This window comes from Acomys russatus, chromosome 14 (genome assembly GCF_903995435.1).
Source record: "Acomys russatus chromosome 14, mAcoRus1.1, whole genome shotgun sequence".
Lineage (NCBI taxonomy): Eukaryota > Metazoa > Chordata > Mammalia > Rodentia > Muridae > Acomys > Acomys russatus.
The window spans coordinates 37,610,985-37,892,407 of NC_067150.1; the positions used below are offsets into that span (position 1 = coordinate 37,610,985).

At 45.7% G+C, this 281,423-nt stretch overlaps 4 protein-coding genes and 1 pseudogene across 4 annotated transcripts; 3 read left to right on the forward strand and 2 right to left on the reverse strand.

Annotated features, from left to right (window-relative positions):
* Positions 1 to 23,997: 23,997 nt before the first annotated feature.
* On the forward strand, positions 23,998 to 238,625 carry Sik3 (SIK family kinase 3). The gene is made up of 25 exons (XM_051156351.1): positions 23,998 to 24,209; positions 138,690 to 138,806; positions 142,348 to 142,411; positions 164,180 to 164,341; positions 191,780 to 191,904; positions 192,347 to 192,470; positions 210,123 to 210,241; positions 210,764 to 210,874; positions 211,130 to 211,273; positions 211,743 to 211,820; positions 211,933 to 212,042; positions 214,169 to 214,322; positions 214,587 to 214,742; positions 217,942 to 218,012; positions 220,177 to 220,320; positions 223,823 to 223,973; positions 224,574 to 224,699; positions 224,948 to 225,033; positions 225,432 to 225,541; positions 226,539 to 226,878; positions 227,407 to 228,305; positions 235,455 to 235,618; positions 236,493 to 236,625; positions 237,349 to 237,519; positions 238,314 to 238,625. Exons 1-24 carry the CDS (start codon positions 24,111 to 24,113, stop codon positions 237,504 to 237,506), a joined length of 3,945 nt encoding a protein of 1,314 aa, XP_051012308.1. The 5' UTR covers positions 23,998 to 24,110; the 3' UTR covers positions 237,507 to 237,519; positions 238,314 to 238,625.
* On the reverse strand, positions 120,053 to 120,412 carry LOC127198695 (28S ribosomal protein S21, mitochondrial-like; annotated as a pseudogene).
* A 6,423-nt stretch (positions 238,626 to 245,048) lies between the features above and the next one.
* Positions 245,049 to 246,618, forward strand: Apoa1 (apolipoprotein A1). The gene is made up of 3 exons (XM_051156352.1): positions 245,049 to 245,124; positions 245,272 to 245,425; positions 245,960 to 246,618. Exons 1-3 carry the CDS (start codon positions 245,082 to 245,084, stop codon positions 246,555 to 246,557), a joined length of 795 nt encoding a protein of 264 aa, XP_051012309.1. The 5' UTR covers positions 245,049 to 245,081; the 3' UTR covers positions 246,558 to 246,618.
* A 3,183-nt stretch (positions 246,619 to 249,801) lies between these two features.
* On the reverse strand, positions 249,802 to 251,630 carry Apoc3 (apolipoprotein C3). Its single transcript, XM_051156354.1, has 4 exons — positions 251,534 to 251,630; positions 250,898 to 250,965; positions 250,668 to 250,791; positions 249,802 to 249,930 (listed from the first exon to the last, which is right to left on the reverse strand). Exons 2-4 carry the CDS (start codon positions 250,950 to 250,952, stop codon positions 249,813 to 249,815), a joined length of 297 nt encoding a protein of 98 aa, XP_051012311.1. The 5' UTR covers positions 250,953 to 250,965; positions 251,534 to 251,630; the 3' UTR covers positions 249,802 to 249,812.
* Positions 251,631 to 252,243: 613 nt separating this feature from the next.
* Apoa4 (apolipoprotein A4) lies at positions 252,244 to 259,435 on the forward strand. Its single transcript, XM_051156353.1, has 4 exons — positions 252,244 to 252,275; positions 257,057 to 257,154; positions 257,418 to 257,544; positions 258,243 to 259,435. The coding sequence occupies exons 2-4, from the start codon at positions 257,106 to 257,108 to the stop codon at positions 259,270 to 259,272; spliced, it is 1,206 nt and encodes a 401-aa protein (XP_051012310.1). The 5' UTR covers positions 252,244 to 252,275; positions 257,057 to 257,105; the 3' UTR covers positions 259,273 to 259,435.
* The last annotated feature ends 21,988 nt before the right edge of the window (positions 259,436 to 281,423 follow it).

Sequence of the window (281,423 nt, forward strand, 5' to 3'; positions counted from 1 at the left end):
GCTGGCCTCAAACTCACAGAGATTCACCTGCCTCTGCCTTCCAAGTGCTGAGATTACAGGCATGCACCACCACGCCCAGTTCCATCATCAGGTTTGGTGGCAAGCACCACTGCCAGATAAGCTGTCTCACTTGCCTGTTTCTGACTTTTCTTAGATGGCATAGGGACTTTGGACACCCTATTTACCAGAGACTAAGTTAAATATCCTGCTTCCATTAAACCCCTAGGTCAAGGCAAAATACAAGGAAAGCGCATGTATTTATTTCTGTCGTTCTGCATCTATCTGGTGGTAGCCTCGGTACCTCGGTACCTCGTCCAGCGGGGGGGTGGGGAGCGGGGGTAAGGGGTGCTATTTGCTTTCAGACCAGAACATGGACAGCATGTTTCTCGCTCGGGGACAGCTTAAAGTGTTCAGGGTGAGACACATGAGCTAGGCGAGGCTCCTGGTCTCATGGGGGAGGTGGAAGTTAGTTTTCCAATGGGTATTCCAGTTAGCTCTTTTAAAATGAGATTGCTGGTATTAGATGGCCATGGAAACTGGAAAGTTCCAAAAGCCCATGATAATGCCAACAGTGCTAATCTTCGGCAGAGGGTGTGTGCAGGCTCTCAAAACTAGCCAGAAAGCAAGTCCAGTGAGATGCAAGCCTGATGGGTACTTTGCTGGTGGTCAGCACTGATCTGCAGGCGATGGAACGGGCTTCAGTGGCTGCCAAGGCAGCTCTGACCTGCAGTCAAGCCCCAGGCATCCAGCTACAATTATTCCCCAGAATAAATGAGTTTCAGAAGGTCGTAATGGTAGAATGGAGTGAGAGAGCAAGCCAACCTTTATTCCTGAATCAGAGATTTATAAACCTTGGCCAGTGGGAAGGGTATAAGGGTGAATGTATCTGATTCACTGGGGCTAGAGGTCCCAGAGATACCTAATCTACAAGTAACAAAATAGCCCTATCATAAGAGGGACAAGCAGTACTTAATTATCCTATGGGGGGGAGGTTTCTCCAGGTACAGTTAAAGGCCATTGGTTGAAAGCCAAGACACCAAAACATCTAATTAGCATAGTGGGTATAGCCAGGAATCCCCAGGTGCTTGCAGAACAGGCTTCTTTGTCAGGAAAGGGTCAGGCCTGTAATCTTTGCTGAGAACTATGTGATGCTCCTTAGGGGATCTAGGGTTCCCCAGATCCAAAGAAGAGGCCACCTCACTAAGAAAGAGAGTTCGTCATTCTTGTACTGAGTTCAGAGGCTATCCAGAAATGCCAGACTTCAACCTTCCAACAGCCCCCCCGCCCATATTTCCATTTCTTTATTTAATTAAAGTAGAAGTAGGAAGTATTTTGGATGTAGGGATTGCCAGAACTACTTGCCAGGAAAACTCATACCCTGCTTACAGCTTGGCACTGTAGGACCAAAGCCCCTTAAGGAATTAACACTTGAATGGTTTACTAGTTTAAAACCTATGATGTGCTGGAATGTAATAAACACCTTTAATCCCAGCACTCAGAAGTCAGAGACAGGCCGATCTCCATGAGTTCGAGGCCAACCTGGTATACAGAGTGAGTTCTAGGACAGCCAGGGCTACTAAGAGAAACTATGTCCTGAAATACAAAAACAAAACGAAGCGTCTTCCAGCTGTAGATTGGCATGGTAACTGCTTTAGTTGGGTTCTGCAGAGAAAAGAACCAAGCTGGGTGTGGTGGTGCATATCTATAATCCCAGCACTTGGGAGACTGAGGGAGGAGGATAGGGAGTTACATCTTAAATTTGAGGCTAGGCTGGGTTACATGAAGCCCTGTTTTGAGTGTGTGTGTGTGTGTGTGTGTGTGTGTGTGTGTGTGTGTGTGTGTCTGGAGAGATTGATTAATGAGTAAGAGCAAGGATGAGGACCTGAGCTTGGATCTCAGCCCCCTCTGAAAAAGCTGGGTGGGGCTACACAGTGCCTGTAATTCCAGCATTGTGTGGGGCAGATGCAGGAGGATTGTTGGGGCTTGCTGGCCACCAACCTAGGTCTAGACTCAATAAGAGAATCTGTTTTGCCAGGTGGTGGTGGCGCATGCCTTTAATCCCAGCACTCAGGAGGCAGAGTTCAAGGCCAGCCTGGTCTACAAAGCCAGGGCTACACAGAGAAACCCTGGAGAGAGAGAGAGAGAGAGAGAGAGAGAGAGAGAGAGAATATCAAAGGTCTAGGGTAGAGAATGACTGAGAAGGACACCTAATGTTCTCTCTGGCCTCCAAGCAGGTGTGCATTCACACACACACACCCAACCCTACATGGAAATATTCACATATCCACATATAAATTTAAAGGGTGGGGGTAGGGGATAGAAACTGCAGAACCAGTGAGAACACACAGATTTATGAATGATTGTTTCATGAGATTATGGAAGTCATGCACCACCTGTTATCTGCAAGCTAGAGGCCTGGGAAAGCTGGAGGTGTAGTTCCAGGTCACGCAGGCTGGAGAAGCAGGAATGCTGGTATATGAAGGCAGGCAGTAAGGACAGCTTAGCTCAAGTATACAGGGCAAATACAGCTTTCCTCTGCTGTACTGCTCTCTTAACTGACTGCAGGAACTCCTCACACAATGACAAGGGCAGATCTTTCCCAGTCAGCTGACTTAAATGCAAATCCATTTGGAAACACCTGGACCAGCAAGATTGCTCAGTGAGTGAAGGTCCCAACCGCTAACCCTGACAACCTCAGTTTGATCCTCAGGAATCATGTGGCAACTCTCATTTGGAAACACCCTTCTGGCACACATTTAGCCAATTGAACTCAGGACCTTTGGAAGAGCAGTCAGTACTCTTAACCTCCGAACCATCTCTCCAGCCCTAGGCACATATTTAGAAACAATATTTTAAAAAAGATTTTATTTATTTATTTATTCATTAAGTATACAGTGTTTTGCTTGCATGTAACACCTGCATGCTAGAAGAGGACACCAGATCTCATTATAGATGGGTGTGAGCCACCATGTGGTTGCTGGGAATTGAACTCAGGACCTTTGGGAAGAGCAGGCAGTGCTCTTGACCTCTGAGCCATCTCTCCAGCCCTAGAAGCAATATTTTATTGGCTGTTGGGGAATTCCTTAGTGTGGTCAAGTCGACATAAGCTACCAGAGAGCAGCAAGGTGGCTCATCAGATACAAATGCTTTCTGTGCAAGGCTAAAGACCTGAGCTCAGTATGCTGTGCCCCAGGTAAAAGCTAGATGCAGAGCCATGTATCTGTACTCCCAGCACTCCTAGAGTGAAATGAGAGGTGGACACTGGGGAGTAGCTGCCTGCAATACACTTCACAGTGGCAGAAACAGACTCTTCCTTGAAACAGAGGAGGCTGGTCCATGGAGGCGCACACCCTTAATATCTGCACTTGGGAGGCAGAGGCAGGTGGATCTCTGTGAGTTCAAGGCCAGCCTGGTTTACAAAAAGAGTCCAGGACAGCCAGGGCTACAGAGAGAAACCTTGTCTTGAAAAACAAACAAACAAACAAACAAACAAACGGAAACAAAGAGAAAGGGATGACCAGGCTTCTCAAATGTCCTTTGACTTGTGGATATCTCCTAATTAACTAATCAATTTTGAAAGAGGCCAAGATGAGGTTAATTTAAAGTTTTAGTTACTGCCTTCCCAGAGATGCCATTCTACTAAGTTTTAGTCACTTGGAATGACACTGTACTCTAGTCCCTCTGTACTAGTCCCTCTGGTTCTAGCAGTTCCCCGGGCTCTGGAACATGCCTCCTGCCTCCCTCCCAAACTAGCCATGGTGCATAGTCAGAAGCTGTTGCTGCTTTGAGACACTGTTAGCACTGCGCTCTCGCTCTCTCTCTCTCTCTCTCTCTCTCTCTCTCTCTCTCTCTCTCTCTCTCTCTCTCTCATGCTGTTTGGCGGAGTCGGTCCTGCTAGGGACTGTCACCACTTTGCTGGGAACAATGCACAATGCTGTCCTGTGGTCCTCACTGGCTACTCTGCAGGCTGGCACTACCACAATGATGTTCCTTCTCTGGGGGGCCTTGGGACACTCCCGCTGCTCCATCAAGAGCCTTCTGGACATCAGAGTCTCTATCAGAATAGGAAACAAAACAAAACAAAACAAAACAAACAAAGAAAAAACAAAACAAGCAAACAGAAAAGCCCCCCCTTTGTTCCTCTGGTCAGTGAGCTCCAGGGATCCTCCTGTTTGCCTCCACAGGGCTGGGATGACAAGTGCTTCCAGCAGGCTCTGCTTTCACACGGGTCCTAGAGATTTGAACTCAGGTTCTTGAGTACTTTACAGACTGAGCCATCATCCCAGGCCAACCCTGAACTTCTAACATTCCTGCCTCCACCTGCCAAGTGCTGGGACTGCAGACATGTGCCACCTGGTAGGTTTTGTGGGGTTTTTTGTTGTTGTTTTTAATTTGTTTTTGTTTTTTGAGACAGGGTGACTCTGTGTAGCCCTGGCTGTCCTGAATTGGCTTTGTAGACCAGGCTGGCCTCAAACTCACAGAGATCCGCCTGCCTCTGCCTCCTAAGTGCTGAGATTACAGGCGTGCGCCACTGCACTCAGCTTATGTGCTGCTAGTTTAAGACTCTCCTTTCCCACTTTGTTGTTGTTATTGTTTTTGAAGACAGGGTTTCTCTGTGTAGGGCCACGCAATAGAACTCATTCTGTAGACCAGGTTGGCCTCGAACTCAGAGATTCACTTGCCTTGAGGTTAAAGGCATGCACCACCAGTGTCCTGTTTTCCCACTCTTTTGTGTTCACTATGTATGGCCACGTTGCCTTGTCTTTTGTGGAAACTCACTTTCTTCCCATTATTGTTCTCTGTCTCCTCAGGAGGAGGGAGGTGAACCACACTAGCTCACTCTTGTTCCTTCCCTAGTCCACACTTCCAATAGGTTGGACAGGTGGCTCCCAACAGCTGGGTGTGTAGCCTCATCTCTGCAGCTGTGAGACCTTAGCCTTAGGAACAAAGAAGTTCCACTCTTCTTTTCCAAGTTAACCAGACACTCGGGCAACTCACCGCCCTAGAAAATAATTCCGCCTGAGACAGCCCCCGAACCAGAAGGAAGGTGGCAGCCCTTGAGGCCTATCAACCAGGGAAAGATGAGAAAGGGAGGACATGGCTGTGGCCAGGGAAGTAGCTGAGCTGCCCATAACCAGGAGGGATGCTTCCCAGACTCCAAAGGTTGAGAGCGCTGGCTTCCCAGACATAATGGAACTAGTCTATGGCCCATTAAGCCACTGCAGACGGAGAACTGACCTGTACCTTTGAGGGTTCTTGTTTGGGAAAATTGCTGAATAAAATGGAAAAAGAGGACAGGGATATGGAAACCTATTAGTTTATAAGCTGCATGCACACACACACACACACACACACACACACACACTTAATTGGAATTGACCTATATAAGAGATTATGCTCCTTTAAGAAGCCAGAGATTGCCAAGCATGAAGCCCCGTGCCATTTATAGAATACCACACCTCACGTTGTTGGTCAGAGGTATCTTAGAGACTCCCAAAACAATGGAGGGTATTGCCATTGTTCTTGGTGTCACTCAGAGCTTGGTGGGACACTATTGCTGAAGACATCAGACACACTGGTCACAGGACATGGAGAAACGAAGTTGGTACTAGCCAATAATCGTCCTTCCTGTTGGCTTGCTTTCATAATGCTGGAAGGTGATTTGTAGGCTACTGAGATGGGGGTGGGGCGAAATAAAGGTTACCTAGCTGGGTACTGTTAAAAGGAGCTTTTTCTTTCCAGGCTAGATGCAACTTTAAGTGTAATACTTGTTTTTATCAGTCTGCTCTCCATCCCCCAGATAAGATATCTGGAGTCATGGAGAGGACCCAGGCCCCCTGCTCAGATGTAGCCATAGGCATCTCAATCTCCATGTAGGTCACCAGTAAGGGGATCAGGGGTTGTCTCCAACATGAACTCTGTCGCCTGTACTTTGATCATTTCCCCCGGGCAAGGTGGCCTTGCAGGCCACAGAGGAAGAAGATGCAGGCCATCCTAAAGAGATGCGATAGTATGGGATCTGTTGGTAAAGGAAAGGGCTCTCCCTTTCTGAGGACTATAGGATGGGGATGGGCAGGGGAGGGGCCTATGATCTGGATGTAAAGTGAATAAATTAATTTTTTAAAAAAAGATAATGGGAGCCGGGTGTGGTGGCGCACGCCTTTAATCCCAGCACTCGGGAGGCAGAGGCAGGCGGATCGCTGTGAGTTCGAGGCCAGCCTGGTCTACAAAGTGAGTCCAGGATGGCCAAGGCTACACAGAGAGACCCTGTCTCGAAAAACCAAAAAAAAAAAAAAAAAAAAAAAAAAGATAATGGGCCCAGCACTCAGGGAGGCAGAGGCAGGTGGATCCCTGTGAGTTCAAGACCAGCCTGGTCTACAAAGCAAGTCCAGGACAGCCAGGAGTACAAAAGAAATCTTGTCTCGAAAAACCAAAAAAGAAAAGGAAAATAAAACACAAACACAAACAACAAACAAACAAACAAAACCCCCCCCCCAAAAAAAAACACCAAAAAATCAAGAACATCATGAAATCCAGATGCAAATGGATGGAAACTACTATTACTCTGCTAAATAAACATTAATATCAAATTTCCTCTAGCTTTGTATGTCTCTACTTATAGATGAGTACCACTCTCAGGTTTTTTCCAGAGAAGTTTCTTTATTCTTGGCTAGTGGTTAACACAGAAACTCACAAGTGCTCTAAGTGCAAGAATAAGTGTCTCAGATGGGATGTTGGAGAGGACGTTGGGAAAACAGTGTCTCTAGACATGACAGGACTGTGGCACCCATAAACTCATGGCTGCTGCGGTTGCCTGCATGAATTAAGGTGGTCAGGGTTCCAGCGAGGACAGGGAGGTGCTTGTGAGGCCCCACCCCTAATGCAGGAGCTATTGGGAGCTGATGTTTCTGGAGAGGGGGAAGAATCAGTTTTCTTTAAAGGGGTAGCCCCTAGCAGGTCAACCACCCTTCAGTGAATGGCTCACACTTAGGAGTAAATAGACAATCCAGGTTAGACTCAGTGGGTTTTAAAAGGAGGAGGAGGAAGAGGAAGAAGAGATGACATGAAGTTGGGCATGGTAGAGAGGTGGGGGTAGACTCGGGAAGAATTAAGGGGCAGTGTGTGTGTGTGTGTGTGTGTGTGTGAGAGAGAGAGAGAGAGAGAGAGAGAGAGAGAGAGAGAGAGGAGTAAAGAGGGGAGGGAGGGAGAGACAGACAGACAAGGGTCCAGTATGTGGAGTTCACAGGACAACATGTGGGAGTCAGTTCTCTACCACCACAATGTGGATGCTGGGACTTGACCTCAGGTGGTTTCACATAGTGACAAGACAAATACCTTTACCAGCTGAGCTCTCATGCTGTTTCTCCACGTTTAACCTCAGGTGTTTTTTCCAGAGTGTCTCAATCTTTCCGTATCTTTGTCCATACTTTTATTTATTATCTGCCTTTTTGGGGGGTTATCTTAATACTTTTTGTCATCACAGCACTTTATTTATTTATTTATTTATTTATTTATTTATTTATAGATAGGGTTTCTCTTGTAGTCTAAGCTGTCTTGGACTCTCGTTGTAGACCAGGCTGGCCTCGAACTCATAGAGATCTGCCTGCCTTTGCCTCCCCAGTGCTGGGATTAAAGGTCTGCGCCACCACTCCCAGTTTACAATACTTTCAATATGTTGCTTTTTGTTAGTTTGTTTATAATCAGGACTTCCTGCAGCCCATAGTGGCTTCAAAGTGGTAATGAGTTCAATGCCAGCCTGGTCTACAAAGTGACTCAAGGACAGCCAAGGCTACACAGAGAAACTCTGTCTAGAAAAAAAAAAAAAGGTCTGAAGAGGGGACTGGGATGCCTGGAACTGGAGTTACAGATAGCTGTGAGCTGCTTGATATAGGTGCTGGGAACTGAATTCAGGCCCTGAATCCCCCACCCCTTAAAACTGAGAGGATATTTCTTTCTTTTTCAAAATTTATCTATTAAAAAATTGTGCCAGATGGTGGTGGCACAGCATTTAATTCCAGCACTTGGGAGGCAAAAGCAGGTAGATCTCTGTGAGTTCAAGGCTAGCCTGGTCAATGGAGTTAGTTTCCAGGACAGCCAGGGCTACCCTGTTTTGGGGGAAAAAGACATTGTTATTTTACTATGTTATGTGTTTGGGTATTTTGCTTGCATGCATGATTGTGCATCACATATGTGCCTGGTGCTGACAGAGGCCAAAAAAGCATCAGACTCTGGAGCTGCAGTTTCACATGATTGTAAGCCTCCTTGTTGATGCTGGGAATTGAACCTGAGTCCTCTGGAGTATCAGCTAGGGCTCTTAACCACTAAGTCATCTTCCCAGCTCAAGACAGGCTGTTTCTCCCATCCAAGTACTAACCAGGCCTGACCCTGCTTAGTTAGCTTCCAAGATCAGATGAGATCTGGTGTATTCACGGTGGTATAGCTGTAGACCAAGATAGGCTATTTCTTTTTTATTTTTTTAATTTTTTTTTTATTTTTTGAGACAGGGTTTCTCTATGTAGCCTTGGCTGTCCTGGACTCGCTTTGTAGACTAGGCTGGCCTCGAACTCACAGCGATCCACCTGCCTCTGCCTCCCGAGTGCTGGGATTAAAGGCGTGCGCCACCACGCCCGGCTAAGATAGGCTATTTCTAATGTTGACCCAGGCTGGCCTCAAACTTGATACCTTCCTACCTGAGCATGGAGTGCTGAGATTACAGGCTTATGGCACCATGTTTGGCTCTCTTTACTTTTTTTTTTCTCGAGATAGGGTTTCTCTGTGTAGCCTTGACTGTCCTGGACTCTCTTTATAGACCATGCTGGGCTCAAACTCACATAGATCCACCTACCTCTGTCTCCCTGAGTGCTGGGATCACAGGCATGTGCCACCACACCTGGCTGATAGTATAATTTTTTGTACAAAAAAAATACACAGAATATTCAACATAAATTACCCCAGATATTATGTATCAATTTTATACAAATAAAAATAGGTCATTCATACTAATGTTCTAGTTTATCAAACTGAAACTAAGTTGCAATCTGAGCTTCTGAGAAGTCAGAAGGATAAGAGCCACATTTCCCAAACAGGCTAGGGGTAAGCTTGATAACAAATGTCTATTTACCTTAATCTTCCCCCTCCCTGGAGACTGTTTACGCTCAGCTGTCCTGGACTCCCTGTGTAGACCACTCAGGCCTCCAACTCACAGAGATGCACCTGACTTTGCCTGTTGAGTGCTGGGATTAAAAGGTGCACACCACCACCTCCCATCGATTCCCTTTAATTCTTTTGAATAAAGTCACCTCATGTCAGCTTTATTTCTACTGTTCAGTCTCCTTACCAATGCCTTACAAGGTAAATAACAAATGACTAAGTTGCTTGTTTTATTTTTGCTTTCTTCAGCCTTTTCTGTCTATACAATTAACCTCCTCTACTTGGCTTATTAGAACATTTGTTCCATTTTATGAGGCGTTGTACTCTTTGAAAATAAAAAATAGCCAGGCGTGATGGTGCATGCCTGTAATCCCAGCACTCGGGAGGCAGAGGCAGGTGATCATTGTGAGTTCCAGGCCAGCCTGGTCTACAAAGTAAGTCCAGACAGCCAAGGCTATACAGAGAGACCCTGTCTTGAAAAACAAACAAACAGAGCCGGGCGTGGTGGCGCACGCCTTTAATCCCAGCACTCAGGAGGCAGAGGCAGGTGGATCACTGTGAGTTCGAGGCCAGCCTGATCTACAAAGTGGGTCCAGGACAGCCAAGGCTAACACAGAGAAACCCTGTCTCAAAAAACGAAAAAAAAAAAAAAAAAAAAAAAAGAAAGAAAAGAAAAAAAAACAAACAAACAACCCCCCAAAAACCAAACAAACAAAAACAGAACAAAACAAAAATTTAAAGTCATTAAGGACCAGTGAGAAGGCTCAATGGGTAAAGGAGCAAGTCTGGCCACTTGAGTTCAATCCCTGTAGCTCATCAAAATGTGGACTGAGAGAACACAAAGCTGTCCTCTGACCTGCAGACACACAAACACATTTAAAAAAAGTCTTTATGAGCTGGGTGTGGTGGCACACACCTTTAATCCCAGCATTTAGGAGGCATAAGCAGGCTGATTTACTTGAGTTCGAGACCAGCCTTGTCTGCAAAGTGAGTCCAGGACAGCCAGGACTACAAGAGAATCCCTGTTTTGAAAAAACAGGAAATAAAAACAAACTATTTACTGGTGCTGAGGAGTTGGTAAAGTGCTTGCCATGCAAATATGAGGTCTTGAGTTTGAATCACCTGACCCATGTAAATGGGGGAACATAGTCTGGGCAGTGGTGGCTCATGCCTTTAATCCAAGGACACTCAAGGTCACACAAAGAAACCCTGTCTCGAAAAACAAAAAACAAAACAAAACAAAAAAGAGGGGTGGGGCTGGAGAGATGGCTCAGTGGTTAAGAGCACTGTCTATTCTTCCAGAGGTCCTGAGTTCAATTCCCAGCAACCACATGGTGGCTCACAACCATCTATAGAGATCTGGTGCCCTCTTCTGGCATGCAGGTGTACATGCAGGTAGAACACTGTATATATATATATATATATTCCAGAAATCTTTAAAAAAGAAAAGGAAAAAAAGGTGGCTATGGTGACAGTCCTCAATCCAAGTGCTTGGGATGCTGAGATAAGGAATCCACAGGCCAGCTGACTATTTGAACTGTGGAGCTGTAGGCCAAGTGAGAGACCTGTCTCCATGTGTTAATTTTAGGCCCAGAGAAGTTGAGGACATCCAAAGCCAACCTCTGGCATACATATATAAAAAAATAAAGCATTTATTTCATAATTTTGACTTCTGGTAATTTATTTAATCTTCCCAACAGTCCTATGGGAAGACTGCTGTTGATGTGTCTATTTTATAGTTGAGGACAGGCCCAGAGAGGTTAGCTAATTTTCTGAAGCTCACAAAGCTACTGAATTGTGGAGCCAGGATTTGAGCCCAGTTATCTGGTTTCAAAGTGACAAAAGGCTTGAAATACTGTGTAAATGTAGTTTTTATTTTCTCAGATGAGAGGCATACCCAAGCTTTATGAATACATGGCTTGGACAGAGCCCAGAGCATTTCAACCTAACTATCCCTAGGCCTAGGCCTGGAAGCTTCTAGCCTCCATGCAATCTAATTTTCTGCAAGCCCATACCATGAAGGCTTCAGCTTTCAGCCTCCTTCTGCTAACCTAGGCCTAGATTGTGTTCAGCCTCAGAGACTTACTGCTGAATAAGCTCACCCTTTCTAGTTCTTTTTGAACTCTGTGGCTCAAACTCTTCTCCAAGCTGATTGATTCAAACCAGCTTCTCTCTACTTCTCACTGAATTGCTCTGCTTGGAAAAACTGCCTCTGAATGTCACAAACTGAACTGCACAAACTCAACTACACTGTCTCCAAGAATTCCCCATATTCCTGTGCTACACTCTCCTCCAGTGTACTGATTCTCTCTGCACTGCTATTGTGTAGTCTCTGTCTCTCTCTGGTTGGGTGTATCCTATATCTGACATCCTTTCCAGTCTTCCTCTGATCCCTCCTTTTGTCTGTTCTCAACTAGACCTTATTGTTTAGGATTAAAGTTGTGTACTAAAGGCATGTCTCAGTACCAGAGGGATCACACAGAGCTAGGGCTTCAGATGTAATCCTTTGCTAAAGCCGCCATGTTGCTGGATTAAAATTCCTCCACAATATTAAGAAGGGAAAAATAGTGAATAATTTTCACCTGGATTGAGTTGACCTATACCTTGAAGGAGAGGCAAAATCTCAAGCAACGTTAGGCGTGAGACCTGGAAACATGCTTTGCCAAGGAGCCTGCAGCTGTCCTGGGTGGGGAAGGACAAGGACGGAGTGAGCAGGCAGATGAAAACTGAGAGCTAAAAAAGTAGGTGGAGCTGGCTGCAGAGCAATGGGAGGAGTGAGCTGCCCTGACACTTGCCAGTCTGTCAAACAAGGTAATATTGGTGTTTGGAAGTCAGTAGAAGAAATCTCAGTTACGGTTGGTTTAAAATCTGAGGGCTCGGCTGGGCGTGGTGGCCCACACCTTTAATCCCAGCACTCGGGAGGCAGAGGCAGGCACTCACTGTGAGTTTGAGGCCAGCCTGGTCTACAAAGCGAGTCCAGGACAGCCAAGGCAACACAGAGAAACCCTGTCTTGAAAAACCAAACCAAACCAAACCAAACAACAAAATCTGAGGGCTGGGGCCCTTATTTTGTTTGAGACAGTGTTGCAGGATATTTTATCACACTGTGATCCTTGAGATTGTGTTATTTCCTGGGAAAACCTGTTTTTGGTTGTGGTGTGGCTCAGCCTTGGTACACACCTTTAATCCAAGAGCTTTCGGCTTGAATATTGTATATAGGATTAAATACATTCAACCATAGGTCAAGAGGTGAAGCAAGCAACCAGTTGACAGGAAATGAATATAGGATTAACAACAACAACAACAAAAATAGAATGAGGAACAGGTCAGGAGGATGGATAGAGAGACAAACAGGAAGTAGAAGGGAGGGACATTCAGTTTGAAGGAGGTTTTTTGAAGCTTGTGAGAGATTTCTTTCCGATGAATAGAAAAGTCAGCTGGCTGCTTTTTTTGTTTGTTTGTTTTGGTTTGGTTTGGTTTGTTTTTTTCGAGACAGGGTTTCTCTGTGTAGCCTTGGCCTTCCTGGACTCACTTTGTAGACCAGGCTGGCCTCGAACTCACAGCGATCCGCCTGCCTCTGCCTCCCGAGTGCTGGGATTAAAGACGTGCGCCACCACGCCCGGCTTGGATGCTTTTTTTTTTTTTTTTCTTTTTCTTTTTTTCTTTTGCCTGAGCTAGCAGGCTTTCATCCCAGCATCTGGCTCCCAAATCTTTATTGGTAAAACCGAATGATTGAGATTCTGTTAAAAACAAGACAGGGTCTGGACTGGGTAGCTCTGACTGATCAGGAACTCAACCGGTTGATAAGGCTGGCCTGAATTCACAGAGATCCATTTGCCTCGGGCCTCTAAGTGCTGGGTTTAAAGGTGTGTGCTACCACGCCCCACACAATTTTTTTCTTTTTCTGATGCATTCTTCTTCTTCTTTTTTTTTTTTTTTTTTTTTTTTTTTTTTTTGGTTTTTTGAGACAGGGTTTCTCTGTGTAGCCTTGGCCATCCTGGACTCACTTTGTAGACCAGGCTGGCCTCGAACTCACAGCGATCCACCTGCCTCTGCCTCCCGAGCGCTGGGATTAAAGGCGTGCGCCACCACACCCGGCTTTCTGATGCATTCTTGCACCCTCTACTTTAGCATATGTAGAGGTCAGAGGACAACTTTCAGAGTAGGATTTCTCCTTCCACAATATAGGTCCTGGATGTGGGGGTGGGTCACATGGGGGTGGGGCACCACCCTCCTCAGTTCCTCAGACTTGACAGTTGAAGCCTTTACCCCTTGAACAATCTCCCCAGCTTGCACCTTATTTAACAAATTTTATTTCAACTGGGCTGAAGATGTAGCTCTGTAGCCAAATAGGTACAAAGCCCTGGGTTCCAGCCCTAATAGGGCACAACAACAAAATTCTCAACAATAGAAACTTCCTAAGGAATACAAAAAGAAGCCAGGTGGGATGGTTGTAATCCCGACACTAGGGAGGCTGAGGAAGGAGTAATGCTGGCGCCAGACAGCCTACTCTACAGAGTAGAAGTAAGGAATTAAAAGAAATGGGTGGAAAGATAGTTCGACAGTCAAGAGCGCACACTGGTCTTGCAGAGAACTCAAGTCTGGTTCCTCGCGCTCATATTTAGATGGTTCACAGCTACTTGTAACCCTGGCTTTCTGGCCTCCACAGGCCTCAGACTCATAAAGATTCAGCTACTTCCACACTCCTCAGTGCTAGGATTATGTATACAGTGCTCTGCCTGCATTCCAGAAGAGGGCATTAGATCACATCTAGATGGTTGTGAGCCACCATGTCGTTGCTGGGAATTGAACTCAGGATCTCTGGAAGAGCAGCCAGTACTCTTTTTTTTTTTTTTTTTTTTTCTGAGACAGGTTTCTCTGTGTATCCTTGGCCATCCTGGACTCACTTTGTAGACCAGACTGGCCTCGAACTCACAGCGATCCGCCTGCCTCCCGAGTGCTGGGATTAAAGGCATGCGCCACCACGCCTGGCCAGCCAGTACTCTTAACCACTGAGCCATCTCTCCAGCCCTGCTGAGTGCTAGGATGAAGGGGTGCACCCCATGCTCTCTAAAGTCAGGTTCTTATGCTTGTGTGGCAGACATCTTACCCATTATCCATCTCCCTACTCCCCACTGTTTTTCCTTTGGCCATAAAGAAATTCTTGCAGCTGGGCGGTGGTGCCGCATACCTTTAATCCCAGCAGTCGGGAGGCAGAGGCTGGTGGATCGCTGTGAGTTCGAGGCCAGCCTGGTCAACAAAGTGAGTCCAGGATAGCCAAGGCTACACAGAGAAACCCTGTCTCGAAAAGGATAGCCAAGGCTACACAGAGAAACCCTGTCTCGAAAAACCATAAATAAAAAAAAAAAAAAAAAAAAAAAGGAAAGAAGAAAAGAAAAGAAAAAAAATTCTTGCTTCCTGGAGGCAGCTTCCTGGCTCCTGATGTGGGCTTGTGGTTTCCAATTGCTTGAAGTTTAAATAGAAAGACCAAGAAGGCCCTAGTGAAACAGAAAAGGGCAAAATGGTCTTTAGCCTTCCACCAGCAGGTGTCTCTGCAGACAAGGGAAAGGGTTCATTAGGTTTCAAGTTAGAGCCATACATAGGTCAGCACTACAGAAGCCAGTCCCAACAGTGGCAAATGTGCTGGGCCATCAGCTGGACACACTAATAGACAACCTGAGTGACAGCCACTCAGTGCAAGAAGCAGAGCATCAATCTTGGTTGAGAAAACAGGCAAAGGTTTGAACAGGAACACTCAGGACCCAGAGGCAATTTCCAGGGCAGATACTACACAAGGGAGACACATTGGCTAGGAGAGAGGTGGAGAGAGCTAGATGCAGAGCAGGGACACAAGGAAGACTTCCAAGTGCACTCTCTGACAGCCTCTGCCTTCCTAGAACCTTCTTAGGTGTGCTTTTATTTCATTTTATTTCTTATTGCTTCTTTTTCTTTTTCTTTTCTTTTTTTTTTTTTTTTTTTTGAGGCAGGGTTTCTCTGTGTAGCCTTGGCTGTCCTTGACTCGCTTTGTAGACCAGGTTGTCCTCACAGAGATCCACCTGCCTCTGCCTCCCAGAGTACTGGGATTACAGGTGTGGGCCACCATGCCTGACTGGTGTGCTTTTATTTTATTTTATTTATTCCAGACAGGGTTTCTCTGTGTAGCCTTGGCTGTCCTGGAACTCTTTCTGTAGACCAGGCTGGCATCAAACTCAACAGAGATCTGTCTGCCTCTGCCTCCCAAGTGTTATGTTAAAGGTGTGTGCCATCTCTGTCCAGCTGGTACACTTTTATATTTAAGAGAAAGGATCTAAATACTTAAGACTTTAGCTGGGCATGGTGGCACACTCCTGGGATCCCAGCACTTGGAAGTTAGAGGCAAGAGGATTAGAAGGTTAAGGTCATCTTGGCTACATAGTAAGTTCAAGGGGACCTTGGGCTATGTGAGACCTTGCCTCAAAACCAACCAACCAACCAACCCTTCAGAAAAAATGGGGACATGGTCCATTCAGCAAAGTAATTGATATGCAGGGATACCAATAAGGGCTGAGTTGGCCCTGAGGAACACACTTGGTAGTATGTGCTGTAATCCAGATTCTGGAGGAGCAGAGACAAGGAGAGTGCCCACGGCTTCTCAGCCAGCCCACCTGGCTGAATCAGCAAACTCCGGGGTTGGCAAGATACCCTGTCCTACACAATAAGGCACAGATGAGTACAATACCTGACAATGCTCTCTGGCCTCCACCCATAAGTGCAAGTACACACACACACACACACACACACACACACACACACACACACACACGACCCCCACCCCCACCAATGACAACAAAACAAACATGTCCAAATCTTGTCAGGATTGGTGTTACAAGCTTGTAATCCTCAACTTCAGGAAGAGAGTGAATTTGAGGCTAGGCTTGGGTATAGAACAAGACTATCTTTAAAAACCAAAAGAAAGCCCTGGTATAGTGTATGCCCTTAACCCCAACACTCTGGAGACAGGAGAAGTGTGTTTGTGAGTTCATGGCCATTCTAGTCTACAAAGCCAGTACCAGGCCTACCAGGGCTTTATAGCGAGACCCTGTCTCCATACACACATACACACACACTCTCACTCACACACACTCACTCACACATACACACATCCCAAAACAAAATAAAAAATATTGATTTTTTAAAAATATCTATTTATTATGTTTATAGATCTCATTATAGAGTTACAGATGGTTGTGAGCCAACATGTAGTTGCTGTGATTTGCACTCCTGAGCTTTGGAAGAGCAGCCAGTACTGTTAACCTCTGAGCCATCTCTCTAGCCCAAAATATTACTATTTTTAAAGCAGTACACTTTTCATTTGGCCAAAAGAGGAGGCTTACAAGGGAAAAAAAGGTTTTGTTTTTGAGACTGGGCCTTACTATGCAGCCCTAGCTGTCCTAGAACTGTGTAGACTAGACTAGCCTTGAACCCACAGAGATCCACCTGCTTCTACCTCAGAGTGCTGGGATTAAAGGCATGAGCCACCATGCCTGGTTTAAAAAAGGCTTCATAGAAGCCAGGCGTTGGTGGCGCACGCCTTTAATCCCAGCACTCGGGAGGCAGAGGCAGGCGGATGGCTGTGAGTTCGAGGCCAGCCTGGTCTACAAAATGAGTGCAAGATAGCCAAGGATACACAGAGAAAACCTGTCTCGAAAAACAAAAAAACAAAAAAACAACAACAACAAAAAAAAGAAATAAAATGAGGGTGGGTGGTGGTGCACACCTTTAATCCCAGCACTCAGGTGGCAGAGACAGGCAGATCTCTGTGAGCTCGAGGCCAGCTTGATCTACAGAGTCCAGGAAAGCCAAGGCTACACAGAGTAACCTTGTCTCGAAAAACCAACCAACCAACCAACCAAACAAACAAAAAACAAAAAAAGAAATGAAATGAGGGTTGGCTCACCTTGTCCTCTGGGTCTCCACATGTGTCCTCTCGAATATGTGTGCTCCCCAGAACCACAGACACAATAAGACACACACTATAAAAATAAGCCAAGTGCACCAGTTGTGCCTACCTTTATTCACAGTGCTCCAGAGGCAGAAGCAAGCAGATCTCTGAGTCCAAGGACAGCCTGGTCTACAAAGTGAGTTCCAAGACACAAGGCTGTTAACACAGAGAAACCCTGTCTCAAAAACAAACAAACAAACAAACAAACAAACAGCAGCAGCAGTAGAAGAAAATTCTTTTTTAGAATGCTGGAAGGTATTTAGGGTTGATTTATTTATCTTTTAAAAAGATTTATCTTATGTGAATGAGTGTTCTATCTCCTTGTATGCCTGCAGGCCAGAAGAGGGTATCAGATTGCATTAGAGATAGTTGTGAGCCACCATGTGGCTTCTGGGAATTGAACTCAGACCTGAAAAAGGAACCAGTTCCAGCATTCGGGAGGCAGAGGCAGGTGTATTGTTGTGAATTCCAGGACAGCCTGGTCTACAAAGCCAGCCCAGGATAGCCAAGGCTATACAGAAAGACCTGTCTTAAAAAAAAAAAAAAAAAAGGGGGGGGGGAGAAGAAGAAGAAAAGGGAAAAAAAAAAAAAAAAAGGAACCAGTGTTCCTAACCACTGAGCAATCTCTCTAGCCCCCTGGGGATGATTTAAAGGCTATTTAGTAACTATACAAAATTCTTGGCAGGGCATGGTGGTGCATGCCTTTAATCTCAGTACTCGGGAGGCAGATCACTGTGAGTTCCAGCCAGCCTGGTCTACAAAGTGAGTCCAGGACAGCCAAGGCTACACAGAGAAACCCTGTCTCAAAAAACCAAACCAAACAAAACCAAATTCTTTGGCCAAATCATAGTACAGGTAGGTACAAAAGAAAGAGAGTTTTGTTTGGGGGCATCATGCTTGGAGCAACTTGAGGTCCGTTCTTGATGGAACGTTTCCATCTCCTCCCAGACCCCTCCCTGTGATGCTTTACAGCTGGAGACCAGGCTGTTCTCTTTGGCTGTTCAGATCTGGTTCTAGGCAGCCAGAGGAAACGTACAAACCTGACTAGGTTGACCTGGCCTTGAAGATGCTGAGGTAAAAGCCGCACAGCTGAGGTGGTGAAGCAAAGGATAGCCCAACACAGAGAAGCCTCCTCACATTCAGAGGCATCTCCCAGTCAGCAGGGCATTTGGAGTTTTCAGACAATGTGGTCCACAGTGGCCCAGTTCCTGTGTGCTGGCATAATGAGTGTCAGTAGTAAGTTCCTTGTTTCAAATTTAGCAGAATAAAAACACTCAGCAATGTTGTGTTTGGTATATAGGCTTTTGGAATAAAGTGGACATGTCAACTACCTGTCCCTGGACCAGGCTAGCCTTGAACTCAGACCTCTGTCTCTTAAGTGCTGGGATGAAAGGCATGTTCTTTCTTTCCTTTTCTTGATGCTATGAATTAAACTTAGGGTCTCATACATGCAAGACAAGCACTCTACTACAGAGTCCTATTTTTCAACCACATTTAATTGTGTGTGTGACCCCACGCAGGCCACGGACCACATGGAAGGTAGATAACAACTTGCAGGAGTTGTCTCTCTCCTCCCATCTTATGGATCCTAGGGATCGCGTGGAGGTCATCCGGCTTCCCAGCAAGCGCCTTTACCAACCTCCATCCATAGCCCCCCTTGTGTGATTTTTTTATTATCATTATTTGTTTTTTGTTTTTGTTTTTTGAATTATTATTATGTATACAGTGTACACCTGCACGCCAGAAAAGGGCATCAGATCTCATTCTAGATGGTTGTGAGCCACCATGTGGTTGCTGGGAATTGAACTCAGGACCTATGGAAGAGCAGACAGTGCTCTTAACCTCTGAGCCACCTCTGCAGCCCGTTTTTGTTTTTTGAGACAGGGTTTCTCTGTGTAGCCCTGGCTGTCATGGACTCACTGTGTAGGCCAGGCTGGCCTGGAACTCAGAGATCTGCCTGCCTCTGCCTCTTAAGTGCTGGGATTAAAGGCACGTGCCACCATGTCTGGACCTTATTTATGTCATTATTATGTGTATGTGTATGTGTATGTGTATGTACTTGTGCACTTGTATGCATGCTTAGGAGTGTACACATGCCAGAGTATACATACCATGGGATAATGCAGAGTTCAGAGAACAACTTTTTAGAATTAGCTCTCTCCTTTCTTTCTTTCTTTTTTTTTTTTTTTTTTCCGAGACAGGATTTCTTTTGTAGTCCTGGCTGTCCTGGACTTGCTTTGTTTTGTTTGTTTGGTTTGGTTTTTTGAGACAGGGTTTCTCTGTGTAGCCTTGGCTGTCCTGGACTCCTTCTGTAGACCAGGCTGGCCTCGAACTCACAGAGATCCACCTGCCTCTGCCTCCTGTGTGCTGGGATTAAAGGTGTGCGCCACCACCGCCTGACTTCAGTTCTCTCCTTTCAGTATGCTTCTTGCTTCTGTCACAGTCCTTCCTCCATGTTAACTGGCCCTGAGCTTCCAGGTTACTCTCTGTCTCCTCTATTATTTCACTATATGAGTGCTAGGATGACAGCTTTGTGCCACTGCATCTAGCTTGCTTTCACAGGTCACTGGTCTGGAACTCAGGTCAGGAGGTTAGCATGGCATGAACTTCTTACCCAGTGAGCCGATGAGCTGTCTCCCAGGTCTCTCTCTGTTCTATGGTCTCCAACAAGAATGTCTTGGTTTGGGCTTTTCAGGTTTTGGCAATCAGACAGAATGACATCACACCGTGGAAAGATTAAGTCTTTGAATGCTCCTTTGGTTTTTCAGAAGATACATAGTTGCATATAGTGGCTGGTTGTGGCCATCTCTTTACCCTACTATTACATGGCATGTCCCTGAGATTTCAGCAACCCCAATCAGTCCTCTGCAAAGGGCAGCGACACACCTACTGGGACAATTCATTAGAGCAGCGATGTTCTTTTCTAGTGCACAGCAAGACTCCTAGGTAGCCGGTGTGGTGGCACACGCCTTTAGTCCCAGCACTCGGGAGGCAGAGGCAGGCGGATCGCTGTGAGTTCGAGGCCAGCCTGGTCTACAAAGTGAGTCCAGGATGGCCAAGGATACACAGAGAAACGCTGTCTTGAAAAACCAAAAAAAAAAAAAAAAAAAAAAGACTTCTAGGTGTTATGTAAGTGAAGCCATCTGCTGAAGGCCTGCTGTTGTCATTCAGAGACTTCAGCCCCTGTCTTGCTTCTAGGAACCCCCAACCTCCTCTTCCCCACTGCTGTTTCAATCAGTGTTCAATAACTCTAAAAATATATAGGACACTCAACTTTTATTTTAAAGATTTATTTATTATGTATACAGTATGCATCAGATCATATTATAGATGGCTGTGAGCCACCATGTGGTTGCTGGGAATTGAACTCAGGACCTCTGGAAGAGCAGTCAGTGCTCTTAATCACTGAGCCATCTCTCTAGGCCCCTATTTTGTTTTTGAGACAGGTGTGGTTACCCATTCCTCTTTGTACCTTTGGCCTCCTGGCTGCTGCACCGGATTCTTCTTTCCCCCCTCCCCCTTCCCTCAGGTGGCCCAGCTCAGTGTGGTCATGCCCACTCTGGACTCTCCCAGATATGTCTGCCTCAGACTAAGCTCTCCGATGTATTTATAATAAACTTTCTCCCCCACCAAACCTAGGAACAGTCATATCCTTTCCTTTTTATTATTATTATTTTTTTTTTCTGAGACAGGGTTTCTCTGTGTAGCTCTGGCTGTCTTGGACTCACTTTGCAGACCAGGCTGGCAACTAACTCACAGAGATCTGCCTGCCTCTGCCTCCCTGAGTGCTGAGATTAAAGGTGTGCGCCACCACAGCTGCCTTGTTGTAAATCTTAAGTAATTTCCTAAGAGTAGAGTGTGCATTTGAGTGCTTGGAGTTGTTAGTATTATTCTCTTTTTTTTTTTTTTTAAAGATTTTATTTATTATGTATACAATGTCATGTCTGCATGTACAATTAGAAAAGGGTACCAGATTTCATTATAGATGGTTGTGAGCCACCATGTTGTTGCTGGGAATTGAACTCGGGTCCTCTGGAAGAGCAGTCAGTGCTCTTAACCTCTGAGCTGTCTCTCCAGCCCCTAGTATTATTCTCTTATGGTGCTGGAGATTGAACTCAGGTCTCCAAGCATACCAAGCCTGTGTTCTGCTATGGCAAGCACCCCCAGTCTCCCAATTGTTAGTATTAATGATGATTTTTCCCCAATGGTAACTCAGTCTTTGGTACTTAATATTCTTCATTTAAATTGTTTTTCTTTTTCTTAGGTCACCTTTGATGACTTTGCCCACTGCTTCAGATTTTGTTTTGTTCTCACTCAGCAAGTCTATCCCAATCTCAGTTGAGCCCATCACCTTCTGGCTCCATTCCTTAAAGGCAAGAAGCATACATGACAAAGCATCTGGCTCTCCTATAGCAACCGTGAGGGAACCAACAGGGTAGGTCTCTTCTCTTTGGAATTAAAACCACACTCCATTTTTCTGGGTCCTCCTCAATGCTTTCCTGAGGTGGGGGATGGGAAGAGTGTGAGTAGGCTGGGATGCAGCTCAGGTGGTACAGTGAGTACACGGTAGAGCATACAGGAAGCCCACACAAACAGACAGGTCAGGTCGGTGCACAGGCGTAATTCCAGTACTTGGGAGGTGGAAGCTGGGGTGGGGGGTGGGGTGGTTTACACAGGGAGTCAGAAATTTGCCGGAGCTAAAGGAGTCCTTGCTTAAACTGGGCCTGGTGGCTCATGCCTTTAATCTCAGCACTGGGGAGGCAGAGGCAGGTGGATCTCTGTGAGTTTGAGGCCACCTCGTCTATTATCCAGTTCCAGAAATAACTAGGATTACACAGAGAGTCTCTGGAGAGAAAGGGGAGGGTGAGGGACAGGCTTTCCTCAACACAAATTTTCCTCGGGGAGGCAGAGGCAGGCTGTATGAGGCCAGCCTGGTCTACTGAGCTAATCCAGGACAGCCAAGGCTACACAGAGAAACCCTGTCTTGAAAAACCAAAATAAGTAAGTAAATAAATAAATGTGTGCAGGAGTGGAAGACACTCTGTGGCCCTATGAGAGAAACAATGATTTTCTTTGTTTCAATAGCAGGGCTTCGCGCCACCATGGAGATGGTAGAACTCATCTCGAGGGCCAGCTCCTAAATTATTGGCCTTGCTAGAGACAGGTAAGGGCCACGGTGTTGTGGCCATGAAGTTGTGGCCACAAAGCTGGCCACACCAAACCATTCATCTGGGATTGAGTGATCTCGGTTGATGAACATAGGCTTAAGCAGCCTGAGAAGCGACGTCCATTTCATCCCTGTCCTTATTTGCTTGTAAAGGAGCCAATTAGCGTTAACCGTGTTGGCAATTTGAAACAGCCACCAGGGAACTGATCCAAGGTAATTGTGGGATGCCCCTGTGTCCTATCCTAGTCCCAGCCGTTACTCATGTCAGATGGGGGGAAATCAGAGCACGAGGAAGTGTCCCTTGGTCAGAGAGCAAGCGTCTGTTTCTCTTCTCACTAACTCAGTGACCTGGATGTCAGCTTTTAATATTGCACAGGCAGAGACCTGCCAATACTTCTGTGCCATGGAGGGAGATGCAGGTGTGGGTAGCTCAGCGCTGGGTACTTGGGAAACTCTTTAACAGAGGAATGTTCACAACCTTCCCTCATCCTTTCCTAACAAGCCAAAGGCTGTATCTCCTTTACAGCCCACTTTCCTGTCCCCACCAGAGGCAGCTAAATCAATCTATTTAATAAGGAAGGAGGAGGGGGAGGCCTGGTAACAACCCAGGATGTGGAATGTCAGATAACAGGAGGGAAGAGAGACGGATATGAGTTTTATTGCTGGGGTCATTAATCTAATCACCTTTAATGTCCTTGGAGAGTCATTAGTAGGAATGGAATTTATATTATTTACTCATTTTGCTTAACGGATTGCTCATCTTTAAATACCACTGGGGTTCTGAAGCAACGTGCATCACTGCTTCACTAGTGTTAACCCAGCAACAGAAAAGGGGTGCAGAAATTCCGACAAACACTGGCTGTAGAACTGTTCTGAGCCAGGGATGGCAGGAAGGAAAATGACGTACCTTTTCTGGCCCTCACCCACCCAATGATTGGAATGCGTGTTTGGGCTGGGTTCAATGTCCTTGAATATGCAAATGAATTTCCCCACGCTTTTGTGTTCGATGACTCTTAGATTGATTCTACAAGATGAGCTGAGTTTTTGTAAGAGTTTTGCGGAACAATTCCCCTGCCTTGCTACTAACTTGGTTACAGTTGCTTAAATACTGTAGCTATTCCTGCCTCTGTGGCCTCCAGGGCTAAGTGGGACAGGCTGGTATTTTTGGTGATGAGGAAATCCTTTTAAGGGAGGTTTGGTGGTGACTGAACTGGGACACAGGTCGGAGTAGGGAGCCCATCAGTAAGCCAGGGGCCATCGGAGGGGTCTGGTTCTGGGGTGTCCCATTGCGTATCCCTTACCTCGCTAGGCGCTACGCAAGCTTAGAAGTTGCTGCAGACTCTCGACGTTTTCACTGTCTGTTCCCCAGAGGGGGGCACTCGGGAGCCGGCGCCTCAGGAACAGGGACCCACGCGGGAAGGTCGAGCTCGCCCGGTGAGGTCACGGTTGCCATGGCTCCGGGCAGTGACGCGCGTCCGCACGTGACGCGCGGTTGCCATAGCGCCGGGCGCCCGGCGGCGCGGAGCCCCGCCTCCTGGAGTGACGTCTGTCGGCAACCCCCCTCTTTCGGCCCCCCCGCGCCCCCTCCCCCCCGGCCGGCTCCCCGCGGCCCCGGAGGTTTCACTGCACAACAAGATGGCGGCGGCGGCGGCGGCGAGCGGAGCTGGCGGGGTTGCCGTGGCCGGAGCAGGGGTAGCCGGGCCGGCTGGCCGCCTGCTTTCTCCGCCGGCCGCGGGGCCCCCGGCTGCCCCCACTGCTGTGCCCCCGGCCGCCGGCCAGCCGCGTCCCACAGCTCCGGCCTCCCGCGGGCCAATGCCCGCTCGCATCGGCTACTACGAGATCGACCGCACCATCGGCAAGGGCAACTTCGCTGTGGTCAAGCGGGCCACGCACCTCGTCACCAAGGCCAAGGTAGTGCCGCTGGGGACCGCGCGGCTGCGGGCTGAGCTGCCCGGGGGGCGTTGCAGGGCAGCTGGGCCAGGGAGTCCGCGATTCCCGGGGACTCGGGTCAGGGTCAGCAGTAGGGACCGGTGGCGGCGGCGGGAGAAGGCAGGGACCTCACAGCGGAGGGACGCAGGGGGCAGCGGCGGGGAGGGCACCGGGAACTGAGCAGCTGAGCACCAAAGGGGTTCTTAGGGCTGTGCGAGGGGTCCCGGGGGTCGGGGGACGACTGGAAAAGAGGCGCTGGAACTCTCAGGGGGCTGGCGGAGTGCAAGCCAGGAAGAGTCCGGAACCAGCAATTAGGAAACCGTCAGAGAATGAGGACAGGAGCATATGAAATGTGGACCACAGGATGGGGAGACGCTCAAACTGGCTTCCTCAGGCTTCCCAAGGGCTGTGGGACGGGCTGGGGCACGGACTGAGGGTTTGCAGTAGATGCAAGGCATCGGGAAGTAAGGAGGACCTGGCACCTATGACAGAGCTAGGAATCCAGGTTTGATTATTTAAGACGGATAGATGGTGTCAGTTGGAAGCCCGAAGAGTATACTTGATTATTGGAGGAGGGACTGAAGAAAACGAGGAAGTAAGGGGAGGGGGCGGGCAGAGAGGGATTGGAAGGGACCTCTGACCAGATGTCCCAAGGGTTATGAGTTTCTGGAGGTACTAGCTAACCAAGGGTTAAACAATTTAGATGGTTTGCTGGTTATTTTTAGTTATCAGAGGGTCTGGAATTGTGGGCTTTGTAGAGCTCAGGGTGGGCTTTTCAGTGCAGAAGGGAGCCGTGCGTCTGACACCAGAGAATTACACTCGTCTGGGCCCTTTGGTTCCCAAGGGATTTGAGGAGCTGTAGTTGTGAAATTGGCCAAGGTCAATTAGGAAACCGTATATGTATACACATAAAAAAAAAATTTTTTTTTTAAAGGAAATAGAGGTAGCATTTTTACATAGCCTTCTTCATTAAGAGTATCGAGGAATCCTTTAGTTTGGATGGAACCCGCAAAAGCCCATTTGAATTCCTAATTATTCTTTGCTCAATACCTCACTTGAATGGATACTTTTAACATACTCATTCATTATATTTAAAACAGTAGCTTGAGTTTTTCTTCGGCTCGGCTAATGAAAACCTTTACCACTCGTGCAGCTTCCTACCCGAGCCACATGATTCCCTCACCTCCTCACCCTAGCCGCCGGTTATCTTCGCCTACCTTGTTTTGGCTTTTATGGCAGTAACTCCCTGCCAGAAGCCGAGTGACTTATCTGGGCCTGGTCTCCTTATTTGCAACCTCAAAGTTCCTTCGCTTGCTTCTTTCTGTCAAAGACTACAAGGGGCCCTTCTTCCTAGGGTGGCTGGGTGGGTGGCTGTGGAGGGGTGATTGGTCAGTTTCACTTCCTCCGGTGGGACCCCTTCAAGCTTTTTTGTCAGTTTTTTTTTCAACCAGAGGGCCTCAAGTCTTCAGAACCCCGTGACAGACTCAAGTGCGCCTCTCCTGTTGCAATCCCTCAGACCCGCAGCTGTAGTTTGAGCCTGCATCTCCTTACCCTCTACAGCGTGTGGAGTCCTGTTTACTGTTGGTCAAGTCAAACTTGTGTTTACAAACAACATGCCTCGGTTCTTTGTTGGGTCGCCCCTCCACCCCCGCCCCCATTATTTTGTTCTGATCTCTGGGAAATGGACAACCAACAAACGTAATTGGTTGTCTGGCTCTGTGCTCTATGGTTTAAGAATTTTGAATCTTCCAGCTCTTAGATATACCAAAATATTGATTAAAAAAAAAAATCTATGACAAGCTGGGTTGAGTGTCTTATAAAGAAAATTGCAAACAGTTGATTCTTGGCTTTATATATAAAAGGGGCATTTCTGTCTTCAGTAGTCAGCAAAGCCAGTGCCTAATTATGGTTGGTCTGGCTGCCTTCTAGTGTGTATGTTTCAGTTTTTCTCAGAGACCTTGGTATCCTTTAGGACTGCAGCCTTTACAGTATTGGCTTGTTTATAGACGGGTGTCACTGTTTATGTTGGTTTTTATCTTTGATCGTTTGTGGTGTACAGTTATGCAATTCCTATGTATGGAAATATTGAGACTCGAGTGAGGCTGAAGTGGCTGAGACAATGTGTTGCATGTGTGGAAGAGACCACACCAGTGTTTGTTTGTGCTTCAGTAGCAGTGTGCAATTTCCTAGCCCCAGTTCCAAGCGCTCTATCTTTTCGCTCCTTAAATGACTGACAACATGAGTGAAGCTCACTACACAGGGAGCTGTCACGTGCTCAGGGTGAACTGTGGGCATATTTTGGCCTGTTCTCGGCTTATCAGAATTCATTTTGGAAGGGGTCGTTCAACCCTGACAGCTGAGATGTGCCCAGCGGCTGCTGACATACAGTGTGATGGCCTATTAAGGCCCTGGTTTGGTTATATAATGGCAGGGAAGGTGCCTAGGTACTAGAAGTTGCTGGAGCTGCTGCGTCTGTTATTCAGGAAGGTAGGCTTTCCGCTCCTGACCCGCAGCGTTGGCAGGCAGGTCAAATGGAGGCAAACAATTGTTTTTCTTACCCACCTCTTTGTACAATAGGTTGTTTATTTACTCTTTTAAAGGTGTATGACTTTTTCTTCATGTTTTCTTTCTTCTTTTATATCACTGGGCTTTTCTTCCGTGTATAAAATTCAGAAACAGGTAATTCCGACGATGCCTGTGTTGGCAGAAGGAGGTTAGGCAAAAGGTATTTTTTGTACATTGGAAAACTATTTATGACCACGTCTTCCTATGTGACCCTTTCCAAGGACTAAGAAGCTAAAGCAAACTTCATTTATTGACTAAGCTACTGCACTCTGTCCAACAATAAGTGAAGCTGGCCCCCGTCCAACGTCTGCTAACTCAAACTTCCCAGAGTAGGACCCAGGGGCGAATAAAATAACGAAGAGAAAAGGAACTCTCTTCCTTTCGGTTCTTGGGACCTTTGCTGCATGGTTCCCAGGCGTGGAGACTCAACGTTGGCTGCACTGCAGTGCTGCCAGCGTCACTGCAGAAGGCTCCGGGAGCCACAGGCTTGGGTCAGCAGCTCACCCTGTCTTTGTCCTACCTGCTTTGATTTCCTTTTCACATTTCTTTTGAGACATAGCCCAAGGTTCTCTTTTCTTTCGGTAGAACACTATAAAGTATTAAGAATTTTTAAATAGTTTCCCCCCCCCTCTCCGATTACTTATAGTCTGTTTCCTGTGCCTAATTGTACCTTGGAGCTAGTTGGATGAACAGAACAAAGAATAGATACATTCTGCGTGTATTTAGAAAACTGCACATGACTAGGAAAGCTCTTGGCCAAATATTTGTAAGCTGTTATTTCAGCATGTATCCTTCAGTTGCCTGTCACTGGTTTGTGGTAAGAGCCTCAGCCTTGCCTAGAACTGCCTGGTTTGAGTCCTCTCCTGCCTGGTTAATACTGGCTAAACCTCTCTGTGCTTGCATTTCTTCAACCACAGCGGGATGGCAGCAGCACTCACCTCGCAGGTTTGAGTGCTGCGTGTCATGCTTCCCAGGCAGTTTGGGCACATTTGGTAAGAAGTGTCGTCATCATTCTCTGCAGTGGATGAGTAAGATTGGCTAGTCCCCCTCTCTTGCATCTGACACCCTGGGAAGAGCTGTTGGCCGCCAGTGCCATTGGTTTTGGATAGGCAGACACAGGCTGCCCACTACTCCTAAACAGTTTGCTGCTATTTTGGGTGCTACTTTGAAGTTCCTTGGTGTACTAATCTGTAGTCCAAGCCAGTCGGAAACTCTTGGTGACCTCAGACTTCCTGGTGTTGGGATTATAGGCATGAGCTACAAAATCCTTTCAGAACAGTTTTTCATTAAACTTGAGTTTATTTTGTTTATTTTTATTTTTATTTTTTAAACAAGAGACCTGGTAAAAACATTAGCTTTTATTTTGGGGTTGAACTCAGTTACACAAGTATTTGTACCATTGATACAGATCCTCAACCCTTTTGTGCCCCCCTCCCCCGCTTCCCTGCAGTTTAGCTCAGGCTGCCCTGGAACTCTCTGTGTATCCTACTAGGCCTTGAATTCTAGCTCAGTTTCTCATATGTTGGATTATAGGTGTATACTCCACCTGGCTTTTTCCTTTCTTCCTTTTAAAATTATTTTCAAATTACTAATTAATGTATACGAGTGTTTTGTTGGCATGGCTGCCTCTGTACCACCTGCAACTGATGCCCCTAGAAGCTAGCAGAAGACATTGGATCCTCTGGAACTGCTGTGAGCCATGAGCCTTATGGGTACTGGGGGCATCCCTGGTCCCCTGGAAGAGCGACCAGTGATCTTAACCACTGAGCAAACCTTTCCAACCCCATATTATTTTTATATTTTTGAGGCAGGGTCTTATGCAGTCTAGTTTTGCCGCCAACTCACCACCCCGTATTTTCTCTAACATGCTGCCCCTCGCCTGGCTCAAATGTTCATTGTTTATTGTAATTTTGTCATACTAATAAGGGAACAATTTTTTTTGCATGCAATCTTCAGAGATTCACTTAAATTCTATGAAAAATGTTCCTGTACATTTACAGCCTGGTAAAGTGGCACATGACTATTCCTAGCACTCGAGAGGCAGAGGCAGTTCAAGTTGAAGGCTAGTTTGAGTTTCTTAAGTGAGACCTGGTCACAGAGAAGCAACAAAATCAGAACCACCCCACCCCAAACTCTTTATCTACCACTCCAAAACAAAATAATTTGTCCTTTGCTTTTATTTACACCGTGTGATACCCAGAAGGGTTAGTTTCCATCTTTGTCGCATGCCTCCACCCCCAGGGCTGGGCATCCAACCCAGGACCTCATGTATACTAGGCAAATGTTCTACCCTTGAGGATGTGTCCTCAGCTCAGGATTTTAGACTTGACATGTGTCACATAGAAAACATTTCACCCTAAGTCCTCATTCCAAAGATTGTCAGTGACACATTTGCAAAGGGCGTGTTTCCCTGCAGACTCAGTTCATGAGGACTCAAAGCTACAGAATCAAAGCCTGACTTCTGCCTTTAAAGAAGAGTTGAATGCAGCAGATGACCTCATGCTTAGAAGGTAGGAGCAGAGTCATTAGTAAGCGGAAGGAGAGAATGAATTGAAAGTGACTTTGGCATTCATGCGTTAGGGATGGCAATCCCACTCCTAGACAATCTAGAGGTGACACTTGAAGGGTGACAGAGCTCATTGTGGTCTCCTTGTGATGGGTCCCTCCTTTGTGTGAACTTCTGGGAGGCTCTAAGGCCAATTAGGACTAGCCTTTGCATAGTCAGAGCACCAATCTTCCACTGTGAGCATCGAAGATGTTTATTTTAACATTCTGACTATAGTGCCAACTCCCTAGAAAGTCATAGATCTGGCTCAAGCTGGAGCTGCCCAGACCAGTTGTCTCTGGGCCAGAAGTGCTGTTTCATGTTCCAAGCATCAGTCTGGCTGGTGTTTTTTGTTGCATGGCATGGAAGAACAAAAATCAATGCTCTGGAAATACAAAGAAACGTTCTTGATTTATAAGAGGCAGTGAAATTGTAAAAGGTGCTTTCTGCTGTGAGTGGAGTCCTACCCATACCTACTCATTCATTCATGCAGGTTGTTTGATGGGCTCTAGTTTTGGAATACACTATTGAAAAGGGGACAGACACACACAAAACAAATAAACAAATATCCACCTGCGTCCTGGAACTTATTTTCACTTACTTACTTACTTATTTATTTATTTATTTATTTATTTATTTTGAAACAAGATCTTGCTAGGTAGACTAGGTGGGCCTTGAATTCCTAAGAGATCAGGTCCCACTCCCCTTAAAGGCATTTTCTATCACTCCCAGCTAGAATTTACTTTTATTTACTACTTTTTTATTTAATTTTTTTGTTTTTGTTTTTGTTTTTCGAGACAGGGTTTCTCTGTGTAGCCTTGACTGTCCTGGCGTCGAACTCACAGTGATCCATCTGCCTCTGCCTCCTATGCTGGTATTAAAGGTGTGAGCCACCACACCTGGCTCTAGAATTTACTTTTAAATAGTTAGAGATAGATAAGAATTCTGTGCCTGGTGTGGTGGCACATGCCTTTAATCCCAGCACTTGGGAGGCAGAGGCAGGTGGATCGCTGTGAGTTCGAGGCCAGCCTGGTCTACAAAGGGAGTCCAGGACAGCCAAGGCTACACAGAGAAACTCTGTCGCAAAAAACCAAAAAAAGAAAAAAAGGATTTCATGCTGCTATGGTAGCCCAAGCATTTAATCCTGGCACTGGGGATGGAGAGACAGGCAGATCTCTCTGAATTGGAGGTGAGCCTGGTCTACACAGGAGTTCTAGGACCTCCGGGGCTACACAGAGAAACCCTGTCTCTACAAAAACCAAAACCAAACCAACCAAACAAAACCTGAGGAGAACATGAACAGTCTGGGGAATGTGGGGAAGGCTGTAAGTTCAGATGGGCCATAGAAAGCAGGGTGGTACTTCAGCTGAGATGTGAAGGGCGAGGAAAGGCCAACGTTGAAAGACGGAGAAGACGACAGTCTAAGCAGAAGGAATGGCAAGTGTGGAGGCCCTGGAGCAGAGTTTAGAGCCAGGGCCACGCGGCTGCTGCTTCAGGAGACTGAGAGGAGGGATGGTGGGAAATGAGTTCAGATTGGGGGAAGGGCTGGAGTATGCAGGCCTTCTAGCATACACCCTGCAGGGCTACAACCAGGAGGCTGACTTCGGAGAGCGGCACAGCAGAGCATGGATAGCCTCTGCTTGGTGTGTTTTCCAAACCCATGCTGATTATTTTATGGCTAAGGGGAAATAGAAAGCCTTGTCATATCTGTCTACCTACATATGTATCTCGTGAGGCAGGGGAGGCAGTCAAATTTAACAGCATAGATTCTTTCACTCTATTAGAGAAAGCACACTAAACATGATCAGACGACAAATCCTTGTTGAGTTTATTGGGCACAAAAAGGACAGAGCTATCTTACAACTAGATAAATGCGTACCCTGTTGATAGAGGTGAAGGTAAGAGAATTCTGTATTTGGAGATTTTAATTTGGTTCTAATTTCTGGTCTGAGCTATACCTGTTTGTGTGGCTATCCCTTACCTATCAGGTGATTCCCTGGCCCCTCTTAATAAAGAGTAAGTCCCTTACTGGTGTACTGGATGAGTTGGAGTGTCCCGTGGATGATTTGTAATAGCATCCAGAGTTGATGTGGTCTCCTGGGCTTTTGTCCTTGCATGGTTAATCATTGCTAAATAAACAGCCAAGGCAACGCCATTGCGAAGCCTCAGCAGTCTGGGATGCATGAGCTCCAAAGCCCTGGGTTTAACCTGTTTGGAGCTAAATGCCGTCAGCTAATGCAGAACTGTTGGATGCAGCATCAGGAGGCTATCTTAGTAGCGTTTATAGTCTAGAGTGTGTACCCCTCGGTAGACCAAGGACTTCACCACTCAGAAGTAAGCCTTTCACCTAGGTAGGAATCAGCTGGGTGTGGTGCATGCCTGTAATCCCAGTGCTTTGCAGCTGGAGGCAGGGAGATTAGGAGTTCAGGGTCATGCTGTTAGTGGACTTCCGACAAATCGAGACTACATGAGACCGCGTACATCTAAAAGCAAAGTAGGACTGTGAGCCCTTCACATTTCCCGTAGACTCAATAGGAAGGAGAAGGGACCCCACTGCCTCTTTGTGTGGGCAGGGCTTACTCGGATGGGGAGTTTTGGCTACGTACTTTAATTTAAATTTAGGTTTGATTAAGAAGTTCTGCCTAGCTTCAGCTCTAACACCTGCTTACCAGCCGTGTGTCCTTTCTTACAGCTCCCTGCAAATGAGAACGCTTAGGTCTCCATGTTTCCTTTTGCCTTTTTATCTCACCCCTTTCCACCTCTCTCCCTTCCTTTTTGTCTAGAAAGATAGGGTCTCACTGCGTAGCCCTGTGTCATTAAGAAACTGCTCAAAAGCCAGGCATGGTGGCGCACGCCTTTAATCCCAGCATTCGGGAGGCAGAGGCAGGAGGATCTCTGTGAGTTCAGGACAGCCAAGGCTACACAGAGAGACCCTGTTTGGAAAAAAACAAAAACAAAAACAAAAAATAAAAGAAAAACCAACCAACCAACCAACCAACCAAACAAACAAACTAAAAAAAGAAACTGCTCAGTCAGATACATAACCTGGATCCAGGTGGGGCTAACAGAATCATTTATCCAGAGTTCCTCTTAATTTGGCTCTAATTTCTGGTCTGAGGGACATCTGTACATGCTCCCTATCACTGTCCTCACCTGTTAGGTGATGATAGCCCTGCATACACAGTCACTATGTAGGCCAGGTTGGCCTGGACTTCTAGTGATCCTCTTGTTTCTGCCTCCTGAGTGCTGGGGTTATAGGTGTGGCTACCATATCTGGCTTATTGGTACTGGGGACTGAACCTAAACACTCTACACTGGCCTATATCCCCTGCCTGTTTTGTTTGTCTTGAGACAGGCAGGGTCTAGCTATGTAGCCCAGGCTGGCCTTCAATTATGGACAGTCCTTAGGTACTCTAGTGCTAGAACACTGCTTGCAGTTTTTTGAAAGTCTAAAGAGGGTCCTTGATCATTGATACATTGGTTCATCAATTCATTCATTATATTCATCCATTCACCCACACATCCATCTAGTAGAAAGAAATTTTTTTGAGACAAGCTCTCTCTCTTTAGCTCTGTTTATAGTCTTTGGACTTAGTGTAGACTGGGCTGGCCTCACTGACTAGCCTAATAGAGGATGGAAAATAGAAACAGGGGACTGCTGGGGTGGCTCAGGGCACTGCCTTGCACGTGTAAGGAAAGAGTTTAGATCCTTCTTAGCTCCTGGAGTGTGGCAGTGGGGTGCTGGTAGCAGAGACCCACAGGGCTCTTCCAGCCAGCTCGGCCTAATTGCTGCACTCCAGGTTCTGCGAGAAACTCCCATTTCAAAAAGTAAGCTGGAGAGGTGGGAAAGGTGGTCCGATGCTTCCTGCCTCTAGAGGACCTGGGTTTGGTTTCCAGCACCCACATCAGGTGTTTCCAGGGGATCTGATACCTTCTTCTGGCTACCACAGGCACCACTATGATTGTACTGTATGTTCACACAAACACACATGTATAAATACAAAGAGTAAAGGTAAACTATTAAAAAACTTAAAAATGAAGTTGGAGAGTGCTCTAAGACACCCAGTGCTGACTTCTGATCTCCCACTTGCATACGTGGGTCCACACAACTTGTACTTTCGAAGGGTCAGTTTAAGGGCTAGCTGCTGTTATTTCCTGGCAGTGCTTCAACATACTGGACATTTCTAAAAATCATTGTTTTTTAAAATTGAAAAAGGCAAATAAAGGCAATGTCTTCTATTGTTTGATGGGATGGTACAGTTTAGTAATTTAATATGAATATGTATCTGGTGCTCAGTATAGTTTTAGTAGTCACAGAGTGATGAAATATATGGAAGGACTGCAGCTATGGCTCCATGGTTAAGAGCTTATACTGATCTTACAGAGGACCAGAGCTCAGTTCTCAGCACCCATGTCAGACCCCTTATAACCATATCCAACTCTAGCTCCAGGGGCATCTGACATCTGGCTTCTGTGGGTACCTGCACCCATGTACACATGTGTTCCCCACCCCATACACATAAATAAAAATAATAGAAGTTGAATTTTCAAAAATATTTGGAAAATAAGAGTTTGGATTTGTTTGTTTGTTTTTTGAGTTATTAATTACACACACACACATGCATGTGCATGTACATTAGGTGACATGTATGTCATGATGTGCTAATGTAAGTCAGAGGACACCTCCTGAGAGGTCTCATCTCTCCCTCCCTCTACCTTGTGATCTTGGGGAGGGGATGGGATACCAGTTGGCAGACTTAGTGGCAAGTTCCCTTATTTGTTCAGCCATGTCTCCGGCGCTGATGTCTTCGTAATAACTCTTAGACTGCTTTTGAAGATAGCATCTTGCTGTGTTGCCCAGACTGTTCTGAACTTGTAGGCTTACTTGACCTCTCCATCCAGCCTCCGAAAGGCTGGTCCTATGGGAATATGTCACCCTTGCAGGCAGAAGCCCTTGCGTTAGATGATGTTATTTGTAGTGCTGGGTTAGGGTTCAGACCCAGTGCTGGGCGGATGCTTGGCCAACTCTGCCACTGAGCAACATCCCCAACCCTGTGAACCCCTTTGTTTTAAAAGGAAAAGCTCTTTCAGATCCAAGCCCCATGGGGGTTACTTCCTTTAGTTTACACCCCAAATATGGTCAGTATGGCCAGCCCACACCTCCAGCTTTCTCCTTCTGCTTTGAGGTGTTTCTCCCTCAAGCTGTGGTTTCTTCCTGAAAGAACTTTAGACTTATTGTGCTTTGCTTTGTAACTACATGTGATCCAATTAAAAACAACAACAACAACAACAACAACAACAACAACAACAGTAACAACAACAAAGCCAGCTCAATTTTCCATCACTGGCCAGTGATCTTCGTGAGTTGCTTTAATTGGTCTTAACCGTTAATGGATTAGTTCAACTAGGATTTTTTTTTTGTGCTATCTGTATGGAAAAAGTAGCAGCTATTGGTCCAAAAGTTGTATTTTATTAGTCTCAGGGTAGGCAAGGGGTTAAGTTAAAGGAGCATTTGTATACATGTAGCTTGAACATAACAGAGAAAGGAAGAGAAGCCGAGTTAGGCATGATAATTTCCTTTACCTCCACCACACTGTCTATTTTTACTGCCTCTCTTCTACCACCTTTCCCATTTTTTTCTGCTCATAAAAATAACATTTGCTCCTGGAACAACTTTGGGAAAAATCAGAAAAGTATGAAGAAGCAGATGGGAAAATGTCATCCATAACCCTGCCACCCAGAGGCAGTACTTACTGATACTGTAAAATACTCTTGCCAGCCTATGACTGAAAACTAGTAGGAGCTCATTCATACTGTTGTGTCTCTACCTCTCTGACCCTCTGTACTCTGAGTGGGAACCATTCATAAGCAGATAGGTTTTTTGTTTGTTTGTTTGTGTTTTGAGACAGGGTTTCTCTGTCTGTGCATGCAGTTTTGGCTGTCCTGGAGCTCACTCTGTAGACCAGGCTGGCCTTGAATTCAGAGATCTATCTACCTGTGTCTGCCTCCCAAGTGCTGAGATTAAAGGATTGCGCCCCCCTCCCCCCCATAAGCAAATGACTTTAATGGGCATATAGTTTTGGGGATGTGACTATTGTTTTTATTTTTGGTTTTTGAGCCTGTTTCACAATTTAAGGGCTTTTGTTTTGGTTTGGTTTTTTGTTTTCTGTTTTTCGAGACAGGGTCTCTCTATGTAGCCTTTTGCTATCCTGGACTCACTTTGTAGACAAGGCTGGCCATGAACTCACACCCGCCTGCCTCTGCCTCCCAAGTGCTGGGATTAAAGGCGTACACCACCATGCCCGGCAATTTAAGGGCTTCTATTTCATAAATCTTCTATGGCAGTTGCTTTAGCATCTGAGTTTTTGGATCTCTTGCTTTAGATAGATTGCTAAAAGTGAAATTACTGGGCCAGAGGGCACACACGTTTGTGAGACACCAGATATCCAGATATATTGCCACATTGCTTTCCAGAAAGATTGTAGCAGGGTTAGCCTCGCCAGCAGTGGGTGAGAAGGCCCTCTACCAGCCGGCAGCTCTGACTGGCTGTCTGACCTGGCCCCTTCTGCCTGTGTGGGCATGGGGGTCTCCTGCACCTGCAGACCCCATCCTCACATGTAGCACCGGTCAGAAGAGGGGCTGCTCAGCCAAGTGTTAGCTTCTGAGGCCTGTCCCTTAGCCAGGCTTGTGGAGCTAACGTTTCCCTGATTGCTGCTGAATCACTCTTCTGTCTGGACCTCTCACAGAGGCAGGATGTTTGCTGACCACCCGAACCTTTGTGTTCTTCTTTCTTATTTATTTGCTTTTGAGACAAGTTCTTATTATGTAACCTAAGTTAATCTCAAGCCCAAACTCTCCTGCCTGAATCTACAGTCATTGGCCATGGTCTCCAGCTTTAGTTGTTATCATCATCATCATCATCATCATCACTTGTTTTGGATTAGCTATGACTGGAATGCACACATTATCACTGATGTGCATCCCCATCCCAGTATGTGTGTAGTGCTGGATATCAAATCCAAAGTCTCCAAGTGCTAGGCAAGTGCTCTACCACTGAGCTACATTTTCAAAAGGTACTTAAAAATGTCTAATCTAAGCCGGGCGGTGGTATCAAATGCCTTTAATCCTAGCACTTGGGAGACAGAGGTAGGCATATCTCTGAGTTCGAGGCCAATCTGGTTTCCCGGTCTCCTTTTTCCCTTGCAGTCGGCTTAAGAAACACATTGACTAAATTTGGCTGTAGGGCCAAGGGATTTTCTTGCCCTGGTTGGCATTCTTTCATCCTTCCATTAAGCACACCTATAATTCATTATGATTTCCAGTTTCTTTTTGTCTTTGAAGCAGAACAGGAACTTAAGGAATTGTTAAAGTTGTCTGAGTTCTTAATTTTGATGGTTTCTTGCTATTTCTCCAATCTCTTGCCTGTGTCTCTTCCATATTTAATTTTAAAAACTTCACTAAGTGTTTTTCAAGTTGAGTACTTAGTTTTTACCAAAGCATTTTCCCCTCCCTAATTTTTACCATTTTACATTATATTTAATTAAACCACAGCACTGTAATTTGAAGAGCAGTTAGTATGAATGGGTATGGAGGCAAAAAAAACTAGGGTCTGGTTGCGTGTCTCAGTGGTAGAGTGTGTGTGGGTCGTATGTGAGCCCAATGCGTGCCGCCTCAGTATTAGAAGATAATTACTGGTGAGTGTCCAGGGCCACAGTGTCAGCAAGGTTCCCAAGTACGCACGGCTGTAGCTTGATGCCGTGGACAGTGCATGTTGTACACAGAAAAAGGGAAGCATTGTTTAGTCTGTCAAATTCCTTGAGGTGGCTTATGAGAGCATCTGAGTTAAGTAATTTTGTTGTTGTTTGTTTTGGTTTTTTGAGGCAAGGTTTCTCTGTGTAACAGCCCTGGCTATCCTAGACTCTGTAAACCAGGCTGACCTGGAACTCACTGAGATATGCCTGTCTCTGACTCTAGAGTGCTGGTGTTAAAGAGGCCTCCCTTCCCACACCCCATGCTAACTTTTGTTTTTTAAAATAGTGAGCACCTTTAAGATGATGTTGTGTCTTCCATGAGATAATTATTGAACTTAAAAAATCAGCTTAGCAGCCGGGCATGGTGGTTTGCCTGTAATCCCCAGCACTTAGGAGGCAGAGGCAGGTGGATCTCTGTGAATTTGAAGCCAGCCTGGTCTACAAAGAGAGTCCAGGACAGCCAAGGCTACACAGAGAAACTCTGTCTTGAAAAACAAAACAAAAATCAGCCTAGCTTGCAAAATAATGGGTTTTATTATAGCATTTTCATACATACATGTGCTTTTACTTAAATTAATTTAAAATTATAAATAAGCTAAAGCTGCTAGGAGTTTGAGGACAAAATATTTTACAGTCTTTTACTATCCTATATACTTTTGGGTGATATTTTTGTCCATTCATGTTAGATTTTGCATGAATTGAACTGAATTTGATAATGGGCCATAATATGAAAAAACTCGGAAGGAAACAGCCCCAAGTCTCTGGATTTTCGAAAAGGTTTACATCTGCTCCCTGCCTGTGTAGTGTTCCACGGAACAAGTTGACATTTCCATGTAGTAACTTGTGTTCCGTCTCTGGCAGGCAGTCTTCTTCAGATGCCATGAGAAACAGAATTGTTTTTATTATGGAAGACAGGAGCAGAGCTGTGTGTGTTTTAGATTGCTCGAGCACCTGCAGGATCCCTTACTTCTGTCTCTGCTTCCTGCCTCCTGTTATCCTTTCCTTCTGTCAAAATGTTCTGACGGTGCATAAGCAGTGTTCTGACAATACATGAGGTTTTTAGTAGTTCTTTTTTTTTTTCCTCCATAACCCGGCAAAATACTGTTTTTAGTGATTGTATGTTCTTGGCTTACTTTCCAGTTCTGACTCAACAGCCGTACTGTTATTCCAGCCGGATGGGGTAGTTGTATCTAGCCATGATCTTTGTGTCCCCATTAGCTCAGAATTAGGGTTTTCACATATTGTACCTAAATAGCTTCTGTGAATGTAGTCGTTTGAGAGGCAATTAAATGTTGAGATGGTATTTTCGGATCTCTTTAAAGACTATTACAATGCTGAGGAAGAAAATAACTTGTTTGAAGCTTGTTACTCATGAGCCTCTGCCATGTAGAAGAGGAGCCAGTGCTTTGAGCCCACTAGCTCTTTGTGTTTGTTGTCTCCCTCTGAGTCAGCAGCTGCAGCTCTAATTGCACCACCAAGGAAAGGAGGGCACTGCCCTGAGTCAGTCTCCACTGTGTGTCAGTGGCTGTCAGCGTTTGAGACTACAGATTCATTTTGGAGACACACTACAGTCTTTTTTCTAAAAAAAAAAAAACAAAAAACTTTTGGTGTGTGGTGGTGCCATGGGCTTTGACCTGTTTATATGGGGGTCAGAGGCCAGTTTTCAGGAGTTGGTTCTCTCCCTTGACAGTGAGGGTCTCAGAGTCATCTTGCAAGCCTCAAGTTAAAAAACAAAACCAAACCCCCCCCAAACAAACCAAGAAACAAACAAACAAAACCAAACCGTGTTTCAGTTATGTTATCTAAAGTTCTTTTCTTACCTAGTGTCACACTTTGTTTTTCCCCGCTCTTTGTGGGGACCTCTTTGGCCCATCTGAGTTGCTTAAGACTGTTGCAGCAGTTAGCAATGGTTTAGGATGTGTTTCAGCTGTACTTGTCACGGCATGGCTGCCTGACCTTGGGAAAATAGCATACTTTGGCAGAGCATCCACTCTTTTTCCTTCTTCAGGCATAGTTCACATACAGTATAACTCACCCAGTTTAAATTTTAAAACATATTCATAGTTGTACAGCTGTTATCACTGTGCGTTTAGGACACTTTTTATTCCCCTTAAAAGAAGAACCACACACATGGAGGTCACTGCTTGTTTTTCCAACTTCTCCTCTAGCCTTAAGGGACTACCAGTCAACTCTATAGATGTTCCTCTTTGGGGCATTTCATATCAATGGAATCATATGATACTTACCTTTTTTTTTTTTTTTTTTTTCCTGTCCTTTTTCATGTAGCACAGCCTTTTCTGGAATTTCATTCCTTTTCATGGCCGAATAATAGTCCTCTGTAGTAGAAATGCCACATGTTGTTTGTCCTCGTATGGATGGCATGTTGTGATGTGTTTACTTTTTACCTGTTATGAGCTATGCTACTATGAATATTCATGTACACATTTTTGTATAGTAGTTGTGTGCTTTTATTTCCCTTGTATAGATAGCTTATAGTAGAATTGCTTGTTCATATGGTGACTTCATGAAGAACTGCTAAATGATTTCCAGAGTGGCTGCCCCACTTTACATCCCCACCAACAGTTTATGAGGGTTCCAGTTTGTCTCCATGGAAATATAGTCTCCAGCTTTGGGTTTAGTCATCTGCTGGATCTAAGGTGGCATCTCACTGTGCTTTGGATTCACATGAGTCATAACTAAGCGTGTCAAGCATCTGCTCACATGCAAATGAAGGTTTTGTATGTCTCCTTTGGAGAAATGTCAGTTTACATCCTTTCCTGATTTTGAAATTGGGTTGTCTTCCTTGTTGAATTATAGGCGTTGTTGTTATTATTATTTTATTTATTTAATTAATTATTTTTAAGAGTTATTAAACTCTTTTACTTTATTGTTGTTTTGAGAATCAGTCTTGGCATGTAGCACAGGCTGGCTACAAACCTATAATGCTCCTGGCCTAGCCTCTTCATTGTTGAGGTTGCAGAGGTGTAACATGTACTATGCCTGGTTTACAGTTCCATTGTAGGTTCGAGGCAAACATTCTGTATCAAATATATAACTTAGAAATATTTCCTTCCATTCTGTGGGTTGTCTGAGACTTTCTAGTAGGTTTTTTTTTTTTTTTTTTTCAAAACAGGGTTTCTCTGTGTAGCCTTGGCTGTCCTGGACTTGCTTTGTAGACCAGGCTGGCCTCGAACTCACAGTGATCCATCTGCCTCTGCCTTCCAAGTGCTGGGAGTAAAGACCTGTGCCACCACGGCCAGCTTTTCTAATAGTTTTTATCTGCAGCACAGACATTTGACTTGTGACTCTGTTCTTTTATTTGTACAGCGAGTTGAACTCTGATTTTATTTTGTTTTGTTTTGTTTTTTGAGACAGGATTTCTCTGTGTAGCCTTGGCTTTCTTGGACTCACTTTGTAGACCAGGCTAGCCTCGAACTCAGATCAGTTTGCCTCTGCCTCTCTGAATGCTAGGATTATAGGCATGTGCCTCTGTGCCCAGCTGGAAAGTTGAACTCAGAAATCATGTGTAAAGTGATTTTTTTTTTTTCTGTATGCTCATTGGATTGATTTTCTATTTTCTTTTTTCTTTTCTTTTCTTTTTCTTCTTTCTTTCTTGCTTTTAGAGACAGAGTTCCTGAATGTAGCTCTGACTGTCCTTGAACTTGCTGTGTAGACCAGGCTGGCCTCCAACTCAGAGAGATGTGCCTCGCTTGGCTCTGCGTCCTGAATGCTGGGATTAAAGGTGTGTGCCACCAAGTCCCACTGATTTTTTTTTTGTTTTCATTCAAATCTTTCTCCAAGACATTTTAAAAAAACCCTTAAAGACATCAAAACTTTATCTTTCTGCCTGAAATATATCTTATAAAAGAGTAAAATTTTATAAACTATGTAACAAAATGATGATTTCTTTTCCAGAGAAAACAGTATTTATAACGAGATTGCCCCCTTTTAAGCCTGGATCTTTTACATTTATTATTAATTATTAAGATTGTTGTGAATGTGGTGTGTGTGTCTTTGTGTATGATGTACATGTTTGGGTGCATGTGGTCAAGAGTACAACAACTGTGTGGAGTTGGTAGGTTCTAGGCTTTGAACTCAGGCTGCCAGGTTTGTGCCTTTACCCACTTGGCTGTCTTTTTTTTGTTGTTGTTGTATGTTTGTTTTTCGAGACAGGGTTTCTCTGTGTAGCCTTGGCTGTCCTGGACTCGCTTTGTAGACCAGGCTGGCCTCGAACTGACAGCGATTCGCCTGCCCCCACATGTGCCCCCCCATGCTTGTCTTCAAGGGATACTCTTATGTTTCCCTAGTAGAATGGCCTCAGTCTTTTTTCCAGTTGAGGCTGACCTTGAACTACTGATTCTCCACATACCATCTTCCAAGAGGTGGATATAGGCCTGTGCCACCACATCTGGCTTTACTTATTTTTATTTTGAGACAAGGTCTTGCTCTGTAGCCTGGGCTGCTTGAGAACTCATTGTGTGGTTCAGTCTGACCCTGAAGTTGGGGTAATCATCTTGCCTTGTTCTCCTGTGCTGTCATTACGCTGTCAGTTACTACACCCTATCTTCTTCTTCTTTTTTTTTTTTTTTTTTTTGGTTTTTTCAAGACAGGGTCTCTCTGTGTAGCCTTGGCCATCCTGGACTCACTTTGTAGACCAGGCTGGCCTTGAACTCACAGTGATACGCCTGCCTCTGCCTCTCGAGTGCTGGGATCAAAGGTGTGCGCCACCACGCCCGGCCCTATCTTCTTGATTTAAAAAAAGCAACACGCGGGGCGATGGTGGCTCATGCCTTTAATCCCAGCACTAGGGAGGCAGAGGCAGGTGGATTGCCGTGAGTTGGAGGACAGCCTGGTCTACAAAGTGAGTCCAGGAAAGCCAGGACCCTAGAGGGAAGCCCTGTCTCAAAAAAATTAAAATAAATAAATAAAATAGATTTTAAAAATAAAAAAAAAAGAAACATTAAGAGCCAGGGCTGTTGCTCAGAAGTAGAGCTCTCCTAGCATGCATGTCACCATGCATTCAGTCTCTAAGACTGCCAAAGTTAAAAAAAAAAAAACTTGTTATGAGTCCCCAACCCCTCTGATTATGTTCTCTTTATTTGTTTTGATAATATTAAATTCAAAAGTATATTTGGTGGCTATTCTTTCTTTTTTATTTACTATAATTGATATTATATCCTGTTATCCTCTCGCTTGTATCTTCCCATTCCCACCCTGCCTGGTGGGTTATTCTTAAGCATTCTTAAATATAGTATTGCCACAGATGAGAAGTACTGTGCTCTCCCATAGGAACACTTGTTGTCTTTGCTTAGGAGACTGTACTTAATGTGCTCATTAAACATTTAGTCTTGCTGGGCATGGTGGCACATGCCTTTAATCCTAGCACTCAGGAGACAGAGGCAGGTGGATCTCTGTGAGTTCGAGGCCAGCCTGGTCTATAAAGAGAGTCCAGACCAACCAAAGCTACACAGAGAAACCCTGTCTTAAGAAAACAAAAAACAAACAAGAAAAAAAACCCCAACAACAACAAAACAAACAAACAAACAAACATTTGATCTTTTTTTGAGTGAACCTATACAATTGAAATGATTAGGGGATATTACTTAAGAGAAGTTTTCTTTAAAATATATACTTAAAACAATATTTTGTTTTATGTGTATGAGTGTTTTACCTGCCTGTGCTTTATGTGGGTACCTAGTGCCCATAGAAACTAAAAGAGGGTGTCATATCCCTTGGAATTGGAGGTAGTTGTAGCATGTAGGTGCTGCAGATGGAACTCAGGCCCTCTAGAAGAGTAGCCAAGTGCTCTTACTGTTGTGTCATCACTCCAGCCTCTTGTACTTAATTTTTTTCGCAACTTCATGCATCTGTACCTATATGTACAGGTGTCTGCGTGTGTGTGTTGCTTTATTCCTAGCTGTTCTTCGCCCTTGCTCCTCTCACTACACCTTTTCTTCTTTACAAGTTCATCTCTTTTCATGTCTATTTGTTAGTATGTCCCTGGCCCTTTGCAGTTAATTAGGATTGCTTATGCTAGCTTGGATGAGCAAGGACCATTTACCGTGGCTGCCCCACCGAGGACTGTGACCTCTGGTCGCTGTCAATGGAGAGGGGCGGGCCTCCCCTACCCTTGGGTGTGGGTGGGCTCAGACTCATACAGGTAGCTGCTGCTGCTGTGAGCTCCTAGAAACAGCCATGTGACTGTCCAGAGGATAGTGGTTCACACGCCCCTTCTCATGCTTGTTTCTCAGAGTCTTCTAACTCTTCTACCACGTTCCAGGAGCCTTGGAAGGGATGGTATAGATGGCCCATTTGTGGCCGAGCACTCTAAGATCACTTATTCTCACCACTTTGACCACTGTGAGCCTCTGCCATAATAGCTGCTCACTCCAAGGAGAAGATTCTCTGACCAAGGCTGAGCACTGCACTGATCTGTGAGTGTAAACATAACTATTGAGAAGGCAGTGGGACAGCATGTGCATTTAGCAAAGTAATAGTAGTAGGTCCTTGACCCCAGTGCCTGTGAACCTCCCAGGCATGGGCTTTTGTTCAGGTTTACAGTACTAGGAGTGTGTGTGTGCGTACGTGTGTGTGTGTGTGTGTGTGTGTGTGTGTGTGTGCACGCACGCGCATGTGTTCTTAATAGTCATGCCGCTATTGTACCGTAGGCATATCTTGTCTGGCAGTTTTGAATTGTATACAGTTTGTAGGGTCACAGTTGGTTAAGACAGCTGATGAGGTTCTCTTCCAGAAACCTGCACAGTGTCTTCCAGCCCTAGGAAAGCTAACTGCCGGGAAGAGTGCCTCCAGTTTACCTCTACCTTGGTTTCTGAAGAAGGTTCTATAATGTACTTAGTTCTAGGTTGATCTTTACTTTTCTTTTGTTTGTTGTGGAGACCAGGCCTGCTTTGAGCTCATGGATGACTCTGAATTTCTAATCTTGCTGCCTCTACCTCCAAAGCACTGGGATTGCAGTGTGTGCCACACCCAGTTCCTGTGGTGCTGTAGATAGAACCCATTGTGCCCTCTACTAACTGTGTGACATCTCTAGCTTCTGGTACCTAACTGTCTTTTAAAACCCACTTCAGCCGGGCACAGTGCTGCATGACAGTAATCCCAGCACTCGGAGAGGTAGAGGCATATGGATCTCTGTGAGTTCAAGACCAGTCTGGTCTACAACTCGAGTTCAGGACAACGAAGGCTACACAGAGAAACCCTGTCTCAAAAACAAAACAAAAGAAAACACTTAAAGGCTAGTGGGACTGGAAAGCTGAGATCACGTAATACTCTTTCAGAATTCAGTTTCTAGCTGGACGACGTGGTGCACACCTTTAACCCAAGCACTCCAAAAGCAGAGGCTGGCAGATTTCTGAGTTCAAGGCCAGCCTGGCTTATAGATCAAGTTCCAGGACAGCCAGGGCTACATAGTGAAACCCTGTCTTGAAAAAGGGGGGAAAAAAGCATTCAGTTTCTAGCACTCACATAGAATACTCCAAACTACTAGTAACTTGAGCTCCAGGGATCTTCTCTTTTGGCAAATGGCTCCTGTGCTCATGTAACACACATACCTCCACACAAACATAATAATAAATCATGTTTAAATAGAAATAAACTCAGATTTAAAAAATCCTGTTCTCATTACCTTGGGAATTTCTAGGGAAAAAAAACCTTTTTTTTCTCATTAAAAAATGCAATTAGAAAATGCCTTATTTTGCTGGGCATGGTGGCACACGCCTGTAATCCCAGCACTTGGGAGGCAGAGGCAGGTGAATCGATGTGAGTTTGAGGCCAGCCTGGTCTACAAAGTGAGTCCAGGACAGCCAAAGCTACACAGAGAGACCCTGTCTCAAAAAACCCAAAACCAAAAAGACAACAACAAAAGCAAAAACAAAACAAAACAAAAAGAAAAAAAAAAAAACAAAAAACCCCAAAACCAAAACCAAAAAAGCTTTATTTTATGTGCATTGGTGCTTTGTTTGTATGTATTCTGTGTGAGGGTGTCAATCCCTAGGAACTAGAGTTACACACAGTTGTAAACTGCCATGAAGGTGCTGGGAATGGAACCTGGATCCTCTGGAAGAGCAGTCAGTGCTCTTAACCACAGAGCCATCTCTCCAGCATCCTTAGTTTTTTAATGGGGGCAGGGAGTGTGCAGGGAAAGCATCAAGATAATTGTATTGGCACCTAGTTATCTATAGAGACGGTAGATAAAATTAATCACCTTTAACCTGTTACATATCAGTCGGGTGAGCTGGTGAGTGCTGTGATCCCAGCAGCAGGATTGCGCAAAGTCAAAGCCCACCTGGTCTGGGTTTTGAGTCCTAGATCAGCAGAGGCTGCACAGTGAGACCCCATCTTACCTCTTCTCCTCTCCTTAAAACAGTTACAAAGTTCAGTTTAGTGACCTTGACTTCCACCTTGTGTTTGACTTGTCACCTTCCTGTGAGAAGCAGTGCTGGCTGATTCATTGGGTAGATTCTGGTGGCGTGCAGGAAACCTTGCTGACAAATCACGCTTTGTTTGGGGTAGCCTCTTTTTCTCTGTAAAAATTAGAAACTCCTAAATTGTGAACTAGAGCAGTCTCTTGGACTCTTCATTAACAATAGTGTTTTTCTCTTACAGAAGCCAACTTCTGCAGGAGTAGTTAGACATAAAGCTGCTTAATAAAGTCTGGAGAACCGAGCTAATTGAAAGCGGCACACTTTTTGTAATAACCGTCTTGTTTTCTTCCTATCTTTTTAGTTTTTTGAGACAGGGTTTCTCTGTGTAGTCCTAGCTGTTTTGGACTCACTTTGTAGACCAGGCTGGTGGCTGACCGCACAGAGATCTGCTTGCCTCAGCCTTTCCTTTCAAGTGCTGGGATTACCAGGCCCGGCGCGCCCCCTCCTTGTTTATTAATGCTTCCATGCTGTTCCATTATTCTAAAACAAAAATTAAAACTCTTCAAATTTACCAGTATATTTTTGCATTACTCATTTTCTTTCAAACAACAAGGGAGGTTTTGATGAGCCTTCAGACTTTTCCTTGGATTTTGGAATTATTAAGGGAGAAAAAATAACTCAAGTAGGTTTGTTTGGGACCCTCAGTCTCCACCCTGCAGTTAAGTGCCACTGAAAATAAGCCTGGAATAAAGAGTTTTTATGTGGCAAATGTTCCTTTTTGAGAGTTTTCTATGGATAGAGAGCAGGCTTTTTTTTTTTTTTTTCCCTTTTTGCACTTTTCAGTTTTTCTCATTACTAGTCTTTTTTTTTTTAGGTTTTTCAAGACAGAGTTTTTTTGTGTAACAGTCCTGGCTGTCCTGTCTCATTTTTGTAGACCAGGCTGGCCTGGAACTCACAGCGATCCGCCTGCCTCTGCCTCCCAAGTGCTGGGATTAAAGGCGTGCGCGACCACACCTGGCTTTCCTTGCTAGTCTTACCCAAGAGATTTTTAGGTAGTCCACCATCCCAAGCACACTAGTGAGCACTGTGTTAGGAGATGTTACTCTTTCCTGTTGATTTTTAACCCTTGAGATTTACTGTGCTTGGAAAACACCTGTCTGTACTGAGCTATACTGCCTGGCTGGCTTTTGTTCTTGGCCCCAGAAAAAGCAGATACCTGTTGGAGCAATAGAAAAAGAGAAAGAGGAGCCAGTGCTTTTCTGTATATGTGTCCATGGAAGAGGCTTTCCAACTAGAAAGCTTTCAGAGGCTTAAACCTTCATGCCCTAAAGTGAGCCAGCATTTCATTATGTATTCCGTTGAGGTTTTGGCGCTCAGTGGCAGAGAGGGAGAGGACTAGGGGTGAATGTGAAAGGCATATTCAGAGGGTGACTCCCAGCATCAACAAAGTGCTGCTTCCTAGGCCTGCACCAGAAATAACCTGCGTACCAGAGGGGAGCCAGAGCAGGGGTGCAGTAGCGTCAGGGTCCTGCTGTGTCCCTCCAGTGTGATTAGAGCCATGTTTCAGGTGACGTCATTAAAATGTAGGTTTGGAGAATGTTGCCTTTTTGAAATAAGTGTATGTATGTATGTCTGTGCACCACTTGCAGTCTTGGTACATATTGGAGGGCAGAAGAGGGTGTCTGAGCCCCTTGGATCTGGAATTACAATGCTGGTGAGCCATCGTGTGGGAGCTGGAAACTGAACCGTGAGCCTCTGTGAGAGCAGCTGGTGCTCTTAATTACTAAGCAAGCTTCCTAACCCTGCCTTGGGAAATTTTATTTACCCTCATGCGAAAGTTATTCAGCAAAGTTTGGAGGAGTGTCCTGCCAGATTGGAGGACATCCCCTCCTCTAAACAGGGGAATGCTCTGCATTATAAACATTTAATCCTTGAAGTTCAAGTTAATAGCTTCCTTGGATCGTGTAGTCTTTTTTTTTTGTTTGTTTGGTTTTTTTGTTTTTCGAGACAGGGTTTCTCTGTGTAGCCTTGGCCATCCTGGACTCACTTTGTAGACCAGGCTGGCCTCGAACTCACAGCGATCCGCCTGCCTCTGCCTCCCGAGTGCTGGGATTAAAGGTGTGCGCTGGATCTTGTAGTCTTTGTGAGCGATTAAGATCTGGTTTAGAGGGCTGGAGAGGTGGCTCAGAGGTTAAGGGCACTGAAGGCTCCTTCTGAGGTGCTGAGTTCAATTTCCAGCAACCACACGGTGGCTCACGACTATATATAATGTGATCTGATATCCTCTTCTGACTGCAGCTGTGTGTATGTTCAGGCCGAGCACTGTATGCATAATAAATAAATAAATCTTAAAAAAAAAAAAAAAAAGATCTGGTTTAGAAAAGTTAGCATTGGATGTAACTCCCCCCTGCATACCCGAAAGGTAGGAAGTGTTAGAGTTCAGAGGCTGCTTCTAAGTAAGCTTTAAGAGTTATAAATAACATTGAGTGTGGAAATGCATTGCACAGACACGTAATTAGCAAGCCAGGAAGTTCCGACTAGAAGGAATAAATTAACTGCAGTCACTTGATGGAGTGAGATCATGGAAGGGAGCATAGTTTTCTTGGGGCGGCTCTAAATGTGATGTTGAAGCTGGCCCAGGGAAGGAGTTGCCAGATGCTGTCCTCTTCACAGCTGGCTCAGCCTGTTTCTCACGCGTATAGTATACGAAGAGATGATTTTCCTGCACTGTTTGTGGAACTAGGGGTTCAAAGAATTTTTTTTTTTTGGTTTTTCGAGACAGGGTTTCTCTATGTAGCCTTGACTGTCCTAGACTTGCTTTGTAGACCAGGCTGGCCTCGAACTCACAGCGATCCACCTGTCTCTGCCTCCCGAGTGCTGGGATTAAAGTCATGCACCACCACGCCCGGCTTGGGTTCAAAGATTTAAAGTCTACATAAGAAGGTACCCTGCCCATGTATTTTGAAGCCTCCAGAGGCAGTGGATATCTGCCATCAGTGTCTTGTGTGTTGATTTTTTTCCTTTTTCTAAAAAACAAACAAACAAACAAAAAAACCCAAACAAACAAATCAAAAAACAAACAAACAGCAGCAACAAAAAAACCAAGCCAGCCAATGTTGGCTCATGCCTTTAATCCTGACAGTTGGGAAGCTGAGGCAGGTAGGTCTTTGTGAGTTCGGGCCCAGCCTGGTCTATAAAGTGAATCCAGGACAGCCAAGACCACATGGAGAAACCTTGTCTCAAAAAAAAAAAAAAAAAAAAAAAAAAATCCAAAGCAAACCAAAAACCAAACCCCCAAAACTGGTTTTTGTTTTTTTTTTGTTTTTTGTTTTTTTTTTGAGACAGGGTTTCTCTGTGTAGCCCTGGGCTGTCCTGAAAATTGCTCTGTAAACCAGGCTAGCCTTGAGCTCACAGAGATCCACCTGCCTCTGCCACCTGAGTGCTTCTAGCAAGCACCACCATCCAGCTTTCCTCTTTCTTTTTACATGAAAGGACATGGTTTACCTTTAGCCATTGAATTACTTTCAGTCTATTATTCATAAAATGCCAGAGGAATTTTTTTTTTAAGCCTTGGCTGTCCTGGACTCCCTTTGTAGACCAGGCTGGCCTGAACTCACAGCGATCCACCTGCCTCTGCCTCCCACGTGCTGGGATTAAAGGCATGCGTCACCACCACCACCAGGTTCACATTTTCTTTTTTTTAATTGTGTTTTATGCCATGCTGGGGACCAAATTCAGGGTTTGTGCGTGTTAGGTGAGTGCTCTGCAGCTAAGCCCCAGACCCAGAGGATGTTTCTCTATTATAGTTTTGTGCACTGATTACATTGTACACTCTTACATTGTAATAACAGAAACTTATTATAATTAAATCCAATCCATATAACAAGGTCCTATAAGTTTCTTATTTAAGCTTGTAATTGGGCATCACAACCAGGTTCCAGCAGGTATGCCAAGCAAGTGCTCTACCCCCCAAGTTCCTGCCTGAGCCTAGTGTAGCACTCTGTACAGAAGGATGCTACCTACTCAGAGACAGGTAGGGGGAACCAAAGTCAGAAAACTCCTATTGGAGTTGTTCTCTGCTTTACCTGGAGTACAGATCCTGATTGTAAAGGAGGGGTAGGAGGAGTCAGGAACCTGGGTGAGGCAGTCCTGAGAGAGGAAGGGATGCATCTGTCATCCTGCTTGCTAAGCCTGAGAAGACTAGGCATCATTCTGTGACAGGGACACAAAGGTATGTGGGCCTGGAAGACCTTCAAGGCTCTGCTGCCGCCTGGGAGGACAGAGTATGGTAAGCCAAAACATGGAGGCTCTTTAGAAATCTGGGACTTCCAGCACTCCCTAGAAGACTTTAAGCCAAACAGCATTCAAGATTTGTCCAAGGAATGCATTGGCCTGGGGCCATAAAGAGGAATTCAGCTAACAGTGAAAACAGGATTTTCTGAGCAGCCCCAAGGTTAGGCAGGAGGTGATAACAGGCTAACAGGCTTGGTTGTTAGCTTGGGCCTCACTACAGAGCCTGCTTCCTCTGGAGCCCCCCCCAGGGATGCCTGCAGGGAAGGCAGCTCAGCTCCTAGCTGGGCGTCTAGAGAGCAAGAGGAAGCTGGTTCTTGCTCTCACTCTGCAGGGCTCTCTTTGGAGACCTGGTCATCAGCCTCTGGCTTTACTACCATCTGCCAAGTTCCCCTCCACCCTCTACTTGGGTGGTTCCTCCTAGGCCCACAACAGCACTGTAGATGCAGAATATCTAGTTTCCATGGAAGGCAGCAGGTGTGTGTGTGTTTTGGGGAGGTGGGGTTTCTTGTTTTAAGTCGTAGAGCTGTGAGGCAGGAGTGGTCTGTAGGACTGTAAGCTCTTGTTGGCTTTCTTACTGATAACCAAGTGTGGGTGCTAGAGCTGAGCACTGGAACCCCAGTTTCAGCTGTACTGACCAGATGCTCACACTGTTCTCTGTAAAGGCATCGTCATGTAGCGGGACAGCTTGCCTGCTGGGATGATTTGAGCAGAAAGACTAGAAGAAACACCAAAGGAAGTGACTAATGGAGGCGCTGAGTATGTATATAACACAGGGGTAAAGCTGGTGAGAGGTGGCCGGGCGTGGTGGCGCACGCCTTTAATCCCAGCACTCGGGAGGCAGAGGCAGGTGGATCACTGTGAGTTCGAAGCCAGCCTGGTCTACAAAGTGAGTCCAGGATGGCCAAGGCTACACAGAGAAACCCTGTCTCGAAAAACCAAAAAGAAAGCTGGTGAGAGGTAAAGAATCCGAGTTCAGGCCCCAGGAACCCACATGGTAGAAGGAGAACCAATTCCTAAAATTTGCCCTCTGGCCTCCACATGTGTACATTCACAACTTTATTCATGTAACACCCCCACCCCTGTTCACATAAGCAGAAAAGACATTTTTACTTTGTTTTTGTTTTTGTTTTTGTTTTTTGAGACAGGGTTTCTTTGTGTATCCCTTGCTGGCTGTCCTGGACCTCACTCTGTAGACCAGGCTGGCCTAGAACTCAGAAAGACTTGCCTGCCTCTGCCTTTCAAGTGCTGGGATTAAAAGAGTGCACCACTGTCTGGCTTTTTTTTTTTTTAACTATTTTTAAAGGTGTGGACTTAATATAAGTTTAATTCTGTACCCCAAATCCTTCTGCGTAGAGGTTACACAGCTCTCCTGAGGTAGTGGTGGTAGCATGGGCCCCTGAGCATTTATTTGATTTAAGAAGTGTTATACGCAGGAATGTATAATCGTAACCATGACTTTCCCTTCCCTTCTAAAGTCTGAAAAAGGAAGGATCTCTTTAACTTAACATTTTAGTTTGAAATGTCAGGTGCCTGATGACTTTTCTACCTCCGGTTGCAGCATTGTCCTGCAATCCTGAGTACTTTTAGGTAACACCTTTGATGTCCTTCCAAGGACCATTGTGGGGAGTGTTAGTATGGGAGGGTGATATTGTGATGAAATAATCACTTGGAAACTGTGATTCAGCTTAGTCATGGGCTTTTCTGCTAGCTTCCATTCTCCTGTCTCTTGCCTTAATTGTTGCAATCGAGTCTAAGCCATTTAATTACACAATCACCAAAGAGACTGCCGGACTTTAGTGATAACCCAGGGCCACTGGCAGGTAGCAAAGGCATTCATCTGTGTTAGTGTTGATTTTCTTCTGCAGAAATGTTAATATACTTTCCGGGTTATGCCCAGCAACATAACAAAGAAGAATAACTATGTTAGGAAAATGCTGCTTACACTTTTAATTTAATGGTCTTTAAAACATGGCAATGTAAGAAGGGTGTGATGGTACCTGCCTTTAATCCCAGCACTCGGGAGGCAGAGGCAGGTGTATCTCTGTGAGTTAGAGACCAGCCTGGTCTACAAAAATCGAATCCAGGCCAGCCAGGGCTGCACACAGAAATCCTCCTGTCTTGAACCCCCTCCCACCAAAAAAGGAGGTAGGAGCTGGTTTTTGAGTATTGGCTGGTCTTCAGAGGGCTTGAGTTCTTTCTCATATGGAGGCTCAGAACTACCTGTAACTGCAGTTCCATGGGATCTGACACCCTCTTCTGGTCTCTGTGAGCACCAGGCACACATAGGCTGCACAGACATGCATGCAGTCAAAACACCTGTACACATAAAATTAAAAACAAACAAACAAAAACTTACTCCCAGCACTCAGGAGGCAGAGGCAGATACAGATAGTTCTCTGAGTTCGAGGCTAACCTGGTCTACAGAATGAGTTCCAGGACAGCTAAGGTTATACAGAGAAACCCAGTCTCAGGGGGGAAAAGTTGCAATGTTAAATTAGTGACAATGGCATCTGGGCATAGTGGTGCACGCCTTTAATCCCAGCACTCGGGAGGCAGAGGCAGATGATCATGAATTTGAGGCCAGCCTGGTCTACAAAGCGAGTCCAGGACAGCCAGGGCTACACAGAAAAACCCTGTCTGGAAACCAAAACAAAAACCCGGAAAATAACTAGTGACAACGGAACCAAATAGGATTTCTGTACATCTTTATTTTAGTCGTAAATGCTTTTTGTTGTTTTTGAGACAAGGTTTCACTGTGTGGACCAGGTTGATCTGAGCTCGAGGTCCTACTACTCAGGCCTCTCATGCTGGGTCACAAGTGTATGCCAGTGCTTCCAGCTCTCTGCCACACATTTCTGAGTGTCACTGTCTTCCTGCCCCAGACATTAGGATCAGGAGAGGCAGAGTGTCTGATTTCCAGAGCTTAGAGTCCATCCTAGCATTAGTTCCTTCTGTGTCAACTATGTCTGCAACTTCCAGGTCTGTTCTCCCCTTTCTGTCTTTCCTCTTTTACACTTTTTAAAAACACAGTTATTTTCCACTAATAATTAAATATGTTTTTAAATTATTTTTATTCATGTGTATATGTGTTTGTATGGGTATCTGTATGTATTTGCAGGTGTCCTTGGCGGCTGGCAGAGGGCATCTGATCCCCTGGAGTTGGAGTCCTCTGGAGGAACAGACAGTGCTCTTGGTTGTGGAACTGTCCTTCTAGCCCCTGCTAGGCATTTTTGCATAACCTTCTTTCACTTGCCGCTTGCTGTCTCTTGCATTTTAGAGACTGTACTGTCTTAAGCCCGATGAGATGAGCACAGATCAGTGCTTATTTGTAAAATGTCTCACTGTGGACCGACTGCTTCAGTGTGTTGTTGTACCAGCTATAAATTACCAGTATAAATTACTCAAGGGCAGAGGTTGTTACTTGTCATTTCTAGTGCTGAGCCCAAGGAAGTGGATAATTAGAAGGTTTCCGTTCACTCTGTCCTCCTGAAATCCTGTGGTTGCTAGCTCCTGGGGCTTAGATGCAGAGATGAGATTCTATCTGTCCCAAAAGGATTCTTCTACGGGCTGGAGACGTTAGTGCTAACCTTGTGCTTAGTTGTACAAGGCCCTAGGTTCAGTTCCCCAGCACCCAAAATAATAAAAGAAAAACTTTCCTTTTTGTTCTCCCATGTCTGTTTATGCTGAAATGAAGGGAAATGACTCTATCTATCTTTTTATTTCTACATTTGTTATTCTCTAGTGATGAGTTGTATTTGAGGTAGTGATTGCCTGGTTTCCTAACTCAGTCTCCTTGTGACTTTGGAAAAAATAGAACTAGAGTGGCACCACGCACCTGTATTTCCACCACCTGGGGGGCAGAGGTAGTGGGATCTCTGAGTGCAAGGTCAGCCTGAGCTAAACAGTGAGACCTTGTCTCAGAAAAGGAAAGGAAGAGGAGGAAGGAAAGAAAGGAAAGAAGGAGGGTAAGGAAGAGGAAGAAGAAACTACTTTTGATCTCTTAGCAGTTTGCTCTGATTTCTTTTGGCTTGTGTGCCCATTACCATACATTAGTTCATGAATGTTAAAAAAAGAAAATAACTCACTTGGGATGGGAGGCTGATAAATGTAATAGCATGAAAGGAGATATTGAGCCCCAAGGAAGCTTGTAGTGGCCATGGTGATTTCCATGCCAGCCCCTCTGCAGCAGGTGAGCGTGCAGCCTGTGCGGGAAAGGAGCAGCCGTGTGCCTGGAGCGCGTGCTTTTTGGAATGTGCAGATAGCAATGCTGGGAATTTGAATGGGTGTTTTCTTTAATTGGACTGAAGATGACCTTTGTCCCACACCTAGAAATCTCCTTAAGACAGAGTAAAATGGGAAGAAAGAAGGGAAGGGAGGGACGGAGGTGGGGGGGGGGGAGAAGCACTTCCAGGCAGTGATCCTAAATTGTGATTTAACAAACCAATTCGTAAAAATCCTTTGATAGCTCGATGACATTTTGGGAAATTCAACATTGACTAGAAACCTGTTTTCCTTCTAGGTAGGATAATACTGTTCCAAGGAGCAGCTGAAGCACCTACCATTTGGAAGTGTATGCTTCTGGAGTGTGTGGGCGACAGGGTGTCGGGGGTCTGCCAGAGAGATGAAGGATTGGTCATGCACTTACTCAGAATGAGCCAGGTCGGCTGTTGGCCATGGGAGGCTCATGTGATTTGATTCTGTTTACTACCCATATATATGTTTGAAAAGTTCCATAAAAGAACAGAAAGTCTATGAAGATAAAATATCTAAAGACCTTATTTGTTACACCTCCTCCATCTTCCTGTCCCTAGATGGACTTGGCCCTTTTTCCTCTTAGAATTGTGGAACCTGTACTAAGATGGAACAATGAGCAGCACAGGAGACTTTAGCCAACAGGAGAAGTGAGAGATAAAACTCTAGTTTATCCGTTTCATCCTTTTTCTGTAAGAGGAGGAGTAGAAAGGAGGAATGCTCCCCCACTCCCGATTTTCCAGGACTGTACACTACCTCTTCTCACTTTTTTCTTTAAGTAATTCTGTTCAGGTGTCGGTGCGGCAGTTGTCACTTGTTACGGCCCCTTGCTCATGCAGACGACATTACCATGGAGGTGGTTGTCTGGGCCCGCTTTAGCAGCTGTCTCACATCCTGCCCGTTTGGACTAACTTGCCTCAAGAGGGACTTTGAGCCTGCGAGCATCCTGTTCTCACAGACAAACAAGATGAAGACTAGGGTAGACATTCAGCCAGGCCATGTAGGCCACAGTTGTTAAACTGTGGGTCATAACCCAGAAGTCACATAACTGAGTGTGGTTTCCGAACACCTAGTTACTAATTAGTCAGAATCTAAGCCTGAGCAATCAGCCATTTCTGTTAGCACTCAACCTGTTTCACCCCAGGACTTGACTGTAGCCCTCATTCACAAAACTGCACCGACGACAGACACCTCAGAAGACAACTCCGCTCAGATTTGGGCCTCTCATACACAAAATTTTCTGCTCTCAGAGATGCAGTAGTTTAATTATAGAAAGCAAAGGCAACTTTCTCCTCAGCATGTATCAAATGATTCTGTCTTTGCATTGTATTATGTTAGTGTTTGCTTTTAAAAATAGCCTTTTGTTTTCTTTCAAGACAAAGTTTCTCTGTCCTGAACTCACCGGGCAGAGCAGAGTGGCCGCAGAGTCACAGAGATGCATGTGCCTCTGCCTCCTGAGTGACGGGGTTGAAGGCGTGCACAACAGCCCCCACCGAAAAGTAGCTTTTTGAGTTGCTAGCTTGAATTTTATTTAAAAGATAAAAACAAAATACTGGACATAGTGATGCAGGGTATAGTGACACACACCTTTAATCCCAGCACTTAAGAGACAGGCAGATGCCTGAGTTCAAGGCCAACCTGGCCTACAGAGTGATTTCCAGGACAGCTAGGGTTACACAAAGAAACTCTTGTCTCAAAAAACAAAATATAAAACTAAAGCTCCCCAAATTTCACTTGGTTGCTGGAGATGGCTTAGAGGTTAAGAGCACCATGTTTTAGGCACCTGATCTTGATCACCAAGTTTGGCAACACGCTGAGCCAGCTGTCCTGCTGACCTAAGAGAGAACATTTGGTTTAGAAATACGTGTTTTTATTGGGCTTGTAGGTGGTTAAGAGATCGTTTTTTAAAAAATAAAACACGAGAACTGGACTTTTGACAGTAATGTGGGCACAGATAGGTTTGGAGGGCCGTTGAGACAGCACTTGTTACCAAGCCTGGTGACCTTAGGCCCCTGGCGGCAGACCCACATGGCGTTAGGAAAGAATAGACACCCCCAAGTTCCGACCATCACCCTGTGTAACTAAATGTAATTTTAAAAGAGGGTGGAAATTTTAGATTGGTGAACAGTGCAAGTGCAGGCTGTTTCCTGCAGATAGGATGTCGGCAGCTCATGAGGGATTGGGGTGCCGCCACTTTCTGACTTGATCTTGCAGCTGTAGGGAGCTATTTTTGACCCTTAGGTTGTGCATATTGTCAGATTTGATGTCACTGTATGTTCTTTGTAGTGTGCCTTGGCATAGGTGATGAAACTGGCTGTGTAGTCCTTTTTTTTTTTTTTTTTTTTTTTTTTTCGAGACAGGGTTTCTCTGTGTAGCCTTGGCCATCCTGGACACACTTTGTAGACCAAGCTGGCCTCGAACTCACAGCTATCCACCTGCCTCTGCCTCCCGAGTGCTGGGATTAAAGGCGTGTGCCACCACGCCCTGCTGGCTGTGTAGTCTTAAGCTCTTTTAAGCAGATACTTCTGTAGTGTCTCGAAGGGTTTCTTTGGGACCAGAGTTAGTATTTCTGTTTTCAAACAGGGCATGCTTTTTTTTTTTTTTTTAAACCTTTCCCCAGGGAATATTTATTTCCCTTTTCCCTAAGTTTTTGTGGCTTTCCCTGGAATTCTTCCTGCTTGGCCTCTCAGGTGTGGTGATTACAAGTCTATCTCTCCTTGTCTGGCTATTTTAATACTCTCAATCTGAGTGGTATAATTTGCATTCCGTAAAATTGAACCAGTTTTAGTATATAAATTGATATTTTAGATTGGTGGTGATGGTGGCACAAACCTTTAATCCCAGCACTCAGGAGACTGAGGCAGGCAGATCTCTGAGCTCTAGACCAGCCTGGTCTACATAGTGAGTTCCAGGACAGCCAGGGCTACACAAAGAAATCTTGTCTTGGAAAAACCAAAACTAACCCAAGAAACATAAATAAATAAATAAATAAATAAATAAATAAATAAATAAATAAATAAAATTGATGTTTTATAGACATATAAGCTCATTTAATGATCATTTCTCAAGATGCAGAACAATTATTATCAAAAAAATTCTTAGTGTTGCTTGCATTTGTTCCCTCCGTGCTCCCTGCCAGAAAAAACGTCACTGCTATCATCATAGATTAGTTTGCCTTCCTGTCTTATGATTCATTCATTGTTCTCATTTGTATGGACGTTTTGCATTTTACTGCTGTGTAATCTTAGGGTGTGTAGGTGCAACTGGCTCTATCTCCTCACCTATTGATGAGCATTTGGATTCTTTCTAGTCTTTACCTGTCACAAATAAAGTGCCGTGAACACGAATAGTTTTATCCTGAGATGTAGTGCCTCTTCTCTCAGCTTATTCTCATCTCCTAGGTAATTAATTCTGAGTGGAATGGGTAGGTCATATGGTTGGTAAGTGCATGTTTATAGTTGTTTTTTGCTTAGTTTGTTTGCTTTTTGTTTTTCGAGACAGGGTTTCTCTGTGTAGCCTTGGTTGTCCTAAACTCTCTTTGTAGACCAGGCTGGCCTCGAACTCACAATGATCCACCTTCCTCTGCCTCCGAGTGCTGGGATTAAAGGCGTGTGCCACCACTGCCAGGCACCTTGATGCTTTTCATGGACCTTTTAGGATGGTCTGCATCAGGATCGATTTGAGGGCTTGAGGACACTGGCCGCTTTGCCAGAGGACCCAGGTTTGGGTCTCAGCACTCAAATGATGACTCACAACTGGCTATAACTCCAGTTCTAGGGGACTGGATACCCTCTTCTGTCCTCTCTGGGCACCAGGCATGTATGTGATGCACACACGTGCAGGCAAATACTCAAACACATGAAAATAAATAAATCTTAGAAAAAATAAATGAAGCTGGCAATTCCCTGCCCAGCCACTGGCTGTTAAGACCCATGGAGTGGATGGTGAAGGTGAGCGCTGTGCTTTCTGTGAGATGCACAAAGCCATAGAAGGTGCTGCTGATGCTGCGGTGAAGGGTAGAAGAACCGTACGATCAGAGTCAAAGAGTTTTTTTCAACGGAGTAGGCTGTGTTGGCCCATAGCTGACTGTGCCTTATGTAGAATAAGGAACATCTGTGTGACAGATAAAACGGAAGAGAGTGCAGATCTGTTTGGAGAGCTGCACGGGTGCCAAGTCTTGACTTAGTTACTGTAAAATAATAATAGTTAATAATAACAATAATATGAAAAGAAAAGAAAGGGGTATTCCGGGACCAACATACACTTCTGCACCTCATCATCTGTGCCTCAAGGAGCTCAGCAGACTCTGTAAACTCCTCAGACTCTACAGAAGACCGTGTCTGCCAGTTTTTTCCGGAAGTATTTAGACAACAGAGGTAAGAAGCCCAGGACACAGATGCTAGCATATGGCTCCGAGGAAGAAACCTACTAAGAAAGATAAGGAAAAAGCTGTGAATATGCTACACTTCTGGTCAAAGAAACTTCCAGGAACTGATTGCCAGATGAAATCTGTCCACCCTGAGAGTATCTAAGCACAGTCAAAAACAGTTCTTTAAAATAACAAAGCTCGGCTGTGGTGGCACATGCCTTTTAATCCCAGAGGCAGGTGATCTCTGAGTTCGAGACCAGCCTGGTCCACAAACTGAGTCCAGGACAGCCAAGGCTACACAGAGAAACCTTGCTGGGGGCGGGGGTGGGTCGGTATGGGAGGGAGAGGGGCAGAAAGAAAAAAGAAAAACAAAAAAAGAATTTAACAAATAAATGATCAGACTTTAAGAAACGGTTCGCTCATGGAATAAACCTGGTTACCGTTGGTTTATAAAGACAGAAAAGAAAAGTAAAGCCAGGCATGGCAGTGTACAGTTGTAATTCCAGCATTTTGGAGGCCAGAGGAGAGGATCAGTGTGCTCTCAAGGCTAGCCTGAACTGCACAGTGAGGCCCTGTCTCACACTGACACCACATCAGCGCTGAACTGTAATTTCAGCCTGTGCCGGTGTTTATGAGGAGCAAAGAAGTGGGATTGTTGATTAACTACCGAATTGCTGCTAACAGTGACGTGCCTGGAGAGCAGCAGGGAGGATGCAGCTGATCTCTGTTCAAAGATGGCTTTGAGTCAGCAGTCTCAGAGTAAAGAAAAAGGATTGAGAATGGAAGGAAGGCACTAGAGAAGTTAAGACTGTAAGGTGGGTATGGCTCTTACAGAAGATCCGAGTTCAGCTCCCAGCACCCACGGCTCTGGCTCACAGCTGCCTTTATCCTGCTGCAGGGGTTCTGATGCCCTCTTCTAGGCTGGGGGCGGGGCTCACTTGTATTTATTCACATATATACTTTAAAGAATACTAAAATGAATCTTGAGAAAAAGGAACGGAAGCAAGCAAGAATTAAAAAAGAAAATTCAGAAACAGAAAAATATTAAGTCTGGGGCCGTGTGCATGCGAGGTGCGTGCCGTGCCAGGAGGCTGTGCTGCCGCCCTGCAGTGATGCTGCAGCAGCAGCTCCCTGACCCTCACTGGCAATTACATTTGGGGCTAGCTTGGGTCTCAGCATAGCAGTGATCTAAACATCAAAAACACTGAAAAGAATTTTGACTTCATTTTGTCTTTTTCCTGATCTCTCTGAATTCTTTTAAAGGTCTCTGTACCAAAAAAGCAAAAGCAAAAACAAAAGCATCATCACCTACGTGTGTGTGAGGTTTCTAAGTCAGAGCCCACCTTGTAGGTGTTGACTGTATGGATCCCAGGAATCAAACTTCAGTCCTCAGTCCTGGTGGCAAGGTCCTTTATCCAGTGAGCCACCTTACTGGTCCCTAGGAGCTCATTGTGTAGAGCAAGCTGGCCTTGAACTCACAGAGCTCTTCCTGTCTCTGCTTCTGCAATGCTGGCATTAAAGGTGGGTGACAGCCCACCCAGCCCCACATCTGGCTGAGTATAGTAGTGGAGTGCTGCCTAGGCCCTGGATTCATTTTCAGCTCCACAGGCAACAAAACAAAACAAGACAAACCCTTCATTAGTTTGTAATTAAGTAGATGAAAATGTGGGAGTGATATGGCAGACACATACAGTAAATACATGCATGTATTTTTCTTTTGTGTTTTTTTGAGACAAGGTCTCTCTGCAGAGCCCTGGCTGTCCTGGAACTCACTTTTAGATGCTTGCCTCTGCCTCCAGTGCTGGGATTGAAGCCGTGTGCTGCCATACCCAGCTTCATGTATTAAAAAAAATCCCTGAAAGCCTGCATGAGTTGGCAGACTTTTTTTTTTTTTTTTAAAAACATACCCTCTTGGGAAGCCAGGCAAGGGAGGTTGCTTGCCTTTTGAAAAAGTGAAAGTACATGCTGGGTCACCTGGCAACAAGTGCTTGGGGGAGAATGGCACTCTGTGACTCTGAGGTAGTAAAAATGTCTGCTGTGTGTGTGGTGTGAGGTAAGAAATCTTTTATTTCTGGGGAATTCCAAGCTCATTCATTTTGGCCTCACTGTGGTTGGGGATCTTTTGAGGCCTGGGTACCAATGTTACTTTGAACTTCTCGAGCTCACTCTCGGAGAGGAGTTTTTATTTGCCACTTTACTTAAGTCACAATGTGCTGACAAACTGAGGACTGTGTTGGGCAGGTCTACCTGGAACACACTGGATGGTAAGGATCAATCCCCTCCACACAGTCCTGCGATTCTCTTTTTGTTTGTTTTGAGACAGGGTTTCTCTGTGTAGCCTTGGCTGTCCTGGACTCTTGCAGACCAGGCTGGCCAGGAACTCACAGTGATTCGCTTGTCTCTGCCTCCCGAGTGCTGGGATTAAAGGTGTGCACCACCATGCCTGGCTCAGTCCTGGGATTCTTAGAGCAGCTGAGAATTTCAAGTGCACACTACAGGAAACTTGTCCTTGTACTTTCTACATCATCTAGAAGAGACTTTAATAGCCCAACTCCATGGAAGGAGCAGAAAGCCAAAGAAGAGCCGCATTAGTTAGTGTTTTTGCTGTTAATCTTACATGTTTTTAGGACATAAAGTTGGTTTAGGGAGTTAAGTTGGTAGGTGAATTGTGTATACAAGACTTTCCCACTGCTTATATGAACCATTTTTTTTTTTCCTGGCAGTTGGTGTGTGCGAGTGTGTGTGTGTATGCGACACACACACACACACACACACACACACACACACACACACGTGGGGGAGAGACAGACAGACACACATAGACACATAGACAGAAAGACACATACAGAGACTCTTTCTTTAAGCAGCAGTCCCTACTTGTGTAGGCCAGCATAGGGTTACCCATGCTTAGTGATTTGGGTTTAGTCAGAAGTGACAAATGGCTCAAAAAAAATTTTTTTTTTCAGGTCATTGACTGAGATATGATTCAGAATTGAAACTGAAATGATTTTAAGTTGCTATATTTTCTTTAGTAACTTTTAAACAGTTGCTGTCTGTTCTTGTCAGACGTATTTTGGACATATGGACTTCATTTTGTGCCAATATTTTGTGTTATGTTGTTAACTATCTTGGCAGAGTGAGTTAGTTTACTCTGAAGTTGGGACTGGCCATTGGAATCTGAGTCTGGTGGCCCATTTGGAAAGGACAAAGTTGACATGTTTTTATTTTAAGAATCTTAGGAAATATTTGATAACATGAGAATGTATTTTCTAAATGTCATAATATTTAGGGTCAAGTAGTTGCTCAAGGAAGTCAGGAAGCAGGCATTTCCTACCGAGGCTGCCGTTCTGCTGGCGTGTCAGTCTTTTGGTTTCACTGGACGTGTAGTATATGTTACACATCTGTGTATGCATATTCTCTAGCCCTAACCTTAAAATTAAAGGAAAGGAAGGCAGTATGGAAAGTATTGTTCATACACAGCATTAGCAAGGGAGAGATGTGTAGGCCCTGACTGGAGCCCAGCTCCATTCTGCAGATGCACAAGCAGTTTGGCTTGTGATGTCCATACTTCCTTGGTATACACAAAATATAAACCATTTATATCTATGTATGTATGTATGTATGTATTCATCTATCTATTTTCAGTTTTTTGAGACAGTTTCTTCGTGTAGCCCTGCCTCTGTTCAAATTAAAGGTGTGTACCACTACCCAGCATTTGGGCTTTTACTTTACTCTAGTACAGTTTTTGAAATTGTCTCTGGGCATGTGTATCTGAAATTTTCTTTGTCTTCCATCCCTGTTTTTCTACTAGCTTTAAAAAAAAAAAGTATTTAAGCCGGGCATGGTGGCATACACCTTTAATCCCAGCACTCGGGAGGCAGAGGTACGTGGATTGCTGTGAGTTCGAGGCCAGCCTGGTCTACAAAGTGAGTCCAGGACAGCCAAGGTTACACAGAGAGACCCTGTCTCGAAAAACAAAAAAAAAAAGTATTTAATTTTGTATGTATGAACGATTTGCCTGCATGTGTGGTTGTGCACCGATGTGTGCCCCTGGAGCCCATGGAGGTCAGAGGGTCCCTGGAGCTGAGTTAGGATGGTTCTGAGAGGCCACATGGGCACTGGGAGTCAAACCCTGGTTCTCTGCAAAAGCCGCAAGTGCTTTAATCCCCCAGCATCGCTCCAGCTTCCTCTCTGCTTGCTAACTCTTCCCTCCCTTCCTTTGTCCCTCTCAGGACACATCTGGCTGTGCTGTTCAAGTTGGCCACAAACTTGTGATCCTCCTGCTTCAGCCATGCAATACAGATATTATAGGCACGGAACCTGCCCTGTCTCTCTGTCTGTCTGTCTTATTTGTCCATCCGTCCGTCTGTCCGTCCATCCATCCATCTGAAGAGGCAAGAGTTTTGCTGTACTGTCTGGGGCAGTGCTGAGCTCTTATACTCAGTAGTCTGTGGTTCCTCTTCCTGTCCCATCCTTTAGATAGCTGATCTACAGGCACATACCACCTTACACTGCCTAACATTTACGTTTGGAATTCATGTGAAATATTATCCCATTGAAGGAGATGAGAGTCAGATTTACAAAGCATTGATCAGCAGTTGTCCTAATGACTCATCATTTATCCATCATTTTTTGGAAGTGGTCTTACTACATATTCTTGTGCTATTCCTTCGCTTTGTTTTTTTGTTTTTTCGAGACAGGATTTCTCTGTCCTAGACTAGCTTCGTAGACCAGGCTGGCCTCTAACTCACATGGATCCGCCTGCCTCTGCCTCCTGAGTGTTTTTTGTTGTTGTTGTTTTTTGTTTTGGTTTTTTAAGACAGAGTTTCTTTGACTAAGTCCTTACTGTCCTGGAACTCTCATTGTAGAGCAGGATGGCCTCAAACTCCCAGAGATCCTCTTGCCTCTGCTGGGACTAAAGGCATGCACCACCGAACCTGTTCATATTTCCTACTTTAATTACTATGACTTTACAGTATATAGCAAATTCCTGACCATGACAGGTGACAAAGTGAGTATCCCGAGTAGGCTTTGGTTGTGAACAGGCAATAGTAACTTGGACCCCTCTGGTAGTTACGCCGTTGTGTTGCAGAGCAGCTATGCTGATAACACCATTCAGGGTAGCACTTCCAGGGTTTATGGCAACCGCCCAGGAATGTTACTGAAAGTCCAGGTGCGTAGGTGCGTTCCAGTGCTGATTTGTAGGTTCGCAGAGTAACAGGGAGGAGCATCTCCTGAACACTTGCCCCAGTCATTTTGTTGTCCTCACAGTTCCGTGATGCTTGTCCCCAGTTGGCAGTGAGGAAACAGAGTTGCAGAACTTCATGCTATGCCTCAGAAAACACACCCAGTTCGCAGAGAGGCCACACCAAGCACAAGCGCGTTTGCATTCCCAGCCTCTCAAATACTGCTGCGTGCATAGCAGCCAGCTTGCTCTTCTGTAATGCACGTGGCAATGACTTCAGTGCTGCCCTGGTGGCTGAGTCTCCATACTCACTATTACAGAACCACACAGAGCATTTTGACTGCTCTGAAAAATCCCTTATGTTTTACTTCTTCCTCCTTCTCATCCCTGACAACTGCTGATATTAACTGTTACCTCGACTCTGACTTTCCCAGAATGTCATATTGGTGTCATCTAGAATGTAGCCTTTCCAAGAGGCTTTTTTTACATTGAAGTTTCCTGTGCTTTCTCTTGCCTTTATAGGCCGTTCCTTCCTGGCGTCTTTGTTCCAGTTTATAGATGTTCCCCACATTATTTTCATTTGTTTGCCTAAGGCCTACATGCTTGGTTTGAGGCTTTATCAGTTGTTAACAAAGCACTGTAAAAAATTGTGTGTAAATTTTTGTCCGGACATAGCTTTTCCGCTTCTTTGAGTGGACACTGAGGACACATTGCTGGGCCCTATGGTCGATGGATGGGTGTTGTGTGATGCTGGTTCTTACAAGACAGCTGAGCCATCCTTCATCACCACCAGCAGGCCTTCCACCTCCTCATCTTTGCCTGCATAGCTTGTGCTTTAGATTCTGGCCGTTCTCACGTGTGGAGTGATACTTTAATCTGCATTTAATGACATGTGATGTTGACTTTTTGTTGTTTTGTTTTGATTTTCAGTTGTTGCTGTTTTTAAAATTAGTTTTCCCAGACAGGGTTTCTTTGTAGTACTGGCTGTCCTGGACTTGCTTTATAGACCAGGCTGGCCTTGAACTCACAGAGATCCACCTGCCTCTTCTTCCTGAGTGCTAGGATTAAAGGTGTGCGCCACTACACCCTGCAATGTTGGCGTCTTTTATATACTTATTTGCCATATTTATTTAGTATTTGTTGATGTATCCTTTGCCCATTTTTATTTGTTTCTGAGACTCAGGCTATCCCTGTAGGCATGCACTGCCATGCCTAGGCCTTTCACCCAAGCTGTCTCTAGTCTTATTCCCTTGTTCTCAGCTCTTTCTCCGGACTCCCATCTGTGTTTCTTCCCTCCCCCCCTCTCCTTTGTGTGTGTGTGTGTGTGTGTGTGTGTGTGGGTGTGGGTGTGGGTGTGTGTGTGATGCGTGTTGCCTCTTGAGGACCATGGTAGCCGTGAGAACTATGGGAGTCAGTTCTCTCCCTTACTGTGTAAGGTTCTAGAAGTTGAACTCAGGTTGCCAAACTTGACAGCAGACACCTTTGCCAGCTAAGCTGTGTTTAGGATCTCATTTGTAAGCTGAGGAGTTTGTTATTATTGTTGAGTTTTATGATGCCTTTGTACAGTTTTGTGAATACTAGTCCTTTATCAAATAGGTAATATAGAGAGGTCTTCTCCTGGCCTGCCTGAGGTCTGTCTGTCCTTTAGTTTTTATCACTATATGTGGTGTTGGCTTTTTTGTTGTGGCAAATGATCCTCAGGTGTGATAGTTAGGGTTAATTGTAAGCTAGACAGAATGTAGAATCAATCACCTGGGAAATGGGCCTCTGGGTGTGCCCTTGGGAGATTATCTTGGTTGTGTTAATAGACATGAAAGGCCCATCTTGACTGTGGGTAGGCAAGGCATCCTGGACTGTGTTAGATGGAGAAAGTAAGCTGAACATTAGAAGCATCTACTGGATGCAGGGTGGCCACCAGCTTCAAGCTCCTCCTGCCTTCACGTTCCTACTAGGACTTGACTATATCCCGACCATGAGCCAGAATCTACCCTTCTCACCTTTAGTTGCTCTTGTCAGGTGTTTCATCATGGGAACAGGAAAAGAAACCAAGACACCAGGTAAGGACATTTCTCAGCTGGACATAATTACAAAACAAAAACAAAAACAAAAAAACCAAAAAACAAAAAACTATACATTGTACTTTCAATGCTGTTTTCTGTCTTTTTAGTTCTGCCATATGCTAAGACAGTCTCTGACTTTACTGGAACCACCAGCTGCTTGAATTTTGCATGATTCCCAGTTGGTGACATTCTTGCTGGCGTTGCTCTGTCACATATGGACACCATGGCTGGTCACTCTCAGTGAGTCATGAGTATCCTCAGTGCTCCTGCGTCTTTGTTCTCCTCTGTCACACGCCATGCAGATCTCCAGCTGCGGATGGACAATGCTGCCCTTTTCTGTGTCCCCGCTCTAGGCCCAAAGAAATGATTTAATCATATTAATTTGCTCTGTTCCTAATTCATGAGCTCTTGCCGCATCTGTGCTGCTTATTCTCTTTAGGAGTCTTCTCATTCGTGTGTAGTTGACTCATTTCATTTTTCTGTCTCCAGAAGGACTGTTTTGTTTTTGTTTTTTGTTTTTAATTTTTTTGTTCTAAATCTTTACCCGCTTTCTTCAGGCTTGTGTCATCATATCCCTTGGTCACAGGCGGCTTCACATTTTAGTAGAATGACCTACAAGAGAAAGAAAGAAAAAAACAACTACCCTACTCTATTACTTCTTGTGTGATACCTCTCACGGTTCAGACCGAAGGATGTGCTTAGCGGTCCATTGGGTCTTCCAGCCTAATCACCTTCCTCTTGATGCCTCAGTTTCCCTGGCCTTTCCTGAATACTTCACATGCTGTGCTCATTTTTAGCATAGGGCTTTGCATACATTCTCTCTGTTGGGCACACCTTTCTCTTCACATGTTTGACTTGTATTTGATTTTGTGTTTGGAATGTAGGTGTCAGTTGGTGTTCCTGACCTTCCATTTGCGTCAAGATAGAGTCCATTCCTTTGAAAGAATAGTGAGGCAAACAAGAGTAATAACAGACATTTGGGTGTTTACGGCATGCCAGGGTCTTCTAAGTACTTACACATAAAAACTTAGCGAGTGAATGAGCTAGCATCTGTGAATAAACAATTCGACTTACAATGCTCTTATTTCATAGAAGAGGTCATTGGGACAAAGAATGTGAAGTCTCTTATGTAGTCACACAGCCATTTGGTAGCAGAGTTGGGATTTGAAACTAGACATTCAAACCCCAGAGTTCATGCCGTGTGTAATGGTGAGTGTCACTGTCATTTGTTTCTGTTGTTACCGTCCACCTTCCTGGGTAGATTTTAAGCCCTCAGGCTCTGAGGTCATGCCTTTGTATTTGGGCTGCCAGGTTGTGGGGGTTCTTGTTACTGAGCAAATCACATCCTCCCATTTTGTTTCTTTAGGGCGTTCAGTGTGGTTTTTCCAGTTGCCTTTCTTCTGCTTCCAAAGTCCCCTGGGTTGTAATCCCTTATGTATTTTAAAATATAACCCCTCTGCCTATTTACCTTGTTTGTTTTTTATATTATAGAAGAATATGTATGTACTTTGGACATAAGATCAATTAGTATATGCACCGCATTTTCTTTCTCTCATTTTTCACTTTGCTGGAGGTATCAACTTTTAGCAGCCAAGTGGCAAAAACTTCAGTGGGCACTTAAAGTACATGGGGGTGGGGTGGGGTGGGGTGGGGTGGGGTGCGTAACATAAATACCATTCTGATTTCTGTGTGTGTGTGTGTGTGTGTGTGTGTGTGTGTGTGTGTGTGTGTGTGTGTTATGTGTGTGTGTGTGTGTTACCAGGGACCTAACACAAGATCTTGAGCATGCTAGGCAAATGCTTTTTACCACTGAGTTGCTCCCCAGCTAATTTTTTATTTTTAATAAAAAATAATAAAGCAAGCCAGGCGTGGTGGCGCATGTCTTTAATTCCAGCACTTGGGAGGCAGAGGCAGCAAGGTGGATCTCTGTGAGTTCGAGGCCAGCCTGGCCTACAAAGCAAGTCTATGAAGCCAGGACTGTACACAGAGAAACCTTGTCTTGAAAAACCAACCTACCAACCAACCAACCAACCAACCAACTAAACAAACAAACAAAAAAATTAAAGCCTGATATTTTACATTATTTTGCTAGCTGACACATTGGAGGGAATTGAAGTAAGGTGACATAGGATCCTTTGTTGTTTGTTTTTGTGTTTGGCAAGGTAGCCCTGACTGGCCGGGAACTAGGTATGTTGACCCAGGCTGGCCTTGAAAGCCAGATATCTGCCTGTCTTACTCTCCTGAGTGTTGGGATTAAAGGCATGGGTCACTATGTCTGGCTTCATTATATTTTTTGTTACATTGATTAATTGATTGATTGTACTTTGGATAGTCTTGTGCTTGTGGGGTCAGAGCACAACTTCCAGGAGTTGGTTCCCTCCTTCCACCATCGGGGCCAAGGGATTGAACTTGGATTATCAGGGTACTTATTCCATTTTAAAGGCCCCACCTCTTGCCAGTGGTGGGACCTGAATTTTAAGGTGACATATTCAAACTGTTGCATATGGTAGAAATAAAGTGATCGCTGAAGTGTGACTTCATATCATCTCTGTGCAAAGACAGGCTTTCTTGGTTCACCATGTTCACAGAATAATGTGAATAAGTTTTCCAGGGCCTTGGTAGAGCAGGCACCTCAGAGTGAGGCCCAGGCACCTCAGAGTGAGCCCCAGGCATGAGTGCTGGAAGTAGACTCTGGGAAGCCTAATTCAAGTGTGAGGTGTCTTTGTGAAAGTTCCCCTGTGGGGAGGTGGCTTCCTCCATGGTGGAGGTCTGTGATAATAGTGCAGTGGTTGATGGGTAAGATGTTTGAGATTACTGCAAGGCCAACAAGAGCATAACCTGCCATAGTCGGCGCTCCAGGCCTTTGGGGAGGCAGAGTGGCCCTGTCATAGCCTAAGCACTCAAGCTTGACATTTCCATCTGCCCTGTGTTTCTGTGGGCATCGGAGTCCAGTTCTTAAGGTTAGTAACTGTGTCAGTGGTATACAGGACTTACCCTCCCAGCCAGGTCACCCCTATCTTCGGGAACTCTGCTGGGCCTGCTTGCAAAAAAGAAAAGAAAAGAAGAAGAAGGAAAAAAAAAAAAAAAAAAAAAAAAAAGGACAATAGGACCAGGATGTGACCCACAAAAGCTAAAGAAAAGGTCACATACCCCTGTCTTGTACCTCTCTGAGTTACTACAAAACTTGTGTTCTTTTCACTTCCCTTTCCTTATACACCTGAGGTGGCAGTCAGTCCGTCCCTAAGCAGCAGCTTCAGCCTCCCTGGGAAGGCCTTATGCTAAGCCTACCTCTCTGAAAGTCTCCTTCTGTTTGTCACCTCTTGAGGCACCTTAGCTTTAGTTTTTCAGTTCCCCCAGCACCGTCTTCCTTGCTGTCTCTCGCAGCCCCTGCCGACTTCTTTGCTCATCATTCGCCTTCACTGCTCAGGCTCGGCCTGCATTTTAAGTGGTTATAGATATTCGCTTTTTATCCCCATTTTCCTCATCCTCTGAGACCTGGTCCATCTGCATGTGACTGTTGTTATATTTGGTGCTGTTAGCGGCAGCAGTGGATTAACCCTCCCTTTTGGGAAGACGCACTGGAAGTTACAGTGCTCTTGTTTGCTCTTTTTCATGGTTACTGCATCCATGATTCCCAGCTTCTTTACTTTGAATTTTCTCTTGGAGAAACAGATTGAAATTGGCAGCATCCATGATTCCATATCCTATTGGGTAGGTGTCGTCAGGGGTGACCTTCAGAATCTCACCCCACCCCTTTGTTCCTCCTATTCACCAGGCATTTTGTGACCACCATGGTGACATTGGAGGCTGAAAGTTCAGCTGGACTCAGACCTGACTCCTTCTCCAATTCCATCTTCTCTCTCACTTTATTCTCTGTCCAAACCAGAAAGGCCAGCTTTTTAATTGGGTCGCATTAATTTCTATTTGAGAGATGTGGGTTGACTTACCTCATCTCTCTGGTGTTTCTCTTTGGTCCTCTCTAAGAATGAGAATAGTGGTACTCACTTCGTGACTCGGCGGGTTAGGTGAGCACTGAACACAGTCTCTTTTGTAGTAAGCTCTCAGTAAGCTCTACTAGTAAGAACAGTAGTGACACTGTGGTTGTGTTATTATAACTTTGCATCTCTGGGACTCTCAGCTGTCCTGAAGACCACACAGTATTCAACTGCCTGGTAGAGCTAGCTGGTTTGGACAGTGCCAGACACCTTCAGCTCAGCTTATGCCACGTGTTTCATGACCATGACTGCAGTACTTATGTTCTTTAAGCCTCACTGTTCCCATATTTGAAGTGATGATAATAGAATTTATCATGCACACATTTAATCCCAGTACTGGAGAGGCAGAGGCAAGTGGACCTCTGTCAGTTTGAGGCCAGTCTGGTCTACAAAGTGAGCCCAGGACAACTATAGCTATTATACAGAGAAACCCTGTCTTGAAAAACAAAACAAAACAAAACAACAAAAAAGAACTTATCAATGTGAAACAACACAATTTTTGTAAACACATATGGCGTTACCCTAGGATGCAGAGACAGCGTAATGTTTTAAATGCCAACTCACGTCATCGTTACCATTGCCATTATTCCTTTAAATCTGCTCTGTATATTGGCTTTAGTTTTTTCATACAGTATATTTTGACCATATACTTCTCTCCTTCAACTCTCTCTCAGATCCTCCCCAGTTCCCTATCCACCCAACTTCATGTTTTTTCCTTTGCTATCAAAATAAATCAACCAAAAGTCAAACAGAAGCAAAAAAACACACAAAAATCCTGGGGTCCAATTTGTGTTGGCCAGCTGCTCCCAACCCTTCTCTTCTGGAGAATGCTTGATAATGTCAGTGCCACTTCATTAGAGAAAATGAGTCCCCTCTCCTAGCACAGGGCAGTTGCAGACAGCTTCTTAGTTAGTGCCAGGACTTTGTGTCAACTTCCCCGTCTCAGTGCTGGGATCTTGCATGTCTTGAACGTGTGCAGGTCTTATGGACTACTTGTACACCACCTTGTTTTGTCTGGAAGACACCATCCACCATCCTACAGCCTTCTCTGCCTTTTTCACATAGATCCTTGAGTCTCAAGAGGAGAAGGTGTGATAAAGACATCACACTTAGGACTGAATGCTTCAAAGTCTCTCACTCATTGCATACAGTCCAGTTGCACATCTCTGCTAATGACCGTTGACCACAAGAAGAAGCTTTTCTGATGAGGGCTGAGTGACACACTGCTCTATGGGTATAGTAATATCTTATTGGGAATCATTTTATTGCTATCTTTATTTAGCAGATTAACAGTAGTAGGTTTCCTCCTTGGGCCTGTGGCTTATTTAGTCTCAGGTTCCTGGCTACTTTAGCAGTGTGGGGCGGGTTCCATCTCATGGAGTAGGCCTTAACCCAATCAAAAAGTGGTTATTACTTCTATAACATTTGTGCCACCCTTGTGCCAGTATAACTTGTGGACAGGTCACTGCTTTAGCTTGCAGGATTTGTAGCTAGGTGATGTTGATTATTACTTTTCTTTTGTAGTGTACAAAGAACCTTCTAGCAGGACAGTGGGGGCACATTCCTTTAATCCCAGCACTCGGGAAGCAGAGGCAGGTGGATCTCTGTGAGTTCAAGGTTAGTCTGGTCTACAAAGTGAGTCCGGGACAGTCAGAGCTGCACAGACAAACTCTGTCTCAAAAACAAAACTAAGCAAAACAAAAACAAAAACAAAAAACAAAACAAAACAACAACAAAAACAACAACAAAAAGAACCTTCCAGCATCATGAGTGCTTGTCAGTGGGATGAAGCTCCTACTTGGGCACTGTCTTCATTTCTCCTTGTTAGATGGCACGAGAAGGTGGTATTTTCAGCAATATGACCATACCATTCAAGTGGAGGGTAGCCTTAGCATGTGATGTTTGGGCGCAGATGTCTATGGGACCCTTTTGAGGAACAACTCAATATGATATAACCCATTACTGGCACTGGAGGGTTTACTTGGTGGCATATGTTGTCTAGTTGGGGGCATTGTCTCCCCCATTATATGGCTTCATTTAAATTTCTTCCATTTATTTTAGTAAGGTTTTAGAGGGGTAGGTTTCCATATTGCTTTCAAAGGCCCCTAGTATTAGTTGTCCCATCCCCATTCCTTCCTTTAACCTGCTCTCCCTTCCCCTTTCCCATTTAATTTCCTGTTCTAGTTTATAACACTGTACAGGATTTCCTCTTCCTTGGAAAGATACACCCACTTCCCCTGGTTCCTTACTAGTTACCTAACATCTGGATATTCTGAAAGAAACACACATATCTAAAGCTTAAAAGCTAGCATCCACATAAAAGAGGAAACATGTGGTATTTGTCTTTCTGGGTCTCAGTTACTTCATTCAGGATGATTGTTTCTAGCTCCATCCACTTACCTGCAAATTTCATATTTTTCTTTTTTTTTTTTTTTTTTTTTTTCTAGATAGGATTTCTCTGTGTAGCCTTGCTTGTCCTGGATTCAACTCTGTAGACCAGGCTGGCCTCAGGGTAGAACAGGCTGACCTTAAACTCACCAAGATCTGCCTGCCTTGCCTCTCCGAGTCCTGGGATTACAGGCATGCACCACCTTGCCTGGCTACTTTTATGTTTCTTAGCCAAATCATATTCCATTAGATAAATGTACCTCATTTTCATTATCTGTTCATTAACCGATGGACATCTAGGCTGGTTCCAGTTTCTGAGCATTATGACCAGAGCAACAATGAGCACAGAGGAGCAGAGATCTCAACAGTAAGATGGAGAGTCCTTTGGGTATATCTAGAAGGGTTGGATGGCTAGACTTTGTGGTAGATCTGATTTTAAAGTTTTATTTTATGTCTGTAGGTGTTTTGCCTGTATGAATGCCTGTGCATTGTGTATGTAGTACCTGTGGAGGCATGAGGAGGGCATCAGATTTCTGGAACAGAAGTCACAGATGCTTCGAGCCACCATGTGGGTGCTAGGAATCAAATCTGGGTCTTCTGGGAGAGCATCCAGTGCTCTTAAGCACTGAGGCACCTTCCCAGACTTATGTGTGCTTTTTAAAATGCTGACATTGAGCCACCCCTAGTGATAATTACCCACCCTTCCACCCCAAGGGCCTTTCCTGTTTGGTTAATTCCTGATCATCCTTCAGTGGTGGGTCTTAAAACATGTTACCTACTCCTTGTCTCTTTATCCTAGCTGCCCTCCAAGACAACAGTATTGTTAAACCAAGTTTAGAGTCTGGAGTCAGACTGACTTGGTTAATATACAAACTGTAAGAGAACTGCTTAGCTTCTTTGCCCCAGTATTCATCTGTACAGTGCTGATCAGCTGGGCGTGGTGGGGCCAATTAGAACACCAACATTTGGAGCGCAAGGTCATCCTCAGCTGCATGGTAAGTTCAAAGCTAACCTCCAAGACATCTGAGAAAACAAAAGCAAAATTGGGTGATAATACACATCTGGTAAGGATTGAAATATGTGATTAAAAGGGCTGACCACTCTGAACATAAAGACAGACATTAGTAGACTCAGAGCTCTTCTTAGAAATCTTTGTGACAGCGCTTGCCACCTTGAATTCCATTGGCTCTTTGTGAATGCAACATCACTAAAGGTGGAACTATTTGAATATCTTTGTGTCATCTATTTCTAGTACACACAGGGACTGCCACTCATAATAAAGTGCCAGACTTTTCTGGATTGTAGCTCTTCAAACCTTACATCTTTGGGAAATGAAAGCTCCCAAAGGGTAACATTTTGAGGCCAGACCTAGTGGGCTTTTGAATGAGAACTAAGTTATTGGAATGACGCTTCCTACCTACCTCAAGGTGTATGCAGTGATCTGGAGGTAGCCGCTTCCAGATGTGTTTTGTTTGTTTGTTTGTTTGTTTTTTAACCAAAGGGACACATTCCATAGTTGAAATGCTATTTTCAGAGTTCTTGTTTTGGTTGGAGACAGGGGCTCACTGTGTAGTCCTGGCTGGCCTGGACCTTACTCTGTAGACCAGGCAGGCTGGCCTCAAACTCAAAGATGCACCTGCCTCTGCCTCCTGAGTGCGGGGGTTAAAGGAATATGCCACCATGCTGGCTTTGTTGTGTTTTATTGAGTGTGAGTAAAGTAGTTTTGTTTTTTAAACTTTATTTAAAGAAATAAAATTTGTGTGTGTGCATATATCCACACAGGACAGCTTTTGGAATTGGTTCTTCTTATCCAGTGATGCCTGGGCCTTGAACTCAGGTTGTCTTGCTTTGTCTTGCTCCATCTCCACTTACGGACTGAGCTGTCCTGCTCGCCCTTCAACATTACTCCTCTCAACCCACTAGAGAACGATTGCAGTCTCAAACCTTTTTCTTTTTTTAGAATTCAGAAAAGACATATTTTTTAAGTGTGTGTGTGTGTGTGTGTGTGTGTGTGTGAGAGAGAGAGAGAGAGAGAGAGAGACAGACAGACAGACAGACAGACAGAGACAGAGACAGAGAGAGATAGACAGACAGACAGGGAGACAGAGAGACAAAGAGACAAAGAGACAGAGGGAGAGAGGGAGGAAGGGGATTGGTATGTAGCTGAGGCTGGCCCTGAGTGCCTCCACATCCAGTAAGAGGGTATGTCTTTATCATAAGCATCATGCAGAGCTCAGAATGAGCTCTTTGTAAAGGATTGCGGAGTATTAAGTCATGAAGCCCCTGTGGTCTAGTTTTGCTGCCAACACTTTACACTAGGCCCTGTTTGGCCTATTGCAGTAATAACTGGTCTTTTTGCCTTGAGACCTTTTGCTCTGTCTGGCCTCCTGTTCCCATATTAATCTACCTAAAACCCTGCTTTGGTTTTCTCATGCATTATAAAATAAAGCCCTCTTGGAGCACCCTGCTGTGCTGGGTGAGTTCTGAGTTCCTTAGCTCGACATTCTGGAGTCTGTCCCGAGAGCCCCCACACCACACAAACAGAACACACACACACATACACACACACACACACAATATATATATATATATATATATACATATACACGCGCGCGCACGCACACACACACACACACACACACACACACACACACACACACACACACAGGCCATATATACATATGGCTCTGGAGCTACTTTCACCTTTCCTGTCTCTGCTCTGATGCTCAGCATGGTGCTGAACATGGGTTTTGTCGCTCAGCCCGCTGAAGGGAATGCTAATCTGGTGTAGAAACGGGTGTGTTGGAATGGTGTGACATACCTGCTCTTTGGGTATTTTTTAGCTCAGTCAAGCCGTCAAGTAAAACTGGCTTTCACAGGCCTCTTGTAGTCTGGTTCCCATTGTCCTTCCGATTGTATCTTTGAGTGAGCAGTGTGAATTAGCTGGGCTAGTTGCTTTTTTATTTTTTGTTCTTTGAGACAAGTTTTCTCTGTGTAGCCTTGGCTGTCCTGGACTCGCTTTGTAGACCAGGCTGGCCTCAAACTCACATTGATCTGCCTGCTTCTGCCTCCTGAGTGCTGGGAGTAAAGGTGTGTGCTACCACCGCCCTTTTTTTTATTTTTTAAAAGATGTGTTTCACTGTGTGTAGCTCTTGGCTGGCTTGGAACTCACTGTGTAGATCAGGTTGGCCTCTAACTCATAGAGATCTGCCTGCCTCTGCCTCCCAAGTGCTGGGATTAAAGGTGTGTGCCACTACCGACCAGCCTCAAAGCTCCACCTTTGCTGTGTGTGCTTGTAATCTTAGCACTAAGGAGGCTGAGACAGAAGGATCAAGAGTTCAAGATCAGCTTGGGCTTCTATACTCTTATCTAAAAAAAACTATAAACCAACCAAATAAAAAGTCTCCCCAAATCAGATAACAATTCAAAGAATATTTTTGTGGTGAAAAGAAATCTATTCTTCTCCCTCCCTTCCCCTCCACTCTCCCATGGGTGTTGACTGTGTAGACAACACTCCTGGGCCTCGTTCCTGTTAATCATGTTAGAGTTGATAAGTCTGGGTAATATGGTGTCTGATCATTAATGGTAAGGGCTATGGCTAAATGCCCCAGAAGGCTGACATTAACTGTCTTCAACAGAATTTCAAAAGAGGTTTTTGAAAGAGTGGAATGAGCGTGTGATGTCATCTAGTAATGAAGGGCATGCAGCTCTCACACAGGGATGTTGGATAAGTGCATCTCAGTATCTTTACCATATCAATTGATGCTCACATGCTTCCTGGTGGATGTGTTTTTATAACATAAGTCAATCCAGAGCCAGGCATGGTGGTCCATGCCTCTGCTTCCAGGTCTCAAGCTGTGGCAAGATGGTCCCTGCAATTCAGGGCAAGCCTGGACTGAAGAGGGAGGCCCCTCCTCAAAACATCAAAAGCAAAAGATGGGAAGGAAGGAAGAAAATATTTTGAAATGCACTTAAGACCTGGGATGTAGCTCAGTGGTAGAGTGTTTGCCCCGCACGTGTGAGGTCTTTCTTAGATTGATTCCCAGCACCCCTAAATATAAGAAAAAGGAGAACCTGTACAGGAGGCTCAAGGAAAAAGCCAGGTGATTCTGTTTTGTTTTAAAGGATTTACTTATTTTTATGTGCATTGATGTTTTGCCTGCAGTTATGTCTGTGTGAAAGTGCCAGGCCCTCTGGAATTGGAATTACAGAAAGTTGTCAGTGGCCATGTGGGCACTGGGAATTGAACCAAGGTCCTCTGGAAGATAAATCTTAACCTCTGGAGCCATCTCTCCAGCCCTTGTATTTGTTTTTGTTTCAGTGCTAGAGATGCAGCCCAGGGCCTTATTTCTTATTAGGTGCTATACACTGACCTATATTCCAAGCCCCTTGAGTTTGGGTTTTTGTTGTTGTTGCCTTTCCCCCCGCCCTTAAGTGTGATGGTCAGGTCTTGTAAAGAGGATATAGAAGATACAATATATGTTTCTGTATATTGCTAGTGGGAAGATGAATGGCTGTCAGCCACAGTTGCTGTTGGTCCAACAGTTCTACTCTTAAGGATAAGCCAAGAAATAAGGAAAAGTTAAATGTTGTACTGAGTGTGTATGTAAGAGCGCTATATGTGTGCATGCGTTCATGGGTCTGCATATAGGCGTGCACGTATCATGGTGTGCATGTGGAGGTCAGAGGATAGTGCATGGTCCCCATCTTCTGCCTTGCTTGATGCAGAGTCTGTTTAGTGTTGATGTTGTTCTGGCTTACCAGGCAAGGCTAGATGGCCTGGGAACTGTCAGGAGCCCTGTTCTGCCTCCTGTCTCCCTGCAGGAGCCTGCTAGGGTTATCAGTGCTTGTGCTACCTGCCTAGCCTGTACATGGCTTCTGGGGCTTTGAACTCAGATCTTCATGCAAGCATTCTTCCTCAGAGAGTTATCTACTCACCTCCTACATAATGTTCATAACTAATATTCACAATAACCAAGGGTGGAAAAACTCATGTCCAGCAATTTATGAATAAGGAAAATGTGACATCTCTGAACTATTGGTTAGCCATAAAAGGAAGTGGACTATTATTGATGATGGCTATACTACCTGAAAACATATTAGTAGTGAAATTGAGATACAGAAAGCCACATGTTGTATGATTCCATTTGAATGACATGTTCCAAACAGGCAAACCCACAGAGATACAAAACAGTGGTGATGGCCAGGGCCTTGGACAGCCTGGGAATGGGAGTGATTGTCAGTGGGACTAGGATTGCTTTCTGAGGTGAGGGAAATGCTCTGAAATTAGATGGGGTGATGGCTGCACAGCTCTGAATCGTCTCATAAGGGGAAAGGATGGGATCGACTTTTAGTTAGTACATTAGTATAGAGTAGTTGAACTTTCTAAAGAACAGTTTTATAACAGCCAAAACTTGGGAGAATCATGAAGTGTTTTACAGGAAGCAGGTTCTGACACTGCAAGTGAGTAGGCCAAAGGTCCTGGCATTGTCGCCTGGGTGTGTTCCTCATAGATCTTTGGATATTGGAGATATCGGAGAAATATGTTGATTTAATGATGAATTACAGAGAGTTTAGCAGGCTTTCTATCTGCAGAGTTAAATCTTTTATTGACTTTTTAATTTCTGCCTTAAAAAATTTTTCCCCTTTTTCCCCAAAGGGTTTCTCTGTGTAGCCTTGGCTGTCCTCGACTCACTTTGTAGACTAGGCTGGCCTTGAACTCACAGGGATTTGCTTGCCTCTGTCTCCCCAAGTGCTGGGATTACAGGTGTGCTCCATTGTGTCTGGCTATTTTCTTTTTTCATTTAATAATTTATTTTAATTTTGCTTGATGTGCATTGGTGTGAGGGTTTCAGATCCCTTGGCACTGGAATTACAGATGGTTGTAAGCTGCCATGTGGATTCTGGGAATTGAACTCTGGTCCTTAGAAAGAGCAGACAGTGCTCTTAACCACTGAGTCATCTCTCCAGCCTTGCCTGGCCATTTAAAAAAAAAAAAGATTATATTTTATGTCTGTGAGTGTTTTGCCTCCATGTATGTTGTGCACATGTGTGCTTGGTGTCCCTGAAGTGAGAAGATGGTGTCAGTTCCTCTGGAACTGGAGATATAGATGATTGTGAACCACATGGGTGCTGGCAACTGGACCCCGGTCCTTTCTAAGAGTAGGGAGTGTTCTTAAAGACTGGGCCATCTCTGCAGTCCCATCTTTGCCCTGTAGCTCAGTCTGGCCTGATTATACTCTGTAGCTGAGACTGACCTTCCACTCAGGCACTTGGGACCCTACCTTCCTGAGTGCTGGGCTCACAAGAGTGCACCACCATGCTCAAATGTTTTGAAGATAGTTCATTGTGGTTTTAATTATCAAAATTTGTAACACATTTGCATTGATCTTTTAAATTGTATAGAATTAATAGCAAGGAGAGTACCTCAGTCTAAAAGAAATATTTTAAATTTTAAAAAAAGGTTTGGTTTTATTACAGGAAAGTTAAAATGAAATACTTTGCTTGTTTTTGTGATGCTGGGATACAAGTTCCAGGCCCATGCAAGCACTCCACCCTGAGCTGTATCACCAGCCCCTACTTTGAAAGAAATAGGATAGAAATCTGATTTCTGGAAAAAAGATAGTGATACAAAGACCAAAGACATTCAGGTTTTGTCAGCTTGACTTATGCCCATGCATATCTGTAAAGAGAGAACCTCATTGGATGGATTGCTTCCGTTAGATTGGCTGTGGCCGTGGGCCCTGTCTTGGTTGCTGGTTGATGTGGGAGGGCCTAGCCCACAATGGGTAGTGCCACCCTGGGGAGGTGGTCCTGGGCTGTGTAGGGAGGACAGCTGATACTTGGTTGAATCCTTGCCTAGTATGCTCATGAGGCTCTGGTTTGATTCCCAAGAAAGACAGTTAAGCCACAGAGAGCAGTCAGTAAGTAGATTCCTCGGTGGCCTTTGCTTCAGTTTCTGCCTTGAGCTCCTGCCCTGATTTTCTTCAGTGATAGACTTTTACCTGGAAGTGTAAGATGAAATAAACCTTTCCTCCCCGAATTGCTTTTGGCCTTTGTCTTTTCGTAGCAACCAAAAGTTAACTAAGATAAGCTATACAGTGTTGTAAATTGAGGCAAGTGTATTCCAGAGGGTAATGGATATCAAATTGCCCAAGTGTTCAGATATCATTGAATTCTTGATATGATAGCAATTGATTTAAATTAGTGATAGCCTTTTAACAAAGATTTATTTATTTCTTATTTTAAAAGGAAAAGATCTCCTGTATAATGGAGAATGGTCTATAATTCCTTCTCCATCCTGCTTTCCCTCCTCTCCTTCCTCCTTCTCTTTTTTTGTACAGTTCTTACCTTCCTGTCTTTGCTTCTTAAATGCTGGGATTACAGACTAGTATAACTACACTTTTTTTTTTTAAATTTCTGAAGTATATTGCTAAGTAGCTCAAGTTAGCCCTTGACTTAATGATCCTCTTCCCTCACCTTCCCCAGTGCTGGGATTACCACAGTGCTGGGCTTGATGTTAATTTTAGATTGGACATAATTTGATTTAGAAATGAAAGTATGTATATCTTTTCTACTGATTTAAGCTCTTGGAGAAGTACTGTAGATATTAACCCAAAAATATTCATGGCACCACTATATGTGATGTAGGGTGGAGAATGTCTGCCCTCAGGTAGCTCCTGTGGTGAGTGGTAAAGTGAGACACACATCATGTGGCTCAAATAAAGCCTTTATTGTCTTTCAGTATTTGCTGCTTGATTCACATGGGCATTCTGCCGCAGTGTTGTGTCATGCTGGGTAAATGACTCTTGACTGTGACTTAGTGCCTGTTACCACAAAGCCCATTGTGAAGAACAGAGAGGGCCTGGGCCTTCTAAAAGACAGCTGGAGGGAGGAAAGTGCCCCTGCACTTGTGATGGTGAATAGTGGGGCTCCCTTATTGTCTGGGGCTGGGATGGGGAACAGGAAACTGCTCAGGACACCTCATCGCTTGTAGGTCCTATTTTGTGGTGTGACCTTTCCAAATCACTTACCATTTTCCAAACTAGTGTCTTCATATTAGAAAGGCATTTTTAGGCTGGAGACAGGGTCTCAACCACAGTCCTGGCTGCCCTGGAACTCATTATGTAGAGTAGGCTGGCCTCAAATTCAGCGATCTGCCTACATTTGCCTCCTGAGTGCTGGTATTAAAGGTTGGCACCACCATGCCGTGCAGGTGTGCTTTTTCCTTTAAACAGTTTATATATTTTAAACATCTGAGATTTGGAACCCAGTTTGATCGATTTGGTGTGTTAGGGACCAGACACCGGAGTCATGGGCAGTTTGCTTAAGGCAGCGTGTAGAGACTAGTTCAATACTATAATTTCCCAGGTAACCCGAGGAGTGGTCATGATAGTCAGCTACATGGCTGGTCAAAGTGTTATGGTCTCCCACTCTCCTTTGTAGGTGGGAGGTGTAGAGGAAAATGTCAGGTTTGGCAAATTAAACACATTCTACAACAGAATTAATGGCTAGGAATCCTGATTTTAGCCTCACACCAGGGCTTCCAGTGAAAGGCATCTTTGAGGTTCTCGTAGGAGATTAAAATGGCTTATGGGTTTGAGAGTGCCTGGCTGTGGTCTTTGAAGGGCGGAGGTGGGAACGCACAGCGGTTGCCATGCACATGTGTCTTGGGCTGGGCCTTGCAGAAGCTGGAAGGAAACTCCCAGCACAGCTCCATCAGCGTGGCTTTCCCGGGGCTCAGCAGGGCTCTGGCTGGGAAAGTGATACTCCTGTCGGACAAGAATAACCACAACCCACGTGGACTTGGGAGGACAGAAAGGGGGTTGCCACATGTCACTCTCTTTTCTCCAGTGCCCCTTGGCTGCTGAACAGACACTTTCCCTGCCGGAAGCAGATATAAGTTGGCAGTCCTTTCCAAACTGTCTTTAGACAAAGGCTGTGCTTCTGATCTGCCTTTGGTGCTTCAGAAGAACAAAGTGGCCAGAGTCCACATGCGGTCACCTCACAGGGCCAGCTGTCACCTTTGGAACCACAACTCCTCTGCTAGGTTCTTCTCAAACTGTCTCAGTTGTTTGTGGCTGATGTGCAGATCACATTCCTTATTTATTATCAGGTCGATTTTTACTTGCCTTTTTTGTTTTTGTTTTTGAGACAGGGTTTCCTCTGTGTAGCCTTGACTGCCCTAGTCTCACTCTATAGACCAGGCTGGCCTCGAACTCACAGTGCTCTTCCAGACTCTATTTCCCAAGTGCTGGGATTAAAGGCGTGCACCACCATGCCCGGCTTATTTGCCTTTTTTTTTTTTTTTTAATTGAACAGAGTCTCACTACCCTGGTTGGCCTGGAACTTGCTAGGTAGACCAAGTTGTCCTTAAACTCAGATTTACCTGCCTCTTCCTCTCACGTGCTGGCACTAAATGTGTGCACCACCACACCTGGCTAACTTGCCTTCTTTGTAAAACATTATTTTATTCAGTGTAATAAACAATAGGTTTCATTGTAACATTTAAAAATGTCTCATTGAATTATTCTTCTTTATCTTTATATATTAATATAAACATACTTATTTGTTTTGTATATATGTATACATGCATATATGTGTGAGGGTAATCATGTGCCATAGTGCATGTGTTGAGAGCATAGGACAGTTTATAGGATTCAGTTCTTTCCTGCCATCAGATGGGTTCCGGGCCTCAAACCTAGGTCACCAGACTTTGTGGCAAGCACCTTTCCCCACTGAGCCTTCTCGCTGGCCCCAAAACTTACATAGACAGTAACATTTTTTTGAGTATGTGTGTTGGGAATTGGCTCTAGGGCTTGAGGGCCCAGCCTACCAAGATCCTAAGGGTTTTTTGTTGTTGTCGTTGTTGATTTGTTTTAAAGATTTATTTCTTTTCATGTGTATGGGAGTTTTGCCTGCATGTATGTCTGCACTTCACATGTGTGCTTGGTGCCCAGGGAGGTCAGAGAGTGTCAGACCCTCTGGAACTAGAACACAGATAGTCATGTGGATGCTGGGAATCAAACATTGGTCCTTTGGAAGACCAACTGATGCTCTTAGCCACTGAGCCATCTCTCCATTTTTTTTCTTGATTTTTGTTTTATATATGTGGGCATTTTACTTTTATGTGTGTATGTGCACCACATATGTGCTTGCTATCCACTGGGGCCAGAAAAGGGCATCAAATCCCTTGGAATGGGCAATTGAACCAAGGACTTTGCAAGGGCAGCAGGAGCTCTTAACTGCTGAGCCATCCCCACTCACCACCCCAGTTTTGAAACAGGGTCTCACCCTGGCTGACTTGGAACTCTCTGTAGACCAGGCTGGCCTCCAATTCATTGAGAACACCTGCCTCTGCCTCCCTAGTACTGGGACTAAAGGTATGTGCCATCAGACCTGGCACATTTATTTATTTATTTATTTATTTCTCTCTCTCTCTCTCTCTCTCTCTCTCTCTCTCTCTCTCTCTCTCTCTCTCCCCCTCCCCCCCCCCCCACCCATAGGCTTGGGACTCACTGTGTAGCTCAGACTAGCCTCCAAGTTATTGAATTCCTCTTCTGCCTCCACAGCGCTGAGTTTACAGGTGTGAACTATCAAGACACAGCTTTTTTCCAGCTGATTCAAATGTGTTGTGAATAGGTTTATTTTTAAGTGACCAGCTGCATTTCTTTCTTTCTTTTTTTCCTCACCCCCCACCACCATCCCCCCGGGCAGGATTTCACTATGTAGCCCTGGCTGTCATGGAATTCATTCCAGGCTGGCCTTGAACTCAAGGGATTCACCTGCCTGTCTTCAGAGCGCTGAGATCAAAGGCGCACACCACCACTGCCCGGCTGGACTTCACATCTCTTGATCCCAAGGTGGGAAGCACTGTTTCCTGGCTGACTTTGTCGTGTTTTTTATCATTCCCACTCAAGTCAGCAGTTTACTTGTTGTTTAGTAGGGTGTCTTGGCTTGTCTAAATGAGGCATAATTAAGATATCGTCACTGGGACTCAAAACTCGTCTATGCAAGGCTTGGCAAGATGGGGATGCTGTCCTTTGCTATGGATGGAACCAGAATGACACAGGCTGCTGCTCTTTACTGTGATGGACTTTTATAAATCCTACGGCTTTAGAGGCATCACCTTCCTGCTCCGCAGAGTTACAAAGTAGAGATGAAAGCTAGGTGCTGCGGCATAGGCCTGCAATCCCAGGCCTTAGTGGAGCCGAGAGATTTACCTGTTCAAAGGCATCCTCAGAGGCATAGAGGCCATCCGAGCTACAGTAGGGACCTTGTCTCAAAACAAAACAAGGAAACAAACTAGCAAAGAAAGCATCCCAGAACTAGATTTGTTTCTTAGGCATTTGTTGTGATTGTTGCCATTTGTCATTGACAGCAACTTTGCTAAGAGTGGCTTCTTGTCCATTCCTGTAATTGGCATTTCCAAAGTTGACTCTCCTCGTATCATACTTACGGTTTTTTTTTTTTTTTTTTTTTTTTTTTTTTGGTTTTTTGAGACAGGGTTTCTCTGTGTAGCCTTGGCTGTTCTGGACCTGCTTTGTAGACCGGGCTGGCCTCGAACTCACAGCAATCCGCCTGCCTCTGCCTCCCGAGTGCTGGGATTAAAGGCGTGCGCCACCACGCCCGGCTTCATACTTACGTTTTTTTCTCGAGCAGAAGTCTTGTAATACGAAAGTAACCTTCAGGTCAGTTAAATGGTAATTAAGGACCTGTATGCCAGGCGGGACACTACACTCTGAGCATATAGGAAGGGGAAGAAAACATTGTTTATATTAGCTTTTGTTTCACATGATATTGAGTTGGTTGATGGAAAGCAAACATAATAGGAATATAAAGTATAATAAAGAATATAAAGTATATAAAGAATATAAAGTTCAAGAGAGTATAAATTGGGTTTGGAGGCCAGGATGAGATAGGGTCTCTCTGTGTAGTCTTGGCTATCCTGGAACCCATTTTGTAGACTAGCCGGTCTCTTGCTTATGCCTCCCAAATGCTGGGATTAAAGATGTGCCGCAGTATGCCTTGCACTGGACTTCAGTATTTCTGAATATTCCTTTTAAACCTCACTAAGTGGAGAGACAGTTGAGGATTATCTAACCATTAAGTCTATATGTCAGTGGTGCTTGGTTTAACTGAGAAACTATTGATTATGATGTTGAAATGGAGAAAGAAAGTTGCTATTTAGAAATGGGCAGTTTTCTCGTATTTTTCCTCTTAGGATTGGTGCTTCCTGGCCCTTCCTCTCTGGAGTGGCTTCGTAACTGGGTGGTGAGGTGGTGGGAAGGCCCTTTGCTGAATCAGAAGCCATTTCTCCATAGGTTGAAGAAACTGATCAAGTAAATAGTTTATAATTTGAATATGGAGATTGTTTTAGGAAGTCTTCTGGGCCTGGCTTAGTTTTGAAAAGGGGAAAAGATTTACTGTTGTGAGGGACATATAAACACCGTTCTTTGACAGTAGCTTTTGATTTTATTGGCTCAACAAATATAATTATTGCACAATACATAATCTTCCACTGTGGTAGCTAATGAGATACAAAGCTGCGTAATTACAGCAACACTTATTTTCCTTATAGAGTTTGGCGACTACTAAGTAAACAATTTAAAGAATTTATCTTAATTAGCTTAGTTATATGATGTCATTGAGTCTTCTATTTTTCTTTCTTGCTGCTGCTGCACTTCACTTCTTAGCTGAACAGAGAGATATTAATTACTTGAAGCCAGGGCTTCATCTTCAGCGTTTTAGACACCTGGCATTCCCTGGTTAGGGTTGTCATTCACACGAGCTGAGTTTGAGTCTGAAGTGCGTATTGAAAGCGTTTAGTGCACCCTGAGATTGGACACATGTAGCTGGGCTGTGGGTGAGACATCACCACTCTGGTCTTTTAACTGCTCCCTTTCTAACCTGCTGGATGGGCTGGTTGGCGCGTTTCATTATGTCGGCCGGTAGAGTCACAAGAGCACAGATGAGAACATCCAGGGCCTGCCTGTAAGTGAGTCTCAGTCTCGGGAGGCTGGAGTGCCTGTTGAGACCGTTCCGGCTTAGCGGAAACAGTTTGGGTGGGTAGGCAGAGCGGACAGGGTTTGCACATGCGGGACTTGCACATGTGTGCCTCTGTCATCCCTCGTGACAGTTATTAACAGCTCAGAAAGGGCAGGTCACAGGCTCAAGATGATAGCAAAAATCTCTGGGAAAACTACAGAAGAACTTAAGAGTAATCAGGGCAAAAGTAAGCCCTTGATGAGAGGATGCCCCCAGCAAGGAGGGATAGAGAATGGAAGACAGCAAATCAGAAGGAGAATGATTAAAAAAAAAAAAAAAAAAAAAAGATGAGGGTAAGCAAAGGCAAGTACTTTGTGAATTCCTTGGGCTACTTTTGACAAGAGAACTGGAGCTTAATTATATTGTCAGAGCAGAGCCTGAGAAGCCAAAGTGTGGCCCAGGGGCCACTCTGTGGTACAGGCTGGTCTTGAACTCTGGCAGCTGCAGACCTTGGCATCCCAAGTGCTGGGATTGCTGACATGTGCTTCTATACCTGGCTCCCTGTTATCTTTCCTTCCTACTGTTGGGGGATTTTCTATTTTCTCGTTTACTGTGTAGTCCACTTAGGGGACTGTCAGTACTATCCTAGATTTTAAAATATATATATTGAAACCTAGTATTCAGCATGAAGATTTAGCTAGTAGCATATTTTATTTAGGGGTTTGGTAGGTGCTTTTGCCAAAAGGGGAGGGTGACTGTGTGAGACGATGGCAGTGTCTACTGTATATCAAAGCACCGTGTTGATATGCTTTAAGGTACACCTTACAGAAACCATAAAAAGGAGAAAAATAGCACAGGAGAGTTGGGTGTGATAGCACACACCTGTAATCCCAACACTTGGGAGGTTTAGGCAGGAATCCAAGGTCAGCCTGCTAGGCATAATAAAAGTCTTTAAGTCATTCATTCATTCATTCATTCTTTCTTTTCTTTTCTCTCTCTTTTTTTAAAAGTTTTTTTGAGGCAGGGTTTCTCTGTGTAACAACCCTGGCTGTCCTTGTAGACCAGGCTGGCCTCAAATTCACAGAGATCCACCTGCCTCTGCCTCCCAAGTGCTGGGGGCTAAAGGTGTGTGCCACCACGCCCAGCTTTAAATCATACTTTTAAAAAAGTATGATTATGGCATTTAGATTCAAACTCCTTATTTGACTATTTAGATTTCTTACATTATGGCCCTAATCTTGCATTATTTTTTAAAATTTATTTTTATTTTATTTATTTATTTTTTAAATTTATTTTTAGTTGTGTATGCATTTTACCTACTTGTCTGTATGTAGCATATGTGTGGGTGCTCACAGAGGCCAAATGAGGGCATTGGATCCTTTCGAACTGGAGTTGCAGGTGGTTTGGGGGCTGTGTTGTGTGTGTGCTGGCAGCCACACCTGAGTTCTCCCAAGAGCAGCCTGCGCTTTATCCCTTTACCCAAGGTCCCCACTGCTCCGCCATGATAATCCCTCCCTCCAGCTGATGGTCTGTACTTGGTTCCCACCCTCACATCTTTCCTAGGAAAGTTGTCTTGATCTCTTTACCTAAAGGTCAATGTTTCTTTCCTGACTACTTTTTGTCACATTATCCAGGGACACTACAATGCTACTTACAGATGGGCTTATGACTCAGAAGAAGGACGGTTTCCTACTGTGTTGACTCCGAGCTTAACTAGGCTCACACATTGTGATTTTACTAGCTTGCATTTCTGTTTACCGAGTGCCAGGCACAGCTCTATACCCCGGGCTTCTGTAAAGCATAGCGGCTCCTCACCTCTTTAGTGTTCCGTGAGGTAATTGTGAAGAGCATGTGGTAGAGTGCCTACTGTGCATTAAGACCTCGACAGTGCCACTCATTACAGTAGAGTGTACTCAATGCAGGGTCACTCTTTCGAAAATACATTTGAAATTTGTCATTCAGGGTTTGTTAGCATATATAGTTAGCATATATTTCATTTTTTGAGAAAGGGTTTCTCAGTGTAGCAAAGCCCTGGCTGCCTAGGAACATGCGGGTAGACCAGGTTGGACCGGACCACAGAGCTCCGCCCGCCTTTGTCTCCCCAGTGCTGGGATTAAGCGTGTGTTCTACCATGCCCCTGCTTTTCAGATTATAATTTTAACTTGGATTATTGTTTTCAAGATATCTCCTTTAAAATATCAATCTTTAATTTTTTCCTCAAAATATTTTAAATGGTGCTAATGCATAAGCTGTCTGTCTTTGAACAGAGGTGAGGAGAGCATGGAAACCACTGATTTCAGTGGCTGCAGCCCCAGCTGGGAAATGCTCAGTGTCCCCTATAACAAGCATAACTGGCTGGCTCGACAGGAAACAGAACCTGATGCTTTGGGCTCCAGTCTAGTGCTCATCTGTTCCTTGTGAAACAGAACAAACAGTGAGTGACCATCTTCCACAAAGTAGATCTTTAAAATATTGTGAAATAGAGCTGGAGAGATGGCTCAGTGGTTAAGAGCAACAGCTACTTTTGCACAGGACTCAAGTTCAGCTCCCAGCACCATCATCAGGCAGCTAATAACCATCCTTAACTCCAGCTCCAGGAACCTGAGGCCCTCTTTTGGCCTCTGTGTGCACCTGCTTGCACGCGCATGCATGCGCGCATGCAGACACACACACACACACACAAACAAACACACAAATCATAAAAATTAATATTTTAATATTGCTAAATAGCCAGGCATGAAGGCGCACACCTTTAATCCCAGCACTCAGGAGGCAGAGACAGGCAGATCTCTGTGAGTTCAAGGCCAGTCTGGTCTACACAGCATGTTCCAGGACTGCCAGGACGGTTTTGTTACATAGAGAAACACTGTCTCAAAAAAAAAAAAAAAGAAAAGAAAGAAATGATTAAATAAGTAGATAAATGCAGAAATGCTATAAAGCGAGAACAGAAAGCATTTCTGTTTATAGTGCTACATGCACCATCCTCCGATAGCCAGTTGCTCTCCTGCAGAGCTAGTCCTGCATACCTTCACAGTGATGGACGTTAGTGTTGATGTTTGTAATGAAGATAGATGGCGAGCATCCCCCCCCCCCCCCCCAAGACAGGGTTTCTCTGTAGCCTTGGCTGTCCTGGACTTGCTTTGTAAACCAGGCTGGCCTGGAACTCACAGAGATCTGCCTACCTCTGCCTCCCGAGTGCTGGGATTACAGGTGTCCGGCACCACGCCCAGCTAATGGTGGGCATCTTTTAATGGACCAGAGATTAATAATAATTATTATCATTAATTGTTGTTGTTATTATGTGTACCATGGACATGTGCCCACACTTATACTTGCCCAACTTTTTCAAGGACTCCAGAGCTCCTCCCTTCAAGCAAGTGGAATTGTTGTGGGTTCTGTGTGGCTCTGAGAGACAGTCCAGCAGCTCTGAGCTTGACTCATCATCTCTAGAGAAGAAGTGCAGGATTTGCAGTGGTTGGAGGACTCAGGCAGATCAGAGCTGGCATGTTGATTTGGGTATAAATCATTACAGTCAATATGAAGTGAAAGTTTGAATGGTTCTTTGGTTGGTTGAATGGATTCAAGTGAGGCTGAGAAAACATGCAGACTACTTGGGGGCAGGGAGTAGTTTGTCTGTAGACCCAGAAGGTCAGGAGTCTATAGGGAGAGTCCCTAGACGGGCCATCTGCTTTAAAAAGAACCGTCTAATATGTAAATTAATATATCTGGTGTGAGTGGTTCTGGCTAAGGTTTCTGTTTGCTTTGGACTCAGGGATCAGCCAAAATAATTCTTTGCCTTAGAACACATAACAAGAAAGAGACATCAGAAAACTCGGAGCTTCTAAGGTGGTATGGTTTTGTGGTTTCTTGATGTTTGAAAAGCCAGGTGAAAACAGAGGAAAGGTGATCTGATCTACCTTGGCTTGTCTTTTGGCAAGGAGACTAGCCTTTGAATCAAATCAAGGCTCCGTGCTTGTGTGTGTGTGTGTGTGTGTGTGTGTGTGTGTGTGTGTGTGTGTGTGTGTATTTGTGTGTCAGTGTGTCTGTCTGCCTGTGTGCCTGTGTGCTTCTCCTGCTAGATTGTCATCTTCTTTTGCCCTGGAAAGTGTCTCTTCATCTAGGGCAATTACCTCACTTACACAGGTGCTGTTTTGTTTAACTAAAACTTCCACTAGACACGGTGTTTACAGCTGGCCCTTGCTGAGACTCCGAGGTTTGCTTTGCCCAGTTTACATCTCTCTGCTCCCTTGCTTCCTATCTGGGAATGGCAGGAACCCAGCATTGCTCTGTGTTTTTCTTCTTATTCAGTGTATTGCTTAATGCTGATGAAAGGAGCCTTTTGCCCATAGCTGTGTCAGGAGAGCACAGCAGGGGAGGACAGGACTTGATGTGGGGCACGGCACTCTACTCGTCCTCCCACCTGTTTGTGGAAGCTGCTGCCCGCCTTCAGTGAGCTTCTAGGCTTGTCCTGGTCTTTGGTGGTGGCTCTCTGCTTAGAACTCGAGCATCCTGATTTTCCCCATGAGTCACGTGGCCCTTAATCCTGTTTTGCTTTGCTTTCTCTGTGGTTGACTTTGACTATTAACTTAAGCTGAGTGAGGGTAAGGCCTCCTGTTCCTGTGTTATGTAGGATCACTTAGTAGAGTTTCTTTTCCTTTTTTTTCCTCTTCCAGACAGGGTTTCTCTGTAGCCTTGATTGTCCTGGGCCTCTTTTTGTAGATCAGGCTGCCCTCGACCTCATAGAGATCCTCCCGAGTGTTGGGATTAAAGGCATGTGCACCATACTCTACCACCAGATTGTTAACTGGAAACACAGGGCTGGAGAGACGGCTGAGTGGTTAAGAACACTTGAAGTTCTTGTAGAGGACGAATGCTCACTGCCTGTCATCCATGTTAGGCAGTTTACAGCTAACTAACTGCCTGTAACTGCAGCTCCAGGGGATCCAGTGCTGTCTTCTGCCATGTGTCTGTACATGTTCTGTTTTGTAGGTCACCTAGTGAACTTTTTGCATTGCTTTGACTTGGTGACAAATAAGTTCTAGAGAAACTAGACGTGTACAAAGGGCAACTTGTGTGATGGAATAATTATAATAAATATGCTCATTTTTGTGTGAGACGAGTCTACACTTCTGCTTGATCAAATTATTTTGAGTTCTTTTTTTGTTTGTTTTTGTTTTTCGAAACAAGGTTTCTCTGTGTAGCCTTGGCTGTTCTAGACTCACTTTGTAGACCAGGCTAGCCTCAAATTTACAGAGATCCGCCTGCCTCTGCCTCCGTAGTGCTGGGATTAAAGGCGTGTGCTACCAATGCCCGGTTATTTTGAGTTCTTGAAGAGGATATATTTAGATCTCTTTTTCTCTAACAAATTGTAGAGAAGGAAAAAAAAAATCCCATGAGTTATTTCTTAAACTCTCTGCCATGAAGATTGCCATGTAGTAGCTTATTTTTTTGAAAGATTTATTTATTTATTATCCATACAGTGCTCTGCCTGTATGTACATCTGCAGGCCAGAAGAGGGCATCAGATCACATTATAGATGGTTGTGAGCCACCATGTGGTTGAACTCAGGATCCAGAAGAGTAGTCAGTGTTCTAAATCTCTGAGTTATCTCTCCAGCTCAGTAGCTTGATTTTGACACCTTTGTAAGCGGCAGTGAGGGCTGATCTGGGTGCAGGCCTGGGAGCCCAGCTACTCAGGAGGGTGGGAAGTTCAAGGCCTTAGTGAGACTCTGTAGCAAAATTAAAGGAAGAAGGGGTGGGAGGAGACCCCGGGGAAACAGCTCATGGTAGATCAACTTGCCTAGAGTTCATGAGGCCCAGCTTCAGCCTTCAGCACAGGGTGGGAATGCTGACTGCTGTTCTCACACAGGGCTGCCGTGGTCCCATGTTTCCACAGTTCCTTTTTACCATATTTTTTGGACCATACGACGCAGTTTCCCCCCTTAAAAGTGGGGGGAAATAGGGTGTGCCTTATGGTCCAACTGATGTTTTTACTGTTTTTCTTGTTTTACTGCTCTAAAAACTGGCATGTGTCTTATGGTCAAGTGCATCTTACAGTCTGAAAAATATGGTAAGTATTTTATCCCTTTAGATTCTTTTGAGAATATTTCCATGCTCCAGTATCTTAATTTTGAGGAAAATAATATTGTTCATGCTATTATGAGAAACTTTATGTTAATGGGTTATTTTGCTTTTCCTTTCATTTTCTTTCATCTATCTAGTCATGTATGTATGTATGTATGTATGTATGTATGTATGATCTATCTATCTATCTATCTATCTATCTATCTATCAGTTTCATCCCAGGCTAGCCTTGAATTTACGGTGTTGTAGAGAGTGGCCTTGAGAGTCTGATCTTGCCTTCATCTCCCCAGGGCTGGCATTACAAGCACGAGCTGTTGGACTGACTGGCTTTGTGCAAGCCTTCTATCAACTTACCTTTTCTTTTTCTCTTGTTCCAAAAGAATGGATCTTGGGTTCTAGCACAGTACATATGCTGTACACGTGAGGAATGAAGAATGATTTAGGTGGGCATGGTAATGGCGATCATAGCCATTGGGAAGCTGATGCAGCCAGCATTTGGGGGGCCAGCCTAGGCTCTGTAGCCAGAACCTGTCTGGTTTCATTTGTTTTTCTCAAAACAGGTTAGCTGTCCTGGACTTGCTTTGTAGGGCAGGCTGGCTTCAAACTCACTGCATCCCGCCTGCCTCTGCCTCCTCAGTGCTGAGATTAAAGGCATGTGAGAACATGTCTTAAACAAACAAACAAACAAACAAACAAACAAACAAACATTCTCAGATGAACTTTTAAAATTGTGCCACTTTATCCCATGAAATAGTGTTGTCATGTACAGTAGCATTAGCATGTTGCCACATTCTCCTGCCACACTCAACAGTGCTGGGCATGGTTAGAAACTACTTTGAGGCTGAAAATCTAGTACTGTGTCAAGGATCTTCTGTGTAAGACTTGGAGATCAGCCTTGTCTCCCGAGATCCAGGACAGCCAGAGCTACATGTTTTAATGTATTACTATTTTTGTGAGACATTCCATAATATTTCTAATAAACAGATTTTAATTGTATCTTTTTATTGTTTGAAAAAAATTGAGTTCAACTCCCAAACGGAAAATAATAAAATGTTACTCAAAATAGAAGATGAATATAAAAAAAAGTCACATAGAATAAAAAAAGGAAAGCAGCAAATAATATGTACTGCCTGATTCCATTGTGCTGTAGAGCTGGCAAAACTAATCCATGCCTCATATTTCTGGAGGAAAGAGTAGAATTGAATATAAGAAGGTAGGTGGGATATCTACACCTTGTTTGAAGAACTGGTCACATGGGTCCACACACTTATATGCATGTCTTCCTACAGATTCTATGGCAGAAAATATCCTAATATGAAGTTTTTTTTTTTTTTTAAAGATTTATTTTTTATTATGTATACAGTGCTCTGCCTGCACATATACCTGCAGGCCAGAAGAGGGCGTCAGATCACATTATAGATGGTTGTGAGCCACCATGTGGTTGCTGGGAATTAAACTCAGGACCTCTGGAGGAGCAGTCAGTGCTCTTAACTGCTGAGCCATCTCTCCAGCCCCCCCTAGTATGAAGTTTTATTAGTTTAATTTTACATGAAAGAAGAGGGGAATTTAAAAAACTTGTCACACGTGGTGGCACACGCCTTTAATCCCAGCACTTGGGAGGCAGAGGCAGATGGGTCACTGTGAGAGCCCAGCCTGATGTACAAAGCAAGTCCAGGACTGCCAAGGCTACACAGAGAAACCCTGTCTGGGGGGAAAAAACTTGTCCCCCTTCCCAGAGCCAGTACATGTCGAATTTAAGAATCTGTGGACCACAGGGCTGATCAGCTTACAGATAGGACATTGATTGTATTTGGTGTGTTCATTTAATGCATTAGGTATTATGTAGGGCACCACAGGAAATACCATGTATTATTTGGAAATGTAAAAGGATCTTTTTTCTTTGAGTGGATTTAACACTTTATTGAATTCTGTTTTGTAATATTCTGTCTACTATGCTTGTGGTAAATAGGCTTTTCTCTCCTTATACTGATGATGCATGTTATGAGATGAGCACTACTTAAACAATGGTTAAGTTTTTAAAAATTAATTACTTTTATGAATATGCATGTTTTGCCTGCATGCACATACGTACACTACAGGCATGTTAGTGTCTGAGAAGATCAGCAGGCTCTGAATCTCCCAGAGCTGCAGTCACGAATGGTTGTGAGTCACTGCGTGGGTGCTGAAAGCCATGGCCATGTCCTCTGCAAGAGCAGCAAGTGCTCTTAACCTCTGAACTATTTCACCAGCCACAAAAACGGCTCTTACATAAAGTAAGAATCATTACAAAAGGATCCCCTCCCTCCATCTACTTCTCCCTCTCTCCCTCCCTCCCTCCCTCTCTCCCTTCTTTATTTTTTGAGACTGGGTCTCTCTATATAGCCCTGGCTGTCATGCAACTCTCGGTGTAGACCAGGCTGCCCTTAGAATTCAGAGAGAACTGCCTGCTCCTGTTCCTTGAATGCTGAACTTAAAGGTGTGTGCCACTTCACCCTGCTGTAAATAAAGTAAGATTTGAATAAAGAGCCAAGAGAACTTTGGTGCATGAACCTCACGACTGCTGGGAGATCTGAAGGCAGCCTCTTCCTCTTCCTCTTCCTCCTCCCTGTCTCATTTTCTCCCCCTTTATTTCCGGGGTGTGTGTGGCTGCGTTCCAGATAGAAAGGAGATGACGCTAGAGTAGAAATAATGCTTTTGGAGAGTAGGTACGGGATTCAAGATCCGTAAGATTAGTCAGGGTTAGGCTTATTGTTTATTCAATAAATCAATATGTGACAGTAGGTTCCAGGCTTAAGAGAATTCAAAATATTTATGATTTAGTTAAGCGAGTGCTTACTAAATTCTAGGCCAAGGATGGGAAATTTTAACCTACATTACACTGGATACGATGGAAGCTTATCACTTTCAGTTATATATAACATGTGGCTTTTCATGTGAGGAAGTATTATTTCTAAATGTCTTGAAAATGAGGTCTTTAATAATGTCTTAAACTGTGGCCTCGCCTGACCAGAATAAGGACGGATTGTAAGAACTTCTACCAGGAAGGCCAGTGTTGTGAGCATGCATTCACTTTCTTTCGTAGCTTGTGTGTGTGTGTGTGTGTGTGTGTGTGTGTGTGTGTGTGTGTGTCTCACATGTCTTTCCATTGGAGCTTCCAGCCTGTATTTGCAGCATCATGTGAGAGACAATGTTTTAAATGTTCCTATGAGACTATTGGTGGAATCTTGGTTAATGGGAAGATTCTAAAAGGAATGTAGTTGTGGTACCTACTGCCATGGTCCATGCCTGCCATCTTGGTTAGTACACAGTGAGATGGAATCTGCTTCACATCTCAAAGTTAACAAAAGAAAACAGACAATTCCAGAAATGGAAGACATGCATAAAAGGCAGACAGATCATTCCTGTTATTATTACTATGGTTGCATCTTGGACTTCAGGTGTTTGAATTTGATTGCTTTTGTTTTTTCAAGACAAGGTTTCTCTGTGTGGCCTTGACTGTCCTGGAGCTCTCTTTGTAGACCAGGCTGGCCTCGAACTCCAGAGATCCACCTGCCTTTGGCTCCTAAATGCTGGGATTAAAGGCCTGCACCACCTTGGCTTCAGATGTTTGAATTTGAAAGGAACATGTGCTCATTTTCAGCTACTTTTCTACTATGCAAAGTAGGAAACCAAACATAGACTTTGTTTATTTAAATGAAATATTTGAGAATTAGAAAACAGTGTTAATAAGGTATAAGTACTTATCATCCCTAAATGAAGTCTGTTTAACTCATGTTGAATGGGTTGAATGTTTTTGGTGTTTCTTTTTTCTTTTTTAAACAGAGAAACAAACAGTATAATGAATGATGCCGTAAAATTGTGACTTTGGTAGGCTGTCCTCATGTGCTGTGTAGCCTATGCTGGCCTAAAACTCATCATCTACTCTACTCAGCCTCCAAATGAATGAGTTCATAGCCATTTGTTACTGTGTCCAGCTCTCTGTCTCTGACGTGTGTGTGTGTGTACACTAAGGATCAAACTCACAGCCTCATACATGCTAGGGAAGTGTGTTTCACTGAGCTATACCTACTGTCCCAGTAATTTTTTTGACTTTGTATATATATGTCCCAGCTGCAGTAAGACTATATGAGCAGTTTGTGGAATTGTCTCTGCCATTATTGTATTTGGTGACCAGTCTGACCTGGGTTTGATTCCTAGCACCCACATGGTGACTCAGAACCATCTCCACCAGTTCCAGGGGATCTGATGCTCTTTTCTGATCTCCATGGGGAACTGTCATGCATGCCATACACATACACATATACATGTAAGCAAAACATGTGAAAATGGATGTGTAGATGACAGCATAAAATGAGTTACTAGGGAGTACGGTACATGTACTCCTGGTTGGGTTAATAAAATGTATTAGAGAGGGAAAGGAAAACATTAAGTTGCTTTTTCTTTTTAATGGTTATGGGCTTGCAGGCATGCAGTGCCATGCCTAGCTTCTTATGTGGGTTCTGGGGGTCTGAACTCTGGTCCTCTTGCTTACACAGGAAGCACTTTACTGTCTGAGCTACTTTATTAGCTGTGGGTTTCAACTTTCTGTGAACTTTACTTCCTGATTTATAAAAAGTATCTACAGAAAACATTACAGCTGTCGGGCGGTGGTGATGCACACCTTTAATCTCAGTACTCCGGAGGCAGAGGCAGGCGGATCACTGTGAGTTCGAGGCCAGCCTCGAGTCCAGGACAGTCAAGACTACACAGAGAAACCCTGTTTTGAAAATAAAAACAAAAAACCAACAACAACAATAAATGTTACAGCTGACATCACATTCAATGACAAAGGTCTAAATGATTTTTTCCTAAGATCAAGATTGAAACAAGGATATCTGTGTTTTGTTTTATTTATTTTTCCAGATAGGGTTTCTTTGTGTAGTCCTGGCTGTCCTGAAACTGGCTCTATAGATCTGCCTCTGCCTTCAAGTGCTGGGATTAAAGGCCTGTGCCACCACACCTGGCACTATGCCTTTTCTTGTAACTTTTGTTTGGTATCAGACTAGAACTTCTTACCAGCTCAGTAAGTTGAGTGGAAAAGATAGATAACAAAGGAAGACACAGAGCTGTCCCCGTTTATGGGTCATTGTGTGTAGAGAGGAAGTGAAAGGAATCAACAGATACAGTCCGAGAAATGTACGCTAGCAAGTGACAGGCTAGAGGATGAAGTGAGGAACTAGCAGTGAGCGTGGATAGACATACAGTACCGGTCACTGCTGCTCAGCCGGAAGGAGAAATACAGAGCATTTCTACCAAGACATGGACAGCACCTATACACTGGAAGAAATGCGAGGTGAAATACTCAGCTGTGCAAGCACTGCTTTACATCCCTGCTGTGCCAGCTTCTCTGGGGCCAGTGTGGGAGGATCAGCTGAGCCCAGGAGTGTGAGACTAGCCTGGCCAATGTAACAAGACCTTATCTCCAAAATAAACAAGATTGGTATTGTGACTCATGCCTGTAATCTTAGCACTTGGTAGGCTGAGGCAGGGACGTAGCTGTGAGGTTGAGATCAGCCTGGCCTACATAGTAGGCCCTGTCTCAAAAACCTAATAAATAGGAAAAGTGATATGTTAAATATAATAGTCTCTATAAAGAGCGTAGTGAGGTTTTTTTTAAAGACACAAAATGTTTGTAAATTACAAAAGAACTGGTAAACTGAGGGGAAGTTTTGATAGATATATGTGCCTCATTGGAAGCTATCTATGACTGCAATATTGAGACTGTATGGTATAAAAGAAAGATAGACCCAGAGACCAGTTGTATAGACTAGAGAACACAGAATAACAGAAAAGAGACCTCACGAATTTGAGGTAGAACTTGCCAGAACAATACCTTTTATTATATGGGATACAATACTTACCTGAGAAAAACAGTGCTGTGCTGTCTGTTATCCACTGCCCAGATAACCATTTTTCTTCTTTTGAGACAGGGTTTCTCTGTGTAGCTCTCTGGCTGCTGTCTCCTCTTTGAGATAGATACAGTCCTCCTGTATTGCCCAGGTTGGCCTCAATCTTATCTTCCTTTCTCAGCCGCCCAAGTCTCTGGAATTTTAGGCAGGTGTCACTGTGTTAGGCTTGAAATGATTTCTGTGCCCCTAGATGATTTTGACAAAGGTGTAAACACAATCTGATGAAGGGAAGATTGTGTTGTGACAAGCCATGATGGAGCAGGTGGACACCATAGGCAGAAACATGTGGCTTTGGTTTGGTTTTCCAGGACAGGGTTTATCTGTGTAGCCTTGGCTGTCCTGGAACTCTCTTTGTAGACCAGGCTGGCCTTGAACTCACAGAGATCATCTACCTCTGCTATCCTAGAGCTGAGATTAAAGGTGTGCGCCGCCACCGCTGCTGCTGCCATCACCACCACCACCACTGCTTGGCCTAAAACTTCACATCTCAAAATAGGTCAGGTTTAAATGTTTCACTGAAAAGTGAAACATTTCTGGGGAAAGAAAGTAGGAGAAAACTGGAAGTGGTGGCCTGTAAGCTTAGCGCTCAGGAAGGCAAAGGCAGTGGATCTTTGTGAGTTTGAAGCTAGCTGGCCTGCAAAATGAGTCCAGGACAGCCCAGGAAACCCAGAGAAAGAAAGAAAAAAAAGGAAGGAAGGAGAAATTGTTTTTGAAAACTGGAGCTCGTCAAAGAATTCTCAAATTTGACAGCAAAAATCATTTTCCACAAAAGGAAAAAGTGTTAAACCTGTTTTCAAAAAACAAAAACCCTTTTCTCACCTGAAAACTATGCTAATGAGCTATAATCCCAGCACTTGGGAGGCCAAGGTAGGAGGGCCAGGAGGTCAAGGCCAGCCTGAAGTAGCAAAGCCAAGCCAACAGGACTACAAAATGACAAAACTGACCACTAAGTTGGAAAAAGTACTTGAGGAGTCAACCAATTGTAGATCCAGATAATTTTAAGATAACTTAATATTGAGAATGTATGTAGGGTGCATGTAAATATGCCATGTTGGATAAGGGTTATGGTGTGTTTGGATTTTGGTAGAGGATGTGTGGAGGAATTTTAATTCAGAACATGGCTGCTTTAGCAAGAGATCACATCCAAAGATTCTCTAGGTTTGTGTGATCTGGCTGGTATACAAACACCCCTTTAATCCAGGATACAGAGCAGATCTGAGTTCAAGTCCAGCCTGGTGTAGAGCAATTTTCAGGTAAAGAAAAGCATAGATCGGAGGGTGGTGGTCCACACCTTTAATCCTAAACAATGAAGGTGAAGTTAGTTTGTAGAAGGAAGCACCCATGTTTGAAAGTGATGTCTAATTGAGTGGCAGAAAAAGTGGCAAATCAGAGAAAGATTTGATAGAATAGGAAACACTCAACTCTCATGAACCTACTTAAGGGAGCAACACAAAGAATGGGAGAGAGGAGGCAGTTTTACCAGGAGAGGGCTTTAAAGAACATATTTATTGTGTATACAGTGTTTTGCCTGCAGCTGCCTGCACACCAAAAGAGGGCACCAGATCTCATTTTGGGTGGTTGTGAGCCACCATGCTTAACCTCTGAGCCATCTCTCCAGCCCCTACCAGGAGAGTTTTACAGAGAGAAGTTGAATGAGAGAGCAAGCTAGACACAGGTGATGACAGAATGAGCCAGAGAATGAGAAGCCAGAAGATTAGAAAAGATTGATGGAGTTAGTTTGTGGCCAATCAGAGCAATGTAGAGGCCGAGAGAAAAACCAGATTGGCAGAGGAGTTTGAGCCAGGCCAAGCAAGGCTACACAGAGAAACCCTGTCTTGGGGGGAAATAGAACAAGAAAGGGTGAGCTTATTAAGCAGAAAGTCTCAGAGGCTGAAAACATTCTAGGCCTATGTTAGATGGTACAGAGGCTAGAAAACTTCTAGGACTAGGCCTAGGTTAGCAGACAGAGGGAACAATTCTCTCAGACAGCAATTGAAACAGGTGAATAAAAGTTCCTTTTACATGGGTAGCATATTCTCAGACGGGTGCCCTGCAGTTAGAGAAGGGGCTGCTGCCTTTAGAATAAAGAATTTTAATCTGCAAGTAAGAAAGCCCTATACACTAGTTAGAAATTGGCAAAAAGTAAAAGGACATTTTGCCTGAGAGGATGTACAGGCGCACGGACAAAAAAAGTGGTGTATGCATTTAGTTAACTTTAATAAATGCTAACAAAGCTGAAAGCGTGATGAGATCGCAATACCTGTCACTTATTGTATTTTACATTTGCCTGCCTGCCACTGTGTGTAGTGTGTAAGTGAGTGTTCGCATGTGTGGAGATGAGCTGGTCTGTGCAAGCTTGTGTGGAGGCCAGAGGTCCAGCGTCTTCTCTCCTGCTCTCCACCTTATGTTTTGAGGTGAGGCCGTTCTCTGAGCCTAGCTGTTTTGGCTAGCCTAGCTGGCCAGCAAGCCCCCAGCATCCTCCTGTCTCCAGGCTCCCCAGTGCTGCTCCTGTAGATAAATGCTGCTGTATTGAGTTTACGTGGCTGCTGGGGATACAAACTCAAGTGTTGTACATAAACCCATAAGCCATCTTCCTAGCCCCTACATTTTCTTTCATTTTGTTTTTGCTTTTTCAAGACATGGTTTCTCTGTTTAATAAAGCTCTGGCTATCATGGACTCACTTTGTAGACCAGACTTCGAACTCACAGCGATTGAACTGCCTTTGGCTCCCAAGTGCTGGAATTAAAGGTGTGCGCCACCACAACGGGCTTTACATTCTTATTTTATACACTTAGCTGGATATGTTGGGTTTTGTTTCACCATCTTAAGTATCTTATATGTCCCTTAAAACAACCTAGAATGGGCTGGAGAGATGGCTCAGTGGTTAAGAGCATTGTCTCCTTTTCCAGAAAGTCCTGAGTTCAATTCCCAGCAACCACATGGTGGCTCACAACCATCTATAATGAGATCTGGTGCCCTCTTCTGGCATGCAGGTGTATACACAGACAAAGCACTCATCTATATAAAATAAATCTTTAAAATTTTTTTTATTTTTATTTTATGTGCATTGGTGCTTTGTCTGGATGTATATCTGTGGGTGTCAGATTTTGGAGTTACAGACAGTTGTGAGCTGCCATGTGGGTGCTGGGAATTGAATCTGGGTCCTCCGGAAGAACAGTCAGTGCTCCCAACTACTGAGCCATCTCTCTCCATCCTGAAAAAATATAAAAACACACACCTACCCAGGGATATAAATTTTAAACAGCTCAACCTTTCTATGGTTTTACCATAATTTATTTAAATTTTTACTGTGCATTTAAGGCTTTTCTTTTTTGTAACTATTATAAATAAATAATGTTCTGATGAATAATTTTGCATATAAGGCCACTGTCAGGGCTTCTGAGTGTTTAGAATGGATTCTGAGATGTGAAGTCACTGTTCATGGGCCCAGTATCCTGGAGGCTTTGTGTTAACTATGTCATCAGTGTACTGTACAGAGGAACTTGCAGATTACATACCTTGTGGGGGGATAAATTCTCCCCCTCTTCTCTTCTTCTTCTTCTTCTTCTTCTTCTTCTTCTTCTTCTTCTTCTTCTTCTTCTTCTTTCTTCTCTCTCTCTCTCTCTCTCTCTCTCTCTCTCTCTCTCTCTCTCTCTCTCTCTCTCTCTCTCTCACCTCTCCTCCTTTGTATCTTCTAGTCTGCTCCATGCCATTGTCCCTCTTTGCTCTATGACTGTCTGGATTCCCTGTGGGTTTGTCCTCAGCTTGCTATGTGTGTTTATATTCTTTTGTTGACCAGAACCCGCCCCTCATCTCCAGCTACAGCTTAGAGTAATCTCTTATTTCTTCGGACCTTTAGAGCCCAGTTTCATGTTGCCTATTAGGTTCCTTTGCCTTAAGCCACGTGTCACAAACTAAACAGAGGGAAGTTTACCAACTTGTCAGCTTCCCCTGACGACTGCATGACCTTTCCGTGTTTTCAGCAGAAAGTCTGGGAAGTAGCCTACATTTCCTTCTGAATTTTGCTCAGCACGTCTCGTCAGTTACCATGTGTTAAGATTCTATTTCCAAAATAGCACCCTAATTTGTTACCTCCCCCCTTTCACTGTTTGTAATTTAGGCCCTCACATTTCATGTCCTGCTGTGCTGGAGTCTAACTGGTGTGCCTATTTCTGGTCTCATATCCCTCTTTTATCTCGCCCACTAAAGCCAGTTTGTATTTTTGAATCCTGGATTTTAGCACTTTACTCATAGTCACTGTCCGATATCGCCTATAAAACAAAGCATGCTATCCTTAGCCCAGCATTATGTGCCTGGGCTCCAGGGCTTGGCTCCTGCTGTCGCAGCCTCATCTCTGCTGTGCCTGGGGTGGCTGCAGGCTGTGCCAAGGCACTTTTCCTCTGTATGTTAAGGGTCTCTTTTCTGGCCCCAGGCTACATGGCTCATCCCGGGTCTCCATGATATGTGCCCGCCCTCTTCTTTTCCACTTGCCAGACTCTATCACACTCAACTCTATATCACACTATAACTGCTTTAGAAAAGGGCCCACAGCAAGACCTTTCACCCTGCCCCCACTTCCCACTCCTTGTGCGGGTGTACTTACCTCCCCTCCATCGCGCCCCTGCCCACTGTGCTAGATTATAACACGCCTTCTCAGACCACCTAAAGCAGGACCTGTGTATGCCATTTATTGCTGGGGTTGGAAATGGTATTAATACACATGCCTTGAGTAGAGAAAGGAAGAAGGGTTTCGGGGGTAAGGTGAAGACGGGTTTGACTTTGAGGCAGAGTTCAGGAGTGGAAGCCATGGGAATGGAGTTCGAGTCCTCCCAGCAGCTCCTCTTCTGACTAGTTTTAGACAAGCCATTACTCTTTTGTGGGGTAGCAAAGGCAGCCCCACTAAAATAGCAGGTGCTTTTGGGGTGGCAAATACCTGCACATTTCAGTCTCTGTTTTACACGTCCTGAGATGGTCCTGGATGCTCAGGCTGTTCCTGTGGAATGCCTCTGTCACTGACATAGGAGAATGGCTTGAAGCCTTGAGTACACATGCCCATCAGTTACAGGGGCAGTTTACTTGGTTTTGTGATAACTTGGTTGCTTTGCTGACTGGTTGCTTTAGGGTTGGTGCCTTGTCTCATCAAATGTTCAATGTTCAGACAGTGAAGATAGGTCAGGGTGAGTCACTCTGAGACAAGGAGCCCAGAGTTCTTATTTATGGCCTCTGATGTGAAATTTCCAGGGTGATGAAGCGTGCAGATGTGAACAGAGTTCCATGTTATTTCCGGATGTGGCTTGACTTCTTTAACTGTTCCTGTCCACAAACCTGTGTACAACTAGCCCGCCTTGTTTTCCATATTGTCTCCGTAGAGATGTATAGTTAGCAGCAGTGACTAATATGTTTTCAAGAAATGCTACTATAACCTTTAAGCATGACGCCTAAGATTGAGCTTAAAGCTGTAGCCTTGCACCGCATCTGGATGACTTTGTGTTCCCACCAAGTGAATCACATCATGAATATGCATGAACTTATAAAAACAAGCTTTCATAAGAACCTCTGATGTTCTGAAACAGAATTACACTGGTAGTATTTTCCAAAAGCTTTCCATTAGTGCTGGCAAGGCTTTGAATGTCTTTCCCCTCATCACTTGTACTGAATTTTAATGATCTTTTCCCCATTCTTTTTCCCCCAATGGAGGTACTTACTTTTACTGTTTTGCCACACCCTTCAGGATGAGTGAGACTGCCAAGATGCATGTTAGGTTGACAGAAAGGGCAGCAGCTTGGGCCACACTGGCACACCAGACTTCTTACCTAAAATTTTTTAAAAGCTTAATTACTGCAATTTATTTATTTTGTGTGCATGTATGAGTATGGGCGAGCTGTGTTAGAATGTATGTGGGTGTGTGCGAATACACGTGTGCATGGTAGTGTACAGTATGTGTGAGCGTCAGAGGATAGCGTGAGCTGATTTCTCTCCTTCCCTCATGTGGTCCTGGGGATGGAAGTTAGGTCATCAGACTCAGTAGCAAGCCCTTTTAGCTACTGAATATTTTTAGTTTTTAAGAATTGCTCCCGGGCACTAGAGATGGCTCAGCAATTAAGAACACTTATTACTCTTGCAGAAGACCAGGCCTGGGTTCCTAGCACCCACCTTGGAGGCTCACAACCACCTGTAACTCTAGTTTCAGGGGCTCTGGTTTCTCCTTCTGGCCTCCTCTGGCACCAGGCACAAATGAACTAAATCATGCTTGGGTAGCTGCACACAGTTGCATACATCTGTGTGTCATCACTCAGAAGACTGAGGGCTATGCCCAGATAAGTGCTCCATCACTCAGCTCTGTCCCAGGATGTCTTTTCAGGGACATTGTACACAAAGGTTGTGGTGGCATCTAATGCAAACCTTTGTTTAGTGTTGTGAGTGGAGTAGATTCCAAGACTACTGTTGTACATCCTTTGAAAATTAATACCCAGTTGATTTCTAAGGTAAATTTTAGGTTGGGCATATATAAAACATCACTACTATGTTAATTATGTTTTCTAGCTTGTGATAAAAAGTGAGAATCTGGAAGTAAGAAAGCAGACTGTGGAAGAATGTCTCACTTCTCTTGCCTGCACTTGTCTCCCCCTACCCCAACCTCTCTCTCTTTTTCTCTCTCTCTTTCTTTCTCTTGTTGGGTAGTGCATGCTCACAGGCAGTATGGCTGGCTGCTCTGCTCCCCAGGCTCTCTCCCTTTCCCCTCAGGAGGCTGGGAAAGCCTGAGGGTCACTTAACTTTTGAAGAATGCGTTTGCACACAGAGGTTGGAAGTGTAGACTGACTGCAAGAGCAAACCTTGCTCCTTTCTTTCACCTCAGAGATCAAGGTAGTAAGTGTCTTGGACTCGGGGCACTTTTTTTAGGTAGGGAAATAGATCGCAGGAAATGTATACTGTTAGGAACTTTGAGCCAGTCCAGTTACTGCTTTGATCAAGATAACTCACTAAGTTTCTTCATGCCTCCCTCCAGTCAACTCCCAGGCTCCTTGACCTATATAATACAATGATCAGATCTAATGATACAAATAATATAAAATCAAGCTTATTTAAAGTGTTTTTTCTTGATATATAGATCTGTTAGCATGAGCTGAGAGTTCTCTGAAGCAGGTTCTTTAACTAACCAGTAACATTTTGATGCTGTCGATGAATCCATTAGTGAGCAGCTCTGCTCCTCTCAGAGCTCTGTGGTAGGGTGCTTACCCAGGGGTGCACTGCTAGCTGGGTTATTGCCCAGCACTGTCAACAGACCAGGGCAGGCCTTTTGTGTCTTAGGACAGAAATTGAGAGGCAGACTGTAACTAATCCATCAGTAGATGTTATTTGTAATTTTTTTTTTATTTTACATGTATTGGTGTTTTGCCTACATGTGCTATCTGTGCACTACATGTGTGCCTGGTGCCTGGAGTGGCCTGAAGAAGGAAGGTGTCAGATCCCTTGAAGTGGAGTTGCAGGTGTTTGTGAGCCCCATGTGGGTGTTGAGAATTGAACCCCTGAGCCATCGCTCTACCCTCCAGTAGAGTTTTGTTTTGTTTTCTTTTGAGTAGTCTTAACACTAAGCAGTAGGTGAAGAGCTTATATAGGGGCTAGTCAGGTGCTCATTTTTGGAACCCTCAGGCTGTTTGTCTCCCTATTTGCAAAGCATCTCTTCTTACCTCAGCAGGCTGTGATGGGCTTTGGTTACTGTTTGCAGTAGTTTATGTAAAGAGTGCTGTTCTGTTCCTGTGCTGTGACCACGGTGACTGAACAAATCTGTACTAAGTGGTGACCTTTGGCCAATGCCACTCTTTCTCTGTGGACTTGTAATTCCATTTTTCATTTGTACAAATAGTTCTGAAGGCTTAATGCTTCTTTTCCTCCTGGCATCTTAAGAGTTTTCTCTTTTGGTATAAAACTACTGAGATGACTCTGGATAACCCAGCTTCTTCTAAAGGTGTGTGCTCTGTGGGAACCGTGGTGTTGGCTCCTGTTCACCTTTCTGAACAACCGAGTACACACTTTGATCTAGCTCCCTAGTTGAACCCCTGCTTGGGAATTTTTTTTTTTCCCCCTGTGTGTGTGTTGTTTTAGCTACTCATCGATATGGTTGAGATGGGGCCTTTCCTGGGGGAAAGGACAGCTTTTGTACTCCATTCCCTGTCAGGTGGAAAAGACGCACCCCAACCCCCACCACTTACTAGTATCAGTAACTTGCTTTGTTATTATTTTTTCAGGCAGATTTAGGAGCGGAGGCTGATGGTTTCAGAGCCACAGTGTTGTTTGGCTATGGGGCTGGGCCTTGGATGCAGGGTCTTGTACACACTGGGCAAGCACTCTCCCACTGAGCTCTATTTCCAGCCCAATCCCTGGACCTTGTTTGTTTGTGCTTTTATAGACAGAGTCTCAGGTGGCCTGGGCTGGACTTGAATTTTACATGGAGCTGAGGATAATCCTAACTCTCCTCCTGTTCAACTCCTGAGTGACATGATTTCAGATGTGAGCCATACACCCAGCTCTAAGTATTAAGAATGACGTCTTGATACATATGGCGACTCCTGTATTCTCTGAAGTGCCTAGAGGATTACTAGCAGTTTGACGCTAGCCTGGGCTTATCTGTCTTAAACTTTTAAAGAACTCTCCTTCTATGAAGTTAAAGAGTACTTTTTAAATATTACCCATGTGTATTTAGAAAAACAACAACAATAACCCCACTCTCACCCCTGACAGAGTTTCTCTGTGTAGCCATGTCTGTCCTAGAACTTGCTTTGTAGACCAGGCTGGCCTTGAACTCAGAGATCCACCTTCCAAGTGCTGGGATTAAAGGTGTGCGCCACCACTGATCTCTTTTTTAAATAAAAATTTTATAGGGAAAAGGTAACAAGCATTCCAAGTGAAGCTTAAAATTTCATTGGAAGTATAGCAGCAGGGTAGTGGGTGTCACTGCACTGGGGAGGTATGTCTTGAGAGTGTGAGGTCACAGTAAAGTGATGGAAATGAATACAGAGGAATGCAAATGTGACATGAAATTCCCACAGACTTCAGCTAGCTCCTGAGTTGTACCAGGGAAGCGGAGTCTACCGCCAATGTGATGTAATGGGTGCCGTGCATTTGCACTTGTGTGGTTGCTTTAGAAGCTCTTGTCCAGTTAGTTGAGTCTGTTGGAGAGGTGAACCCCAGTTATACAACATAGCATCTCCTTCTTTTATTGTGAGACAGGCCTCATTGTGTAGCTCGGGATGCTCTGTACTTAAGACCCTCCTCCTTCAGCATCCTGCCTCCCCTAACGCTGGCATCACAAACATGGACCACCACCCCTGGCCTTTCCGTTATTCTTTGAAAAGATTTTCAAAAGGGATAGAAAAATACAGTATCAGTTTTTACAGACTGTCTAGTCTTCGTTTGATGTGTCTCAGTATTACTTTGTGACCCTTTGTGGGTTTTAGTATTCACAGTTACTTAATGTACTGTAAGTCTGGACTGCCAAACTTGACCTCAGATAGTTCTGAGTCTACAAAGTGAGTCCAGGATAGCCAAGGCTACACAAAGAAACCCTCTCTCGAAAAACAAGAAAAGAAAAGAAAGAAGGAAAGAAAGTTCACTTGGAAAATGTCATTGCCAGTATGTCACTTTCATATAGAAAGTTTTGCAGCTGCAGCATTTGCTGCTGACTTTCCCAATGTTGAACCTTACTGATTAATTTTTAACACAATGAAAATTAATGAGAATTTATTTGACAGGAGAGGGACCAAAATCTTTCTTTTGCAATTTGATAAGAATGAATTGACTTTTGAGTTTAAATATTGGCAGAAGAGGCGGCTTTGGTTTTGAATGAGTTCTGTTAGTTGAACAAGCTCTGTTGAATTAGGAGATGTTTGTTTTGAATTTATTCAGAAATTATTTATTTCTAGAATCACCACTTACCCCCTGACCTTGAGTGGGTCATTTCTCTGGGCCTTCATATTTCTTTTGTAAAATTGCAACTTGTGTTGTGATGTCTGGTATCTGCCCTATTTCTGGGATTCTGAAATGTGTTTGTTTCCTTCAAGCATCACACACTGCAGACTTCTATCCTCTGTGCCATGTGGCCGTAGCATTTCTCTTGGCTTCTTCCCTGGCAACATTTGCTGGTTCTCAGTGCAGGGGGCTGTTCTTCCTGTTCCACTTGCATCACTCGTTAGGTGTCTTCTAAAGACGATTATGATTAGTTCCTGGTATCAGAAGGTATCAACGTAGGGCTCAGTGCTGGCTTAGCATGCACAGGCCCTGGCTGCGATCCCACATGGCAGGGGAGTAGTAATTTAGAGAGAAGTGACAGTGCTTTCAAAGATGGAGCTCCGCGCTCAGATACCTAGCATCCACCTAAAGCCTGGCGTGGCTGTTCCTCTAATCCCAGTGTGGGAGGAGGAACCTCTGCAACCTTGAGCCTAGACAGCTCATTCCTCCTTTAGGTCAGTATGTCATGTACTTTGTCACAGCGGAAGGCAAGTGAGTAACACAGGAGTTTGTTCCTTAGTACGTTTTGAATAAAAAGCATACTCTCACATCCCACGGTGTTTTCCCTCTCTTGTTTACCCATACCTAAAGTAGCATTGCATAATGCTTGCTTAGTAATGCTGTGTGTTTTGTACCACTCACGCATGAAGTGTTCGTACATGCATTTTGTAATTTAAACCTCATTGTGAGCTATCTCGATAGTTTCTCTCTCCTTGAGAGCTGACGGGACAGATTTGGAGAGATTAGGTAATTTTGATCAGGCTAAGTAGCTGAGCCCCTTCCCTCAAACACAGAATTACAGAATCTTCAAAGGAGCTTCACAGTCACTTTGTTTCTCCCTGGACTGGGGATACCCACCCCTCCTCCTCCTTCCCCTTCTCTCCTCTACTTGGGACTCTTGTTATATTGCCGCGGCTGGTGTGACGTCCTCTTACCCTTGTCCTGCAGGAGGGTACTAAGGCCCCGCTGCCATTCTTGGCCATCCTTGTTTTGTTGTTTTGTTTTCCGAGACAGGGTTTCTCTGTGTAGCCGGCTGCCCTGGACTCACTCTGTAGACCAGGCTGGCCTTGAACTCACAGCAATCAGCCTGCCTCTGCCTCCTGAGTGCTGGGGTTAAAGCTGTGTGCCATCACTGCCGGGTATATTTGTTTTCTTGAGAATCTCTAACTAGCCAGGCATGGGGCATGGAACTGTGGTCCTAAGACTTAAGAGGCTGGGGTGGCTACTTGGAAACCAAACAAAACCCCACAAACCCCTCCTTAATGTATTGGGAGTTTTGTTTTTTTTTGATTGAATTATATATTCTTATTTTTGGCACAGGGTCCCCTGTATTCCAGGCTAGGCTCCTGAGCTGAGGCCGGCTTTGAACTCACTGTTCGTGCTTTAGTACACTTACATACTCAGGCCCCTCCACCCCCTTCCTTCCATTCTCTGCTCCCTTGTTTCACAACAACACATTTTGACTTTTCAGAGTCCTAACATAGTGTGGAGCTTGGGGTCAGAAAGCCCTGAGTTGGAATTGTAGCAGGGTGTTTAAATTGCCCACAGCCTCAGTTTGTGAGGCATGATGGGTGGCTATTACCCATCTATCGGGTCTTGGTGGAAATAAAACTCTGGGGCAAGTGTACTCAGCACACACATACATGTTAGTATGTTTCCCCTGGCAATCATGGAGGTTGAAGGACCTGCCTCTTAAAGAGTCTTGCTTGTTTTGGAATAAATCCAAATTCCATGGTTGTCATCAGGAGTTTTCTTCACAGTCAGAGTTTGAACATATTTATCTCTCTCCCCATTTTAACTAACTAAACCATCCGGCTATAATGAAACAAAATTTAGTTATTTCATATTGTGAGCCCTGCTCTGTGCACACTGTGCTCCCATGCGTTGTCCTGCTGCATTCCTTACCGTCCTTCCTAGTGGAGAAAACGTTCGTCTTGAGGAGGCTCTGAGGAGTTTCCCCCTGTGACTGTGTAACTTCTAGCCCAAGGCTGCCCAAGGCGCCCGATCAGCTTATCTGGATTCTCCTTTGGACTTTATGGAATCTCTCCCCTGAGGCCTATAAGCAATGACTACTGAAGCTGCTTCTTTCCCCACACCAGTACATTTCAGTTAGTTAGGTATGGCAAAGGTCCTGTATGTTAGCAATTGTTAACACTCCTTATTCTCTAGTCAAGGACAATGCATGCAGTGAACCTAGACCTCCTGTTCTGATCTAGCCAATGGATAGCACATTCTCCATGGTTGTGTGTCAGAGCAGGGACTGCTTCTGATATGAATTCTGATACCCCCTATTTGACCACTTCCCCCTGGTTTGTGGGGGGGGGGGGAGCCTGGTGGCGCTCAGAGGAAGGGGAAGCAGGCTATCTGAATGAGACCTGATAGGTTGTGATCATATGGTGAGGGAGGAGGTCTCCTGTCACAGGTCTAAGGGAGGGGAATAGGGTGAAAGAGGGAGGAGGGAATGAGAAGATATAAGTGAGGGGTTAACAATTGAGATGTAATCTGAATAAGTTATTTGAAAAATAAAAATAAATGAAAAAAAAAAAAGAGTTCTTATTCTAACTTGTTTGCCCTCTACTTAAAAAAAAAAAAAAAAAAAAAAAGGCTGGAGAGATGGCTCAGAGGTTAAAAGCACTGTCTGCTCTTCCAAAGGTCCTGAGTTCAATTCTCAGCACCCACATGGTGGCTCACAATCATCTATAATGGGATCTGGTGCCCTCTGTTGGTGTGCAGGGGTGCATGAGGCAGAGCACTGTACACACAATAAATAAATAAATACATACATACATACATACATACATATTAAAACCAAAAAACCATTTCAGTCATGATAGAGTATACTTTTTTTTTTAACTTTTTATTTTTTTCCACTTTATTATTTTATTCATATTACATCTCGATTGTTAGCCCTTCCCCTGTTTCCTCCCATTCTTCCCTCCCTCCCACTTCCCCCCTTCTCCCCTCCCCTATGTCTGTGATTGAGGGAGACTTCCTCCCCCTATATATGCTCTTAGAATATCGAGTTTCTTGGTAACTTGCTATCCTTCCTCTGAGTGCTGCCAGGCCTCCCCATCCAGGGGACGTGGTCAGAAAAGGGGCACCAGAGTTCGTGTGAGAGTCAGATCTCACTCTCCACTCAACGGTGGAGAATATCATGATCGTCGGCTAGGTCTTGGTAGGGGTTCAAAGCTTAATGCCTATATTCTCCTTGGCTGGTGCCTTAGTTTGAGGAGGACCCCAGGACCCAGATCTGCCTGTCATAAAATTCTTCTTGTAGGTTTCCAGGACCCTGTGAGTCCTACTATTTCCCCTTTCTTCCATGCTACTCTTGCCTAAAGTCTCAATAGGATGTCCTCTCCTCTGACCCACTTTCTTGGTAAGTAAAGTTTTTCATGGTACATATCCCTTGGACTAGTGTTTTGATATAAGTGAGTATATACCATTTGTCTCTTTTTGCTTCTGGGTGAACTCACTCATTATAATAATTTCTAGATCAATCCATTTGTCCACAAATTTCGGGAATTCCTTGTTTTTAATAGCTGAGTAGTATTCCGTCGTGTAAATGTACCACAGTTTCTTAGTCCATTCTTCTGCTGAGGGACACTTAGGCTGTTTCCATGTTCTGGCTATTATGTATAAAGCAGCTATGAACATGGTTGAGCATATGTCCCTGTTGTGTGATAGGGCATTTTCTGGGTATATTCCAAGGAGTGGGATGCCTGGGTCTTGAGGAAGCCCTATTCCCATTTTTCTGAGAAAGCGCCAGATAGCTTTCCAAAGTGGTTGTACTAGTTTGCATTCCCACCAGCAATGAAAGAGTGTTCCTCTCTCTCCACATCCTCGCCAACACGTGGTGTCATTTGAGTTTTTGATCTTAGCCATTCTGATAGGTGTCAGTGTCGTTTTGATTTGCATTTCTCTGATGACTAATGTGGATGAGCATTTCTTTAAGTGTTTCTCGGCCATTTGATATTCCTCTGCTGAGAATTCTCTGTTAAGTTCCAAGCCTCATTTTGCAATTGGGTTGTTTGGTTTTGTGGTGTTTAATTTCTTGAGTTCTTTATATATTTTGGATATTAAACCTTTGTCAGATGAAGGGTTGGTGAAAATCTTTTCCCAGTCTGTAGGCTGTCGCTTAGTTCTACTGACAGTGTCTCCTGCCTTACAGAAACTTCTCAGCCTCTTGAGGTCCCATTTATTAATTGTTGACATTAAGGCCTGGGCTGTTGGTGTACTGTTCAGGAAGTTGTTTCCTGTGCCTATGTGTCCCAGGCTCTTCCCCACTTTTTCCTCTAACTGAATTAATGTCTCTCATTTTAAGTTGAGGTCTTTAATCCACTTGGACTTGAGTTTTGTGCATGGTGACAAATAAGGGTCTAATTGCATTTTTCTACATGTAGACATCCACTTAGACCAGCACCATTTGTTGAAGATGCTATCATTTTTCCACTGAATAGATTTGGCTTCTTTGTCAAAAATCAAGTGAGCAAATGTGTGTGGATATGGAGTATACTTTTAATTGATCATAGAACTCAGGAGGCAGATCTCTGAATTTCAGGCCAGTCTGGTCTACATAGTGAGTTCCATAACAATCAGGGCTACAAAGAGAAACCCTGTCTCAAACAAACCAAACTAAAAAATTGTTAGTACTTAACTCTGACTGCAAGCACTGAGCTCGGGTCCCTGGCTTTAGCAGGGTCCAAGGAACACAGTTACTCATTAGCATCTGCTTCATACCTACTCAGAATTCTTTCTTGCTGTCATTGTCACTTCAGTGGCTCTTCTTAGCTCTCCATAAGAGTGACCTCTTTACCTACAACTATCATGACACCTGTTTTAGTGACCAGCCTCCACCTTCTTTGCATGGAGTGTGTAACATGCCAGATAGATAACCCACTTCTTCCCAGCTATCCTGCACTCATCCTGACTGGTTGCTTATGTAAGTAGCATCTTTCATGGTACTTGGTATTATAAAAAGCAACATCTAATAGTAATAGAATTAAGGTCACTGGTTTGAACCAAACACTGTAAAGTAGATGTCGTTCCATTTAGAGACAAATAAATTAACATATAATTTAAACCCAAATGTGAGTTAGTGAATGGCATGGTTAGATTCCAACTCCAGTAGGTCAGACTCGAAGCTGAAAGTCTGAAACAGAGCTGCTCAACTCTTCACGATTCTGCTGAACACTTGTTCAGGATTGGCTGTCCCAGGGCTCCTTACTGTCCTGTGTAACCTACAGTTCATTTCTGAACCATTTGATGCCTAGATTTTTATTCATAAATTATAATAATAAGGGCAGTAATTCTTCCATTAATATCAGAGAATTAGGGCCAGAGTTGGAAAAGACATTGCTATTTTGAAGATGAGTTCCCTCTATGATAGAGAATCAGATAGAGAACTGACAGGAAAATGCAAGGCTAGACCTGGGCCTGTAGTGTATCCGCTGGGCAAGCATGAAGACCTGAGCTCCAACCTCCAGCATCCTTGTAAAAAAGTTCAGTGTGGCCCTGGCCTATAATCCCATTGGGGGAGGGAGCAGAGACAGGAGAATCCTTAAGGCTTGCTGGTAAGCTAGACTAGACAGTCGGCGAGCTGCAGCGTCAATGATGGGCCCACAGAGGAACCCAGAGGAAGATACTCTGGCTCCCATGTACACATGGCACGTGTGGTACACCCAACACATGTACACTACATACAAAGGGAAATTGAAAAATAGAAATTATGAGGCATCATGGAGAAAGCCTTCTAAGCCGTGATCAAACTATTTTAAGCATGAAAAATTCCCTAGAAAGTCTGGTTTCTGGGAGATGCTGTCAAATGGTACGGAAGGAAGAGCTCACCAGTATCAGTTGAAGCCTTCTAGGTGGTTGTAGCTGTTCTTTGAAATGAACCCTTCCATGGCCTCTGCATCAGCTCCTGCCTCCAGGTTCCTGTCCTGCTTGAGTTCCTGCCTCAGTGCTTTATATAGTGAACTGTTAAACTGTGGGTGAAATAAACCCTCTCCTCCCCAGGTTGCCTTTGGTCATGGTGCTTTATCATAGCAATAGTCACCCTAAGACACCAATCTTACTGCACCTCCATGAGTTCAGTTTCCCTATTTGTAGAAGGATGCTTACAATAATTGCTACTTAATGGGTTGGTATAAAAGTTAAAGGAGATAATACATCTAAAGATTTGACAGTACTGGGTGTATAATATGCCTCTGGTAAAATGGAGGTGCAGTAAGATTAGCTGCTAATAGGGTTTATTTCCTGAGCTGGTTCCTTTGTTCACTTTGTTGTTGCACTCTGCATGTACAGTAACTCTAGAGCAGAGATGACGGATGGCTTGGTTTGTAGTGTGTTCACCTAGCATGCCCAGAACTGTGGGTTGGATCCCTGTAAGCTCATAACTAGTCATGGCAGCACATCCATGTAGCTAGCACTGAGGAGGTGACAGCAAGAGGATTCTGAGTGCATGGTCATCCTCGGCAACACAGTGAGTTGGAGACCAGCCTGGGTTACATGAGACCCTGTCTCAGAAAGAAAACAAACGGAAAACAAAAATTAATCTCAGAGATTTAGTAAGGAAAATATATTGAATTGGCAGATAAGGGCTTGAGCCCAGATGGCCCAGGTGTCAACAATGGAACAAGCACAGTTGGCTCAGGTGTCTCCAGCAGGCCTTCCTGGGCCTGTCACATTGAGCCTTGCTTAGACAACTGCTTTGAATTGCTTTATAAGCCTCTGCAATGCTATGGTGGCACTCTGGGAGGCAGAGGCAGGCAGAGCTCTTAAGTTCAAGGCCAGCCTGGTCTACAGAGCGAGTTGGACCCCATCATGGCTACATAGGAAAACAAAACAAATCTCTTAGCTCCTTACCCTTGTTTTCTTTTGTGTTGCTTGTGAGGAATTGATCTAAAATGTGCTGAAGGTGGCATCCTTGAAGAGAAGCGGTGGGAGCTAGAGTAGCGCGAGTGTGAAGTTACTGACAGGAGGGAGAAGTATTCCCACAGCTCTGATAGCTCGAATAAGAAGACAAGAAAAGCAGAGCTGGACCCTAAGGTGCCTGTGTTAGGCCCCTTCTGTTATCGTTGGCTTATGTCAGATAGTACCCGAACCCAGGCTGCTGCTGCTGCTGCTGCTGCTGCTGCTGCTGGATGAGAGCAGCTCAGCAGGAGGAAGAGGGCTGGCCAGAGAACTCCATTTCTTCCCACTTCTCAGCAGTGTTATACTTAACAGAAAAGATGAAACAAAACCCAGGAAGCTTGCATATGTCAGTGTAGCTGTGAGATGAGTTACCAGCTCACAAGGAGCCGTTCCTAGAGGGGATTTCTTTCTAGCTCAGGGTTTCTGGATGCTCCAACCCAGCATGGGATTTCCTGAAAAACATTTTTTTAAAATTCTTTAGCATCTATTTTTAAAGGGTTTCTGTTACACTGTTGCAAGAATATATTGCAAAATATGTTTTCCTCAGTAACCAGACAGTTACTCTTCTCAAAGTCTGTTCCTCAAGGTAGATTGACTTCCTAAAGCTTAGGGTTAGCTTGCCTCAAGACTCCATACACTCAGGATTGCATTTTGTCAGTTCTGTTTCCAGTGAATGACAGGATGATATTTGGATAAGTTTTTATCGCATACCTTATGGTGGCATTCTGTTGCTGTACTGTATCCAAGCAGTGTAATTCTTTGGCTGGCTGTTCTCTACAGTTTCTGACCACATGGAGGTGATAGCACAGATAATCAGGGCATGCATCTTTCAACATTTCCTTAAAAAAAAAAAAAGGTGTGTGTGTGTGTGTGTGTGTGTGTGTGTGTGTGTGTGTGTGTGTGTGTATGTGTGTGTTCTGTGTTACACACACCTGAATGCTATGATGTACATGTAGAAGTGAGAATACGGCTTGCAGGAGTCAGTTCCCGCTGTGTGGGCCCTGGGGATTGAACTCAGGTTTTTAGGCTTGCCTTCAGGGCCCTTACCTCCTGAGCCATCGCAGTGGTCCAGCATTTTGTGTTAAAGTATACTTCTCATCAATGCTCTGCATCCAAAACGAGGAACATTGTGCCCTCCTTACTTACATATGGTGTATAAGTGGGTATTATCCCTGCTCTAATATCACATGAATGTTACCTGTTTGTATGTGGCATTCGATATTGGTCCTGCCTGAAGTAAATAGAATAACAACCACAACAAAAGAGAAATAACTGTGTGCCATGTGCCCAGCATTACATTGATTATATTACATATTTAATCCTAGGGAAAACCCACAGAGCCATTTTTAGCTGATACTTTTACAATCCTCCATTTCACACTTGAGAGACTTGTGTATAGGTCATAGTATATAAAATCTGTAAGTGGTGGATCGTGAGATCCAAACCGCTGTTTGCCCTGAGTCAAGGCTTGCTTTTATGTTCCTGCTCAGAGTCTCCTTGAACAGAAATGAGGGAGTGTTGAGCGCATGCAGAGCGGCTGATGCGGTGTGAAATCTGCCAGCTTCTTGATAAAGTCAGTGGGAATTTCTCGTCATGAGAGACCCCATGTACAGAGAGCTGTAGCACAGGAAGGAGCTGTCAGCGTGGTGGGCAGACGCCTCCTTCGCCCAGCTCATTTTCTTGTCCTTGGTAGTGATGATTGGGCAGCAACTACAAAGGGAGCATTTATTTGACAGCTACGGGTGTTTACGGTAGACGGACACTGCTGCTTTTCATGCCAGGAGGCTGGTCACACTCCACCAGACCTGGCTACCTGCGAGCTGTGCACGTTGTTGGATCTCAGAGGAGGAAAAACACAGCTGCTGCCTCATTTCACAGCAGAGTTCACTTGGGGATACAGGATTCTGCTGAATTGTCACATGGAAGATGTTGTCAGGTGACAGCTCTCCTCCTCCATGCTTTCCGTGGAAGAACTGCTGGTGACATGTTGGAAGTTCTGCATGACACTCTTAGCTTAAAGTGCATTTCCCATGAAGCCAGTATTGGGAAATGAGCTTTCTTCTTTTTCTAGAATATTGCTACTTACCCCCCCCCCCCCCAAACAAAACCAAAACCAAAACCCCCAAAACCAGTCATGGATAAACTACAGTTCTCAGAGACAGCTACTGTCAGGGTAGACTGTACAGAGGGCAACACAGATGTGTAAATATGTAGCTTCTGCTTCTTGGCAAAGTGATTAAAATGGACTGTAGTACTTTATTTCATTTTTTTCAAGTGAAGATCAATCTGCTTTAGAGTGTAGATATTTTCTGAGAGTTATGCTAATATTTGAAGACAGACTTTTAAAAAGGCAAGAGGGAACTTAGGGTAGATACAAAGACGGTTTAATAAAAGTTTGACAAGTTTGAGGAACTATAAGCAAGGCCAAAGTGGAGCGATGATGTGAGCAGACATCAAAAGAGGGAGGCCACATGGTGACAAGGATGGAGCACTGCATCCTAGAATAGGGGTTGGGATTTGTTCCTGTAGACAGTAGGGTGCTCACGGAGGCCAGATGTTCAAGTCCAGTGTCTTCCTCGCTTGCTTTTCCATTTGGTTTTGCAGATCAGACTGGCTGGTCTTCGAGCCCTGTCTGCCTCTCCAGCACCAGGCATGCCACTCCACCTTGTTTTTAACTGCCCCACCCTGGGTGCTGGGGATCTGAATTTAGTCTCTCATGTTTTGCAAGTACTTTACGTATATAGCCATGTCTCAAGCCTCAGTTTCCTCTTTAGAAAGGAGATAGAGTCAAGTTTGTCCTTATTCATCTTTTAGACTTGCTCCTAATAAATGTGACAGTGGTGGGGTAGAATCGTTAGGAGACTCACACATTGTTGGAGACCATTGGAGTCACTCAATGGCCCTGGGCTGCAGCTACAGGTCAGAGACAAGTGCTGTGCTCTCCTTGCATTGTGTCATCCTGGGTCACTCGCCTCCTCCAGGACTGCAGTTATGGGAATTCACTCAGGCATTCAGAAAGAATATACTTGATCCATTAAGTTGGAAACTTTTAAGTTTATGTTATTTGTGAGGCTCAGAGTTTATACCTTGGTTTCACAGGCTCACAAAGTTACAATTGCTAGCTTCAGGGAGCTTACAGACTTGACAAGCATAGACAGTTCCCGTTGTAAATGCATTCATGACAGCTCTTAGGTTTAATTCACACAGCAAGAGAACCTTTTTTAGGAAAGAAAAGTTAGGGAGAAGCAACTACACAGAGCTGTGCGGGATGTAGAGGTGAGACTGGGGAGTTGAGACAAGCGGGAAGCCCTCCTTTTTCTTGTGTGGCTAAATTGTGGAGGAAAGGACAGGTGAGAGAATGAGACTATGGGTTAAGCAGAGTTATCCTATAAGCTTTGCTAAGGAGTTTGAGAACAAAGCTATTAACCTAGGGGCAGGTACATTAGGCCATCCATGAACTCTGTCCCCTAGGCTGTGGTTAGGAGGACTGGGAAAGAGAAGAGACATAGAGTTAGTAATAAGGAGGCTCCCCAGAGGCAAGAGAAGGCTTGGTGGGAGTAGAAGGAAGAGGGGAGTGGTCAGGGTGTGCTGTCAGATACTACTGGAGAGCCAGCATGATGGAAGTGGACAAGTGGCTGCTGGACTCTGTGTTGTGGGATAGTGAGTGTCATAGAGGCGTTAGTCCGGTGTGATGGCGCACACCTTTGATGCCAGCACTCGGGAGGCAGAGGCAGGCAGATCTCTGTAAGTTCAGAGGCCAGCCTGGTCCACAAAGGGAGTCCAGGATAGCCAAGGCTACACAGAGAAATCCTGTCTTGAAAAAACGAAAACCAAAACCTGTGTGTATACATGTGTACATGTGTGTATGTACATGTGAATGTGTGCCAGAGCACATGTGTAGAGATCAGAGGACAACTTTTGGGATTCAGTTCTTTCTTTCTAACATGGACTGGGGAGTTTGAACACAGGTTATCAGGCTTGTTTGCTATCTCATGGCCCTGTTCTTTATCATTCTGTGGGGCAAGAATTACCACTGTTGAAACTGTGAAGACATATGTGGTGTAATTCATATAGAGAAAAGAGCTAGAAAGACAGGGAAGGGTGGGGCTTGAGAAACCGAAGGGACATGAAAGGTTAGTGTTCAAAACTGACATTCTTACAGATGACAACTTAGGAATAGGATTGGGACAGCATCTGGAAATGAAAGCATAGCCTTGGCAATAAGGTGGGTTATGCACTAGAAGCTGCTTAGGGAGATCATTGAAGTCAGGATGGGAGTTTCCAGATCACGTGGCCAGTTCCAAATTACTTCTTATCCATTGACTGATAACCTGGAAGTTGTTGGTTAGGACATTGATCTACAGAGCAGTGAGGCTGAATGCCATGAACATCAGAGAGGAGAGAAGTTTTTCTGTCTCTCCGTCTCCAGGTAGAACTCTGGAAGAGACAGCAGTCATCCTGTAGGTAGTTTCAGCCCTCGTTTAGTTGAGATCTGCTGAGTCTGTGAGCACTGTTCTGTGAGTAGCTCTCCCTCAAGGCTCTGGAGTTGGTGACTGTGGCTCTCTTTATGGCCCTGCTTCCCTGCTTCTAGAAATGGTTGCTAAGCAGCCTGTTGTAGTTTCCTCATGTTGCCTTAAGCTGGTGTCCGACCAGTGATCTCACTGAGCTGGTTATCTGCCCCCAGCTGTGCTGGCTAGCATTAGTGAGCAGTCAATAGTCTTTGAGAACGGCATTCATTAGAAACCAGGCAGTCACTTTGGAGCTGGCTTTAACAGTATCTGAATGAGTTGGACCAGTCAGGAAGAACAAGTCTTAAGCATGAAAGCTACTCTGTCTTCCAGGTTGGTTGGGAAAAAACAAGAGATGAATCAGGTGTAACTTAATGGGCTCTGATATTACTTTTATAAGGTATGTCACTTTAATATGATGCTTCATCATTAATGTTTTAGTAATCTCACAGCATTAAGAAGAGTTGACAGTCTCCCTGTTTTATTGTTTCTTGGCTACATGACAGAACTGTGCATTAAAATGCACTTAAGAATTTTAAAAGGGAAGTCTAAGAGAGTAGTTAAAAAACAAACAAATCCCAAGTGGGTTCAGCTGACTTATAAACTAACAATATGATGCTAATTGCAGAGAGATTTTATGAGAAAGTGTTGTTACGCCTTTATATTCTTTATTATCTAACCCCAATATTACGTTTTGGACAAGATAGGAGAATATGGTATATCACGACTGACTTTCTCCTTTTTATGTAAAACTAAAATTTTAGTGATTATGCCATTGAGCCAAATGTGGCCTGAAAAAAATTTCTAACAGCAGAGGGGAAAAAATGCACATCTAACACATCTAATTAGATACGGTACCATGCCCACTATGCACGTCTGATATTAGATAATGTACCTTATTTGCATATCATTGACAATCAATAAGTGCTAGTTATAGTCACATTTTACTGTTTTATTTGCCAAAGGGGCAAGTTTTACTTTTAAAAAGATAGCACTGATGTGACCAGGTGGGTCTTTGTTTTCATTTCTTCGTTTGCTTGCCTTGGAGGTAGGGTCTTGGCTATATAGCTCTGTCTTGACTGACCTCACTAAGTAGCCAAACAAAGCTGGTCTTGAACCCATGTCAGTCCTCTTGAGTGCTGGTAGTATAATTGTGAGCTACCACATCTGCCTTTGTGGTTTTTTTCCCTTTTGCAGAGTACAAGTAAATTCTGGTTCTCCTGGTGCTAAGCAAGCACACTGCCCTGTGGGCATGTCAGTATAGGTGTAATTTTAATGAAAATTAATTTAGATAGTGATGTTTTAAAATGTGTCAACGACATGAAGAATATAACCTTTATTCTTAGTTTTATTTTTAAGAAATTGTCTAATAGAAATAGGTCAAAACAAGAATGTAGCTATAAGAATATTTATTGCAACATTTTTTGATTAATATTTTTCCTTGTAATAAAAGAAAAGTGTCCACTGTAGACTAACGAGTTAGCTTCTGTATGGGCAAGCCTTCTTATTCATCTGTAATTGAGTTTACTGTAGAAAAAGGTAACAGAAATTGGGGTTGGAAAAAGAAAAGAGCGGGACATAGGATGAACGTGGGCCATCTACCCCAGGCCTGAGCAGCCAAGCCATGGATCTGCACGGTTCTTACGCATCAAGAAGTTAATCTTTCAAGCTGTTTCCATGTTGTAGATTGTCCAGCATGTTTCATGGCTCTCCTGTTGGCAGCAGCGACAAGGGTTCTCATAGTAGCATCATCACTTTTTGACTTCAGTAAACCTACTGGTGGTGAGGATTCTGTTCAGGGTCCTGTGTGCACCTTCCACCGTCCCCTCCCAGACCATCACAGTCCTGGCAATGAACTTCAGATGTTTAGCCATGGCCTTGTACTCAAATCGTCTTTCTTCAAGACCTATAGACTGGGACCTCAGCCTATTGTAATACTTTTTAGAAAAGGCACAGGGGGGAAATCCAGGCTTACATAGTTAATGCTAAACTATGGAGTACTTTCATAATGTTGCAGGGAAGTGTATAAAGACTTTGGAAGCTAAACCCTATGTGTCCTTAGTGGTAAAAACAACACTCTAATGGCATGTATATACAGCAGAGCTTCAGTGTTGTGTGGTCAGATACATGCAATGGAAAAGAACACATGTTGGCGTGGTCTCATTGGAAGAGGTCAGGATGATGGGGGAAAAAAACCTTTGAGCCAGGCTACAGGCAGACTGCTGACTTAAAGTCTCTGCTCTGTGGTCACACATTATGAATGGTAAAGTTAATGCTTTTAAAAAGATAAAGATTTAAATTTTTTCCTATAATATGTACACAATACTTTATAGTTTTAAAAATATAGGGCTTGAGACTGGAGAATTGCCTTGGTAGTCGATTACTCATGGCTCTTGCAGAGGACCCATGTTCAATTTTCAGCACCCTCATGGCAGCCCACAGTTGTTTGTAACTCCATTGCCAAGGGAGCTGAAACCCTCTTTTGACCTCAAGGGCACCAGACACACATGCCACACATGTATACACATAAAATAATAAAATAAATATTCAAAATTCTTTAAGAAACAATACAGGGCTGGAGAAGTGGCTCGGTCGGTAAGAGCATTTAGACTGTTCCCAAGGACTTGGGTTCAATTCCCAGCACCTTCAGGGTGGTTCAGTCATGTGTTACCCCAGTCTCAGGGGATCCAGCACTCTCCTCTGGCCTCCACAAGCACCACGCACCCACACGACTTAGACAGACATTCAAGAAAAACATGCACATAAATAAATCTTTAAAAAAAAAACCAAACCACTTTAGAGCCAGTTCTTGTCTGTCACCCACATACTCGGCAGCCAGCTGGGACTGGAAGAGCACAGATCTGAAGCCACTTGGGGCTATAATCCCAGCATTTGGGAGGCAGAGGCTGGTGGATCTCTGTGAGTTCGAGGCCATCCTGGCCTACAAAGTGAGTCCAGGACAGCCAAGACTACACAGAGAAACCTTGTCTTGAAAAACAAAAACGAAAACAAAACAAATAAAATTAGAAGCGCAAAAAGGCAGTAATTTATCCATTTCTGGAAAAGGGAAAAAAAGTTAAGGACTTTTTTTTTTTTTCATTTTAGTGTACCAATATCTTTCTTCTTTTCTTGTTGATGTTTTTAGCTTTCCTTTTGCTTTTACTTTAGTCACTTTAGATTTTATCTAGTTTAATATATGAGCCAACAAGCTAATTTTTAAAATAGAACTTTATTTCACGTGCATGAATGTTTTGCCTGCATGTGTGTCTGTGCACCAGTTGCATGCTTGGTGCTGTGGAGGTGAGAAGAGGGCGCCAGGTCTCCTGGAATTGGAAGTAGGATGGTTTTTAGCCACCGTGTGGGTTCTGGGAACTGAATCTGGGTCCCAGACAAGAATAGCTAGAGCTCTAAACTGCTGATCTATCTCTCCAGGCCCTTACATCTATTATAAATAAAAATAATGCCATTTAGTAAATAAATGGCTCATTTTCAGGAGCATATGTCCTCTCTTCTTTCTGAAGTGTGTGCATCATCATAACCAACTTAAGATGTGTGCTTTTCAGTAGTATACATACATGCACAAATGTGTGGATGCAGTCAGAGCCCGTGGTGTTTGTTAAGTGAATAATTACCACACATGAATCAGTTTCATGTCCAGTGTCTTCTGTTTGTGTGCCTCTGGTTTGCCCAGCCAGCAGACTGCTTGCCCATTACAGCCCAGATGAGCTTAGCACACTTTCTGCCAGTGGTGAAGCACAGGGCTCGACAAAGGCTGTCTGAAAAGCAAAGCTGCTGTGAGAGGCAGCTTGGTAGCAGTCTTCCTCAGCATCTAGTTCCCTCAGTTGTTCCCTTCAGACCGTTGTGAAGTTGCGTGGTGAGTCTGGTAATGGCCAAAGAAGCTGTCATTTTTTTTTGCATACTTTCCTTAACTGCGTCAGGAGCAGACCTGGCGCCTTGTTTAGTGTTTCCTAGACAAGGGTGGAGGAACGCCATGTTTTCCACCCTGTCTAACTTGTTCCTTTTTACGTCATTAGTTTTGGGCAAATTTGCACAAGTTATTAAAATTTTTAGATCATAACATTAAAGCTATATTTAAGAGATTCTTTTCTTTTCTTTTCTTTTCTTTAGGTTTATTTTATATAATCAAACTATACTAGAGAATCAGATTATCTCTGTGCTTACTAAACAGAATGATGTTTGTCATTTGTTATCTTAATTTCTTTTGTTTTTGTTTTTCGAGAGAGGGTAGCCTTGAACTCACAGCGATTTGCCTGCCTCTGCCTCCCTGAGTGCTGGGATTAAAGGCGTGTATCTCCATGCCCTGTCATTTTATTTATTTATTTATTTTTGTTTATGGCTGACATGGTGCCTTGGGGCATGCTCTGTGGTCCAAACTAGTTTCAAGCTTGGCATTCTTCCTGCCCTTGTATTACAGGCATGAGCCACCCACACCTGGCTTGTTCTTTAGTTTTATTTTTGCAAACAAGCAAGTATATAGCAAGTATATAGCATTATCAAAGTGTGTAGCATTTTGACAGGTGATCTATAATTTATTTACTAAAGATAACATTCCCTTCCCTGAAGGTTTTTATATTTATACCATTAAACATTATTTGTTTCTGTTTAAATTCTCAGGAGATAAAGGCTGCCTACAAAAAGTAATACACAAAAACCCTCATATGCACATTCTGTTTTTATGCTGCCAAAGATGGATCCTGAGTTTGTGATTCACCCATGGCCACTCTGATGTCTGTGTATGTCCTGCAGTTTAGAAAGGTCATTTGTTGCCAATCAGTGTGCCCTGGGTTCCTTTGTGATTTGTGACAATTGGTTTTCTTGCGTGTTTTCCAGCTTGAGGAATTGCAGCACGCTCCTCAAAAGTGTTTCAGAGGTTTTCCAACTAATGGTTTTTCCTCTTATTCTTCACTGTTTGGTTTCTTAGGCAACGTGGCTCCCCCAGCGTCTGCTGACGTCTGTCCAGCCCTCTTCTGCTCTGTTCTTTCTTGAGCATTTTTTTTCTCCTTCTACTTGTGCTTTAGAATCAACCAAAGAAGTAGACGTGTTTTCTTAAATGTCTGCTTCTGCCTGCCACGTGGAAGGGCAGGGCAGAAGAGAACCTATAGTCAGAGGCAGAGAGCCTGTCTTTTTAGGTCAGTTATAATAGAATTCGAACCATAAAGAGTTCGTGTTCTCTCCCTCTCCCTTTGCCTTCTCCCTCTCCCGCTCTCCTTTCTTCTCTCTCTCTCTCTCTCTCTCTCTCTCTCTCTCTCTCTCTCTCAGCCCCTCTGTTCCTCTTCCCTCCTCCTCTCTTCTCTATTTCCAACCCCTTCTCCTCTGTTCCCCCCACCACTGCCACAGGCTTTCATGTGACTTGTGCTGGCCTTGCGCTCAGATGGACAGCTGAACTCTGACCCTCCTGCTCCTACCTCTCAGGTGCTGAGGCTACAGGCTGAGGCCACAGCTGCCTTCTCGGTCGGCTTTCGTTCTTTTCCAAGGTGGAAAGGTGTAGACAGTGCAAGCTATTGTGGAGCAAAGTCGATCTGAAATTACCTGTTACCTATCTGTATAGCTAGCTTTCTTTTTATTTATCATCTATCTATCTCTCATCTATCATCATCTGTATCTATCGTCTGTCTGTCTGTCTGTCGGCTCCATAAGTTAAAGCACCTGCAACAGGCCTGAGTGCTAGTGTTATAGGTGTGTAACAGCAAGTTCAGCCTTTCCTCATTTCTGTCATATGCCCACTTCTGATCATTTTTGGTTATTCTGAATTTTTTCTTGTAAAAATTTTTTCATCATCATATTACTATCCAAATTAATGGTTGTATACTGCGATGTTATTGGTGTATTTGTGTGTGCCGGAGCTCATCATTTATTTGAACTCAGTGTTATTTGTGCCCTTATTGCTCTAGTTTCATGATTAATGTCATCCTTGAAGCAAAAGGATCGACTTTGAGCAAGTTATTCCCAAGAAACTTTCTGGTTTGAATAGTTCATGCCTGGGGTGAGGCAATATTTTTTTTAATGCATCCTATAAGGTTAGTGTGAACTGTTGGGATTTAAGGTGTGCACTCCCTGCCACTGAATGAATTCCGAGCATTTTAATAATCATACTCAAAAGTACAGATTCATACTCTGGTTGAATGGTTTACAAGGATCTCCTCACTGCACTTTAGTTTGTTGCTATGCTAGTTTTACTGCATACTTTCTCTCCTAAAAATAGATGCTTTTTATCCAAATCATAGTTTTTATAAATATTTGCATGTCAAGCACCATTTGTCCCTACAACATGGATTTTGTTTGGTGAGTTTCGTTAGAGACACTAAGAGGGCTGGCTTCTAGTCAGCGTTGACTCTCCGCCATACCTCTGCCCCAGCAAGCACCCAGTGCACTGCTGTCTTCTTCCCTCTGCAGCGTGGCACCACTGAAGGATCAGCTTTCTGTTTACTTTCACTGGGTGGACCTGGCAGATGTTCTGCCTGTTATCTGTGCTGAGCTCAATCCTTACCCTAACTCTGTGCCTCCTCAGTGAGCTGATTTTAAAAGACAGGAGGACTACAATCCTCTTAGATGCTGGTCAGGAGTTCCTGTAAATGGATTTAAATGGATAATTCAGGTGGTTGGGAAGATGGACCTACAGCAGGTAAAGAGCCTGCTGCACAGACATGAGGCTCTTAAGGTGGCTGTCTCCTCCCACCATGTGGGTTCTGGGAATGAGCCCCAGTTGTCAGGCGTGGCAACAGCCACCTTTTCCTATTTAAGTCTTCTCCTCCTCCTCCGTTTTTTTGAGACAGGGTCTCTCTGTATATCCTTGGCTGTCCTGAACTCCCTTTGTAGACCAAGCTGGCCTCGAACTCACAGTGGCCTGCCTGCCTCTGCCTCCTGAATGCTAGGATTAAAAGTGTGCACCACCACGCCCAGCTTCTTTAAGCCTTCTTGCTGGCCCATCTTAGCCACGTTTAGTTGTATGCTTCAGAATGTAATGGAGTTCACTTTGCAATCAATGTCCAGAAGTTTTTCGTCGTCAAAACAGGAGCTCTCCTCCCATCAAACGGTTGCCCTCCCTTCCCCAGCCACTGTACTTTGTCTCTGTGAATTTTTTTGGTGAGGGGTGTTGGGGGTGTTTCGAGACAGGGTTTCTCTGTGTAGCCTTGACTGTCCTGGACTCACTTTGTAGACTAGGCTGGCCTTGGAAATCACAGCGATCTGCCTGCCTCTGCCTCCTGAGTGCTGGGATTAAAGGCATGTGCCACCATGCCTAGCTTGTCTCTGTGAATTTTAACTAGCAGTTAAAACAACAACAACAACAGTTACCTATGAACCTATCATCTCTCAATCATTTATTTTTGATAATTTTTTTCTTTATTTCAGGTAAGTGAATTTTTGAGTTTGAAGAGGAGAGAAATACAATAAATCCAGTAGGTGCTCTGTGATGCAAGTGGCTGGCATCCTCTGTAATGAACTTTGGAAATTGCTCTTCCCTTTGAGAAGGAGGATGACAGTTCTAGTGACGATAGGTTGTGACTAATTCTTAGAGGGCACTTAATACATGCCTCAGGATGGAGGAAACACCTACTTGTCAGATTAAAGAGACTAGTATGCGCACGCGCGCGCACGCACACACACACACACACATGAAGTGGGCAGAGTTCTTTGTGTAGATTTTCAGCTTTAGGTGCAAAGCTGGGTCTTGCAACTTAGAGGCCCGAGGCATGTAGCAGCTGAGGCAGGGAGATTGCCCTGAGTTCCAAGCCAGTCAGTACGAGTTAGAAAGACCCTATCTCAAATAGATAAAAAAGAAAACAGAAGTGACAAACCTTGGAATTTCTAGGAAACAGGGCAGGGATAGAGCCAGGTGTGTATATAATTATAATGGTGCTGACAGTGTTCATAAGACAGAAACGGCAGCCAGTGGGATGCAGAGCAGGCACTTCACGTGCTCAGCTCCAAGCAGCCTTACCTAGTGCAGCTGCTAGCCGGTGAGAAAATAGACTTCGGAGCTGCCCCCCAGTGTCATTCTCTTCACTCATGCCTGGGCCCGTGGTGCGCTCTGCCTGGTGCACACCACCGAGATTCCCACCTGACCATCAAGCAGCCTTATGTCCCGATAGACATCAGGCATCTTGTTCGTTTACAATTTAACCCCACTAATGAGGTCAACTAATTTCTAAGTTGCGGTTGAAGTGAAGGCCTGCTTACCTGTGAGGGAGCTGCATTACTGTTTGTGGGTTAGGTTCACATTACCTGAGCTGTGCAGTTAGCTGTGGCTGCCTTTTCTGGGCTTAACTCTTTCAAGCTGGTAGTGTCTTACTAAGTTAAGTGTCCTATAGACTTTTTGGTTTTTTCTCTCTCTCTCAATTTTTCTTCTCTGTCTTCTCTTTCCTTTTTTCCCCTTTTATTATTATTATTTTAAAATTTTGTTCATTTGAAACAGGGTCTCACTATGTAGCTCCGGGTGGCCTGAAGTTTTTTATGCACTACAGGATGACCCCTGCGTCATTATATAGCTGGGAATGAACTAGAACATAGGATTCTCTTGTTTCTACCCCACCCCATTTGTGCACCACCACCTCTAGTTTGTACTTGTTTTTTTTTTTTTTTATCTCATTATAATGTCTATCATTTTGTTTTTAGCATGACAAAAATAAACATGGGACTGGAGAGATGTCTTAGTGGTTAAGAGCTCTGGCTGCTCTTACAGAGAACCTGGGTTCAGTTCCCAGCAGCCATGTGATAGCTCACAACCAGCTGTAGCCCTAGTTCCAGGGTTTCTGATGCTCATCTCATCAGGCACCAGACCTGTATGTGGTATACAGATATGTATACAGTCACAGCACCCATACACATAAAAAAAAAGTAAAGACAAATATGGTATAACATGAAATACAGTACAGATGAGTTCTCAGTAGCACAGTAAATATAAACTGTCATGTGATGGCAACATGTTGCAAATTCTTTGCACATGTACACACTCTTCCAAAAGATACTTTTGAAGTTTTGCTACAGAGAAAGATAGAGAGCAAATGAAAAGACGTTTCTGGAGGCCCCTCTCTGAGAGAGTAGTCCCTGGTTCCCAGGAGCCTGCGCACATAGAGGTCCAGGACTAGGAAAGTATGGCAAGGTAGAGCCTTCCTAAGCTTTGTAGCCAAAGATAATAACGTTTCAAATCCCGAGAAGAAAGTGCAGATTGCATCATGGCCCTGGCATTTTGTTGGTGTACAGTGAAGGATGATCTCAGAAGATGTGAAAGCCTGCCTTGTGATGCATGTGACATGTGCCCCTTGTCTGATTTTTTTCATTTGATAGCTCAAGATACATTTTTGAAACTGTACTATCCTAAGCTCTTGAAATCAGATCAGCACACACATCCATTTTTCCCAGTACCACCTTCATGCCTTGCTGAACTTTCTGATCTGGGCCCCAGAGTCTTACATAGCAAATTCTAACATCTGCCAACTTCTGTTGGGGAGCAGTCAGGACTCGGCTGAAGAATCTGGAAGTGCATGCTGCCTGTAGGATAGATTGTGGTTGGGAATTTGTCCCTTCATGGACCAGTGTGATGTTTAGCAGGCCTAGCTAGGAACGACACTTGGCATGAGATGAGGTACACTGCGTGGCCTGGTCCATCGCTTCCTGCTAGTGCCAGCTTATAGCCCTGACCTCCATTTCTCCTGTGGGATTTGAGATTGGCTGTTGTTCTTTTAGGAAATAGTGATTTGTAGCCATAACTTTCAGTATACTGAAGCGATCTATGCACATAAAATCCTCCAGTAAATTTGAATTTTTTCATATCTATCTATCTATCTCTCTATCTATCAATCATCCTTGCTAGGTCGGGAACATGCTGACACCAAGTTTTTTTTTTTTTTAAATACATTTATTTTATTACACATGTATAAAACAAACTACATACAGCAGGGAGAATCATGTGACAATCATGAGTTCTATAAATGTTACATTCATAGTGGTTTGGCTATTTGTATTTGTCCAGCTTGAAGTAAACGTCTTTCATATCTTGTTGGGTCTAAATTTCTGAATGAAATTCAGTATCTATCCTATCTCAGCTCTAATAACTTAACTTCTTTATCTTGATCTAAAAAGATCTTATCCCTTAACCAACTAAACTTGATTGTAAAACTATACTATCTGGCCTTCAATGCCCCTCAGAGATTTGAGAAGGAATAAAACTTTAATTCCTGAGTGAGCCAGCAGTGCAGGTTAGCAGCTTCCAAAATGTACAAATTGACTTAAGACGGTTTACTGCCTGCACAGTCACCCAACACTCTCTATAACGTTGGAGCCTCATCTTTGGCTTTCTGGCTTAATATCTCTGCAAGACTTATTCGCAGGACAGGGACTATTGAGGACTTGTTTACCCTGTCTTGGCAGAGTGTGGCCGCTGACTCTACCTGCATCTAAGCGGCCCATCTGACACCAAGTTTAAGTACAGTGGCGGAGCCTGAGAAATTAGGCGCCTGTGTCTTCCTCATCTTGAAACAAACAGGACTTTCTTAGTTTATTGACTGAATTTTGGGTCAGGAGCGCCTGTACTGCCTGTGTGCTCTTGCCCAAGACTGGTTAGTCACAGACAGCCCTTCCTTTGCAGGGGGATGGGAAAGGTTAATTACACACAGACCTGACCTACTTTGGAAGAACCAGAGGACAAAACAAATAACTAACTTGCTTCATTTTTTGGTTAGAAGGCAGAGGTTTCACCTGTCCCTCTCCACACACCAGCCATTCGTTGCGTGTGCTGCTGTAGACTGATAGTTTGGTGCTGAGGAAGCCACTGCACGGTTACTGATCGGGAGATACTGGCTGTTTTCCAGTGGCACCAAGGCTTTTTTTAAAAATGAGGGTGAAAGAACCTTTAAACATTGTTTTCATTGTTAATTATCCTTTTTTATGTGTTCAATTGCACAAATAAGTCCATCTGCTTTCTTCTAAGAAGCAGTTGGGATAGAAACATACAGCATTCATTATACATATTAATGAACCAATTAGAACAGTATTCACCCATGTAGTTACTGCTGTGGCTGTCTAGAGATAGTGATTCTGTTTCTACCTCAGATTATTTTGCTAATGTATTATTTTATTATCAACAAGTTTTTGGGTTTTGTTGGTTGTTTTGTTTTGTTTCAAGATCAGTTCTCACTGTGAAGCCCTGGCTGTTCTGGAACTTACTATGTACACCTGGTTGGCCTTGAAGTCAAAGAGAACAGCGTACCCCTGCCTCTTGGGTCCTGGATGGGATTAAAGGGGTGAGCCACTTTCCTTGGCTTTCCTCTGTATTTTGAATAGGGGTCTCTGTGTGATGCTGTCTGGCCTTGGGCTTACTCACTGCTCTAGTCTTAGCCTCCTGAGCACTAGTATTGCAGAATGTACCATCACACTGGGTTCCTATAATATTAACTAGTTGGTTCATTGATTTTAGAAGAGCTTGGAATTGAATCCGTTGCCTTGTGGATACTGGTCACATGCTCTGATCTCTGAGCTCCTGGCCCTTTAAAAGACCCATTTTTAACATATTCCTAGACATCAGAAATAGTCGGTTTCTTTGGCAATGTGTGAGTGCTTTACCTTTGTGTATATATGTGTACCTTATGCATGAAGGTGTTTGATCCCCTGGATCTGGAATTACAAATGACTCTCAGCAGACAGTGGATACTGGGATCAGAGCCCCGGAACTCTGCAAAAACAAGTGCCCCTAACCATTGAACCATCTCCAGCCCCCCCTCCAGCCCCCCTGCTTGTTTTCATGGTGTTAAAGTGAAGTCTTTGGTGCCGCTTTAGCACCTGCCTGAAATCCTAGGCTTAGACTTTAGTGTCACTCAGCACCGTTGGAGATCAGGTTTGGGAGGCACGTGGTCTGCTAAGGGGACGGTGGAAGTGAACTGCTGTTCTGTTCATGTAGCGGTTTGCACTATAATGCGGTTCTGCCTTAATTCATGTGACAGTGCCACCACTTAGCAGTTTTCTCTGTGGGAGTGCTTTTTTAATCTTTGCGTCTCTTCTTATCTTTAAAATTAATATCGGAAATCTGAGAATTAATTGTTTCCTGTACTTTCCAGGGATTGACTTAGGTTACATAAATGGCACCATTTACCACATGAAATGCTAATATTTGTTATGGGAAAGAAATCCACTTCACTTGAAAAACTTGATTGCTAAATTAAAGGAGCTCTTTGAAAGGGGGCGGGGATGCAAAATGTTACCACACAGCATTATGATTTTGATGGAGTTCTGCCAACTGTGGTGTATGCCCCCATGACAAAGAAACTACCTAGAATGTAGTAGGTTTCTTGTTCCCAGTGGCTTCAAGGAGGCTAGCTTTTCAGCTTCAGGCTGCATAAGGCAATTGGAGAGTTTATGGTTTGACAAAGGTGTTCCTCTTTACCATCAGTGTGTGCTTACTAACTAGTAAGACCTTTAGAAATGAGGAGAGTAATTGGGAAATTAAAAAAAAAAAAAAAGGAATTTGAAATTCCTTGTTACTGTGTTGCCTTGGTCCTCTGAGACACTTATCCTTGCATGCAGGCTGTGCTGGTGGGCCTTGGGTGTATTACTATGTTGGGAGAATTTTAACATGTGAACCATTGTCTGATTCTTCAAGAACAGCACTGCCATTGTGTGGTTAGCAGGATAACTGCCCAGTGTGACAAATCACCATAGGGTAAGCCTAGGAAAGTTACGTCATGACAGTTAGGTTTAGCTGCTTTCAGCTGGACTGTAAGAAGCCTGAGCTCTGGGCGCTGTATGATGCCTGCTGAACAGTGCCCAGACCGCTTGATGAGCCCAGTCTTGGGAAGAGTGTGAGCCTGCAGCGAGTGTCTCACTTTCACCCGAGTTGGCATTCCAGGAGGGTTAGCACGCACTCCATTAAGAACATCCTTCTTAGCTGGGATCGGTGCTGCAGGCTTTTAATCGCAGCACTCAGGAGGCAGAGGCAGGTGGATCTTTGTGAGTTTGAGGCCAGCCTGGTCTACAAATAGAGTCCACGACAGCCAGGGTTATACAGAGAAACCCTTTCTCTAAAAAGGACAGAACAAAACACATAAGACCATCCATCTTGAGCTTCATTCCCTTTCTGAGCACACTGCCAAGTGTTCTACCCAGCTGATCTTTTGTTTTGGGGGCTAAAATGTAATCTCTTAGAGGCCATTTTCCCAGTGTAACAGTTACATTCTTTTATTGGGTTGAGAGCATCTTCTTGTTTTTCTTTCATTTCATGAGTCTCTTTAACAATGGCCCTTTGTCCCTAATCCCCTCTGTTCCACACTGAGCTTGGGTTGCCACTTGAAACTGTTAGAACTTCCTTGTCACCTCATTTTGCTTTTACCCTCCTTCTGCTTCCCCATCCCTCACCTCTCCTCTTTTCAAAGATCTTTTAGACTCGGGGCCAAACTCAGTGAGAGTTCTTGCCTCGCAGGCAGGAAGCCCTAGCTCCATCCAACCACCTCTATTTGCTGTCAACTCTTCTTTAGTTCCCCCAGCCCTCTCTGCAGCAGGGCTCCAGGATGCCCTGGTTCTTCGGCTAGACAAGCTCCACCGTGGAACCACGTCAGCCAGGCCATGCGTACCAGCAGCTCCCTAGCCCTTGAATTGAGCCTTTGGTGGCAGCCTAAACATCTCCCCTTAAAACTCCCACTGTTTGTTAATCTGAAATAAACCAGAACATGGAAAATGCAATTCTGATACTTTTTACCTGGCCTTCGTTTTTATGGCCAACCCTATCAATTTTTTTAAAGTATCTTTTTGTCCAGTCCATTTAAGTGTTAAGTCTGCATGCATACATTATGTTGCCAGCACTTTGTAAACACTGGTGTAATGCAGTAGTACTAATGTCCGCGGGCCTGAGTGAGTCCCCTATAATCATGGAGACACTTGTACAGCTTCTGCCTTCTGAACTGGTGAATGGTAACCAGATGGAAATCATTAGAACTGAGAAATCATTTCCTTTTTATCTTTGAAGTTTTTTCTTCAGTGCTTTGCATTTTGAGCAGTCACCAATTTTTTCTTTTGTTTCAGATACCATTTATTAATTTATGCATAAACTACCATGTTCCAACTTCTAAATGTTTTCAAAAATATGTTTTAGTGTATATTTTCAGTAAATTCTCCATTCTTTATCCTGCAGAAATCTTCAATACATGAACTATTTTGTATTCACTATTCTGGAGAGTCCAGAGAAGTATAGAAAAATGAAAGCTCAGATGTATACCCCTAAAATGCAGATGCTTTAGACAATAGCCAACACCTTTCTCTGTGGTTCTTTGACAGCTGCCTGGCTTGTCTATGCGGTCCACGTGGAGTCCTCTCTTGGCTCTTACTCTTGCATCCCCAGCCAGCAGGCTTGACACTGTACATGTCCCAAGAAGCAGTTGTGACTGGTGTGTGAAATGAGTCACATCTGGTCAGATACCCAGCTTCACTCTGCCATTATGACTTAGCCTGTCTATATGTATAAGACATATGGCCTTCAGTTAAGAACTCAGCTAAGGTACAGAGGTTAGGCTTGTCCCAGGAACATGGCCAGCCTATATCCTGACTGGCCATGAGACACAGAGCTAACCATGGCTGCCTAGTGCCTGACAGGTTTAGCTTAAGATTTCAGCTTGTGGGGCTGGAGAGATGGCTCAGCGGTTAAGAGCACTGACTGCTCTTCCAGAGGTCATGAGTTCAATTCCCAGCAACCATATGGTGGCTCACAACCATCTATAATGTGATCTGATGCCCTCCTCTGGCCTGCAGAAAGATTTCAGCTTGTGAAGTTTGTGCTTTCTTGGAATTGGTTTTCCCAATGGCTGTTCTATTTTGTAGTTTGGTTTAAGAGAAAAGCTTTGTTTCTTCTTCATCATGGCTGATTTGACTGTTCCCAAATTGGACCTATAAAAGAATTAGGGGGGATGGTGACTAGCTTTCAAGTTTTCCCAAAGATGGATCTGTTCGGGGAGCACAGAGGAGGGATGAACTCACTGCTCAGGACGGTGACGTACTACCTACTGTCAGTTCTCGGTGGATCCGGGGACATCAAGGCTTCCAAGACCCTGACCCTGGCTCCCTAGGATAAAAAAAGTCTTTATAAAAATGTTCTTGATTGTATTTTTCAATCTTATCATTCACACTTGGAAAATGGGACTTGCCAGAGAATACTGTCCTGTGACTAGTAGTTTGTTCCTATACTTAGGACCCATGTCCTTTAAACATTGGTTTTAATCTGTGATTTTAATTTGATTTCTCAGTGAGTAGAGCCAGTGTTTTATGGATACAATGAAGCTTCCTTGGAGGTTGTCATGAATTTATTCCCTCGTAGCAATAATACTGCCCCTGTCTCTGCGGGCCTAGAACTCATTATGGATGCCAGGCTGGTTTCAAACTTGCAACGATCCTGCTGCCTCCGCCGGCCATGTTCTGGGGTTATAGGTGTGCATCGCTATGCCTGGCTTTCTCTCAATAATTTAAGTCGTGTGACCCAAAAGCTTGATAACTGCTATTTTAGGCTGCAGCTTCCTTCTCTCTAGGAAGCTGTTGAGAAAGCTGCCAAGGACCTGCACAGTGCAGCCCAGCCAGCCAGATGCTCAGCAAATATTTTCTCAATAGAGTTAAAGTGAGTGGGCAGAATATGACTTGAAATCTTCCCAAAGCAGTGTTTGAGCAGGAATGCCTTGGACCTTGGGTCAACTCTGTGACATGGGTAGCGGAGTCTTTTGGAAATCATTTTAGTGGAATGTTTCCAGTTGATTAATTAGCATTTATGTCCTCTAGACCAGTGCTATTCAATAGAATAGGTTTATATATCATATTTAAACTCCCCTCCCTTTATTTTGAGAAAGAATCTCACCAATTACCCATGGAATTGTGATCCTCCTGTCAGCCTTTTGAGTAGTTGGAATTGCAGGTCTGTGGCACCAGGCTTGGGAGCAGTCAGATTTTTAAAGAGTTACAAGAAAGAAGTAAAGTTAGATTGGGAGAGAGTTGAGAAGCAAAGCTAATTTTGAGTAATCTATTTAACTTAATATCTAAACTCTTATTTCTACATATAATCAATAGGGGAGTGTACCAGTGAGTTTACAGTCCTTTGGTAATACTAACGTGATAAATGGCAGATATTTTGTATCTCTGCTGTGTGCACTGGCTACATTAAAATGATATGTAGCCACATGTGGCTGGTGGCTCCTATATAAGCCGAGACAGATCTAGACATTTCAGTAAATCTAGAGCTGATTGAGAACAGTCTAGGGTGGATAAAATTTGTCCTAGAAATGGACAAAAAGTTTGCCTCCATGTTAATACAAGAACATGGATCCACCGAGGAAACTCTCTATGGCAGAAGTTCACCTCCCCAGAGTCCAGAGTGCTAACCATGACACGATAGAGTGAGCACAGATACATTTCACTGAGAGGACAGCTTCTTCTCTGAAAGGAAAGCGCCTCCTCCCTCTCTCTAGACCACGTGGCAAAGCATCATATACAACTCCCGCCTCCCCATGCCACCCCCACCCCCTTGTGTCTGGAGCTAAGCCTGCATCTTCAGACTAGTCTAAGGGACTATGCCTTCCCTTTTTGGAGGAATTTTAAAAATTTCCTCCTACATAGTGTTTTTTATAAAAGCTATGCATTTGTCATAGCAGGGGTTTTTGCTGGGAAATGGTGGTGGAGACTGGTGGTTGGGTTTGATCTTAGCGCTGAAACTTTCCCCCTGGCCCTTTGGCTTGCATTCTGCCACCATGTCTTCCCTCTGATGCCACCGTATCTTCCCTCTGAACGTGGTGCCAGAATATGCAAGACGGTGAATTGCTTTTGGGGAAGAACCACTAGTTTTTCCACCTTCATTTTGTATGCGCGTTACTGTGTTGAAAAACTGAGGGAAGAGTTAAAGCAGCTGCGGGTTTCAGAAGTGAGAACCACGGGTAATGAATGGCCCTTCCCCTCTAGAGCGAGTATGAAAGCTCTGACTTTGGCACGAGCTGAATTTAATTTCTTTCTTACCAGATGCCATTTTAAAAAGACTTTGTTGAAGGGAAGTATATTGCAGAAGGAAAATTTTGAGAATGTTCACAATCTGTATCTACTTAACAACCTGTTTGATGTGATGCCATGTTTAATTAATATTAGGGTGTCAATTCAGATAGTCACAGTGTTTGCAAGGGGAAAGGGCTCTGTACAGAGCCGACCAACCTAGGGGTGCACAACATAGTGCACTGTGCCAACTTCCCTTCTTGTTAATAGTCCCATGTGCATGTGTGAGTATGTGACCTATAGACTTCCAGCTGCAGTGTCTAAAAACACACTCTCTGGGGGCCTGGCGAGATGGCTCAACAGTTAAGAGCACTGGCTGCTCTTTCTGAGGACCCAAATTCAGTTCCTAGCACCCACATGGCAGCTCACTGCCATCTGTGACTATCATAGAGCGTCCAACTTCCTCTTCTGGCCTCTGAGGGCATCAGGTTTGCACATGGTACACAGACATACATCCAGACCAACACGCATACACATAAACATTAAAACATACTCTTTGGAAGTTTTTCTAGTTATTTGCAGATTTACTTTTGCTGTAGGCATAATTCATTTTTAAAAAAAGCAGCCCGTGTTTACTTTAAGCTACAGCTTTTATTATATAGCCTCCAATAGTCTGTAGCTGTGAAAAAAAAAATCCGTGTTCATTATGCTGTTCCGGTGTTCTCAAAATAATCCTGCTGTGTGCCAGCCCCTGCTCTCTGGCTTTGTATTTTTCTCTGTTGCTCCTCCTCCTGCTGTTTAGAACCCTCTCTTTCCAGCTTGCAGCCAGGGTTTGCCATTGTCCATCAATACTTGAGTGCTCTTTGGGGTTGGGGCCCCTTGATAAGGGGAGCCCAGCCTCCTGTGGCATGCATAGCGTTCTCCTAGGCACAACCCTCAGGTTAGGCCTCGCTGTGGCTTCCATCCTGTGGTTCAGGGTGGCTTCCCTGAATGGAATCCATTTTTCCCTAGCCCTGCTCCTTCTTTACACATCAGCTGGCAGCAGGCCAGGAGGTTCTGCATACTGCCCACAAGTTGTCAGCTAGTTTACTTCTGGCCCCTGGCTTGCCCTTTGACAAAGAAATTCATGTTTCAGACTCAGAATTATGTTGCTTAGTGAAGCTAGTCTAATCTATGCCACGGAATGCTCAGACTTTACAGCTACATTCCAGAGATATTGAAATAACATAGATTGTATTTCAATACCTATAAATATGTGTTATTTAAGTATCTATATGCAGTAGGTCTAACCTCCATCCCCCACTTAACTATAGGTGATTGTTTTGAGGACCTTGAGGGGGTGGCTGGAGCCATAGACAGTGGCAACCCCCTTCTTTCTCACTAATATAGTAAGTGTAACAGTATGCTGTAGTGAGCATTATATAAATATGCTCTTCATCTGGAAGTCTGATTCTACTGTCGGTCTTAGCAGCTCTAGTACATGATTTCCTCCCCTTTTTGTTGTTTGTTTCTTGAGACAGCATCTTGCTGTATAGCCCAGGCTGGCTGCACGCTCAGGATCATCTTGCATGAGCCTCCTTAGCTTACAGGATTACGGGCATGCGCCATCACGCCAAGTCCTTTCTAATTAAGGTGAGAAGGTGAAGGACGCACCTTCCCACTTCCTCGTGAGACAGCAGAACTGCTGAGTCGGCAGCATGGCTGCTGCTGTGCTTAGAGATGCTTGGGTCACTTGAGCACAACCAGACTGGGGCTGAGCAGCTGATCTGATAACTGAGTTCTAGGCCAGCACTTGCGGCATGGATATATGCTGCGTGGAGAGATGATTCTTGCTGCAGCCGGACAGAGCTGGCTGCGCACAAGCTCCTCAAGTTAGGTAGAGCACCATGCAATTTAAAGCCTGTGCATCATTTATTTTTTGTACTTTTCCACTTAATATTTTGAGATTGGAGTTAGTTGCTACCTGAAACTATAGAGCGTGAACCTGGAGTTTTAGGATGGCGCCAATCTTATGAGTGCCTGTCACGGGCCAGATGCTCTTGCAGGTTGCATGCATGCACGACCTTAGTTAAAACCCAGCAACTGTGTAGAGAAGAAGTTCTGCCCTCCCCGCCCCTGTCCATGTTTTACAGAGAAAGAGCTACAAGAATTAAAATAACTTGCTGAACTAAAATAACATTAAGAGACAGTTCTAAACTTTGTTTGTTTGGTTGTTTTGTTTTTTGAGACAGAGTCCTGGACTCACTTTGGAGACCAGGCTGGCTTTGAAGTTGCAGAGATCTGCCTGCCTCTGCCTCCTAAGTGCTGGGATTAAAAGCGTGTGGCTCCATGCCCGGTTCAGTTCTAAACTTTTTATTTCAAGCAACTTGGTTTCTTTTGTCCTTGTTTGTGAGCCTATTTCCAGTGTTTTGTGGCGACTTCATCTCATTTCCCTGAGGAGCAGACCCAAATTTGACCCTGTGTATCCTGTTTGCTATGACACTGTTTGGGGAGCTGTCCCTAGAGAGGCAGGTGCAGACACCAGGCCAGCTGCTGGAGTGCTGCCTGCAGTCTGGCACAGTGACCACTAGAAATGCCTGTGGGCAAAGGTCATGCATCTCAGGCCTCCAAGATCAAAGCGCCCTGGGCTCTGGGCTGAAAGCTGACTCTTTGTACCTTTCTTTGTGCCTTGTACCTTTCTTCATTCTGATATCTCAAAAAACTGCAAACAAAGTCACCTTTGTGCCAGGCATCCGTAAGCGTGGCCAGCTTTTCTTGTAGAGGTCCATACAGTCTTCATTGCTCTGAGCTGAATAGTTGACTAATATTGGTTTATATATTGATTAAATAATTGAAACCGAGATACAAGAACATTTTGAAGTGAAATAAGTATTTTGGCTATTTTTCTGAGGATAAAAAAAATTTAAGATTTAGTAGATTGCCAGATAGTGGTGGCACACACCTTTAATCCCAGCACTCTGTGAGTTCGAGGCTAACCTGGTCTATAAAGCCCAGGACATCCAGGGCTCTGTTACACAGAGAAAAGGTGTCTCAGAAAACAAAAACAAACAAACAAACACTATTGCAGAGGACTCACCCACTCTTGGAGCCTTAATCTTAAGACAAACTTGCTTGGAGTCCATAGTTTCTCTTTTTAAAATAGTTACAGCATCTTCTTCCCTGACATCCGGATAACACAACGCTAACAGTTCATGCTATATAGAACATAATGGGTTAATTCTCCAGAGTAAACTGCGTTTAATAATGCAATCATGCATCTTCTCCCTCTGTTGCCAGGTTGCTATTAAAATCATAGACAAGACACAGCTGGATGATGAAAACTTGAAGAAGATTTTCCGGGAGGTTCAGATAATGAAGATGCTTTGCCATCCACACATCATCAGGCTCTACCAGGTAGGAGGACCCCGGCTGCTTAGCCCAGGGAGGACTGTGGCTGCAGAGCAAAGGGGGTGTGGGGAATGAAGGGCTGCCATTCTTATTTCGTGTGTATGGTCATCCTAGCATCTCCCCACTCTTGTTTCCCTGCTCAGTTCTTAGCAACTTTTTTGCTCCCCTAGAGGGCTTCACCTGGGCTTTGTGTGTGTCCTTTGATTCTCCCCAAGCACCACACAGACTGAGTCTAAGGCTACAAAGGTTTCCTCTGGATAAGAATCCTTAGCAGTATGGAAACCCAAAAGGAGCAGAGACTGTGCTATCTTCTTGTGATTATTTAAACGCTAGTTTAAATCACGAATACGGTGGTGAAGAATACCTCAAGAATGACCTCTTGCCCCAGCCAACTCCCCACCCATTTCTCTTTTCTAGACAAGCCTGGGTTTAGTTTTCCAAGGCAGCTTTAATTGTTTGTGATTACCTGAAGGTAATCATGTTGTTTCCTTATCTTCCTAGGAACCAAGCTGCCCTTGTTCCATCATCAAAACGATTCTCTAGCCTTATAGCAAGAACAATGACTCTGGGATGGAATTTCAGACCGATGGAAAGGCGGACCTTGCCTTAGCAGGCTAGTGGAAGAGATATTTTGGGGATAGGTGTGGTTTCTCAGATTGCAGTGTGTTGTGTACAGCCAGCCCTGCTCACAGCCCTGCAGAAGCACAGTCATCTCCAGGGTAGAGGGAAGCAGCCACCCACTCAGTGCGTTGCTGTGAGCCTGCAGTAGATGCTTCCTGACCCAGGTGTGTGTAAGGCTGGAGGAGCACACTGATGGCACAATGGGCAGACTTGCATGGCCTGCTGATTTTCATGGAAAAGCAAACATGAAGTGAGGCGTGTGTGGTTAGGCCAGCAGCTATAGCCCTCCTCTCTGGCAGCAGCTTCTCATGAGGAAATGAGTTCAGTCAGCCAGGCCTGTTGAGATGTATCACACAGTAAGTAATGTTGGGCAACAGCTACCTTCTATAAGAAGCAAAGGTAGAGTTCTCCCCGGTGCTGTCTGAACCCCTGCACAGTGAGTGGCAGGTATTTACCCTTGGCTCCTTACCAGTCTTGGTGGAGGGAAGAAAATTGAGTATTTCCCCCTTGTTTAATTTGTTTTGTTAACATCTGTAGCCCAAACTGGTCTCTAACTCATGATTCACTTACCTCAGCCTCCCAGATTGCTTGGGAGTAAAGGTGCACATATCCACCCAGCAGCTGAGTAAACATGAACTCACCTTTTAAAGTAAGGCATCTAACATCACTGCGGGACTCAGCCGACTGCTGCAGGAAGGTGCTTTTACATGCTAGATTTGTAGTCAAGTCCTCCAAGTTGGTCTGTTGTGCCTATGATCAGGTTGGGCTATTTGCATTCTCCAGCCCTGCCTTTGACCATGCCTTCTTTGAATTTTTATTTTGCCTTCTGGGAGCTAAAATTGTTAGTGTAGTACTGGGCTGGCAGGAAGGATGACTAGGGAATATCTGGCTGAGGGACCAGCCAGCTTTTTCAGATCTGTCTCCTCAGATCTATAGAGTGAACAAGTTTTAGTAACTTACCAGAGACAACACTTTTGATTTCTTGAGACGTTTAATAGTGCACAAACATTTATGAAGAGGGACAAATACAAAAGAAACACACAATATGATAACTTTTTTTTCTGAACACCGCAATATTTTTATTATAGAACGCTTTTTGTCAGGCTCCCAATAGTTGGTTGATACCACCAAAAGGACACAACTGTTTTACTGGAAGATGAACTTAATATGTATGCATATGATAGATTATTCTAAAGCCATTAAAAAGGAGGGTCACAAGTTCAAGGCCAGGCTGGACTATGTAGTGAATTTTAGGCTAGCCTGATCTGTATAGTAAGTTCCTCTCTCAAAACAACCCCTCCAACCAACCAACCAACACACACACAGCAACACACTATATGTGTGCGTGTGTTCCAACACTACACATATGTGGTGTTAAAGATAAAAAAGAAAGCAAGCAGTATAATTAATGAACCGAAATGTAGTAAAAGTGCAGGTCTGAATTGTGTAACCTGTGGTTAGAGCCAGGTGTGGCCAAAGTGACTTGAGGAACTAAGCTTACTAGTTAAGTAATTTTAAAATCAAAATCCATTTTTGTTTTTTATTTTGTATTGGTTTTGATTTTTTTCAAGACAGGGTTTCTCTGTGTGTAACCCTGGCTGTCCTGGACTTGCTTTGTAGATCAGGCTGGCCTCTAACAGAGATCCACCTGCTTCTACCTCCCAAGTGCTGGGATTAAAGGCGTGTACCATCACTGCCCAGCTTTAAACAAAATGTTTTGCTTATTCTATGCATTGATGTTTTGCCTGAAAGTCTGTGATGGGGAAGCGGAGGACATCCTGGATCCCCTGCAACTGGAGTTACATAGACAGTTACGAGCTGACATGTGGGTGCTGTGAATTGAACCTGGGTCTTTTGGAAGAGCATCCAATGGTCTTAACGCCTGAGCCATCTCTCCAACCCCAACTTAATGTATTTTAACTTTAGCTAATTTCAATGTAAAAACTGAAGCAGTGTTAAATTTTTTTTTAATTATTGATTTTTTTTTTTTTTTTGATATATTGAGGTAAACTGTGAACGCTGTTTCCAGCTTTTGTTTTAAGTTGTGGCCACTTAGATACACATGGTGACTGCAGGTCAGTTGTGTTCATCCTCAGGAGAGATGCCCAGTGCACAATGAAGTGTTGGTAGGAGTTAGAACCCTGTGGCCTTCTGCTTATGCCCTAGGTGTTTAAAATGTTTATAGTGATCCTCACATAAATTCATATATGACATAAAAGGGTTTGGCAAAAAGGAAAAACAGCACTGACTGTGGATTTTTAAAAAGTAGCAAAATAGAAAGCCAGGTGTGATTGCGTAGACCTGTAATCCCGGCACTCTGGGAGGCAGAGGCAGGCGCATCTCTGTGGAATTGAGGCCACCCTGGTCTACAGAGCGAGTTCTAGGACAGCTAAGGCTACACAGAGAAACTCTGGCCCCAAAAATTTTAAAACAGGCGGGGGTGGAGGGAAAGTAGCAAAAATAGACACTGGACAAGTATAAGTGATCATATGCTGGTGTTTTATGGGATCCTCCCTTTTTGGATAAATGGTCTGTGGGAAGGAAAGGTGGTACTTCCTTCCATTTAAAAGCCAAGCCCTGAGTGTCTTCTGGGTGGTCCTCCATGAGTTCCAGTGTTCTCCCTAAGGCTCTCCCCCTGGCCTAGTGTGTGAAGAGCAGCTCGAGCTGTAAGTGATGCTGAAATTGAGCTTTTTTTCTAGTTCTCAGCAGCATCTTTGCTTCTCAGCTTATTGGATTACAGAGACTTGGGACAAGAGGAATGTGCCTCTGAAGCAGCAAACGCTCCCAGTTTCTCCTTTGCAGTAACGTCCATGCCCTCCCCGCTGTGTTGTTCCTTTAAACAGGGCTGTAATGTATCAGAATCATTGGTTCCCTTGCTGGGCCAGCTTGTCACCTGTGTCACTATCACTTTCCTGCCTTTGTACAGGTCATGGAGACAGAACGGATGATTTATCTGGTGACAGAATATGCTAGCGGAGGGGAAATATTTGGTAAGTACATTCACCGCGCCTTTTAAACAACTCTTGAGCATGCTATGCAAACCCAGAATAGTTGTCCTGTGCCTCTGTCACTTACTCAGCTGTCGCTTGATGCTGCCCATCTGCATCATCACAGTAATTTCAGGCTTTTTTACTCAGCTAGTTAAATCCCTCCACTGTATTTGTGTGTTTAGCAAAGGTATTTTGTTTGCTCTAGCTAGATGGTAAAAGTTAAGGTAAAAGATCTCAAAACCAAGCATTCCTGCTAGTCGTGTGACTGGCTTTCCAGTTGTCAGGCTATATCTGAGGTTGCCAAGGGTGATGGAGGTCCCACATATGTGAGAGCCCCTGGTATGGGGAAGCCACCCACATTCCTAACCCTTGTTTAAATATAACCGTGAAATTTGTCCTTTGCTGTGTACATACAGTCTCTGGGGGTCTGATCATTTGGTGGTTTGCCTCCTGTAGCTGCTGTTTCTTCTTACAATTGATCATAGTACAACTAAGAGATTTGTTCTGTGCACACCTGACTTGGAGTTGGTAAAAACTGAAGAAAAAATTCTCTGGTGACATTGCCAAAATAAAGGTGAACAGCAGATTCCAAACTTACATTCCTCTGTCCTTAGTAAGAACCAATAATAATTCAAAATGCATTTAGAAGCATAGTATCACATTTAAAGTAGACATTCTTTTTAATTAGTGGCTATATGGTGTGCATGTGGTGTGCATGTGTGTGCGTTCACATCACATACATATGCTAAACTTAACTTAGCAGTTTGAGCATATGTGTACATGTGCTTAACTTAATCCAGCAACTTGAGCTTTTGCCAGAAAAGCCAGCCATGGTGATGCACACTCTTAATTCCAGCACTCTGAATGCTGAGATAGGGCGATCTTTGGGAATTCTAGACCAACCTGATGTCTGCAGTGAGTTCCAGAACAGCCAGGGCTACTTGGAGAGATCCTGCCTCAAAAAACCCAAAGACAACTTTTTATTTTCCCCAGGACAAATGTCACTGTCATTCCTATTCCTCTCTTTTAAAGGAGAATCAAGTGTTTTTGTTTTCTTTTTCTTCCCCACCCTCCCTTCCCCCAAGACAGGGACTCTCTGTATAGCCTTGGCTATCCTGGATGCCATTTGTAAACCAGGGTGCCCTTGAACGCACAGAGATCAGCCTCCCTGAGTGCTGGGATTACAGGTGTGCGCCACCACAGCTGGTCAGCGACTCAAATGTTTCTTTAGTCTTATCTTTAAATGACTGTGTTTGTGCTTATTTTATTCTAAAGTTAATGGTAATGGAGTAAACCTTTAATCCAAATATAGTGTTGAAAGAGATACTTCATTTTAAAGAACTTAATGCACTAAAATCTCAGAAGAATACTATTGTATGCCCGGAAGACAGTGCAGACTTTTAGCATGATAATGACATGCCTATCACTTACTTTGGAGGTAATGGCTCCATATTATGACACTGATTTTCCTTCCATGAAGAAATCTGATAGAAGACAAGCATGGAAGTCTATATGTGTCTTAGAATAGAAGAATGCAAACTGTAAAGCTCCGTGCAGGAGTATAGCAGTGGTGCAGAGATCACAGACATCTTCCTGGTTTAACAAGTCCATAGAGCAGAGAACAGAAGGGTGTTGGAGACTGCTGGGAAAGAGAGAAGCCTCCTGATGCTGTTGGGGAAGAGCACTGAGCTGTGCCATGCCAGGCGCATGCTACACTAAAGCTGAGTCACAAATCTGCAAAAAAGCAAACAGGCTACTTTCATTGCCTGAAACCTTTTTATAAACTTTGTTCCGTAAGGAAGCACAGCATCTCTGAAGCTTTGAGCTGCCTGTTAGCCATGCCAGGCAGGAAAGCGGATCTTAAAAGGAAAGATAAAGCTGGATGTGGTGGTAGCAGAGACAGAGGCAGAGGCAGGCAGATCTCTGTGAGTTCCAGGACAGCCTGGTCTACAAAGTGAGTCTAGTACAGCTAAGGCTACATAGAGAAACTTTGTCATGAGGGGGTGGGGGGAGGGAGAGAGGAAAGATAACAGTTCTTTTGTTAATAGACTCTTTGTGTCTATGTAGCTTGATACATGAGCGTGCAGAACATACTTTTGATATCTTTAAAAGGAAATATTACATAATATGTTATAATATATCATTTGAGTGAATAATTTACTTTTAAAGATTTATTTATTATGTCTGCAGTGTTGTGTCTGCATGTATACCAGATGAGGGCCCCAGATCTCATTATGGATGGTTGTGAGCCACCATGGGGTTGCTGGGAATTGAACTCGGGACCTTTGAGAGAACAGCCAGTGCTCTTAACCTCTGAGCCATCTCTCCAGCCCCCGAGTAAATATTTTATTATTTGATATTATTAATTTTGTGTGTGTGTGTGTGTGTGTGTGTGTGTGTGTGTGTACACGTGCATACTGCAGCATGTGTGTGGAGGTCAGAGTACAACTTGTAGGAGTTGCTTTTTGCCTTCCACCTTGTTTTGGGCCGGGTCTTTTTTCTACCACTTTTCTGTTTACACCAAGCTAGCTGCCCCATGAGCTTCTTGGGTGATTCTCCTCTGCCACCATCTCAATGGAGAGACACTGAGACTACAGCACCTGACTTATTACATGACACCCAGAAAGGCCTGAACTCTGACCATCAGGCTGTCAAGGCAAGCTCCTTTACTCACTGAGATATCCACTTGGCCCACTAATAGACTTTTTAATGATCCAGTTGAAGGGGGGAAATGATGTATTACCCAAAGAAATCACCAAAACCTCACATAGACCAGTGGAGGAGCTCTGTTTCAGAACAGCTTGCCTAATCTGTGCCAGGACCCAGGTTTGGTTACTAGTGCTACAAACCCCAAACCAGACACACAAGAAGGCTGCACAGGGGTAAAGTATCTCATGGCTCTGGTTTTCTAAAGTGTCTGTAAAAGATAAGAGAAGAGGCACTTGGTCAAGAAGTGAGGTGTTGAGGGCTGGAGGTGTAGTTCAGTGATAATATTCCTATGTAGCATGTATGAGGCCCTAGATTCCATCTCAGCACAGGTGAGAGCGTTGGTGGGGGGAGGAGGTGGTGGTGAGGGAGTGCAGGGGAGCTTAAGAATGGGTAGGTTCAAAGCAGACCTTTGCCACCTACCTGCTCTTTTGCTTGAGACAAGTTACCAAGTGGTTCTTGTACTCAGTCGGAGGTCTCTAAAAGGCGAGGAGGGCTACAGCTGTGAAGATGAGATGGGGGCTGGGGATAAAGCATATTTATCAGTCCGGCCTGTGAAGTCCCTAGGCTTGACTTCCTGTAGTGGGCCGTGGGAGTGAGTGTAATGAGCCAGCTCATGTAAATCCTTGGCATATGTTTCCTTTTACCTTTATGTTCTTTATGTTAGAGGACAAATGGGAGGGTGCAGGACAGCCAGGGCTACACAGAGAAACCCTGTCTCAAAAAAACAAAACAACAAAAAAAACAAAACAAAAAAGAGAACAAATGGGAGACAGTTTGTGGCATGAGTTCATACAGATTCTCACCTGCTGCCCATTGAAACTGATGGGAATTAGTTTTAAAAGTCTACAGAGCTTATCCTGCAGACAAGCAGAAATGAAAACACATTTCTCCAAGAACATCCATGAAAATTTACTAAGAGGGCTGGAGAGATGGCTCAGAGGTTAAGAGCATGGACTGCTCTTCCAGAGGTCCTGCCTTCCTTTGCAAGTGAGAGGGAGGGTCAAGCATCATGCCCTCAGTATCCTTAGAGGTTGTGCTGAGAGGCACCTGAGAAGATCCTTGAAGCTACCCGGGCCGTCCAACCTGACTGAAGTCTGGAAGGAGCTTTCCCACTACTTAGAAAGTGTCCCTTCAAAGGAGCAACTCAGGCCCCAGGTCATTGTTGAACACAATAGAGCAATCAACTAGCAATTAATGGAGCTTAACAGTTGGGTTTGCTTAAGAAAAGAGATGGCAAGAACTCAGTCCAAACCACTAGACCCCTGGACACTCAAAGCTGCTTCCCCCAGAAGAGGTGACCCACATCTGAAGAGCATGAGGAGTCAGTTTCAGGTGGTGAAAGTGAACAAAGAGCAGTAATAAGCCTTGGAGGTGGGCGGGGTGTATCAGAAACACACAGTGCCATAATGTGTTATCTAGAATGCCTAGTGCTCACTACAAACAACAGAAGCCAAGAAACCCAAAAACTTATGTAATTACTAGACAAAATGCAGACTGATGCCAGATTTACCAGAAGAAAAACTTTTAGAAAAACATTATAAAGATGTCCACAGACATGGAAGAAGTCACACTTGAAGCAACAATGGTAAATGAAGCTATTATATGTGATTTCAGGTAAGGAATATCAATAGAAGACATTGTTTAAAAACATAAAAGGTTATGGGGCTGGAAAATAAATAAGTAAAGTCATTAGAAGGGCTCAACAATGGATTTGAACCAGCAGAAAGAAAAAACACAGACTCAAGGATAGATTGCTAAGTATGCCCACACTGAAGTACAGAGATGAGAAGGAGGAACTAAAAGCAGCATCAGGAGTTGGAGTTGGGAGCATCCTCTGCACAGTGAGGAAAGACAGTAAGGAGCATCCTATGCACAGGAGGAGGTGACAGTCAGGAGCATCCTATGCACAGGGGGAGGAGACTGTCAGGAGCATCCTATGCACAGGAGGAGGTGACAGTCAGGAGCATCCTATGCACAGGGGGAGGAGACTGTCAGGAGCATCCTCTTCACAGAGGGAGGTGACAGTCAGGAGCATCCTCTGCACAGGAGGAGGAGATAGTCAGGAGCATCTTCAGTGCACAGGAGGAGGAGACAGTCAGGAACATCCTCTACACAGGAGGAGGAGACAGTCAGGAGCATCCTCTGCACAATGGGAGGAGACAGTCAGGAGCATCCTCTGCACAGGTGGAGGAGACAGTCAGGAGCATCCTCTGCACAGGGGGAGGTGACAGTCAGGAGCATCCTCTGCACAGGAGGAGGAGACAGTCAGGAACATCCTCTACACAGGAGGAGGAGACAGTCAGGAGCATCCTCTGCACAGGGGGAGGAGACAGTCAGGAGCATCCTCTGCACAGTGGGAGGTGACAGTCAGGAGCATCCTCTGCACAGGGGGAGGAGACAGTCAGGAGCATCTTCAGTGTACAGGAGGAGGAGACAGTCAGGAGCATCCTCTGCACAGGAAGAGGAGACAATCAGGAGCATTCTCTGCACAGGGGGAGGAGACAGTCAGGAGCATCCTCTGCACAGGAGGAGGAGACAGTCAGGAGCATCTTCTGCACAGGAGGAGGAGACAGTCAGGAGCATCCTCTGCACAGGAGGAGGAGACAGTCAGGAGCATCCTCTGCACAGGAGGAGGAGACAGTCAGGAGCATCCTCTGCACAGGAGGAGGAGACAGGAGCATCCTCTGCACAGGAGGAGGAGACAGGAGCATCCTCTTCACAGGGGGAGGAGACAGTCAGGAGCATCCTCTGCACAGTGAGGGGAGATAGTCAGGAACATCCTCTGAACAGCGGGAGGATCCTCTGCACAGGGGGAGGAGACAGGAGCATCCTCTGCAGTATGGGAGGAGTCAGAGCATTTTCTCAACAGTAGGAGTATTAGGGAAGGGCATAGAAACAGAGGCTGAAACTGTAAGAAAAGATGAATTGAACCTAGGAAACGTTTAGAAAAAATAGTAGCCTACATGTCCAAGAACCTCAAGGACTTCCAGGTGTAGGCAGAATACAAAGGCCCACACATAGACTGGGGTAACAGTCACATAAAGTGTGTCTACCAGACTCCATTATCCACAAAACCATCTTTCAGAAAATACAATAAAATACTTTTCCAGGATGGCAAAAAACAAAAACAAACCAACCAACCCCCAAAACAAAAAAACTGAGAGAAACTGGGCTGACAGGTCCACCTTAAAAGACAGGAAATGATAATGGATGTTCTTTAGGTTGAAAGCAAGTATTCCTGGACGGTCATTTATGTCTACACACAAGATTAATAGATGAGAGAAAAAAAACTTAACAGCAGAGGCCAGTTTGTGGAACTGTACTTAGAGTTTAGGTTAACTTAACAGTGGCATTTGAACTGTACCTAAGGCATCGTATAGAGTTGCCTGCTACAGGAGTTAGCTGCCACAGAGAAGGCACATTCTCCAAGGTCATCCTCACTCTGTCACCAAGTGCAAAGCTGAGAAAGCTCCCAAAGCCACCCAGATGTGCTGTCACTAGTGGGATTCCCAGAGCTCACAGCTGTGCCTTCTTCCAGGGAAAGGGACACAGGCAAAACCAGCCAAGGCAGATGGGCTAGGTGCAGTGTCATTGGCCTTTGCTTGGATGTACTTGGTCCTGGCATCAGTGTGTGGCAGTATGCAGAAAATATTGCTTCAGGGAGGCTCAGTCTCTTTGTCCAAATTTTTATTTTATGTATGCCTGATTGGTTGATTGATTGCTCACATAGCTGACCTCTATGTTCGGGTCAACTGACATCGATGACCCAGAGTCCCACACTTAGTTTCACATTGTTGGTCTTCCTAGTGTCCCTACATTATATTGTTAGACCTTCTGGCACTACAGAGGCTCCCAGGCAAACAAAGACACAGGTCTCAGACATAACCCCCAGCAGCCCAGAGGTCACCCCACCTCACTCCACCCCGAAGCCACGGGCAGGGCACATCTTTTCTCTAGGGAAGGCCACATTCTGAGTGCATACAGTGCACAATACTTTACTATTTAAGTGCACCCTAAAATGAAAGAACTGAAAGTATTTCACTTTGGCCGCAGTCAGTTTAGCGTTTGAGTTGTGGTGTGCCGTGGGTAAAGTGGTCTCTGAACTCCTAAGACTTGGTGTGCTTGTAAAGCAAGAAAGAACAAGTCTCCTTGCTGATTACTGCATTGCTGACATGGTGAGCTGTGTTAAGTGAGTTACTGAGATCAAGTTCCTTTTTGCTATAATTACCGGACACACTACTAAGTTATGTGAATGCACTTCTGCGGTTCTGATCAGGAGCTGGGATCAGAGCGTGCTGCACACTGGTATGCCTAACCAGGGATCTGAACTGGGAAATGCTGTGAATGCAGAGGCTTTTGAATGCCAGTATGACCTGTGCTTTGTTTTTTGAAGCATTTAAAATTTGAGGTTTTTAGATGAGGGATGATATATGGTAAAATCTACACAATATTTCTAAATAAAAATAAATGCAGGAATTAGAAATACTGGTCATGAGCACGTTCAATAAAAGATATTCTATCTGCACTGGAGTTTCATGTCAGAGGTAAACAGCAAGAGGTGACAACTCTACACTGTGGCCATAGGAGGGGGCATTGCGCTCAGAGGGGAGCATCCCTGACAGTAGGGTAGAAGGAAGCTACATTGTCAGCCTCACAAACTGTGTGTGTGCTGACGTTGCCTACGTGCTTGGAGACTGGACCACATTTAGCATCTCTGCTAGGGTGTCCTCTGACCCAGCTCCTGTAGCTTGCTCACTGAGTTCGTTCCTCCAAGGGCTTAGAACTTATCCCTGTGTCTCTACGGTCTTCCAATCCTCCCCTGCTCCTACATTTGCCTGTTCACGGTGCTCCACTGTGAGGGCTTTCTAGTCCCCATTTATTTCTGAGACTCTTTCCCCACATCTCCCACTTACTTCAGAATCTTTCCTGCCTTAACTCATTAGAGATAGCTTTATCTAAACTTCATTTTGCCTACTGGCCTACTATTCTGTATCTCATTTTTGCTTAGATTTTCTTCTTGGTTCCTATAACATTTGTCTATATATTCAGCCACACATTCCCCCCCCCCCCCCCCCGAGACAGGAGTCCTACACTCCCTTTGTAGACCAGGCTGGCCTGGAACACACAGCGATCCACCTGCTTCAGCCTTCCGAGTGCTGGGATTAAAGGAGTGTGCCATCACTCCTGGCTCAGCCACGCATTTACTCACTAATGTATAGCTCTTTTGTGCTCTGTGTGTGTACTTATGCATGTGTGTGTGCATGCCATGAATCCACATGAGTTCATTGGACAACTTTATGGACTCTGCTCTCTTTCCACTCTATTGTGGGTTCCAGGGAATGAACTCAGGTCATCAGGTTTTGCAATCTCCTGAGCCATCTATCTGGCCCTCATTTGCTTACATCTGATTTTACCAAAATACATTTTTTTTTTTCGAGACAGGGTTTCTCTGTGTAGCCCTGGCTGTCCTGGAGTAGCTTTGTAGACCAGGCTGGCCTTGAACTCACAGTGATCCTCCTGCCTCTGCCTCCCAAGTGCTGGGATTAAAGGCGTGCACCACCACACCCAGCTCACCAAAATACATCTTGACAGTAAGGATTTTGTCTTTTATTTTTGGTTCTAGAGATTCAACATAGGGGCTTGGACATGCTGGACAAGAGATATGATACTGAGCCATATCCCAAGCCAGGATTTTGTAATTTTTGATCCTTGTCAACTCTTAGAATAGTTCCAAAAGAGACTGGATGGCTAGTAACTACTTATAGATCAGCTGAATAAGTGAATGAAAATAGACTGATTGACAGTACAAACTTCACTTGCTTTTATTGGTTAATGTGATGTCTAACTCATAGCAGGTATTCTAAGTTAAGCAGAGAATTGTCTCCCCCCTCCCTTCTTTTCACTTACTTTAATTATGTGAGTTTTTGACATAGGGGATAAACATGCTTTGTATTTTCTAGTTGCATGTACAGAGAAAGGGACGTATATTAGAGGTTTGGCTTGGAGGCAATGGAGTGGTTATTGAGTGCGTGCTTTCATTCTTTAGCTGACTCACTGAAGTGAATGCTGCTGCTTAGCAGTGCATTGTAAAGTGACGACACCCATGACAGTGTGGTGTGGTTCTGCCTGATGCTCCAAACAATATTGAGAAAAATGGCTAGTTTTGTAGATCACTAAACTAATAATTCAAAACTTTTCCTATATGACTTCTTGATATATATTTCCCCAAACTTCCTATTTGAGATCACGTGCTCTTAAACTCAGCACTTTATCAAATAAGGCTCGCTGGGTGCCAACAGGACTTGTAGGCTTTTAAGACAAATTACTAATTCAAGAGGACTCTGCTGAGATGTAAATGATTTATTAGGAACACTATCACTGTCTTAAGATAACATTTCTCAATGGTGCCAACATGCATGGAACCCAGGAATTCCCACAAATCAATTTATTTACACCATGGACCCTTCAAAGACTGCCTGTAAGCCAGGTCGTGGGGAAGACTGATTTGTAGAATTATTGTATGCTACACACTGAGGTCAGTGTTCGATTGAGCACCTTTATCTTGTTACCTCTTAGATTTTCAGGGACATTAACACAAACATTATAACACATACTATCTGTGAGCTTGCTGTCACCTTTTTTTTAAATGTGTTATTTTAACCACATTCTTTGTATCTGTATAAACAAAACTGATTTTCCCACTAAATTGTTTATTCTTTTGGACTATAAAGACTAGCTATCTGTTTAGATTTTACAGTGGAGGCAAATAATCACCATTGAGTTTATCTGCTCACTGAATCAAACAAATAGTCACTTTCTTCCCAATTAATTTCTCAATTGTTAGTCTGTATTTTTATTTTTTTTAATGCTGTTCCCTGCTAGTTTATATTCACAATCTGTCCAAGATGCTCAGGAAGCCGCTGTGCTGGGCAGCACTTTACTCAGAGCCCCAGGCCCAGTTTTCTGATCAAGATGTTATCGGCACCATTTGAGTGTGGTACATGTAGAAGCCAGAGGTTAGCGTTGGCCATTTTCCTTTCTCTACCTTGGTTTTTGTTTTTTGAGGGGGGTTGGTTTTTTTCAAGACAGGGTTTCTCTGTGTACCCTTGACTGTCCTGGACTCCTTTTGTAGACCTGGCTAGCCTCGAACCCACAGAGATCCACCTGTCTCTGCTTTGCCGAGTGCTGGGATTAAAGGTGTGTGTCACAATGCCCAGCTCTACCTTTTTTTTTTTTTTTTTTTTTTTTTAAATAATTAATAAGGCCTCTCACTGGACCTGGAACTCACTGTGTCACCAGGACCAGGTGGCTTGTGAGCTTCAGGGATCCTCCTGTCTCCACCTTTCCAGGGTAGGATTACAGGCATGTACCAAAACCAAAACCAACATTTACATGGGTGCTGAGGAATTGAGCTTGGGTCTTCATGCTTGCAGAGCAAGCACTTTACTGATGAGCTGTTTCCTCCGCCCCCATCTGTGGTTTTGCAGACAAGGTCTCAGTGTATTGCCTACGCTGCACTTGAACTCACCGTCTCCTGCCTTAGCCTCCTGAGTGCTACAATTGTAGGTACATGCCACAATGCCCAAACCAAATAGTTTTGCTGAATTTTGTATATGTAAGTTCCACAGGAAGTTTTCTGTTCTGTATGTGTACACATGTGTATGTATCTATGTATATCTGTATGTATACACACTTTTTTTTGAGGGTTTTTCAAACTATTTTTCTTTTTTGTTAAGAATTTTTTGTGGTTTTATTATATCATGAGGCATTTAAACATCTCATCAGTTTTGACAGTTATTAGCCTTTTGTTGATTGTGTTTCTTCTTTTTCCGAACTATTCTATCTTTTCAATTTTGAATATTTCAAGTCAAATTCAAGGAGAAAATTATTTTACTCATAAATACTGTTTTTTTTTTTTTTTTTTAAGATTTACTTATTTATTGTGTATACAATGGTCTGTATGCATGTACACCTGCAGGCCAGAAGAGGGCATCAGATCACATTATAAATGGTTGTGAGCCATCATGTGGTTGCTGGGAATTGAACTCAGGACTTCTGGATAAGTAGTCAGTGATCTTAACCTCTGAGCCATCTCTCCAGCCCCATGTAAGAGGTTTTAAACAATTTAATCATAATACCTATCTTAGGGCACTGTTTACCTTTTGTTTTTGAGATAAGCTCACTATGTAGCCCAGGCTAGCCTTGAACACTGAATCTTCTTCCACGGGCTCTTACCTGCTGGGAGTACTGGCATGTGCTTTTATACCCAGCCTCCAGTAGCTTCGTAGTTTCAGATTATTTTGCAGCTTTTGACTAGGGTTATTAGTTACATGCCTTACTTAAATATTCTCTTCATCCCTTTGGTCATCCTCTCATGAGTGCTCTTTAATACACCAGTCATAGCTAAGTCCTTGCCTGCTAATTCCAAATGCCTGAATCATTTCACTTTGTCTTTCATGGACTATTTGTAAAGACACGTTTCATTTATTTTGTGTGTGCATGACATAGCACACATGTGGAGGTCAGAGGACAACTTAGGAGCCGATTCACCTGCTCTCCTGACTGAATACCCGCCTTTGAGTCCAGATGCCAGGCTTGACAGCAAGCACATCTGCCTGCTGACCATCTTGCCAGTTCTGCTTCTTTGCATTCTTTTAATTTCTCACTGTGTTGGGCAGAAGGGGGAATCTCTGCAGTGATTCTGGGTTGTTACTTTGGGCAGTGCACTTTGTTCTGTCCGGTGATTAAATTGCAGGCCAGCCACCCTGAACCTGTTGCATCGTTAGGGTGGTTCCACTTTCATTTTGCCCTTACTCTTACGTCGTCCTTACTCCAAAGGTATAGTCTTCTGGAATGTTCACCAAAGCTGCTCTTTTTCATTGAACTGGAACGCTGAGATCTTCTGAGTTGTGGAACCTCTGAACAGTTCTGGCCTTCTCAGGCTCCAGGCAGCTGCTCTCTCTAGCTCTACCTCTTTGTCTTACTTTGTATAGTTAAGGGGTTGGCCAAGGACCTGAGTAGAATTGCCATGCTGATTTAAAAAAAAAAAATTTTTTTTTTTTTTGAGACAAGGTCTCCTATGTAGCTGAGGTTAGCCTCAAACTTGCAATCCCTGCTTCTTCCCTGCATATGTGTGCATCAGCATGCCTGCTTCTTTGCTAATTTTTAATGTTCTTTTTCAATTTTTACCCCTTTGCTCTTCTATGTTATTACTTTTCTTCTTCCTGTAACAAAATCCCAGACAAGAAGCAGCTTGAGGGTTCATTTCAGTTTACATTTCATCATGGCAAGGAGGGGGCGGCAGGCACAGGCACAGGCACTGCCACACTGCAGCCAGGGTCAGCAGCCAGACAGCAGTGAACGCTGGGGTCAGCCTCCTCTCTGGTCAGGCTGGGCTCCTACTGTACCTAACTTAGTCTAGAAAGCCCCTCACAGACAACGCCCAGAAATCTGTCTTCAAGGCGATCCCAGAGCCTGCCAATTTGATGATCAATACAGTAAAGTCCTTCCTGTCAACTTGATGGCCTAACATAGCAGTTTTAAGCCATGGCCTCCTCCCTATGCCTTAGCGTGTAGGTTCATGGCCATCCATGGTGTAAAATATTCAGTCCAGCTTCAGAAGTCCCATGGGCTTTTTAACAGTTCCTCTGCCCAAAGTCCTCGTGTCATAGAAGACTCAAGGTGGCCTCTTAGTGTAAACCCCTATAAAATCGTAAAGAAGCTACACATTTCAAATACAGAGTAGCACAGAATAAACAAAAGAAAAGGATGGAGCATAGAACAGAGTAATTGAGTCAAAGCAAGGCTGAAACCCAGGTTTGTGGTGGGACCATCTGAGCTCCACTGGGCATGAATAGCCCGGGCCTTCAGCTGGTCTCCATGTATCCCCAGGCCTCTCTCCTAGGCCGGCTTGGCTAGGTGCCTGCAGCTTTCCTCAGCGGATGCCCCGGGCCCTGGTGTCTCTCCCCTACAACTTGGGCTTCACCTTCACAGCTCCACACAGTGCCTTTCAGGGCTCTCTTACCAGGGCGCCTACCAGCCACATATGGCCTGGCCTCAGCAACTCTTCAACTGTGATACAAATCTTCTCTGCCCCCGCAGTCCTGTGTCTTTCCTGCCTGAAAAATCAGTACTAAGCAGATGATGCCACCAGTGTCTGCTCCCAGCTCAAAATGGAGCCTGGTCTCCTTGGAGCACAGAATTAATCTCTGTATGATAACCCTGGTGAAACACTTCCCTGGGTATCTGCATTCAAGGAGTGGGGAGTTCCTTCGGTGACGTACTCAGTCGAGGGTCTCTTCTTTCAAAAGAATTTTCATGTTCACATGATAGAGTCTCCAATGTCTAAGGTCTTGCCCTTGTGACATCGCCCTTGTAGCTTCAGTGTAGACTGTCGTAATCTCTTTAACAACCCTATATCCCTGTCTTGTCTGTAGGGTTAAACTGAAACTCTTTTCTTTTCAAAGTGCACACTGTCACATCTTTCTGCTTTGCTTTTTGATATTTCTCTCTCAGTAGGCCTGGATGAGAGCTGTAAGAAGAAACCATGTCACGGCCTGGATGCTATCCTGTGTAGATAGTTCCTCAATCAAGTGAATTCATCCATTGCTCTCATGGTCAGCCTCACTCAGGTGCTCAACACATGGAGACTGTAGCCGATGTCCTGCTAGGATAGCCTGCAAATGGCCTTTATTTAGCCCAGTTTCTAATTGAGTCCTTATTCTTCTCTGAAGCTCTGGAGCCAGGCCTTCACTGCCTTCTGCGTGTCTTGGCAATTTGCTCATTGAAATGGGAGTTTCTTACAGCATGCTAGGGCTTGCTACATAACTATCTCACTTAGGACTTTTATAATCTGCAGGTCCTTTGGCTTATTGCATAGGTTTTGTTTGTTTGTTTGTTTGTTTCCTATGTATTCTATTGCTTAAGAAGTTGGGCTGTCCAAATCCTGGCTTTGCCTCTCATGTCTATTGTGTGATACAACACAATCTCCTAGCTCTCTGTTTCTTGTAAATTACCAGTTGTAGTTAATATAATACACCTCTTCTATTGGTTCACTTCAAGTATTTGATGATGACTAGTTTTCGTAGATATTCAAAATAACCTGCAGGTTTAGGTATGTGCCTGTAATCCCTTTCTTACAGGGTTCTCTCTTGACCTTGGCTAGTTGTTCACCTAGAGACACCATTTCATGCAGATACAAAGTGGAGGCTGGTCCGAGTAGCACATCCTTATAGTCCTAACACTCCAGAGGCTGAGATCGGATGATGGGTTTTGTGGCTAGTCTAGATTACAGTGCAAGCTTGATTTTAGGTCCACTCAGGCTACATAGAAGACCATGTCTCAAAACAAGATTTACCCGCAAAAGTTGCAAACTATAGTTTTCTAATTCTTTCATACTTTTTGTATTTATTAGCTTTAAAGAACTTTGCTTTGAAAACCTATTTAGAAACTGTAGCAAAGGCTGGAGAGATGGCCCAGCAGTTAAGAGCACAAGCTCTTCTGGAGGACTGGGGTTCAGTTCCCAGCACCCGTATGGCAGCTCACAACTGTCTGTAACTCCAGTTCCAGGGGATCTGACACCCTCACACAGACCACAGACCAGTGAACACAAAATTTAAAAAATTAATAAAAAAGAAGAAAGAAAGAAAAGAAAAACTGTAGCAAGGTCAAATTTCTAACAAGTTGGTACCCTGGCAGTGAGTGTGAGTCTATGGGCTTGAATACATCTGATGTGCTTTAGTCCATTGAGGTTTCATTCTTTCTCTCTCTCTCCAGTCTTCTCCCTTTCTCCCTCCTCTAACCACTGAGCTATATCCCCATCCTGTCATTGCTCTCTCACTGTTCAACTTATTCCACTTAGGAGCCTTTCCAAATTGACTTCTCAACAATTGCTTTGCTTTTGAACAAGATCCCAGGCCTGTCTTGAGCACTGTCTGTCTTGGACTTAGAATTAGACACTCCTGTCTAAAGCAGAGTGCACTCAGAGAACTGTAACCTCTGCGTCTGTAAGTGGCCGTGTCGTGTAACATGAGTTTCCCATCCCTCCTATACAAACAGAAGCTCTCTGCATGGTTATTGTTCTGCCTTGTAGAGACTCAAGACTAGAAGTGTCATTTGGATGTCATTCATTAGCTGACCTTTGCTGATACACTGGGGCAACATGAGAGACATCTATCTATTCCTGAGTTCCATTATCAAAAGACTGTTAGAATATGAGGCGCCTTATCACAGGCCACCTTGTGATTTGGAGATACTTTTTGTTTTGTTTTTGTTTTTCAAGACTGGTTTCTCCAGGACTCACTTTGTAGACTAGGCAGGCCTCAAACTCACAGAGATCCATCTGCTTCTGCCGCTCGAGTACTGGGATTACAGACATGTGCTACCATGTAGAGATACTTTTTTAAGGAGCCCTGTAAAAATCAGTCATTCTGTATGCATTCGTGTCAATGGCCTTGGCATCAAAAGGCTAGCGTTTAAGAAGAACATAAAATGCCTTTAGTTTCCAAGCCCTGCTTAGTGGCAAAGTGAATTTAAAAAATGTAGTCAGCCCTCTGTGTTGGTGAGTTCCAACTGAATGAGAGTACTGAAAAATTACTGCCTTTGTATCAGTATTTCCCTTGTCAATATTCTCCAAACAATACCTACCTGTGAAGTGCTTCACATGTGCCAGGTACCGTGCAAGTGCAAGAAACAGTAATGCACACAGGAGACACACAGCCGTTGTTAGTAGGAGAGACAAACAACACACCAGCTATATAGACGTGTGCTAATTAGAAGATGATAAAGTACAGAAAATACAGGGCAGGGGGAGCAGTGGAGAGTTTCTTCAGTGGTTAGGAGCACATGGGGAACAGAGTTCAATTCTCAGCACCAGTATGGTTTCATACAACTTTCTGTGGCTCTAGTTCCAGTGTGCCTGATGCCTTCCTCTGGCATCTGTGGGCACCAAGCACAGCTACAGATATAAGCATGCCAATAAAACATCCACATATAAGATAAAATCAATAGGGCAGTCAGGGGAGGATTCAGGAACAAGGCTCTAATACTGTTAAAGTTCACATATTACTGGGAGAAGAAAGAACAGCAGTCCTAAGGCAGAGCACTGTTTCTGTGTTTGCCCATGACAGCGTAGTGCAGGGAGAACTTAGGGGTAGTAGACTACTCTGGATCTTTTGGAGCCAGCAGTAAAGACAGGGTTACTTAGCTTGTGTGTATATTTGCAGACCTTCTCACCAAGCAGTAACTCCTGAGAAAGCATAGCTGCTGCCGGTAGTTCTGCATCCTGATTACAGCGGGAACACTGCACATGTGCATGTGTGATAAACTGGCACAGAACCGTATGCATATCTTACCCACATCAGATTGTGGACTTTGCTATGGTTGTGTAAGATCCCCTACGATTTTGTAAGATTTGGCCACTGAGGAAGACTGTGAAGACGTACAAGTCCTGTCTGCGTTCTCTGCTCAGAACAGATGCAGAGAGCCGGGGCAGAGTTGGTTAGTATCAGAGCTGAGTGACATCAGGAGACCTGGGTAACCCGGGAGCTAGCTGCTGGCCCTTCACCTGAATTAGAACTAGAATTTCACTAGAAAGTGTGGAGGCAAGAGCGAGGAATCGCTGGATTCTGGCTACTTTTGGGGGTGGGGTTAGTAGGTTGTGTTGAACTGTTTGTTGGATGGTGATCTGGGAGCAGAAACAAAACAACAGCACAGAAGTCCTTGGCAGGCTGGAGAGACTGTGAGAAGCACCCTCAGCCGCCAAGCAGCCTGCTGCTGTGTGCTAGCTGGAGTTTGAGCCAGGAAACAGCAACAAGCCTGCTTCCTCTACCCTGAGGCCGCCTGACCTTCAAGTTAGAGGACAATAGGACAGCAAAGGGAGTGCTCTGCTATCCTGCTTGCTATTTTGGCCTCACCCTGGCTCTTTTGGAAAGAAGCGTTTGTTTAATAAACAGGAAGTTGTTTCCATGGGTGTAGGAAGAAGAAATGATAGAACCAAGTGGCAAAATAATGAGTTGCTGGCTGTAGTCTGCTTGGAACAGGCCACCATGGCTTCAGCTCACCACGTGAGACCAGCACAAGGACCTTCCCCTAGCTAGGCTGTGCTCACCTTTCATCCCAGGAAGCACAGTTTCTGCCCATTGCTTGGCTTGCAGAGGTTTCCATCGGCCCTGAAGAATGGCAGCAGTCTGCACAGAGTGGAACAGTGACTTATTTTAGGAAACGGTAACTCCTTTCCCCTGTGCTGCTTGCTAGTGACGGGCCTCTGAGACTCTTGTGGAGCTGGTCCAGGCAAGCAAAGACTGGCCTGTGTGTGTTTTTGCTCACTGAAAGGTTAGAACCTGAATATACCACAGAGCAGCCCACCTCCATCCTGCGCCCCAGTATACTGGGATGAAATTAGAGAGTGAATCTGAGGCAGGTCTATGTGCTGGCGCTGTGGTGCTTTTGGACTGCTGAATTCACTCATTATTTTGTCACCCCTCAGAGGGTGTATAAGCCTCAGAGTGCCCTGGTACTTGAAAAACTTCATAGGGGAGAGCAGATGAAGGGCAGTGCCAGGTGACCTACAATCACTGGTGAGTGAGGAAGAACACTCCACTTTTGATAAGAACTGGAAAAGGAAGAAAATGGAGACTCGCTTTGTTTTGTGTTCTAGCTGCCTGGAGCCGCGTTGTAGTCAAAACTTAAGTCAGCTCCACGTTTCAGCCATAAGTGGCTGACTGGTGGTGGAAAGATCTGTGGGTCGCACCTTACATAGCAGGCATCTCCCTGATTTCTGCCTAGGAGGAAGGAGCAACAGGGACCTAGACTATCAAAAGCTAAGGTCCTGGGGCAGTTGAGACCGTGGTTCTATGAGAGCTGGCATTGGTGGCTAAGATGCAGAGCTGGCTCACCGAATGGCCTGGAGGAACTGCTTTATAGCTGCAATCCTGACAGAGTTCAGGCTGTTTGTCTTGACAGTTGAGTGGATTCCGAGCCCTCTGTGTGACAGTTCCTCAGTGCTGATTCAGACCCTCTGACTAGGTACGCGTTGGCTGGGCTGCTAATCTGGGTTTCTCCACTAGAGGTTAAATATCCCATCTGCACTTGACATTTTGCTTCCTGCTTACTGAGCATATAGGAATATAAAGCACCCATTTGTCAGCAGCCAGCCACTGAAAGGCATGGCTCTGCAGGCATGGAAACTGCAGGCTCTTGGTTTCCTGGCACACCCACCTGACCTTAGACTGAGAGCAAACTGTTGGGTGGGGGGAATCCAGTGCATGAAAATAAAAGCTGAGGCCAAGGTGTGAATGCTGAGGCCATAAAACAGCTGGAGGTGAAGAGCACCGATCACCAGTGACTGGCAGAGTGAGGGACCAAGTGCTAGACAAAAGGAAAGCGTGCTGTGCCCACATAAAGCTCCTTGGGAGTGATGCCCACAGCTCTACCCACACTTCCAGGAGTCCTGTGTGGACCTGTGGAGCTATAGTTCTGTGTGGTGTGAGTACCCCAGGCCACACAGTTATATGCTGCCACTGATGCTTCCTGCAGGACCCCAGCAGTGAGGGTTGGTAGGTAGACTCCTGCCTGTTGGAGAGTATGGTACTCTAGTAACAGAACGCTTAACTACTTCCTGCACAGTGCTGAGTGAACATGTGAAAATTCAAGTTCTGTCATACACGATAACTCAGAAAAAGTACAGGTTTATCCCCAAATACAGGAACTTTTCGTTGGTCTTGGCCTGTGACAGCTGACTCCATTTAGCAGACTGCGGGGCAGGGGTGCTGGCAGTGTTAATGTTTTGTCCAAGGACAACCGATGTGACATTGTAGGCCAGGCGAGGTGGCATTGTGAAGATAAAACAGAACTGGGCTGCACTCTACCAGCCTGGACTCTATAATAATTTTGAGAACTTCCCAGTCATTTTAGAAAAATAAGGTACTTAGACATTCACAAAGATTTTTTTTTTTTTTTAAATAGAAGAAAATCACTTATTTTGGAGATCACAAAATTAATCATTCTGTCATGTTTAAGAAGCTTTGATGTGTTTTGGTAATTAGTGTTTACTGCCAGACGAATGTCTCTTGGGCATTTTAATTAGTGGGTGGCATGGCCAAATGAGCTTCTGATGGTAACCCTTCAGAGGAGTTTATTCTTTCGTTTCTCAAGAAGAGCGGTCTCCTCAAAGCTCTTTAATTAGACTAAGTTTAGCAACTAAACATATTATTAGAATAATTAGGCCCCTCTTAGGGGAATGGGGCCCAGGGAACAGGTACTGTTAGAGAGCGATCGCTTAAAATCTAGCACCCTGCCTCTGCTGGCCCTCTGGCTTCTGTATGGCTTGTGTTGCCTCAGCCAGGGACTGTGTGCCGTGTGCCCCGCCTCATCTCACCAGAAGCTGAAACATGGTGTAAACACATGTAGCCCATCCTTTCTCCCTAGTAAATTGCAAGTAACTGTGTTTTTGTTTTGTTTTGTTTTTTAAAGGGAAAGGCTTTAAAGATCTTGTGTATAGGAAACAAAACATTATAGCAGTTCTTTTAAGGATGGTTTGTTTTGTCTTTTTTTGGAGATTTCAAACAGATTTCCTAGGTAGCCCAGGCTGGCCTCAAACATGATGTTCCCCCCAGCCCCCAGGCTCTCAAGCACTAGGATGATGGCTTTTCACACCTGGCTTGAGGTATCTTTCTTAGTAATTATATATTTTTATTATAATAATAACAACAACAGCGACAATGTGTCTGTCTCTGTGTGTCGGTATGCCTGCATCATGTTCACACGCTAGAAATATGTCCCTTGCTTTTAAAGATGCAATTTATGTTTTTTCAAAGTCTGCCATGTAGATGGCTTTTCCTCTAGCTGCCCTGCCGTGCCATCCTCTCTGGCTCCAGGCTGCCTTTTTCTGAGCTCTTGGTCTTTGCAGTCAGTGCTAGTAGTGATACTTTGCCCTAGATTTTGTTTTCTTCTAAGTTTAAAAAAGATAGCTATGACTTGTCCTGTAGGTGCGATGTCACCAAAATAACTGGTCGATTTCAGTAAACCTGCTAATAAGCAGTCATGTGTACATCTATATTGCTTAATTTTTTTACTTCTTTATTATCTCAGGACACATATGATAACAATTTGATGGCAAATGTGTCCTTTTCAGCGCGATCTTTTGGTTAAAGGACTTTTTTTTTTTAAAGGACTTTTCACAGAAGGTTATTGGATGTTTCCAACAGAACATGCTATCTATCTATCTATCTGTCTATCTATCTATCTATCTATCTATCTCCCTATCTCCATCCATCCATCTATCTACCCATCTATCTATCTTTAGTTTTCCTGAGACAGAATTTTTCTGTGTAGCCCTGGCTGTTCTGAAACTCCTGAGTAGACCAGGCTGTCTTCGAATTCACAGAGATCCACCAGTCTCTGCTTCTGTTGTGATTAAAAGTGTGCCACACCACACCCAGCTATCATACACTCTTTAACTGTGGAGCCATCTTTCCAGTCCCATGGCTGACATTTTTGTTTGTTTGTTTTTTGAGACTGGGTTTCTCTGTGTAGCCTTGGCTGTCCTGGACTCAAGTTGTAGACCAGGCTGGCCTCGAACTCATGGAGATCTGCCTGCCTCTGCCTCCTGAATGCTGGGATTAAAGGCGTGCACCATGGCGCCCTGCCCATGGCTGACATTTAATCTGGTCAGCTGTCATGATGTAGAGCTAGGTAGGTTAGGGTATGAGTGAAGCTGGTTGGCTCAGTATAAACTTCGTATCTTACTCTAAAGGAATATATTTTAAAACCTGCTATAATCATTATGGGGCAAACAAACTGGTTTTTCTGTCCTGAGGCTCTCCTGACCTCTAACTCTAATAGCACAGGGGCTGTTACATGTGAGGTTTTTTTTGTTTTGGTTTGCTTGATATTTCCCTCCTCTATTCTAGCCACTTGGTTATTGGTTATTTTTCTTGGTAGAAACTTCTTGGTTTTCATTTAATACTATCTGGCCAGGTGTGGTGGCGGCTGCCTTTAATCTCAGCACTCAGGAGGCAGAGGCAGGAAGATCACTGTTCAAGGCCAGCCTGGTCTACAAAGACTAGTCCAGAATAGTCAACTCTATACAGAGAAACCCCGTCTCAAAAACCCCCAACAAAACAAATAAATCAATTAATATTAAGAACAGAAGATTGATCTATAAAGATGTATATGTATTTTTGTGTCTGATTATAGAGAAGCCATCCTGGACAGAGCCCTGTGTAAGGCAGTCTCCCACCTTGTGATGTCGACTCTGTTCTAAGATGCTTGGTTGCTAGGACTCTGCTTTTTGACACACTCTTCTAACACAGGAAATGCTTCTGATGCTTATCTTCATGTGTGTTTGCTTATGCACATGTAATCCTTTGCAGTGGGGAAGTGAAAGGGAAGGTATTAAGTATTTTGATTCTTGGGAAATGGGATTAAGCCCTGAGAACATTTTTTTCTTGTGGTATTCCAATGAATACTTTCTGGTTTTTGTTTTTGGGGGGTGAGGGGTTGGAATTTTCAAGATAAGTTTTCTCTGTGCACCCCTGGCTATCCTGGCTGACCAGGCTGGCCTTGAACTCAGAGTTCCATGTGCCTCTGCCACCTAAGTGCTGTGATTAAGGGGGTGTGCCACCACTGCCAGCATCAGTGTGGACTCCTGCCCACTCTCATCTCACATGGGCTGAGGCTTAAAGTGGTTTGGGCTCCAGTGGCTGGTGAGTTTCTCTAGATGTGCAGAGGAATGTGCCCTGCTCTGTTCAGGCTCTGTTAGTTTGCTTCTTTTAGATTTACTTGTGTGTGTCTAAGTATTTTACCTGCATGTGTGTGCCACATGCATACCTGCTGTCCATGGAAATCAGGAGAAGGCATCTGATCTCCTGGAGTTGTATTCACAGATGGTTGTGAGCCCCACCCTGTGTATGCTGCAAACTGACCCTGTGCCCACTCTCCAGCCCCTCTGGCCACTTTTCAACCCTGTCATCCAATGGCTGTTTCACTGGCCTCCCTAGACTGCCTGTGTGGCTATGCTAGCTTCATGCACGGTGCTGACTCTGCTCCTGTTCACCACAGACCACCTGGTGGCGCACGGAAGAATGGCAGAGAAGGAAGCTCGACGGAAGTTCAAACAGATTGTCACAGCTGTCTATTTTTGTCACTGTCGGAATATTGTTCATCGTGATTTAAAAGCTGAAAATTTGCTTCTGGACGCCAATCTGAATATCAAAATTGCAGGTGAGGTGTGTGCTGAATGTATGTGGTGAACACAGGACAGCACGGAGGTGCTTTTCTCTCAAGGTTCTTAAAGCAAGAGGGAAGAACCCCTGTTGGTGTACTTTCAACCAACTATTTTTATTTTGGGGTTCTTTAAATCTCTTTCTCCCTTCTCCACCCCAATCCCTCCCAACACCCCTAGGGAAGAAAGAAGGTCCATCCCAATCCCTCCCAACACCCCTAGGGAAGAAAGAAGGTTAGCAGGGTGACGGGGCTTAGTTGTCCTTAGCTGCTTCCTGCTGTTTAGGGTCACTGGGTTCCTTGGGGCAAGTCCAGTCCTTGTGTCAGGAGATCTCCGACTTCTCGTCACACTGCATCCACAGCAGCCAGGAGCAGCGGGTGGGGGCGGGGGAGGAAGGGAAGCACCAGCAGCCTTCTTCTTTCTTGGAGTCCCGAGTCTCTTCTGGGTCTGGCTTTTATCCCCACTGATAAAGACCACCCCCCTGCATAAGGTGGTTCACAGCTGACAAAGATCACAGCCTTCTCAGGGGACAAAATCAGCTGTGGACAAACTGGAGCAGGCCCCCTATCCCACACCTGGGATTAGAACAAAAACACGTTTATATATAAACCAAAACTTCCACAGCAAGCCCCTTATTTAAAAAAGAAAAGGGGGAAAAGCATGGTGAAAGTAGGGGCAATTTAGGCTCTTTTTTTTTTTTTTTTTTTTTTAGTTAGAGCTGGGTACTAAACTCAGGGACTTGAACATACTGCGGACAGTTACACCACCAAGCTATATTCCCATTCCAGGCTTCACTGTAATAATCTGAAAATTAATAAGCTTTTAAAGTACATTTTAAAAATATAGTACTAGTCACTAGCCAGAACGCTTTAGGAAGAAAGTAAAAGATAGTATTCAAAATCTGCTACTTTGTTTGATAAATCTTTTGTAAACAACGAGGATAGCTTGTCTTTGGTTCTGTTTTATTTGAGACAGGGTTTTTCTATGTAGCCTTGGCTGTCCTGGAACTTGTTCTGTAGGTCAGGCTGGCCTCGAACTTACAAAAGATCTGTGTGCCTCTGCCTCTCAAGTGTTGGGATTAAAGAAATGTGCCACCACTGCCTGGATGGAATGAAGGAAAACTGCTGAAATGATGCGTCCAGCTTCTCTCGCACCACCGAGGACAGAACCCTTGCTTACTCCGCAGACTGTTTTTTTGAGGGTTTTGTAAGACTAGATCTTACAGGGGCTGGAGAGGTGGCTGCTCTTCCAGAGAACCTGGGTTTAATTCCAAGCACCCACATGCCAGCTCATAACTGCCTGTAACTACAGTTTCAGGGGGTCCAACACCCTCACACAGACGTACATACAGGCAAAATCAATGGACATAAAGTAAAAATAATAGCCAGTCGTGGTGGCGCACGCCTTTAATCCCAGCACTCGAGAGGCAGAGCCTGTGAGTTCCGGGCCAGCCTGGTCTACAAAGGGAGTCTAGGACAGCCAAGGCTACACAGAGAGACCCTGCCTCAAAAAAAAAAAAAAAAAAACCACCCAAATAAATACATTTTAAAAATCATTACAAAATGTTAAAGAATAGATCTTACAGTGCCCCAAATATAATATAATGCTTATTTAAAGCTGCTTTATCTTTTAAGGTGGGAAAAGGTGGGTTTAGGACCTATTGAGATTTTTCTGAGTATTTTTTCTATATATACAAATACATGCTTCCAGATCTCACAGTAAGTCCACTCAGGGTGCTACTTAGCTAGGCTTAGCCTGTTTCCTACTTCTGTCCAGCCTTTTATCTCCTGCCCCACTAGTTGCCCAGCTAAGTTCCCTGCATTTCCTCCCTGTGGCTTACACGTGTTGCCTGACAGATACAAGCCCATCTCCATAGACAAGCAGAAAGGGGGTGCACGGGAACTGTAAATAGAAAACAGGTATTTTCTGACAGTTTCTAGTATTACATTGTATGTCCCCTATCTCCTAGAGGAAAATAGAGTGGTTCATGTTGAAAACTAAAGTATTGTTAGGATTTAATTGCCTTGAAAAGCCAAGGAGTCAAGAGCTGCCCTAAGATTTCCCTAAGAAGGGCAGAAGTTGAGAGTTCAAATTTGTATCTTGTTCAAGGTCAAAGTTCCTGAGCGAGCACCTGTCAGTTGTGGTGGCTTTGTCTCTTGGGTGTAGACTATTCCTTTTTAACTATTCCTTGGAACATCACCTGGTCTTGTCCTAATCTCAGGCCAAGAGCTGGACTCTTGTTCTGTCACCATGCTGAACCTGGCATGACACAGTAGGCAGGGATCAAAGGTTTTCTTTCTGGCTTGATGAGACTAAGCCTGGCACTCTCACTCATCCTGCCTCAGCCTGTCAAAGAACGTTACTTAACATCACACCATGAGTTTCCTTTGTCTTTATGTCAGTTGTGGCTGTTCCCATAGAATTAGGTAATGTGGAAAGGCCTAGCAATTTCAAACCCTCTTTTGTAATTATATTTTTGTGGCTTCAATAAAATTAATTGTAGACAATTCCTACTAGAGCTTACAGAACTCAGAAGTATGACACATGGGAGACTGAGGAGGAGGATCTTGATTTGAGGTAGCCTGGATGCACAGCAAGACCCATCTTTTTAAAAAAGTACAGTGCAGGGCTAGAGAGATGGCTCTGAGGTTAAGAGCACTGTCTGCTCTTCCAGCGGTCCTGAGTTCAATTCCCAGCAACCACATGGTGGCTTACAACCATCTATAATGAGATCTGGTGCCCTCTTCTGGTGTGCAGGCATACATGCAGGCAAAATACTGTATATGTAATAAATAAATAAATCTTTTTTAAAAATGTACAGTACAGCAGGCTGTCTTAAATAGCTTCTTATTGTTAGTGAAACAAATTAGCACAAACTCCATGGCTCAAGGTCAACAGTTTTCTAAGTAAAATTCCGGAGGTCAGTATGCCTTTCAGGGACAGCATCTGGTTAGCAGGCCTGGTCAGGGACCTAAAGGGAGAACTCAGATTTTGCCTTCTTTACCTTGTCAAGAGAACCTGCCTTCCTTGGCATAGGCCCCCTCTTCACAGCGCTCCAACCTCACGCTTCAGTTGTCGTGACCCTGGTCCTCCTGACTCCTGGAACTGTGAGAAACCCTGTCATTACATCAGCCCTCCTAGATCATTCAAGGCCACCTATGAAGTTTACCAATGTTAACTTGGTCACTTGCACGGAAATGTGGAGGTGGTTGGAACATAGATGTGTTTGGAGGACATTATTCAGGCCCACCTCAGTGTCATTCCCAGGGTCCTTGGGTTATTTAAATAGTTTAAAGAAAGCCCATGTTTATATTTTATAGTTTTATTCTGCATATATGACCTAAGGTTAAAGTGTGTTTTTGTTTTGTTTTGTGCTTTTTTTAAATTCTTGGTACATGATTTTCACTTTAGAGTCATTCTGATTAAGTTAAGGAAAATTCTTATGTCATTTAGTTTTTTTCATGGAGAAACCAAGAATAAAAGCAGAGGTCATTGATAATTGAAATTAAAATTATTGAATTATTAGGCAAGGTGATTTTTGCGGGGTGGTTGTTATTGTTCTTTGGTTTTTGGTTTTGAGACAGGGTTTCTCTGTGTAGCCTTGGCTGTTCTGGGCTCACTTTGTAGACCAGGCTGGCCTCAAACTCACAGTGCCTGGCTAAATATTTTTCTTTGTGTGTAATTAAAACAAATCCAAGCAGTCGTAGTAGGAGTCTATCTGCTGGTGTGTCAGTGAACAATACTGGAGTATTGGCAGCCAGCCTCACATATTCTGTGTTTTAACACATATACTTTGGCACAATTTTAAAGTTTATTTTAAGTGTTTACATTTTTAGTATTTGTTTTCAGAGCAAAACAGAGACTAAATTGGGACTGTAGTTCATGGTCGGCTACAATGCCCAGTGTTTATCTCTCAGTGACTGCTCGTGCATTCTTTCTTTTACATGCCCTCATTATGTGGTTTCTTGGTCATTGCTTGAGCTTTTGGGTTTTTTTTTTTTGCTAGAATTTCGTTCATTCGTACCTGCCATATCTTCCTTGAACTTAATGGGCCACTAGGATAATGCCTTCAGTGGAAGCCAAGTAGAACATGACCAAGTACAGAGTGGGTTGTTGAGTTGTTTTGATATGATATGGTTGATAAGTAATGAAATCAACTTTAATTTTAAGAGCTAAAAGCAGCTATTAGAGCCATAATCTTTTCAATGGTTAATTTTAAAAATAATTCATTTAGTTTTATTTTATATGCATTGGTGTTTTACTTGTCTGCATGTCTCTGTGAAGGTGTCAGATCTTGGAGTTAGAGACACTTGTGAGCTGCTATGTGGGTGCTGGGAATTGAACCCTGGTCCTCTGGAAGAGCAGTCAGTACTCTTAAGCACTGAGCCATTTCTCTAGCCCTCAATGGTTATTTTTGATAACATATTAGAAGCCTTAGAAGAAGCCACTGTGTATGAAAGACATGCATATACAAGAGAGAAAATGTCTTTGGTTGGTTATGCAAATGTGCACATGCGTGTGTGTGTGTGTGTGTGTGTGTGTGTGTGTGTGTGTGTGTGTGTGTAAGAAAGGGTCTTCTTATACAGCTCAGACTGGCTTTCAACTCAAGAGCCTCCTATTTGAGTCTCCAGATAGCTTGTACTGCAGGCATACACCACCATCTCTGCTTGGAAGAAAAAGAGTAGTTTGTTTTATTAAGATGTTAATAGTCTTGGCACACCTATGCTCTTAGCCATTAATGAGACTAAGAAAATAACTTGAGTTTGAGGCCAGCCTGGGCAACTTTTTGAGACCCTATCTCGAAAGAAAGAAAGAGAGAGAGAGAGAGAAAGAGAGAGAGAGAAGAGAAAAAGAAAAGAAATGGATAATACTGAGCTGCAGAGTGCTTACCTTGTATCAGTTAGGTTCTGGGGTCCTTGGTACCAACAAAAAAGGATCCTTTGGCTATAGCCACTCATCTTTAAACTATGTATGTTAAGAAGCAACTGAATTTGGAACTAATAAAAACTTGAATTAAGAAATGTAAGAAGGGGAATAGGGCAGAAGAGGGAGGGAGGGCGAGAATGGGAAGATACAAGTGAGGAGGTAATAACTGTGATGTAATGTGAATAAATTATAAAAAAAGAAATGTAACAATTTTGCATTTTAATGCCAGTATTTATCAAATGGTTTTTGTTTGGTTTTTTTGAGACAGGGTTTCTCTGTGTAGCCTTGGCTGTCCTGAACTCACTTTGTAGACCAGGCTGGCCTCGAATTCACAGCAATCCACCCACCCCTGACTCCCAAGTGCTGGAATTAAAGGCATGTGCCACAACGCCCAGCATGGGTTTTGTTTTAAAAGCATTTTGGCCACTAGGCTGTTCAAGGTACTTGCTACCAAGTTTGATGACCTAGGTTCTATCCCCAGGACCCATGTGAGGGAAGGAGGAAACTGACCCTGCAAAGTTAGTTGTCCTCTGATCTCACTGTGTGGTCCTGGCTGTCTGGAATTCAATGAAGATGAGGCTGGCCTCAAGTTCACAGAGGCCTGCCTGCCTCTGTCTCGTGGGTACCACCACACCCAGCTAAAGTTTTTAAATTTTTATTTACATCATCTGGACATAGTTGTTCATATCTGTAACCATTACACTTGAATGCAGAGGTTCATGGCTAGCCTTAGCCACATAGTAAATTCTAGGCCAACCAAGACTGCAGAATGGGATCCTATCTCAAAGAAATAAAGTATTCATTGTAGAAGAGGAATAAGTTCTGGTTTTGTTTGCTATTTTCACGTTTTGAGTGAATTGCTGTGGTAATTTGTGTTTAATAGCTGAGCTACAGAGAGCTTACTGTATAAGCTGTCTTCAGTGTCCATGCAGTTCTGGTGCCGGCCCTGTGGAATAGTGTGGTCCCTTGGCATAAGGGGCACAGCTGTCAGAAGAGGTGATCGTAGTTGCATACTTTACAGTTTTCTTGTTTGTTACTTTTTCTACATCTGATTCTAGAGAGAAGGAAAAGTCACTATATAGTAGTTTTTGCCCCTGGTTTTAGAATTTAAAAATTCGCCCTAATCGCAGTAACAAGCCTGTCTTCTGTAGAATCTCTTCAGTGATGTTTTGTTGTGACTGGCACCTAGTAAGGCTCCAGCATCTTGAGGCAAAGTTGCAAAATCTGGAGCTAAGAATATGTTGTATTGCTGGGGTCTCACCCATTGTTTCCAAAGGCTCCTTGTTCAGCTTGAGGTTGCTCAGGAGCAAGCAGAACGGGAAAAGTGACTCCTGCTGCCAAGGATCTGAGGTTCACTGGGGCCCCAAACATTCAGCCTGCTGACAGATCGTAGCCGAATTGTGCCTCACAAAGCCGTTCACATGCATCACTTACTGCTTTCGTATATGTACATGTGGTGTGTTCCAAAGACATTAGAGCCCCTTCACCTTCCAGTGTCAACTTCCAAAGTGAATTTATGACCCACATCCAAGCCAACCACTTTCCTTTACTTGCTGCTGGGGAAAGGAGAGGGTTCTCAGCCTCTAACCCCCGAGTTTTCATGTTCCAGATGTGTGAGATTCTATAGAGAAGCAACTAGATGAAGGGAGCCCAGGCTTAGCCTCTAGCCCGCAGCCCTGACTGATAGCGTTTATTCTCCTCAGCTACCAAATTATAGTTCCATGTGTCAGAGACATGTTACTAGGCACATGTGAAGCTTCACCCCATTAATGATACAGTGTAGTTCACCATATACTTTCATAGGCTGAAGAGCCCACTTTAGGTTATAAAACTCAAGCTCACTGGTCATCTAAAGGATCCATGAGCAACAGTCAGTTTGCTGCTTCATCATTAAGGTGATAGAAATGGCAGGGCCAGTTACAGGCAGCAGGATATGGGATATACTTTGGCTCTACTGGGAAGCTGAGGTGTAAGTGCAGCAGAATGTGCACGGCGCATTTGCAGACATGCCATGGGATGGTCATAGCTTAGACCCTGGGACTCCTACAGTGAGATGGGAAACAGAAACAAAACCACTGGGAAGCCAGTGGGTGCAGTAGCCAGGGGGTCACAGTATAGCAGAGTCAAGAGAGAGTCTGCCTCAAAAACTAGGTAGAAGGAAAGAGCTGGCTCCCAGAAGTCCTGAACTCTGCATATGTGTTATAGCACATGTCATATCATGTGGGCATATGCAATGCCTTTTGGTAAGGAGGGGTGTTCGAGACAGGGTTTCTCTGTGTAGCCTTGGATGCCCTGGACTCACTTTGTAGACCATGCTGGCCTCAAACTCACAGAGATCGCCTGCTTCTGCCTCTCCAAGAACTAGGATTACAGGAGTGCTCCACTGCACTAGGGAACCATGTATAAGAGATAACTAAATTGTTAAATTGCCTGACATAATAAGGCAATTTAAACTCATATAAATCATATAAACTTTACTGTGAAAAGAGAGAGAAAGATTTGGGAAGAAAGAAGGACCAGTTAAAAACAGTGCAAAGTGGTAAGGTCCCATATGAGGATGGTGGAAGGAGACACGGGAAGGTAGGAAAGGGCAACAGACATAGGAGAAAGCAAGGAGAATGTCCAGGACATGGTAGCATCGGCTCTCTGAGCCACGGAGAAGAAACTTCCCATTACACATTTGTTTGGAATAGAAATCATGTTTAGCCAGCAACAGTAAATGGTATGTTCTTGTTTAATGGTTGATACACTGCTGTTTGAAAGCAATTTAAGTCTTGTTCCCAAAGTTTAAGTAGTGAGATTTCTCTGTTAACAAAATATCTACCAAAAAAATTTAAACATAGCTGACTTATTCCCTAAAGAAACGTGCTTTCAAATTTCAGACATTATGAGAGTGTTTTGAAAATTGTGGAAACATATTTTCTTTAATCGAAGGAAGTTGGAAACTTTCCCCTTTAAATGTTGACTCTCAGAATGGGCTTCACGAGACAGTTTCCACTCCTGGGTTATTGTTGTAGTTGGCAGTCAGGAGACAGCAAGGACTTGCAGGGGACAGAAAGCCAACCCTTTGTGAAGGGTTTCCACAGTGCACGGGTGTAAGGGACAATGGAAAGTTCGGGCCTCAGCTCAATGAGAGTGGCATTTTTGAAAAAGTAGGAAATCAAAACGCCTTGTGAGTGCACTGACTTTTGAAATTTATAAGAGAATTCTGGGGCTGGAGAGATGGTTCAGCAGGTAAGAGCACTGGTTGCTCTTCCAGACCAGAGGTCATGAGTTCAATACCCAACAACCACATGGTGGCTCATAACCATCTGGAATGTGATATGATGCCCTCTTCTGGCCTGCAGGCATATGCAAATATAACACTCATATAAATCATAAATTAGCATAAGAGAATACTGAGGTTGGACACCTTGGGTTTCTGAGGCTTGCACAGTGCTGTGATCAGGACTGCCCAGCCGTCCCTGAGAGTCCTTACCAGCATTCATTAGCCAGTACATACTTCTTTTTTTTTTTTTTTTTCTTCAAGACAGGGTTTCTCTGTGTAGCCTTGGCCATCCTGGACTCACTTGTAGACCAGGCTGGCCTCAAACTCAAAACGATCCGCCTGCCGCTGCCTCCCGAGTGCTGGGATTACAGGCGTGCACCACCACACCCGGCCATCAGTCCATTCTTGATCTCCAAGTTCAGGTCATAATTGGACCTGATGTTTGCTGTGCCCATGGAATGATGGCTTGTGACGCTCACGTAGAAGATGCTAAGTAACTTTGGTGCATGCTAAGTTGTTGGAAAGTAAATTTAGGGACTGAAGAGATGACTCATTGGATCAAAATGCCTGGCAAGCAACCGTGAGGCCCAGAGTTTGGATTTCAGCGCCTGTGTAACAAACCTGGCTGGCACCAGTAACTCCGGCTCCGAGGAATCACTTTCTTGGCTTCCCACAAGCACACACATGTATGCACCTACATGTACACACACAGCAGACTTAAATTAACTTAAAAACAAAAAACCAAATCATAGTAAAAAGAGTCTGAAGAAGCACCTCTTCTGGGTACCAGAGAGATGGCCTGGAGGTTAAGGGTAAAGTACTCTTACAGATGACCCAGGTTTGGCTGTATTAGGGGTTTACAAGTGTCCACAGCTCTAGCTCCAGGGAATCTGAATCTCAAGGCCTCTGAAGGCACCATGCTAATCATGCACAGAGGCACATGCACATACATAAATACAGTTTTAAATTAAAATAATTTCTCCTAAGATTGAAACTCTGCAAGTAAAATCTCAATATTCCTTTTTTTTCGAGGTTTATTTATTATTTATACAGTATTCTGCTTGCATGTGTGCAGAGAGGGCACCAGATCTCATTATAGATGGTTGTGAGCCACCAGGTAGTTTCTGGGGATTGAACTCAGGACCTCTGGAAGAGCAGCCAGTACTCTTAACCTCTGAGCCATCTCTCCAGCCCTCAATATTCTTTCATTCAAAAGTATTTGAGCTATAGGTATGTGTCTATGTGTATTTACATGTGTGTGTTCTCGTTCTCGTTCTCTCTCTCTCTCTCTCTCCCCCCCCCCTCTCTCCCCCCTCTCCCCCCCCCCCTCTCTTTGTAGGAAGATTCTAAAGTTAATTGAGACATTGGTTTTTTCCGTGGTAGTTCTGTGCTGTAGTGAGGTTGGAAAGAGAATCATCCCTGACCAGGCTCAAGAATGCCTGTGTATTTATAAGGCCTCACAGTAGCTCCTTTACCAATGCAGAGCTGCCTTGTCAGATCCTTCCACTGTGGTCTCCACACAGCAGAGGGAAAAGAGCTCAGTGGGTGGGAAGTGATAGTGGATCCTGAAATGACCCTTTTTATACAAACTCTTAATCCCATGCTTCATGCTGTGTTGTACTCCATGTCAAGTCTGTGTTTGCTTTAACACTAAAATTGTCAACAGCTTCATGTAGGAGAGAGTGGATGTTCCAGAAAGATGCAGTCTGTTTAGCTTGTAGGTTTTCTAACTCTTGGCAGGCTGCAGTGTGCTCCCGAGGATATGTAAACATACCCATTAGAGAAGCGGAGGTAATTTCTTCTCTAACCGCAGATTCGTCTTACACAAACCTCTGCTTCATGTACATTGACTCCTGTTCAGCCCCGGGGACTCCTGTGCTGGTATCTATTAACTGCAGGAGCCTTATTAGGAGGATAATTAGAAACCGAGGGAGATGGTGGTTTAGAATAGGAAAAGAGAAGGATGCAGAAAGATGGAAGCTTTTGCTTTGAGGCCTTGGACAAAGACAAGAATCTGTGGGAATAGGAGCCTGAGCTTGCCTTCTGCCCCCTCTGCCCCTCGGAGAGGAAGGCTGAGCTGAGCTGAGGGTAGGGTAGGGTAGGGTAAGATGCTCATGTGCTTGTGCCCCCCAACCCAAAGGGCAGCTCCAGCTTTCAAATTGCTTTGTCTCTTGGATCACACTGGACACAGCATTTAATAAGCTATACGTCAGTGAGGATGTGAGGTGAGCACTTTCCAGCCAACAGATAACACTTGCTCCCCATCAAAATGCAAGCCCTTGTGAGTACATCAAATAATAAAACCCATTACTTCCTAGTTTAGATATACCAATACCTAAGACAGAAGAAGGAGGAGGAGAAAGAGGGGGAGGAGAAGAAAGAAAGGAAGAATGAATGAATGAGTGAATTTAGTCTTATTAAAGTTGCAGAAACTCCCAAGCAATCAAAGAATAACAGAAAGAAAATCAGAGTCAATTCGGGATGTTTTGCAAGGACATTGATAATTTATGTTTAGAGTGTGGCTGATTTTATTAGAGATATAAGTACAGTATGGTCTTTCCTACGTCATCCAAGACCAGGCTTTGCTCATTCTTTAACATAAAGTCTCTGGCTCCTCAGCCGTAGCTGGTATTGGGAAGAACTGGCATGCCTTTCACTCTAACATAAAAGATGTCTACAGTGCATTGTGTACAGTTTGCAAAACGCTTAAAACTAGAAGGCCGTGTGTGCTTTCACTTGCATTTATGCTTGCATGCACACACATAGACACATAACAAAAAATAATTTAAGAATAAAAAGATGTCACTAGGCATGTGGCACACACCTGTAATCCCAGCACACGAGAGGCAGCAGCAGGGAGACCTCCACGTTAGAGGCCAGCCAGGTCTACATGGTAAGTTCTAGGGCAGCTAGAGCTAAGTAGGGACTGTCTCAGCACAACAACAATAACAACAAAGACTAAAAGAATATAATAAAAGACTGCTTTTTCACGATGACCCATTAGACCAGAACCTGGTTCTCATTTTTATGAGTTCAGAAATATATTTGTATCAGGTCTCCTAAAAAATCATAAAAGAAAAAATATGATATTTCTGTGTTTACTCAGTGTCAAACTAAAAAGCCCAGTTTGCTAATGGTATGCCTGGGTCTTTTGTTTTGTTTTGTTTTGTTTTTTGAGTCAAGGTTTCTCTGTGTTAGCCTTGGCTGTCCTGGACTCGCTTTGTAGACCAGGCTGGCCTCCAACTCGCAGAGATCCGCCTACCTCTGCCTCCCGAGTGCTGGGATGAAAGGCGTGCGCCACCTGGGTCTTTTGTATAGGCTTTAAAGGTACCCTGGGCTGTGTGGTCTTTGGCTCTTTGCTCAGGCTGCACACAGCCCACCATTAATTTACTAGCACCTCTTACAGCATACAGGGGCCTTTCTGAGTCAATGATTTCTGAATCTTGTCTCAAAAGCTGATAGTAAAGGGCTGTGCATATAGCTCAGGGGCTGAGCATCTATGTAGCATGTTCAGGGTGCTGGGTTTGATACACGCCATAGGAGGGAAAAGGGGGAGAAAGGAGGAGGGGACCAGGCACAGGCTTCTAATCCCATTTTGGGAAGTGAAAACGGTTCACTTGTTCAAGGACATCATTTGCTATGTAGCTCGTTTCAAATCCAGCCTGGGAGAAAGGAAACCCTGTCTCAGCCACCTTCTCCCTCAGATGACAGCAGCTTTCCCTTGCTGTTTCTGTTTTGTAGGAGCTAATAAATGGAGTAGTTCTTTAGGTCTTCCGACTCTCCTTAAATGAAGTTATTTGAGTGCTCTGAGTATGATTTAAGTGTGTCTACCTGCCGGCAGGGGCTAAGGAGAAGGCTCATCACTCAGCGCAGTCTTTGCTCATTGGGGAAGTCGACTGCCATAATAATTTTCACCAGGAGGTAGATTTTCCTTGTATTTTACTAAATTTATATGTTATAAACCCTTGGACTTTATAAGGAATAAGGAACACTAATGTTGAGGTTCAAGTTAGTGATAATAAAGGATTAATTATGCAGTGCTTCAACATATACTTAATCAAATTTGCAAATCACCCTGTGTATCTCAGTTATTGTGTAACGCATCAAGACATGCTTGTGAGGTTCAAAATCCAAATTTCTTAAAGCTGAAGTATAGCTGGACAAATAAATATACACACATGATATAGACATACTCAATTTAAAATTTATATATCTACAAATGTGTACATACTGTAGTGTGTTCAGTGTATAGTATAATGCGTGATCATAAATAATGGTCCTAAATTTGCTAATCCTATTACTTGAAAAAAAAAACACATATAAATCACAAAAACTTAATTTGGTAGTTTAGGTTCAAATGCCAAGTCATTAAAAGTTCTTACTTATTGTAATTAATTAATTTCAGTGCATATGCATCTTCTAAAATAAGCTTTATATGTCAAATTGAAATGAATATTTTTCATAAATAAAAAAGTTAGTGTGGGAGCTTTTAATGGAGACAAGACTCTGCCTTGAAATTTATGAAGGACTTTTCAATTGCTAAATTTTTGAAACAGAAGCTAGCCTCACATTCAAGATCCTTTGCCCGCAGTTGCTGGAATTAATAGTGTTTGCCACTGTACCAAGTTCCCTTAAATCAGCTGGTTTTTTTTATTTCTTTTTTAAGGAAGAGGTAGGAGAATTGAGACAGATACCCATGAACTATAGGCAGAACTAAATTACATCATTATAAATCAAGCAAAAACAACAGAATTGTTTCATTCATTCATTTATTGGGAGGTTTTAATCAATACCTTGTTCCTGGGTGTGGTAGCCCACGTCTGAAATTGAAGCACTTGTCAGAGAGAGGAAGCAACAATTGCTTCAAACTCAAGGCCACACTGATAGCCTGGTACCCATAGTAAGCTCTGGGGTGTTAACCCATAGTAAGCTCTGGGGTGTTACATGTGAGCCTGGAGCTGACTCTGTGTGTGTGCGTGTGTGTGTAAGATTTTTTTATTTATCTTATGTTTATGAGTGCTGTATCTTCATGTACACTGCAGGCCAGAAGAGAGCATCAGATCACATTGTAGATGGTTGTGAGCACCATGTGGTTGCTGGAAATTAAACTCAGGACTTCTGGAAGAGCAGGCAGTGCTCTTAACTTTTGAGCCAGCTCTCTCCAGCCGCCAAAACTAAGTGTTTTTAAATATTGGAAAAAGAAAAGAACCCCCCCACCCCCCCCAAAAAAAAGGAATTTGCGAGTAAAAACAGCTGAAGACGACCAGCTTCCTGGACATAAAACATAGAAGTTTCTTTACATTTCAATATAACTAGACCCTTATTTTTCTTGGTCACATTTGAAATTAGAAATTGGAAGTTTTGATCTGGAGGTTTGTTTGTTTGTTAGACAGGGTCCCACTCTGTAGTCCAGACTGGCCTAGAAAACTTTATATATATATATATATTTTCAAGAGCTGACTTTGAACTTGTAGCAATCCTTCTGGCTCTGCCTACCACATGCTAGGATTATATGCATGTACCACTGTCTCCAGCTAAGATCCTCTGAATTCTTGATAGAATCATTAAGAAAGACAACAGACAAATCTCTTGAGTTCAAGGCCAGCCTGGTCTACAGAGTGAGTTACAGGACAGGCTACATAGGGAACTCCTGTCTGGACCCTGGGCTTTTCCTTAACACTCACTCAAAGGATGGTCATAATTCTCTAGTCAGTGTTTGTCTCTTTCACAGACTAATTCCAGATGCTGAGGACCATGTCTCTCTGTCCATATTCTGAGAACACATTGGTGGAATATCAGATATGGAAGTCCTTTTCTATCACCAGATATATCGCTCAGAGTTACAACTCTTGTGTCTTTCGTCATGTGAATTATATTCATCTCTTAACTTTTGCCGAAGAGAGCTTTTTTTTTTTTTTTTTAAACCTGCTCTCAGGCCAGGCCATACCTTAGAGCTATGTAACCATCACTCCCACCTTCCTTTCTCCAAATGTAGACTCTTCCTTCTCAGGTCATGTCTGAATTTTTAGTAGAATTTATTATTATGTGTGTTCATGGTGTGTGTGTGTGTGTGTGGGTGTGTGTGTGTGTGTCTGTGCATGCCAAAGAATACTTGCAGAGGTCAGAGGACACCTTTGCTATGTTTGTTCCCATCTTTCACCTGTACATGGTTTCCAGGGATCAAACTCAAGCTATTAGGCTTGCACACTCACCCACTGAGAGCCATCTTACTGGCCTCATGTATCTTTTTTCTTTGGCTGGTTGTTGTTTTGAGACATAGTCTCACTAAGTAGTAGTGGCTACTTACAGAAAGCCACTTGACTCCCCCTCTGGAGTGCTGAGATTAAAGGCGTGTGTCAGCATGCCTGGTCCTTGGCTTTTGATTTGAAAAATGCTGTATCAAGAGCTGTGTTTCCACTTGGTATCATCAGTTTCAGTTTGAAATGTAAGGAGTTATTTTTTCATTGTGCCCTGTGGAAGGTGCACTAAAACCCTGAGTAATAGGCTCACCTGCAAGTATTAGGAGATCACTGAGTGGACCTTGTGACTCTAATTTGGTATAATTTAGAATTGTGACTATGATAGTCACTATTCTGTTTCTAACAATTCCAGTGGGTATCGTCTGTGTGCCTGGTAGGAAGTGTCTAATTACAGCCCCCTTTAAAATCTCCTCATTTGGCATGCAGACTTTTTGCAGGGCTTTTCCATGTTGCCTTCTTATTTGATAAGAGGTGGGTAGTATTATCTGCAATAGACTAGAGGAGATTGGCTTATTCCTCTCAAAATAACCAATCCAGCGATACTACCTGCTAATGTGTGTTGGGAAAACCCAGTCAGTTCTTCATCATAAATGCCATTTTCCCATGAAGGGATTTTCCCTGAATTTGTGTTTCAGGCTGTGAGTTTCTCGTTACTTCTTTATTAGCTTCTAGTCAGGAAGTTCAGCCAGGGGTCGGAGAAATTGCTAAACAGTGAGGACTTCCCAAAACTTGTGTTCAGTGGGATTCCTGGGAGATTTCAACCTCACCCTTCATCAGTGCTGGGATCCTGAGAGACACACAGGCTTCTGTTGTTTTATTCATTAAAAAATAATAACAACAAAGCCTTGGGTAAGATGATTTCTTAGGCAGTAGTATTACAGGGGACGTACAAATTAATTCTCTTTCTGTGCTGTGTTTCACTTTAGCAGCCTGTGTTACACCCCAGTTCTTATTTACATCATTTGTTCAACTCATTTTGCTTTGGTATTTTTCAATCATCTCCAGCAAGCATACCCCTCTTTCCCTGTAAGTACATTGAGAAATCAAACAAGGATCAGAGTTAATTCTGCTTTGGGGTATTGATCCCTTGTTGTAATTGTCATCCTCAGAAGGTTACAGTTTTGACAATGAAGGGAAGCCTAGGTTTCCGGAAGGCTTGGCTGTCACCCGCACATGCCACGCTGCTCTGAGAGCTCTGAGAACACTGGTGCTGGCTGAAGGTTTTACCCATCTGTTTACATCTGCTTTGGATTGTTCTTTGGTCAACCTCCTAAAATCAAGTCTATTGCTCTGAAGTGGTAGATTGAACAAGGAAATTTGCTCTTTGAATTGTCCTGGTTTTTAAATTAATGCCACCAGCTCTTCTCCCATCCCACCACCACATTCCACATACCCAGCTAATGATAGACTTATTTTTAGGATACAGTATCACTACCTTATATAGCCTCAAGCAGCTCATCTTGCCTAGAACAAAGTGTTTCAAGGCTCAAAATCAATAGCAACCTTTGGTATTTAAACCATCCGAGACAATGAACATAGGACTCAGATTAGCCTTCTGCTTTATGTTAAGAGAAAAGGACTTAAATTGTCATTTGAGCCTACAGACAAATGCTAGCCAACCGGGGTGTTACTGGTTGGAAAAGAGACTTAACAAATTACATTGAGTGGCTTAGCAGTGGAGAAATAAATGACCGTAGGCCACATAAAGAGAACTGCTCCACCCATATGGCTTCTGCATATTTCTTTTGTGTGTACCTACCCGAATGTGTACACGTTCATGTGTGTGTGCAAGTGGACATGTATTTGTGTACATGTGTAAGCCAGAGCATCTCCTTGGGCACTATTTAAGCACTGTCCCACTGGCTGCCTATGGAAACAGGGTCTCTTACTGGGACCTGGGACTCTGATTAATCAGGGCTGCTTGGCCAGCAAGCTTCCTGATCCATTTGTCTCGTCCTCAGCACTGGAAGTAGAAGCACTTGTCACTGCACTCAGCTTTGAGGAATCAAACTCAGGTCCTCATGCTTGCATGGCAAGCATTTCACTGAAAGAACCACCTCCCCAGCCCTTAATGTTTTGTTTTGTTTGTTTTTTCTGTATGACTTTGGTTTCTTTGGTAAGTTTTTATGAAATTTATCACCGTGGGTTGAGTCTGTAGACCATAAGTCTTTTCCCATTGTTGGTAAGTAAACAGTAAAGAGTGTTGGCTTTTGAAACTGACGCTTGTATCAGTTCTCTGAGAAGGATGCCTGGCTGTTCCCACTTACTTGAGATGATGCTTTAAGATGGGCATGGGTGCATGTACACCATCTTAGCACGTGGGAGACTAAGGCAGGAAGATTGACAGTTGGACAGCCTGCTCTCAACATCCCACCCAGAAGGTGATATTTTAACACCTTACATTTAAAACGTAGTTTAAGTGAAAGATTTCTAAACTTTGCAGATGCAGCCTTCCTCTAGGACACTGGTCATGCTGAAATCATTTCCTCCTAGGGTGTAGTTCCCACACATAATCAGCATACATACAATTACCACTTTTCCCTTTGTCATATCAAGTGTCTTCCCAGGATGCTCTATAAAATCACTGTGTTTAATATTGCACGCAAAACAATGTACATCAAGTAAATGTAGCTTGAATTACTTGATCTATTCTGAATTATTGTGTGAATATGGACCTCCTTCATGTTCAAAGCCTTCTTCACGGCTGTGGTGTCAGTGCTGCCCACCTCCCACTTTGTTCATCTTTAGGGCACTCTAAAACTACAAGTGTGTTTATTCAACCTTGTGAACTAATCCGTGAGTCTTTTCTCTGCCTCAGTTTGTATGTGGCTTGTGTAAAGTTACTGCCTTCTGTCCCTTTACATTTCACCAGTGTTCATCCTATGTGTTCTCCGTTGTGAGCCATGTATGCCTGTTACAATAAAATGTATCTGTTCGGCCTTGGAAGCCAATAACTGACACAAAGAGACTGAAATGTAATTCAAAGCTGCAAGAATCTAAACTGCTACTTTTTAAACAGTAAGCTAAAATAAACTACTCTAACCCTCATAACCTACATATATCCCAAGCACTTACCAATCTGATCCTTTGTGGCTTCTCTCCTCCAACTTTCCGTCAACTGTCAACCTGCAACTCTTTCCTGCCTTCCACTTCCTGTCTTTCTGCCCAGATGATTGGCTAAACAGCACTTTATTGACAGTTGTAATTTCCACTCAAGACGTTCTTCCACATACGCCTTTCAGCCATAACAGCACAACTAATCTAAGGTCATTGTACAGGGAACCCAGCCACAAGAGGGACACATACAGGCTGGAGAGGTGGCTAAGCTGTTAAGAGCACTGTCTGTTCTTCCAGAGGACCTGAGTTCAATTCCCAGCAACCACATGGCAGCACTCATACTCATAAAATAAATTTAAAAAAAATTTTTTAAGTGGCCTGGAGGTTGGGTGATGGAACCTACTTTTAATCCCAGCACTCAGGAGGCAGAGGCAGGCAGATCTCCTGAGTTTGAGGCCAGCCTGGTCTAAAAGCAAGTCCAGGATAGCCAGGGCTACACAGAGAAACCCTGTCTCAAAAAACAGATAACACAGCCGGGCGTGGTGGCGCCCTTTAATCCCAGCTCTCAGGAGGTGGAGGCAGAGGCAGAGGCAGGCAGGTCACTGTGAGTTCAAGGTCAGCCTGGTCTACAAAGTGAGTCCAGGACAGCCAAGGCTACACAGAGAAACCCTGCTTCGAAAAAAAGAAAAAGAAAAAAACAGATAACAATAAAAAATGCTGGATAGTACACGCCTGTAATCCCAGCACTCAGGAGGCAGAGGCAGGTGGATTGCTGTGAGTTTGAGGCCAGCCTGGTCTACAACGTGAGTCCAGGACAGCCAAGGGTACACAGAGAAACCCTGTCTCAAACCCCGCCCCCAAAAGAGTGACTCAACCTGATACTGCAGTTCTTCCAGGTTCTAGGAACAAGAGGACCTTTGCCAGAGTAGGGCCTGTGCTTTTGCAGAAGTGCCCAGGCTGTGCTGTCTACAGACTCCACAGATTTGCATGACTTAAAAAGTCTAGTCTTTAAAAAGTTTTAGCTAAACCGGGCATAGTGTCACAGGTCCTTAATCCCAGTACTCGGAGCCAGAGGCAGGTGGAGGCCACCTAGGGCATCACAGAGAAACAGTTGTCTCAAAAAAAAAAAGTTTTAGCTAAGATTATCTGGAAGTTCTGCTAAATTTTTAATCCACTTTTAGTTATCTAATTTTGTTTTTTGGCTTTTTAAAAAAAACTGAATCCTGAGTTTTCTTTTTTCTTTTGGTTATCCATTTGACTTAATACTTTAAGCTAGACATACTGAAAGAAAGAAGGCAAATGTAAAAACTAAATAAAATGAAAAGTATTCTTTGTTAGCATTTATTTTGAGGCAGTCTTGCCTTATAGTCCAGATTTGCCTCAAACTTGTTGTATAATCCAGGCTGACTTTGAGCTTGCTGTGTAGCCTAGTTGGCATCAGGTTTCTGGTTGCTGGGATTATACATGTGTGCCACCATGCCCTGCTAGTTGTGCTTGGTTTTAGTTACAAATGGAGTAATGGAATCACATTGGTCATGCTATGTGTCTTATTTCATGCAACATTGTGTTTGTGAGATTATCATGTTTATGTTGCTGTCATCTGTTCATTTTAATTTTTATATAGTATTCTATGACATGACTGTGCCACATGTTATTTTTCTATTGATAGCGATTTGGATGCTGTTAGTTCAGGACTGTAACAGCTCTAGTAGACATTTCTGTGTGACCCGGTGTATGTCAGACATCAGTGTGCTTTGTTAAACATACAAGAACACACACCTAGGAGTGAAAGTGTGGGCTCGTGGTGTGCCTGTGTCACTTTCTATTTGTATGTCAAGTGCATGGTCTGTCCTCTCTAGTGCTTAGTGTCACCCTATTTTTCAGTCTCTGTCAGCCTGGCAGGTTATGGCCATCCTTGATAGTATTGGTGGGTTTTGTTTTGTTTTGTTTGAGACACCATCTCACTGTGTAGCCCAGGCTGTCCTGGAACTAGCTCTGTAGACCAGGCTGGTCTTGAACGCAGAGATCTGCCTGCCTCTGCCTCCTGAGTGCTGGGATTAAAAGTGTGTTCCATCACTCCAGCTCATGTAGGTTTTTAATTAGCATTGTTAAGCAAATAGAGGTTTTATTTTTGTTTGTTTGGGATGACTTTTTGGTTTTGGGAGACAGCGTCTCACAGTGTAGCTCCAGCTGTTCTGGAACTCACTGTATAGACCAGGCTGGCCTCAAACTCACAGAGGTCCACCTGTGTCTGCCTCCCCAGTGCTGAGATTAAAGGTGGGCACCACCACACCTGGCTTTTGCTAATCATATGAAGCAATGCGTTAAATTCGTTATGACATTTTTCTCTATTTAGTTTGAGCTTTTTTGCCTGTTGGCTTTTTTTTTCCCCCCATGTCAGCTGATTTTTAAGCCGTTTGCCCATCTTCCTGCTGGGATGTCTGCCTTGTCTGAGCTACAGGAGATTTGAAAGGTCTTTTGTGCTTATTCAGAGTCTCTTTGTTGTATGGTATAGATATCTTCCCTCACCCTCAGGGTGCTCATTAACTTGTCTTTCCATGAATGGATTTTAATACAGTTTTAAAAAATATTTATTTGTTTTATTTTATGTGTGAGTGCCTGAGTGTGTATGTGTTCAAGTACATTCAGTACCCACAGAAGCCAGAAGAGGGCATAGTATCCTCTGGAACTAGAGCTATGGACAGTTGTGGGGAGCCACATGGGCACTGAGAACCAACCCAGCTCCTCTGGAAGAACAGCAAGTGTATTTAACTGCTGAGCCATCTCTCCAGCCCCATAATAGACGTTTACTGTAGTCAGTTTTACTACTTTCCCCTTGATGAGTGAGTAGTGCTTTCCTGTTCCTTACAAATTCCTCCTCGTCAGGGAAGCTGAGGCTGAAGGATTACAAGGTAAAGGCTAGGAAGCAAGTCCCTGTTTAAAAGCACAAAGCACTGTAGTCATCAGTAGTTTTCTGGAAGTGCGAAGTGAAACTACAGTAAGACAAGTTACTGCTTCTTACTCTTAGGACAGAGTGATAGGAACCACAGCAGTGCCGAGCAATAGACTTTCCATATGACCCAACAGTTCATCTCTCCCCACGCGTTTTTCTCCAAGAGAAATGAAAAGACTTGGATACAAAAATCATAGGAGTAATCATAGCAGCATCACTCGTGTGGGTGGGAACAACCTGACTCTGTCAGTGGAAGACTGATGCGAGAACGAACACACGACCGTGGTGTATCTGTGCCATGGACTATTGCTCAGCAGCAACAACAAAGCTAACAAGATGCTGATAGATGCTAAATATGGGTAGACACTAAAATATTACAGCAGTGAGAGAAGCCCGGCACAAAAGATCAAGCCCAAGGGGATGGAAAGTGGGTGAGTGAATGCCTGGTGTTGGGGCAGTGGGGAGTGATAACTGGTTGGTACAGGGCTTCTTCCTGTCATAAAATAATCTAAAATTGGCTTCAGTTTCCCAACTCTTTTAATATACCAAAAGCCACTACCAATGCACGTTAATTAGATGAAATTATGAAATATAGTTTTTTATTTTCCTTAGTAAGAATGTGGTGGGGGAATAAAAGCAGCTTAAGAGTGGAGCTGTGGGGGACTGGAGAGATGGCTCAGAGCTTAAGAGCACTGGCAGCTCTTCTGAAGGTCCTGAGTTCAATCCCCAGCAACCACATGGTGGCTCACAACCATCTATGATAAGATCTGGTGCCCTCTTCTGGTGGGCAGGGTGTTGTATACATAATAAATAAATAAAAATTTAAAAAAAAAAAAAAGTGGCGCTGTGGTGAGAATATATCATGAAGCAAAGGCCGTAGTTGATCATTACTAGTCTTTTGTCTTGTCTTATAGAACTTCTCAAGACGGAGCAGGGAGGGGAAGGAAGCAGGGGCCCACAGCATCCAGCACCTAAAGCTGAGCTCATCTCACCTGATCCGCTGTGCATTCTGACTGGTTCTTACCACAAGCCTCATGCAGCGCCCAGGGCAGCCCCTTTCTGAGCTTACATAGGAAGCCAGTTCTGAGTCATGTTCCCTCTACCCCACTTCACAGTCCACCTTCCCCCTGTGCCTCCCCACAGCAGCTAAGGCCTGTCTTTGATTGAAGTTCTGTGTGTGAAGTGTATGTGCTGTATCTATGGCTTACGTGCATATGTGTGCACCTGCACCAGAGGGCCACAGGAAGACGTCACGCGTCCTGCTCTATCCCTCTCCATGCTATTCTCTTACGACAGCTTCTCACTGACCCTGCAGCTAGGCTGGCAGCCAGCGAGCCCCAGAGCCCCCTCCAGACAGGTGCGTGCTGGCTGCACTCCACCTTTTAGTGAGTGCTTCAGATTTGAACTTGGGTTTGTACAGGAAGCAGTCCTGCATACCGAGTCATCTCACTGGCCCCTACTTTGTTTATGAATCATTCCTAGGATCATGTTCCTGGCACTTCCGTTCATCTGTAGGCTGTGTCTACTGGAAGTCTTCCGTACAGTCATGTGGAATGAATGACTGAAGAGATGGAGGATTTACTTAGAGTCTTGTAATGGAGGTGTTAGGAGTGCAGGGCATTAGTAAATAAATAACGAGTGAAAGAAACAAGAGCCATTATGGGACTGACAGACTTGTATTTGCCTACTGAACAGGAACATTGACTTTCGCTCTTAGGCTTTCTGATGTTGTTGTTGTTGTTTTGTTGTTAAATCTTGTCGGCCAGCGAGAATACATTCTTGTTTTAGTCTTTGCTTTATTTTGTGTTAGGAGAGTGTCCTCCTCCATGTTGGTTGCTGTTTTGGTCTAGTTCAGTTGTTTGTACTATAGGCAGTAGAAGCCGCCCGCCCACGGCTTCCTGCCCCTGCTTCAGCCACACACCCAGTGTCCTCCTGCTGCTCCCCTGAGCCGCCAGCAGGTCTCAGAAACAGTCCTCCACTCAAAGAGTGTGTAAAGGTGCCCACACGGCAAGCCACTCAGAGAAGCCACAGCACACACTTTCTCCAGCCCATTTTTTTTTCAGCCCCTCAAATATTTATTAGTAGGAGCTGAGTTTTCAAAATGAGTCCCAATGTTCCCGTGTGTTAATAATTTGAGGTTTCTCTTGCATGGCTGATTTAACTCTTCAAAAACAACTTACATTACAGTTAAATGCACATTGAACTGGTCACACTTCTGGCTTACCATATGCATAGCAGTGATGAAGAGGCATGGGGGGTGAAGGCTACTGGCAGGGAAGACGGCAGCACATGGTTAAGGAAACCTCGCATTAGAATAATACCTATGTCAGGAAGGACTGTGGGGCCGACTGCTAGGCTTCCTGCTCAAACTGCATTTAAATCATCTTTCATCTCATTACCAAAGATGCCCTGTTGCTGAACCTCATTTGTGATGCCAGCGAGCATTCTGCTGCTGAGCCCGGTCCTCTTTTTGCTTTCAGTTGTAAGACAAGGCCTCAGTGAGCTGCCTGGGCTGACCTCACACTTGGAGTCCTCCTACCTTAGCCTCCAGTTAGCTGGGCTGACAGGCTTGTGCCGTCAAGTCTGAGTTGTGTTAACGATTTTTAGCAACTCATCCCTCTTTGCTTATAAAGCATTTGGAACAATGTTCACTGTGACTGTGTACAGACTGCAAAGTATAAAGCCATGTTGCAAAAGTTGGACATTAAAAAGATTTATGGTGTATTCTTCTAGTACTAGCACTCAGGAGGCCCAGGCAGGAGGATCATGAGTTAGAGGCCAGCCTGAGCTATATAACAAGATCTAGGCCAGCCTGCGCTACATAGGCCACATAGTAAGACTCTTTCTCCCCCAAAGTAGATCAGTTACTATAGTTTTAAATGTGATTTCATTCAGAAGCAGCATTTGCTGTTTGTTTTTGAGACATGATCTGACTATGAAGCCTTGGATGGCCTGAAACCCACAATATAGACCAGGCTGACCTCAAATTCACAGATATGTATTTGTCTCTGCCTCCAGAGTGCTAAGGTTAAAGGCATGAGCCACCATGCCAGGCCATAAACAGTTTTGCTTACATATTCACTGTGTGTGTGTGTGTGTGTGTGTCTGCGTGTCTGTGAGTGTATGTGTTTATGTGTGTATCTGTGTGTATTTATATATATGTATGTGTGTGTGTGTGTGTGTGTGTGTGTGTATGTGTTAGTTCTGACTACTCAGTATTGGATAACCTGTGGGCCTCAGCCATGTAGTAGAGAAGACTGACCCCCCACACCCCCTCTTGGCAGCTATTAATTGCAGATAGCTCTTCGTTTAGATGTGGGGCTTTGTGACATTTCCTCTATTCATGTTGGAATGTCAACTGGTATTGTCTTGTACAGGTCTTGTTCAAGCAACTCTAATATATAGTTATTTTTAAAGTTTTGGGGGTTTTGTTTTTGTTTTTTTAGGTCTTCCTAAACAGAGTTTCTCTGTGTAGCTCTGGCTGTCCTGGACTCACCTTGTAGGCCAGGCTGGCCTCAAATTCACAGAGATTTGCCTGCCTCTGCCTCCTGAGTGCTGGGATTACAGGCATGCGCCACCGCACCCAGCTTAATAAATAGTTCTTAAGGAGCTAAAGAGAAAGAGAATAGATTTCTCTAAGGGAGGTAGAATGTTTTAAAATTTGAAAGAATTACACACACACACACATATGCATGCGCATGTGCAAATAAAGGTAAAGACAAAGTCACAGGGGAATACAGAGAAGACTGGGGACTGTCTTAGTTAGGGTCTCATTGCTGTGAAGAGACACCATAACCACAGCAACTCTTACAAAGGGAAACATCTAGTGGCTGGCTTACAGACTCAGAGGCTGAGTCCATTATCTTCATGGCAGGAAGTATGGCAGTGCACAGGTAGACACGGTGCTGGAGCAGGAGCTGAGAGTTCTACATCTGGAGCCATAGGCAGCGGGACGTTACTGTGGCTTGAGCTTCTGCGACTTCAAAGTCCTCCCCCTAGTGATGCACTTCCTTTAAAAAAGCCACACCCATTCCTCAAGGCCACATCTCCTAATAGCATCACTCCCTACAAGCCTATGGGGGGCCATTTTTATTCAAACTACCATAGGGGTCTAAGAAATTCCACAAAGAGGTGTTTATTTCTATTGACAAATGGCACTGTTTTGTTCCTCCAGCTGTAATGAGTTGTCAGGCTCAGAGCTAAGCCTTGTAAATTATCTTCAGCACCCCAGGAGGGATGGTTAGGAAATGGAGGATCTGGTAGGTGGTCCATTGAATCATCAGTGTGAAAAGGCACAAATAGCCATATGCTTTGGAAAGGACTGACACAGTGGTTTTACTTAAGTTTACTTTTGTGAGCCCTTCTCGAGGTCCTACTGTGTATTTAAAACACTGTGCAGAGACAAGAACAGATAAAAGTCTATCCTCTCCATTAAGTAATCAGCAGAGGGCTTGTACACATCATACAGCTAAAAACAGTATAAGGTGGGCTGGGGATTTGAGTGTAGGAGAATAAACAAAAGGCTATGCCAACCCAGAGGAAGCCATTGACATGATGTTTTCTCCTTGAAATCACTTAAAGCGTCATACAAGAAGCAGCATTTGACTGTGCCTTGAAAATGAATGAATTTTAAAGTTGGAAAAGACAGGAACAGGCCCAGGCAGGAAGTAGAATAAAGAAAGACATGTAAACACAGGATGAAAGCCCTTTCCTTTTTTGAGCAAGGAGATAACAGGATCTGCTTTTGTGTGGCAGTCACTGGGCTCTGAATGAATAGCTTAGAGGGAAGTTCAGTGACACAGGTAGGAAGCATAGGAAGTCTTCGTCAGAGGTGAGAAAGGTAAGGTGGCTGTCAGGAGTAGGAGCTGGGATGATGGCTTAGCAATTCAGAACACTTGTGGCTTGATCATAAGGACCAGAGTTCAAATCCCTGCACCTATGTCAGACAGCTCCCCAAAAGCCTGTAACTCCAGCTCCAAGGGATCCAATTTCTTCGGCTGGCCTTCATGGACTTGTGCATATACCCATACCCTCCTAACATAATTTTCTTAAAAAACAACAGATGGAGCTGGGCGGTGGTGGCACACGCCTTTAATCCCAGCACTTGGGAAGCAGAGGCAGGCGGATCGCTGTGAGTTTGAGGCCAGCCTGGTCTACAGAGAGAGTCCAGGCCAGCCAAGGCTACACAGAGAAACCCTGTCTTGAAAAACCAAAAAACCAACCAAACAAAAAAATAACGACAGATGAAAACAAACAGGAGAGATAGACTCAAGACACACAAGGAAAAGGTTATTATCCAACTCAAAGGGGAAATGGAGAGAGGAGCTAAAGATGATGCCAGTGTCTTTAGTGACAGGTGGTTCCACCATTAGTGAGTCCTGTGGGAGCATTACCGGAAGAACAGGTTTGATTTTAGAAAGTGGTCTCTTTCCAAGCAGGTACTGGGAATCCAGAAGAGGAACTTAAGACTCACAATGGGAACTTTGCCAAACTGATGGGACTAGAAGCTGTGGGACCTGATGTGTTAGCCCCAAGGAGATACAGAGACTGAAAGGCAGTCAGAACCCCAGGTCCTTGGTGGCAAACACCTCTGGCTAGTTAGAAAGAGAAATGCAGAGGGCCAAGGGAGACATAGCTGCCGACAGGCGGGTGCTTGGGTTGCAGGGGATGTGTTATGCTGGGGCAAGGCATAGTTCAGCCTGTCATAAAGACTGTCCGGAAGTCCCCATGTGATGTGCCAGGGCCTTTATGTTTGGGCTTGCCTTTGTTTGTTTGTTTAGACCATGTCTTACTATGTGGCTGTGGTTGTCACTGTGGCTGGCATGGAAGTCTCTCTGTTGTCCAACTCTGTCTGCTTCTGCCTGCCTTTAACCCAGCACCTTGTGTGTCAGCAAGTTTGCCATTCTTGCTTACTATCTTAGCATTGTTCCCGTGGCTCCTCTTGTGTCTTTCTACTCCTTAGACTAGTGAGAAGAGGAGAAAATAATGGAGGTGGGGCTGATAAAACAGAGTTGAAGTTAAAATGTAAATCTTCTTTGTTCAGTTACAAGTACATTGCATTTTCTTCGCTTTGAATGCATCACCTCAGTAATAACAATGCTACATTGCCTAAATTTTAAGCGGTCATGAATGTATTTGTAAAAAGTCATAAAAATTTGGAGTCCTGTTGAGGAGGCATCCATGTGTTTCAAGTACTAAGCCAACTTGTGGACTCTAAGATGTGGCATCTACCTGAAAACCAGAAGGAAAAAAGTAATGGTTAAAACAGGAGAGGGAATTTAATCAATATAACTATCTTGGGAAGACAAGTGTCCTTAGCTCCGTCTCGGAGCTACTGCTGTGGGTTACCGGTCTGTGTAGAAAAAGGACAGAAACTGGTGCCTGATGCAAGGCTGCCCATCTGACTAGTCTTACTCCAGCTATGGTCTGTTGACCATCATCTCAGGACTGGCCTAGTCAGGATATGAAGTCACTGGTGCTTCATGGGGTAGAATTGACTCCTGTTGTCAGGTGTGTATTCATCCAACCTGTGATTAAAGTCTACAGGATAGATGCAAAATGAAGGCAGATGAGAGGCTTTCCCCTGCCTTTAGTTGCCTGCTGGACACCTGCAGGCCTTTCATCTGGGTGGTACCTCGCACCTGTAGTGCCAGTACTCAAGAAGCAAAGGCAGGGAGAGTGTCATGAACTCAAGGCCAGCCTGTGAGGCTGGGAGTGTAGAGTCCACACAACTAAAAGTTTCCCAGCATGGTTCTCCCCCTCCCTTCACCTTCTCTCTGTCCCTCCCCTTCATTTTCCACGCCCACACATGCAAGACAAGTGTTACACCTGACCTAGTGCCCAGTTCCGTCAAGCTCAGGCGGCTGGCTGCTCATTTGCTATTTCAGCTTGGTGTCATAGGCCCGTGCTCCACTAGCCAGAGGCCAGTGTCGGCTGGGTTGCTGACATGCGTGTTCTCCACTTGCCTTTCTAGACTTCGGCTTCAGCAACCTCTTCACTCCTGGGCAGCTTCTGAAGACATGGTGTGGCAGCCCTCCCTATGCTGCACCGGAGCTCTTTGAAGGGAAGGAGTATGACGGGCCCAAAGTAGACATCTGGGTAAGTACCTCCCCTTCTTACCATCCTGTTCCCTGCTCCACATGACAGCTGTTCTGCTAGAAGATACATAGTGCTACGTGCGAGTGGAGCGCACTTGTACCTGTACTTGCACCCCCCTGCCCATGTGCAGTCTCCTGGCAGCCTCTCTCATGAGCCTTGGATTTCAGCTACCTGTGAGGGCCTGAGTGGGCAGTGCCTGTGCAAGAACAGGACTATTCTTTCCTAGAGGCTGGGCTCTGAGAAATATTCGGGATCTCACCCGAAATTCATGTCTGGACACAAAGAGGAGCGTTAAGTGCTCTGAAGACATTGACCTTGACAGTGACCCATATTATGTCCTGAAGAAAGAAGGAAAAGTTGGTTCCATCATCATCACACACTAATGGCCTCTTTTCTGTCCTCTGATGTAATTAACTGTCCGTAATCTCTGTTTGGGGTGCAGAGTCTCGGAGTTGTCCTCTACGTGCTTGTGTGTGGTGCCCTGCCATTTGATGGGAGCACACTGCAGAACCTGCGGGCCCGGGTGCTCAGTGGAAAGTTCCGCATCCCATTTTTTATGTCCACAGGTAAGGGACCTGCCAGCACAAAGCTATGACGGGATTCATGGAGAGTCAGGCATGTTAAGTAACTTCAGAAGTGTAGTGGTGCTGGGTAAATGCTGCCCCAGTTCCTCCGAGAGGCAGGCTTCCTTAGGAGCAAAACAAGCCACCAGCTTTGGCCCAGGGATCGGGGCTTGAACTGGGTGGACCCTGCTCAGCACTAGTTTGTGTGAGCGTTCATTTTCTCACTCTGTAAGTTGGCTGAGAGTTTTGTGTGGCCCCTGACTATCCATATTAGATGAATGGATGTGTACTGAGTCACTCGTGCCATCATGTAGCCTCTGTGGGATCAACTTTTCTATTTCACCTGTCCCCCTGACTCCCTTTCACTGCAGTGCGGGAGCACCTGTGTTGGCTCAGATGCTGGGGATGAGCAGGCTTTGTATCTTTGCTGATATGATCGCCTTTCCTAGTTCTGTAGTCTACTTTCAGATTCTAATTGTTTAAGAACATTTTTAAGTAAGTGGGCAGTAGGATAATACCTTTTGAGAAATCTTACCAGAACCAGATGTGAGTTGTCAGACAGCTCAGAACCTGTGTGGGTTTGGCTTCAGTTTACAGCATGGGGATGGGGTTGGTTGGCTTGGGTTTTTGGTTTTTTTGTTTGGTTTTTTTTTTTTTTTTTTTTTTTTTTTTTTTTTTTGGTCATCATTTCTGTGCATAGAAGAGGTCACGTCTTAGCCACTGTAGAAGGTGGTGCCTTCTGTCCACCTGCTTTCCTCTTAGGGAGAGCGTGCACACCTTTAGAACAAGTAGGTGGAATGTGGGCTGCGCTCAACTGAGTCATGTCAGAACTATGGCCGGGAGGTCCTGTGTCCGGTAGCGATAATGCTACAGGAAAATGAAGTAGAAGCCTTTAAGATGGTGTGTTGGGAGATCATTCAAAGAGGTAGTTGGGAAATGTGACATTTCAGGGACAACTGAAAAGGAAGGGTGCAGGAGGATCACAGCTCGAAGGGCTGAGGGAGGGAGCAGCTGGGAGTGGGTTCAAGAGGAGGAGTTCAGAGTGAAGAGCAAAGTCAGAGAGTTGAGAAGGAGCTTACATTAGAGCACTCTCAGCAGATGTAGACTTGGGGCTTTTGCTCTGGAAGGAGAACTAGAAACTCCCAAACGAGAAGTATATGCTCTGGCCTGTGGGGTTCTTCTGAATATATTATGAAAATTTTTAAACACAAATTGAAAAGATTTTGCAGTGACTTTTAAAGACAACCTCTGTAGTTGCTACACTGCCAACTGAAAAGGAGATTGTAATGTAATGTGGTGTATAGAGTGCAGTACAGTGCTGGCAGTGCCATGTCTTCTAGCACAGTGCAGTGTAGGGCAGTGCTGTCTAGTGGAACGCAACGTAGTGCTGTTGAGTGGAAATGCAGTGCTGTCTAGTGGAACGCAGTGCAGTGCTGTCTAGTGGAACGCAGTGCAGTGCTGTCTAGTGGAACGCAGTGCAGTGCTGTCTAGTGGAACGCAGTGCAGTGCTGTCTAGTGGAACGCAGTGCAGTGCTGTCTAGTGGAACGCAGTGCAGTGCTGTCTAGTGGAGTGCAGTGAAGTGCTGTGGAGTGGAATGCAGTGCTGTTTAATGGAGTGCTATGCGGCGCTGTCTAGTGGAATGCAATGCTGTGGAGTGTAGCACAGTGCTGTGCAGTGCAGGCTCAGCGAAGGTGCTTGTAGGGAAGGAGCTTGGTCAGTAGGAGACGTAGAGTGCACATGAGTTGTTGAGATGAGGATAACTGAGAGAAAATAGTTAAAATTTTGGAGAGATGTTTTTAGAAATGTCAAGCTTCCGGTGCCTGTTAGCCATCTAAGTTAAGGTTCTGGCCAGCAGTTGAAGAGAATGAGCTCTGGCCTACAATGCCCGTGTGAGCATCATCACCATATAACCTAATGCTACTGGATGGCGTCACTCGGTGCAGGCAGGCCGTGCATGGATGCTTAGAGATGAGGAAGGCAGAGAGGATCAGGAGAATGGCTAGGGAGGAAGGCCAGAGTCTGCTCCTCTGGACAAGTGAAGATCTTCCTGGAAGCTGAGGCAGAAGACAGAATTGGATGCTGGGTGTAAAAGAGTGGAGCTCACTGTTGAGGCTTGGGTGGCGCAGCAGGGAGCAAATCTGCACACACAGCAGGAGAGGAGTGGAAGGAACAAGCAAGGACAGGCAAAGCTTTGACTCTGCCTACCTTGACTACAGTGAAGAAGGCAGAGAAGTGTGCACTGGGTGGTTCTAGCCCTGGTCATCAGACCTCTTGCCAGTAGCTGTATTTCCTGTTGTCATGATGACTACACTTTACCATTCCATACTAGGGGAAAATATTAGAACAGTTTTAAGTTCACATACACAAAAAACCCTGTCACTCAGAGCCTGTAGTTTACATCGGGGTTCACGTAGGAGTTATGAATTTGCTGGGCTTTGACAAGTGTGTAAAGACATTTATCTACCATAATCATGTCAGACAAAGTAGCTCCACTTCTGGGATGGTCCTGTGGGCTTCTGTTCCTCCCTCCCCTCTCTCCCCTCTGGCAGTCATCAGTTCCTTTCATTGCCTCTGTACATTTTTACTTTTCCATGTGTGGCTTTTTGCATTGACCTTTCACTTAGGAACATGGACAGGCATATAGGTCTGTTGTGTCCTGCTAGCTCATGTCCTTGCACTGCACACAGTCTAGTCTTTGGTCCACTGATAAGTGTCATGGTTGCTTTTCAGTTTTGACAGTTATAATAAGGTTGCTGTGATGCCCTTGTGCAGATTTTTGTTCCGTTCACTTGTGTAAGCACCAAGGAGAGTGGCTGTGAGGCCATATGGTGATCGCTTGTTTACATGTGTGACACACTGCCAAACTGCCTTCTGGAGCTGTGTTGTGTTGTGAGTGACAGTGCTGATAGCTGCACGCCTTGCCAGCTTTTGCCTGTTTAGCTTGTTGGGCGTGGTCCCCTCACAGGTGTGTGGTGGTGTCTTTAATTTGTAACTCTGGGGTCTGTGATTCTGAGCATTTTTTCATTTGTTTATTTGCTAACTGTACATCTTTGTTGAGGTGTCTCATTGGGTTTTCATTTCTTAAATCCCCAACGAAGTCTGGCTGTGTTTTCTAAGCTGCCTTTGAACTCTTGGGCTCAAGCAATCCTTCTACCTTAGTCTCCCAAGGATCTGGAATTGCTTTTTGTTGTTGTTGTTGTTGTTAGGGTTTTTCAGTGTCTTCTAAAGCCTATTTTTCTTACTGCTTCTGAGACACATGTCCTCTGTGCCCTGAGTGTACTGGTTTAGTCATCTCTGCCAGATCCACCTCCTCTGTTAATCCCTCACCTCTCCTCTTGTTCACACAATCTTTCTGAGCCATCTTATTTACTGCCATGGCTTCACCATCACTGGTAGGAACAGCCCCCAATTAGCTGTCTCGGAATTTTCTCCTGAGGTCTAGGGCTACATAGCCAGCCATTTGCTATCTAGCATCTTTACAAACAAACAAACAAACAAACAAACAAACAAACGTTGTTCTTCTGTAGTGCTGAGAATTGGGCCCAGGGCCTTGAGTATGGTAGGCAGGCATTCTACCACTGAACCAAAGGCTATTTATTACTCTTGTGTCTTCCTTTTATATCTTGAAATCACATCATTGAAACATCTTCCAAGATGAATTTCATTCCCCATCCACACATGTCTCCATTTGGTGTCCCTTGTCCTAGCAAATGCTGTCCCCTTCTGAGGCTTGGCAGAAAGAAGTCTGGATTGTTTCTTCTCTTAGCACTACCAGAGCCAATTAGTCATGGAAATCTGTAGTTAGTCCTCCATTCCTGTAGCCACTCCTAGAGAACATGCTGTTACCTTTCTTCTCCTTCCTAAATTAAGCAGTAGTCAAAATGGGTGGAGACTTGGGGGTTGTTGTTCAAGACAGAATTTCTCTATGTAGCCTTGGCAGTCCTGGGCTTGCTTTGTATACCAGGCTGGCCTTGAACTCATAGAGACCTACCTGCCTCTGCCTTCTGAGTGCTAAGATTAAAGGCATGTGCCACCAAGTCCCGCAAATGTGTGGAATTTTATTTTGATCCTGGTCTATTCTCCATGTTGCTGCATGAGAAACTTTTGCAGACATGAATAACAAACTACACCATGCACACATGCCACATATGTGCACAGATACAAACACACAAATCTGATCATATTTATCATTTTTTAGTTTAAAATGTTTTAGTTGTTTACTATTGCCTTAAAGTTTGCTACTCCCTTTTCTCTCTCTCTCTCTCTCTCTTTTTTTTTTTCCGAGACAGAGTCTCTGTGTGTAGTCTTGGCTGTCCTGGACTCACTTTGTAGACCAGGCTGGCCTCGAACTCACAGTGATCCACCTGCCTCTGCCTCCCGAGTGCTGGAATTAAAGGTGTGCGCCACCACACCTGACTAAGTTTACTACTCCTAATATGTCTAAAGCATAGAATTTCAAGTATTTTCACTACAACAACAACAACAATAATATATATATGCATATGTATATGTATATATATACATACATACATACCCTGTAACCTAGAACACACATACTCATGTAAAAAAATCAAAATGTACTGTTTTGAGACCATCTCACTCTATAGCCCAGGTTGATCTTAAGCTGAAGATCCATCTGCTCCAGTCTCCTGAGTGCCAGAGTTACAGGCATGTCAGCAGCCACCCACAGCTTCCCTGCTCTGGTACTGGTGGTTAGTGCCAGAGTTACAGGCATGTCAGCAGCCACCCACAGCTTCCCTGCTCTGGTATTGGTGGTCAAACCTAGGGCTTCACGAAGTCAGTGTTACCAGCCTCCCTCTAGCATTTTCTAAAGGGCAAAGCTTATTCTTACTATTGGCATCACACCCCAATATATTTTATTCTGTTCTTTAGATGCTGATTGCAGCTTCGTTTTTTGATCTCACAACCAGTGCTTGGGAAGCAGTGGCAGGAGAACGCTGGGAGGTGGCCTTGCCTTTGTTAGGTCCCCAACGCCCAGCTACAGCTTCTCCTGACTTACTTCTGGTTCCTTGACTGTCATCTTTCCTGGAACAGTTCCCTCGGCCCCAAATACTTCTTTCTTTCCAAACTCCATTCTACTCTCTCTTGTAACGTAGACTCTAACAAGAAGTTAGGTAAGTTACAGATGGTGAAGGCAGGGGTGGGAGCCGCCAGTAAAGCATTATATCACAAGCACAGAGCCAGGAGTTCTATCCTCAGAACCCACTTTAAAGGATTGGGTGTGGTGGTACATACTTGTCACTCAGCAGCTAAGAGGTACAGGTCAGAGCATCCCTTGGGCTTTTTTCAAATCTTTCTGAACTTTGACTTACTACTATGATATTTATAAAAATATATTGTAATTAATTCTTTCATTATATGCCTTCTGCACCAGACACAGCATCTTTCCTACAATTTTTTATAATCTACCAGAGTGTCTGGCACAGAGCAGCACTTACTCCATACTGAGTCTATCAGTCAACCCCTCCTGGGCTCCAAGGGCTTTTGTTTGTTCTTAAACTCAGGCTGGGTGTGGTGCTGCACGCCTTCAGCCCCAGCCCTCTGAGGCAGGTGGATCTATATCAGCGCCAGGGCTGCATAGTGGGTCAGACCTGAAAAAGAAAAGGAAAAATCAGAAATGTACACAATTGTGACTCCTGCAGTGCTCGCCACCCAGCTACTTCCTCCCCACCTCCTGCTGCCACCATCTTGTTTTGTTCTGACCTCAAGCCTGGGCTTTAGCCATAAGAAGGTCCTTTCTCAGACACAGCAAACACACTGTTCCTCAGGTGGGTCCTCTGAGGTTTCTCTTGACACTGTGGCCACCACCAATGGCTTTTCAAAATTCTGTTTGCCACACTTGTCACAATTCCACATGCTGTTTGCTGTCTTCCCACCTCCCGCTTCATCCCCAGCTGATGGGGATAAGGTTAGGTTTTCTCCCAGGCCTTGGGGTAGTGTCTGGGTTTTAGTAGGCGTACGAAAAGATGTGGCTTTGTTCTGGGCTGGGATGATTTTATACCACTAGTTCCTTGTGGACTCTCCTCCCCAAGCCCTAGGACAGGTGCATTTTACACAGCTGCATCTTCTGCCAGCGCCTGGCAGGGCACTATATTTCCAGTGAGGGTTTTGAATGATGTGTGGAAGGAATCACAGTGCTGGGCACATGTTAGGTGCATGCTACACCTTTAATCTCTGCACTCAGGAGAGTGGCAGGCATATCTCTAAGTTCCAGGACATGGAGGGAGGCTACATAATAAAACACTGTCTCAGTATGCTCCTCACCCCTCTCCCCCCAAAAGAAGGAAAGCTGAGAAAGAACTTACTGCTTAACTGTAGAATCGTCCTTGGGCTCCGTGTTGTATTGGGCTCTGTGTTGTGTCATACCAGCACTCAGGGAGCTGAAGCAGGAGGAACACAAGTGAGTTTTAAGCCAACATTGGCTACATAGGAGGTTGGAGGCCAGGCTGGGCCACATAGTGAGACCATCTCCCAGAGGGGAAAAGCAACAGCTATTTGATTGTCTATAAAGTTGGCTGTCTGAGTCTCTAGTAAATCATGTTTGGTACAGGCCAGTATTTTACAAGTGAAGCTTCTTGGATTGACCTGGTGCTCAGAGCTGTCGTCCAGGTAGCATTTCAGCCTTAGCCACATGTCCATGAGAAGACTTGGTTTTCCTGGGCTATCACAACATAAGACTTGGTCTGGCCGGTATCAACTGAGGCCTCATCTGACTCCACCCACTGATGAAGCCAACAACTTAAGCTTTTGGTTACTAGATCCGCTCCTAAGAACACATTCTTAAACCTATGGTTACGTGTTTTGCCTTATACTCCTGTTAAATCCCACCTACAAGCAAACACAGTCAGATCATTTACTTAACGGAAGGAAAATTAATTTACCATGAGGAAACTGAACTGATGCTGAGTGCTTTGAGATCTCTTGTGGGCAATATTTTTGAGTCCTTATTGATTGGACTTCATTGGGACTTAATTAGCTGTAATATTGCATAAGCATTTTATCACTGGAATGCAAGACCCTGCTTACATAATGCTTCTGATGGAGAATATGGCTTGCAGCTACTGCCAGACAGCTTCCACTTAGAGGAAAGTAGGTCTGCCTCGTCAGCTTCCTCATCAAGAACCACACAGTGTCTACCCTGGCGAAAACACTTTGTGGAGAGCATTGGGACCAGGAATGGGCGTCACTTGCTGCTGAGCTCTGAGTGCAGAGGGATGTCGTTGGAGGTCTGCGCCCCATCCAGGAAGAAAAACCTGTGGTGCTTTGGTGTCCATCCACACAGGGAGCACAACTCATGCCAGAGAGCTGGGTGTGGTTCCACAAACTTGTAATCCCAGTGCTTGGAAGGCAGAGGCAGGAGGATCATGGGCCACCCTCAGCTGTAAACCAGTTTCAAGGCCAACTTGTGAACTATGAGACCCGTTTAAAAACCAAAAGGCAACAAAGTATACCTACTTGTGAGAGGAAAGCCAGCCTCGCCCCTTTCCCATGAGTCTCACTATCTTTCTAGAAAACCAGGGTCAGAGAGCTGAAGTGCTCTGCTTGTTACTCTCCCTTTCAAGCCAATTGCTGTCTGGATTACAGAGACCCTATATAGAAAAATAGAAAGAGCTGGGCATGGTGGCGCACACCTTTAATCCCAGCACTTGGTAGGCAGAGGCAGTCAGATCTCTGTGAGTTCGAGGCCAGCCTGGTCTACAAAAGAATTCTAGGACAGCCAAGGCTACACAGAGAAACCCTGCCTCGAAAACCAAAACAAACAAAAAGGAAAACAGAGAAAGAAATTCCCAGGTAGAAGCTTGGCTCCGGAGGCTGGAGAACAAGTACCATTGGGCTCCTGTGTACAGTTGATTTAGCCACTTAATGCCCATGGCCCTATCTATCCCGTGAGACAAGATGAATGACGGACCGCTTGATTGGTGCGCAAATGAAGGCATGAGATGTCCTCACTTGATAAATGCAAGAGCTAGCCTTTGAACCCTGGCAGTCTGGCTTCAGAGACCTGACCATCTTCAATTACACTAGTTCTCGGTGAATACACAGCTGGCAAGTTATTCAGAGTATCAAGGGAGTCCTGGAGTGCCTATCAAAGAAAGCACTACAAAGAGGCCATAAGGGCTGGAGAGATAGCTCGGAGGTTAAGAGCACTGTCTGCTCTTCCAAAGGTTCTGAGTTCAATTCCCGGCAATGACATAGTGGCTTACAAGCATCTATAATGAGATCTGGTGTCCTCTTCTAGTGTGCAGATATACATGCAGGCAAAACACTATATACATAATAAATAAGTAAATCTTTAAATTAAAAAAAAAAGGGCCATGAGATAGCCTTGCAAGTAAATGCACTTGCCACAAGACCTGACAACTTAAGTTCTTTTCCCAAGATACCCCAACACATGCGCGCATGCGTGCGCGCACACACACACACACATACACACACACACACACACACACACACACACACACACACACACACACACACACACACACACACGTTAGACTCTGGGGTAAAAATGAGCCAGAGTTCTGCCCCACTGGAGTGATAGGAGCAGTGTGCCCTTCCACACATGAATTATGACATAGACAGACTCTAGCAAGCAGTGTGATCCACAGGGGTCTTCTCAAGATTGATGCTACAGCTAAGTTGGGCCATATCTAGCCCTTAACCAAGATCTCCCAATTTCTGAATCCTAATTCTGTTAGTTGCCCAAGTCCCTGGGACAGGAGGTAAATGGCAGGGGAGGACTCGGTGGCAGAGGCTTAGGCCTGGGCTCCAACTTAGTTGCTAACCCCACCCCATCCTACCTAGGAAGTGAAAACATTGATTGTGGGGAGGGAGTAGGAGAATTGAAGACATAGGTGTTGTTTGTCTAATACGTTGAGATCTATAGGCTAAGGCCTCCCTTGCTGTCTCCCTGGGCTGACAGCAGGCCTTCACCATCAGCTCCGTGTGAGCTGTTTCCCTACAGCTTGTGTTCAGCCACGAAAGTGATTCACAGTTCATGATGAGGAAGTCTCTTTCTGTTGTGGAATATTGTGCTCACAGTTACAGAAACCAATGGTGATGAGGTTTATATTTAACACAGTACTTCTACCATGCAGCTAAATGCTCTTGCTCGCTGTGTACAGTTGGAGAATAACAAATGCTTATGGAAATGAAAACAATAAACATAGTCAAATGTGAGAGGGGGAAAAAGCTCTACACATTGTCTTAATATTACAATAGCCCTTTAGAATTTTGTTTTCATTTTATTTTTATGTGGGTATTTTGCTTGCATATATGCGCACACACTACATGCATGCCTGGAAGCCTTAGAGGCCTGAAGAAGACATCAGATGCCCTGGAACTGGAGTTAGATGGCTGTGAGCTGCCATGTGGGCCCTGGGAACTGAACCCAGGTCCTCTGCAACAGCAGCCAGTGTTCTCGCTGCTAAGCCAGCTCTCTTGTTTAGGACAATCACTGCTAGTTTAGGTCACTACAGAAATACTAAAACTTCTAAATGCTAAATTTCCAAAATTCTAAAATATAGATAGTACTTTAAATAACCAGTCTTTGATCTTTGGATTTAGAAATGTATGTGCATTTCTATTTTGGGAATAGTGAATCAAAATTTAAATTATAAACTTGACGTGGGAGCCTATACCTGTCCATATGAACAAATTTTGGGGTGGGGGAGATAGGAAGATTATGAGTGCAAGGCCAGCTTGCAATATATAGTGAAATATTGTATGTATTAAAAGCAAATCAAAGTTGGGGGGGTGGTACACTTGGGAGGCACTGACGGGCAGCTCTCTCTGAGGTTGAGGCCAGCATGGTCTACAGAGCAAGTCTGTAGCGTGCATGTCCATAGTCCCACCACCTGGAGGCATGATAGCAAGTTCAGTGCCAGCCTTGGCTACATAGTGAGAAGTAGTTTCAAAGACAGGACAGGGGGGAGGGGAAGAGACAGAGGGACCAAGCTGGGAGGGGATATGAGAGAATATGAGACTGTCTTATTTGTGGTTTTCTTTTTGGAGAAAGCAGTCAGCATTACTGAGACACTCTGAGTCACAATCATCTGTAAATCCAGAGCGTATAAAGAACCACAGACTTCTGAAAGCCACGTGGCTCTGTGCCGAGACTCCTTGCAGGCCTCTCGGTAGTCGTGTGTCTGCAGGGTCGTAGTCGTGTGTCTGCAGGGTCGGCTCTCTGTTCTGACCCCTGTCCTGGACAGAGCTTGTGAGTAGCAGAAACCACAGCAGTGTGCCAGCCAATGTGCTTCTGGATTCTGAAATGCACTTTAACTATTTCAAGTTCATTATCCGTGGAAATGGATGTTTTAGGGATTTGCCTGCCAATTACTTTTTGTTCCCATTTTCAATTTTGATAGACAAATAGAACTCTCTGGAATTTGAATTGCTGTAAAAGCAATCTATTACTAAGAAATAAACATTGCTAATACACATGCTAAAATTGTCTAAAATATAGACTTTGGTGCTGAACACTTGGGAATCACATATATATTTAAGCATATGTATTGGGCTTATGTTTTGTTGACTGGAAAGACTAAGAGAAACTAGACCAAACACCTTCTTCCACATACTTGGAGGAAACATGGGTTTCTGGGTAATTGCTTTTCACACTCTCACAGTGTCCTCTGGCACCCAGATGTCTTCTCTTTCCACCAGCTGAAAGGAGCTGTATGTGTCTTCAGGAATCTGACTTCATTTCTTTCTTTTTTCTTTTTAAAGGTTTATTTATTATTATGTATACAGTATTTTGCCTGCATGTACACCTGCAGGCCAGAAGAGGGCACCAGATCTCATTATAGATGGTTGTAAGCCACCATGTGATTGCTGGGAATTGAACTCAGGACTTCAGAATGAGCAGGCAGTGCTCTGAACCTCTGAGCCATCTCTCCAGTCCCTGACTTCATTTCTTTGAGACCGTTCATTTGCCACAGACCAGAGAACAAAGCTTTCAATGCCCCATACTTTGGCACTACTTGAGAGGTTTAAGAGTGCCAGGCTTTCTTTCATGGAGTCAGCCCAGAGGTTCTGGGTGATCCAGTCCCACAGAACTCGTTTCTCCTTGTCTGACATGATTTGCAATGCCTATCTTACCCATCCCCTGCAGTTGCCAGAGTCAGTCTTCAAGACCTTTAACCCTAAACACTGAATCATTACCAGGTCTCACACATGCACGCACGCACACACGCATACACACACGTACACACAGACATGCGCAACACCTTTTTGGGTTCTCCTGCTCCCAACATCTCACTCACACGATCACCATTCCCCACCTCATGCTGTTTTTGTGGTTTTTTTTTTTTTTTTTTAATCTAATTCATAGTTTTCCGACCATGATTTCACTTGCTCCATTTGGAACATGCTTGTAGGGTGACTCTGTGGCCATGCCGCCTTTGGAGTTTATACAGCCTGTCACCTACTGGGTAAGAGAACTGTTTCATAAGCTATGCTCGGTGCTACCTCAAACACTAATAATGTTTTTGGTTTTTTGGGTTTTGGGGTTTTTTGTTTTTGTTTTGTTGTTGGTTTTGGGAGTTTGGGTTTTTTTGAGACAGGGTTTCTCTGTGTAGGTCTGGCTGTCTGGAATTCATTCTGTAGACCAGGCTGGCCTCAAACTCAGGATCCACTTGTCTCTGCCTCACAAGTGCTAGGATTAAAGGCGTGTGCTACCACTACCCAGCTACTAAATTAATAATCTATTTTATTGTTTACAAGAATGCATATTTGGGGCTAGAGAGATGGCTCAGAGGTTAAGAGCACTGACTGCTCTTCCAAAGGTCCTTAGTTCAATTCCCAGCACCCACATGGTAGCTCACAACCATCTGCACTGAGATCTGATGCCTTCCTCTGGCATGCAGGCAGAACACTGTATAAATAATAAGTAAATACATCTTTTTAAAGAAGAATACCTATTTTATTTTATGTGCATTGGTGTTTTGCCTGCATGTGTGTCTGTGAGGGTGTTAGATCCTCTGGAATTGGAGTTATGGACAGTTGAGAGCTGCCATGTAGGTGCTGGGAATTGAATCTGAGTCTCTGAAGAGCAGCCAGTTCTTTTAACTGCCGAGCCATTTCTCCAGCCCCTAGGAATCTATTTTAAAACATAGTGTTTAGATTAAGAATTCTCTAGGATTGGAGAAAGACCCTAATCACACAAGCCTGGTAACCCGAGCATGTTTCCTGGACCACTGACCACCTTCCCTTTCCTGGTGGAAGAGAACTGAATTCACAAAGTTATCCTCTGACCTCCACACATAGGCCATGGTGTGCGTGCATTCATAATAAAAAAATGTATAATAATAAATAAAAATTAACAACCCCAGAAATTCAAATACTTAGGAGACATAACACAGGAGGATCGTGAGTTTAAGATTAGCCTGAGTCTGGCTTAGCTTTAAAAACAAAGCAACAACAGTAACAACGAAAATGAACAGACTTTTAGTATCTGGCCAAGTTTCTTAATTTCTCATTCTTTCAATCTCTTTTTTTTTTCTTTCCCTTTCAATTTCTTATAAAATGGAGATAATAGTAATAGGTGTTGGGTGCAGGTCGAGTGCTTAAGAAATTTAGTACTCTGACTGCCACACAAATATTCAGTCTGTGCTAATATTGTCGGCTAATGTTTCTGAATGAATCACTCTGTTGACCTTTTCATCTGTCCTGTTTTGACCCCATACGGCAGCACCCCTAACACTTTATAAAATGATGGGTTCTGCCAATTGCAGCTTGAAGCATGTGACTGGCTGCTCTGTTGTGAGTCTTTGGCATTTTCTATTTTCATTTTTGTTTGACTGTTTCAGACAGCCTCACAGTGTACCTTAGTTTGTCCTAGAACTTCCAGCACTGGTCACGTAGCTCAGGTTGGCCTCAAACCTATGATAGTCAGTCAGCCTCCAAGTGCTGGACTTACAAGCATGAGCCATTGTGCTCCACATTTGTTGTTGTTTGACTTGGGGACAATGTTCACTACACACTTGGCCTTAATGGTCCCCCTGTGCCAGCTGACAGATACCAAGAGGATAGGTATACACCACCACCACTAGCTTCTTAGGACATTACAGTTGTCAGCAAGGTTTGTCACAGTCACTGGTGCTGTGTTCTTACACCTGCAACTTGGGGGACCTGATTCATGTTAGGACCTTGGCGGTGCATGGTCCTGAAAGGTCCAGTGTCCATCTTCAAAGGTTCTCGTTCTCCAAACATAAGTCTCTGAGTCTTTAGATGACATCCTAAATGCCAGCTGTGTGTTACGTTTCTAGTGAAAGTGAGATTACCACATCCTAGACAGAACATTCCTTTATCACAGTTAGAGAGTTTTGAGAACTCAGGGTAAGTGACCGAGGAGTTCATCATGTCCCCTTGTTACCCAGAGCAGTGATCTGTAAAAGGGGTACAAGCAGCTGTGACCAAGGTATGGCCTCGCCTGCACCGTAACATCCCCACCCCCACCCCACCCCCCACACGTCCCCTAAGTACCCCCTAGATGGCTTGTCACAGCTCATCAGCCAGCACTGAGGAAGCCCTTTCCCTCGTTGAGCCATACGTTCCACATCGCTCCACATTCAGACCTTTGGACAGCAGAACCTGTCCCAGCCTTGTCTGTGGAGCATCCCTCAGACACTTGAAGAGGAGCCCAGAGCATCCTTCCTGCCCACATCTGCCTTTCTCCATGGTAAATAAGCCTCATAAATTCTTCAGTTATGTCACTCATCCTTCTGTCATGGAAACAAGGAGAATTTTTGGTGAATTCCATCTTTTAATGAACGTAGAGGGGTTTTACACACACACACACACACACACACACACACACACACACACACACACACCTTTACCCTTGCATAGTTTAGTATTCCTCTCAAGCAAAACACCTTCAGCCTCCTTGAGAAAATTCTCTTCAAGGACGGAGCCGTTCGTTGCCATCTCAGATAGAGTGCCAGTCTTCATTACAGCGGTAGGGCCATTCGGACGCCCACTCCTCAAAGTCAGTTGAAGGCCTGTCAGTGGCAAGTCCACCCTGTGCATGCTGTAGTTACCATTCTAAAGGAGGATTGAGTTTCCAGGGCCCATGGTGATTTGGATGAAGATTGCTTGGAGTCACTTGGAGCAGACAGAAGCAGCCTGGGGTGGGGTGGAGGCTGCTCTCCTGCCGTGTCCCCACGGTCCTGAGTCTCAGCAGCAAAGGGACAAGTGAGGAGCCACTTTGCAGTGGTGTCTGGAAGGGCCGGCAGCTCACACCTTTGCTCTGCTTCAGTCCTGTTGCTCATTCGACTGTCCTGTGGCTGTGATTTGGGGTTTGGATGCGTTCGTTGCCTTCATTTCCACCCTTTTCGTATTTTGTGTAGAGTAGTACGTTCAGATCTCATCTGAATTCAATTTCATGAGCTATATGACACCAAGAAAATGTGGCTTGATGCTGAGTTCGGCCATGTTTCACCCTCTGCAACAGATGAAAAGTGTTAGCTTCTGATCCTCTGCCAGTTTCTGTTCCATATAACAGGCAGGATCAGTGCCCTTGCCCTTGTGCCATTGACATGTAGCAGAGGTCCCTAATCTTGGGCCTGTAGATGTCTAGGGAATCTTTGCAAACTGTTTTGGCTCCTTGAACAGTCAAAAATTAGTGAAAGTTTGTATATGTAATTTCTTATGAGTTTTCTGTGGAGAGCCTTCAGGGTCTCTCAGGATAAATAATAGTCCAGGGTTTCACTATCCTGGAATTGAGCTTTGCATTGGGACTTATTATGTGACAGGTTCTGTTTGTTTGTTGTTGTTTAAAGAAATTGCCTAGGAAAGAAAATCTTTGTCTTAAAGCAGGCCTGTTACAAGCATTGTTTGGCTTGGTCGCCCGGTGTCCTGCACTAAAGTTTGTGTGGAAAGACCAAAGGAAAACAGTGGACTGCCATCTAGAGGCCTGAAGAACAATTTCACAATGTCCAAAGCATGCACTGGCCTTTGTGAATTAGGAACACACTCACATACTCTTTCTCTCTCTCCCTCCCTCCTTCCCTCGCTCCTTCTCTCCCTCCCTCCCTCCCTCCCTCTCCTCTCCTCTCCTCTCCTTCTTCCTCCCTCTCTCTCTCTCTCTCTCTCTCTCTCTCTCTCTCTCTCTCTCTCTCTCTCTCTCTCTCTCTCTGACCATAAACTTGTGTGTCAGGTATGCTGTGGTGCTGGGCCTTCTAGCCTTGCTACTAGATACAATTTTAGAATGGAGAGGCCATAGTCATTCAGATCTGAACAGCACTTGAATAATATACCTTTGCTCATAGAGCAAAAACAAGTTGAAATTTTTATTTGTAGTCAGGAGCATAGCCTTGTGGCAGCTAAGTGCATTAACTTTTTAAAATCTTCTTTCTTCATTTGTAAATGGGGCTCTTGATAGTATGTAACCTAGGATTATTATGAAGATTAAATGAAATAAAAAGCATTTTCACAATATAGACTTGTCTGATTAAGGTGAATATTCAAAAAATATTCATATTTTCAGTCAATATTCAGTTCACATTAGACATAACAATCATTTTTGGTATTGGATATTTCATATTGCATTTGGCAGTAGACAAGATGCATGCCTTGCATTGTGACAGAATAGTAAACAAGTACAAATATAAACAAGATAAGTCCTTAAATAATTCGTTAAAGGAAAATCACATGACACGACAAAGCGTAACTAAGCCTGTTTTCATGTCAGAGGACAATGAAGGGTTTCTGAGGAAGTGACAGTTGGGTTCTTACCTGCATGGCAAGGAGCCTGCCATGAGAAGGCCTGAGGAACAAGCATAGAGGCCAGACAGTGGAGAGAGCTGCATCTGTGGGGATCATACTTTGAGGTCCAGGACTGTGGATTTTCATTCTGAGGATTATGAGAAGAAACTGTAGAATTATTAAAGCGGTGTTGGTCTAGCCTTAGCTTTAGAAAAATCCCCATGGAGAATAGGCTATAACTGTAGCAAGAAGAGAAACAGAAAGACCAGTTAGGAACCTTTTCTAAAGGTTTCTAAACAAACAGCGACGGCTTGAGTGAACTGGTAGTGGTTTGGGCAGCTGAACCCCATTGGCTCTGTAGGATTAAGGCTACACAACAGTTGTGGTCAAGGGTTAGGGAGATGATTTGTTGGGCAAAGTGCTTGCAGTGCTGCATTTGGACTCCCAGCACCCATACAAAAGTAAAGGTGGGCATGGTGGTGCACACCCATGACCCCAACACTGAGCGTGGGGCTGGGCCGATTCCAGTTCACTGGCCAGCTCGTCCAGCTGCATTGATGAGCTTCATGTTTATGAGAGACTCTGTCTCCGACAATAAGGTGGACATGATTGAGGAAGCGATCCTAGCATTACCTCCAACTTACATGCTTGCTCACATAGGCACATTGTCCTGCACACACATGTACACGCACCCAGGTGGACAGCCAGACTATTGGTTTGAATCTGACTTGAAAACCATGTGATTGCAGACTCTGTGCGCAGTCTGGGAAATGGAAGGATGACAGCCTGCTGCTCTTAGGGTTGTGTTGGGGCTGAGATAGTAATTGTAAAATGCTCTGAACAATCCATGAGTTACCACGGCCTCACCATCCCTTACCATTTTCCTCATAATGACTGCTCACACATGGTCATTAGAGCTTCCAGCTTATAGTCGAGAGACTTTTGAAACCAAGCAGCTTTGAAATCAGAATATAGCGTTCTGATTTTAAACCCTTTGTTCTCTCTCAGTATAGCCTGGAGTATGAGTCCCCAGAGAGAAACATCTATTGGCTGAATCTCTGTCAGCTCCACTATATGTTCCTGTAGTATTTAATTCATATTAAGAAAGTTCTGAGGAGCTGGGTGATGGTGGCACATGTCTTTAATCCCATTACTTGGGAAACAGAGGAAGGCAGATCTCTGTAGCCTGGCCTACAAAGCCACGTGTAGGACAGCCAAGGCTACATAGAAATACCCTGCCTTCGGGAAGGGAGGGGGCCTGGGGGAGTAAAGGTATGGGGGTAGCGTAGCCCAGCACACACCTTTAATCCCAGCAGTCTGGGGAGGCAGGAGGATAGCTGTAAGTTTGAGGCCAACCTCTACAAAGCAAGTTCAGGACAGCCAGGGTTACACAGAGAAACCCTATCTTAAAGAAACAACAACGAAACAAACAAAAAAGCAAGCAAGTTCTAAGGTGGCCTATATACACCCCCCCCCCCCGCCATGTCCCCTGTGCCATGAGAAACTCCAGATCCCTTGACTTTTGAAGAGATATATTTAACACCTAACCCAACGTCATTAATATGCACGTGATGTGTATAGAGGCTAGAGCTGACCAATCTGAGAACCTCTAAGGTATTGAATCTCTATAGAGAACATTCTAGTCTTCCTTCTGTTAAAGGGGCAGACATCATAGAGTTGATGCATTCGCCCCATATTTTTCTTGTCAGATTTAGTGGAGGCATTGACCAGACTGCTCCATTTGGATTTTCTTTTTCTCCATCTGTCTGCTTTGCCCGTTTCCTTCTGGAGTAAGCAGTGGAGTAGGTAAGGATCAGGGCAGAAGAGAAGCATCACTAGAAGCAGGGAGCCTGAGAGTCTACCTGCTGCTCTCGCTTCCAGTGCCTCCCCCGCCAGGCTGAAGGCAGGCTGTCTGTCTGTTGCAGAGTGTGAGCACTTGATCCGCCACATGCTGGTGTTAGACCCAAATAAGCGCCTCTCGATGGAGCAGATCTGCAGGCACAAGTGGATGAAGCTGGGGGATGCGGATCCCAACTTTGAGAGGGTGAGCTGCCCCCACACCCCCCATCCCCCCCACCCCCCACCTCAAGAAACTCCTCCAGCAGTGATTGTAATCTGCCCAGGACCTGAAGAGATGAGCAGCAGGGACCGACTGCTGGGTAAAACCGAAGCGGCATGTGAATTCAGCAGGGAGCTGTGGAGAGTAGTGACACTGCTCCTTACCATGTGTCCCTACGTCATAGTTTGTTTTTGACTTCTGAGACATTATACCCCCAGTTCTGCAGCTCGCTGCCACCAGATGCCTCTCTTATCTGAGAGTGCTCATTTCAACAGCTTCTGTCGTAGACTGCTGCTCCCCATGATGATCCATGTACCCCAGGAGTGCAGCAAACAGGAGGTTCCTGTCAGCTCATAGCTGATTGCCAGCCTGTTTTGCTTAAGACTTTGTATGAGACCCAGAGAATCTGCAGCAATGGGGCATAGAACAGCTTGGCCAATACGTATTACATGCCATGTTGATGGCGTTAACCAGGGACTTGACAACTTGCTTCTTTCCATGTTACAGTTAATAGCTGAATGCCAGCAGCTGAAGGAGGAGAGACAGACAGATGCTCTCAATGATGATGTCCTCTTGGCCATGGAAGACATGGGATTGGACAAGGAGCGCACACTTCAGGTACTTAAGAAGGAGTGGGGAGATAAGATAAGTGGCCCTTCCTCTTGCCTGCCTTTCCTGCATTGTTTCCTTTCCTGCATTGTTTCTTCCTGAGCTCTTGGGTCCTTCCGCTTTCATCTTTTCCTGCTCCTTTGCCCTCCTGGGGCCTGGGAAGGAAGGAAGAAGCTGCTTTGTGTTCTGCTGGTGGTGTTGGAGGTGTGGTCCTTGAGGTGCCATCTCATCAGGGCATCACTCTCTCCCCTTCTTATTTCATAGTCTTTAAGATCAGATGCCTATGATCACTATAGTGCAATCTACAGCCTGCTGTGTGATCGTCATAAGCGACATAAAACTCTGCGTCTCGGAGCACTTCCCAGCATGCCCCGAGCCATGGCATTTCAAGCATCAGTCAATATCCAGGTGGGCAATATCTCTAGTGACCTAGGTGAGGACAGGTTACACCAGGGTAAGGGCTAGCCGCTGCGTGCCAGCCTCTAAGCAGGAGAGATTCTTGTCCATCCCTGGATCTGCAGCTGCAGCTCCTCTGTCAGAGACAGTCACAGTCTGAGTCTTCCTTTGAGAAAGAGGTCAAAATTTTATTTTGAGAAGTAGTAAATCGTCATGAGATACCATTCTCCCTAAAGAATGCTTCCTTGCTGTGCCTTCTGGGAGCGGAAGATCCAGACTTTGGCAATCAAGACTGCTTTGAGTATAGTCCTACCCTTGGGAGTGGGTGGCAGAAGACGATAAGTTCAAGGACAGCTTGGGCTACGTAGCAAAACCATGTGAGAGAGCTAGAGAGAGGTGAGGGGAGAGACTACTTTGAAGAGCTGTCAGTACTTCCTCTAGTGTCTCAAGTCTTTGTGTATCTACGTGTACTGCTTTCCAGGCAGAGCAGACAGGTGCCGCTATGAACATCAGCGTCCCCCAAGTTCAGCTGATCAACCCAGAGAACCAGATTATAGAGGCAAGTAGCCATGTGTGATCACTGGCAACTGAAACCACTTTTCTTCCCATAGCCACAATTCCTTTTTTCCCTCTGATTTATTTCTGATCAGTTGTGTTTCCATCCACCTCAGCCTGACGGGACAGTGAACTTGGACAGCGATGAGGGTGAAGAGCCTTCTCCGGAAGCCTTGGTCCGTTATTTGTCAATGAGGAGACACACGGTGGGAGTGGCTGACCCACGGTAAGTACCTGGTCAGCATCCAGCCCAGTACTAAGGCAAAAGGTCCCATCTGGCTTGGTGCCTCCTAAGACCACTGAATAAGTGGCCAAGATACACCTTTAACACATCAGGAGCCATGCTAGACCATAGCCAATTGGACTGGTTACAGTCTCCCTATTCCCATGTCAATAGTATAATGGCATCTTTTTAAATTTTATTTATTTGTTTGTTTGTTTTATTTTATTTTATTATTTTTTGGGGGTTTTCAAGACAGGGTTTCTCTTGTAGTCCTGGCTGTCCAGAACTAGCTTTATGGACCAGGCTGGCCTTGAGCTCACAGAGATCTGCCTGCCTCTGCCTCCTGAGCACTGGGAGTACAGGTTTGTGCCATCATGCCTGGCTGTATGGTGGCATCTTTGTCAACAGTGATGGAATTCTTCTCATCTAAATCACCCAGAAATGCTCCTTAAAATTCAGTCAAGTTGCCGGGCATGGTGACACACACCTTTAATCCCAGCCCTCAAGAGGCAGAGGCAGAAGGAGCTCTTGAGTTCAGGGCCAGCCTTGGCTATATATTGAGTTCCAGGACACATAAAGAGACCCTGTCTCAAAAAAATAAGTAACTAATCAGCCAACTCCGAAAGTGTATAGAGATGGGTTGGCCTTGTGTTCTCTATCAGGGCTCTCCTAGAAAGGGAAGACAAGTGCTTGACACAGTTTATCTGTGTGGACAGTTAGGAGCACTTGCAGGGTTCAGTCTCTTGCTCTGCCCCAGAATGAACAAGAGTCCCCAAAACACATTTTGTAGTGTGTTCCCCAAAGGCTTCCTGTCACAGTGTTCCCTGAGGCCCCCATATTGGGAAATGGACTGAGGACACCTCGCCCCACTTCTACCCTGCAGTTGAGGCCTGCAGCATGAGAATTGCCATCTCTTGATGGAGTGTTTTCTTCATGAGCAGAGAGAAGGCTGCACTACGCGTTTTCCTGAGGATCCAGCTCGGGGCAGAGCTGGCCTGCTTATAAATGTCTCTTTCTGTCCCCTGAGTGGATCTCCAGGAGCAACGCCCATGCCTGGTGGTTTGCTTGTTTTATGTTATTTGTTCTCAGCGCGTGAACAACAAGCAATAGAAGGGACACTTTGGTTCCACAGCATGTGTCACTGCTGAGGGGTGGAGTTCTGAGTCGGGATTAGTGGAAAGACCTCTTATTTAAAGTCTGCTGGCCATGACAGCTCCGAACATCCAGTTCTTATCTGTCCTGCTAGCACTGACAGTAGTAATTGCATTCTTTCCCTGTGACTCAGTTGCTACTTCAGGCAGGCATTGTCTTAGCGGCTGGCCTGCACTCTCTAGAAACTTGCTGTCCGCCTCCAGACTTTGAAAGCCTGGGCTGGAGTCATGCCAGCGTTTCCTCTGTCGGCGTTCCAGAGGGATCAATGAAGAATGGCACTCCCCAGGAGCTCAGAATGAAATGACAGAGTGAAGTTCCTCACAGCAGACTTCCGCTTTGCTGTAGGATCTTAGAAATAGAAATTGAGGAGAAAAGCAAAATGGGGAACTTCACTTTCCAACGGGGTAATGGGGAAGGTGCTTGCTCTTCGAGCGTAAAAGACCTGAGTTCAGATCCCCAGCACCTGGGGAAAAGCCAGCTGTGGCAGCCTCTGTTGTAAGCCCAGCTTTGTAGGCTGGAGACAGGCAGATCCACGCAGCCCATGGCCAGCCTGAGCAGCGAGTCCGTGAGCTCCGGGTTCACAGAGACCATGGTAGAGGAAGACTACCCCCCACCTTTGCCCTCTACCACACACATGTTTACTGTCATACACATATCTGCACACATAACAAAAAAGATGGAAAAGGCCAGGTGGTGGTGGAGGCACTCACCTTTAATCCCAGCACTCGGGAAACAGAGGCAGGAGGATATCTGTAAGTTCAAAGCCAGCTTGGTCTACAGAGAGAGTTCCAGGACAGCCTGGGCTACACAAAAGAAACCCTGTCTCAAAAAAACCAACCAAACAAACAAATAAAAACAAAAGTTAAATAAATAAACATATAAATAAATAAAATTACTGTCCTGGGTATAGAAGTAGCATCGACTCAAAGACATAAACACTTCTGAGTAACCACTTCTCTCTTCCTGTTTCCGCTCAGCACGGAAGTTATGGAAGACCTGCAGAAGCTCCTGCCTGGCTTTCCTGGAGTGAACCCACAGGCTCCGTTCCTGCAGGTGGCCCCTACCATGAACTTCATGCACAACCTGTTGCCCATGCAGAGTCTGCAGCCACCCGGGCAGCTCGAGTACAAGGTATGTGGCCGTGGGAAGGGCCTGCCCACAGGAAACAAACTTGGTCTTCCCTTGGTAGCCTTGAAAAGGACTTTCCTTGGGATTGGAGGGTTTCCTGAGAGAGGGGTGTTCCCTTTTGTAAATAGCTCTGGTTCCGGGGGATTTCTTGAGTCCCCTTTCTTAAGTCCCCTCCAGTCGTCAGCAGATCCTGTAACTGTAGTAGATGGTGCTGCTTGCTCCCGTAGCTTACTATCTTACCACTGTGTCTGCCCACTCTCTTGGCAGGAGCAGTCTCTGTTACAGCCACCTACACTACAGCTGCTGAATGGAATGGGGCCCCTTGGCCGGAGAGCCTCAGATGGAGGCGCCAACATCCAGCTGCATGCCCAGCAGCTGCTGAAGCGCCCACGGGGACCCTCCCCACTTGTCACCATGACACCAGTGAGTAGCAGCGCAGTCTGACTTTCTCAGAGGTTTTTGATACAAAGGCTGTAATAAAGGGGCCTGACTCAGCTGAGATACCCACATTCCTCTCTAATACCGTGCTGTGTGTTTTCGCTGACATGCCTTCTTTTCCCCATTGGGCCACATAAAGACGCCTCAGCGACCTTTCCCCAGCAGAAGTAGTTCAGGCGGGAAATGCTGTCTGGAACAAATTGCTTTTTAAATGTTATAAAGCTTAGTTGGAAGAGGTGTGCACACACCACAGGGCACGCATGGAGGTCAAAGCACAACTTTTGGGAGTCAGTGCTCTCCGTTCACCTTCCAGTGGGTTCCAGGGATCAAACTCAGCTCTTGAGGCTTGTACAGCAAGTGCTGACCCGTTGAGCCATCTCTCAGCCCACGGAATTAACCATTCATTAGACAAGCTTCCAAAATTACCATCTCACCCACTCTCCTCTCATCAATACTGCCTAACATTTTTGGCACAAACTTCAGTTGGTGTCTGAATCACATCATTTTGTAAGATGGTGACATATAAAGGTTTTATTTCACACATTGGTTTCTGTTTATTTCTGGTGATTTTTCTGTCGTAGTTCATCAGATTGAATACTGTCTCCCTAGCCCCTGTGAACTGTTTAGGGGACGACTGCTTAAAATCACAGTAGTTGATAAAATCACAGTAGCTTTTGTTCTCCGATCCATCTTGGATCAATACTTGTAAAAACACTCTGTTAATGCACACAGAAGCTCACTCTGGACTTCCGTTCTTTCCTTCCTTTGGTCATAGAGCACTATGTGAGCCTATGGGCCACACTTTGAGTAGCACCACAGTTCAGAAAGCAGGTCTGTATCAGAGCCTTTGGTATACTGTTTATGATTTCAGACAAGTCCAGCTATGGGAAGTATTTGAACAGTAAGAGCACCTGCAAAGCCATGTAATCCCAGCACTTGGGAGGCAGGGACAGGAGGGTCAGTACAAGTTTGAAGCCAACTCTGTGTGTGTGTGTGTGTGTGTGTGTGTGTGTGTGTGTGTGTGTGTGTGTGTAGATATATATACACATAGTGAGTCCCAAGTTAACAATGGCTACAGAGCAAGACACAGCCTAAAAAAAAAAAAAAAGCATGTGGGATTAAATGCCAACATGAATGATGTGGCAGAGGCATTCCATGGGCAAGGTTGGTATTGGTTAGGAAGGATCAGGGTCACCACTATGGGAAGTGGGGTGACTTACTCTGTCCACTGGATTTGTTGCTGCCAAGACCGCTAACACGCTATTGTTGATAAACCCAGTGGGCATTTTTAATCTTTATCTTTTTGGATGTCCCAACTCTATTAGTCACTGTTGACCTTTCCCCCCCTTCTTTGTGATACTTTTTTTGCTTTTGTAACATTACCCTAGATTTTCCTTCTGCCAGTCAGTCTCCTTTTCAGGTCTCCTGTCTGCTCAGAGTTGACTTGCCTGAGGCCCCTTTCCTGTCCACTCCCATAATTTAACTGCCCCTGGGCTCTCCACCCAGAATGCTCTTCTGAGTTCTGCACATCTGCATGTGTGCTTGCCTCTACCATTGGTGCTCAGGGTGTGAATGCAGCCTGTTCCAGAGCGTCTCTTGACTCTGTGACACTTGCCTTTCCCTGACAGGAACAGCGAACAGCGCTGTCATTGTCTTGGTAGTTACACAAGCTAGGAGCGTGGGTCTTTTAAAATCTTTTTACAGTTTTTGTTACTCCCTCTACCAATGAGTTATCTCATGTCTATGCATTGCATAGCTTACGTCTCTCCGTCTCTGTGCCCTTTCCTTCAGTCATCGACACTTGGATCACCACAGTGGCCTCCCCGCTAGCACCTGGCTTGACTCCTGGTTTCTACTGGCTGCCCCTTTCACCCTGCAAGTACAGAGACCTCACCTTTCCAAACACAGATCCTATAACACTGTGCCCTGGCTTAAAATCCTGTAGTGATTCACCACTACCCATCCCAAAATAAATTAGTATGCTACTCGAGGCCATTGGTAACGTGCCTTTCCTCTCCTCGGCCCCAGTCCCTTCCCATGCAGCTGTTTACTCCACTTTAGATCTAAGTAGAGGATGTGAAGATTCAAATGTTGGAATTATTTCAAGAAGTTTGTTTTGTTTTGTAATTGCCCAGTTTTTAAGAAAATATTTATGTTTATTTTTAGTTAATGAGGGAGTGTACCCCAGCACAAGTGCCAGCAGAGGTCAGAGGTGTAGGACCCTTTGGAGTTTGGTTTACAAGTTGTTGCGAGCCACCCAGTATGGGTGCTTGGGAACGAAACTCTGGTCCTCTGCAAGAGCAGTGTGTGCTCTTAACCCCTGAGCCATCTCTCCATCCCCTAATGCAGTGTTTTAAAAATGCCCCTTTTGGTCACTGAAGTATGGTCTCTGGTGTAGTGCCTGAGGCATGGGTGATGCTTCTATGTGCATTGTGCCGAAAGTATGTTTTGAGGGTGTACAACACTTCTGTCTTCATGCAGAGGAGAGCCAGGAACCCCAGTGTAGTGCTTTTCGTTTCACTTATGTTTCAGAATGTAGTGAGTATTTTAAAGCATCGAATTATATATAACTAGTTTGTTGTATGTTACGTGACAATGTGCTTTCAAACAACCACGATGCTTTCCTGGAGTTCAGACATCCAGACTCTGCTACTGACACTAATGTGAAGCCACGGTCGGTTCCTAGGCACTCTAGGTAAGCACTTCTGTGTATTCCAGGTCCTTGGACACTGCGGGCCTTCCCTCTGTTCTCAGCCATTGGCCCTTTTGCTCTTTAGCAGCTACTAGCTCCTATGCTTGCCTCAGGTATCAGGTCAGCTGCTACTTCCTCCAAGGTGCCTTCTTTAGTTCCCAAGCACCCCCTAGAGGACTTGAGAGCTTAATCATGCTTTTACAATTGCCTGCTCACTTGTCTCTAAAACAAAGGCAAAGACCGTAGCTATGAATCCACAGCCACTGTTTTATAAAAGGCATCCAAGTGTCAGATAAGCAAAGGAAGAAACCCAAATATATCACATGAGCAAGATAGTTGGAAAACAAGATGTATAAACATTCTCTGTAACCCACAGGTTCTAGAAAAGTCTTTGAAATAAGAACATTAACAAGACCCTTGGCCTTGGTCCAGAGTTCAGGGCATCACAGAATGAGCCTCCACACTGAGACTTTCCTTCCTGTCTCTCTGCAGGCAGTGCCAGCGGTTACCCCTGTGGATGAGGAGAGCTCGGATGGGGAGCCAGATCAGGAAGCTGTGCAGAGGTAATGTGGCATCTGGCAGTGCTTGCAGAACGTCCTTGGGCAGGCTCCCCTGCAACCAGCGAAAGGTCACCTCTGCCCAGGGAGGTGGTGCAGTGCAGCTTCAACACTTGTGTGGTCTCTTTGCTCAAGCCAGATGGCATGTTCCTCCCCACACGGAAGTAACAGAAGACTGCCCAGAAAATTTCATTTCTATAAGCGCCACTGGAAGCCCCTTAAGTGACAGCAATAACCTTAAGAACGTTTTCTCTCCTCCCTCCTTCCTTCCATGTCCCCCGCCTTCACATTGCAACCTGATAGTGTTCAGAAGGCCTAAAGCCTGCTCCTACCTGCCACGAACTGTTTACTGGAAAGGAATTGGAGATTTGAGATGACAGTGATCCTAGCTAGTCTGGCCATGGACTTCTGGCATGGACTCCTCCTGCCCAGGAGAATGAATGAATACCTCCTGTACTGTTTGCCATGTGTTTCGTCCACTCCCTTGTACCAACAAAGAGATAATTGAAAAAAAATGGGGGTTGGGGGGCAGGGACAGATGTAAATATCTATTGTTTGCAAAACCTTGTTGAGAGATGCCTGATTCACAAAGAACGACAGTGACCATCAGGCATGCTATGCTGTCTGCTGACCTCAGTTCCAGTGGCCGTGGTCGTCAGCTCCATGCATGACCCTTGTGGAGTTGTCTTTCTTATTTTCTGGGGAAGGGTTTTCACCAGAATCCAGCATGTGTTTTCCCAGAAATACAGGTGTTCTTTGAGATTATATGTTTTCCCTTGAGGGAAATTGAAATAAAATGGTTTTCATGGGCTCTCGGGGGAACTTTGGGTGTTTTTATCAATGGACATTAAGCTCTGATGGCTTTTTCCAGCAAGTTTGCATACCATGAATTGCAGTCTGATAACAGCTTTTAGCTTACATAGGTAACTTAGTCAGGAACAAACCAAGAGCCTTGAGGATGACGTCCAGGACTCCCTTTCTATGCTCAGGAGTCTGTGCAAGAGCTCCTGGTCAAAGAAGCAGGTCTTGTGCTGAAAGAAAACCCTAGTGAACAGGAGTGTTGCCAGCTCCCACCACACCCTAGACAGTAGAAGAAAAAGCGTCGTGACTTTGCCTCAGGCCGATGCTCTTGCGTCTGTGGTTTGCTGATAAAAGGATATATGAGGTTGCAAATGAGCCCTGCTGGTGTCATGAAGAAATGAGAAAGTAGGAATGTTCTGTGTCTGCCTTTCCTCCTTGGAAAGGCGCAGCTGTGTTTTACCTTCTTTGTCTTAGACCTCATTTCCTCTGGCCCCATCTTATTCAGACCAACATTGAAAGGCTAGGATGCCCTTCATTTTGAAGGGACAGAAAGGAATCGTGCTTCTCTTATCTCTACCCAAGACAGGCGGAAGTGCTGAGGAAGCCTGGACCAGACTGGGTGGGGGGGAGGGTTGGGGGGTGCCTGGGTCTTGCTACAGTGCTGACCCAAGTAGGTCTGCAAGCTCCGTAGAGTAGAAGGCATCGTGGAGGCTAACTTCGAATCTTTCTTTACCTTGCTTCTTTACCTCCTGAAAATGGCTCTGAGTATCCCGGGTGGTCTTATTTCTTCATCCTCTAAGTTAGTCCTTCAGGACCACATCAGTTTTTCTTCTCCAGTGATTGAGTTTTGGTCACAGGACATGAGGGAAGAACTCGGTTGTCCTCAAACAAGAGTATGTTCTTTGGCACGCATTAAGAACAGCACAAAACCCTGCCGCCTCTGACACCAGGAGACATACGGTTGGCTCTTTGTAAGCACCTCACTTGTCCCTCTAGAAGCAGACCTTGGGTTCATTTCCTCTGACTTACAGTTTAGAAAAGTGGAGAAAAACTAGTATGTAGGAAACTAACTTCTTCTGTTGAATGGAATGAAGTAAGGACATTGATCCCGCTGCCTTTGTGAGCTAAATCTGTCTTTCTTCTCTTAATGGCTACTCTCAAGCTTGAAGCCAGCCACTTCAGCTGTGAGCTGCCATCTGTTGCCCTGTTAGACATGCCTCATCCATCCTGTTAGAGGCTGCTTGCCGTGGAGCCCTTGCAGTGCCCCACCCTGTCCCACCCAGTCCTTCGGACTAACTTCTGTTGCTTCTTTGCGCGGGAACAGTCTTGTCTTTTTTTTACTATGAAATGTCCTCCCTGCTTGTTGCAGGTACTTGGCAAATAGGTCCAAAAGGCATACACTGGCCATGACCAGCCCGACAGCTGAGATCCCACCGGACCTGCAACGGCAGCTAGGACAGCAGTCTTTCCGTTCCCGGGTCTGGCCTCCTCACCTGGTACCTGACCAGCATCGGTGAGTAGCCACGTGGCAGTGTGAGCTTCCTTGAGGCTCATTGGACCAGCAGCTTTCTAACTAGTCTCCAGGTCATGGTGACTAGCTTTAACTAGAAGCCACCTGCCACCCCCAACTCACACCTCAGCGCTTAGCTCTAAGCGGTGAGCTGGGCAAAAGCTTCCTCTAGGATTCTGAAGAAATCTCAGGTTCTTCCATCCCGTTTCCTAGCAGAACTATTTCATCATGTGCAGCTGATTCCTGGAGGGCTTTGAGGGAGTGATGTTCTTAAGAAGGAACTCTAGAAATGAGGATTTTGTAGCAACATCCAAAGACTTGACCACTAATAGTTCATCTCCTTCAAAAGAATGGATGCTGGCCTGAGCGGCAGGCTGGGGTTAGGAGGAGGAACAGCCCTAGAGAATGGTAGAGCAGGGACGCTGCATCCTTTCAGAGTGCTGTGTTTTGGGAAGTCATTCTTTGAATAGTCTGGCAGCAGGGTCTTTTGCTAGGCCTGTGTTATTTAGAATTCATGGCTCTGAAAAGGGAAAACAAGCGTCACCATCCTGCCTAGAGAAGCTTCAGTGAGTCCAAGGGAGCCCTGCCGCAATCTCCCGTGACTTCCTTGATGACCAGCAAGCGGCCTTAGCCACATCCATTCTTACACTGTCACCCAGCTCCCAGACCACACTTGGCCAAGTCAGCAGCCTTTGCTTGATCTTCTTTCTTCCAGTCTTCTTGTGGAGCTAGTGGAATGCAGTCTCGTTGGGAAGGCTGAAAGCGCTTGGGGTCTGATGAAACTGGGGGCATATGTGTGCCAATAGGAAGGAGGACACTTGGGCTAGTCACTCTGATCAGCCCCATCCAGTGTTCTCACCGTGCTTCTCACTCACTGGGCATCAGGTAATCAGCAGGGATGAGTGAACTCTGAGCAGACAGGGACACGATTAGTGCCACGTTGGAACTCTGGAAGAAGGCAGATAAGCTGTCATAAATGACCATGAACAATTTAGAAAGAAAAAGTCCCATTAGGAGCCAATGGAAACCCTTGGGAGCTGCAGCCATCCCTCAGTGTTTGCTGATTGGACTACTCCCACCAGCAGGCAGCAGTGTGCGCTGCCTCTGCGCCTCTTTTTTGTTCCTCACCACCTCTTCCTCATCTGACATTTGATTTGTCAGCTCTCCCAGGGCCTGTTGTTTAGCTTTTGTCCTTTGCGTATCTGGCTTTAATTCTCCATGCTCCTTCGGAAACTGGTGACCAGCACTTCCAGGCAGCCTTCCTCACAGACCCTCTATTCTATTAAAAAGAAGGTCACAACAACCTGCAGGCCCATCAGAGTGATAAGCATTCCACCTGCAGGCCCTGCTGGGGCCTGACCTCCTAGAGCTCTACTGTTTGCTCCCATGTACACATTCTTGGTAGTATTCCACGGGTTTCTAAGGCCAAGACAGTTTGAGTTGGAAACAAATGAATGCTCGAATGGCATATTGTGTGCTATTGGGCATTTGTATAAACAGAGCTATCTTGATGGGGTCACTATACAAACATGCGAGATTAAAGTTAATTCAGGAGAAAAGAGAAGTGTTCTAAGGCCATAAAACTCATGATATGACCCTGGTGGCTTGTCTGTGTCACTGGATTCCTTTCATTTTCTGGAAAATGATTAAAAGAACAGAATATATATCTATTCTTTGTGTTATAATAGGTGAAGTCCACCATGGAGACAGAAGAGGGTCTGGTCAACATACTCACCCCTGGAAGTGTGTGATTTAAAAGTTAACACAAAGCAGATTATATCCAGTTGGGGGCTGCGTCTCTGTTTGAAGAGTATAGTGGAAATAACAGCCTGTGTGAGGCTGCCCTGGGTGAGCGTGGTTGCTATCGAAGTCAAGTCAAGCACGCTTGACACTACCTGTGCCTCTACACTGGGCAGGTCTCTTGGAACTGCCCCTCAGAAGTCCCTGAGCCAGGCTGAGCTGGGGCCAGCCTCTTCACAGCCCAAGTGTCCGGAAAGCTGTGCCCACACCTGGAACCTGGGAGATCCTTGCTGTAATGAGAAAGAATGATTTTGTGCAGAAAGACTGCTTGAAGAACAGCTCTGGGTGATAGAAATCTGTCCATTGCCTGAAAATACTGACAGTGTAGGAGTTGGATTTTAGGACAACTAATACCGGTGCTGTGTTTTAATTCAGAGTCTGAAATGCAAGCAGAGCGCGCTCCTGAAGTCAGCCTCCGTGAATGCTGTTTCTTGATTGTCATGCCCATCCCCCACCCCTGATTAATTTGTCTTTTTTGTTACTAAAACAAGTAGATGTTCATGCTCGTTTCACTAGCTCACTTCTGCTTAAAGCTCTGATGAAGTCTGCAGGAGAAGTGCCATTAGTAAAGAGAGAGTGAGGGCTGTCACCTGTCATCAGAAACTCTCTTGGCATTGCTGCCCCATCGTCATTTCTCCTCAATCCTTCCCTGTCTGCACTGTATTTGAACTTGCTTGTTCACCTGCTTCCTTGGCTTTGGCTCTGCTTCAGTCTGAACTGGCGAGGTGACTCGTCACCTCATCCATAGCTCAGTGTAATGTCATCTCTGCCCTAGACCTGCCACCCTGACCCTTTCCATCTGCTGTGGGGATGCCGCCGCCGCCTCTGCAGCCTTTAACCTGCAGCTCCTTCATAAACATCTCTTTCTGGTTAGGCCGCAAGTATAGGTGTTAGCCAGCCCAGCCCGGTGCTGTCTTGGGGCGCCTGATCAATGGCTCTTCTTTCTCCCCATAAGACACTGGCTGTGTTCTGATTAAGCAGTGGGGACCCCTTTGTCAGAAGGAGGTAGGGCAGGTGCTGCTCTGTGAGGAGGTAGCATTCACAGTAGGAGGCCTCATGTGCTCACAAGGTACGTGCAGGATCTTGAGGCGCACATTCCTGAGGAGTGTGCTGTCTCCAGCCGGGAATCAGAAGTCCCTTTCTTCCCTCACCCCAGCCTCCACCCTCCCTTTTCTAGAACAGAACTGTGAGTTCCAGGCCAGACCTTTGACCACAGAACTGACTTTGATTTCATTCTAGCCACAGATAGGCTGCTGCTGGAGATAACTCCAGGTCAAATGGCGAATTCTAAGTTTCTGAAGATACCAGATAGAGATCTGGTTTTAAAAACCAGATCTTGCACAAAATAATCCCTCAAAATGTAACTATAATAGAAAAATAAGTGAATGACCATAAAAACCCGAGCCCTGCTGCACTGAGGAGCTGTACCCTGCTCTAGTATGTTTATAAGGACAGGATGTAATTGACCCCAGGACCTCACCAGGCCTGGGAAGTGGGACCAACCTGAGGTAAGTGGAGGTGGGAGATGAGTGTTTATAGCCCTCTGAAGGGAAGCGGCCACCTCAGAAAATGACATGGGAGTGGCATGCGCAGGGCTCCTCATGCAGCCGCTGTCTCTGTATTCATCTGGAACAGTGGTCCCTGTGTGATTGGTCAAAGCCCCTGACGAGTCCTAGCTGCTAACCGTCTCTTCCCATATATTCAGCTCCACCTACAAGGACTCCAACACCCTGCACCTCCCTACGGAGCGTTTCTCCCCCGTGCGCCGGTTCTCAGATGGGGCTGCAAGCATCCAGGCCTTCAAAGCTCATCTGGAAAAAATGGGCAACAACAGCAGCATCAAACAGTTACAACAGGTAACCTGTGGAGGGGCGTGGGTAACAGTGTAGTGTCCAGGACTCGGGCAGCACCGAAGTGTTCTAGCCTAGAACAGGATAGCTTTCTGATATGTGGTCCTCAGTTTGTTCTGCCCTTCCCTCCCCAGAGGCAAGCTCGCTTCCCTCTTAATGACAGTAAGATTTTCCCTACTATCTCTGTAGCTTCCTGGAAAAGTATTTTTGGCTTGGTTTTCACTGGGAAGCACCAGGGAAGGTACATCTAAGCAGCCTTGGCATTCTCCCTGCCATGCAGGGCATTGGGTCCTAGTGGACCCTTGTTACACCAGGCAGAATCTCCTGCTAGCATTGCTCCCAGAGGTAGGGAACCTGCTTCCAGGCTACTGTGAAGCCAAGAGCTTCAGGTAGTGAGTGCTTCGTGTTTATATTTGATTCCATGCAGCCCTTAGTGTTTCCCACTCAGAGCAGAGTGTGGGGCCCCTGTCCAGATGCCCAACGAGGGCATGCTTCTGCAGTGGCTCATTCTGCCCACGAGACCTTGGGGCAGATCAGCATCTGCTGAGATCACTGCATGTGGTGGCCTGGCTGCGTCCTATCTGTACCCACTGCTTTTCCCCTCAGGAGTGTGAGCAGCTGCAGAAGATGTACGGGGGGCAGATTGATGAGAGAACCCTGGAGAAGACCCAGCAGCAGCATATGCTGTACCAGCAGGAGCAGCACCATCAGATTCTCCAGCAGCAAATTCAAGTAGGCCCTCACTCACTCTCCTCTTCTCCAGTGCATTTCAGTCTGCGTTCAGGCTCATCAGCCTGTGCCTTGTGAAGACGACTCGGGGCAAAGTGGAGTGTGAGTCGCGTTTATGGGCGACGTGTTTGATGAGGCACAGAAGCAAAATTCTGAGTCACAGAAAGTACTTCCTGTATCTTCTCTTTCAAGAATAGCTCGGATGAACTTTATAGCTCATGATGCTTGTCGTCCCCCCTTTTATGTTTTAGGATTCTATTTGTTCTCCTCAGCCTTCCCCACCTCTTCAGGCTGCATGTGAAAATCAGCCAGCTCTCCTCACCCACCAGCTCCAGAGGTAATGAACCACTTGTACTCTTGCTAAGTCACTGGCTGGCCAGCATGTCACCCTGGGCCTGACTCATGGGGAAAGTGGACTGACTTGAGCATTCACTTTGGAATAGTCTTCTGAAGAAACAGGGAAGCTGGTTGAGAGTTCGAAGGGCTTCCTAAAATCCTAACTATTTCCTTCGCCCCACGAGCAGAGTAACCTGACAGCCATCGCAGGCCAAGCTACTGAGTGCTGCATTTGTGGCAGTGGAGCTGGGTGGAATGAAATGTGGAAACACTCGTGGTGGCCTGCTACCATGGCTGTCCTCCCCAGACTGAAAGATGTCTGTACTGTGTGGCTAAACTTTAATCACAGATGACTCTGTCACCTCAGAAGGCTTATATATCTGTTCTGTCACTTTTAAGGTTAAGGATTCAGCCTTCAAGCCCGCCCCCCAACCACCCCAACAACCATCTCTTCAGGCAGCCAAGTAATAGTCCTCCTCCCGCCAGCACTGCCATGATCCCGCCTCACGGTGAGTGGAGGTGGCCATGGGGACAGATCCATCATGTGCCATGTGGGGAAAGACTTGGTTCTTACTTTGATTTGTTGGGTTTTATTTTGTTTCTTGACTTTGAAACCTTGTGTAAATTAACTTTTGAGTACCTATGCTTTCTTGGTAATAACTGTAATAATAGCAACACTTGAGAAATCTATGTACAGGAGCTGGAGAGATGGCTCAGTGGTTAGGAGCACTGGCTGTTCTTCCAAAGGACCCGGGTTCAATTCCCAGCAACCACATGGGGTTCTGGGGGATCCGACATCATCGCACACACATACAAGCAGGTAGAACACCAATATACATACAATAAAAATAAGTAAGTTAAAAAAAAAGTAAGTTATTTTTTTTTATAAGTAAATTATTTAAAAAAGAAAGAAATCTTTGTAAATCACCTGGGACATGAGAGTCCTTAATACAGGCTAACCATTATTAATACAGCTACAAAAACCCTCCCAGCTCTCCTAGGTGTGAAGACTGGTGGGCGTGCATCTTCAGAGACTAGCACACAGTCAGGTCCTTGTCCACACAGTCAAATCCCTTGTCCATCTCCTTGGCATTCTGCAGATGCACTACAGTTGCCTGTCAGTTCTTCCTGCTCAAGGTAGAGTCCTTGGATCAGAGGATCAAAGTTGGATCTTGAGTTTTATCTCAGAACTGCCAGATCAGAACATGCAGCTTAACCAACTCTCAGGATTGCTCCCATGCGCCTGAGAAACACTGTGTACATCCAGCCGTAGACTGGCTCTTGGGGTCTTAGTTAGAAATAGTGAACAGGGAACCCACCTGACCTACTGAGTCATAGTTCTGTGTGTAGGACCCGGTGGGTTAGATCAGTTTCTGATCTTGTCTTGTATAGTGATGTTTAAGAAGGCCAGATGCTGTCTGCTGTGAGTCTTCCCCCTGGGTTCCCTGACTTCCAGCTGGCAGGTAACCTGGGTACTTGGTGATCCTGTGGTCCCTTTCTCTGCAGGTGCTACGTCTCCCTCCCAGTTTCAAGGCTTACCCTCCCATGGTGCAATCTTCCAGCAGCAGCCTGGCAACTGTTCCCCACCTCCCAGTATAGCACTAACCTGCTTGGGCCTACAGCAAGCCAGCCAGTCACAGCCAGTGACCATCCAGCTACAGGAGCCTGTCGACATGCTCAGCAACATGGCTGGGACAACTGCAGGCTCTGCGGGGCGGAGCATCGCCATCAGCCCCAGTGCCAGTCAGATTCCGATACAGCACCGTACCAGCCTAATGGCTCCCTTCAGCTATGGGCACCGACCCTTGTCCAAGCAGCTGAGTGCCGACAGCGCAGAGGCCCACAGGTAAGGCTTTTCGGCGATGTGGGGGGAGAAGCCCTCTAGCCCAGTGAGTCCAACAGCCTGTGCTCTTGTGTCACCCTTTGTCAAGGCAGCGTGGTTGGTGTGAGATGAGCTTGTTGATGAGCCAAAGTGTTAGTGAGGCAGGAGACAAATGGCAGAGGGCCTTCCTGACTCTACAAGGAAGAGAAAGTCTGTTAGAGGAACATAGAACCCTGTCAGCTCCCCGGCTTTGTGCTTCTAGGAGGCGTCATTCTCCATCGTTCTCTGGGAGACTGACACTCAAAACAGCTCAGATTAGTTTTTAATCTGAGCTGCATTCGAGATAATTACATGCCCAGTGCCAAAAGTCTCCTCAAAGACTTGGATAAGCAAATAAGGGGACAACAAGAGGTGCTGAGCATAGCCCTCCCTACTGCAGCCCAGGTCTGTGCCATGGGAGCTCCATGCTAATGAAGGCTAGGAACTCTTCCCAGGGGAGTTGGTGTCCTTGTTACTCAGAGGCCTGGTACTCACACCCTTTTGTGTCTGCAGCTTGAACGTGAATCGCTTCTCCCCTGCTAACTACGACCAGGGGCATTTACACCCCCATCTATTTTCGGACCAGCCCCGGGGGTCCCCCAGCAGCTACAGCCCTTCAACAGGAGTGGGGTTTCCTCCAGCTCAAGCCCTGAAAGTCCCTCCACTTGACCAGTTCCCCACTTTCCCTCCCAGTGCACATCAACAGCAGCCACCACACTATACCACATCAGCACTACAGCAAGCTCTGCTCTCCCCTACACCGCCAGACTATACCAGACACCAGCAGGTTCCCCACATCCTTCAAGGACTGCTCTCTCCCCGGCATTCGCTCACCGGCCACTCGGACATTCGGCTGCCTCCAGCAGAGTTTGCACAGCTCATTAAAAGGCAGCAACAGCATCGACAGCAGCAGCAGCAGCAGCAACAACAACAGCAGCAAGAATACCATGAATTGTTCAGGCACATGAACCAAGGGGATGCTGGTAGCCTAGCTCCCAGCCTCGGGGGACAGAGTATGACAGAGCGCCAGGCTTTATCTTATCAAAATGCTGACTCGTACCACCGCCACCACAGCAGCCCTCAGCATCTCCTACAGATCAGGGCACAAGAGTGTATCTCACAGGGTCCCTCGCCCTCCCCCACCCATGGGTATGCCTGTCAGCCGCCACTGATGCACTCGGAGAGCATGGAAGAGGACTGCTTGTGTGAGGGGGCCAAGGAGGGCTTCCCAGACAAGAGCTCGAGCACACTGACCAAAGGTTGCCACGACAGCCCTCTGCTCTTGAGCACCAGTGGGCCTGTGGACCCCGAGTCTTTGCTGGGAACTGTGAGTCAGGCCCGAGAGCTGGGGATCCATCCCTACGGACACCAGCCAGCTGCCACGTTCAATAGAAATAAGGTGCCCAGCCGAGGTAAGAGTCCCCTCAAAGTGAAGGTCTCGGGCAAGTCTGCCCAGATTTAAGTGTGCAGGGGCATTAGCTTGGTTCTGCTAGTATCCTGTGCTCCGAAGGAAACAAAAAGACAAAACAACCCTGAGCAGACCCTCAGGACCATGTGGGGAGAGGTGAAGCATATAGGAAGCAGAAGCCACTTACAAAATAAAGTGAGAATGGTAGGCAGTGCCCAGGGCACGCCTGTTCACCCATGGTGTCTTGGAATCCAGATATGGCTGACTGTCATCTGAAAGCTGCAGTAGAGACAGTCAGCAGCACTGAGGAAGTGTGTGGCTGAGAATCAGAGCCCTGGGCCAGCCCTGGTCTCACCTCTGTCCTGAGCATGAGAGCCCTGGCCTCTGTTCTTGTCTTCTGTGACAGAGAAGCAGGATGAGCATTGGCCTTCTGCAGCATTTTGTGATGTGTGTTTATACCCACTGTTTGTGTGAGAAAGGGAGAGCCCTTGATAACTTAGTGTGCCATAAACTGTATGGCGGCTGCCTTCACTTTCATCTGAAGATGAGGGCTCCCATCGGGGAGTTCTGTTAGATGCTCTCGATTGTCCAGCAGAACCAGAACTTTCCCCTGTAGCAGCCTTTCATGCCACCCCTCCTCACCACCACCACCAAGGGAGCAAAGATGACTTACTCACAGAGTCTGCAACTTGGGGCATTTCTTCCATCGCTCCTCTCCCCACCCCCCAGAGCTACCTGTAATTCTGCCCTGTCCTTTAAAGGCAGTGTACACAACTCCACTCCGAGGTTGGTTAAATCTGAACAGGTTGGCAAATCTGCAGCTTAAGCGGGTCCTCTGAAGAGTTGGTGGCTTCAGATGTGCTTGTCAAATGCTCGGACACAGAGAAATGGGTTACAAAAAAATGACAGCTAAATCCTGACCTCTGGGATAGATGATGTCACCCAGCCCAGAGGTGTGCCCTCTGCACGCGTGTTGTAGTAGTCTTTGGTGGCCATATTTAGGGTGGAACTTTCTGAACAGGTCATATGCAGAACAAGAGACACCTAGCAGATATTGGGGTTTGGAACACAACCACTATGAAGAGACAGACCTGTGAGGTGGAAGAGGGACTTGGCTTAGCTAGGTGTGTGACAAGGAGAAGAAATCCCAGCCGATTTTAGCCCCCCATGGAAGGCTGACACAGGAAACTGTCATCATAGGCTACCTGAGCAGCCTGTTGCTGGGCATGCTCTAAAAGAGATGGATGGCTGTAGTGGCCACACTGTGCCAGAGAATCCGTGTGTGGAAAGCTGCTGGTGAGTTAGCATGCTAAGCCCGCATCACGCACATGTGCCCTCAATGTGTACACACCGAAGGCTGCTCCTACAGTGAACTCTGTCCTTCCTTCCCTTTTGTGATGCTGGGGCAAAACCCGGGGCCTCACACATGCTGGGTGAGCAAGCTCTGCCACTGAGCCGCACCTGGCCCATTATCCCCATATCACCAGTGAAGCAACCAAGATTTAAGAGATTTCTAACTTGCCTCCAGGTCAGAGCTGACAGGTGGGAGCCAAGCCCTACTGTCACTCTGTCACTACCACAACAAATTCCTGACCATGTTCTGGTGTACTGAAGGAGTGAGGCTAGAAGGAATGGTGCCTCCCACTCCACCAGCTCCTAGTGCCACGTGTTTAAATCCTTACAAGTGTCCTTCCGAAGTTACTCTCTCTGATTTCTCTTCACTTTCCTCCTCTGTGATGCCTGTCTACAGGAAGAATGAAGAGGCCTCCCGCACCATTGTCCCCTAGTGTCAGAAATGCCTCTTTATACTCCTTTCCCATAGTAGGCGAGCATAGTCAGTATGCGTGCTGTGGTCACCCAGAGAGGGAGAGGCCAGCTCTGCAGAAGAGCAGGGAGGATTTCTAGAACCTAGAAAGCACATGAGCAGAGAGGATTCTGCCATTTGGGCTTGGGGGAGAAGCACAAGAAAAGGGGAAGATGAAGGGGAAAGAAACTAAGCAGTTTTTTTGTTTGTTTGTTTTTCAAGACAGGATTTCTCTGAGTAGTCTCTACTACACAGTACTAGCTCTGCAGACCAGGCTGGCCTTGACTTCAGAGAGACCCGCCTGCCTCTGCCTCCCAAGTGCTGGGATTAAAGGCTTGCGCCACCACGCCCGGCTAAGGGGAAGGTTTTCTAAGATTCGGTTTTGTCTTGGTCCAACTTCAGCCTGTCCCAAGGATCATGGTACACTGCTCCATCCTCCTGGCAGGTAGAACAACTTCAGAGTGGCTTCCAGGCAGCTGACTGGTGCTGGTCAGATCTCCTCTTGCCAGGCTGCTGCTCCATTTCAGGTCAATGCTAACCGGTCATAGCGGCTTCATCAAATCTGTCCTCTCTGTCCAGCTGACCACCCACTGCTACTCCCCTTTCCTCCTCTCTCTCCACTCACCACTGTCACTGCCACTGTCCCCTACTAATACTTTGTTGGCCTAGAAGGATCTAGGCAAACTTACAATCCTCTAGGTTTCGTTTCAAAACTGGCCTGCCTCTATGCCTTATCCCCAGTTTCTGTGAGTGGCTCTCACTCGCCTTCACTCCTGCCATGCACTGCAGAGATGAGTCGCCCTCCTTTCCAACATCTGTCCTTAGGTTGTCTGTGCATGAGTATGGTTACCTTCAGCAGAGTCACATCTGTACAGTGATGTGAGTGTAGGGCCCAGAGTAGTGACGTAACACAGTGGAGGCATTAGTGGCTTAGTGAACCCCAGTGCATGCAGTCAGTTCAGAACTCTGTGTGTGTGTGTGTGTGTGTGTGTGTGTGTGTGTGTGTGTGTTTTCAGCATGATTGTGGAGGCGCTCCACTGTCCTAAGGCTAACAAGCTGACTTGGGACCTACTAGGAAGCATGCTTCCATTTGCTCTGACTGGGGGGTGCTAAGCTATGGAATGCCCATAGAGCTACGACTCGGCACTTGGCACTATTGACTCACTTCATCCTTTCCTTTCCACACCCACCCTCGGAAGGGTGCGTTAGGGTTCTGTTTCAGTAGGAGCTGCCCTGCTCTGCCACGCCTGTAAAAATCTTCAGTCTCCCTTTTCTTCTCTCTCCCCCTCCCCTTCCCCTCTTTTAAAAGACAGGGTCTACTGTGTAACCCAGGCTGGTCTTGAACTCCTGGTCTTCCAACTCAGCTTTCCAAGTTATACCACCACACCTGTCTACATTTTCAGTTTATCAAAGACATTTCAGAATGGCCTGGTGAGAGGGCTCAGCGGGTGAAGCACTCGCCACGCAAGCCTGACAACCTGAGTGTGATCCCGGAACCCATGTAAAGGTGGAAGAAGAGAAATCGCTCCAAAAATTAACCTGACCTCCACACGTGTGCCATGGCATGCACATGCCCACACATACATTATACACATAATAAAAGCAAAGAAAATTTGCAGATCCTTTACTGTGTTTTTTGCAAAGAAAGGATTCTACCAGTGTACCAGCAAGGCCCCCACTCTTGTTTCCCTGTTTGGACATGGGAACCTGGTGGTTCTTGAATGGCCCTCCATCTCAGTGGAGTTGCAGGCTCGTTTCTTGACACTTGACCTGTTACTCTGTGGGAGAGCGGCTGAGTACAAGTTACTGAGCCAGTGTTACAGGTGTTGTGGGAATATGGGAGGGAGAGCTGAAGGGCCTGTCCTCAAGAAGCGTCTCTTCATGAAGGGCCGTAGCAGGAGAAGTGGCATGGAACGTGAGCTACAGTTCACAAGAGCATTTTTAAAGGGGGGTTGGGGGGATGACAAAGTTAGTCTAGGAAACTCAGATGCCCTTGTACCTGTGTCTGTGGTTTCCGGTTTCCTGTAAGGCTGTTTACCACCAGCCAGTATGCTGCAAGTTTCAGGGCTCCCCCTGCCCTCTACTGCCTACAGTCTGATTGTCTTCTACTTGAGAAATGAAGATAAGATAACATCCTGCAGTGTTACAGGGCTTTAAGACTTTTGACTCCGCAAGTAAATAAACACGTGGACACAGCCAGTTTATACAATGAGATTACCAACTTAAACTCAGATAGAAAACCACATCCTTTCCTCTGAGCCCAGTCAGGTGACAGCCTTGCAGGGGCTAAGACATTACCCCTTAGAGCCTTTAAGAGGGATAGGCAAACAAGCCGTTCTCATTTACACTTAAAACCCAGTAAATGAGTAAGGATGAGTCAACATTGACAGATTCAACAATTACGCAAGCTGCCCCAGAGTCCCGTCGTTTTCCCTGCCCCCGGTGTGGCGGAGTGCCTTGGATCCCTTGTGTATTTTGTCCCTTACTTGTTTGGGTAGTCACTCTTCGTTCTGTACTCTCCCAGTTCTTGGAAGACATGGTCCCTGTATTATTATATATCCTGCAAGGCTAGCTGTTCCACCAGCTCCTGAAGTGGCCCAAAGAGTCTTGTTCCATGGTCAGTGGCTTAGTCCTTGTAGCCACTGGTCAGCAGGTCACATCTAAGGACTTTGAGTCCCTGGCTCAGCTCTTCCTAAACCAACTCCTTTACCCATGGAGTCCTGATTGCTTATCACAGGACTTCCACTTGCATCAGGTTTTTGGAGTTCTGAAACAGCCCTTCCTGTCAGATAAGGAGGCATAAGTTAAGGATGAGGCCACCCGGCTGCCAGGCTTTGTGTACTCTGGTGTAGAAGACCTGGAACCTGCCTTATGCTTCCTTTCTCATTCTTGGCCCTAGTATTCTTTTCTTTATGCCTGTGTTAGCTTCCTATCACTGTAACAAAATACCTGAGAAAATCAACTTATGAAGAGGAAAGGTTTGTCCTGGCTCATGGTGTCAGAGGTTTCAGCTCATCTTTGTCTTTGTTGCTTTGGGGCCTGTGGTAAGAGACACACCATGGCAAGGAGCACATTGACCAAAATTACAACTCATTCCAGCTGGGAAACGGGAAGGAAACAGACGGGACGCAGCTCTGAAATTCCAGTTAAGGGCCTATCCCAGTGACCTAATGAATTTCTTTAAATTTTTTTTTCTCATTTAAATTTATTTTCGTCTGCATATGGAGGTCAGAGGACACCCTGAAGGAATCTGTTCTCTCCTTTCATTCTCTTGGGCCCTGGGATTGAGCTCAGGTCATCAGGCTTAGTGTAAGCTTTCCTACCACCTCAAGGCGGGGAAGGAGGGAGGGAGGATGTGTATTTGCGTGGGACAATTGGGGGCGGGCGGTCAGCTCTCTTCTACTACCTCCAAGTGATAGCAATGCAAACGCTAAGCTGGGCACTCAAGAAAGCGGATCATGCCAGGTGGTGGCAGTGGCAGTGCATGCACGCCTTTGGTCCCATGTACTCTCAAGGCAGAGGCAGATGGGTCTCTGAGTTCTAAGCCAGCCTGGTCCATAGGGAATTCTAGGACAGCTGGGCTACACAGAGAAACCCTGTCTCAGAAAAGGGCAGAGGGGTGGGGCGGCGGGGGAAGCAGATCGCCTGATCACCTGATTTGCCAAGTGATAGCCTCTTATGACCTGGTGGCATTTTCAGGCCTGTGAGTATCACTCAGGGAGTGAGTTATATACAAGAGTATATATGAGAGCAGAGCCCGCAAGACCTTTGGAAAGGCTGAGCAGGAGCGTAGATGTGGAGAAACATCACTCTCAGATCTAAACTAATCCAAACAGGGAGAGAGCGTAGCAGACAGGAAAACACACATACATTTATGTGCGTGCATATAACTAGGGGGTAGGTAATGGGCCTTGACTGAAAGTAGAAAGTGGGGGCTGAAGTGTCCACCATTGAATGAGTGGATTCTTTTTTGGATTTTGAGACAGGATTTCTATATGTAGCCTTGGCTTGGCTGTCCTGGACTCGCTTTGTAGTTCAGGCTGGCCTTGAACTCACAAAGATCTGCCTGCCTCTTCCTCCCTAGGGCTGGGATTAAAAGTGTGTGCTGTCACACCTGGCAAATGAGTGGATTCTTTTTTTTAATAATTTTATTTATTTATGTATATATGAAAGCTCTATCTGCATGTACACCTGCATGCCAGAAGAGGGTATCATATGGCATTATAGATGGTTGTGAGCCACCATGTAGTTGCTGGGAATTGAACTCAGGACCTCTGGAAGAGCAGACAGTGCTTTTAACCCCTGAGCCATCTCTCCAGCCCCTTGAGTGGATTCTTTAGACTTCATAGCTACTGTGGGACCAGGAAAAGGGAGTCAAGCATGACTCCAGGGTCTGATGCCTAAAAGGTTGGGAAATGAGGTGTTGAGACAAGGTATTTGAAGGAGCAACAGGTTCTGGGGAAGTTGATGTTTGAAATTTAATGTGTTGCATACTAGTTAGACACCCAGGAAGATACTTGGATCTGTGGATTTGGGACATAAAAAAGGATTTCTGAAGTCTTTTCACATTTAGTGCACAAGCACATGCGTTTTTCTTACTAGGTTCTAAGGCTAGAACTCAGACCATCAAGCATGGTGGTAAGTGCCTCTCGTCACGGAGCGTCTCACTGCTCCCGTTAGAGCAGTATAGTTGAAGCCATGTCAGAATAGCCGTGGGGAGGGAGGTCCAGCCCAGCTGTGTGGGAGCACTTTTATAAAAGGTGAGAGCCAAAGGCAGCACCTGAAGTGGCAGTGGGAACCGTAGCAGAGGCCTGGTGGGAGTAAGCCAAAAGCAGCATCCGTGGAGTGCAGGCCAGAAGCCCCTGACAGCTCTAGAGTCCTCCACGAGTTGATTTGGGAGCAGAGCATAAGCTAAGCCAGCAGAGGGGTGTGGAAAAAAGAGGATGAGTGTGCCCCAGCTCCCACCCACTAGGTGGGCAAGGAGTGTCCAAAAAAACTCATGTTTAGCCGGGCGGTGGTGGCGCACACCTTTAATCCCAGCACTCGGGAGGTGGAGGCAGACGGATCACTGTGAGTTTGAGGCTAGCCTGGTCTACAAAGAGACTCCAGGACAGCCAAGGCTACACAGAGAAACCCTGTCTCAAAAAAAAAAGAAAAAGAAAGAAGTTCATGTTTGCTGTAGGACTTGATGTTGTCAGTCTGTCCCCGACCAGTGTCAGCTGGCTGGGCACTGACAGTTGGGCAAGTGTGGCCCCCCCTTCTCATTGTCTCTTGCAAGGGGCTCCGTGGGCATTGGCATTGCTGGGAGACACTCTGGATCTGCTCATCCTGTTGTCCTCTGTTTCCCAGAGTCTGTCATAGGGAACTGCTTAGATAGGAGTTCTCCTGGACCAGCAGTGGAGCTGCCGGATCACAATGGGCTCGGGTATCCAACACGGCCCTCGGCCAGTGAGCACCTCAGGTCCCGGACCCTCCAGAGACACCACACGATCCAGAACAGCGATGATGCTTATGTATGTTGGCCCCTCCCCTCCTGCAGCTTAGAGGTGGGATGATGCCAGTATCAGCTTAAAGGCAGAATATCCCCTTTTGCCATCGTCTCAGAGTCCACCCCTCTGCAAGCTGTGGAAACTTTTTTTAAACTCTTCCTTAACAGACCAGCCTTAACTCTGGTGTTGTCCCGGAAGACTCTTTCATCCAAATGTTAGACTTAGGAATCAAATGACCTGAACTCTGGGATTTTAACCTCCCCAGAACTCTAAACCCAAGCCCCAACATATGAACCCTCAATTCTTGGTTCATTTCTAGTAGCTGTTTTACTGTCTCTGGTGTTTTTGGGTTTTGTTTTGTTTTTGTTTTTTGAGACAGGGTCTCACTGTGTTAGCCTTGGCTGCCCTGGACTCACTTTGTAGACCAGGCTGGCCTTGAACTCACAGCGATCCACCTGCCTCTGCCTCCAGAGTGCTGGGATTAAAGGTGTGCGCCACCATGCCCAGCTTGTCTCTGGCTTTCTTAAGAATCGACCTGTCACAAGAAAGTCTTTTTAACTGAGACACACCCAGCCATGGTAGAACCTGTGTGCCATCAGCAGCTGTTTGTGGCTGTTCAAATGTGACTGTGTTAAAATCACACAGAAGTTCAAATTTAGTTCTTCCCATGTGCAACAGCCACCTCATTATGCAGGGCATTGGAGAGCAAGGCCATCCCCTCAGAGAGCATCACAGTCACTGTCTGCAGATGGGCCGAGGAGAGGGTGGTGCTGACAAGAAGGGTGTCTTGGAGTATTGATCCAGGACACTGTTTGCCTGAGCTATAGTGCAGGAGCAGGGGTCCCCTGAGAGTGGCACACTGTCTGGCAGCCTCATTTCTTCTGATTATTCACTGCAGGTGCAGCTGGACACCTTGCCAGGCATGAGCCTGGTAGCAGGGAAAGCACTGAGCTCCGCCCGGATGTCAGATGCCGTTCTCAGCCAGTCTTCACTCATGGGCAGCCAGCAGTTTGAGGATGGGGAAGATGAAGGTGAGGGCTTGCCTGTGGCCACCCCTGGGTAGTTCCCAGAGGGACTGACTTCTCCAGTCGTCTGTGGAAACAGTTTACTGTGTGTGGTGCTACACCAGTCTCACTCTCCACGCATCTCCCTGAGTGTGCATGTTGTAAGGGGCTCTGGCTTCTGTCAGCACAGGGCCATCACAGTCCAAGTTCAGGGCTGCAGCAGGATGTACCTTCAGTAACAGCGCTCTTTCGTCTTCTCCTTAGAGAGCCTCGAACACTATTGGAACATTTCTATGTCTCCTTAGAGCCGGGGCAGGAGACTGTAAATAGAGGCCTAGTAATATGCAGATCCACTCTTTCTAAGTTCTGGAGGCAAAGCCCTTAACCTTTGTGATCCCAAGTCCTCATCAGTGACGATGTCAAGAGGACAGTGCCATGTCCTAGCTAGTGTCCTACGGATGCTGGCCTCCTGCGGGTAGAGCGTTTGTTAGCACAATGCCCAGGAAAAGAGTGCCCTTGTGCTTCTCCCTAACCCCAAGAAAAGGTTCCTGAGTTTCTTGTCTCCCCCATATGTGAGATGCGGGTGGTGAGAAGGAGAGGAAGGAGGCCAGGAAGGGCCCTCAAGTCTGAAGGGCCTACAGTGGCCTGAGTCAGGGCTGTGATGCTAGACAACTGGCCCCCAGGCTCCTCTCTCCTGTCCCACTTGCTCCCCTCCCCCACCTACCTCACATGTTCTTTTTGGTCTTGCAGAGTGTGGGGTGAGCCTGGGAGGCCTCGAGCACCCAGGCCTGAGTGATGGCAGCCAGCATTTAAACTCCTCTCGCTATCCATCTACGTGTGTTACAGACATCCTGCTCAGCCACAAGCACCCCGAGGTCTCCTTCAGCATGGAGCAGGCCGGCGTGTAGCAAGATATGGAGAGTGAGTGCCACCCCCGTGAGGGCCCAGGCAGCCCTGTGGCCCAGTGCCAGCCCCTGATCCCCTCCGCATGTTCATTCCATGTGTGGTACCTGGGGAACTTGAATGTCAGTCACTCTTTGCGTGCAGCCTTCCCATCTGCCTATTTCTTCATTGAGTACTGTGCTAGTTTTGAGGTAGGCTGACTGTTTTTATTGTAGAGAAAAGGTCATGCTATAGATGCTATGGCCCTTACACGATCCAGTGAGCTACAGCTTCAAAGGACAGAGCCAATGACCTTTGGCTTCTAAAGAAGCTAATCTTTACAATCCATTCTCAGATCCTCATGCTCCTTCACTGGTCTGTTTTGTTGTTTTCTTTTGGCATTTTTGTGTTAAGCATAGAACCCAGGGCTGTGCAAGCACTCTACCACAGAACCCCAGCCCCAACCCCAGCCCCAGCCCCAGCCCCAGCGGGACGTCATAAGGAATAAGCGAGGGATATATAGTCTGAGGCCTGTGCTGAAAGTTGGCAGGCTGACTGGCACTGCTAGCTTAGCAGAGGTTGCATGTGTGGTGGCTACTCATGACTGTGTCTACAGAGACAGACAGACTTGAGGAAAGGGAAGCCACAGGTAGAGGCATGGCAGAGCCTTAGTGTGGCAAAGGTCATCCACTGACACCTACAAAGACCTCACTGAGGGCCTGGGGCTCACTGACAGAGCACATGCATGGACATGCAGGGCCTTGAGTCCCAGCCCCAGGACCATTAGAGAGGGTGGGAGTGATGCTGCAGAGGTGTGTCCCTCTCCTTCACAGGAATCCCGTCTGCTTCATAGGTTCGTGTACAGTTCCAGGAGAAGGCCGACTGTAAAATCACAGTGTCCAGCAGCGTCATACCACGTTGCCATCTGTGTCTCTGCCAGAACAGTGCAGCTCCTTTCCCCACACTGGGCAACCAGTAGGCCGTCGCTTGGGTTGTGAGGGGCTTTTGCCATGTTTGTTTGTATGACCAAGGCACCAAGGAAATAAACAGGAAATCTGTGTTCTCCATCCTACATGAGCTGGCATCTAGCGTCCTTGAGTTGAGTTCTGGTGATGGAGGTTTGCTTGTGTTTTGTTTTGGCAATTTTCCTTTGGAGATGTTTTGTTCTCATTTCTTCCCCACCCCTCCTTTCTTGCTAGCATGCCCCCCCTTCTCTCTCTCTCTCTCTCTCTCTCTCTCTCTCTCTCTCTCTCTCTCTCTCTCTCTCTCACTATTTCTCTATTTCATTCGGTTTTGTTTTCTCCTTTCCATTTCTGAAGCAGAGGAGCCAATAGTTAGTATTCAGGGGCTGAACCTCAGGACCCTCCCTTCTGCAGCCCTCATCCCAGACCAGCCTCTCTCCCTCTGCTCCAGTCTGCCGAGAACACACGCTAAACCAGAGCTCAGTGGCGAAGAAAGAGAGGTGGGCCTGCCTTTAGAGAAAGAATAAAAGAGAAAAAGAAACCCGAGCCTGGAATCTGGCACAGTCTCCTGCTGGACTTTACTAGAACCTATCTGGCCCAGCAGAATTACATCAGATCCCAGTATAGGCTGAATGAATGGCCTGGTGCTGACAGGTTGCCAACCAGGATGGCTCAGCGTGGGCCCTCTGGTGTGTGGCTCAGTTCCCCTCCAGTCACCATCCACCTGGTTCCCCCTCGTGAGTGAGCACCCAGCAGTGGTACACTCTGCTGTCTGTGTGGCCTCCATTCGCACCCTCCACTGCGTTGTAAAAAAGGACCGTTGTTCCATTCATGTGTGCATATATATATACATATGAGTGTGCATATATATATACATATGAGTGTGCATATACGCCCTTCCCGGGCAGCCTCTTTGTCGCAGACAAGAACAGGAGATCGAATGGGTCCCTTAGCCCCTCCTCTCCCCAGCATCCTTGGCCTCTACATTTTAATTCTTGATCATGTAGAAATTGTTTTTGGTAATTGTTGATATTATTGTTAGTATTGTTATTAATAATAAAGACAAAAAAAGAGAAATGTTAAACCAGATTCTGTGCTGTTGAGCTGTGGCTTGCATCTTCTGTTTGAAGCGTTTTCCTTGGCATTGGCATCATGAGCAACTCTCCTCTGCCAGCGACGGATGTGGTGGCCTCCCTTCCCCAGCGCATATGCAATAGCTAGTGTTTGTGTCTTTCCCTCCCTTCCGCTCTGCTGTCAGAAACCAAAGTCTTCTCTGCAGCCCGGGGGCCCGAGCAAGGTCTGGGTTCTCTCCTGGTCTCCAAACCCAGAGAGGGAAGGCCCCTGGTCTGGCTCCCAGCCCTCATCTCTGAGTACTAGGGGCCCCCAGCCTCTGAATCTGCACAGAAGAAAGCAGTTGCCAGCGTGGCATCTGGATGTTGCCAGCAGGATCCCAACCCAGTTTACCTTGCCCCACTGACGCTGAAAGCTTGCTTCCGAGCCCACTGTCCCTCGGGTGGATTCGTTTTCAATGCAGAAGCTTCGCTGGGGACCTGTTCCTTGTCCCATATCCTCCATCTCCCCTCCACTTTGTGGGGTGACCACTGACTCGCCAGAAGTCTGACTTCCCAAGAAAGCGTGAAGAGCCATTGTTGGCTTCCAAACTCAGCGCAACCCTGCTGCCCTGCCCTGTCCTGCTGCTCCCACACTTGGCCTGACCTGTTTACATGGTACTGGATTGCTGGAAGAGCAGAGCCACCCTCCAGAGCCACCCAGATGAAAGCCAGTGAGCCTATTAACCGTGCCATCTTGCAAACTATTTTCAAGATCACTATTGCTTTATATTGTAGTAACCAATATGCGCAGTATATGTTGAATGTATATAAATATACTTTGCTATTTCCGTTCTTTGAAAATGTAAGAAGTATTTTTTTTTCTTTCCTTTCTGTTGAGCAAAAAAAAAAAAAAAGGATTAAAAAAAAAATCTCCAGATTCAAGTTGCTAAGAGCTTTTGTCCTTGTCTGTGTGGGACATTCACATTTACAACTTAGTAACTTGGTTGGACAGTAGGAGATTGTGGAAAATAAAATCCTGATTATGTTCTAACCCTGATATGTTGTTTGCCTTATGGTTCAGAGTCTAGGTGGGAGAAGCACGTGGGGCGGGCATGGAGGTGACACAGGTGTCTGGAGATGTCCCCAGGCTGAGGGTGGGGCTTTGAGCAGCACACTCTTCTGGCCCTAGCAAGTCAACCTCACACTGTGTCCAGGCACCTATGTGGACTCTAACCCCTTGGAAGGGACACATTTATGTTTGCAGAGTTGGGTGGAAAATGGATTCCTTGGGGTCCTCAGGAAGGAGGGCCTTGAGTTGACCCTGGATGGGACTTTGAAGGGGAGATTTAAGTCAGCTGATGATGTGGTCCACGAGTGTGAGACGGAAGGGCTTTTCCTGTTATTTTCCTCTGTCTGCTCCTGGATTCCAGTACTGGGCAGAATTTCCAGCAGGGTTCCAGACACTGCTGAGAGAGCTAAAGTCTTGGGAGAAGAAAGCTCAACTTCTTTGGGAATACTGAGCTTGTGTTGGGGGAGGGTTGCTCAGTGGCATCAACTTCCCACAGCTCACACCACCTAGGACTCTAGTTCCGAGGGATCAGACACGCTCCATAGGCACCTGTGTACCGATGGCACACACTCAGATGCAAAAGTCTTTAGAAGGGAGACACATAGAAAAACCTTCGGGCCCAAAAATCACAATGGGACTGCTCAGAGCACAAGGTGTCTTCTCAGGTGAGCTCCTGGAGGTCCTGTAGTTGTGCCCAGTGCTGTTAGATGTGTGCTGGCTTTGGACCCAGGGATGGGCCCTCAAGACTTGAAAAAAGTCAGCACACCTTTCGCCACAGATGCTGCGCCTGCAAAGTCGCCAGGTACCTTTGGCTAGAGATAATATGGGTACCCAAAGGCAGCAGGATCCATTCTCCTGGATCTAAACCTGGACATCTCTGGGCTCTAGGAAGGACACTTTCTGACTGACTTTGTGCTGGTGCCCCAGGCCACACCCACTCAACCACAAAGGCAGTAGTCTCTTGAGTAGGAGGGAGATCCAGACTGGGGATCCAGTCTGCTTAGGGAGACCCCACCCCCACCCCAGCCCCAGCTCCTCCTCCCTGCTAGCGCCACTCCTTCTCAGGTACATGTTCCCAGAAGGAGCTGGCACTAGTAAAGGCTTGTGCCTTTCTGTGACCCTTTGCCAGTCTGAGGAGCTTTGGTGTATTAATGTCATCCATTTAGTAAATGTTTGACATCTCTGATGCCAGACCTAGCAAAGGACAGAGTCCTTGCACTGCCCTGTACAAATGATCTGCTGTGTTGAGACAAACTTGTGAAATATGCCGTATTCACTGCGGCAGATGCTGCCAGCACTCCCACAGGTGTCAGGACCCCAGGCCAGCAATTCATAAAGAATCACTTTGGAGGCTCCCAAGATGAGGGTCTTAGGAGAATCTGCAATGACGGTTGCTGTCTTCAATCCCTGGACCACCCGTGGGCAATCCCAGTCTCAGCCTGTGTTGAGCCCGTTTTACTGTTGACTGATGAGAAAGACTTCCTGTCCAGAATAGTAAGGAGCTGTTTAGATTAGTTTAAGTCAAGTGTCTTATGATAAAGTGACAGACACTAGCAAGTAAGTATGGAGGGGACATGAGCCCTAGGCCCCACAGGTCACCGTTTCAAAGCTGAGGGCCAGGGAGGTTCCTAGCAGCTCTGAGCCTGCAGTTTTCTGATGGGCAAAATACCAAGAGAGAAAACTCAGTCTCCAGCCTTATGGGAGCGTCTCAAGTTTATTGTAGAAAATGAGGACTGTAGAACTGAGCAAATGTTTGGTTCAATTAGATTGTGGGAAGCGGCCAGGCCAACAGGTAAGCTGCTCAGATTCCTGCCACACAGACAGACAGACAGACAGATAGACACACACACACACACACACACACACACACACACACACACACACACACACACACACACACACACACCTACACTCTAGGAAGCTACTCCTCCCACAGGCCTCTGGGACTAAGTCAACCTGGAGCAGATGTCCTGCATCATAGCACAGCAAGCCAGCCACCTGCCTTTGCCCTGTTTCTGCTGCCAGCAGCTAGGGTCACAGGCTATGGCCTAGTAATGCAAATGTGTTCATGGCTGTGAAATTGGGATTCTGGGACACAGAACACTTGCCATGGACTGTCGATTACCTTTTTCAACAGTTTTGCTTGAAATATATTCAAAGCTCATGGTTAACACAATACAAATACAGCTCTGGAGTTCAGAAGTTCAAGGCATGGCTAAAAACAGGGCATCATTAGAGTGATTTTTCCATCTGAAATTTTCATTCAGAAAAATTTGCACCTTCCTCGCTTCTTACTTCCAGCGACCATGGATGGGCAGGCAATACACCTTGGCTGATCACCCCCACACTTACATTGCTCTCCCCCTTGTCCCTGTTCTCAGTCTCTCCTTGGCTTTGGCCCTTCTGCCTCCTCTTGCATATTGAAGGACCCTTGTGATGATTGAGGTGGCCCCTGGATATCCCAGGCTACCTTTCAGCTTAGGCCCCCTAATCACATTTGCCATGTTGGGCAGCAGGCACAGGCTCCTGGCATTCAGAAGTGCACACACGTCTTTTCTGTCCTCTCGTTCTGCTTCCCACACAGTGACTGGGATCATAATGAAGGCATGGCGTGTTCTGTTACTATCTCCCCTTAACAGGTAAGAAGCCCAGAGGTGAGGAGGTTATGTAACCTTGCAGAACCCAAGTTCAAACCAAGGCTCACTCTGGCTACAAAGCCTCCAGGGATAGGATCAGCCTGGAGCCCAGCCACTCCCAGAATTCAGGCTGGTTTCCAGAGAGTTGGGGAGTTTCCTAGGGTGATGGGCAGAGTATATATTGCCCTGGGTCCCAAGTGCAGAGGTCTGAGCTCAAGGTCCATCCCTGCCTCTCAGCTGAAATGACGAACACAGCAAGTTCCTTCCAGCCTCATCAGTTCCTCATAGGAGAGGCCCAAATCGATGATCTCAAAAGTTCCTCTTAGCTTGGAAAGTCACAGGTTCCACGATGAGATTTGTTATGGATTTTTTTTTTTTAGATAGTCTGAGACCTCAAACTTACTATCTACCCAAGGCTGTGGTTTTGAACCCTCAGTCCTCTGATCTCCCAAGTCCAAGGACTGAAGACACGGGCCACCATACTGAGCTCACCTTACCCGGCTTCCCAGCACTCCCGTCCCGGGGATTGAGCCTAGGCCCTCACCACTGTGGGCAGGCTTTTCCTCATTGAACATCATTAGCCCCCTTTGGTGGTCAGGGTGTATGGTGAGGTTGTCTTTGGTGGAGAGGCTGGGTAACAGCATCTACGCATGACAAAAACATTGGCAACTCTAAGGTCTGGGGTAAAAACTCCACAGTAGACTCCTCAATGAGCATGAGAATGGGTTTCCATCCCTAGCCCCCCCCCCATGCCTACTCCCCCACCCCCCAAACACACACACACACACACACACACACACACACACACACACACACACACGTGTTAGAGCTAGGCTTGGTGGCATATTCTAACTCTTGGAAAGATGAGACAGGATTATCTTGAGTTGGAGGTAGGTAGGCTTGAGCTACGCACAAAGACCTTGTCTCCAAAAGAAAGGAAGTGGGGAAGGCTGGAGGGAGAGAGGGAGGGAAGGAAGGAGCTGAGAATTCCATGTGGGCTTCTGTTATGTTTTCTGAAGTGTCAGAGGGGTCTTCACCCTCAGCGTGGGACCCTGAGCCATTCCACATTTCACCCAGGCAATCCTGGCACCACAGCTGTTCTTGGATTTAGGGTTAGGAGGCCTATCAGGCATCTGGAGAGAGGCGTCCCCTACTTGGGGGACCAGGGTAAGGTGAAAGGAGCAACTCCTTGGAATGCAAAAATTGAAAAAACAAAACAAAACCTTTGGGGGTGGGGATGTGAGTGCAGGAGCCCAAAGTTCCCCATCCTGACCCTGCTCCAGGCTGAGAGGGCATCAGCAACACATAGGAGCACAGCAGGGGGGATGGTGCAACTGCCTTCTCTGGGGACCCCTTGAGTCTGCAGCCACTTCCCTGTTGCCCCCACCTGAACCCTTGATCCCAGCTCTGCAGCCCCCACAGCTTCCTGTTTGCCTGCTCTGTTTGCCCACACCTCAGGAACAGAGCTGATCCTTGAACTCTTAAGTTCCACATTGTCAGGAAAAGTAAGCAGTGACAGGGCCAGGCCTGAGCTTATCAGTCTTCTAGCCCAGCCCCTGCCTACAGACATATATAGTTCAGGGAAGAAGCGCTGGACACCCAGAGACTATTAGGGAGCGCCAGGGAGGTAAGTACTGCTACCTGCCCTAGGCTACCCTGGTTCCCTAGTGCCTCCCAGTTGACGCTCCACTCTGTCCGAACCAATATTGTGGGTATCTGGGACCTTTTCCCACTCTAGACTCTCTTCCCACTGGCTTGGCTGTGGGGTGCAAGTGTGGGGCTTCTACATGACAATCTTTTTCTGCCCCCCCCCCCCCCCCCGCCCCGCGCTTCAGCCCAGCCATTCTTCTTCTTCTTCTTCAGGTTACCCACCCCCTTCAGGATGAAAGCTGTGGTGCTGGCGGTGGCTCTGATCTTCCTGACAGGTAGGTGCCCCTTGGCCCCCATGGACTACCTTCCTGGGTACAGAGAATAGAATTCTCCCTGCCCCTCTCCCTGACTCCAAGGGAGACCTTTCAGCTCAGCCCCCAGCCCAGAGATGGCCTTGACATGGGTCTCCCCTTCATCCCCAGGGAGCCAGGCTCGGCATTTCTGGCAGCAAGATGACCCGCAGACCCCATGGGACAGAATGAAGGACTTTGCTACTGTGTATGTCGATGCGGTCAAAGACAGCGGCAGAGACTATGTGTCCCAATTGGAAAGCTCTGCCTTGGGCAAACAGCTGAAGTAAGGAAGGACCCAGCCTGGGTGTTAGAGCACGGCAGGGGCTGCCCATCTAGGGTGGATAGAGGGGCCTGGGAGAAGAGGCTGTAACTGAACTGGCTACATTTTCACTTGTTCCCCTACCAATTGGGCACCATGGCAGATTCCAATAGAGGAATAGGGATGGGATTTACCTGGCTGTTGGGTAACCACACACCCCTGTTCTGCCTATGAGTGCAAAATCCCTTCCTTTGTGTAACTCCCAAGTACTGGTCAGCCAGCACCAAAAAAAAAAAAGGGGGGGGGGGACTGACCTTGCAAAAGGCACCAATCCCATTTGTGTGTCCTTGGTGCCTCAGGCAATGTATATAGAAAGATGTGAGGGGAAAGCTAGGAGTTAGAGGGGCACATGTTCAGGGAAACTAGGACCATAGCATCTGCACATTTGGGGACAGGTGGCACCCAGGACTGACCCCAGGGATCATGGGTCTGCAGACGTGGGGCAGTGCAAGACGCCTGGGGCCATCTCTCAGCTGCCTGCCCTCTCTCTTCCTCCAGCCTGAATCTCTTGGAAAACTGGGATACCCTGGGCACAACCTTTAGCAGCCTACAGGATCAGCTGGGCCCGCTTTCTCTGGAGCTGTGGGATAATGTGGAAAAGGAAACAGATTGGCTGAGGCAGGAGATGAACAAGGACCTGGAGGAAGTGAAGAAGAGCGTGCAGCCCTACCTGGACGACTTCCAGAACAAGTGGCAGAAGGAGGTGGAGTTCTACCACCAAAAGGTGGCGCCTCTGGGAGCCGAGCTGCGCGACAGCGCGAGCCAGCAGATGCAGGAGTGGCAAGGAAAGCTAGGCCCTCTGGGCCAGGATGCTCGCGACCGCTTGCGCCTGCTTGTAGACTCGCTGCGCACACAATTGGCTCCCCACCACGACAACCTGCGCGAGCGACTAGCCCAGCGCCTGGCCGAACTCAAGAACAACCCCACCCTGGCGAGCTACCACACCAAGGCCAGCCAACACCTGAAGACGTTTGGTGAGAAGGCCAAACCCGCGCTGGAGGACCTGCGCCAGGGCCTGATGCCAATGGTGGAGACCTTTAAGGCCAGAGTCGCGACTTTAATCGATGAGGCCAGCAAGAAGCTGAACGGCCAGTGAGGCGCCAGCCTCTGTTCCCCACCCCTGCATTGGTTTTCTTACAATAAACTTTTCCAAAGTGGGATGCTTTCTTTCTTTGGGGGACATAGGGACGGCTCTAAGGGGATATCCAGGGACACGGCAACATGGTCCTGCAGTGGGGATTCCTTCTTACAGGACTACTCAGCTCTCCAAGCTTACTCAAGCTGGATGTGAGCTAGTTTAGATTGTGAGACAGAATCCCTTCCTAAGAAGGCTCTGAGGGAAACAGCTGGCCAGGCAAAGAGACAGGGAGACCCCCGAACAGCGCCCCACAGAGGTTCAAATCTTGGGAGTGGCTGGGCATAGGACTGACCGGCTTTGAGACTGTGACTGTGCCAGAAGCGGTTTCCAGGAGGGATCCACTTGGGTAGACAGGAACCCCTTCTGCTCCCTAGAGCCAGGATTCCTCAAGAACAGCAGAGACTTGTATTATTGGCCGGGTGCAGATAAAATGCCTGGAACTCAGCCCTCTGCTTTCACTTACTACAAACATCTCGGCAAACATTTCCCTTTCCTTTTATCCCTCAGGCAAGATGCCTCCACAGTAGCTTCCCCATCCAGAAACTGGCAGTTGCAGCCACCTCTGTCTGGCAGCTGGGTAAAAACCACTTCGTGATGCCGATCGCCACACTTACAGGAGAGGCCTTCAGATCCATCTCCTAACCCCGAATGATGGCCTTTAAGGTCGAGGAAGCTTGAAGGTCCAAAGTTAGTTATTGCAGGAAAGGTGGGACAGGATGTGTTGTTGTTTAAAAAAAAAAAAAAAGAATGAAAGAAAGAAAGAAACAAACAAAAAAAAACTTTTATTACATTGGGGCTGGTAATGTGGCTCACTAGGTAGAGGCATTTGTCACCAAGCCCAAGGACCTGAGTTCAATATTTGGGACAACACACACACACACACACACACAGACACACACACTTTAAAATATTTACATTTTTAGCCAGGTGAGTGGCACACACCTAACACTTGGGAGGCAGAGACAGGTGGACCTCTGAGTTTGAGGCCAGCCTGGTCTACAGATCGAGTTTTAGGACAGTCATGGGTACACAGGGAAACCCTATCTCGAAGAACAAAAACAAAACACTTTAAAAATAGTTACATTTCAGGGGTTAGAGAGATGGCTCAGAGGTTAAGGGCACTGACGGCTCCTCCAGAGGTCCTGAGTTCAATTCCCATCAACCACATGGTGGTTCACAACCATCTAGAATGTGATCTGATGCCCTATGGTATACATGCAAACAGAGCACTGTATTCATAATAAAGAAATAAATAAATCTTTTTTTAAGTTAAATTTCTATTAGACTTATGTGTGTGTGTAGATTTTCACATGCCTCAGAACATGTGTGCTGATCAGGGGAGAACTTGCAGCAGTCAGTTCTCTATCTCCCATGTGGGTCCCAAAGATCAAACTCAGGCCACCAGGATTAGTGTAGCATGTGCCTCTCCCAGCTGAGCCATCTTGCCAGTCCTTATTTATTTCCTCATTTATTCATCTTATTTGGAGACAGTGTCTCCAGTAGGCTCCAGGCTGGGCTCAGATGAGCTTCCTGCCTCCATCTCCCAAGTGCTGGGGTGACAAGAATGCTCTACCACACCAAGTTTATTCAGTGCGGTGCTCAAACCCAGAGCTCTGTGACCCACAAATAATCACTCTACCAATGGAGCCGCATACCAAGCCCGAGTTGCCTCTTATTTAGACTAACCTGCTGTGGGCAACCACAATTACTTTAATTAAAAAAAAAAAAAAAAAGTGTAACCAGGCACTGGTGTTCATGTGATAACGGTGCATGCACACACATTCCCACACCAACAGCCTTTCTTCATGCTTGTGTGGGTATGCAGGTCATTGTCACACAGCCAGAGAGTCCTTCCCTATCCCCCCCCCCCCCAGGTATCTTCAAGAGCCCCTGGATAAAGGGGTGGGTCTTTACAATTGTAATCATACAAAGCTACGCAGGTATCAGGCCAGGTTTGGGTGGGAAGGTTTCCAGGTATGGACACTGAGACTGCTGGCTCTGGGGAGACAGGAAGAGACGCCCCTGAGAGAACACAGTCCAGGCTGCTAGCTGCACTGATACTGTCTGGGAAGGAGCCTCCAACGCCTGGCACAGTCTTTTCTCATGATAATCAAGTGGAAAATGGACAGCTGGCCCTGCCGTATGCTTGCTGTCGACCCTGGGCAAGCACCGTCCACATTCCCTAAACAATGCTCTTTTATTCTTTAGTGTGGGAGACCTGTTTTGTGACCCTCGATCTCTCTGAAGTAAGTGCTTAACGGTGGAGGGAACATAGTAAACAGCCCTGTTGGGATTCTGATGACACTGGGTCTACACTCCAGTCTAAGAGGTCAGCCAGCTTAGCTCTCACAAAGAACACTGTTTACCAGGCACCTGAGGTGAGCAGACGCTGTGCCACAAGCCTTTAGACACTCTGCCATCTCAGTTTCACAACAAGCCTGCAGTGAAGGGGCAGACCCCACGTATGATGCAGTGGGGTCAAAACCTATCCAATCAACATCCCAGCCAGCCTCTTTCCTTTCAGTGTGTTTAAAGGGACCATGCAGCCGGGCTCGGTGGCGCACATCTGTAATCCCAGCACTCGGGAGGCAGAGGCAGGCAGCTCTCTGTGAGTTTGAGACCAGCCTGGTCTACAAAGTGAGTCCAGGACAGCCAGGCCTACACAGGGCATATAAAATAAATAATGGAAGGAAGGAAGGAAGAGGAAGGCAGCCCTGGGCCATGCAAACCAGCTGCACAGGTTTGTCGATCACATCTGACCTGAACTCCAAAGTGTAGGACAGACAGAAGCCACACTGGTCACATTGTCCATGCTGTCCCCACACTGTGATGGCAAGTCTGTTACCTGATTTGATCTTTCACATAAACCCATCAGGTCAAGCCGGTAAGCAGAGCTAGCCCTAACTTACAAAAGAAGAAACACCGCCCCCAAAGACCGCTAAAGTGGTGGATGAGGTACAGCCCCCCCAGGCCCACCCACCCAACAGGCCTAGCTCATTCCCATGCCCAGACATCAAGGCACGTGAGACACACCCCTTGGCAGCTTCCAATCTAGCTTTATTTGGGCAGCGTCTTTAGGTGAGGTCTGGGGAGAGGTAAAGACACAAGAATGCTTTCCCCTAAAAGCAGCCTTTAGGGTGCCCCCCTCCCGCTCGGTCCCGCAGCAGCAGAATGGATGCATGGGGCACATTTGGAACACAGGAGTCTCAAGGTTCAGTAACTGGAATTGGTTGGGTGGACTTCAGGGCTAGAATCCCAGAGGCCAGCCAACTTGTCAGTGAACTTGCTGAAGTAGCCTTTCAGGGAACTGAAGCCATTGTCCATCCAGCCCCTGGGGGTTAAAAGCAGGAAGAGGCATCCGTAGAGTTAAGTGTGAAATGTTCCCTTGCCAGAGCCACGATTGCACCCCAGGCCCCACCGGCTCTCTAAGCCACCAGCACCACCTCACTTACCACCCCGGAATCACCTGCAACTACCTCCCAGGCAAGGGCAAAAGAGATGGTAAAGGGGAGCCTAAGGAACCCCACCTTCATCAAGGTAGGATCAGACCTTCATGGCTGACACACACACACACACACACACACACACACACACACACACACACACACACACAAACAAGTCCCTCTCAGGCCCCAGGCACCAAGCATTGGCGAGGTGGACACTTAAGGTCAGCTTGCCTTTTTTTTTTTTTTTTTTTTGGTTTTTCGAGACAGGGTTTCTCTGTGCAGCCTTGGCTGTCCTGGACTCGCTTTGTAGACCAGGCTGGCCTCGAACTCACAGCAATCCTCCTGCTTCTGCCTCCTGAGAGCTGGAATTAAAGGTGTGCACCACCACACCCGGCCAGCTTGCCTTTGTAGTCCATACAAATAGTGTCCTGGAGGTGTCTCATGTGGTTGTGAGTGGGTGGGGTGGGGTGGGGGAACGGCCTCTCATTGGAAAAATTGCTCCTGAGCTCTGTGATATCAGCAGGTCATCTGACTTCTCTGACCCACAGTTAGTTTCCAAAACTGGGAAGATAACAGGGGTAAGGGGAGAGGGAACAGGAAAAGAAGCTAATCGGGTGAATACCTAGCCTGCATGGCCATCTCAGACTGCTGCACATTGCTTAGTGCATTCTGGACCCTCTTGGCAGCCTGTTCCATGTAGCCCTGCATGGAGGCCAGCAGCAAGGATTCCTCTGCCTCATCAGCTCCTACAACAGAGTAGAATTGAGTGATGCTAGCCCTCCCTCCCAGCTGCCACTTCTCAGGGCAGGATGCTCTCCCACGGAAAGTCCTGCCCCGCTCCCACCAGCTTACGGGCAGATGCCAGGAGAGCCGAGAGGGCTACGATGAGGAGCATCCGGGGCTGCATGGCGCCTGTGCACCTGTGGGAGATTGTCTTGTGAGGAGGCACTAGTGGGAGGACCCGCCATGCCAAATCTCTGAGTTCAAGAGCACCATAGCCTCTGGGGTGAATGAAGCCCAAGCCTTTTTCCTACCTGTATCAGCTCTCAGACAGAGAACTATAGGAGAGCCAGGCCCCAGGGTAGGGTGGATGATGGAATATAAAAAACCCCTACAGAGTGGGACATCTACCCTTTCTCTGCCCCGATGTGCTGGGAGACACGAGGTTTCTGTACATCTCTAGGCCACAGTGTTTCTGTCTGGGGTAGGCATGGACATCAAAGACGTATAAAAAAAACCCTGAGCATGCTGGGTAAGGGACAGCGGGACCCAGTTCCAGTCAGCTCTGCCACTTCCCAGTGCAAGGCTTTTTCTCCCTTTCCTCAGCTTCCAGCCCTTCCCCACCTGTTAGGATCCCAAGGGTGGAGGCCACTTCTGGATCTCAAGACTTTTGTAGGCTCGCTGGCCGGGTAGCAAGAGCTTCCTCCAACTCTCTGTCCCCTCTCTCTCTTTCCCTCCCTCCCTTCCTCTCCTCCCCAGGGGCATTACCTGGAGTAGCTAGCTGCTTCTAGGGATAAACTGAGCAGGCAAGCGGGGAGGGCTCTGACTTGTTTTATACTGGCCCCAGGATGGCACAGGGGCACAGAAAGGCCAGGTGAACTGGGCAAAGGTCACCTGCTGAGTAGTTCAGACCAGAGCCTGAGGCAGGGAGGCCATGCAGCCAGCTGCCAGAGGAGTTGAGTAATCCCTCCAAGGTTGCCCATGCTGTTCACCTCCACCTCCACAGCCAAGGGCTCAGCCACTGGCTCCCCTAGGTGAGGCTGGAAAGATAGAGAAAGACTTAGGGGACAAGCCTTGGGCCTCAGGCCCGCTTTAGCCCTTCACACTTGACAGGCCCAATCTCTCCCAACAAAGCTCAGAAGAAAGGAGCCTGGAGACAGTTGACAGGTATATTCACAGACGCCTCACGGTAGAACTGAATGGGGCATTCTGTGGTGCAGCTGTAGAAGAGCTATGGCAGAGCGAGGTGGGCAGTGGCAGGGTGAAGGTCCCAGCAGACCTCCACCCACAGTTGTGTCCCCAACAGTCTTCTCGGCCCTGCCTGGCCAATGCTTGATGAGAGAAGGGCAAAGATTGTACTAGGCCCAAGGCCTTTGCCCCTCCCTCCTCCATGTGCCTCATCTTGCCCTCTCGACCCATTGATAGTATTCTGAGACAGAAGCAGAGCTCACGGCTGGATAATATCTGGCCTCTATGTGACCCCTGGCACCGAGAACCTGGAGGCCACAAGGTACAGAAAGGGTAAAGGAGGTGCTGTGGGGCAGGCAGCTTTCCAAGAGGGACCTTAGGCCTCTTGATGCTAAGGTGTCCCCTGAGCAAGAACTCAGACCTACAGCCCAGAGGACAGCATCTTTGGACGCAAAGACTTTGGAGCCAAGAAATCCTAGGGTTTGTTTTGTTTATTTGTTTCCTTTTTTTTTTTTTTTTTTTTAAGCCCAACTATCCTGGAACTTGCTCTACAGACCAGGCTGGCCTCAAACTCATCAAGAGATCCGCCTGCTGCTGCCTTTGGACTGCTGGGATTGCAGGCGTGCATCACCATACCCCAGGCAAAATCCTAGGATTAAATTATACCGTTGAGGGTGGGGGTAGAATAGGCCAGTTGGCAACATACTTACATTTTGACTTAAACATTTGTCTTTCAAGTGTGGTGTCCTTAGGTCAGTCCCCGATACCCACGTGAAGCATGGATATGGTAGTGTCCTCCTGTAACCCCAGCACTGGGGGCAGGGAGATAGGGAGATAGGAGGCAGACAGCTAACTAGTCACCAGGAGTTGATGGCCAGCAAGCCTAGGCTGTTCAGTGAGCCCCAGATAACACTGAGAGACCCCCGTCTCATAAAGCAAGGCGAATAGCCCTTGAAGAATGATACCTGGGACTGACCTCTGACCTCCACAGGCGTGCACATCACACATTCATATGTAAGTAGCCGATGCCTTTGACACTGACTCATATGGTCTGTGGTCAGAAATCTGCTCCTCTATTAGTGGGAACAGGAAGAGTATGGAGAAAGCCACAGCTGGCCCAGGGAAGGACTCACAATCTCCTGACCTGGAGGTCAGCCTGGACTACTGTGACAAAACGAGAAGTAGTCTGGTTTCTGTTAAAAATGTAAGTTGTCCAAAAACCCGTGACTTAGTTAGACATTGCTAACTCCACTTTATGGCTAAAAACCAAAGGCCCAGTGGGGTAGAAGCCTACTCAATACATACCAGCCAGCAGTGGAAGAGCTGGGCCCCAGCACCTGAGCTGGTCCTTGGCAGCCATTTATAATGAAGCTTCCTCCGAGAAAAGTATTAGTGATGCTGAGATGGAAAGATGGTGATGAGGAGGAACCAGGATTGGGCACTGTGTGTGGTGGAGGGAGCTGCTACGGCCTTTTCTCTCCTCAGCCTGATTCTTGCCCTAAGATCCTAACCTGGGGTGTGGTACCAGGTCCTTGGCCCTGAGATGCTGTAACAGGCCCAATGGGTCATTTTTCCATTGGTAGGGAGGGTTTGGAAAGCCTGCCATCTCTCCTGTACAGAACATAGCCACCGAATGAAGAAAAGTCAAAGGGCGCCACTAGAGACTCCCAGCCATGTGATACTTAGCTGCACGGAGAACTTAGCAGCGTGCAGGTGATACCTTGGGTCCTGGGGCCTGGGACTTAACCCCTTCCAAGGTATTTGTGCCCTCTCAGCCATCCAGCCTGGGCCTTAGGATGGCTTTCTGGCCTAGAGTCTTCTGGGGAGAGGACACTCTTCTTGACTCCCAGGCCTAGGGAGGAGCCAGGAGTGGGTATGTGCCAGTTTCTTTTCCTTTTCCTGACACAAACAAGTGGAGGGGTTATTCTCGCTTGCAAGTGGGGAAGTTATGGTGACAGGGGCATGAAGCAGTTGGTCACATCACACAATTAAAAGCAAAGCGCCATGAAATACTAGTTCTCACCTCAGCTCAGCTTGCCGTCTCCGTTTTTTGTTTGTTTGTTTGTTTGTTTTTTGTTTTTCAAGACAGGGTTTCTCTGTGTAGCCTTGACTATCCTGGATTCACTTTGTAGACCAGGCTGGCCTCAAATGCAGAGATCCACCTGCCTCTGCCTCCCGAGTGCTGGGATTAAAAGGCATGCACCACCACCACCGCCTGTCTGCTTGTCTCCATTTTATATAGGGGCAGGATTCTTCACCAAACACTCCTCTCCCAGGTCATGCATGATTCTGTCAAATTGCCAGTTAAAATTCAGCATCACAGTGGGGAAGAAGTCTTGAATTTTTAGTCTGAGACTGGCCCTCGGGAGTGGGTTGCCAGCCTGCTTCTGTTTGGCTAAGAGCAGGCTGGGTGCATGAGGGTCCCAGGGTTCTGCTTCACTTCTGTATGGGTAGATAGATGGTGTGTGACTATTTGCCTTACTGGCCATGAGCTCTGGATGAACATAAGCAAGGAGACCCAGGGTCAGACAGAGATGTGAGTGCCAAGATCACTTGGTCCTCTGTATCTGAGGCTGGCTGTAATGTTCTCTGCTCTTTGCCCCGCCCCCTATGCAAATTATCTGCAGATGCATATGAAGTATGTCCCAGGCTTGGAGAAGTCGATATGTTCATTTATGCCATGCTAGGAGACAGTACATCTTCCCTGCAGGGGCCACTGTGTACCTGAGTGCTGAGCACACATGTATGCGTGGTGCCCTAATCTCTTAGCTCAGAGTTAAGTTCTGTGCCCACAGGAAACTCAGATACCAATGCATATCTGTCCATCCATCACTGGCAGCCACTCCTGAACAAGCTTAGGTAACACAGGTCCTCTCAGCAAGGGTACAAACGGGCAATTACCTCTGGACCTGTCTCACGCTAGTGGCACCTGGTACTCAGACTGCAGGTCCAGGCGGTGGAGCTGCAGCTGAGGTGTCCCACGTGACTGTGACTCATCCTCCATCAGTCCTGACCTTTGGGCCCAGCACAGGCTGGATCAGGCTTGATTTGGCAAGGCAGGATGGGGACGAATGGGTCGATGGACCAGCGAGACAAACCTTTTAGAGGCAAAACATGGCTAATAGTCAATGAGAACTTACTGGGCACCAGATTACCTCACAGGATCTTCACAAGTGAGCCTCAGGAGGCTTAGGAGACTCATCCAAGGCCACACGCCAGCCACACACTGTGTGAGATTCAGATGCAAACCCAGGGAGTCAGAAAACACCGAAAGGCCAGCAAGATGACTCAGTGGGTAAAGTCACCAGGCCTGATGACATCAGTTCAACACCCTGAACCCAAATGGTAGGAGGGAAGAAGAGACTCTCTCTCAAGTCATGTGACCTCTACATGTGTTGTGATGCATGCATACCCACCCCACCAAATATTAGTAGATAATAATATATAAATTAAGTTGCATGCATTTATTTATTGGGTTGTTTTTTTGTTTTTGTGACAGGGTTTCTCTGTGTAGCCCTGGGTATCTTGGAACTCGATTTGTAGACCAGGCTGACCTCAAACTCACAGAGATACACTGGCCTCCACCTCCCGAGTGCTGGGATTAAAGGCACGCACCACCACGCCTGGCAAAGGATAATTTTAAAAAGCTCACTAAGCACTGCTGCTCTAGGAAGGAGTGAGATCCTAGCCACTCGAGAAGCTATAGTAATACGGGAGCATTTCAGGGTAGTAGGGGCCTAGCAGAAGAGGACAAGTATTTAGCTGACTTCAGTCTCACGAGACAAGCCAATCTGGACACATTTGAAAACAAAAACAAAACGGCCAGGCAGTGGATCTCTGGTCAAGGGCAGCCTGGTCTACAGAGCAAGTTCCAGGATAGCCAGAGCTGCACAGAGAAACTCTGTCTCAAAAAGCAAACAAAAACAAACAAACAATCAAACAAACCCAACCAAACAAACAACCAAACAAAAGGCAACACAGCAAATCAATTCAGCACAACTGAGGCCTATTCTAATGGCGTTCACTTCACAGATATCGGTTGGATAGCATCCAATGGGACAGTATGTTGGGCGTCATGTAGTTCCTGGCCTCCATCGAGGCCGCACACTGACCACAGCCTGGCACCTTTGCTGTGAATGTCTGTGTTCTGCAACTGTTTGCGTGGGCACATTTGGAGTCTCAGAGGAATGTCACAAACGTACTTTCCACGGCAGTGTCTGTCACCTACCATTGCCTGTAGCCTACTTGATGACCCTCTGAGGAAAAGGGTGGACCTTCTTCTGCCATTCTCTAGAGAGGATCAGGTTCTCTGCTACCTTTCTAGCTCTGAGCCACACAGAAAGTCATTGTCATTTTTGGTACTTACTACGGGCTAAGACCCCTGCACCCATTTCACGTGCACCACACTCCTTAACGTAACAAACTTAGCTACTGTTCAAAGGAGGAACTGAGGCTTCAGATAACTAGACTGAAGTGACTCAGCTTGACAGTCATGAGACATAAAGCACACTGATGATTAACCCCTTCAGTCCCAGCTTCTGATCCTCTCCTGCCCAAGGTTACCACAGACACCCAAATCACCGCTCACTACCTGCTGCACCCCGAAATGGGCCTGGTGCTATCTCTGTAGCTGATGTGCTGAGACAGAGTCTGGGTTGGTGGCAGCTGTCAAAGTGGGGGCTGTCTCACTGGAGTGAAAAGAGGAGACCTGGACCTTGTTCACCTGTCTCCCCACACCCACCTGGCACAGACCCAAGGCTGCCAACAGGGCCCCTGGGGCCTCAGCCCTTCTCAGGGACTCCCCTAGACTCCCTGGCTGGTCCCTTCTGAAACTCCGGGGTATCCTTCCCAGCCTCCTGTACAGGGTGGGGCTAGCCCAGCAAGGCTGCTTCCCCCCAGCTGCCTGTGTGCTGTCAGCTTCCACGTTGTCTTAGGGTCACTAAAGTCCAAGAGGCCTCCTGAGAGTGCGTCACCTTCCAACGTGGAGTCATACTGGGGAGGAGGCGGGGACAGAGGGCTAGAGGGGCTTTAAATGTGTGCCTGGCTGTGGCTGCAGTCCGTTCTCGGCAGTGACACCGGTTAACTGTTTTCTTCTGACTCCAGGAAGCATCCAGTTCGGTTGAGGCTGTCGCAGCCCAGAGAGGAGCCCAGGATGTTCCTGAAGGCCGTGGTGCTGACCCTGGCCCTGGTGGCTGTCACTGGTGAGTAGACACTGCTCTCCAGCTGTTGCAGCATTGGAGAAGAAGCAAGGAAAGCCAGCTCTAGACTTAGTGGACTGCTCAGGGTGGTCTCAGGTTTGTCCAACAGCTCATAGGCAAACAGACCTTTGTTGGCATCTTGTTTCCAGGCTTATCCTAGAGATGGGAACATCCCAATGCCAAAGTCATCCAGCTCAGAGCCGAGGCAAAGGGGCCAGGAGACAGATGCACCCTCGTGACTTATGTGCTTTCTGCTCTCTGCCCAGGTGCCCGGGCTGAGGTCAGTTCGGACCAGGTGGCCACTGTGATATGGGACTTATTCACCCAGGTAAAGGACAATGCCAAGGAGGCTGTGGAACAATTCCAGAAGTCAGATATCACCCAACAACTCAAGTGAGTGGACTCAGCCTGCAAGGCCATAGCTGGCTGACTCTTAGAGGTGGGACACTAGCACTTGGGATCCTTCCCTCCTCACTAGTGGAGCCAAGTCTCTCTGGACCTAGATCCTCCCTGTAAAGAAAGAAATTGGACCTAGGCATCTATCCCTATAGTATCTTCCTATTTCCATGTGCTAGAATTTGGTAAGTAGCCAAATCCTATCAGAAGCTCTTGGTAAAAAGAGAAGGGAAATGTGTCCCGTGAGGACATAAGGTGCCTGTGCAATCAGGGGGAGGGAGGTTGGGATATTTAGGGGTCCTCTGAGCACATGCAAGGACATCAGACCCTGTGCCACTGGAAGACATACAGTTGCACAATGTGACCCTGGACTGGGAGGGATGTCAAAGTCCGGTCCTTTTCTTTATCCTCAAGGAAAGGAAAGCAATCTTCTTGAGTCACGCGGTGGGGAGATAAAGAGGCGGAGGCTCAGCAGAATCCTTGCAGATAAAAAAAATCCAAAGTCACACTAAGCCTAGTAGATTTCCTAAAAAGCATGACCCACCCCAGGGAGGGCCACCGGGACAAGATGGACATCTCAGTTCCTACGGACACCTGACCGACCGACCTAGGCAGGTGTACAGAGCCGACTTTTCCACAGGTGTATCTAGTGCTAAGTGTAATGGTGCTTCTCTTCCTCCGTCCCTTCCCTGAAGTACCCTCTTCCAGGACAAGCTTGGAAACATGAATACATACACCGATGACCTGCAGAAGAAGCTACCGCCCTTTGTCCTAGAACTGAGTGAGCGTATAACCAAGGATACACAGAACATGAAGCAGGAGATTCAGAGGGAGCTGGAGGAACTACGCACCAGCATGATGCCCCACGCCAACATGGTGGGCCAGGCCATCGGGGACAATGTGCAGAAGCTGCAGGAGCACCTGAGGCCCTATACTGAGAAAATGAAAGCACAGGCCAGCACACACACACAGGAACTGAAGGACCAGCTGACTACCTTTGTGCAGCAAATCAAGAGCACAGTCCAGGAGAACGCAGACAACTTTCAGGCCTCAGTGATGCCCCTTGCCAACGAGTTAAAAAACAAGTTCGACCGGAATGTGGAAGACCTCAAGGGGCACCTCACCCCCCGTACCAGCGAGCTGAAGGCCACGATCGACCAGAACCTGGAGGATTTGCGTCGCAGCCTGGCCCCTCTTGCTGTTGGGGCGCAGGAGAAACTCAACCACCAGCTGGAGGGCCTGGCCTTCCAGATGCAGAAGAACGCCGAGGAGCTCCAGGCCAAGGTCTCCACCAAGATCAACGAGCTGCAGAAGAAGCTGGCCCCGCTGGTGGTAGATGTGCACAGCAAACTGAAGGACAACACAGAGGGCCTCCCAAAGGCTCTGGAAGACCTCAACAGGCAGCTGGACCAGCAGGTGGAGGAGTTCCGGCGCAGTGTGGAGCCCCTGGGGGAGATGTTCAACAAGGCTCTGGTGCGGCAAATGGAGCAGTTCAGGCAGCAGCTGGGCTCCAATCCGGGGGACGTGGAAAGCCACTTGAGCTTCTTGGAGAAGAGCCTGAGGGAAAAGGTCAGCTCCTTTATGGGCACCTTGGAAAAAAAGGGGAGCCCAGGCCAGCCCCTGGAGCAGGGTCAAGAGCAGCAGGGTCAGGAGCAGGTGCAGGAGCAGGTGCAGGTGCAGGAACAGGTGCAGGAACAGGTGCAGCCCATCCCCCAAGAGAGCTGAGCTGTCCCTGGTGCCCACAGCCCATCCCAGTAGCAGACACCTGCCTTGTCCCAGCACCTGCCTGTCAATCTGTCCCTAAGCACTTCTTGTACCAGCTTGAGGACACATGTCCTGTGGGAGATGATGCCTCATCTCGCGACTCAATAAAGCAACTGAGAAACTAGCCACATCAGGTTGCTCTGTGATTCCTTGGTGGGGAATAGCCTGAGGTGGGAAGGAGAGCAATGCTTGGAGAAGCTAGCAGCATCTGGCAGGGACTGGGGGGGGGGGGGGACATGGGAGATGAGCAGGCAATGAGCCTTTGGGTGGGTCAGGGGTTGGTGTGCTGGAGAGGAGGATGCAGAAAAGATGCCACTTTATCAGAAAACAAAACATGCATCCCACTTACAGTCATTTATAGCCACCAAGCAATTATCAAATGGCCTCGAGGTTCCAGTCAAGATTTCTGAGACAGTCAAAACAGCTTTTGTGGCACTGTGTGCCCAAACACTGGGTTTCATGCCAACAGGGCCACCTGGAGGGCAGCAAGAGACAGTCCCTGACTTTGAAGAGTTCACTGCACAGCAAGTCCCTCCTAGTATGTGCTTAAGTTTGATTTTAATTATATAAAAGTAAGCCACCCGACTCCATCCCACTGCAAAGTGTTCATGCTTGCTTGGAAACTTTCTCCACCTATGACATAACCTGTTAACTCCACCACAGGATGTGAATGGGTCTGGGCAGCAAGGGTGGACTGGGTGCTGGAACTTTCAGAGAACTCCACCCAGGAACCTACTGATGGGTGGCCTGTGACAAGGCTTGTGGTTGCTGAGCTAAGAGATTGAGCGCTCAGAGGATCCGAGTGGTTTCATGGGCACAGCCAGCCATGGGCAGCTGCAGTCTCTAGAAATGAATTCTCCCCCTGTCCTTGGAGGACGGAGTCTCAGACCAGGGCTTCCTCCCAAAGGATTTCACATACTGGCTGTAGTCTGATTCAGGTTTGCAAGTCACACCGCTCCTCCTCAGACTGGGCAAAGTCCCCCTGGGATGTTCTGGAATGGACTGGGACAAGCTGTGGGTAGCCCCAGCTATGCTGGCCTCCTCCCCTCCCAAGGCTTCCTTAGTGTGTCATGAGCCCAGGCCTGGCTTTCCAGTTGCCTACTGGGTGATTTGGGGGAAGGTAATAAATCCTGTTTGGGAAGGAAAAATGAGGAGCCTTGGCCCGGAGTTGTCCAGAAGATCTGATGGCACTTAATACAACCCCAAGTGCAACGTAAACACTCACCGGGTCTTTATGCTATACTGCCCCAGTGTAGCAGACACCAGGGAAATAGCCTCTTCTCCTGCACAAGGATCTCAGCCTCCAGATCCAGGCCACCAAATACAGGCATTGGCAAGACCTTGAAGTTTCTCAGGTACTCAGGCCAAACGGTCACAGCTACTTCCACCTATGACCTGTGGGAAGACACAGGTGAGCACTCCCTAGCAGGGAAGACACAGGTGAGCACTCCCTGGCAGGGAAGACACAGGTGAGCACTCCCTGGCAGGGAAGACACAGGTGAGCACTCCCTGGCAGGGAAGACACAGGTGAGCACTCCCTGGCTGGGAAGACACAGGTGAGCACTCCCTAGCAGGGAAGACACAGGTGAACATATCCTAGCAGAGAAGACACAGGTGAGCACACCCTGGCAGGGAAGACACAGGTGAGCACTCCCTGTCTAGGAAGACACAGGTGAGCACTCCCTAGCAGGGAAGACACAGGGGAGCACTCCCTATCTAGGAAGACACAGGTGAGCACTCCCTAGCAGGGAAGACACAGGGGGAGCACTCCCTGTCTAGGAAGACACAGGTGAGCACACCCTGGCAGGGAAGACACAGGTGAGCACTCCCTAGCAGGGAAGACACAGGTGAACACTCCCTGTCTAGGAAGACACAGGTGAGCACTCCCTAGCAGGGAAGACACAGGGGAGCACTCCCTATCTAGGAAGACACAGGTGAGCACACCCTAGCAGGGAAGACACAGGTGAACACTCCCTGTCTAGGAAGACACAGGTGAGCACACCCTGGCAGGGAAGACACAGGTGAGCACTCCCTGTCTAGGAAGACACAGGTGAGCACTCCCTAGCAGGGAAGACACAGGGGAGCACTCCCTATCTAGGAAGACACAGGTGATTACACCCTGGCAGGGAAGACACAGGGGAGCACATTCTGTGAAGATAACTGGCAGCAGGAGACTGGTTGACTGGCATTAAGAGAAGCTTGCTTTAACTGGGTGTGGTGGTGCACGTCTTTAATCCTCTCCCCTTGGGTCATTCAGGTGAGCTCTGCCTCGCAAAGCCTTGAGTCTCCCAGACCCTTCATAGTATAAATCCTGTGTGGGACCCCTGAGTTCTTTCCTGCTGTCTCCAGGACTATACCATACATCTCCCTAGGTCCTACCATTGTCCTGGATTCTCTGAATGAGATGCACTTGCTTCTTCTCTCCTGAACCAGGATGTCACTCCTGGCTTTCAGCCTCTTAGGCCACTTATCTGGCACACAGTCCTGTTCACAGCATTGCTTAGTAGACTGGAAGTTCCTGTCCCCTCAGATTTAGGTGTTGATATGGACATACTGTGATGTGTGTGTGTGTGTGTGTGTGTGTGTGTGTGTGTGTGTGTATTTGTGTGGATGGGTGCATGTACATTTCAGAGGATAGTCATCATTTTTTCCTTTGAAACAGAGTCTCTCATTAGCCTGAATCTCACCAATTAGGGCAGACAGACTGGACAGTGAGTGACAGGGACCCACTTGTCCAGGCCTTCCTGAAATGAGTGTTTTTCAGCCATCAATATAAGGGTGTTAGGCCAAGTACGGTGGGTGGCACATGCCTTTAATTCCAGCACTCAGAAAACAGAGGAAAGTGGGTCACTATGAGTTCAAGGTCAGCCTGGGCTACATAGTGAATTCCAGGCCAGCCAGGGCTACAGAACAAAAGATTAGATTAGGTTGGTTTATTTTACCTCATACTGTTGCAGTTTGGGGTTTGGTCTCTTCCAGGATTAAACAATCTTATTTGGAGTTAGTTTTGAGTTTTCAGCTCATTGCTATGAAGCATTCATGAATGTTTAAGCCAACAGTGACCCCTGGATCTTTTCAAATGTCCCATGAAGAAAATTCCCCCCAAAGGTTCACCTCCCGCACAGCCAGAAGTGACAATAAAGGACTTCTGCAACTTGATCCTCAACCTAGGACTAATTTCTCCTCCCCTCTATAGTAGGTGGGCCCCAGGCCCAGGACAGGAACAAAAGTACCATGTGGGAGACTACCTGTGGCCTCTTCAGGTGGAGAAGGACCCAGATAGCATTGTCAGTGCAAAGGGGCACAAGTAAAGTTGAGAAGATATTACTGCCAGCCTAAAGGATAACTCAGAGGCATTGGCCTTAAGGGAGGTAGGAGAGAGGCAGGAAGCATATGGCTGCAGCAGACCTGCAATGTCTATCAGGGACAGGATTCTTCTGAAGATATTAGCATAGAAAACAACCATTGCAGCCAGGTGGTGATGGTGGTGACAGGGTTTCCCTGTGTAGTCCTGGCTGTCCTGGACTCACTTTGTAGACCAGGCTGGCCTCGAACTCACAGCGATCCTGCCTGCTTCTGCCTCCCGAGTGCTAGGATTAAAGGTGGGCACCACCATCCCTGGCTTTTCAGTCAGATCTTAAGAGAGTAAGAACAAAAAAAAAAAAAGAAAATAATCATAACCATTGCAAAGATTCACTTTATGCCTAAATCTTACATTCTCTTTTAAAAGGTTTTAAAACTAAATTAACTTACATGTGTGTGGGTATGAATACATCCGCAGATGCTGTGTTTCCCAAACTTGTCACTGGTGCTCTGTAAGGATTGTGTATGGTTTGAATGGATATGAATGGCTTCTTTACACCTTTATGCTTTGATTTGACCCAAAGAAACTCTAATGAGTCTCAATTATTCCCCTGTGCTTTAGAAGTTTCAAGCATTAGATAAAACATAATAACTTGAAAGAACGTAAATAGAATTTTGGGCAGTTAGGTTAGATTAAATTAATGTATTTTTTCCTGATTTTTAGAAATTTGCAACAAAAGATAATCTGTGTCAAGGAGAGAGAGAGAGGGAGGGGGAGAGAGAGAGAGAGAGAGAGAGAGAGAGAGAGAGAGAGAGAGAGAGAGAGAGAGAGAGAGAGAGAGAGAAAGGATATCAGGAGGGGAGACTTTGGGAGAGAATGGATGTTTAAGGACAAGATTAAAATTCTTACCTGTGGAAGGAGCCCCGTGGGAAGTTCTCCTTGCTTCAGATGGCAGATGTAGCTAGACAGCGCCATCTATGAGCCAGGAGGTGACCCTCACCACACACTGTATTTTGGTACACCCAACCGCTAGACTATGGGAGATAAAAGTGTGGGTTTAAAAAAAAAAAGAAAGCTGGGTTGATTTGATTATTGTTATTGTAAAGTTTGTGTTTTATGTGCCTCCTTGTGTATGGTATTTTGTCTCTGGCAACAGCTGCCCAGCTCCTGCACGTGCCTCGATTTGACTGGGGAGCTTCCCTATGAGGAAATCTTTGTTTCTGTTTTTTTTGAGACAGGGTCTCATGTATCCCAGACTGGTCTCAAATTTGATAAGTAACCAAAGATTGCCTTGAGCTCCTCATCCTTCTGGCTCCATGTCCCAAAGGCTAGAATTGCAGGTGTGCACCACCATTCCCTCTGGTGAGTTTTATTTGTTAATTTTCATGTGTGTGTGTGTGTGTGTGTGTGTGTGTGTGTGTGTGTGTGTATGCATGCATATGGGTATGTATGTGTGCACTCCTGCCGTGGTATGTATGTAGAGGTCTGAGGACAAGTTTCAAGTGTGGGCTCTCTCCTTTTACCTTGTGGGCCCTAGGGGTTGGATTCAGGTAATCTGACTTGACAGCAAACACCTTAACTTGCTGAGCCATCTCGCCAGCCCTCTGATGAGTTTTGAGGGAGCTCACCTGTGACTCCTAGCACAGCGGCCCAAATGGCAGCCTCTTCCAGCCTGATGTGGTGGTGCAGGCCTGAAACCCTGGTGCCTGGAGGCTGAGGTAGGAGGAATATGAGTTTGGGGCCACACTGGGCTTCACAGAGAGACTCTGTCTGGGATGGATGGAGGGAAGGAGGGAGGGAGGGAAGGAGGGAGGGAGGGAGGGAAGGAGGGAGGGAGGGAGGAAAAAAAGGAAGGACTTTGGAAGCCATGGTTTCTTCCCTGCCTGCATAAGTCATGCTGGCCTGTCTGCAGGATACTTAATCCTCTGTAGATTGGTTTGTTCCTCAATCCGCTTTGCTCTAAGACAGTGAATGGACTTAGCCTGTTATGGCCCAGTTAGCCCAGGTCATTTCTAGTAGCTAAGACATCTGTCTGGACTTGGGGGACCTGTTCCATCTGTCCTGCTTAGGTACACCTTGACTGCTGCTCTTACGTTTTCCGTGAGGTTCTGAGTTCAAGGGGGAACAGAGTCCTGATATGGGTCTAGGAACCTTTGTATTTTGTTTATTAATTATTAGTGTGAATGTGTGTGTGTGTGTGTGTGTATGTGTGTGTGAGAGAGAGAGAGAGAGAGAGAGAGAGAGAGAGAGAGAGAGAGAGAGAGAGAGAGAATGAATCTCCTGAGGCTGACCTTGAACTTGCCACGTAGCTGAGGATGACTCTGACTCTGACATTCTGGTCTCCCTGCCCCTCCCCCAATTTCCAGCTTCTGGGATTACAGACTAGAGCCTTCATGCCTGATCCTTCAGTGCTGGAGTCTGAACTCTGATCTAGGCAATCACTCTACCAACTGAGCCACATTCTCAGCCGTTATTACATTTTGAAATTGCGTAATGCTCTGGCTACATAGTCCAGGTTATCCTTGAATTCCTGATCCTTGGGTTCTGGGATTACATGTGCACACCACCACACTCAGATTGGGTTTTCATTTATGTATCTGAAAGATTTTACGTTAAAAAAATATGTTTGCAATTACACACTACATAACTCTATTGCTACAGTTTGGGTTTGATATGTCCCTCAAAGGCCCGTAAGATTTGACCACTAGCCCCTGGCACTATTGAGAGGTAGTGGAATCTTCAGGGGCTGGGACCTAGTGGGAGAAAGGTCACTGGAGGTGTCACAGTTCTTGAATGGGAGGCAGGTATACCTGGTCCCTTCTGCTCCCCTTCTTTGCTTTCCTGCTAGCCCAAGGTAAGCGAGTGCCTTCAAACACATGCTGTTGCTATGATGCCCTGCCTCGCCACACGTCCCAAAGTAACAGGCTAACTGGCCTTGGAACCTCTGCGACCCTTAAATTAAATGATCACTTTTTTCCTCATTGGGTTGATTTATCTTGGGTATTTGTGATGGTGACAGAGAACTAATGAACACAACAGTGTGTTTGTATGTGGCAGCCAAAGGCAACGAAGAAGTCCTGGGGACAGCTGGACCTCAGCGCCCATCAGACAGAGAGCACTGTTAAATAGCACACACTCAGTGGGAAACAAGAGACCCTAAAAAAAATGGCAGGGAGGAGATTTGAAACCCAGATGGCTTCAACTGTTCCCTGTGTGAATGGCCTGTATAGGCCTTTGGAGAGTACAGAGGGAGGGGGCTGAAGAAGAGAAAACGGGTTACAAGAGAAGGCTAGCGGCCTTCCATGACCACCAGTGAGAAACGTCCAGTAGCGAGGGCTGTGGGGCTTTCTTATGGTACTAAAGCTAATGCTCGTTGTTCACTAACGTGAGGTGCTTCCGAAAAACAAGCATCTGTGCTAAGTGGATTGTGTCCTCCTAGACTGTGACATCCGTGGTGAAGAGAGGAGGCAAAGGCAGTTAGTTCCACAAGGGTGGAACTGGGATTTGAACCTGGGGTATCCAGCCTGGCAAACCTTTCTGTTAGCTGACAAGCTGTGATGGGAAAATCCCTCGCAAATGAGCAAGGATACTCCCACACAAGGGGCAGGCTTGTCTTCTGTTCCAAGCCCAGCATCAGGCTTCCTTAGGCAGAAGGAGGCCAGAAGCAGGAAGGGCCACTCCCAGGACTCCGAAGAGGAGGGGGGAGGGTTTCCATTTTTATTTTATAAATTTCTAGAACATTGGATTTCTTCCCTCTGGTTTTTTGAGACAGGGTTTCTCTGTGTAGCCTTGGCTGTCCAGCCACTTGCTCGGTAGACTAGGACGGCCTTGAAGTCACAGAGATCCATCTGTCTCTGCCTCTGGAGTGCTGGGACCACCATCACCCAGCAAACATTGGAATTTTAAAATATATATATATTTATTTTTATTTTCTGTGCCTGGGTGTTTTACTTGCATGTATGTACCATGTGCATGCTTAGTGCCCACAGAAGTTAGAAGAAGGCAGCAGACACCCTTGAACTGGAGTTACAGACCGTTGTGAGCCACCATGTGAGTGCTAGGGACTGAGCACAGGTCCTCTGAAAGAACAGCAAGTGCTTTTTACCTCTAAGCCATCCTTCCAGCCCTTATCACTGGAATTTAAAAAAATATATATATTAATTTTTATTTTATATGTATGAGTGTTTTGCCTGCACATGCACCACATGTCTGACTGGTATTTTCAGAGGCCAGAAAAGGATGCAAAATTCCCTTGAACTAAACACAGACACTTGTGGGCCACCATGTAGGTGCTGGGACCAAGTCCTGGTCCTCAGCTACACAGCAAGTATTATTAAGCCCTGAGCCATCCTTCCAGCCCAAGCTTTAGGATCTAAAAATGAACTTTTTACTATTTTTTTTTTCCTTTTGGTTTTTCACAACAGAGTTTCTCTGTGTAGCCTTGGCTGTCCTGGAACTCACTCTGTTTTTTGTTTTTGGTGGGTTTTTTTTGTTGTTGTTTGTTTGTTTCTTTTGTTTTTGTTTTTGTTTTTTCGAGACAGGGTTTCTCCCTGTAGCCTTGGCTGTCCTGGACTCACTTTGTAGACCAGGCTGGCCTTGAACTCACATAGGTCAGCCTGCCTCTGCCTCCCGAGTGCTGGGATTAAAGGCGTGGGCCACTACCACATGGCTCTGGAACTCATTCTGTAGACCAGGCTGGCCTCAAATTCAGAGATCTATCTGCCTCTGTCGCCCAAGTGCTGGGATTACAGGTGTGCGCCACCACCTCCCAGCCTGTTTTTAATTTTTTTGTCTTGCTTTTTGAAACAGAGTCTCTTTACATAGCCTGGCTGTCATGGAACTCACTATGTAGACCGGGCTGCCTCTGCCTCCCGAGTGCTGGGATTACAGATGTGCACCATCACTGCCTGGCCCCACATGGTCTTGGGAGAGGGGGTAGATGATACAGATCAGGAAGGGTAAGGGTCTCATCTATACGGCCATGGGGAAGCCATGATCCCTGCTGGATGAAGACCTTGCAGTGTGGCTGTTTTATACTCATCTATGACCCTGCTGGAGACCCCTCCGCCATTGCTTTGTAAGTAAACCCAGTAAACTTACAAAGATCCACAGTGAACTTTGGGATCATATCTTGATTTGTTAATGGACAGATCGAGGAGGGGTAGATATCTATGTTCCCCCTAGGAAAGGAATTGCAGCAACACACGCCAAACAGAAAACTCACTGCCGTTAAGCCAGTGGGGACACTGTGATGAGCTTAGCTGCGCACTTGTCCGTTCCAGTGTCTGTCCCTTGTGCTTTTGGCTGTGTGCCCAGGAGGACAATCTGTTGGGTAGCGTGGTGATGATTCTATGTGTAACTTTTTAAAAGAATCTATTTCTTTACCTCTCTCTCTCTCTCTCTCTCTCTCTCTCTCTCTCTCTCTCTCTCTCAGTGTGTGTGTGTGTGTGTGCGCGCGCACAGAGGGAGGCCAGAAGAGGGCCAGTTGTTCCTCCTCTGGCACTTGCCAGCTTTTCTGTTGAGGGAGGGTCACCTCTTGACCTGGGCTTCCATTTTCTTGGCTGTGCTGAAGGACAGCAAGCTGCAGGGTTCCTCCTGTCTCCACCTCACTGATGCTTGAGTCAGACACCTATGTGGGACTCCCAGCTTCTTACTTGGCTGCTATGATTCAAACTCCAGCCAGCATGCTTAGTCATTGACTGCCTCTCCAGCCTCTCCAGCTTCTCCATAGCTAGTTAGTATTAAACATTTATTCAAGATTTATTTATTTATTTATTTGTTAGTTTTTGGAGACAGGGTTTCCTCTGTGTAGCCTTGGCTGTCCTGGACTCACTTTGTAGACCAGGCTGGCCTCGAACTCACAGTGATCCGCCTGCCTCTGCCTCCCAAGTGCTGGGATTAAAGGTGTGCACCACCATGCCCGGCGATTCATTTATTATGTACACGGTGCTCTGCCTGCATGTACACCTGCAGGCCAGAAGAGGGCACCAGATCTCATTACAGATGGTTGTGAGCCGCCATGTGGTTGCTGGGAATTGAACTCAGGACCTTTGGGGAAGCAGATAGTGCTCTTAACCTCTGCGCCATCTCTCCAGCCTTCCATGGCTAGGTTTTAATTAATTAATTAATTAACTTTAATGATTTATTTTTATTTTTTAAAAAAATATTTATTTATTATTATGCATACAGTGCTGAAAGGGGCATCAGATCACATTATCGATGGTTGTAAGCCACCATGTGGTTGCTAGGAATTGAACTCATGACCTCTGGAAGAGCAATCAGTGCTCTTAACCACTGAGCCATCTCTCCAGCCCCTAATTATTTATTTTTAGTGTATGAATGCATGTATGTCTGTGCACCATGTATGTATATAAACTAGAGTTAGAGATGGTTGTGAGCCACCATGTGGTTGCTGGGAATCAAACTTGGGTCTTCTACAAGAGCAGCCAGTGCTCTTACCCGCTGAACTGTCTCTCTTGCCCTCTATGCTTGGTTTTAAGGAAGGAAGGGCCGTAGGCATCCCGGCAGCTGCTTCAGCTCACCTTCCGCCCGGCAATGTGCCTGAGTTCTCTGGTTCTTCCCGTTGTCACTAACTCCGCATGTTCTTTTTGTTTGTTTTGGGACAGAGACCCACATAATCTAGGGTGATTTCACACTCACCGCGTAGCTAAAGATGGCGTTGAATCCCTGGTCCTCCTTCTTTCCCTCAGAGGCCTGTGTGTTTAGAATGGCTATGCAGAGAATATGACTTCTAGAACTGGAGAGAAGCGGTATTTCCCAGTGCTTTCCCACAGGGCTGCCCTGGCCAAAGGTAGGAAGACCTGCCCAGCCTCTCTTCAGAACAGTGGGTACTGGGTGTCCTCTGTGAGCTTTACCAACCCAAGTTTCTGGTCACACACCCACACAACTCCCAAGCTCAAAGGTCAGCTGGTGTCTGAGAAGAGCAAAGGAAGCTCTAACTTCTCCGTCTATGATATCCCCAGTGGCCCTGATCAGGGCACAGGGATGGAGTCTGAGGGCCGCTCTCCTGCACTCATGCAGATCGTGTGGCTTTTTAGAGACTGTCCTGGCAGGATCAAAATCAGCGCCTGCCTGGGGACATCCTGTCCTGTTGGCACAGGACACCTGCTGTCCCCAGAGGAGAAGCTCAAATTTGCTCTGTGGAAAGAGAAGTCTGAGGTTCACTGGGGTTGTCTATGTCTGGGAATGAATAGAGTGGGGTCCTGGTGGTCCTGCCATGGGTGACGAGCAGCTGATAACAGAGGGACATGTTAAAGAGCCCAGAATTTCCAGGGAGGTTCTAAAACGGTGGGTTAGTGCTCTGGAGATTGAAGACCTAGGACTGCCAGGCGGTGGTGGTGCACACCTTTAATGCCAGCACTTGGGAGGCAGAGACAGACAGATTTCTGTGAGTTTGAGGCCATCCTGATCTACAAAGAGAGTTCCAGGATTGCCAGGGCTACAGAGAGAAACACTGTCTCAACAAACAAACAAACAAATAAACCTGGGACCTAAAACTACAGTGCTAGTATAGGACTGGAGGGTAATGCCTCTGTCCCTGATCACAACTGCAGAACAGTGGTCTTTTTTCTTTTTCTCTTGAGATAGGGTTTCTCTTTGTAGCCTTGGCTGTCCTGGACTTGCTTTGTAGACCAGGCTGGCCTCGAACTCACAGTCATCTGCCTGCCTCTGCCTCCCTGAGTGCTGGGATTAAAAGGGTATGGCCACCACTCCAGGCTAGGCTAATAGTCTTTTAATTCTGGTCTCTGCTAGTGCTCAATAAACATTTGTTCAAGCAATGCCTGGAATTAACAAATCTTTTCTTGTGACGTCTTATGATCATATGTGTTCTTCTTGATAAAATAATTAATGTCCCCTTGTTTATAATAACTAATATCCCTTTGTTTCTCAAGGAGATTATGCTTAATCTCCTCCACCTGTGGATGGTCCATGCAGCCTTCACCGCATTCACACGCTGGGCGGTGTCTCTCCTACTGCAGCAGGCTGACCTGTGTGATCAAGAAGCTATTGTGGCCAGGCGTAGTGACGCACACCTTTAATCCCAGCACTTGGGAGGCAGAGGCAGGTAGACTGCTGTGAGTTCGAGGCCAGCCTGGTCTACAAAGTGAGTCCAGGACAGCCAAGGCTACACAGAGAAACCCTGTCTCGAAAAACCAAACCAAACCCAACCAAAGAAGAAGAAGAAGAAGAAGAAGAAGAAGAAGAAGAAGAAGAAGAAGAAGAAGAAGAAGAAGAAGAAGAAGAAGAAGAAGAAGAAGAAGAAAGAAGATGATGATGTTGTGGAAGACAGAGTGTACGTGCCCCAAGTGGGGTTGTAGAGGGCCTTGGGACTCCCTGATTTCTCTCTCTGGACCCACCACATTCAGGAAAATAGCCATGATGGCTGAGGGCACTCCAGCAGTCCTACGGAAAGTTCTCTGTAGGGACGGGTGGAATAGCGGTGGCTTGCCAGGCGGATGCGTGACGTGCCTTGGAAACAGATCAGATCACCGTATCTCCAGCCTCAGCTCAACACTTACATGAGACCCCTGCTTGCAGCCTCCTGATGGATCCACAGAAATGGCACGATCTGGCTGAGGTGATGGTTGGTCTAACGTGCTTGCCATACAAGCTGGGGGACCTGAGTTGAGTCTCATGATATGGCTGTTTCTAGCCCATACACAGATGCAGCACCAGTGATTTGAGAATCCAATGTGGTGAGCAAGCTGGAGCTCACCTTCCCCCAGAAATCTTGGGCCTACTAAATTCATCAGAACTGGTTCATTTGTTTCGTAGCTCCCCCGCCCCCAAAGTTGTTGTGATTTATTCTTCCCTCTTCCTGTCCTTGCAAGTCTGTTTTGTTTGCTTGTTTTTGAGACAGGGTTTCTCTGTGTAGCCCTGGATGTCCTGGAACTCACTCTGTAGACCAGACTGGCTTGAATTCACAGAGATCCACCTGCCTCTGCCTCCCAAGTGCTGGGATTGAAGGTGTGCACCACCACTGCCTGGCTTCTCTTTGTTCAGCCCCAAGTGAAAGCAGGTACATATACTCTGTTGGGTATTTCTGCACAGAGGTTTACAGAAGCGGCCTGGACAGACTGGCAAAGGTTTTGCTGTGAATCCCTTCTTTAGCATGCAAGCCTCGGGTGCCAGGCGCCTGGGAGGGCTGCGGTACTGTGGCAGAGTCCACAGACAGGAATGAGCTTGTCCAGCGCAATGTTCTTTTATTTACACTTTTAATCTGAGGAGATAATCATGGAGTACATGCATCTCACCATAAGAATGCTCACTGTGATCTTATTTATGTTTATTTTATTATTTTTAAGGTTTTTATTTACATGTATATATGTGCCAGTGTATCACGTGAGTACAAGTACCCAAAGAAGCCAGAAGAGGGCGATGAAGCTCCTGTTACAACTGTTCTTTCTCTAACCCTCTTTATAATTCTAAAGCTTAGAAAGAATGCAGTAAGCGAAAGTCCTGGATAAATCACAGTATGCCTGTGTGTGTGTGTGTGTGTGTGTGTGTGTGTGTGTGTACACACTAACATAAAAAGTAGTCATACTGGAATGGGGAGATGGCTCACTAGGCCAAATGCCAGCTTCACAAGCACCGACACCTGAATTTGGACTCCTAGAAGCCAGGTGAAAAGCCAGGAGTGGCAGCACACTTCTGTAAGCCCAGCTCTGCATTCTGAGGCTCATTGTCTAAGCGGCCTAGCTGATTCAAATACTGAACTTCAGGTTCAATGAGAGACTCTACTTCAAAAAATAAGATGTGGAGCAGTTAAGACACCTGATGCCAATCTCTGGCCTTCACAAGCATCTGCATGTACACCTACACACACATATCCACCACACACACATATCCACCACACACACAAAATACAGCAAAACATAGATGTTAACATATTCCTAGATAAATAATATGGAAGAATGTATGAGTGTTGACAGTATAATTATGAGTGACTGTCTTTCTATTTGCTTACGTGTCTCTTCATATTTTCTGTTTTGTGCTCTTTTCTAAGATAAACTTGAAAAAAGGCAGAGGAAATGAATCACTAAGAGGCAGAGGCAGCGAATCACTACAAGTTGTGGTATAGCCTGGTCTACATAACTAACTGGAGCTATACAGAAACTTCGTCTCAAAGAGAGGGGAGAGGAGAGAGCAGGGACCCAAATATAAAGCTTTTGGTTAATTTGTGCATTTTAATTTTTTTTTCTTTTCGAGGCAGGGTTTCTCTGTGTAGCCTTAGCTGTCCTGAACTAACTTTGTAGACCAGGCTGGCCTTGAACTCACAAAGATCCACCTGCCTCTGCCTCCTGGGTGCTGAGATTAAAGGCATACGTCACCACCGCCCGGCGAATTTTAATTTTTTAAAAAAGACTTATTTATTTATTATTTATACACTATTCTGCCTGCCTGCCTACACACCAGAAGAGGGCACCAGATCTCATTATAGATGGCTGTGAGCCACGATGTGGTTACTGGGAATTGAACTCAGGACCTTTGGAAGAACAGACAGTGCTCGTAGCCTCTGAGCCATCTCTCCAGCTCTGCATTTTAATATTTCAATAGAAAAGATCTTATACTCAAACAGGCCCATTTATTTCTACCTGTGGATTGTGTCAGGCCACCTGGAGCTTGTCCATGAGGCTGCCTCACTTTGCTCTCAGTATTTGTTTGGGTTTGTTGTCTGTTTCTGCTGTGGCGTGTACTGGGGACTGAATCCAGACTCGAATGTCCTGAACACTGGCTCTTGGCCCCCAGTCAGTGGCCTTTTATGGCATGCTTTCTATGGAACCCAGGGCTGCTTGTCTGCTGGGCAAACACTCTATCACCCAGTCCCATGACTCAGAAGACCCTCTATCCAGAGGTGGGAGGGTCTCTTGAACCCAAGTGTTTGAGGTCAACTTGGGCAATATTGTGAAACCTTACCTTATAAATAATAACGAGCTGTGCATAGTGGTGGCACACGGCTTTAATCCCAGCCCTCGGGGAGCAGAAGCAGGCAGATCTCTGTGAGTTTGAAGCCACCCTGCACAAGATAGTAAGTTTCAGGTCAGCTAGGGAGACAAGGTGAGATCTTGTCCAAATAAGTAAAAAAACAAATAAACACCCTGAGAGCTATTTCTTTCAAGTTATTTGGTGAAACCCTTTTTTGTGTGAATCTGGCATGGCTCCTTTCTGATTAAGGTACATATGTAACCATCCTCTTCCTAGGCTTCCAAGAAACCAGGAGCCAGTGTGAAGGTCAGCATCCACACCTTTGGCACCTCTTACTGGCTCTGTTTTTTTTTTTTTTTTTTTTTTTTTTTTTTTCACCAGCTCATGATCGTTTGCTGTCTTGTCATCCTCTCTGGCCCTCAGGCTTTCCTCTCTCTCCCCCCTGCCCTGGTCTCCACTGTCATCTCTCTCAGCACTCATTTCCTGTAGCCTCAGGTCTCTGATGATGCAGGGGGGGGGGGGGTCTCTCTAAACAGAAGCTGAACAAATGAATAGCATTTATCTTGTTTGGTGTATTGGCCTCGTGTTTACTCACTGTGCCGGGTACATCTTGTGTATCAGGCCACGTCACTGGCCCTACCCAGCATTGCACCATCAGCAGGTATCTCTGGCATAAACATCAGGCTGAGGTCACTTCACAGATTCTGTGGATCATGGTCTCAGAGGGTAGACAGGTCACAGAGGCATGCCTGAGGCCTGAGGACTTGGTGTCCTGGTTGTAGCTAGATTTGCTTCTGACTATGAAGGGGTCAGGAGAGGAGGGTCACCCAGGAGGGTGTGAGACAAGAGGGCAGTTCCCTTCTCAGAAGTCGCTTGGTAGCTGCCCCTTGACTGGCCTGCCTATCTTCTGGCTGACCCTGGCTTCTGTTCCTGTATTCACTTCAGTTAGCATGTGTCTCCAACAGCCCTCTTCCCTGAATCATAAACATCAAGGGACAATGTGAAGTGAGCTGGCTAATCCCACTGAGGAGTTTGCATGCTTCCATTGTTGTTTTGGGTAGGAACTGAGTCCTTGGTTAGCCACAGAGTGCAAGGCAGTGCGCTGAAGTGGACGGTAGAGGCCACAGGCCTGAAATTGGCTCAGGACAGGACCTTGAGCAAGAGCTGACATCTCTGTAAAAGCCTGGTTTCTCTGTCAAGAGACATCTGTGCCTTGGACTTGTTGACTTGAGTGCCAAAGGTATAAAAAGTTTATCCTGGCACATGGTGGGTGCTCACTCTGTAAAGGAGTTTTCCCCAACCCTCCTGGGGCCACACTCAGGAAGGCTGGAAGGCCTGGGTCACCTTCCGCTCTGCTTCTTGCTATTCCTGCTGAACGTCTTTTCTCTAGTACACTGACTGAGGGTTGTGTCTTATTTCTCTCCAACACACGGCAGAGTGTCTTCCATTTCTAGCCGTGTGGGACTTTGTGACAATGGCTGCTTTTTTAGGCTCTAGGAATGACTTGATACTTTTCATCCAAACCCTACAGTGCACTACATCCCTTCTGGATGCAAGGGACCCCTCTTCTACCCTAAGGTCTCTCCTTCCTCTTTCCATTTCCTTGACCTAGGACAAACTCCTTTGTGGGCTGGGCCTTCATGGGACTCTGCCTTCTTTTCTGGCTTTTCCCAGGGCCTCTGCCCCTGCTGTCCCTGCAGATCCCAGTGCAGCAGGGCCTCTGTTATAGCCATGATGTCTTAGATCCGGTTCCCTCTGCTCTTGCTGTTCCGTTGCTGACTTTCTTATCTACCGGGAACTTGGCATCCTGCTGCTCAAAAGGCTCTTCTTCCTAGGCCTTGCCGTTCCCTCAAACCTTTCAGTCCCCAGAGAAAACCCACTTAACCCTTTTCTATTCCTTCCCCAACTACATACCCCTTCTCTTTCTCTCTTCCTGGCCTGCAGTGGGCGGAGCTTCTTCCCATCCAGAGTTTATTCTTTCCTGTATTTTTATGTAGCCACGGTGGTGTGCAGCCTATCTCATATGTTATTATAATCAGGTAGCTGACATGCCTTTGTCTATATCCTTGCTGGTCTCCATCTTTCATTTTTTGAGGAGTGAATCCATGTTGACACATATGAACCAAGTTTGTTCATCTTAAGCAGCAGTGTACTACTCCACTTAAGAAGTAATTTATTTATCAATCTGTGGATGGACAGCATTTAAGTGGCTTTAAGTAACTATTTAATTTTTAGATTTTATTGATTTATTCATTTAAATTATGTGCATTTGTGTGTGTGCGTGTGTGGGTTGCCTGTGTGTAGCTCTGGGTACATTATGTGGAGCTTGAAGACTGCTTTCTATAAGGCTATACTAAGGCATTGTTTCCTGTCCTGGAGAGATGGCTCAGTGGTTAAGAGCACATACTGAGCTTGCAGAGAACCAAGCTAGGATCCCAGCACCCACACTGGGCAGCTCACAACAGCCAGTAATTCCACTTTCAGGGGACCTGATGGACTCTTCTGGTCCCTGAGGGCATTGGTATTCACATGCATAAACACACATACATAGACACAACTTAAAATAACATTGTAGGGGCTGGAGAGCTGGCTCAGGAGCTAGTGTACTTGGCACTCTTTTTTATTTTATTTTATTTTTTCTGAGACGGGCTTCTCTGTGTGTATCCCTGGCTGTTCTGGACTCATTATGTAAGCCAGGATGGCCTCGAACTCACAGGGATTCACCTGCCTCTGCCTCCTGAGTACTGGGATAAAAGGCGTGCGCTACCATGCCCGGCTGCACTTGGCACTCTTGTAGAGGACCCAGGTTCAATTCCTAGCACCCAGATGGTAGTTTACAGCCGTCTATAACTCCAGTTCTAGGGGCCCAGTACTCTCTTCTAGCCTCCACAGGTTCCAAATACATGCGGGGTGCACTTACATACATAGAAGTGAAACACCCAGAGGTGTAAAATAAAAGTAAACATATTTTGTCAGGCATGGGGGCATGTATCTCTAATCCTGCACTTGGGAGGGAGAGGGGGAGGCAGAGGCAGAGACAGAGGCAGGTGGATCTCTGTGAGCTTGAGGCCAGCCTGGTCTACAAGTGAGTTCTAGGCAGGGCCACGTGATATTCTGTCTCAAAAAAACCAAACTAATAAATTAATTAAAAATAGAAAAATCAAGCCGGGTGTGGTGGCGCATGCCTTTAATCCCAGCACTTGGGAGGCAGAGGCAGGCGGATCGCTGTGAGTTCGAGGCCAGCCTGGTCTACAAAGTGAGTCCAGGATGGCCAAGGCTACACAGAGAAACCCTGTCTCGAAAAAAACCAAAAAAAAAAAAAAAAAAAGAAAAGAAAAATCTTTTTTTTTTTCTTTGAGATGGGGTTTATTTGTGTAGCCTTGACTGTCCTGGAACTAGCTCTATAGACCAGGCTGGCCTCGAACTCACAGCGATCTGCCTACCTCTGCCTCCCGAGTGCTGGGATTAGAGACATGTGCCACCACCGCCCAGCTATAAAATAAATCTTCTAAAAAGCATTATTTCACTATGTAGCCCTAGAGCTAGGCACTAGTGTTGCCGTCATTTTATAAACAAGGAAACTGAGACATGGAGAAATTAAACAAGGCCAAAGACCTGAGCAGCTGCCACAATCTAGCTGTCCAGTGCAGCTCCGTGGCTGGCTTCAAACTGTGCAATGTGACTGTGGTTCACGGGTGAATTTTGCCAAATCACTCTGCATTTTCTATCTATCACGGCATTTCTTTGCTTCTTATATTCACCAGTGTGCTGTCTTTTTATATTTGTGTTCCTATGTTAGTCAAATTGTTATTATTTGGGAAACAGGACCATGTATCCCAGGCTGGACTTGAACTCACTACATAGCTGAGGGAGGCCTTGAAATCCTGATGCTCCTTCCTCCACTTGCCAAGTTTGAGGACTACAGGTGTCTACCCCCATGCCCATTTATGTGGTGCTGGGGATCAAATACAAGGCCGTGTGCCTGCTAGGTAAGCACTCAGCAACTGAGCTACATCTCCAGCCCATTCATGAACTTATTTTGTTTAGTGTCTGTGTGTATGCCTGTGCACAAAGTGTGCACGTTCACGTATGTGCGTGAGGGTGCACACATACACACACCAGCAGAAGTCACAGAACAACCTCAATTATTGGTCCTTGCCTTCCATCTCCCATTCTTTGCTGCTGAGGACTAGCCGGCCTGTGAACTGCTGGGATTCTCCGGTCTCTGCCTCCCAGGTCATCACAGCAGTACTGGGACTACAGGTATGTGCTGCTGGTCCAGATTTACATGAGTTCTGGGAGTCTTGTGTTTACCCACCTGAGCCAACTCCCCAGCCCAGTTTGCTTTTTCGTTGCTCTGACAAAATACCCAAGGAACAGTCTAGGGGAGGGAGGATTGATTTTGGCACCCGTTGCCAGTGATTGCAGCACGCAGCCAGGGCCTCCATGTCCCTGGGACCGTGATTAAGCAGAGTATTATGGGAAGGAGGGCAACAGAGCAAAGCTGCTTACCTCCAGGAAGACAGGAAGTAGAGTGACAGAGAGAGGAGTGAGGGACGAGGTGGACCCCTCACGGGCATAGCCACTGACCTACCTCCTCCAACTAAGTCCCACATCCCTAGAATGACAACCCACTACGGATTGATCCATTGATTTGGTTAGAACTCTTGTGACGTAGTCACTTCTCAGAAGTGTAACAACTGCATATTAACTGGGGACAAAACAAGGTTGGGGAAAGCATTTCCTATCCACCTACCCCTGAGCTCCCCCAAAGGCCCATATCTATCTCATAATGCAAAATGTATTTAACATTTTTTTTTCCTTCCTTTCTTTTTTTTTTTTTTCAACTCAGGGTTTCTCTGTGTAGCCTTGGCTGTCCTAGACTTGCTTTGTAGACCAGGCTGGCCTTGAACTCACAGCGATCCACCTGCCTCTGCCTCCCAAGTGCTGGGATTAAAGGCGTGCGCCACCACAGCAGCCCAGCTGCATCTTTCTTTCTTTCTTTTTGTTTTTGGTGGGTTTGTTTGTTTGTTTGTTTTTTGGGTTTTGTTTTTGTTTTGTTTTCTTCTTTCTTCAAGACAGGGTTTCTCTGTGTAGCCCTAGCTGCCCTGGAACTTGCTCTTTAAATCAGACTGGCCTCTGCCTTCTGAGTGCTGGGATTAATGGTATGCGCCACCACTGCCTTGTAGCGTATTTCTTATAGTCTTCAAATTCTCACCGGTTCTAGAATCATACAAAAGTCCAAGTCCAGAGCACCCCCTGTCTCTCACAGCAAACACCTGGCAATGAGCTGCTATAATAATAGAAAAAAAACCCCACAAGTTACAGACTTCCATATGGTGGTGTGAGGTAAATTTCCTTGTTCCAAAGGAAATAATGGAGACACAAGAGTTGGGGACTAGGGCCAAAGCAAGATCCCAAGCCAGCAGGGGAAACAACAAATCCTGTACCCCGTGTCTGCTACTCAAGGCATGTGGTGGTGTGATGTGGCCACCACTGTGGCCTGGGATGTGGCTTTCCTTGGCATACAGTCCACTGCTGATGTCTCTGACTTCCTGGGGTCACAGCAGCACAGCTTCCAGTGTCACTGTTTCAGCAGTGCCCTCCCAAGGGGCTACATGATTCAGATCCTGCCATAACCTGTCTCCCCCTCTACCCCCAGATCTTGACCTGAAAGACCCTGAAATCCATGTAGGAGCCTTGGTGATGCCGTAACTCTCTCATTCTGCGTATTGCACAACTACCATCACATGGATGACTCCAAGGTCTGCCAAAATCTCTCGCAGTAGCCAGGCCCACTTGGACTGCAATGGACTCCAGGCGCCTGGATGTCTGGCTGTGGGGAAATTCCCTTGGCATCCCTGTGTAAGCAGAGGTCCCTAGGAATTTCTGCTAAAAAAGAAGTCTTCAACAGAGTGTATGGCTTTATGTACATGAGGCAGTTGTGACAGGGCCCAGCCAATTCCCGAGATGCACTTGTGGCTTCATCTGTACTTTTTTTTTTCTTTTTCTTTTGAGACAGAGCTCTACCTACTTCTGCCTCCCTCGTGCTGGGATTAGAGGTATATGTCACCATTCCTGCCCTTCTGTCTGTCTGTCTGTCTGTCTGTCTGTCTGTCTGTCTCTCTCTCTCTCTCTCTCTCTCTCTCTGTCTCTGTCTCTGTCTCTCTCTCTTTCTCTTTCTGAGACAGTGTCTCACTATGTAATCTTGGCTGGCCTGGAGGTCACTATGTAGAGACCAGGCTGGCCTCAAACTCACAGAGATTTACCTACCTCTGCCTCCCCAGTGCTGGGGTTAAAGGTGTGCGCCACCACACCTGGCTATACCAGGAATCTGGACTCTCAATTGACCTGTGCCTGACACAGGTGCCTGAAGAGAAAACCAGGCAGGTTCTTTTATCATCAGAAAGCAGTGAGTCTTGTCATAATTCTGATTCCCAAGTTTAAAATGATGTAAGGCAAAATTGACAGCATAAAAATTAAATAATATTCTGTATAACAAACAAACAAAATAAGCAATGTAAAAACCTGGCTGAGCTGGGCGTGGTGGCAGCTGGTCTACAAAGCAAGTCCAGGACAGCCAGGGCTACACAGAGAAACCCTGTCTTAAACCCCGCCTCCCCTGCAAAAAACCTGGCTGTTAGTTGCCTCAGTGTGGGAGGCGCTCACTGCCAAGCCCTGATGGACTGAGTTCCCTCCTCAGGACCCATATGGTGGTAGGAGAGAACTGACTCTCCAAAACTGTCCTGTAACATCCATGCCCTGGGAAAACACACACACACACACACACACACACACACACACACACACACACACACACACACACACACACACACACAGAATAAACGGAGGAAAAAAGAAAAAACTAAAAGATATGATTTGCAATTTAGATCACTATGATGACTGTTCTTGCTCGTCAACTTGGCCACATCTGGAATTAATTAAAACCCAAGTGGCTGGGTCCACTGGTGAGGGACTTTTCCTAATTAAATCGTTTAAAGTGGGAAGACCCACATCTTTTTCTTTTTTCTTCTTGTTCTTGTTCTTCTTGTTCTTGTTCTTGTTCTTCTTCTTCTTCTTCTTCTTGTTCTTCTTCTTGTTCTTGTTCTTCTTCTTCTTCTTGTTCTTGTTCTTCTTGTTCTTGTTCTTCTTCTTCTTCTTTCTTTTTTGGTTTTTCAAAACAGGGTTTCTCTGTGTAACCTTGGCTGTCCTGGACTCACTTTGTAGACCAGGCTGGCCTTGAACTCACAACGATCTGCCTGCCTCTGCCTCCAAGTGCTGGGATTAAAGGTGTGGGCCACCATACCCAGCTTTTTTTTTTTTTTTTAAGATTTATTTGTTTATGATGTATATAGCACTCTGCCTGCATGTACACCTGCAAGCCAGAAAAGGGCACCAGATCTCATTATAGATGGCTGTGAGCCACCATGTGGTTGGTAGGAATTGAACTCAGGACCTCTGGAGGAGCAGTCAGTGCTCTTAACCTCTGAGCCGTCTCTCCAGGCCTGACCCACATCTTCTGAGGGCAGCATATATTAAGGACACGGAGGAAGGAAGCTTCCATTCTTTGCCTGCTTGCCCTTGCTGCCAAGTCCAGTCCTTCACTGGCATTAGGGCCTATGTCTTTGGGTCTGGCATATATTGAGACCAGCTGAGGCATCCAGCCTTGTGGACTGAACAACTGCTGGATTCCTGGACCTTCCATTGGTAGACAGCCATCGTGGGACTAGCTGGACCACAGCCTGTAGTGAATCCTATGTACACGTATTTATTTCATTCTGTCAATCCTGCTCCTTTAGAGAACCCTGACTGCTACAGTCACTAATAAAACATTGCCAGGCAGTGGTGGCACACGCCTTTA

What these genes read in the sequence shown, in the direction of transcription:
- Sik3 (XM_051156351.1), top strand. Translation starts at nt 24,111, where the DNA reads ATGCCCGCTCGCATCGGCTACTACGAGATCGACCGCACCATCGGCAAG. An exon ending in GGCCCAAAGTAGACATCTGG is followed by an intron (nt 191,905 to 192,346) that starts GTAAGTACCTCC and finishes TTTGGGGTGCAG; the next exon opens with AGTCTCGGAGTTGTCCTCTA. An exon ending in CCCATTTTTTATGTCCACAG is followed by an intron (nt 192,471 to 210,122) that starts GTAAGGGACCTG and finishes TGTCTGTTGCAG; the next exon opens with AGTGTGAGCACTTGATCCGC.
- Apoa1 (XM_051156352.1), top strand. Translation starts at nt 245,082, where the DNA reads ATGAAAGCTGTGGTGCTGGCGGTGGCTCTGATCTTCCTGACAG. An exon ending in GGCTCTGATCTTCCTGACAG is followed by an intron (nt 245,125 to 245,271) that starts GTAGGTGCCCCT and finishes CTTCATCCCCAG; the next exon opens with GGAGCCAGGCTCGGCATTTC. An exon ending in GCCTTGGGCAAACAGCTGAA is followed by an intron (nt 245,426 to 245,959) that starts GTAAGGAAGGAC and finishes CTCTTCCTCCAG; the next exon opens with CCTGAATCTCTTGGAAAACT.
- Apoc3 (XM_051156354.1), bottom strand. Translation starts at nt 250,952, where the DNA reads ATGCAGCCCCGGATGCTCCTCATCGTAGCCCTCTCGGCTCTCCTGGCA. An exon ending in GGCTCTCCTGGCATCTGCCC is followed by an intron (nt 250,792 to 250,897) that starts GTAAGCTGGTGG and finishes ACTCTGTTGTAG; the next exon opens with GAGCTGATGAGGCAGAGGAA. An exon ending in GAGATGGCCATGCAGGCTAG is followed by an intron (nt 249,931 to 250,667) that starts GTATTCACCCGA and finishes TTTAACCCCCAG; the next exon opens with GGGCTGGATGGACAATGGCT.
- Apoa4 (XM_051156353.1), top strand. Translation starts at nt 257,106, where the DNA reads ATGTTCCTGAAGGCCGTGGTGCTGACCCTGGCCCTGGTGGCTGTCACT. An exon ending in GGCCCTGGTGGCTGTCACTG is followed by an intron (nt 257,155 to 257,417) that starts GTGAGTAGACAC and finishes CTCTCTGCCCAG; the next exon opens with GTGCCCGGGCTGAGGTCAGT. An exon ending in GATATCACCCAACAACTCAA is followed by an intron (nt 257,545 to 258,242) that starts GTGAGTGGACTC and finishes CCTTCCCTGAAG; the next exon opens with TACCCTCTTCCAGGACAAGC.